Source organism: Molothrus aeneus, chromosome 32, assembly GCF_037042795.1.
Source record: "Molothrus aeneus isolate 106 chromosome 32, BPBGC_Maene_1.0, whole genome shotgun sequence".
NCBI lineage: Eukaryota > Metazoa > Chordata > Aves > Passeriformes > Icteridae > Molothrus > Molothrus aeneus.
This window is the reverse complement of record NC_089677.1, coordinates 68,334-295,021: the sequence shown is the minus strand read 5'-3', so window position 1 is coordinate 295,021 and position 226,688 is coordinate 68,334. Positions and strand designations below refer to the sequence as shown.

At 42.9% G+C, this 226,688-nt stretch overlaps 1 protein-coding gene across 2 annotated transcripts; it reads right to left on the bottom strand.

The window, feature by feature from the left end:
* Positions 1-32,457: 32,457 nt before the first annotated feature.
* LOC136568456 (fatty acyl-CoA reductase 1-like) lies at positions 32,458-168,506 on the bottom strand. 2 transcript variants are annotated; one of them, XM_066568454.1, is made up of 12 exons: positions 168,445-168,506; positions 101,381-101,606; positions 71,337-71,512; positions 58,456-58,635; positions 53,643-53,820; positions 52,519-52,563; positions 47,684-47,802; positions 46,571-46,638; positions 43,085-43,256; positions 39,198-39,327; positions 38,222-38,349; positions 32,458-37,028 (listed from the first exon to the last, which is right to left on the bottom strand). In XM_066568454.1, exons 2-12 carry the CDS (start codon positions 101,567-101,569, stop codon positions 36,866-36,868), a joined length of 1,548 nt encoding a protein of 515 aa, XP_066424551.1. In that variant the 5' UTR covers positions 101,570-101,606; positions 168,445-168,506; the 3' UTR covers positions 32,458-36,865. The 2 variants fall into 2 exon arrangements, with proteins under 2 accessions (XP_066424551.1, XP_066424552.1); XM_066568455.1 differs by lacking the exon at positions 168,445-168,506 and adding an exon at positions 167,983-168,083.
* Between the last annotated feature and the right edge of the window lie 58,182 nt (positions 168,507-226,688).

Genomic DNA, 226,688 nt, shown 5'->3' with positions numbered 1-226,688 from the left:
CTCTTAAAATACTTCTACTCCATTTGGAAATGCTAAAGCAAGAACTTCATCAGAGTCTTCCTCTGTACTATTATATATGGGTGTTGATGGCAATAACTTCAGTTGGGCTGGGGCGGGGGGAGGGGGTGACACTCAAGGGCTTCTGTAGAAATTATTCTGAACAAACCAATCCACTCACTACCACAACATCTAGAACACTTCATTGTGGTTTTCTGTTTCTTTCACATTCAGGTAGGCCACTCACCCTGTGGTCATTTCTTCAGGCTTTTCTGCTCCAGGTATGAATCTAGAAATAAATTACTGTAAAGGAAAGGTGGAATTTGGACAAAGTCACACCACTGCAGGTACTCTTATTCTAGTCCAGACATGCTGAAATAGTTGGGACCTCTACAAAACTGAGCATGGAGAGCAGAAATGAAAGCAGCATGCTGCCTTCAAGGGGCTTGCCAAATATTCCTCTGGTTTCAGCTGAAAGGAAGATGTGGCTGTGTTGGAGCTGCACATGTGCAGGCCTTTCCCCATGCAGGCAGCTGCAGCGCCTGAGTGAGTGCAGCCAGGTGGGAGGATGACACTCAGCAGCTTTGCCCCATGCTCAGAACAGCTGCCTCTGCCCCAACCCCATCCTGCCCATCCCTCTGCACTCAGAAACCACAGTGCCAGGAAGTCACTTCTTCCTAGCTGAGGTCCTCATATAATGTCCATTTAAGTGTTGTTGCTTGTGGTGTAGGTCAGTAGTAATGACTCAGGCCAGCCCTTCACTTTCCTTCCTCTTGTTGGCTAGACACAAAATCCAGCCCACAAATTAATCGGTCCCATTTGCCAATAAAGAGGATCCCTTGTTCATTAAAAAATCGCACACAGAAGTCCTTAGTTTGTATTAAGGTCCTCTTCAGTAACTGTGAAATCAAGCCCTTAAAAGTTCAGAAATCCCAAATTCTCCTTGCATTCCAGATTTGTGTTTGGGATTTTTTGTTCTGGTTGTCTTGGTGGACAGAATTACACATAGTAGTGTAGCTTTTTAACAGGATGAACACAGTAATTCTTCATCATCTTAGTTTTTGCAGAGGAGGATAAACAAAGCTGAAATGTGCTTCCTTCTCTGTTCAGTGTCTTTGTACAAGTCCTGGAGGTGGAGATCTCCAAGCCTGTAGTGTAGTGCCCCCTCATGGGAAGCTGTTCCTGATGCTGATTCCTGGCTGCATCCAGGTGAAAGAACATGAGCCCAAACACCATTCTGTTTGCTGTGCCTGCTCTTCTATGTTGGTTGTTGTCACACCAGCAGGTTTAGAGAGCAACTTCCCTTTTTGTCCCTCAGGTAGTTTTTGTTTTGGTCATTGGATTACTGTTAAGACTTTCTGTCAGAATGTTCAAGAAACGTCCACCATTTTATTGTAGTTTCAACTTTTTTTAAAAAATAAAATCTCTGGGATTTTAGCCAGACATGGTGGCTTTCCTGGAGGTCCTAAACTTACATAACATGAGTCCTGTCATTAGATAACCAATCTCATAATAGAAAAATGAGCACATATTCCTGAATTACCTCCATGATGCTGGCCTGTTGTATACTGAGAGAGGATTCCCTGTGCCCCTCACACCCCTCAGTTCTCGAAAAAGCAACCTTTCCATAGGAGGGGTTATAATGATGGATGTGAGTTTGCACAGAAATACAGTCATGTACAGGGTGGGGAAGCATTGTTTGTTTGGAGTTCTGATGCTGTTGTTGGAAGGGCGGACTGAAGCAGGATTGTTTCCTGTGAGCAAAGGCACATTTTTAATGAATTGAACTTTTGTCCTTAAAACACAAAAAGGGTGTTTTTTGTGATTCACACTGTGTGATATTTTCAGTTTTCTTTGCATTTACTTAAGAACAGCACAAGAATAATCCTACGAATAAAACATAAAAGCAGAATGACCCTATAAAAAGAGTGGGGTTTCTGCCTCAGCAAAAAACTTGCTGCATTACTGTGGAGGTTCAGGGGATAAAGTGGCTGTGGTAGAGGTCACATTCTTGTCCTGTGGTCAACATGCATTGTCACAGACTCCTCTGACATTTTCACACCTCCTGAGACACATGAGTTGAAGTCCCCAAGGAATCAGAGAATGAAGAAACAAAGACCAAAAGATTGTTTAAAAGGTACCTAGTCACAACCATAAGTAGATGGTTAATCTTCCATTCCTAGGACCTCCCCCTCCCTTGTTAGTGATTCTCAGAAAAACCATGAGGCCCATCATCTTAGTAGGGTGCTCACATCCAACCCCTGCTACCCCTGTGTCCTGGAGCATTTTCACATTGTTCTCTGTGATTTGGGGGTTGTGCCTCATACTCCCTGCAGGAGTCCCCACAGTGGCTTGAATATCTGTGCCTTTATCCCACCTCTGGTGCTGGAATGCTTTCCTGGCAGGTCTCACAGTGAGCACATTTCATTCAGGAGCTGGTTTCCTGCTGAAGTGCTGTCACTGATGCTGAGTAAGGATGGGATGAATCCTGGGCCCAGGTCTTCTCACTGGAGCAAACAGGTCAAGCTTTTCTCCGGGGTCAACCAGCTGATTCTGAGTCAGGTCAGAATTCCCATCAAAACCCTTTCCACATATATGCCCTATGGGAATCTGCCTAGATTGTTTCTGCCTAGCTTAGATACCCATTCATCAACTCAAAAAACCCCTAATTCTATGTCCTTTAGGTACTCCTTTACAATGGAGTCCTAGTGGCCTTAATTACTCCTGATGGACTGGGAAGGTCAGAATGCCTCTCTGTCTTGGGAGTATTCTCTGCAGTGGATCCCAAAAGAACCATATAGTCTAGGTTTTCTTCCAGTGCCTGAGGTATCTTATGGCCCTATATCATCAAATGGTGGAGAGATGACTCTGTGATCCTGCTGTGACACTGGCCCAGCCCACAGACATTTCAACAGGAGTAAAAGTGCTCCACAGAATATAAAATGGCTGCTGCTTCTCTACATGGGAGCAGAATATAACAGAGGAGAAAGGCTGATTGCAGGAAGGAGGTGCCATGGGACAGAAATAGCACTAAAAGGTCTTGGCAGCATTTACCTGCTCAACGACTGCAGGTTTCTTTGAGAGGAAAGATCAAAGTTTTCTATCCAAATAATGTTTTGAATTTGAATGCCTGCATTGAAATCAGGATTTGTAAATCTACAGTGGCTTTGTTATCCAAATGCAAAACTTTTTACTCATCACCCATGTGTTTAATGATCCATGTGACATGCATGGGTGGTTTTTAGTTTATTTTTGAAAAGGGTAGATGGATTTTTGCTTTCCAAAGGCCAGCTTGGGGAATAGCTCAGCAGTCCATCCTCTACTGAGAGAGCATGGTGATGTCTGGTTAACTTCTGGTGCAGGGCGTTTCACAACCTCCCATTTAATATTTTCCAGCTCTGGCTTATGCAGAGAAAGTTTTTGCAACATCTGCTCTTGTTCTTTTCTCCTGTCTTCTTTTCTTTCCTGGAAATTAAGTTGGTTAGATCTTACCTCTGTCCTTCCAGCAGTGTAATCACTGTCTCCCTTAACAGCAACCTCTCGTGTACTGCAACTGCACTGTCATGTCTTGCCCTATTTCCAGCCTTCTCCTCTAGACTCAATAAACCCAGTTCCCTGCTTTCTTCCAAGAGGTAGTTTTTGCAAACCTCTTATCGCTGCAGATGTGTTCCCACACCCAGCCTGCACCAGACTGGCTGTTAGCTGTTCCCTGTCCTGTGCCAGTGGTGGCTTCTTGCTTCTCCCTGGCCGTGTTGTGCTCCACCCCCTTCCCTGTTCCCAGTGGCTTCCTGCAGTGGGGTTGGCCAGGATTCCTGAGTGGGTGTAGGGGGCCCTGGTGGGCCAGGTGCTGGGAGCAGGTGCCAGGCCCCCAGGCCCTGTCAAGCACAGGAACCAGTATGTGCAGCTCACTCCTTGTGCATCCCAGTCCTGCCAGGAAACCAGAGTCCCTGTGGGGCTTCAGGGTTTTGTTCTCAATTCCCAGATTTGGGAATGTCATCAGCTCTCTCCTCATGGGCTTCCAGATCACAGCATCAGAGAATGGTTTGGGTTGGAAGGGGCATTAAAGGCTCATCTCATTCCAACCTCCTGTCATGGGCAGGGACACCTTCCACTAGCCCAGGTTGCTCAGAGCCCCATCTAACCTAGCTTTGAACAGTTCCAGAGATGGGGCAGCCACAGCTTCTGTGCCTTCTGCCCTCACCACCCTCACAGTAAAGAATTTCTTTCTCATACTTAATCTAAACCTAGCCTCTGTCAGTGTGAAGCCATTCCCAGTCATCCTGTCACTCCTGGCCCTTGTCAATTGTCTCCATCTTGTCTCCTGTGCATATTGAAAGGCCACATAATGTCTCCCTGGAGCCTTCTCCAGGCTGAACAACCCCAACTATTTAGGTCTGTCCTCATAGGAGAAGTTAATTAATTTCTGACTGATTTTTGGTAATCTGCTTTAGATACTCTCCTAGGGGAAGGAGGTTCCCATCTTCTAAGGAGTGTGAGCATTTCAGGAGCCTCCTGAGGAGGAAGGGCTGCCAAAGAACAGGTGTAAAATACCTCCTTCATTTTAGGAGCACCAGCTTCCAGGATCAGTTGGAGTTATGTAACCTCCTTGTATCAGCTATTTAGTGAAATCATTATCTTATATATATATTATTATATATATATTATATAATCCTTCCAGTCTAAAGAGCACAAACTGCCTGGACAAGATACCACTTAAATTACTTAAGAGCATGGACAAGGCAGGTTCTCCCTGCTGATCCTCCCATGGGGATGCCAGTAAGAATCCTCTGCTGCACCTAGCCACTGATCCCTGGCTATAGGAGCATTGATCCCTGTTTAGAGGAACATTGATTCCTGGATATAGGAACCTCCTCATCTCTGATTCCTTTACATGCTTGTATTTGATTGAAATAAGACAGTTGGTTCCTAATGGGCAGCTGACAGTGGGATAAAAAAAGCTGTATTTCCTTCAAAAACTAGAGGAAAAAACCATCCCCAAGCCTGTCAAAACTACACCATGAAATTCATCCCCAAATCTGAAAATATGTATTAAAATCAAAGAGATCTTCTGAACTATCTTTGATTTTGAAACTTCTTGGGAGAAATGGACACTATTAGGTGGTGATTCATCTGACCTGTTTCAGGTGTCTACCTTAGGAATAGGTGAATCATGCCCTAGAAAGGCTGCTCCAGTATTTAACAAAGGAGCTTTCCTTATTTTGTTTGATGATCTATTCTCAATTTGTTTACTTATAATATTTTACCATTTTTTTAATACTCAGTTAATCTTTGCTCAGGACGAGGATGGGCTGATAATATATCTTTCTCTGAGAACTGTGGTTTCAAAAAATCAGCAGTTTCACTCCTGTGATTTTGCATTTTGTCTTCTGGAAGGGATGTGTGGAATAGAAACAGTGAAGTTGTAAGACCAGAGAAGACAGAAGCCCAGAGTGGAAAAGGTGAGCAAGTCAGAATCTGAAACAACACAGTCAGGAAATGCAGATTGTGTGGTTTGTCTAAAAAGCTTGTTGGTTCAGTTAGAGGAAAACGGAATTTGTATATGTATAGCTGTAGTTTTGCTAACTGTATATGAAAAAGGCAGATTAATTTATTGCACACACTATCCAATGTCATTATATTAGATATTATACAATACCAGGATAAGCAGCTTTACAGAAAAGGGCCTGTGTGTGGAAAGTGGTAGAATAAATAATTTTTTTTCTTACATCCAGTGATCCAGCTTTTTAAAGTTGCTGAGACAACTCTAACCCTTCAATATAGCTAAGAAATACCTGCAGATGGGACGTCACTTAAGGGACGTTCCTCTAATGTAAAGATTAACTCAGTGGGATGTAGACTTGAGCTCTAATTAATGTTGTCTCCCAACCCTAGGCCAGGTTTAAAGATTCTTCATCACAGATAATTTATTCTCTCTGTTGTATTTGCTTTCCCCTTCCTCTGAGCCTTTGTCAAGAGCAACTAATGAGCTCCAGTCAGTGTCCTTTTTCATGTATAGGCTCTTATGAAACTTGTATTTTAAAATAGAAATGTGTTCATAAACTTTATGTATGAGAAGGGTGATAGACTGAGGGATAAAAGTAATTTCATTGGGCAGAAGTTAATTTACAGTAGATGAACATGCTGTTATTCAAAGTAAACAGCATCCAAGCTATTCATGGAATGGCATTTGTCTTCAGTAAATATTTTATGTAATACATGCAAGTTATTCATGGAATAGAATTCATTTTTCATAGAAGTTTTATGTAATGCTGGCCACTTGGGACTCCCAGGAATTAAAGATTTGATAACAACATGTTCTCTCATCTTATTTTCCATGATTTTGATCTCAGAGCTACAAAAGTGGTTGTAATGTGAGGGATTCTGTTTTTTTTAAATTCCAAGCCCCCTGAACATTTCCAGTCAACTGCTGTACATCAAGGTGTATTAATAAACCTTTGCCTTCCTTTGTGACTTCTCACAGATCACTTGGTATTTGTCTTAATGCCCTTCTCCAAAAAGTCAGCAGCTTGTACATTGGGAATTTGCGATGTGTCTGTGATGACTTCAGTTTTGGGAGGTATGGGATGCTATTTTAAAGCATAACATAAATGGGGGGGGCTTTCTCTGTTGCAGGTACTCATGACAAATTCCCCTGCAAGTCCCTCAGACATTAATCCTTGGGAAAATTAGTGTCAGGAGCCTGGTTATGGAGCCATGGGGCCATTTATGGAGGTGGGTGTGGGCTGCTGCAAACTTCAGCCAGGAGGAGCAGGAGATACTTTGCCTACTGAGTCATGACACTAAATGTGCTTTTTACAATTATTAATACTGAAATTCAGTGGAAGAATGAATCAGGTCATTGGTATTTAGTCTGAACCAGAGTTGTGAAACCTCAGGTGACTGTGCAGGAGGGAGGTTGCCATGATGGATGTGCATCATTCATGGAAAACACGTCCTTGTGCTTACACCTTTCCTTGTATTTCTTCTTACTTATGTAAAAAACCTGTAGGTATATTACCGGAAAGATTAAAAGGCTTTTAAAAATTTCCTAAATGAAATTGCTGCTTGTCATCCCTGGATGCAATTCTGAGATAAAAAAGGTGCCAGTATTTGCACAGCTTTGTAGAAATTCCTAGGATAACCCCAAAATAAGCGGTGGTTTTGTCCACATTTTCAGAGTGCTGCTGCAGTCATGATCATCATAAAGAAAGGAAAACACACAAATGAACCATGCAAAGTAAGATGGTTTGTGGTTGGACTTAATGACCTTAAAGGTGCTTTCCAACGTAAAAGATTCTGAGTAGTTTTGTTCGACCTCATTGCAGCCTTCCAGCATCTGAAGGGAGCCTATGGAGAACATGGATGGAGACTATTTAAAAGGGCCTTGAGTGACAGGACAAGGGGGAATGGCTTCACATTGACAGAGAGGAGTTTAGGTTGGATATTAGGAAGAAATTCTTCCCTGTGAGGGTTGTGAGGCCCTGGCACAGGTTGCCCAGAGAAGCTGTGGCTGCCGCATCCCTGGAACTGTTCAAGGCCATGTTAGATGGGGCTCTGAGCAACCTGGCCTAGTGGAAGGTGTCCTGTCCATGGCAGGGAGGTTGGAACCAGATGACTTTTAAAGGTTCCTTCCAACCTAAACCATTCTATTCTGTGAATCTTTTCTGTACTTCTGCCTTTGGATGGAAGAAAGTCTTCATGGAACAACATCCCCACCATTCCCTGCCCACAACAGCAGTTGGTCAGGCACCAAGGAGCATGTCATATGCCTCAGTAAGTGATTTTAATTGACTAAATAAATTTTTTTGCTTCTGAATAAATCGCAAAATTTTTAATTATACTTTCCATCTTTGTGTCAGAATCACTGTCCATTGGTAGTGGCCAGTATTTAGCATGTGTCTCAGGCATGGTTTTTGACCACTATAAACACATTTTGCACACTTCTGGGTAGCTGCTTATGGCTGGTGTCCTGGCAAATTTTGGTCTCTGCAGGACTTGACCTTTAAATGTACAAGCTGGCTAAACTACAACAGGCAAGGAAGCTGTGAGGAACCCTGGCTGCGTTGCCTGCCAGCAGACTTGTTCAGGCTCCCTGCATTCAGCTTGCCTTGATTCATGCAGAAAGGGGCAGCTATATCAGGCAAAGGGCCATTTCCTTTCTGTGGCACAGAGTTGGGAAGTTCCCTAGGCTTTGTTTCTTACATAAGAAGTAAGACAGGGAGCTGTAGAGAAGTTTAAATAACTGCTGCCAGGCATTAGAACAATCATTCATGATTGTGGTTTCCCACTTGGTATCAGTGACGATTAAACTCAGCTAAGCCTCTCCTCTGCTTCCCTCAAACATTTTCCTTCTGTAACACTGACACAGCTGTTTGTGTGTCCATATAGTGAAGTGGATCAGGAACTGATCCAGCTAAAAATAACCAAGGGTAGACTGGGAAACCATTACTTTTCAGCCAATGAAATTTCAATCTGCATCCCTCTGCAGCTGCACCCAGAGCTGCACTGACACCACAAGCAGAGCTCAGGAGGAAGTGACCACAAGTACACACAGAAGAGGAGATAAGGCTTTTGGAAGAAAAGAAGGTGGAACCAGAGCTCCAATGGGATGAGCAGAGTAGTACAAACCTGGCAGCTCCACTCCTCAGAGGTACTTAGTAAGAGATGCGCACAGATCCCAGCTGTGTGACATCCACTTGGAAAAGATGCCTAAATCAAACCTCTTCTGAGGATACTCCTAGTGTGCAAAAAAGGGCACATTTCTGTTTAATGCCTTTGTTCTGCTTTCTCTTAACTCCCTGCTGCTCCCCCCAGGCTCCTGTTTGATGGCATAGATTGTATGGTGGCATTACCAACTTGAAGAATCCTGAGATGTTTGTTACCACCCACCCAAGACTGCAATTTTCCCTTACTTGTGCCAGCCTTGCTGTTTGTGGAGCTGTGCTGAACACTGGATCAGGGAAGCAATCCAAATTAAAAATAACCCAGTGGCGTGGCTGGCGATGGCAAGAGCTTTTGCCATCCAGGATAATCTGCAGTCACAAATCAGCAAGAGCTGCTTGCCATTTCAGATGTCATGAAAGCCCAGCCTCAGAGATACCTATTTAATACAAGGAATATGAACCTTTCAGCCAGTGAAGGAGCCTGGGGAATGAGGAGGCAGGAATCTTTTGCCCATGTTCATAAGGGACACAAGAGCAAACCTCACAGTGCCCAGATGGCAGCACAGAACATCTTCACACAGGCTTTTCTTTAGCAGTCCTTCCTTCACATGATGCTTTTGGAACAAAAGTTAGTGGCAGTGTGTGCCATTCCACTGATGGATGTTCTTTATTCTGTGGGTTAGGGAGAAAGCTATGTGGATTTTTAAGGGTACTGCAAATATGGGCGCTGTGCCATCACCAAGAAAGGGAATAAAAGAGCCTTCTTCACAGACAGCTTCATGGTACAGAGTGAAGTAACAATTTGGGGATGCATTCCAGAAGAGGATGTATTCCTCTTCTCTGCTCTAGAGAAACAATGCCGCTGCTGTGATGCACCAGCACTAATATTCACAATCACACCAGCAGTGACATTACTGTCACCTAATGACAGACTTGGAGGAAGCATCTGTAATTAGTAATTTTCTCTTATATTCCAAGCCATGTCTCGTTTTTTTCTGGCATCTCTCTTCAGTTCATGGTTCATGCCTCCTGGGTTGAGTATTTTTAAGTACCAGTCATTTATTTCCTTTTCCTTTCCCTCCTGCTTCCAGCTTGGCACTTTACCTCTGCTCTCCCCAGGAATGTTCCTGCTGGGAGGTGACTGACTTGAGCACTGATGGCGAAGGTGGTGAATTCAGAGACTCAGAGCCTGAGGAGTTTCAGGATCTTCTCAGGTTACATTTCTAGAGAAAGGAATTCACTTTCTCTCCACACGCATTCATGGCTATGGTCAAAACAAGGTGAAAGATGGAGGAGAAACCTACAATCACATTGGCAGCTGCATCCCAAATTAGCCAAAGGAAAGGCTAATTTTTTTTTTCAAGTGCCTGAAGCTTAGGGCAAGATGTGGCTGCCCTGAGGCAAACCCTGAGTGCTTTCACAGCAACACCTGTCCTCAGGACAGCCCTGACAGGTAACATCAAGGCTGACCATGCCAGGGAACTTGGATTCAAGGGTCCAGACCAAATACCATAATGTTTTAACCATCTTCTTTCACTCTCTAAAAATATGAGGAGCTGTATTCACTGATCTTAATTCTTCCTTCTCTAGACACAGGAAAAATGTTCTGTTTCAACCCCTTGATCCCTGCATTCCATTGCTGCTTCCCTTTTCCCAATAATTGTTAAAATACTTTTTTTTTTTCAATAAAGCATCTTGTGGTTTCTGTTTCACCCTACGTTCACATAAAGGCTTGATCATATGTCCAAAGAATTGAGAAGATGCCTGAAATCCCTCTAATGTGTACTATATGTAAACTCTGTTTTTCCTGTTTTGTTTGGTATTTCTGCCTGAAGGCATCAGGAGAAATCTGTTAAAGAACTCAGGCAAGACAAGAAAGCAATTGACCAGCAAAGAGGCACCTTCTTAAGCAGAACAGCCAGGTGCAAAGCTGTGGGAAGAAACTTCCCAGTCCTTGTACTGGAAAAGATCTGCTAAGGCTGGGAAAAGGGACATGGAAGGATACATACAGGCCTGTCAAAAGCTCTGCCATCTGTAAAAGCAGGGGCACGTTCTGTGTGCTTAGAGGTGCTCTGGGGAAAGCAGGACAAGGCAGCCTTTTTGTGAGGGGAGACACTGACAGAACAGGGACGGACACAGAGAAGTTTCCTTCTGTGGTTCTGTGCTTGAAGATGGGAAAGTAGAAACATGTCAGCCACTCAAAAAACTCAGGCAGGCAGAGTTCAGCAGCATTGTGGGGAAGGTCAGCTGGAGGGAGAGACAGAGCAGAAAATGTCACAAGGCAACACATCAACAGCAGGGCAACTGTAAGAGCTCTGGAAAGCAAAAAGAAGCAAGTCCAGGTATGAGGGATCAATGGGGGATCTGGAAAGTTGTGACCCTTCTTCCATGCAGCTGTTATCACCCCCAAATTACATTTTCCCATCAGCTTCAGGAAGTCCATCCCTCCCCCAGTCTTCCTAGTTGTTCATCTGCTCTCCTTTCCCCTCATGTGATGGCCTGGTTCAGCCATTCACCACTGCAATGGCAAAATGTTTCAGGGCACCTTGACTTTGGGTCTGTTGCCTCTTCTGGCCTCCCTTTGCTAAATCTTCTGAAATTTCCTTTAGTTCCTTTTTTTTTTCCAGAGATGGGGGCTCCTGGTGTGTCTCTGGCTATTCAAACCAGTGTTGCTGAAGGAACTTCAGCACTTCATACCAGAGCCTGAAGAAAAAGTCTCCTGTGCATGCAGGGACACTTTTGTTTGATATATCTCAAAAACTGTTTTAGAGAATAGGCATAAAATACTTCTACATATTTACTGGACACACAAACCCACACCTCTTGTCCAAGATCAAAAGAAATCTGTTTTTCCAGTCACAATGAAGCAAAAAATGTGTAAAAAGCTGTATTTCAGTCATCACTATTACATGTATTTTTTTTCCTAGCAGCGGACTGGAAAACTGGATCCCATAGAACCCAAGTGACACTGAGGTTCTTCTACCAGCAGGATGGTGTGTCGCTGCAGAGAAAAAAAGATAAACCACTTTCCCTTATAAAGGAAAGGTGAGCACTGAGTGCCCTCCTCTGGCTTTTCAGATTTTTTCAGAAATGTGAGAAAATTAAGACCAATTCCAAGAATGTCCCTCAACTCCAGATTCTTGGGCTGAGAAACTGATGGGAAACTCACTCTGGGGAGAAAGAAAAATAAAGCAAGCAAGCAAGCAAGCAAGAAAGAAAAGGGAGGGAAGGGAATGATAAAAAGAAGGGAAGGGAGAGAGAGAGGGAGAGAGTCAGGATAACAACACCAGGGTGACAGATTTTATTTCAGAGACGTCATTCATCCATTTGTCTCTCTCAGGTATTTCTCAAGTGCCACAGTCCCACTGCAAGATCTGAGCACTCTTAGCACAACAGAAATTCGCAGTATTCTACATCCCACAGCTGGCAGGAGCATTTGGGCACCAGCTGGTGACCACAGGTCTGGCATGGAGTGTGCTAGGGATGCTCTGCTGGAATCAGAGTAGCTAATTGGCTTTTTCCAGTAGCCTCCCACTGGTCCAGAGGGAGGACCTGGCTGGTAGTGAGCTGGCTGCCAGTGAGGTGACTGCTGTCAAAGTAAACCTTCTGGTTCTTTCCTTGTTGCACATCCCCAATATGTTCTGAATTTGTCTTGTGAGTTTATGCTGCCCACAAAGGGATTAAGTCCTAGGAAGAATAAGAACATACCCTCTAAGTTCTGCAGCAGCAAGGGTCTCAGATTCTCCTCTCAAGCTACATAGCCACAGAAAGTAAAGTGCAAACAGGCCAGGGGAAATTAATTATTTCAGCCAAGTGACACTGAAGGGGCAAAACTAACAGTGGCTGTGGAAAGGAACTCCAGTTATGTGCTTAGACTGGTGAGCAATCCCATCCTAGCTGCTAGGGAACAGCTGTGAACCCTAAGGCCACTTTCATCTGGCATAGTTCAAAATAAATGAATAAAGATCTTAGAAATAAATCCATGTCAATCCTTTTAATTTATAGAGCATTGCTAAGTATACACAGTGCTTCACAAAGCATGGGAAAGGAAAAGAAATGCCCTGAGGGTTGATGTGAAGGGGCAGACACCTATCACGAGGAAGGGTGAGAAAACACCTGCACCTTGGCCATGTGGCAAATGGCATCTGATTCTGGTACCAGGGAAAGAGGATGGCGGGGCTTTGGGATGCAGAACTACCCCCTGGAACCCCCTGCACAATTCCAGTCCATGCTGGGGGTGTGTTGGGACTGAAAAGCATAGAGTGAGCTAAGGCCATCACCATGTCCAGCTGTCTGGAATCCAGGCGATCTGGTGAGGTCACACCCTTGTACCCCCACCTTGTACCTTAGACCTGGACCAGGAGCTGCACCTTGGCTCACCCCTAGACCACACCCAGGGATGCTGCCAGCACCCTTGCCCCTCTGGTGTGACATAAGGAGAAGTTGTGATAGAAGCCCTTCCTGAAGTGGCAGCATCTGAAAAGTTTCTTCCCCAGTGGGTGAGGGCAGAGCTGTCACTCAAGCAGGTCTCACCTTTGGCTTGCTGCTGCCCTGCAGCATCCCTGTTCCTCTGAATCCTTTCTGGGACCAAGTCTCCTGCAGAAGGGACATATTCCTGTCGCAGCTTGGAGGAGAAGCTACCCTCATGAGAAAGTCCCCACAGAGCTCCCCAGCCCATCTTGCTGGAGACCAGGCTTTCCTTAAACACCTCCAGTTGACTACACCTCCTCCCTGGGCAGCCTGTTCTAGTGCCTCATCACCCTTTCAGTGAAGAAATCCTTCCTGATGTCCAACCTGAACCTCCTCTGGTGCAGCTTGAGGCCATTTCCTCTAGTTTTGTCCTTTGTTACCCAGGAGCAGAGTCCAACCTCCACCCAGCTGCTCCCTCCTGTTAGAGCCTGAGCAGAGCCCTCTGAGCCTCCTTTTCTCCAGGCTGAGGTCCCCCAGCTCCCTCAGCCACTCTTCATCAGATTTGTGCTCCAGACCCTTCCCCATCTCGGTTCCCTTCCCTGGACATGCTCCGGCCCCTCAATGTCCATCTCACAGTGAAGGGCTCAGGACTGGACACAGGATTTGAGGTGTATTTTCACCAGTGCCCAGTACAGGGCTGTCCTGCAGCCCCTCCTCTGCTATGCAGCCTTCAGAAGCTCCTTTGCACTGCCACATTTTTCTGTTGTCTCACCTGACACTCCCTGGCATCTCTTTATATCACAATTGTCTCTGATTGGGCCCTCACAATTCTTTATTCCACCTCCAGAAAAAAGAGAAGGCTCTGGAGAGACCTTACTGGAGTCTTTCAATATAAATAGTTTCCACCTTTCATGTAGGCTCCCTTCAGGTATAGCACAGGGTAAATCTTACCTGACTTTTCAGAATTTGCCAATGTTTTAAGAACCCTCTGTCTTTTCAGGTGGGGCATTTTGGACTTATCCCATGGCTTCGGTGGGTTTTATTCTGCCAGCTAGCCCTGACAAGACTGCAACGGATGTCTGCCTGCATTTGAGTGCAATGCAGTTTCCTTGAGTACCCACTTGGTGGCAGATTTGGAGTATATAAAATCAGACCTTTCAACCTGTTTTGCAATGGAACCAAATTTTTTCTACATGGGCTAAAGATGAAATTGTTACTCTTTCAATCCTCTGACATTTAAATGGCTTCCATTTAAAATGGGTAATCTCTGCTTTCAAGTATAATTAGTCTCTAAACCCAAGTTATCTTCTATCTGCTGTTCTTATTCAATTTCTGCTAAATCAAACTTTATTGACTAGACTTGTTGGGGAAGGGCTATTTTTGACTTTGTTTGAAGTAACTAAGTAAGTGCTATTGATTTAAAGCATCTGTGTGTGGATTTAATTCCTGTGTCTGCTGTATGATGCAAAATATCCACAGTATTTATTAAAGTTTCAATAGAATTTGGAGGGGTACCAGCACATTAAATAACATGGGGCTTTCAGAGGGAGGGTGGGCAGAGAGGATGCCTATGATAGTTTGATTTCTTGCTTTCAAACATGCCAAGGAACTTCTTGGGTTTAGTTCTTTCTTCAAACCCAGCAGCTAAGCTGAGACTACTGTACAAGTTTTCCTGGATGACAAATATAGGGTGAATATTTTGAGTTTCTTTGGGTTTGTGCAGCGTTCCCTGGTTTTTGCTCCTGTGGGCATCCCAGCAGCACCACTGGAGGTTTTGTTGTGCTGATACTCACCATGGCTTTTGAAGTCTTTTCCTGAGTCTGTGCTTCCCATGATAGATTCTCCATTCCTGTAAGTGTAGTCTACCATCACAGAAAATTAAATCCTCTTGCCTCTGAAAAATTCACTTCATTATCCTTCCTTGAAAAACAAGAAAATCCTCAAAACCAGGGAGCCTGCCAAAGTGCAAAATGAATCTACAATGTACTACCCAAATCAAAATGCATGGAGTAAAAATAAACTTGGTAAATTAAGCTTTAATCCCAGTCTTAGACCCCTTTGATGCTTTTCTAATTGTTTGTTCATCCCAATTTTTCAAGTGTTTCCAGGAAGCGTTCATTTCAATAGCCATACTATGTGTAACCATGCTTTGTGTAATTCCTGCATTTCCTTGGGAATATGGTGGGCTCTCTTTTGTCCTGGAGATTTTGGAAAGCTGAAATTTGGGCCATATTCAATGACAAAAAGGCAAAACCATGCAATAAATCATGCTAGAGTTCATTCTCTATGAAAGTGCTTCCCATTTGAGGGAATTGCATTAATGCTGCTCTAGACTGAAAATTGTTTGTGATAGGAAAGACCATTGCACTTTGTATTTGTACAATATTTAAGTGCAGCTGCCTCTGCCCAGTTCAAGGTCCCTAAGAAGCTGCTGTTGTATAAATAAAACACAGTTGTAGATCCCCACCTGCTGGGTTTTTCACATATTGCTGCTAAAATTAGACTGAACTACTGAATTTGAGAGGAAAAAGTTTGGCCATAACTCCTGCTTGTTAAGGAAAGAAAGAACTGTATATAATATTCAAGCTGATGAATTTGTTATCCTCTGGTGACCATGCCATTGAGATCTTGGGCACATTCCCAATAGCTCTGCTGAGATGTAAAAGCAACCACTTTGGCCTGGGTTGGAAGGGACCTCAAAGATCATCTCAATCCTGCCATAGGATCCTCATCAAGGAAGACAAGCTGCAACACAGCGGTGTCTCTGTTCTCTGTTTAAGCTCTGTTTAAGTGAAGGGCAAATGTGCAGCTCCTTCCCTTGCTGGTGTTTCAAGTTTTATGATTCGGCTCAATTTTTCAGAGAGATTAACAAGAGAAGACAATGATGAATTAGAACCAAGGCTGCCTAAAGAAACAGCAATGTATCCAGTCTCTGAGTTGGAATCCCTGCACAACTAACTTGACAAAGTGCTTGTTACACAAAGACCTGTTTATTAAAACTGAATGAGGATTTGAAAGATGAAGCACCTCAAATTACCACAAAAGGTACCCCATATACAGATACTGAATTTTTTAAACTGAAAAGGGAATATAGCTGGGAAGCTGGGAATATGCTGAGTTTATCTGGAACTGAGTGTTGCATTACCATCCGTAGTGCACTATCCTCCACAGAGGAGGCATGAGCTAAGATGAACTAAGTGATCAAGCTGGAGAATTATTTCAGTCTATGCAACCAAGAGCCTGGTTTAATGGATTAGAACCTGGATCATGGGTTACTACCCTGCTAGAGCCTTTAGGGCTTACAGGCCAGAGAAAATGGTTAGCATGAGTTGGAATTGCAATTGTCACTGGAGTTATATTTTTAAATATTGGCATTAGCCTAGATAAGTGCATGATCACATGCTTATTTATCCTTGGCATTTTCTACTTTTCTATTTTCTCCCTTCCTTTTCTCCTTCATGAAGAAAAAATATAGGTGAATAATTGCTTTGGACCCCAACATTTAATCTCATTTGTGTTTGAATCTCACTTTGCATGTGTTGAGAACCTAACTCCTTTCAACAGCTGTGGATTCGGGCAAAACTTTGCTTTTTCCCAGTAGAGTACCAGAAAATCCCAAAACTGATGCAGAGTGGAGGTGTCTTCCCCATCACCACTAATGAATAATCATTTTCAGCCCTAAAAATTCTGCACTGAAGACCTTTGTAACTTTTAGAATCTAACTAATTACTAATTATTGTCTTATATGCAACCACATCACAAAAACCGCAATGTAACTTAGCTGAAATAATTATCCTTGTTTTACAGGATTAAGAAATCAGGATCCAATCCAGATTAACAAGGCTAAAAACCTTTAAGGACTGCTGGGCCACCAGCCACATCAATCTTTAAATTTATGGATCCACGTTAAGACCTCCTAAATGTCATCCAGGATTAATATTTCACACTGGCTGTCTCTTTTTCCAGAGTTATCTTGCCATAATAAATTGTGTGATTAAGGTGTAATATGGGGTTATATGTTAGTTCTTTTTAAATTATTCTAGCTGTTGACCTCCACACAGCTAACAGCTTCAGAAACTTCCACTCACAACAGAAACACCTCAATTACCTGCCTGAATGCATAATTTCTTCAGATGCACTTTAATTGGCAATTTTTTTCAAAATTCTCTCCTGCTATCAGCTTAGTAACAACTTCATGAGTTATTTTATTTTTCTCTGATGAGAAGAAAATGCTTCTGAAGACTAACAGGTTAAAAGCAAAATTGGGCAAATTAGTGCCAGTTTTACAGATCTGGAATTTCAGCTGCTTCTTAAAAAATTACCTTCAATTTCCTGTATTTTCAGATCATTATTTCTTATACTTGTACCACTCCATTATTATTATTATTATTATTATTATTCAAAGAGAAGAAAATGGAACCAGGATATCTCCAGATTTGTGATCAGCAGAGAAAAGGAAAACCCAGACAAAAGCTGCCAGGACCAACAGCTCTGGCTGGCCTTAGATTCCCAGGGGCCACCTCTATATAGTATTTTAGGAAGGACAAAAATTCACCAAAGATTCATTTCTAACAGGCGTGGAACATTTAAATAATGAACACCATAAACCCAACTGAAGTACAAACTTCAACCATAGATTTCATGAGGGAATTCTTCTTTATGCAGAATGACACTAAACATCAAAAAAAGTTATGAACAGTACCCCTGAGTTTCCGGGATACTGAAATACTCAACTGATGGAAATTACAGCTCAAAGATACCAACACAAGATCACTTTGAAGGGATGTCCTTTAAGACCTCTTCATTTGGTTTAAATTAATATCCTGATGAAGTAAGACTAATCCAGAATCCCACACACTAGAAACAAAGGTGTGATTTTCAGTCTGTAGTCACACAGCAGAAGTGACAGACCTGGCCCCACAGTTTTAGCTTTGGGACAGAATGTGACATTCTGCCAAAAAGAAGACGACTTGTTAAGAGAACTAGTGTTTCCCATCCCTAGAATTTAAACCTTTTATTAATTACTAGGAGTGCATCCTTTTAACAAGGTAACATAAAAAATACAACTACAAACCACAAAACCAATCATGCACAAACACAGCATCAGTTCAAGAGATAAGACTTTCTGGCAAAGGTACAAGTCCAAGTTTTTTTATCCCAGTTCAAGGGTAAAGGAGCTTTTTTTTTACACCTTTGAAGCTTAAAGGTTCTGAGACTGCCCCAAGTCTGTCACTGATGGAACAAGGTAGACCAGACAAACATGTCTTAAAACTCTGCACTTTCCAACCCTGACAGACCCAATGTCAGAGTCCTACAGGGGAAAAAAAGAAGAAAAGAAAAAAAACTGTTTCCTCTGCTGTTTTCACAGGATGATGCACCTGAGCCTCTCAGTCTTCATTATTCACCCCACTCCTACACTAATTAATACATAACAGCCAAAACCACATAAAAATCCAAATACGATATGACAAAGTAAGCCCAGGCTCAACTGAGTTTACTTTTGAACTAAAGAACAAGTTAAATCAATAAACCAATTTGGCTTTTCCTCATGAACTCTTGGTAAGAAAGATAGACCTGAAAGGTGGTATTTTGTTCAGGGCTTTTTGGTTTGTGTTTTCAGTTAGAGATTTTTGGGTGATGGTGGGGGGGTTGTTTGTTTTACACAAAAAGCAGAAAGTACTTTTTTCTATCTTGAGCAGTAGTGCTGGCCTGAGAATCGGCTAAGTCAAGGACACCTAATATAAAGACTTCCTAAAGGAAGGAAGCTTTTGCAAACAGATGTTGGGAACAAGGGTGCTGTTAAACTGAACATCTTTACATAAGCATCTTGCTTCCCTCTATATAAATCATACTTAACAGGAGATACTTAAATCATCCCTGAGGACTTTATCATTAGTTTCAACTCATTAGGAGATGTACAATTGCCCAAGTACATTGCTGAAAGACATACCAGGTAAAAAATACACTCAAGTTTGATGAATTATCTTGTATATGAATGTTGCACTTCAGTGCATCCCAGTGATAACAATCTCTTGAGCTGCCACAACAAAGGTCATTCCTGGCCAAAATCCCTGCAGGCTCCAGGGCAGGGATTTGATCAACTGCTGCTTGTTGATGCATCTGAGTGTACAGTCAGCACCTTCACAGGTACAACAACTGCAACACCACAGCCCAGAGGTCACCTGCACCGAGTGACAGAACGGTTGAGAAGAGTCACAGATGTTTACACTGGACATGTTCACAGCACATTGCTGAGCAAGCTGCAGAAGCCACAGGGTTTTGAGCTGGGAGCTGAGGTGAAGGCAGAGCTCCAGAGACAGATGAAAAGGACAAGGCACTGGCACCTTCACAGGAGAGGAGACTGCTGGGATTAAGAAGAGGGCAAGAAATGGATGCTGCAGCAGCTGCCTGCTGTCCTATCAGGAGTCCTACGCTATAAACATTGGAATTCAGGAGAGCATTGCCTGCGAGCAGTATATTCAGTTGCTTCTGAATTTCCTGAAGCACCTGCAGCTGACTTCGCTGATTCAGGAGAATCATATCCATGTTTTCCCTCATTTTCTTTACTGTACAAATAGAAAGGAATGTTAATGCCTGCTATGTAAGAACACAGGCAGTTCAAAAGTGTTTTTCTACTTACACTCTTCAGAAACAAGATTCCAGTGATCCATCTCACTTTCCTCTGCACCACATCTATGCTCTTCTTTCTGATGCAGAGATGTAAATTCAGGTTGATTTGCATCTAAAAGGAAGACACTGTAAGTCAAAAGTTGCAAGGTCTGCATTCCAAACATGGCAGCTCAGCAACAACCCTTCCTCTCATCCACATCTTAAAATTCAAACTTCATTCAAGTCACAGGTGGTCCAAAACCAAAGATTAGGCAGATACAGGGTTGTTTGTTTTGTTTTTTTTTTTTTTTTTGAGGTGGGGGCACAGGGGAAGGAGGAAGCGAAGCTGAAGCAAGGAATCTGCTAAGGAAAGGGGAAATTGAGATTTAGTTAAAAAATGTTTGTATTTGCATGGTTTCTTTAGAAGCAGATAGTGTTAGACTAATCTGATACTACTCAGTGTCCAACTGAAAGGGCAAAAATGAGACTTTTCTTCAAGAATTATAAACACATCTGAAGAAAAACCAAGGTTTAGGAGTGTAAGATTCCATGCTTAGGGTTCTTAGGCCACTCCTCTGTATCTATGGACTGAGAGGCCTCAAACTCTATGTTAAGAATTCAGTTTTGCCATTCTAGTACAAACCTGATTATAACTTGTCCTGGTTCGAAAAGAAAGTGAGTTTTTTTGAGATGTGGTCAAACCAATAGGTGCTCAGATTTGAATATTGGGACCTGGTGTGGCCACTGAGGACATGGATACGCCTCTGAGAACACAGGGGGTTAAAAGCAGAGAACTCCCAGGGGGAAGCTCTCTTGGGTTCTCTTGGTGAAAGAGGTCAGAGATCCCCTGCCCGGCTGCGGGCTGGGTGGGGGAGAGGAGGCCATGCGGCCGGGTGAGGTAGGCCGGGCTTTGGGCAGAGAGGGGAGGCGAAGGCCCCCCGCAGGATGGAAGGGTAGAGGAACATTGGAGAGGCATCAGGCAGCCACCCCCCCCCTCTCCCGCAGGGTGGGGGAGAGAGAGAGAGAGAGAGAGACAGAGACAGAGAGAGAGGGAGAGGGAGAGGGAGATATGGTGCTTGTGCCACTTTGAACTTTGATAGCACAGCCGGCCAAGGAGGAGAAGGGGGGGGGGGGGTGCGGCAAGAAGGTGCCCCACAGGGCCTGAGATTTTTAACTCTTTTCTTGGATGATGGAAACCTTACAAATGAGGATCCTCCTGGAGTTGAATGAGAAGAGAGATAAAGATGAGGTAAGAGGAAATGGGCCACAAGAGAAGTTGAGAAGAATCTTAGGTGGGAGGGATGATGGAATGGCCTTTGGCTGGACTTTTCTTGTATAGCCAAGGACAGAACCTGTGACTGTCCTTATTTTTCCTGTGACACAGAGACTGGATTTAGGGGGAGGCAATGGCTTGGAGCCAAGAGAGTGCAGTGATGTTATGTGAAGGAGTGCGTGAACAGAGACAACAGGTGAGGAGGGCGGTGGCGCCCTCCATCTTCAGGGAAGAAGAAGATCTCTGTTCTTGAGACCCCTCGGCCCTAGGGGGTGAATTTGAGGGGGACTGGTGTCCCAAAAGTGAGAGACTGTGCTTTTTTTTTTTTGGAACTGGGCAAAGCATCCTTAAAAGGGGAACCCTAGAAGCAGCTCTGGTCCATGCGCAGTGGTGAAAGCACTGGGCATGGATAGAAGATGTCACCGTGGCAAATGATCTCTGGGTGGCGCCACATGTGACATGGAAACACAAGAGGTTTCAACTGTGTTTCCAGGGGAAGCCTATGGCACAAGAGGGACTCCTCTCTCCTTGATGAACTGAGAATTGATTATCTAAAGGTTTGTGATGGACTGAGAGTTGATGATCTGAGGGGTGGATGTATTGGAAATTTTGTGGGGGGAGGAGGAATGTTTTTGGAAGGTTTTAATTCCGAGTTCTGTGTGTGTTTCTTTTTATATATAGTTGTAGGTTAATAAAGTTTTTTCTTCTTTATTCCTAAGTTGGAGCCTGCTTTGCTCTATTCCTGGTCACATCTCACAGTAGACACCAGGGAGAATATATTTTCATGGGGGCACTGGCATTGCACCAGCATCAAACCGTGACATAAGTTTATCATTATTCCCATTGTTAAGGTGAAAGGCTCAGGGTTGGTTTTTTTTTTTTTTTTTCAGAAGAAACAAACAAAACCAAGTAAAACAACTCCAAACAAACCAACCACAAAAACCGAAGAAAAACCTCACACACAACACACCTGCTTCTCATGCCGACACCCACGACAATTCTGTGTGTGTCTAGGCAAGACCCAAGATGAAAACCTAAAATATTTTTGACCAAGGATAAAGGGACTTCACAAATAAAGGTACAACAACAGGAAAAAACACCCCACAATGCCAGTTTTTATCCCTGAGTTTCAGGTCATTACTAGAACACAAAATATTGCAAAATCCAGAAAACTCCCTACTTGAAACAATCCACTGTCTGTCAGCCTGTGATGTGCTAAGAATATTCCAGAGGCTTCCCACTGTAGACAACAAGAAACTAGGATTCAATATCCATATATAACAAAATTTGGCTGCTAGAGATGACCAAGGCACTGCTTACAGATGTAAGGAATTTTGCAAGTCAAAATTCCTTACATCTCCCTAAGCTTAGCATTTTGGTGGCTGAGCTTAGATCTTTGAAGATCTAAGGCTAGACATCAGGCAACATTATGAAGCTGGAGTTAGTGAGATCTTTATTATTAGTAGGATCTGAGAGCTTTGGGGAGTCTAAGGTGCCAAGCAATCTTTGTGGTAACACCTAAATTTCAACTTCAGCTTTTTCAAGTAACTTCCTCAGATGGCAGAGATAAATATTAGAGATGGGAAAAAAAAAGTAACAAAACCAAATCAACAAACCCCCAACACTCATATTCAGAACAAAGAGGGAGAACTGTTTAGGAAGAAACAGAGAGCAGAGTATTTTTGTATCCCCTGAAATTTTGTGTAACTTGAAATAAAGACAATTCATTTACCTGCTGTGCGTTCACTGGGTCTCTCTCTCAGATGTTGGTATCTGATTAAGTTTGAGCTCACACTGAAGCTATTTCCATGCTCTGAATGCCTACAGGGCTTCTCATCTGTGTGGACTCTTTGATGCTGCTGCAGAGCTGTGTTCCCACTGAAGTTCTTTCTGCACATAGTGCAGGAAAAGATTTTCTTTTTCAGATGGGTTTTGTGATGAGCAAGGAGACTCGAGGCACGGCTGAAGGTTTTCTCACATTCCTTGCACTTGTAAGGCCTCTCCCCTGTATGGACTCTCTGGTGAATCACCAGGTTGGCCTTCCTGCTGAAGCTCTTCCCACATTCTACACACACAAACACCTTTTCTCTTGTGTGGATTTGCAGGTGGGTCAGGAGCCTGCAGTGCCCCTTGAAGCCCTTCCCACATTCTGGACACTTGAAGGGTTTCTCTTCACAGCGCAGTGTCTTGCCATCAGCATCAAGGATGAGCTTTCTGGAGTCTCTTTGTTCATGAGGAGAAACATCACAGGCTGCCCCCCTCTCTGGGCTCTGGGTTTCACGTACCTGAGGCAGCTCCTCTTGCTTAAGGTCTTCAGGGAAGCTTCTCTCCTCCTCATTGTCTCTCAAAACACAGTCCCCTGATGGAGTAGGAGACCCATCTTAACACTCCTCTTTCCCTGAGGCAGATAGGCTGCTTCTTGGAAAATAACTCAATTTCTCAGGCCTACCTTCAGCTTACACCAGATTCCCTTTTCCCAAAGAGGAACGGAAATTCTAAAGACTGAGACAAGGAGATGGAGAAAAGTGGCAAAGAGAAGAAGAGAAAGGTAAGAAATGTTCCTCTTCTCTTCCTCTCCCCATTTCCTTGTACTTCTCCCCTTCAGAGAATGTCAAAACAAAGACTGCCACGACGAAGGAAGGAAAGGAACACGCTGAAGCAGCTCACCCATCCCAAATATCTACTTTTAGCTATTTGTTCCCGCAGACTTAGCTCAAAAGCTTTCCAGCCTGCTAAATTATCATTAACACACTGTTTCAAAGCTGGACATTTGGGTGGGGATCTTTCAGCACAAAAGAGCCCACGCAACCTTCAATAGGCAAGGCCAACAGGGAGATTTAGGTTCTCACTTGTGCTAGTTCATATTTACCAGAAAACAGTTAAATTATGTCTTTTGTAGGTTGGCACGCCAGGTTTTCTTCACTATCACAGCAACAGTTTTAAGTACTATAAAGATACTGTATATTTATGCATCAGAAGTCAAAGGGCTCTTTATTGATTAAAAAAAAAAAAAACAGCTAATTCTCAATTACTATTGGGAGTTATTCCCAATAACTATTACAATCTCTTTTCATAGCAAGATCTAACACAACATTTACTTTCTTTGCAAGGACAAGCCAAATAAATTGCATTCTGAAGAAACACACCAGAAACATTCAAACATGTCCCTTTCTTTCCTAAAGAATGCAACCTGTTTATTTCACAAGGGTATATGCACCATCATACACCCCACAGTAAGCTCTAGGTATCTTATCCAGATCGGTAGATCTTAGATGTACAGTTGTTCAGCCCTAACACAATTATAAGGATCACCTAATAGACAGTTAGCCAAAGTTGATTTTTGCAAGCAACTTCAGGTGTTTATTATTAATTCAAGCAGAGGCTTTAGCAATTAGCATCTCTGAATATAGCATTAAAACCGTACTCACACATTTAACACAAAAAAAGTTTGTTTAGTCCACTAACAAAACCAAACCAGGCTTACTACATTCAAGATAAAACTCTGCAGGGCAATTTCTATGATACAAAGGAATAAAATTCTTATGTAACGTGTCCTTGAAGAGGCAAAATGCTCTGTTTACATGGACAGGGCCACCAACATGTTAACAGCAGTAATAAAATAAGCAAACTTGCTGAGAGAGGGAGTTCTCTCTCCTATATCAAGGAATTACACCCAAGAAGAGCTTTTTCCCAGAGGGATGAAGAAAGTTCTCTCTGGCAGGAGCACTCATTCCTGATGCTACAACCACAAGGCTGATTGTTCCCCAAGAGCCTTGCAGGTCCCTGACAGTAACGGGGAACCACAGAACCCTCCATTCTCACACACACCCAGAGCTAGGCACTTACACACTTTGGATTCAGCTCCACAACTCCCTTAGATCCACCTCACCTGTGAGAAACTCTGGAAAAGGGTAGTGTGCTGGCTGCCCATCACTCCTAATGAGCTCTATAGTCCTATTTTAGAAGAGATGCTGGAAAACCACAGCCAAAAGAAACCCAGAATGCCACTGCAGCCTTGCCTCGGCCTGGCACGGCATCCCGGGGATGGAATGCTGGCACCATGCTTCCCTGCAGGATTTAACTAGCAAGAGTTTACACCTCACCTGGATATTCTGCAGTATCACTCCTCCCGGGGCTCTGGAAAATTGAAAATATGGACTCCATCGCTGGCTCTATCTAGAAGAGGAGAGGACAAGGAGCATAGAACCTTTCCCAGCAGATTGGAGCAGAAGGGGAGGGGCAGACGCTGGTACAGCGCTGTACACTTTGGCACTGCCCGGCCTAGGAGCTGCAAACGTGCCCAAGCCACCGAGCCCCCCGGGACAGCGAGGGCAACCCTGCACAAAGACGTGAAGCTGGGTGAGCCGTGAGCTTCATCCAGAAACCAGCGTGATAAGGAGCACCTTTCTCCAAGCTCAGTCTCCCTGGAAAGCACCAACCAACCCTCAAGCTACAGGACCTTCTCATCCACCTCACCTCCTGTTTCCTGCCACGCTTTAAATCCCGGCTCGCGGGCGCTTGTCCCCTCCCGCGGCGCCGCTCCGCCCTCTCCCAAGCCCCGGGTCTGCTGCTCCCCGGTGCCGCCGGCTCTTCCCGGCACAGCCCAGCGCTCCTGCCCGGGGCTGAGACCTGGCCGGGGTGTCAGTGCCGCTCCCCTCAGCCCGCGGGAGCACCGGGCGCTCCTCGGGTTCGCCGTTCGGCATCGCAAGCCCCTGGAAATGCGGCGGGAGCTCTTCCTCCGCTGCCCCGCGCGGTTCCAACCTGGCGCTCCGGCCACGTTGGCTTGCTGAGTTCCCCCGCACGGAGCGTCCGCGGGGCTCCGTGGCCCCGCTGGGCACCAGAGGGCTGAGCTGGCAGGGGTGCAGCTTGGCAAGGTGAGTCACGGAATGGTCATCGTCCTACCCCTCTGCTGAAGTGGTGTCATCCCAGAACACACAGGATTGCATCCGGATGGTTCTGGAACACCCCCAGTGTGGGAGACTCTACACCCTCTCTGTACAATCTGATTGTGTAGTGTTAGGAATAAGGTGTAGTGATTGGCTCATGCAAATGAGGAGGGATTATTAAATATGGGGGTGTCTTAGGTTGCAATAGAAGATGTGATCAAGGGTGTGTATTGTGTTGCTCTCCAGGTGGGGCAGTTATCATCTGTTAATGGGCCATCCAGTCTCACTGCATGACTGATAAAATCACATCATCCCACTGTGAGATACTTCACCCAGTGGGAGGAGCCAAGCATTCCTACCTGGATAGAATCTGAGACTTGAAACACCACAGGCAGCATTTTCCCACTGGATTCCCAGAGGAGCAGCTTTCTTTTGCCCTGGATTCCCAGAGGAAGACCAGGCCCATCTCCACTACCACTGGGCCTTCAGAGGAAAACTACACTCTTCTACAGGATCACTGCTGCAACAGAACCCCACCTGTCACTCTAGGAGGACTGCAGTCACCATTTAATCAGACTGCTACTAGCACCCTGACCAAACAGGGTGTCAGGTCATATTCTGACTCTGTCAGTGTTATTTTGCATTTTTTATTTTCCTAATAAAGAACTGTAATTCCTACTCTCATCTCTGCCTGAAAAGCCCCCTAATTTCAAAAATATTGGAGGGAGAGGGTTTACATTTTCCATTTCAAGAGAGGCTCCTGCCTTCCTTAGCTGACACCTGTCTTTTCAAACCAAGACAGGTGGGAAGAAGTTCTGTTGAGGTTTACAGTTCTTTTGACATGTAATTTCATTGTTCCAGTTTGGTTTTGTTTTTCTGTTCTCCCTTCAATCTTCCCCTCCCTTTTGTGTGGTTGCAATCTGTGCCAGGACCTCACTGCCCTTACAGGGAAGAATTTCTTACCAATATCCAACCTAAACCTGCTCTCTGTAAGTGTGAAGCCATTCCCCCTTGTCCTGTCACTCCAGGTCCTTGTCCAAAATCTCTCTACATCTTTCCTGCAGTCTCCCTTTAGGTCCTGGAACGTCACAATGAGATCACTCCATAGGTTCACTCCTCCAGGCTGAACAATCCCAATTCTCTCAATGTTTTCTCATAGGACAGGTGCTCTAAATTTGTTAAGGGAACATTAAATATCTGGGTTATTAACAGATCCTAGGGACTGTTAGAGATAAGAAACTCCTAAGACAAGACCTCTGGGCCAGTGCTGGCGTTCCAGCTGTGTCCTTTTGGCTCACTACAGTTGTTAAGAAAGTTGTTTAAAGGATTGTGGAGGGACTCACAGTCCATATTTCCCAGTTTCAGAAGCCGTCCGTCCTTTGCTGTGCCCTTTTCTGCCCTGTGGGATCATGGCTGCTCCTTTCAGAGCTCTCTGCTCACACACACCAGGGCCATGGAGCAGCTCTTTGACAGTGATATCCTGCAGCAAAGGGCACAGGTTTAAGTCCCATGTGCTTTCAGTAGTAGCCACTCCTTGGTTCTGCTCTAAACGAAGGTGATTCTTTTGTTTGACTTCTGGTTTTCAGACCATTTCCCCTTATTTGTCAGGATTAATTTTGGTTTGGGAAGAGCCGGATTCCATGATCCTCGCGGGTCCCTCCCAACTCGGGATATTCTGTGATTCAACAATGTGACCTTGTTTTAGGGCAGTTTCAGGTGCTGCTCATTGAGCAGGTTGAGCTTTTCCCTTTCTGCAGTTGTGTGCTTTGGAGGATAGAGGTATTCCATCCACAGTACCAGCCAGTATTTTGCAATAAACAGGATTATTTTCCCTGGCCTTCAGAGTCCATGATATAGATGTGAATGAGCTTGTTGCATTAGATGCTGTTGGTTGTGAAAAGACCTTTATGCAGCATCCTAATAAATCACACTCTGGCAAGGTCTGTTCTTCCCTGCAAGGAAAAATGGAAGCCTGGATTCACCGATTTCAACATATTGGAAGGTGGTGAAAGAATATTCCCACTATCTAAATGAATCTGGCCTATAGACACCGAAGTGATGAGTGTCATAGAAAAATGAATTAAGAAATGAATTATTTTCTTGGCTCAGCAGAGCTTGAACTGTGTGGCATGACAGCTTGTAAGACCACCAGGTAATAAAGGTGCAAAAAAGATGGTGAAGAGTTTTCTCACTCGTCCCTCAAGTTCACTAAAGAAAGCAGTGGGTCTTCATGCAAAAATAGTGTGCAAGTAATAAAGAGCTTGTTATAATGCATGAGTAGGTTAGAACACATAGCTATGACATTTTATAATTTTATAATTTAAAATTCTTGAGTTTGGGAAATTAATAATAATCATTCATATAAATTTCTTTCAAGACTGTATCTCAAATTAGACAAGTCCATGTTAGATGTCCATGCAAGTATTTTTAATTTGAAAGACATAATTTTCACTAACTTAAGTAGGAGCCTTGGGTTTCAATTTAATATTCTAACTAGCCCTGTCCCCTGCACTGTTCACAGCCTTCCCACCCTGACATCAAGGTTTTAAAGAGCCTACTCTCTATCCCAGCATTCAGATCCTTAATGAATCTGTTGAATCCTCTCATCTGGGGTTACACATAATATAATTTCCTAGGTTAACACTGAATTGCAAGCAAGTATTGTGATTTTCTGTCAGGTTTTCCATTAATTTTGCAGTGTTCTTGCCTCAACTTATTTGTGACAATGATCATGTGAGATAAAAACCTCTTAAAGCACAGAGTGTATGCCATCTCCAACTCTTCTGCTTTTAACAATACCTCTCACTCTATTGTAAGAGAAAATTTGATGTGACATAATTTGCCTTTGGAATTCCACACTATTATTCTCTTCCTTTTTAACTGCTGTGTGACTGCTGAGTATTGTTCTTTTACTGAAGTCAGGCTCACTAAAAATAATTCCCACATTCTTGTCCTCTTGTATTTCGTCTTCTGCAATTTTGTCCATCTTTCCTGAGCTCTCCAGGATATCTGCCAGCCTACCTCAGCTTGCTCTAGCCTATAGGTGACAGTAAAAAATCTAAATTAAGTACTCTGTAACCTCTTCTCTGTCTGCTCTGAGTTCTTACCCTTTTGATGCTGATCTTATGTTTATTACATAAATTATACTAATCTTTTACTAATCTTTCTAGCAAAGACACAGATTTTTTGGTTGTTTTTTTTTTCTGTTGTCTTCCAGTCAATAATCTTATAGAATGTTTTTGGACCGTTCTGTGTTCCAGTTACTAAGTTGTTTGGCTGTGATTTATTTATTTATTTTAATACATTGTTTTATGTAATCTGACCTACTTGTCACCTCCTGTGCCATTCCTGTTCATAATTTCCAACCAGTAGGGAAATTTGTGGCTTGTCAAATTTACTCTCTTAACCTTTTTTTCCCTTTCTCTAGTTGGAGACAATACATTTCTTTAGCAGTTCCTTAAAGGACATTTAAGTGTCCATCTTCCCACAAGCTGTTCTCCAGGGGATTTTCCTGCATTAGGATCTTACTGCTGGTTCTCTGAGTCTGCAGACACCCGATTTGTGGAAATACAGTCCTTTCTTTTGTGGTGGGTATCGAGTTCTCACCATCCCTTCAGGAGAAGTGAGGAACAAGATTTTTACTTGCTTTTTGTGTCCTGGGGTAGTGGATGTTGCCTGGGATCTTTTCTTTCAGTATTTTGTCTCACTTCTGATAAGGTAAAATCCTTGTATTTCACAGTTATCACAGGATCACTGATGTTGGAAAAGACCTCCCAGGAAATAAGCTAAACTTATCTATGTTTCAAATCCATATTCCTCACAGGACACAGCACTTCCAAATAAAATGCCAAATGCTGTACTAGAGCAAACTGTAAACAAAACCTTCTCAGCAGATAAATTCTTGGTTTACATACCAAAATATATTTACCATTTTGTATTGCTCATTGATTGATTTTTTGCTTTCTAAGGCTAAACAGTATCTTAATTAGAAGAAATACTAATAGACACTAGTTGGAATTTACTGCGTAATAATTCTAGCTAATTCCTTTGCTTGCTTTCACCTTCTATATTGCCAGTAATTATGAAAATGAAGACTAGGAAAACAATTTCATTTTTTTTCTGGAAATATTAATCTCACCCTAATGCCAAAGATTAAAGAATGAATAAAATAATGTAACTGTTGCTTTTATCCCACCACTGGGACTGTCATCTATCGGATGCCTAAACCCACATCCTCTCTCCCAGATTTGACTGCAGAGTACCAAACTTGTGCCTCACTTGCCTTTTCAAGCTAATTTACCTCATTAGTCTGCTCACTGCTGAATTTGCACTTGCTGACTCAATCTTAGTTTATTTTTTTTGGCATATCCTTCCTGGCAGCCTTTTATTTATCAATAAAGCTTTCCCAGAGGTGTTAAGTGGTAGCAAACTTTCCATGGGCAGCTGACATTTCTTTTTCCCCAGACCAACTGTCACATCAGCCTCAGCTGGGGGGGGAGTAACAAAATGTGCTAAAATGATCAATAATCATGCATTGTGAAGAAAGGACAAAATTTTCCCTTAAAGTCAGTGTTGCATAAACACAGTCATTACGTTAATGCTGTTCACACTTTCAAGCAGCCAGTTTTATTTATTACTCTGCAGTTACAGTTGTGTTTTTTACTGTCTGTAGCTTTAAATTTTTCATTAATTCCTCAAGTTCCACAATGCCTCAATTTCTAAAAGCCTGAGGCAAAGAGAAAGGTACATTTAAATTCACCTGCCTCTCTCTGCAAGATTCTGCCATGCTATAAATCTTCTATTACTTTCTGGTCAAAAAACCTAACTGCCAGAGGCACTGGCCAGTGGCCTGAATTTTGGGGGCTCTTCAGTGTCTTGCACAGCAAATACTTGGTGACAAATGTCAGTGGCAGAGGACCTGTATTATCAGTAGCAAAATATAAGTCTTTGTGTGCCTCAGATCTTACCCATTTACTGATCCAAATACACTTACAACCTGTTTCTACAAACATTTTTGCTGGCATTTTCACCAGCCCTGATTTCTCTGGCCAGTTTTTATAGGTTTAATCCAATGAATTATGTTTCATTAAGCCAGTGGTCCTCAAGGGTTTGTATTCTGTGGAGGGGTTGTGAATCCCAGTTGGTTGCAGTGAGAACTGAATCAGAAATACAAACTCAGGGCACAAGATGAGGTGGGAATTCCTGTTTGAAGGCCCTCTGCAAAGCTCTCTCCATACCTTGTTCAGGGAAGACTGGGAAAATATGGATCACATTGGCAGCTCCAGAGCTATTGTCTTGATCCCATCTTGCCTAATCTTCTTTTACAGAAGATGCATTTCTTTTGCTGCGCACTTCTGTTGTGGCTTTTTCATTTGGGGCTGGGTGTTACTTGCTGCTTCCCTGGAAGGAGCAAGTCACCCCTGAGACTGCAGTGCAGGCAGCTGCAGGAATTTGTATCATCAAGGCAACTGTGGCAAGAGAAGTAGATGAGTGTGTGGCCCTCTCCTGGCTCTGGATGGGTTCTGGGTTAATTCAGCTTCCACTGCTGTGGTATCCATTCCATAGGTAGGGTGTGAGTCCAGAAATCCAATTTATCCACAGCACATTTCACAGCCAAATAATACTGGGAGTTAGGAACTGGGACCTGTGGGCTCAGTTCTTAATGAACACCAGTTGTCATTAACTGAGGGAGATGGGGAAAATTGGCTGGGATGCCTTCCCTTGAGACCTGGTACTTATTCTGTGTGACCTGTGGTAATATCAGCTAAGGATTTATCCTACTTTACATAATTTTCTTCCCCCCCCCCCCCCCCCATTTCTGCTTCCCTTAAAATATGAAAATTAATGCAATTTTCCTCATTTATTTATTATTTGCCTTGATAATACTGGGCAATTTAGAATGTCAGAAGAAAGGCTTTAAATACTGAAGAATGCAAGTTGACGTTAAAATCTGTTCCTTGTAAAGAATTCGAACTTTCCTGCTGATGGCTTTCATTCATTGATGCATCTTAATGGATTTTTTTTTCTCCATAAAGATCACATTTACATATAAAAAATGGAAAATTATATTTTAAGGAAAGATTTGCTAACAAAATGAAAGTGGTATCTTTGATATATGCCCTGGATTTCAGGATTGGAAATAATTTTCATTAAGCAAAGGGTCATGATAATGCTGTGTCTTTCCACTCATTGAAGTTTGCTATATTGCAAGGAAGTGTGAGATAATTACTAGATATTATCTACTCTTGCTTGACAGAAAACTAACATTATGAGGTGAGGTCTCTATACTTAAACTAAAAATTTGCAGTAATATACTCAGGTAAAAATGGGATGTTGTTTGGGGAAATTGGCTGGGTTACTCCCAGTTTTTCTTTGCTGTCCCTCCGAGTTTCCATAGGACACTCATCACAGTAGGACCTTTCAGTCTTCTCTATCAGGGTTAAAGTCTCACTACTGCAGCCTTTAAAATGTGTGTTTCCCTCCTGTAGGTGGGGCTGCCGTTCCACCCACAGCTGTGCTGCAGATGTGGGCAGATGTGCTGGAGAGGCAGCCTCTGCTCAACTGCAATGGCCAGCAAGTAACCACCTCCTCTAGCAAACCAAGCAACGCAAAATGACCATAGCTTTAAAATATTTTGTTTTATTAAATGTTTCAAATAACATAAACATTATATTAACAATTTTACGGCTGAGGTTCACACAATTTGTGGTTTGACCATTTTATCTGATTTGAGAGCTCAAAAGGTTACACCTTAACATTAGAAACTCTGTAATTAAGATTTATAACAGGAAGTTGTCCCGTAGCTAACAAGAGGATAGAAATAGCAGATAGAACTGTAGAAACTCTGGACGGTGGGAGAGTACATATTTTACTATAAACTGGGGTCAGCCAAGATCATGTAAGGACAAGAAACCTTTTCTAAGTGGCTTCATACTCATCTGAAAAAACAATTCATAGCTGGCTTTTAAGCAATAGAGAAAAGTGGGATAGTACATCTTTAATTATTCCCCAAATACGCTTAATTTTCTGGATTTTAATTCTCCTTAAGTAACTCTGTACCACCTTCATACCAATATTTAGCATAATGTAATGGGGTGTTCACCACTTACCTTCTGGGGAATGTTATTTGCTCTCTGCTAGAATAAGGGGTCCAATTGTACTAAAGTTTTACTGAATGTTCATCCTTGCTTTCAGCGGTAGTCAATGCTGGAAGAACAACAGCATGCTTTCAACCATGAAGCTGTAGCTTATTTACAAACAAAAGGATGCCCCCCTCCCTCTTTTCACAGTTGTTTATTCATGATAATGACTTGATTAACAGCTACAGGTTAGGTTCCCTTTACACTGGAAACGAGGGTATATTTTAATCGCTTTGTGGTAAACTGAAGTGGAACAGGGCACTCCAAAAAAGCACAGCCTCGCACTTCTGGATGAGCTCCACTGCTTTTACCATGTTGTCTGGTGCTGGAAGATGCAGCTGTACGCACAGGCAGATGTACTCATGTTTCCTTAGAAAATGTAAAAGAATACATTTCTGCAGGAGGTGGGTAATGGGCCAACAACCTGTAATTTACCAGAGGGTCTGTTACCTCTCCCTCCCTACTGTGGAAAAATTGTTTCTTAACATAGAACAGAGGAGGGTGGAGGGGTATGAAATTTAATTTTTTTAGTAAAGGACATTCTGATGATAAACAGCTTTGGTTGTTGTTCAAAAGGCAGTTAAAACACAGATTAAGTGTTGGGATTTGTTGTGGTTTGTTTGTTTTGTTATCACCATTTAATTTAAAAAAAGATACTTGTTAACTGCAAGCTTCTGCCTGTTGCTGATGGTGAAATGATATTCAGTGTTTTCTTTCAGATATCTTCCCCACGGCTTGGGTTTCTTCAGAGCACAAACAAATCCACTGAGGAGCACAAAGTAAACCATTGAACATCAGCCACTGTTTGAGGTGAAAACAAGTTCTTATGCCCAGCTCCCCATGATGACAGTTACAACTGGCACTCAAGGGTCACTGCCGCACATCATCCCCTGCACTGAGGCTTTCTGAAATATGTCTGTGCGTCAGACAATCAGCTGGAAACATCTCAGGCCACAAAAAAATGGATTAAAGATTCAAGTTCCCCTTCATGTTACATGTGTGTTAAAACAAACAAACAGCTTGATCTGCTCCAGGAAAGGCCAGAGCTCTGGAGCCAGCTGCTGGCACTGCTGTGTGGGCTATGAAAGGTCTCCAGAAGAGCAGACACCATCTGCAACAGCTCTGTTTTTCCAATCCAAACAACTCCTGCTGTTTTTCTGGGGCTGAGTAGCTTTTCTGCAGCTGTTTCCTTCAGCAAAATGCTGAAGAGCCTTAAAATGTCACACCACCACTGTTCTGAATGCAGCACCTTTTTGTGTGTTCAGACAACCAGGTCTGGATATTCTCAGGGGAGCAAAAAATAAACCTCAGACTTGTGGGGACAATACAGCCAGTGCACACAACTGTGAATGCCTACAGGCATATTGTGAGGAATTCCTGGCATGAGTAGGGAAGGGGAAGAAAAGGTGGGGCACTTTACTCTCAGGAGAGCTGACGTTGTTGTAGCAGCTCTGCACCTTTGACTTTTCTGAGACCCAAGCTTTTGTCTATCATGTGCACAACCCAAGGTTTATGATCCCCTTCAGTGTTGCTTCTCTTTGTCCATAAGGCAGGCACTTAAAAAGACTTTCAGGATAAATGTTGAAATTATCTCCTGATGTTTGAGTGGAAGTTTGTTTCAAAGTGATCGACAGTTATGGTTTGCTTTTGTTTTAGCCTTTCCTATGAGGACTGCAAGCTGCCTGATGACCAGATGATGTAACTGAGGGAATGCACTCTTCCTGGAGGAATCTCTGCAGCAACCTGTCTCAGCCCCACTAGGGTAGCAAAGTACAGTGCCACAACCTTCCCCAAAACATTGCTGTGGCAGCGCTGGACAGGGAACGTTGGTCCCCAGCCCCCGAAGACACAGCTCCAGGTTTCCCAGGTGGTGACACCTTGCACAGCATGCCCTGAAGCTGGAAAACACACCCCCAACAACCAGTTTCACTACAGGAAGCACATTTCCAAGGCAAGAGCTTCAGAAATTTGCATCTTTGTAAACTGGGTGCTTGACCTATTTAAGCACAGATCAAAAGCAGTGTGTGACAAACACAGAGGTCTGTGGCAGGCAATGCCAGAGCCCTGCCATCCTGGACACCACATTTCTGGTCAAGTTCTGCTGCAGGCACCCTTTGGTAATTGCCTGGAATCAGACCTCTGGGGCACGGGGGCAAGATTAATTCCTTGAACCTCTAGAAAGATTTCTGAACCAGCCTGAAGTGCTCAGATATAAATGCACTGTCATAATTTGCTCCTACCTTCAGTACCAAAACCAAGTATAATTTCTGAGGAATTCCAGCTTTGTAAATTCTCTGCTCATCTCAGCTCACAAAAGAGCAACTGTGTTATTTTGTTGTGTTTTTTGTATAGCATTATTTTCAGACAGCTGGCATGACACAGATTAGAGAAACTGGGTGCTGCAGTGAAGACTGATCATCTTAAAAGTGCTTATTCAGTGTTATCTGAATAAATAATATTTTGGTGTAAGATTTGACTCTGAAAATCTGACAATGCAGTAAATTTGTTGCTGTTGTTGCACCCACTACTTTCAAGAAGGCTCTCTCTGCCCCCACAGGAATTTACAATTCACTATAAGAAACAAGGATCTCCAACAGCCATGAGCATTGGGAAGGTCCTTGGCTTCCTTTCTAAACTGCAATTGAATTCTAAAACTCTGAAAAATCAAATTCTGAAAATTCTAAACTGCAGGACAAAGTGCATTACCTTCACAGTTGCATGACTGTTCTTACAGAGAAGTCAAAGAATCACAGAGCTGCTTAGGTCAGAAAAGACCTTTAAGATCATTAAATCCAACATTTAACTATTCTCAAGAAAAACAAATTTCAGACTTTTTAATGCCTCCTGACAGGAACGGCAGCAGAACAGGCCCAATGGTGTTTCCTTCATGTGTGTCTTTACACTTTCTTTGCCACTGGAAATGATCAACTGCAAAGTGATTTAGCTGTAATGAAAGCCCAGTATCAGGCTGGTTTTGAGCTACAGGGAGAGAGATTTCCTGGAGGGGAAAAAAAGACCCATACTTCAAAAATAATGACAGGTTTCTGTATTCTTCTTCTGATTTTTATGAAGTCTTCTCTTCATTCTCAGGGTTAATACAGCATTTTTCAAGACCTCCAAAATGTCCCAAGCAAATGTGATAAATGCAAGACCAGGAATTTTTTAATAGACTGAAACCTTAACCACAGGGAGAAAAGAAGACCTCTTTGTAAGAAAGCAGCTTGTGAGTGAGCAGAGTTAACACAGGTGCATGAATTTTATGTGTGTCTTCAGGTATGGCTTGAAAGCATCAGTCCTCAGCAGCAATATAAGATCTGAAAACTGTTCTGTGTGTTCACTGGCCTCATGTGACTGATGTTTCCCCCTCCTAAGTCTTGAAAAAGTGAGAAGGTGTAATCTTGTTTTTTTAAGTAAGGTACCATTTCACTGAATGAAAATGAACAAATAGCTGCTTTAGGAAGATCTCTTACAGGTTCATTTCCTCAGCTGGGTCTTCTCTGGTGGCATCCTTGTCTTCCAAGGTCTAAATTTGCCTCTTTTGAGGAAGAAGATGGGATTAAGATAGCCTAAGGAGTAGTACATGGGAGGACAATGACTTTGGTTAATCCTTACTCTTGCATATCAGACTTTAGATGGGGGGGTCCCAGCTTGACCTGTTCCTAAAGCTTCAGTTATGGCTTTAAAAATTGGCCTGGTCCTATGGAAGAAAGACCATATATTAAAGCATTAGTTAAAATTAAAAAGGTAAGCATGTAACAGTGTACAATAAGTGCCAGCTGCTGTTGGAGGGAGTGGATTTTTCTGCTGCTTTCAGACCTCGATGCCCACAGTTGCTGATTAGAGGAGATGGAGGTCCTTCTGGAAGAGGCTGGCTGCTGATGGATGGCTTCAGTGCCTGAGGGTGCTGGATGCCCTGAAGTAGGACAGGAACTTGTAGCAGAGGCTCACCACAAAGTACCAGATGTTTCGAGCCATCTGCGACCTTGCGATGAAGATGCGCCAGATGATCACGAGGAGGGTGGTGTTGAATGCGTATCGGATGTTCCTCAGCCTGGGAAAGAGGCATCTTATCAAGAAACACACAAACAACAAGAAGCTCACCAGCCCCCTGCATTTCCTACAGGTTATGCAGGAATAAATCCTATTTACAAGTGGCCCTTGGGCTTTTTGCTATTCCTGTTTTAGTGGAGACGCTGTGCTGGAGTCCTTGGTCTTGCCAAGGACTGTGCTGAAGCTGGAGCACAGTGAATAGTTCATGGTGTAGGTGGAATAGCTGTACTGGAATTCACTCTTGTTCTTCTCTCATTTCAAACCAGAGCGAAGTCATATGGAGAGGTTTTTCTTTAGGACAGTCTGTGTCCAATACTTTCTACTTTGGTTTCATATATTTGTTATCTCTCACTTTGCAGTAATTGGGGCAGCCTAGAGAAACTCACAGGAGTTGACAAGCAAGGTTCTCTTATTTGGGTGAAACCCCATCTTTAGTGTTGTGAAATTATACAATGATCATAAATGGTCTTCACTGTTGCAATACTGCAGCACTGGGATATTTTATTTTTCGGGGGGAGTGGGTTAGTTTACAGCATCAATTTCAGTGGTATTACTGAATTTTTCAGATTGTAATGATCCTGTCTTCTTTCTGTCAAGCAAAAGTTTCTGCAGTTCTCTAATTCTCATTTTCCCAGTGCTTGACCAAGGGAAAAAAGACACCTAAAGACCTCAAAACTTGGTTCATTTTTCTAAGAGCCCTTTTAAGGTAAACTTTATCACTTTATCACACTGCATCACAGTCCACAGTCTAAGGCAGTCAGTAGTCCATTCCTGAGGTCCTTTTAATTTCCTCAAAATGATCCATGAATAATGAACTTGTTTAGGATTCCCCGCTATGGCCAACTATCCCCTTATTCTATGTTTGTAAATACTGACAAACTGCTGTGATACGAAATAAGTTATTCATCTCAATTTTAAATATAATAATAATAATAATAATAATAATAATAATAATAATAATAATAATAATAATAATAATAATAATAATTTTGCAATGTAGTTAGAATTATTTTCCCCAAAGTTAGCCAGGAGCTCCTCTCTTTGTCCCTGGGTGTGACTTACTTGCGTTAATAATAATAATAATAATAATAATAATAATAATAATAATAATAATTTTGCAATGTAGTCAGACTTATTTTCCCCAAAGTTATCCAGGAGCTCTTCCTCTTCTCTTTGTCCCTGGGTGTGACTTACTTGCGTAGATGTTGCTTTGCTGCTGGAATTCCAGCCATGTCCTCATTTAGCAAGTACTTCTTAGCACCTATGCAGTAGCTCTCAATGTACTCTGACCAGTGCAGCTGGCGAACATCAAAGTTGTATAACTGGGATTTAAAGACAAACAATGAAAGCTGAACACCAGAGTTCAAAACAAGTTCACTTGAAGCATCAATTCTTCATTGATTTCTGTTCCTGACAAGGCCCTCTCTCTGAAATTCTCAAAGCCACTGAGCTCCAAGAACTGACAGACTGTGTTTCACAGCTGCTGATTAATGTCCCACCCAGCTGGGAATCTGAGCAAAGCAAGCAGAAATGGAGTGCTAGCTGGTAAAAAATAAAGTCAGGTAGCAACTTGTACACACACACACACACACACACACACACACACACACACAGAATCATGGAAGAAAAATGGCATTCCACACAGGCAAACAGATTGAATGAAAATGAAATGAAATTAAAACCTCCATGTAGTTTTAACATGTCACTAAAATTATATGTAAATAAATTAACTGGACATTGAGTCAACAGGTGCCTCTGCATTGGTGTTACTCTCAGCTGTGCTGCATTCTCTTTTGGCAGCTAGATCAACAGAAATCCAAGAAATAGATCACTTTGGTGTTTGGCATAAACAAAATCTCATTGCAGCCAACTACCCCAGTTCATTTTGGGTGCTCATATTGGACAAATTGTTAGCAAATTCTCAGGCAGCTGTCTCTTAGAGCAAAGAGAGGCTTTGTAGAGAGGAAGAAGTTTTTATAGAATAGGTTGGGTTGCCAGTGACCTGAAGACATTCTCCTGTAATAAATGGAAAGCTCCTAAAATAAATAATTTCGGATTAAAAACAATTCCAATCATCCAGATATCATTTAAATGCTCCACAATACACCAAAAATAATTGCTGCAGATGAAAGAATTTGAGATTAGCAACCCATATTCAAGACACATTTACCTTTCTATCTTCTGTGTTAAGGTGACTCATTAACATATTCATATTATCTGAAGACCAGTTCCAGGACTGGGTGGAGAAATACTGCAGGAGTGTCATAGACTTGTGCAGCCGATTGATAATCTTCATCATTCTGAAACAAAGGGATCAGAGATGAGCAGGAAGTCTGACCTTATGTAGAAGCTGCTGGTTTGTGTTTCCACCAATCCAGGTGAATAAACATTCCAATTCCTCCTGAGCACTGCCCTGCTACTCACTAGGCTGAGAACTTGCCCAGCAAATCCCAACTGCTCCAGCTGAGCTCGAGCGTAGAGCTACCCAGCTTTTATTGCTGGCTCCAACGTGGGAGCCAGCAGCATTGCCACTGATGTCCACATCATTGCTCTGACCTAAGCAAGGGTTGGAAGCTGTGTCTACCTCATGTTCCACTGCTATGGAGGGAAGAGCCCATCTGAGCTGGTATGAAGTCTGCACCACAAAGGTACAGTGTTGCTGTTTTCAAGGTGGGTACTTTTCTTTCTGCCACAGGAATTTTCTTCTGCTCCCAAGCCTGAGTTGTGTATTGAAGCAAGGCTCTGATTTTTGGCATTAGCGCCAGTATTTGGTGACCGCATCTGCAATATGGACACTGAGCTCAGAAGTCATTTGCTCAACTTCAGTTTTCAGACAGAACCAAAGAATCACAGAGTAGTTTGGGTTGGAAGGGACCTTAAAGATCATCTCAGTTCCAACCCCTGCCATGGGCAGGGACACCTTCCACTATCCCAGGTTGCTCCAAGCCCCATCCAACCTGGCCTGGAACACTTCCAGTGATGGGGCAGCAACAGCTTCTCTGGGTAACCTGTGCCAGGGCCTCACCACCCTCACAGGGAAGAATTTCCTCCTATATAATCTAAATGTACTTTTTTTTCAGTTTGAAACCATTCCTCCCTATCCTATGATTACACTCCATGATAAGAGTCCTTCCTCTTCTTTCCCACCAGTCTGCTTAAAGTACTGAAAAACTGTTACCAGGTCTCCCATGTGCCTTTTCTTCTCCAGCCTCAACAGTCCTGGCTCTCCCAACCTGTCCTCATTGGAGAGGTGCTCCAGCCCTCTGACCATCTTTATGGCCGTCCTCTGGACCCCCTCCAACAGCTCCACGTCTCTGCTGTCTTGCTTCAGAGGCATAACTGCTTAAGGACTTGGGAAATGTAGGTTTAGGTCCTCTGTTGTGTCTTGGCCTTATCTTACTAATTTTTAATACAAAAGTGGATGACAGTAATGCTGTCCTACCCTGCAGGATTATTTTAGTTGTCCCAGTGGTCATGAGTAAAAAAGGCCACTGGCAGTTGTTTTAAAGTGTGATGTACAGGGCTTGGTCAATTCTGAGAGGACACCATGTCCTCTCACACTGGGTAAGGGCAGGAGAAAGCATTAAAAGGCTAATTTTTGTGGAAAAAAGAGCTGTTTTCATGCAAAATATTGAGCTGCCCAGGGGGTAACACAGCTGCTGTGACAAATAAAAGGTGGCAGTCTGTGGGAGAATGGTGCTAGGCTGGCCTCTCCCTTTGCGCATGTGACTGCCACCGTGATAAGCACTCAGCACAGCACAGCAAGACACAATGAGTCCAGTTTAGAGCAGAAGTGTGCAGCTCTCCCAAAGCAACTGGAAAGAGCACTATAAAACCTTAGACAAGCACTCCTTTGTAAAGTGGCTTTCATTTTAGAAGCAAAGCAGACCATCACATTAAAGGAACCTTCATTCTGAATAATTATGTGCACCTTGACTGAATACAGTTTAACTGAGCTGCTTTAAAATTATTTCAGAATAATCCTCTTGTGTAGGGCAAACATCATGGGGCCAAGCTTTGTGAATATTTTAATACATTTTAGGAACTTGGGAGGAAGAAATGCAGCTAGATTGGAAAGATCTAAAGCTGCCCCTCAAGCTGACTCCCCAAAATCTTTAAAGTGCTTAGGACTAATGGAAAATGACAGAAAAAAAAAAAAGGGTAAGAGAACCAACTCTTTAATATGTGGGAGGAAAGCTTCCCTGTGAGAGTGGAGTGGCCCTGGCAAAGGTTGCCCAGAGAAGCTGTGGCCGCCCCATCCCTGGAAGTGTTCAAGACCAGGCTGGATGGGGCTCTGGGCAATCTGGGATAGTGGAAGGTGTCCCTGTACATGGCAGGGGTGGAACTGGGTGATCTTAAAGCTTCCTTCCAACCCAAACCAGTCTGTGATTCTATGATCTGAAGAGGTGTGTGCGAAAACTGCATTTCATGTCAACTGTCTGAGCTCAGTTGATGTGACCACATTCAAAACATTGACTAATAATTTGTATGAAGGAAAGGTCTTCTGCAAAACATCAACTGAGTAGAAATATGGCAAAGGTTTCTTACAGGAAATCTCATTCTCCACTATGGAGGAACTGAGAGGAATAAATTGAGTATTAGCTCTCACTGTAGCCACAGTTCAGACATGCTTTTTGTCTTCTAATAAACTGCTTACAGCGATTATTTCTTTATTTACTCCCATACATAGCCTTGCATGAGGAGATCCTCAGGTGAGACAGGATTGCCCCAAGGGACTACTAAGGGTATAAAACCACATTATGCTCTACGTCATAGACAGATGTGCAGCACTCACAGGAAACCACTTAGGGCAGTTTTGTTTGATATCTGGAAATTTATGTGAAATGAGCTTACACCTAAAAAGGCTTCTTTTTTTTATTTCATGTGGTTTACTGCCCTTAGACCATAAAGGTCTGATATTCAGGTATCTAGGAAAAGAAGAAACTATGAGCTGCTACTGTGCTTCCTACCACATTGCAGCAATACCTGGATGAGCTGAAGTAGTGTATAAAAAGAAAAGGAGAACTATATTAAAAAAAAAGAAGACTTGGAAAACTCCCAACTTCATTGGGGAGCCATCTTTGCTGAGGCTGCAAATCTTAAAGTTCAGAAGATGATGCTGAGTTTTGTCTGACATTTAACTACAGCATTTTTTGCAGGCAGTGTCCACTGGTTAATTATGCCAGTCAGCTTCATGAAAAGAAATGTCAATTGCAATGGCAGTGCCAAGATCTTACTGCTGCCCCTTTCAACAAAGATTGGAGATTCCAGCCTAATTTTCAGTTTACCTCTATTTCTACGGTAATTCTTTCCGCTGGGATAAGTGTAAATCTTTTTACGGACCAATCTGCCTCCAAAGCAGAATGTCAGGGATAAATCAGAGCAGCTGACATCAACACAGCGCTGGCATCCTGTTCTCACACTGCACAACAAATCCTCCTATGTGGTGTCAGGGTAGTAAAGGAGGACAATGTCTGGAGTAGCGTCACTTACAAAGAGGATTCCTTCCACATGGGACATAGATATTGCTGTTTCTTCCAAGCCCTACCACTGCCAGGGCTCAAACACCACCCATAATGGTGAACTGCCCTCCTAAATACAATTAGAATTTAATCATACTCAGAAACAATTGCTTCCTAGATTTCAGACCAGTGCTGGAAACAGCTACTCAGGGATCTGATTTATGGGGGAAAAAAATGTATTAGCTGATATGTTCTAAACCTTGCCAGGCTCAAGTCCATATGCCAGATAGGGGTGATCCCATTGGAAAGCTGAAGTGGTAGAGATGTGGATATAGAGAAGACAAGACTACCAGCCCTTGTCTGCCTTGGGAACCTCTGAAGTCTGTAAAACTGAGTTCAAAAGATGTGCTGTTCTCCAGGTGGTGGGAAGGGTGCAAACCCTAGGCTGTGTTTAACTACAGCCATGCATTTCCTCATTTTCCTCAAGAGAAGGAGACAGGAAGAAACTCAAGGACTCCAGTTCTCATCACTGGTTCAAGCTCTGCTCTCCACTGGAGTGGCAGGTATACAGGAGGCTGAGGGCACCATTCCTTACCTGGGCTTTCTCCCTGTGAGTCTCATGTACAGGTCGTACAGGATGGCGGGTGCCTTGTGGCTGACAGTGATCCAGTACTGGTTAATCAAGTAGCTGGAGGTCATGTGAGCGTTGGGTGTTCGGAAGGCCTGCTCCAGGGGGTTCCTTTTGAATGTGGACATGACGTACTGCCCTGCAAGGGAACAGGCATTTTTCACTGGCAATCACTCACTTCCAGATGGGCTGGAAGCACAGTGCAGCACAGCCCAAGGTGCTGTGCTTTGCACCTCCAGCCCACAGCTCTCTGAATTGTGTCAACAGAGCTTGGACCAGGTTGTCCCTTCTGCCATGAAAATTGACAATTCCATCTATTGCGTATTTGAAACCCAATCCTGCTCCACACTTAACACTGGCAGACAAAAACCTCCTTGTCAAAGCACCTAAGCATAAAGGAGGAAAAGCAGGCAGCTTTAAGAGCTTCAAGAAGCTGCAGTTCTGCTTTCACCTGCAGCAGATGTAAAAGAAATTGTTAAGTGCTAACATTTCATTAGATCACTGAAAGCAAACTTTGATCTGCTACCCAAAAATAAAAATGACATTTCTAATTTTCAGTCAGATTTTCCAATGGGCTGATGTTTGAGTTAGTCTGTCGCTTATACAGGGTGATAGCTTTAAAAATACTTCATTATGTCCATTCAAAACCACATCTGACCCACAACATCAAATGTCTGCCTGTTTTCAAAAGACCTCTGGATGCTCTAAGGCAGCAAACTGTCTTGCATTCTTAACCCAAAAACAAATGATAGGGTGGGAATCTTCCCTTCCCTCTGCATGTTAAGGCACAAAATATGCTGGGTCTGATTCTGAGCTCTGGCAATGGCCCAGTGCCACAAACTGGTATCTGGATGTGCATATCTAGGACATTTGCATATTGCAGAGGCTTAATAGAACTGCAGTAACTGAGTGCAAGACTATCATCCTAGGGACTGATAAACAGATGGTGCTCTTACTCCTGAGCACCAGCAAGCTCCAGAAAGAAGAATATGTGGGCTTTCTTCACTTTCTAAAAAATTTATTTGAGAGTTAACGACATCAGTCTGTGCTCATATTAACAGTTTAGTCTCTTCGCGTATGTTACAAATAGAAAATCAGATGAGAATTTGCAAGTCACAAGAAACATCCAGATCATCCTCAGATAAGCAGATTCCAATTGTAACATTCAGATAGGACTCTCCAGTGTCTGTGCTCGGCTCATTACTGCACTTCAAGTAGTGACTTTTGCTGTACTTCTACTAAGAACCCCAAACTAGAAATCTGTCACCTCTAGGAGCTACTGCAAAGACTTAGTGGGTGGGGGGGTCCTTCCCTCCAACCTCAACAAAAAAACACAGCAGCAAATCCTACAACTCAAAGGCAGGTTCTGCAGGGGGAGAACTGGACACAGGTCTTACCCAGGTAGACTAACAAGAATAAACTGAATTTAATTTTTTGCCACACTGAACATCATCTCCAGACTGTTTTACGGTTTAGTTTTGAGGAGAAACTGCAAAATGTATTTCACCAAGTACAGACTAACCAGATTCACATTACAGCAAAGCAGAATATGCTTCATCAGATAAAAATTTAGTTGTTTGACCACATCTTTGTATAAGTAGGCAAAATACTGAGAAAGTAAGGAAAAAGAAAAACCTCAAGGCATAGCATTATTTGGAAAAGAAATAAATCAGTTAAGGCCCCTTTTAACACTAGGAGTTTTTATTTGTGTCTGAGGAACTTTAGAATGAACTGCCTTGCAATGGGTGTTTCCTCCCTCCCTCGCCCCCTCACTCCCTAGCAGCTCATCACTCAAAGTGTACTCAAAGCATCACCATCTCCGCCACTTCTGTTCCGAACCCTTGGTATCCTAAGCCTAATCCAGCCTCTCCCCTTGAAAAATCCCTACTACCTTGTGTACACCTGTCACTCCTACAGCAGGTCCTGGTGTCACCTGGCCTAACCAGATAGCCCAGACCCATACCTCTGCAAAACCCATGTTTGCTTTGCACTAAAATGCTCAGTCGCAGACCAGGTGACTCCCATTCCCTTCCCTGGTTTCTCAGCAGCTTCCAGACCCTCAGAACCCTCCATCCTGATGACCAGTCACACACCCTGACTCCTTGAACGGAATTATGTGTATTTCCTAAAAAGAAATTGGTAGGAGTCTGAATAAGGATTCAGACTGGATGCCTGCAGTCATAACATTGTGATGCAGTAAATCTTTCCCAAACTCATTTCTTCAGCCATGCAACATCTTTAAAGGCAAAATTTTGCACTTTAATACTCCATCCTAATTCTCTGCAGCATGGTGCTCTCTCACAGGAAAACTGTGGCTACAACATGGGGAAGAAAGAGCTTCATAGTGTCACCCAAGGAGAAAATTTTGCCTTCAGTTCCACCACACAGCTCAGCTGCTCATGGAAGCTGCCACTGCTGCACCCAGATGACTTCATGGCCAATTCCACAGTTACAAGCAGAGGAATAGAATAAAATCAATGACAATGCACTAAATACTTTGCTGTTTTCATCAGCAAATTTACACTGAAAAAGGGTTAACAAAAGCAAACCTCAGAAAGTGGTGCTATGGTGTCTTTTGCTGAAGTAGCAGCCTGTGAAGAGCTTTGCATTCACTCCTGTGAAAAAGCCACAAAAGATCTTGACTAACCACAACATTTCATCTCTCATTGAAAGAGGGAAAAAAAAAAAAAAAAAGCAACCAGGAGCTGGATATGATGTCCTCAGAACTCAGCCAATTACGGAAACCTCTTCCCTGCTAGGCCACGTGATCAAATAATGGTTAAGACATTTATTCTGTAAATGCAATTATGGTCTCATTCTCTGCTGACTTAGTTTGCCATGTAAATAAAGCAAGGGAAAAGCAAAACTAAGTATGAGAGATGGAATAGCCAGCCTCCTGTATTTAAAGCACAAAGATATAAATGCAGGGGTAACAGAAAGTAAACCAGGCCCAGTACATCTGTCCATGAATGTACTACCTGTACACAGTATTTCACAGTACACAGCTGAGACAAATTCTGTTGCTTAGCTTCAGCATGAGTTTTTCTCTTCAAGGGTATCAGGATGTGTCTCCCTTTCTTTCACCCCTGCCTTGGAAGTACATCCACTTGAAGAAAAGTCAGCCATCAAAATAATTTGATTTTTTTTCCCACAAAACTCATGATCAAAATACAAACTGTTCTTGAAGCCCACCAGTCATCTCAATGTTTTCCTCCTGAAGTGCACACCTCTTAATTCTGTTCAGAATTTTCTTATGGACAAGAAAGACCACTTCACTTCCATAGTATCACAGAATCCTAGAATGGTTTGGTCTGGAAGTACCCTTTATATCACAGGACCCTCACCCAAAATACAGTTTGAATGGCAGACTCCAAATGCCACCTAAACTATGGAAACCAATTCTTCAAAGTGTTAGGAACAGTATTGATGCTCTCCATTTAAATAAGACCTTACCCATTTCTCCCCAGAAGAAAGGGTTGATTCCCCCTGTTGTACAGTTGTACACCAACAGGTTTTTTGGTCTGGAAAACAGAAAGAAGTATTATTTTGAGATGTGAAGAAACTCTATTTTTTAGAGATGGGATTACAAAAACAATCAATTTCAAGTAAATTCCCAGTTTAATACCAAACAAAGCTTGCATTTTCTGATGTGGAACTAAACATGGATCACACTTGTTTTATTTCTTCCTTCAACATAAATCAAGAATTAATCAAACAGTTTTCTTGATCTAAGCATGCTTTGCCAAGGGTGTCAAGTGATGAAATAATTTTTCTTACTCTATACTTGAAAACTGCAGAGTTTTAATTTGGTGGCTATCTTAATAATGCTTTGAGGGGAAAGCTGGTGAGCTGCTCTGCAAGGTCCTTTTAGGATCCTTATTTAACTTACTGGATGTAGCTCTACTCTCAGCTCAGAGGGCTTACTCTGTCTTTCAAAGGAAAACACTTCTGCCTTTTATTTGCCTGGGTTTGATTTCTCAGAGTTGCATAAACCTCCAGAATAATTCATGTAGTTTATTCTCTGTAGTCCTACCTAATGATTAAAGGCCAGGCCAAAGGTTTACAGGAAAAGACCTTAAATCCTTAATATCATTTCTACATACTCTTCTCAACAATGCAAAGAAGGGAGATTTTTTTAGATCGTATAACGTATAAGCCTATAACATATTTCCATTGTGCAGTGTTTCCCAAGGAAAACAAATAGAGCTTTTTTTTACCAAGAGAACTCCAGAAGACACTTGAGAAGCAGCTCAATGAAAAGGAGACCCAAAAACCACTGCTGCAAAACTCTTGGCCTTCAGAATAGTGACTTCTAAGAGGCAAAAGAAACAGGCCTTACCCGTAGCTGTAGAGATTTCCTAACTCTAAACCCTACCTTTATTGCATCTCCTATGCTCTCAGTCCTTGCCCACCCACAGGGAGGAAACACCAACCAGAAAATCAATCAACCAGCCTCTTGCACTGATTTTTAATCAGTTCCCAGTTCCCTGTAAAGTGCTGGTGCAGGGAGCAAATGTTTCAGGTGTGTGGCCAAAAGGAATGCTACGAAGAGGGATGCCGTCCCACCTGTGCACGGCTGTGTACCACCCAGCTGCGAGAGTCAGGTTGATGGCAACGTCAACGGGAATCATATCTGCCACTGCTTCATTGTTGGCGATGACGGTCCGCAGGATCCCTTTGCCTGCCTGTGGGACAGGGAGACAGGGAAACAGTCACCCACTTCAGGCTGGGCTGAGATTTAACTGGCAGGACTCCAGCAGCATGCACTGGGCACAGGCCAGCACTGTAGCAAGGTTTTTCTGTTGCAGATTATTTGGTTTCTGTGACCACAAAGATGGATCTCCCATGGATCCTGCTCTCCTAGATTTCCAGAGGACGCCTAGAAACATGATGATGTCTGTGCTGTGTACAAGAAAAGCTGGGACTCTTAATTTAACTCAATATGAAAGAAAATACCCAAGGAGAGAAATCTATCTGAATTTGCGGCGGTAAAGTTGTACAGTGCATGCCTGAAAGTTACATTTTCTTAAATGACACAGGAAGACAGAGTTCTCAATATACCTCAGAGACTACAGTCATTTTGAAAATGACACCTGTAGGATTTTTGAAAAGTTGACTACCTTTCCTTTGGATGTATTCACACTCTCCTCTTTTCCAAAGCTGTCTGTTAAGCACAAAGATACAAAGGATGGCCCCTGCATTGAAGAGCACATGACCCACCAAAACTCAGTAAAGGAATCAGTGCAAATACAAAGCACTGACAACCAAAAAGAGGAAAGAGGCAAGAACAAAAAATTTTCACCTTCCTTCAGTAGGAAGTGCATTTTTCAGGGGATCAGGCTCCCCAAAATATGTACATTTAACCTGAATGCTTATCAGGGGGCTTCCATTATGACCAATGAGGCTTTGGAGGTTCCACAGGAGAGATATGGCAACAGCATGGCAGACTGGATCTCACAGGACAAGGCAAAATACAGAAAGGTGGGGGTGAAATGGGGCGACGGAACTTTACTTGGTGTGTCACAGATGAGGGCTCAACAGAGCACATAAGAGAAGAAACCAAACATGGCAGAGTCATGGTTGCAATCAAGTTCTTTCTTATGTGGGAAACAATGCAGTTAAGCTGAGGAACAAGGGAAAAAGCTGAGAGGATAAAAGTGCTGATGAAGTAAGGAAGGATAAAAGCTCTTGTAATTTAGATCTGTGCAAAAACAGAGAGAAGGACCGAATGAAGGAGCACATGAACATTTGCTACAGATCCATCAATATTTAAAAGGTAGGGCAAAGGAAATGTTACAGCTTTTCTTAAATTATTTTCATACAATCTGAAACTCGAATTTCATTATAAAAGAGATTAAATTTTTCTACAGCAACTAAACAGGAAGTGCCTAGTTGTGGAAAACCCCTTGCCTTAAATCTGAGGAGAAAAAAAAAGTCATTAAATAAGCATTTAAGATTGCTATTAACTTGTAAAGCACATACCACTGTCTAGTGGTCATTGGTGCATTTTAAGGGACACTTTATCCCTCTTTGGAAGGTGTTTAACTTTTGGGGTCTTTTGGAGGCTGTTCTCCTCCACCTTTCCATGTCTGCAATCAGATGAGTTTGTTGCATTTCACAGCTTGCAAGTAAGGGAATAACACTTTTGAATGATTTAATTTTCAGGAACTAGGACTTCTGAGTAGTACCATCTCATCCTTGGTGCATCAGTCAGAGGGATCACAGACTCTGACACAAACAGTGCAAGATTCCCTACATGGCTCACTCCATCCTCCTCAAACTTGTGTCATGCATTGAATTCTGCTGCCCTAAGCTGAAATATGGTTAGGCTCAGACACTAAAGCTTTAATTTGCAACATCACTATGATTTTCTTTGTGTTCTTATTACTGGGTTTTTTCAAGGGGGGAAAAATGGCAGAAGGAAACAAAGGAGGCAACCAAGCACAGCTTTGAATTTTCCACTTCTATGAACATATGCTCACTAGAGACTACTGTGTGATTAACTATCACATTTTCACACTAAAAACCTTTCTGAGGTCCTCCAAATGAGGATGTTTGATGGATCTGCAGCAAAACGTGGTCAGAGCAGCATGTGATGGTCATACACACACGAATGGTTTTGAGATTTCCTATGTTTTGCATGTAACAAAGGCTTGAGATTTAAGTTTTTTAAGTTACTTTTTACATCAAAAATGGTTGAGTGGTACTTCCATCAGGTATGGCTTGGTTTCTATTTATAGATACTGACATTTTTCTCTTCAGTGAAATAAAAGCTACTGCAAAGTGAAGCCTCCAAAATAATTTCCTGGCCAGAGTCTGATGTTTCTGGACAGCCTCTCAGCTGAGGTGCTTTGGACAGTCACCGTCCAGATCACAAATTAAACTGTTGTGCCCTACAGCTTCACTACTTTGCAGGGAGGAAGGTCTCTGCATGTAATAGGGAACAGCAAGACAAAAGGAGTTAATTACTCTCCAGCGGAAATGTACTTAATTTAATTTTGTTCCTCAATCAACAAACACAGCTCCCCACAGCAGCTGGAGCAACTGTAGGAGAAAGAAACATAATTACATTATCAAAAATAACTTGGACTCCCATATTTAATGAATATTTAAAAGAAATGTGTCTATTTAGGGAATTAAATGATCAGACTCAAACACTGCAACCGAGGAAAAAAGTCTTTGCAAGATTTGGAGTCCAGATTCTGCCCAAATGACATCAAAGATCATCTGAACCAAACCTGAATCTAAGGGATGTTCTCCCTGTAGGATGAGCTTGGTTAGAAGTTGAAAGTGAGTATTTTGGTATGGAGGGACATTTCAAATGCACAAAACCAAACCACCAAAACCACTTCCCTTTTGATTTTTTCAACACTTAATTAAGGCAAATAAAGCTACTCATCTAATAATCACAGTTTAAAATACATTTGGCCAGGAGAGCTGGTTGTACTGACACAACTTTCAGGTAATCAAACTGATGCATCACTCAGATGTTTAAGGGTTCATTTTCAAACAACTCCCCACATTCAAGAACATTAACTCATGCACTTAGTGGATGTATTCACACTCTCCTCTTTTCCAAAGCTGCAAAATTATTAATTCCCCCCTTCAGAAGAAAAAAGTCCTTTGGGTCCCTAATAATAAACACATTTACCTTCTGGAAAACATTCCAAACAAGTTTGTCTCTACACCCTGCATCCTTGTCATTGTTTTTTGTCTTTTTGTTGGCCAACTCTCAATGTAATTACAGACCATATTTCATCACCCAAGAGCTCAGTGTAGATGACAAAAATTTCATGGTCTCTTCTACTATACTGAAAAATCTCAGAGCTTCAAACCTGGACCAAAAAATACCACCTCTTTTTCAAATCTCAGTGCAAGTCTAATCTTTTTATATAAAAAAGAAGGCATTTCCCATAGTGACCCTAGAATCTCATAATCTTTACTCTCCATGGAGCTAACTTGGATCTAAAGATACAGGCTACATCTGCATACAAAGCCTGGCCCAAGGTTTCTTGCAAACCAGTTCTGGATAAATGGTGTGACAGACAAAACCAAAACAAAAGAAGTCCAATATGAAATTCATGTCATTACAAAAGATAGAAGTGACACATGAAAACATAAAAAGTGTATCTGCAAAATTAAGGAATTGCAAAGCATTCCTTGATCTTGATAACATCATAACATTCTTTTATGATGTTATCAAGAAACAGTACAAGATCCTGGGACTAGAGCAGAGATGCAGTACAAGCTTCTTGAGTTGTCACCAAGGAATATAAAAATTTATTTTTAAAGAAACTGTGACATGATTAGAAGTCAATAATTTGTGTACAAAAATTGAATGCCTCTGAAATGTATAGATGGGGTTCACATGAAAGCATTATTTGTCCTGTGCACTCCATAACTGTAAGTTTCTATTTATACTCTACTTCAGATATAAATGAACTTTTTTAACGAGATCATATTTGGATTTTATTCTGCTCTCCAATGACTTATCCTTTCAGACCACTTATCCTTTCATACACTGCACTGGCTGATTAGAACCTAGTTTTGACAAAGCAATGAAGTTGGACATACATGAACGTAAATATCTGCCCAGCGCTATATGGCATTATGGATTGACAGAGAGGCCTAAGGCAGTGATTTTAGTTCAGAAAAAAAAATTATAAGGCAAGAGAAAAGGTATGCAACTTTACTCCTTTCATGTACTAATTGTAATGATAATTTTCATCTTACAGCAATATTTTATCAAGTTAGGAAAAAATATAGTGAATTATTCATGTGACTGGCAGAGTCTGAATCAATCATACATATTATTTAGGTGTAGTCTGTAGAGAGAGAAATCCTGTACAAAGCAGTGGCAACTGGGAGCCAGAATCTTTGGTATTGTGGAAGTATGACAAGTTATAGCAGTAGATTTGGAAACAATACAAACAGAGACAAATGGAATGATATATACTGCTGCTTGTATTGACAGTGTGGTAACCTGGCCTGGAAAATAAATTTGTGTTAAAAGATTCAAGCTGTGACACCCGTGAATTACCCTCATTTCAAGGATACATCTTTTGCCTTTTCTTTGAAAATCTGGCCAAATGTGTCCAAACCTTTAGTTTTTTTAGAGCTTTTAGGAACTGCAATTCGCATTTTAGCAAACCAGCATCATGAATACTCTCTCAATGTCCTTTTTTGAGCTCCACACAAAAAGATCATCCTCTGGGTCCTACCAGCTGACAGATGTGTGGCAAGTGGGTAACATCTTTCTCCCAGACTCAGAAAATTCCTGTGGCCCTTTACTGCACACAGTTTCTAAGTGGGGCTGTAGAGTAACATCAGAATTATCAGAATTGCTATTTTAGTAACTCAAACTCTGCTTTAAGGGGAGCTTAAATAGTAACCAGACGTACCGCAATAAATATTCCACTGGTCCCGTTGAAGTTGTCAATCCAACCCTGTGGAAAAGAAGAATGATTAGTGTTCCTTTCAATGATGTATTGCTTACACAGACTTCTAAATGACGACAGTGGTGTGGTGTAGACAAAAAAGGAAGGAGACACCAGTTTAGATGGATGCCAGCCCATCTGGGACCGCTGACAGGATGCCAACCAGTAGCAGGGGATACACTGTATGCAATTTACTCACCATCAACAGAATCTAGGTTTGTTCTTAGAAATCACTTCTTTCCTATTCGCTGGCCTCAGGAATAAACTTGCTGAAAACAGCTGGACTAATATTTACCCTTGACAGAAAACATGCAGCTGTCACCAAGGGTGATTTGGCCTCTCCAGCTAATTTCTAAAGCAGGGAAGAATAAAACCCCAAAACAAAACCGCAACACTCCTTTTGAATCCCATCCTACTTCAGGTCAGGGAAGCTGCCACTTGTGGGAGCTGGAGTTCAGAGCAGTGATGAGCTGTTTGACCTGGAACAGGCTGTAACACCAAACAGAGCTCTTTGTCTTTGCAAGATGGGGAGCTTGGCCCAGAGCCTTGGCTGTATCGCAGCCATCTCTGGCACACTTCAGGCTACATGAAAGCCAAAGGTGACTCTGTGCTGCCTTTCCAATTTGGCTGCAATGTTAGGGCACGTTATTCCTATTGGTATATTTAGCTTAATGAATTATCTCATTCCAAAGTACAGCTGCATTTAATTACTGATTCCCTGACATTTGTACTTCAACCACAATGCACCAGGAGTACAACTGACCATCAGATCCCACATTTTGAGCACAGAAACTCTCCTGGTGTGCCTGAATGGACAATCAATTGCAAGCCCAGCATTCTGCATTATAACTATCCCAGCTCTTGTTATTATTGCTTAAATGTGGTCTTTTCACAGGAGTTCTAAGGTGCTGAAGAAGGCTTGCTGTTCTACTCCAGCACAGGATCTCTACCTCTTCTGCACATCTCCCTATGCACTGTGGACATCTGTTTCTCAAGACACTGCTACAAGGAGGGACAGATTCTTGACAGTACCACAGTTCCAGCTGCATCCAAAGGCTCTCGGTAGGGAATTGTGTATTCATGCTTACTGGGAAAGGCTCATGCCAGCTGGCTCCCACGATGGATGGCCTGATGATAGCAATGTTCAAGTTTCCTTTCTCTTGCTGAATCAGGTACTCTGACAAGGCTTTGGTGTAGGTGTAAGTGTTGGGCCACTCCCCAAGTAGTTTGGGTGTGATGTCTTGAATGATGGATTCATCCAACCACCTACAGGAAACAAGGAGAACATTATCATCCACCGTGCAGGGAGAGAAAAAGATTCAGGCAAAACAGACCAGTGAGACAGGAATCCTCACTTGAAACAGTGGATAAGCCAGTCAAAGATATTTAAGGTTTGGATTTAAAACTGCTCTGTGGGAGAAAGTCACTTTTGTCTTCAAGGTGCAAAATAAACCCTGGTGAGCTTCATGCTACAATGCCCTGCTGCAATTCAGGTACCTCTACAAACTCACTTCAGAGCAATCTCTTGCATGGGTAATGCTTCACTGCAATCTGTAACATAAATATTGCCATGGTCTACAGCCTGATGGAGTTGTCCCAGACAGGAATCCCACTAGGCAGTTCTCATCCTCAGCCAACACAGTCCATGTATACTCCCAAATATGTTTCAGGATATTCCAGGTAACCTTGAATTAGCAAGTAACGTAACAACAAAAAGGTCTCAAAAGCTGGAAAAATGTCCTACAGGGATATTATTCCAACAGTGGATTTCCATCATTTGCAGGGTTATATTGCTAGGGTTCCTCCTAGCAGGCTTACCATGTGTTTGTTCACACAGGAAACAGCTGGTGCTTAAAAAAAACCAACCAAAACCAAATCACCAAAAAAAACCCAAAAGTACTCTGACAAGTTGGTTTTTATTTTTTGAAGGTATTCAAGCACCTAATCCATCAGAAGCAGTTATGCAGATAGATTTTAAAAAGCAGCCCTTACCACGATAAAGCTGCATGATGGGCCTAACATCCAAAGGCTCTTCCCTGGCACAGCACCAGCACCTCACAGGTCCTGCCAGCATCTGGGTGCAAAAGACAAGAACTGGCTGTGCTTTCAGAGCCCTTGCTGCCAGTCCCTGACAGGGTCCCAGTAGCCTGGCGTTACACCAGAGAATCAAAGATTAGCTCCTATAATCCAATTTGTAATTAAGTCAACGGACTTCCAGTTCAGTCTGAAGGCGTGGACTCTTCCCAGGGGCACTGCAAGGATACTGCTTCCTGCAGATCCTCACTTCACCCCTCCTTATCTTGAGTTTCAGAAAAAGGCAGAGGTCAAGGGGAGAGAAATATGATGCCGACTGTCACAACTGAAAAATTGCTTGATCTTGTCAACCTTTCAAAGACATGGTGGCTCAGGTGGCACAGCACTTTTCAGATGACTCTCATTGGGCACAGATGGGAAGTTGTATGAGAAAGCACTGATTCACAGGGGAGGGCTGGATGCACCAAATCTCTCAGTTTTGGATTGCATTAAAAATCTGACAATTTGTAGTATATTGGAATTTTTTCTTTAAATAAAAAAGCCCTATGGAGGCACAAACACCTTCCTTTGCAAGCCTGGTCCCGTGCAGCAGAAACAAGGCAGAAGAAAGCATTTAAACATAAGATATTAACTACACAGAAGTTACAAGCAGCATATAATATTGACATAATTTGTAAAGCCACTTAGGCAGCCACTCAACCTCAGGGTCTCAGTAAACTGCTATTGTTTAAATCTGTGGATTTACCAGTCTACCAAGAAGAGATGCCTATTTCTGTAGAGCCTGGAGGAAGACTAAGTTAATTTAAGACCTCAGGTTAAGCTGTGTGCAAGTCTTTTTCCCCTTCTCTTTTTTTTTTTAAATTTTCATAATAGAGGGTTGCAGGTTTGCATTCTCACAAAGCAAAGACAGGTGTAGAAGTACAAGCAGAAGTATTTCCCCTTGCCTTCATCCTTCCAGAGAGGTCTCTGTATTACTTGAGGACCTGTCCCAAGGGCACCAGCCTGCCAGGTGATTTGATTGACCAACATTCCCATCAGGGAGGCAGAGATGACACTTCAGCAACAACTGCTCTGTGACCTACTTGGAAGATTCTGGAATGCTAACTCACAAAAGCTACTGCTTCTGCTCACTGCTGCATCTGGCCCTTCCAAGCGAACAAAGCAAATCAAACAATTAATAACTTCTCCATTATATGCACCAAATTACTCTGCCACAGGAAAGCAAAACTTTCTGTGTTAATGGCTTTGCATTAGTAAGACTCTTTCTTGTAAGCAATGATGGATCTGTATTTTCTGCAATAACCAACACACACCTTCAGCCATGACTTTGCTGTGTGCTGTGTTCCTTACCTCAGTACACCCTTCAAAGCTGATTTCCTTCAGCTTTAGATTAAGGTAAACCATGCTTGATGCAGCAGATTATATGTTTCTCCTATTGGCCTGGCAGCACTTAGAAGTGTGACTTTTGCTTTACACAGCTTAAGCCTCAAGGTTTATTTGCAGGTTAAATATCAAAATACTGAAACAGCAAGATGTAACAGGAGGATAAGAGCAGAAAAAGAAACAGCTGGGAATCCTCCTTGAGATTTCAAGTGAATAAGTAATCATAAGCATCTATCAAGTGCATGGCCAAAAGCACTGTTAAATGGATCTGTAATTGCATCCAGTTCTTTGATTATGCCTCTTAAAGCACTTGCAAGAGCAGCACCTTAAGACAAGAGTTGGTTATGAAGGGAATCATCCACAGCTGGCTGATGCAAAACATAATCTGTATTTCTCCCCATTTTTGAAGCCAGTATATATTTCTTTGTCTGCTTCCCCTCTCTCCCCTTCAAAGGTAAAATTCTGATACCTGTCACTCCCCTCTCTCTGAAACCTTCTGTACCCTGATATCCACGCGCTATTTCTTTCACTTACATGGCAAATATTAAAGGTGCATCTCAAACATCATCCTCTCTGCTGCATTTTCAAGCTATGATACATAAATTCTTAGTGTTTTATATAAAGCAGCTGAAGTAGCAACCTCTGAGGTAGCCAAGCCCTTCTCCACACTTCTGACTGGCAATCAGACCTTTTTTTAAATCTGAGCCATCAACACTAATTGTTTTCAGAGTTGCAAGTGATGGTAAGCTTTTTGGGACAGTGAAATGGAGTCTTGACAGTGATGAACACCAAAGGACATAAAACTGAGTCAGTGGGCAAAAAGAGGACAGAGCAGCTTCACTTTTAGGGAAAAGCAGTCTACCAGAACTGGTGTTAGAGGTTGTTGAGCTTAGAACTGGTAACTGTAGCTCAGCAAAAGCTCTTGAATCACAGCTCTGAAACCTCCATGTCAGTGAGTAGCAGCAGGCAAAAAAAAAAAAAAAAAAAAAAAAAAAAATCAAAATCAAAATCAATGATACGCTGGCTATCATCAGGTACTGGGAATGAGACCAGTGGTGTAATTTTGAAGCTGGTTAAATAAAACTTTGAGTGACCGCAACTGGAGTACTGCATGAAGTTCTGTCTGACCCCCATACCTCAGGGAGGGAGTAGAGTTAAAGAACAGGTAGAGAGGAAGGACAACTAACATCAGCACCAAGACAGATCCATCAGCACATGAGACAGTAAAAAGGCTGAGTCTTCAGGTTTCTGTGAGGGGAACAGAAAGGAGTATCCAGGCTGGTGTAGTTACCCTCAGTAACATCTCTCAGTGACATTCTTGAGGGCTAGATACTGGACCAGGGAGCCCATTGCTCTAATGCACTAAGACATTTCTCAAGTTTTTTATCATATTCCACTTACTGAATAAAAGATAAATGATTGATGACTACTAGCTGGAAGTAAACATATCCAAGAATATGGGCTACTAGAGAAATTCAAACAGAAAAAGTAGTTTGTACTAACTTTTTTGAAGTAGTGCTTAGACAGTTAAATTATTTCTTAAGACAAACTTATTTTATTAAAAAAAACCAATCAGTGGTTCTCTTAGTGGGCATTAATTAATTTCACCTTCCATTACCCTAAATCAAGAAGAATAAAGATTTTATACCAGCTCTTTGTGTTAATAGATCACAGATCAGTTGTTTATATCACCCACTAGAAAATTAATGAAAACACATTAACAGTTGTGGGAAAATTCTTTTAATGAGAATGTCTTCTAGGACCTTTATCAGCTGATTTTGTTATTCTAATTATTCTTTATTTTGGTAAATTCAGATAACCAAGCTTTTTTTGGTGTTTCATCAAAGCCCTGTATTCCTGTCTGGGTTGAGAGGACATTGCCTTGTGCTGTCCCAGGAGAGGTTCAGGTGGAAATCAGGAAGATTTTCTTCACTGAAAAGGTGGCCAGGCATTTGAAGGGGCTGCCCAAGGATGTGGTGGAGTCACCAATTCTGTAAGTGTTCAAAACCCAACAAAGTGCGGCACTCTGTGCTCTGGTTTATTTGACAAGGTGGTGATCAGTCAAAGCTTGGACTTGGTGATCTTAGAGGTCTTTTCCAAACTAAATGATTCACACTGAACTGTGTAAAAAAGCCTGTTTCTTACTCATCCCCATATAACTCCAGTTAAATACCACAGGATTTCTGAAAGAAGTGGAAACAATGTTGGGAAGCTGGAAAGATAAAAGAAAAAAGGTGTATGGAAAAAAATTAGTTGTTTCAAAGGCAGCAGCAGAGCTGAGTGTTACAGAAAGCAGCAACTCCATTCCTGGCAGAAAATACACTCCTGCAGAAATTAATACTGGACTCTCATGAAATCAGAGTCTTAAAAAACCACAAAGAAACAGCAGTAACAGCACCTCTGAAAGAAATCCCACGCGATTCTGGGAACAGCTCCCAAGTCTGCCGCAGGATAAAGGGAAGGGACAATATGGTTCCTACTTACTCTACTAAATCAAAGAGCTTCTGGGGTTCAGCTGGGGGTGGGTAGATGATCTCCTCGATGCATTTCCGGACACAGTTTGCATAGGCAGTGGAGATGTGGATGAAGGCCTCGAGGTTCCGCATCTGCCGGGCCAGCTCGAGGAGCCGCTGCGTGCCCATCACGTTCAGCTGCAGGGCATGTCTAAGGAATGCAGGGGAAATAAGCAAAAGGCATTTCACTGGGAAAAACCTATAAAGGCTGACCTTTTTCCAAACCTCACCACAGAAAGGAAAGTCAGGGAGAGCAGGGGGCACAGTGGAGCAGAAAGTGTCACTGAAATGTAAGTGTGAAACCAGCTTTGAAAGCAACGCTGTTGGATTTGCTGTTCTGGACACTGAATGTCTCTCAAATATTTTTACTCGATTTGAAGGGTCACAATTAAGACTTCACTAACATCTCTAAATGTGACAGGTTGATCACCCTTCCCTGGAACATGTATTTCTAAGCCCTGAGGCACTGTGGCTCCTATGGTACACATTCAGTGTTCTCTGGAGGGACTGCTGCTAAACCAGAAGAACACATGGTTTCAGAAAGCAGGAAAGGGTCACTGGGCCCAGAAAAACAGATTCATAGCATCATAGAATGGCCTGGCTTGGAAGGGACCTTAAAGATCATCCAGTCCCACTCCCTTGCCATGGGCAGGGCTGCTGTCCACTATCCGAGGTTGTTCAGAGCCCCCTCCCACCTGGCCTGGAACACTTCCAGGGATGGGGCAGCCTCAGCTGCTCTGGAAAATCTTTGCCATAGCCTCAGGACCCTAATAGTACGGCATTTCCTCCTAATATCTAATCTAAACCTACTCTCATTTGGTTTGAAGCTACTCATAATCAAAGAAGACACCACTGGAGATAACAGCTTAAGTTCCCAAGGAATGGAGATGAGAAGTGATAAGCATAAGAATGTCCTGGTTAGCAATGGTGGCCTTTAAGCACTCAGCATTGCTAGAAATTGTCCTAGAGACAATCTGTAACACATCTCAACCAGCAGACTCTGTTGCATGCTTTGTATTGGACACTCTCCTGCACAGGAGGGAGAAGACTTAGGCATATGTAATCTGCTCAGCCCAGGAGTAGAAGCTTTCAAAGAGAAAATATAAATAGTCCAAAGGAATGCAAACATCAGCTGAAGAGTACAATCAATATTTGGATCACTGTATCTAAAGCTAGAAATACTTTTCACACACTGCTATTAAAGTGAAGCATTTTCTGTAAATTTCTATTTTCTCCTGCCCTTCTATCAGGATGAATACTTCTACGTGAGCTACATTTCAGATAAAATTTACTTTTCCATGCACATTTCTGTTTGACTGCATCCCTTCTGAGAAGTGATGAACAGAACTGTGCTCATAATATGGGCCTGGCACGGATTTTTGCTGAGTTGCTCAGAGTTCTTTAGCCTTTGTTATAAATGATCAAGTAGTGAGCCAAAATTATCAAAAATTTAGCAAAGATTTATTAATTTGTCTGCGTGACCGAATTTCGGTCTCTGAGACCACCACAGACGAAGAGACAGCGTCGAGCCCGGGATCGGCGCTGGGTGAACCTGGACCCGACCCCTCGAGTGTCAGAGTCTCCCCCGTTCACGAATTCTGCTTCTTGCAGCGAGGTCTTATACAGTTTATTGTGCCCGAGGCAAAGATGACCAAATTTCCTTTGTGTCTCTTCACATGCATCACTGTTTCTTTCCATGTGCAGAGCTGGACAAAAGCCAGTTCCAGGTGTGTAGTCAGCATCAAGGGGCTCTGGGGAAGCCATGTATTCAGATGTATCGGTTTGGCGCTGCTGACTGTCTTGATAGATGCAATCGGCAGGGCGATAATTGCTCTTGGGTGGCTCCCAACGACTCGGGATACTGGTGATCATCGCCCTGGAAGCTTCTATTCTTACGTTAAGGCGTTGCTCTTTATCTTGTGTTTGGTGAACTCATTGTAATCTGGATAGCAGCTCCCAGCTGGGATAGTCAGAGACATAGTTTTTGGATTTTACAGTATTTTATACCATACATTAATAGCATGAATTATCCCTACCATACATTACAATCCCTCCCCTTTTATATCACTAATTTAATTCATGCTCCCTTTATAACCCAAATTGCTAAATTCTATTTATTTCTACTTCTACCTGCCACCATTAAGGGTCTTTCACAAAGAGAGCAACCTTTATTAAATTATCCTGTGCTCCCCTTGTGGAATACCCTGACACTCAGTATTGTTTATACTCGCTTTCACTCGTTTCTCAAATTTCACCAATACTTCGGCAGCATTGCTGGCATACTTCTTCTCTCCCAGGTTCATGATCTTAAGTGTGTTGCTTCCAGAAGCCAGCTCCGGGTCCATGGGCACTATTGCTATCTGCATCCCCTGTACCACAGAGTGGATCAGTCTAATAAAACAAGGTATTAGACATGGCAGGAATAGGATTCTGGCTACTGAACACAGCACAAAGAACATTATTTTGTTCCACCAGGCCCCATCAAACAATCTGTCCCACCATGAAGATTGCAAAATCAAATTCCATTTTTTAACTGGGACATGGGCCACTTTCTTGATCTTGGCTGCCAATCCTCTTATGGTCTCCCCATAATCGTCAATCTCAATACAACATTCTGATTCATTGAACTTTCCACACACTTCCCCTTCTTCGGCCAGCAAATAGTCTAAAGCTATTCGATTTTGGTACACAAATGCCCGTACCTGGGTGTGCTGCCAACAAAGTAAATCCAGGGCCTCTGAGGTGTGGTTTGATACAATTTCCACCACTACCTGCAGCCAAATCAGCCAGTTCAGTAAATAAACAGGAGTCCTATACCCGTAGCTTCCATTTTGAGCCCATGTGGCTGGTCCATAATAATCAATTATTCTCACAGCCAGCCACTCTTCCTCTCCCCAGGTTTGTTTGCCACTTACTACAGATATCATCTTCTTCAAGCTTCTCCTCTCCCTCCTCAGGGTCCCATACAGAGGAGCCCCTAGTAGGTTACTTTTCATTCAAGGGAGAGTAAAAAGACTGGCCGGATCATGCCCAGAGTGCATGATCCCTTCCACCTTGGGGGTAACTCACTGTATGTCTTTTCCCCACAAATCCAATAAATTCCATTCGGGGCTTTCCATCTAATGTTTGTTCTCTCTGGGTCTCCCCAGTATTCTCTCAGGCCCTCCAAGGATTGGTAAGGGTTGGCTCCAGGATTTTTGACCCAGCAAAGTCCTATTTTTCTGTTCCATTCACAATTGGTCTCATTCTTCCGGCTCCAGTACCCCGCAGGGGGTTCTGGTTGCCAGACCCTGCCCTTACTGTTTGAATTTACCATCAGGCTAGTCACACACAGAGTGTATCCCACTATTTCGGTATATTTATTTCCTTCCCGACTGATGCAAACGGTTCCAATCACCCTCTGGTCCAAAATCCATCCCTCAGGCCTCTGTGCCATTTCGAGACTCTTGGATTGTCCCATTTCAGAAGCTGTTCTGGAGCCAAACCTTCCCCTTTCCATGGCCATTTCTCTGCTGACTTCAGCCCCCCGCAAATCCAGCAATTTGACAATCCCAGTTCCATTGCAATTTCTTGCATCAAATCAATAAATAGATTCCTGTCCGGGGAAGGTAATTCCCCATCAGTGTATTGTTTCTCAAGTAATTCGTACTGTTCTCCCAGAGTTTTCAATCTCTCTTGTTCAATTAGCTTTCTCCTCAGTTCTGACTCTCTTCTCTTCAATTCCTGAGTGATCTCCCTCATTCTTCCCTCAGGATCCTCACCATCTTTATTTTTTGTGAAACAGACAACCCTGTCATATTGCAGGCACACCCTATCATCATTCACCCGTGCCAAATCCAATATGACTGGTTCCCTGCTCAAGGTAAATTTGCTATCAAATTTAACATTTCGTCCCATCCAATAAATTTTCCCATTCATTGTCCATATCCCCAGCCTCGCATTGTCATAACACAATGGATTCACCTGGTGATACGCGACAAAAATCGATTCTGTTTTTCCCCCAACCCAGATGGTTCGATTGCATTGGTTGCAAACAGGGATTGACATTATTTCTGCACTCGGTCTCCGTATCTGATGCTTGTGCTCGTCTGACTGCCTGTTCCTTGACCCTGCCTCGGGATCGATACACTAAATCCCTTTGTCCAATTTACATAATTTGACCCTCATGTCATTTTTCCAACAGTCCCTGCCAGGCTCCTTGATGCATTCCTCTGGGACTTGGTATGCTGAGGGTTTCCCGTCCCCTTGCTCAACTGGGACCACCTGAGTCAACTTCCACACTCATCTGCGGAGCTGTCATTTCTGCCTCTCATTGGGACCTCAATGTGCAGACTCTGTGTCCTGCACATGGCTAGGCTCAGGCCAATCAGGATTCCCACCAGGCGTACTCCTCTGCCTTTGCCTCCGCCCCCTGGGGTGCCACCAGCAGCGAGGAAGACCATCTTCGCGGCAGCAGGAGTATTCTTCAGGGAACACATTCTCTGACTATGCCTCCTTTTGAAGGCGCCCCACCGGGAAATTCTGACGGCATCAGAGCACGGTACCTTGATTTGATTTCTGGCACTCCACATCCAGAACCTCTGCCTTAGATCTAAGTTTTTCACGCACCCTGTTTTGAAAAATCTGAAACCACTCCTGTGAATCTAATTCAATGATTCCTAGACTTGTGGCTAGGGTTAGGATTCAGTCAGTCAGCTCAAGCTCCTCCTCCAGACACCGAGTGCACAACCCTTTTGGCCTCTGTCCCCTTCTACAGTGTACACCAAACACCCCCGACAATATTCACACTTGAAATGTACAAACGGATAGCATACACAGTCAGACAGTATACAATTTATCCGCTCGCTGTTGGTCATTAACAAGGACGTTGGAGTTTGAGTTTCAAGTGGCCTGGGGAAGAAGTAACCCTCCACTCGGGCACTTCCCCCTGATGTTCGACTTTCTTCACCCTAGACACGTGTGTCCAGCCTTTCTCCGCCATCTGAACGGCCGTGTCTGTTGTCAGGAGCACAAGAAAGGGACCTTCCCAGTGAGGACAGAGGGGTACGTCTTTCCACACTTTCACAAGCACTCTGTCACCCGGTTGAATTTTGTGGATAGTGAATTCCAGAGGAGCACTCTGAGATAATATCCCTTGTTTCCTAAGTTCCTGCAAATTTTTGTTGATTGCAACCAGATATGGTTGAATCTGGCAGTCCTCAAGCCTGGGGTGTCCTACCGGCATCCCATGTCTATATGGCATCCCATATAGCATTTCAAATGGTGAGAGCCCTGTCTCTGAATGAGGCATCGTCCTGATATTAAGGAATGCTAAAGGTAGGCATTTCAACCAAGACACCCGAGTTTCTAAAATTAATTTAGGTAACTGCGCTTTCAAGGTCTGATTCATCCTTTCCACCTGTCCTGAGCTCTGGGGATGCCATGGAGTGTGGTAGTCCCACCACCAACCGCCTAGCACATCAGCCATCTGCTTAATAATCTCTGATGTAAAATGTGTCCCTTGGTCCAAATCAATGTAATTCACCACCCCGTATCAGGGTACAATTTCCTCCAGTAATTTTCTGGACACCGTCTGAGCTGTTGCTCGTGGGCTGGGAAAAGCCTCCACCCAATAAGTCAGTTTGTCCATGATCACAAGCACAAACTTGAATCTCCCCACCTTTGGCAACTTCTTGAAATCAACTTGTATTCTTTCAAATGGTTGGTACGCAATGGGGCGACTCCCCAGGATGGCTTGTCTTGCCCTTGTTTTGTTAATTTTCTGACAAATCAGGCATCCTTGTACCTCCTGTTTGGCCAATTCGTAAATTCCCTTGCACCCAAAAAATTTCAAAAATTGTTCTGCCAGGGCCTATGCCCCACAATGTGTTCGCTGATGCAGTTTCCGCAAAATCCTCCTGGTAAAACCCTTAGAAACTAGTTCTCTCCTATCAGGTAATTTCCACTTACTTTCTTCCAATTTCGACCCAGTCTTCTCATAGCATTCGATCTCTTTTTGGGAGGGCTGAGGAGGGTCATCTGGGACCTCGATCCCTTCGATCTCCAGGGTACTTAGTCATCAGTGCCGCGGTCTTGGCTTCCTGGTCTGCCAAATTGTTTCCTCTGGTTCAGAACTGAATCCCTGCCTGGTGTCCCTTCACGTGGACCACCACAATTTCCTCTGGCCCCCTTAGAGCTTCTAGATTTGCTGGATCAATTCCCCATGCATCAGTCCCTTCCCCCGGTGTTGATCAACCCCCTTTCTACACAGATTTTCCAAAGGTGTGAACCACTCCAAAGGCATACCTGGAATCTGTAAAAATTGTTCCCTTTTTCCCTTTCAGTCCCACCAAGGCTCTCAGAACTGCATAGAGTTCGCAAGCCTGTGCTGACCAACTCACGCTCAGGGGCCCTGTTTCAATCACTTTTCCCATTCGTCCATCCACAACTGCATATCCTGATTTCCTTTTTCCATCAATCCCCCTGCTTGACCCATTTACAAACCATTTTTCTCCTTTATCTAGCTCTTCCTCTTCTAAATCCTCTCTGATCTTTGTTTGTAATTCAACCACCTCCACGCAATCGTGAACCAGCTCCCCTGAAGCTTCCCCAAACAAAAACTGTGCAGGGTTCTACACGGTCATTGTCCGCAATTCCAAATCCTGTGAGTGAATCAAAATGGCCTCATACTTCAGTAATCTAGCATCAGTGAGCCATTTATCTGCCTTTTGCTGTAGTATGCCCCGCACATTGTGCGGTGCAAATACTACCAATGGTGTGCTGAAGGTTACCTTCTTAGCTTCCTCCACCAGCAATGCTACAGCAACAATCACCTGCAGGCAGGTGGGCCAGCCTCTGCGGACCGGGTCCAAAAGCCTCGATAAGTAACCTACTGGTTTCCTGACCCCTGCCCAGTCCTGTGTCAGCACCCCGTGTGCTGTGTGATTGCTCATGTCCACGAACAACTGAAAGGTTTCTTCACATGATGGAGGCTCAGACTAGTGCCGCTGTGAGTGCTTCCTTGACTCCCCTGAATTCTTCTTCATCTTTTTTCATCCATTTGATTCAGTCTGTGGAAGTTTCTCATATAGAAACTTCACCTTTTCACTGTACCCTTCAATCCACTGCCGGCAATATCCCAACTACCCCAAAAACTGTCTGACCTCCCTTTTTGTTTGCGGGGGTGGTAAGGCAATAATCCCTGCCACCCTTTCTGGATCCAATTTCTTTTTTCCCTTGGTTAACCAATGTCCCAAGTACCTGACCTCGGGCTCTGTGAATTGCAATTTCGACTTTGACACCTTCAATCCCTTTTCCCCTAGAAAGTTCAAAAGCTCAATGGTGCTCACCTTTACAACCTCCTCCCTTGGACCTGCAACCAACAAATTGTCTACGTATTGTAGCAATTTTGTCCCCTCCATTGGTACAAAATTACTCAAAACCTGCTCAAGTGCTTGCCCAAATAAATTTGGGGAATCCACGAAGCCCTGAGGCAACGACGTCCACCTGAGCTGCTTTCTGTTCGTCTCCGGATCTTCCCACTGAAAGGCAAAATAATCTCTGGCCTTCTGCTAAAGGACAGGTCCAAAAAGCATCCTTCAAGTCAATCACGCTGTACCACATGTCCTCAGGAGAAATGTTATTCAACAAAGTGGAAGGATTCGAGACCGTGGGGAACAAAGTCTTAGTTCTCTGATTCACAGCCCTTAAATCTTGCACCAGCCTAAAGCTACCGTCCATCTTTTTCACAGCCAAAATTGGGGTGTGTGCTGGGACATGCATAGCTCCAACGTTCCTTTCTTTATCAATTCGTCAATCACCGCTTTCAATCCCCTCCTCCCCTCCATGGAGATGGGATATTGTTTGACCCAAATAGGGTCTTCTGGTCTCTCAATTTCGACACGAATCGGCTCTATGTCCAACCTCCCAGCTTATGTTACTTGGACATACCATACCTTCGGGTCTATTTTCTCCTTGTCCTGGACGGTGAGTTTATATATTCTCACCCTGAGCCGGGAATTCTCCACTGCCAAGCCGATTTCTAGGGCTATCATCATGTCCTGCCTCAGTAAATTAAAATCTGCATCCCGTATCAATAATATATTTCCTGTAAGTCTTTTGTTTTCCGTTTCTATTTCTACATCTTTTATGATTGGAACCTCAAAGGGTTCCCCTTTTGCCCCAATTGCCATCATTGAATCGTCGCTCAGAGAGCACCCTTGCAGCAGCTGCTGCACCGCTGTCCGTTCTGCCCCCAAGTCTACCATAAACCACATCTCCTGCCTGTGGGGTCCTACTTTTAATTTTATCAAGGGCTACCTCGGTGTTCTGGACCCCAAACTGAAAAGCCCCTGACAGCCCTCATCTTCTTGAAACATTGCCTGGTCCTTGGCTTTGTTGGGACAATTTCTTCGGATGTGTCCCTTTTGCTTGCAGTAATAGCACTCAAAATCTCTCTTCTGATCGTTTGATCCTTTTCCTTGGGAAGGTTCTGCTTCTTCACTGGCACCTTCTTCGCCATGTCTCTGACCTGCTCCTGTTTTTGTGCTTCCCTTACTGCAGCTACCAATACCTTAGCTTGGATCTTCTCTTTCTCTTTGTCTTGCCTCATGTAGACTTTATGGGCTTACTGAAGCAGCTCCTGCAAGCACTTTTCCTGTCAACCTGTCAATCTATCTTTTCTAGCTTTTTCCAAATGTCCTCCCAGGATTTTGCCACAAACTGAGTTTTCAGCAAAACCGCCCCGACTGGAGAATCAGGATCCGTCCCCGAATACATTCTCAGGCCCTTTCGGAGCCTCTCCAACCACTCTGTGGGCATTTCATCTTTTCCCTGGCACTCCCTGAGTACCTTACTCATGTTCTGTCCCTTGGGTACTGCTTCCCTGATACCCCAAATTATCGTATTTCTTAAATTTATAATTTTCTGCCTCCCCTCCTCCATCTGGGCATTCCAGGACAGTTTCTGGTTTGGCCATCTCTCATCCCTGCTTTCCCCATTGGGGTTTCTCCTTTCCCTATCTTTGATCGCGGCTAGTCTGATCATATCCCTTTCCTCATTGTTGAACAGCAATCTCATGATCGCTTGGAGATCCTCATGGGTGTAGGTGCTGGTCCCTAGAAATTCATCTAGCCTTTCCGCCACCCCCAAAGGATCATCCATCAACATTCCCATCTCCTTCTTGAACACTCTCATGTCACTGGTATCGACTGGCATGTGTACAAAGCCGATAACTCCAGGAGCCATCCGCACCTCCCATAAAGGGAAGAAGCTGGGCTTTTCTTCCTCATCCTCACTGTCTCCCGTGGTTGCCCTCCTCATTCACCATCTTGTTCGATGGGCCAAGGGAGAGCTGACTTTGGGGACGGTTACCTGTTTTTCTTCAGTTTTGGGAAGGGTCGGTGGCAGCGGCTGCTCACATGGGAGCAGCAGCACCGAGACCTGACCCAGCAGGATCGCCGCCCTGAGAGGCAACGCAGGCACCGGTGGTGCCTGAGCTGGTCCAGGCTGGGGCAGAGGAACAAGGTAGGGAGGTGGAAGATTGTCCAAGGGTTCCAATTTCTTTCCCCTGTTCACCACGCAGAGGTGTGCTCGTACCAGGTATAAACTTGTACAAGTGTACCTCCACATTTCGGCATACTCAATTTCCTCAAAATCCTGTGGGTGGCGATCAAATACGTGATCGTACAAAGACTCGCAAGTCCATGCCTCAAATGTGCCAAACACCGGCCAAACCACATATTTTCTGATGTCCTTCCCTCCCCATTTTTCCATACAAAAATGTATCATTTTCTCCTTGGACCTGCCCGCTCTCCTGGGACTGTCGTTTGAATGCTCTAGCATCCACCCCAAAGGACTATCCCTTGGGATTTCTGGCAGAACTTTCTCGGGACCCTGGGGAAATTTTTCCTGGGGTTTTCTCCGGAACCTGCTCTTTCCCAACACCATATTTCCAAAAATCCCACCTGGGAATTTTCTCACCTTGTCTCGTCCGGCTGGGACACTCGTTGCGAGTCCCGAATGCTTGTCCAATGTTGATTTCCTGAGCTTGCGAAATGCCGCCAGTCTTACTCAGTCGAACGGAGAACCATTCTGCTGACTTTTCGACTGATCTCCAGTTTTCTTACCTGTTTTCTCCAGATCAGAAGGCAGACAGGCTCCTGGAATTTTCCAAGACTGTCTTTTTCTCCTTTCTGACCCGACCGTGACCTATTTCCCCCCTTGAACTCCCTACGAGTCCCGGGTCCCACGTGTTAAGAAAAAGCGTCCGCTTCCCCCTTGACCGACCACATCCCTCGCGGGATGGTGGAAATGGGATTCTGGAGTCCACACTCACATTGTGACAGAGTCACGTCTCACACACAGGCTCGGTCACACCCCACTCAACCACGCGATACTCACGGTTCCTTTCCTGCGTGGATTCTTCATGCACATCAATTTCCGAGTGGAAAAAGCACCTCAGGCTCGGAGATCCCCTGGATCTTGCTGAGTTTCTGAGAGCTGGGCCTGTTTTTAGCCCTCTTTGGCTGTGGCCCCGGTTTCGGTTTGGTAATTTTTGATTGGTCTCACGGACTCCAATCCCGTTCAGACAACTGAAATCAGCGGGGCACCTTCTGGGTGCGAAGGGGTCCCGAACCCCAAATTCAAATCACTTTGGGTTGTCACCAGATTGTTATAAATGATCAAATCGTGAGCCAAAATTATCAAAAATTTAGCAATAATTTGTCTGAGTGACTGAATTTTGGTCTCTGAGACCACCACAGCCAAAGAGACAGCATCGAGCCCGGGATCGGCGCTGGGTGAACCTGGACCCGACCCCTCGAGTGTCAGAGTCTCCCCCGTTCACGAATTCTGCTTCTTGCAGCGAGGTCTTATACAGTTTATTGTGCCCGAGGCAAAGATGACCAAATTTCCTTTGTGTCTCTTCACATGCATCACTGTTTCTTTCCATGTGCAGAGCTGGACAAAAGCCAGTTCCAAGTGTGTAGTCAGCGTCAAGGGGCTCTGGGGAAGCCATGTATTCAGATGTATCGGTTTGGCGCTGCTGACTGTCTTGATAGATGCAATCGGCAGGGCGATAATCGCTCTTGGGTGGCTCCCAACGACTCGGGATACCGGTGATCATCGCCCTGGAAGCTTCTATTCTTACATTAAGGCGTTGCTCGTTATCTTAACTTTTGTCTGGGAACTCATTGTAATCTGGACAGACAGCGGCTCCTGGCCGGGATGGTCAGAGACATAGTTTTTGGATTTTACAGTATTTTATGCCATACATTAATAGCATGAATTATCCCTACCATATATTACAGCCTTCAAAGGGAATATCTCTAACACTGGCAGTTTGTTGTTTGCTTTATCATTATTTTTTTTACTTCTATTAAACCAGCATCTATTAATATTTCAATATAACACAATTTCTGATTTCTGCCCTCAAGAGTTCCATCTGGAGAATTTTCTAAATTTACTGCATGTTGATGTCAATAATTCATTTAGTGTCTCCACTGCTGTTTCTCCAGTATCTTCACAGCAATGCTTTTGCCCCCCTATCTATTGGCTTTACATATTCTGTTGTAATCTTTGAGCTTCTGCCATGTTGAAAAAATATTTTTATTTGTGTCATCACCAAGTTTTTGCTTAAAATTCGTAACTAAGCAGCAATATTGTGCTTTCACATTTAACTTCCTAAAACTTTTACCCATCTGATATATTTTATTATTGAGTCAGAAATAATTTGAGTTGAATAACTTCTCATATTTTGCCTTCTAATCATAATTTTCCTTGAGAGATTAGAGAGATTTTGACAGATCACATACAATCAGTCTTTAGTTTTTCCATTGCCTGTAAGCTGATGACCTTTTAAACTTTTAGCTTCTTTCTAGCTATCCTCCATATTTAAAATGTGGTTTCCCTTTGATGTTTCATGCCACTGAAACTTATTTTTAAAGTGTGCTCATTTGTGCATTGATTTAACAACATTTGTGGCTACTTACATATTGGCTCAAGATCACATCAAGAGCTGCTTTCTTTCTGGTGTTTCTCTAATTAGTTGTTCTAAAAAGCAAATAATTATGGTGGACACAGTGGACATCTCTTTAGCCTGTGAGCAAATAAAGACTGATATTACGAATTGTGTTTTCTACTATGACAGCTTTAGTGTTTTTTCAAAAGACTATGAGGATCTGGCAATGCAGATCATCTACCTAGGTTTGCTGAAATGGATAATCTGTGCAGAAGCATTTACACATCTAATCTTGTTTCAGTGGCTTATTTCTGCTGTTTTTTCTTAATGGAAAAGCCTCCCTGGACAGGCACTCCCAAGGGAACTCCCTCAGAAACCGAGCACTCATTGTAAACAGTTAATTACAGTGGGAGCTGGGTATTTAAAAGGTTGTGATGGGCTGTTTTCTCAAACCACAGCTCATTTCCCTCTCCAGCTACTCAGTGACAAAGGAAGGCCATTAACAACACCAGCTTTAGAGACAGACACAACACAGTTTCTGTCTGCAGCTCTGCCAAAACATCTCCCTAACGACCTCAACCACACTCTTCCTCACCCCAGTTTTAGGTTGTACTCAACTTCCTTACAGTCTTACAACCTAATCCTGCATTTCTTCCTTTTGTTCCCCTGGGACTGCACCAAGACAACACTCTTTTGACATGCGTGTGCACACACACACACACACACACACACACACACACACACACACACACACACGGCATTTTCAGAGCACGCTCCTTCCATGCTCAGCACAGAACCACGGGGAGCACAAACATGGACAGGCGAATCAGCACTGCAGCCATGCAAGGGATGCTCTGGGCAGTGCCATAGTGCACTCTGATCCCGCTCAGCAAACACAGAAAAGCAGGACGTACTTGAGGGGTTCGTCAAAGCGAACTGTGGCTGCACAGTGGAAGACAACATTGACCCGGGTCAGAAGCTCCTCCTCGTCTTCAGCACTGATGGCCAGCTTGGGCTGAGTGAGTTCAGCATTAATAGGCTTAATCTTCTCGTGGAAATTAGGGCAATCTTCTCGGACCCTGTCAAAGACCTTGAAGCACAAACAGAGAGAGATCAGGTACCAAATTAGGCTGCTGAGATTGCTTTGATTAACAGCCAGTCTGATCACATCAATCAGTGCAGCTGGCACAAAAGAGAATTCCTGTCTGGGGAATGACACAGGTGAGATGGTAAAACAGTCCATTCACTTGTTCCCTCCTAAGGGAAACAGAACAAAAATATAGGTCGTAAAGCATTGCTCTGAAGAGATTAATGAATCTTCTCTGCCACCACTCATTTCCTCAGAGAGCCACCAAAATTCCTCTGTATCCACATCTCCTACAACCATTTGCTACTTCACCTTGAGGGCTGGCTGTAGGACCAAAACAGGAGCTAAAGAGCAAGAGGGCAGAGTATGGAGTGGGAAAGCCTGTGCAGCTTTACTCAGGCTAGATGGTTCTACAAACGACTTGCAGAGAGGAGGGGAACTGGGTAGTGTTGCTCCTCCTCCTCCTCCTCTTCCTTTGCTGCTCCTTGTCTACTGTCACTCTTTGTTTATGTCAGAGAAGTCCAGTGGGGACCTGCTTTTGGGATGGAAGGATGGGGCATCCCAATAATCCCCAGTGCTGAAGCTGCTGAGTGCCACCAGCAGTTTTGCATAACTGAACATGTGTGGAGCTGGTTGGCCTCTAAAGACATCTTCCAGCCCTTTTCTTCCTACAAGTATGATCCATAGGTCTCTCCAAGATACATTTCTGCAATATTATATTTGAGCCATTTCAACTGAATTAATAGAAACTGTTAACAAGATCCTTTGTAAGAATTCGTGCCTAGTGGGCTGTTCAGGTCCAATACAGCTAGCTATAGACCCTAGCCCTCGCGATCTTACATAGGACAAAACTCACAATCTTACAAAAGGCAAAAGATAAAAGGCGCTCTTCTCCTCTCGGGAACGAAGTCCTATTTTATTAATATAAGACACCAGGTGGTCCAGGTGACTTCCCACGTGGAAAAGAGGGGGTGGCCTTCTCCCGAGGTAGGAGGAAAGGGGGCAGAGGAAGGGAGCTACAGCCAATGGGATACAAGTGCGGAGGGGTGATGGGAGGGGCAAACCAGGAAGAGACCACCAACACTGACACTTAGGGGAGGAAAGGGGAAGACCATGTGATGATAGGATACAAATAATGTAAACAGTGCAAATTACCAAACACCCAGTGCAAATAACTAAATAACTATTCAGTGCAATACAACCATCCTTCCCTTTTTCTTTTCATTTTTCTTTTTTTTTTTTTTTTTTTTTTGGAGGGGTTGTGGAGCAAAGTGACATCATGAAAGGTAGAAATAATTAATAGAAAACAGAATAGAATGGCTGTGGGATCTGAAGAGGTATTATCTAGATTCCAAAGGATAATCACACCTCCAAGGTAACAACTCTACTGTCAGGAACACCTAATATTGAGAGAGTTTACTGAGGGATACAAAGGATGAATCACACCACCTTTGGACACCTTTAAAACCTGTCTAGATAAGCAGTGCCAGGAAAGGCAGGGAACAACTGAACATTGGAGAAGGAGAATGGACCAGCTGACTTTTCAGTAGCTCTGTGTTTTTGGTGTGTTTCCCCTCTTCTGTAGCCTACACACCAGTAACACTGAGTTTGGAAATATCTTTACTACCATGGCCTCTTGTTTTCTTAGAGTTTCTTCTGCCTTTGATGTGCCCAGTGCTTATGTACAAGCAGAAATTGTGCGACACAAATTAAACATAATAAGAGACGGAAGAAAGACTAAATTTATCCTAATAGCAGTACTTTTTCTTTTTGACTAAGGGATTATCATCTTTCTGCTTATCTGACAAGCAAATCTAGATAAACCTTGAGGTTTTGAGGGATAAAGAGGTGATAAAAGAATCATTAGCCTTCTCCATTATGTACCATACTCTACACTCATTTTAAATTGCCACACAGCTGCATATCCTTCATAAACATGAAACTTTAGCCCAAGTTAGGACAAGACAACGCCATTTCACTGTTCTCACTGCACCTGAGTGCACACATCTTTCATCAGTCTGGCTAGGCCAGAAAATAAATCTCTAGAGAGAGTTCTTAACGGGCAAAGGTATTGGTGAGAGCTGGCTGGACTGTAGGAACTGAATTCCCAGGCACTGACAGCCCTAATGTCTGCAAAAAGCTTTTTTTCTAACAAGATGCTACACTGGCTCTCCAAACATGCATTATATCCTGAGAGATGACAGCAAACCCTAATGGGACACAAATGGAACGGTTTCTCAGAGAACACACGTGAGACCAAAGCTAAAGAGAGACGTGGGACCAAAGCTTCTGAGAGTCTTGTGGAACTCTAAGAAATAATCGTTTGCATTTGTTCTGTTCCAGAGAGTGCAAAATGCCACAAAATGAGAGTTATTGTCTACTTGTTTGGCATAAATAATGCAAAGGCAGAGAAGGAATGAATCAGCCCTTTGTCTATTTCCATCATGGCATATAAAGTAAGAATAGTATTTCTGCAGTACCAGCCTTGGACAGCTAAATTCTTCCTACATCTCATCCTGATATTGCCACTGCAGATAATATCCCCTTCAGCCTCTGTGCCTGCTGCTACCACGTGCCACTCAGCTCCTGCAGCTTGTCATCCCCTCCAATGATTCACTGCATTCCTCTGAAAGATGAAGGCAATTTCCAAATGCAAGCACACAAGTCAGCGCACTGCTTTGGAAACCTTCTGCAGCACAGGAACATTTGGTATATTGTCACCATTAAATCAGATAACAGGAGTAGCTTTTTAATCGAAGTTGTCTGCTGCTTCTTTTATGGAAGCTGAAGGGTTCAGACTTGTCAGTGCTTTACAGGGAAATGAGGCAAGATTTAAAGGCAAAATAAATGCAGCTTATTTTATACTGCTTCCTGCACTTCATGGAGTACTTAATATAAAGATGATGCTTAGTCTGAAGGTAAATAGTAATTGCATCTCTAAATCCTGATGAACTCACCAAGAGCATAAATAAGTCCCCAGTAACTGTGTGAGGCCTAAGCATTGCTCTGTCTTTTCTTTTTAGAAGCCAAAACTTTTGAGAATGTAAAAACTAGCCAGGTCAGCAGCACTTCTGAAGGGATACAGGAATTGCTACAAAATCAGAGAAAAAGTAAAGGCCTTTGACTGTCAAGCTGTCCAACATTAATGAAATTCAGGGAAATCAGTAATAACATTACCCTGATTTCAGTGTCTTTTTGAGCATCCTAATGCTGCTATTCCCATTTTAACCTCAAAATAGATGTAAGTTCAGCATGGGCTGTGCTGCCCCTCAACAGAGGGAAAAATTTCTTATTTCTCATTTTATAATCAGGCAATTCCCATTTATAATACTAATCAAATCTCTGTAATTTCACTATACATTGTCAAAAATGTGAAAACAGGACATCTGGAATTTCTCCCAACATTCTTGCTGAGTGTGTCTGATGGACACTTTCCCTATTCCTGCCCTCCTAAGCTCAGATTTCCCTTTCTAAAGGATTTTTGCAGCTCTTGGTGTTCCCTGCTCTTACCTTAAAGGATGTAATAATTCAGAGGGGTTTCTGCCTACAAATCCTTCAATCAGAATTTTTTCCATGCCACAAAGATACAAAAACCTCAAAAAAGGGTGAATTGCACATCTGTGGAACAGCACAGCTGAAAAATAAAGGAACCACTATGCAAAATGCCAAAGGCTTTGAATCTTTCTCAGGAGGCATTTTCAGTGAAGTAAATACAAAGTAATGAAAAGTAGAGTGCCTAAGCCATGGTCCACTTTAAAAAAAGAACTTGCATGAGTTTAGTCTTGTCAAAGCCTTCTCAAAGGCCTGGGTAGTCCTTTCTTTGGACAGTACTCCTGCATCTCCCTCTACCCCACTGCACTGGTGGGCAATGGTGACTGGTGATTGGTAACTGACCCAGAAAGTGTCAAGTTTTTAAGTGTGGCCAAGATAGGAAACCTTTTTTCCTCGGGTGTGTTTAATAGGTGCCAGGAAGTCAGGCTTCTCTAGGAAGATTAGTAATTTACATTACAACATGAACATTTCAAGGCATTACTGTATGACAACCTTTAAAGTGGAGAAAATGCAGAGAACTTCCACAAAATGGAACTCATAAATGGCGAACCAATGAGCACATTAAAGTTGAGAGAGCTAAATTAAAAAAAAGGCAAAAAAAAAAGCACCAAAAGCTTTCACCTCTCATATAAAGAAATGAAAGGGATTGCTTAGCATGATTCAGGAGAATATAGGCAAGAATTGCTCCTTGTGAAGGAAATATATAATTTATCCTAATAGAGACACAGGCCAAGGGATTAAATATCAGGGCAAGAATTTCTTAAAAGAAAAAGGTGTTCACTGGCTGTGTAGAGCAATTTTAAACCCAGGGTGTTTGAAATCCCTCTTCTGAAAAGAGCATTGGTGTACAAATACAGGGGAGCAGCCTATATATAAATACACAAAATAACACCCCCCAAGGATGTGCATCCATACCTCGGTGATTTCAATCAGCAACACAAATATATACAAGTGATCGTCACAAATTTAAACTACTGAAGGCACCAAAGTCATGCAAACAACTCTTAAAAAAACACCTGATGTCTGTAGTTTAGTCCTGCTAAAAGGGTTTATCAGACTTGTGTTTGCCATTGATAAAATCCTCCAATACATTTACAGAAGGAAGGTACACAACTATTTTAGAATTGCCATTGTAGCAAATTTGAGATGTAACTGGGCAGCTTCAAAGTAATTAGCAAGCAATTAATCTTTAGCCTGGTAATTTCCAGCAATAAAAACCAGGATTATTCCGTCAAGTAATGTGTGAAAATGTAGATCAGGGAGCTTTAACTGGGACAGAGCCTTTTCTTCCCCCCTTTTTTGCACTCTGTCTCATTTCCTCCTCAGAAAATTATTTTGAAGTACAGTTCTTCTCATGGCAAATAAAGCATAACTCATCTCATCAGTGGGAAAGCAGGCAGCAGAGCGTTCCTCATTACAGAAAAACTAACGGCTTATGCTTCAATCCAGAGCTATTACTTTCCCCTGAGTAGAGCTAATGTAGTGGAAATACAGAACCCACCACCAACACTTAGTAAACAAAACAGCTGATTACTTAAATGATGAAGACTACAGAAACAAAGAGAGGGACAGAAAGTTTCAGTAAAGGTCAGATAAGACTAATATGTATATCCAGCTATTTGAGATGTGGTTTTGAACAGCCAGCTTCCTTAAAAATTGGCTGCTGACCAAGCCTGCTGTTTTCGAGCAAGAATACTTGAATTACACAGCAGTGAATCTGGAACACTTTCCAAGTCAGGCACTGTGGACACGAGCATGAAGGATTTGAGAGACATGTAAAAGCTTTCTGTGGTCTCTAGCGCCATGTTATATGTGGGTGGACAAATCATGGATAGAACAAGGGGTTTTCTGATGTTTATCACAGATATTCCTGGTGCCCCTGGGTGGTACTTTGAGATCAGCACTGGTGTTTGACAGGGAAGAATGTAAGTGCAGGGAAGGAGAATAGCAACACTTGGAGCTTTTCCTATAGGAACCACTGAAAATGTTTCTTCCCACTCATTTCCTAGGACTTCTTTCCTTCTCACCCTTCTCCATAACTATGCCCCAATGAGGCCATGGGTAAACAGGAGTCAATTGCCAAAGCATGTCTGTAGCAGCCACAGGGCCTGCAAGGCCTCCTCTTATTTTAGGCAGTCAGTTGCCTAAGATAAGAAATGCTTAGTCATGATGACTGGACCAAGAGACCCCTTTTCCACCTTGGACCCTCATTATCTCTCTGTAAGACCATAGGTCATATTTACCTCGACCCTTACTATCGGACTGTTTCCCAAAACCCATATACCCTATATAAACCCCGGCCTCTGCCCAGTTTGGCAGAAGAGCTGTCACTGTCACCCTTCGCAGAGGCTGCCAATAAAGACACGTGTGGAACCTCACACAGTTCTTCTCCTCTCTCATCCCTGCCTCTGCCAAGGCACTTAGCAAGTAAAGAGCTGAAATCACTAATGAGCTGAACTCACCAAAGAGTGATCTCACTTAAAGGGCTGAGCTGCTTGCTAAGTTTGCCTGCGGCTGGGAGCCTGCCTGAGACACCTGGACAGGTTGTGCTTAGCAGTACTTCGCTACTCGGGACACTTACGGCAGCTGGGGTTGGACAGACCACGAGAACCCAGACCATTATACATGTCAGCAGTCCCAACTGGAGTCAGATCCCTGTGCCCTTGCTCAGTTCCTGCTTTGCAGAATTGATTACCTTTGATTGGCTGTGAGAATCACTGTATGGACCTGGAAATATCAGTAAGTATAAAGTTATCCAGACACAGGATCTTTATGTGCTTTTCCATACCCACTTGCCTTTAATCACAGATCTTCAATGTTTCACTGCCAGATTTGCTTGGACACCCAGGAACTTCAGGAGAGTTTGCTGAATTTCTGAGGATAACCAGACAGGACTAAGGGTTGTGCCAAACACAGACTCCTACTTTTTGGAGATGCTGTTAGAAATTACCAAGAAAGACTTGGGAAGATATTTAAAGAAATTACCAATATCTACTTTATAATTTGAGAACATAATGGCTATCACATAGACACAGAGGAGGCAGCACTGTATGAAACACAGTGCTGGGATGCAATTCCAAATTTTGCTTCAAGGACAAAACATCTGGGTCATTCAGTCCTAGACAAATCTTGAGATGCAAACTTCTCAACTTGGGCGCCTCCGAAGAGCTCCTCCAAAGAAATGGCAGCCTAGGGCAGGTGTCCTGCACTTCCTCACCCTGTCCTCCCAGAAAGCACAGAACATGACCATTAAGAGAATCAGGGGTAATGTGGGCACACACCATTAATTAAAAGGGTAAAGGGAGTTAAAAATCCTTTAATACCACACACAGCAGAAGCTGAACAAATCAAGAAAAATGCATCAAATATTTAAAGCTACTCAAATAAAACAGAAATTCTTCAAACATTGCAGTGAGAGGGCACTCAAGTGTAGAGAGCTGAACATCTGGGAAATGAGTACAGCAGAATAATAGTTCACTCTTCTCGAATGAACTGTGCTAGAAGATTACCAGAAAAAAGAACAAGTCACTGGTCACAAGTGAGGAGTTACCCTGGAACCACATTTTTTCCCAACAGATATCGTACCTGTGGCCATTTTTTCCTAACAGATATCCTATCTGTGGCCTACCTTTCTTGGAAGGTAAGAAAGCTTTCTGGCATGAGTGCGAGCCACTTCCTGCCAGCTGGTCCCAGTGACTGAAATTCATGCTAAGGATATTGAATTTATGGATGTGTCAAACAGTACAATCAATTAAAGATGGAAGTTTTGCAGGAGGTTCCTGGAATGCGTTGATGAGAACTTCCTTCTCTAGGTGATAAAGGAGCCAATGAAGAGAGGTGCTGCGTTGGACCTTGTTCTCAGCAACCTCTTGTTCTCATCAACAGGTTCAGATGGGATTTTCTTGGAAATTCCTCCCTGTGAGGGTGGTGAGGCACAGGTTGGACAGAGCTTGGAGCAAGCTGGTATAGTGGAAGGTCCATGAAAGGGAGTGGAACTGGATGATTTTTATGGTCCCTTTCAACCTAAACCATTCAATGATTTTGTGATTTACCTAGGACAATTTCTCATTTCAGCATTTTTCTTTTGTGCTCACATCTGACACAAATATTTTGTCAGATATGTCATCCCACATATATTTTTGTTATCTTCATCATAACAACATAATTTTTTGAAGGGTGCTTTAAAGTAAAGCTTTAAGTTGGGGTATGCCAGCCTGTGAAATACCTGCCTTTTTTCCTTCCTGTCCCTTAAGTAGGACCATATTCCAACAGTAAGGCTACAGGCAGCACACAGAGTGAGAAAACAAATGGGAAAATCCCTGAGAGATTATCAGAATTTAATGCAATTTAGAAAACTGATAGGAAGAGCAGGGACACTACTAGAAGTGAGGGGCCTTGTGAACAAGAAACTAACCCAGTGAAGAAGAAAACAGTTGATATTCTAAGAAAACATCTAAGAAAGGATGTCTTAATCATTGTAAACCGATTTTCTGTAGTGTCACTATTCCAAGCAAGCAAGTTAGTAAGGCTTGTAAGCCTTGTAATCAAGTAATCCTTGATTTCCATCCAAGGAGCCTTCAGCTTAGGGAAATTAAAACTTCTTTAAGAAGATAGAACCATCTGTCCAAATAGAGTCTGCTACTTACAGCACAATCTGGCTCTGCAAGTACCCCTGCTACTGGAGACAAACTGTAACCAATGCCTCCAATTATGGCCAGTTCTCAGAAGAATCCATAGAAACCTTTTGGATATGGTTGCAGAAGCCCCTCTAGAATCACAGCTCAAACCTTTTCTCTGAATCCAACCTCTTTGCATGTTATTCAAAATATGGACTTTTTTTTTAACAATGCTTGGATCAATTAGTTCTGCCCATAATGAACATTCTTAAAATTCACCAATTCCTGGCCATGGGTAAAAACAAAACAAAACAAAGCTATTAAAAAAAACAATTCCACTGAATTTTGTCAAATTATCTGGATGTAAGGAAAAGGCAGAGTTGTCCCAGGAAGTCTGTAGCAGCCTTTTGGCATGCAGACTCCCTTTTCCAGTTGCTTGGGTTTCATCAAGCAGGAGGTGTTGTCTTGTTTCACAACAAAGATACCTGTTGTCAGGAGGGCCATTTCCCCTCAGTCTGTAATAGTAACACGTCTACCAGAAGCAGATGTCACTCACTTCCCCGTACAAAGATCAGAGTGTTGCCACAGATGGCTCAGCTACACTGTCTGAAGTATTTCTCCCTCTCCTGCTATTGCAATTGCACCCCCCTAGAATGTTCTGACAGGCCTGATGGTAAAAGTTAAGTCAGATGATGTTTCACACACCTGGCAAGACTGCTCCTCTTTAAGGCTGGGAAAGATGAGTTTTGTCTGCAGTCAGGTAGGACTTTTATCTGTGTTTTGTTGGGTTTTTTGTGTTGATTTTTTATTTTTGGTTTGTTTTTTGGTTTGGTTTTTTTTTTTTTTTTTTAATCGAGAAATCCAATTATTTTAGTATGGAAAGAAACACACATATGTTTTAAACAGGATCAAGAAAGCCGTATCAAGTGTCCTTCAGCCAGGCTCAGGTTTTAGCTTGCTTTGGCACCTCAGAGAATACTGAAGGGTAATCAACAAGCCTAACTTGTCATCTCTGGCATTCTACTAATTCTTCCAGCTAAAGCCAGAATATTAAAGCTTTCTGAGCACAGGATTTGTGGCTCAAGACATCTTTCACACTTACATGCATTTTTCAATACATCTATCAGGAGAAAAGTTACTTTTCTCTGTAAGTATATTTTCAACTCATACTGCTTCCAACGGAGACCAAAGAGGATAATCCATGTAAGCTGAACTGGAATTCATGCTCTCTGCCTTTAGCTTCCAGCTCTAGGTTGCACCAACTAATTTTATGTTACCCAGCCCATTCAAGGCAGAAAAGTGAATACTTGGGCTAATTATGCTTCAGGTGTAACAAATCACTTGACCATGTGTCACCAGAAAGAGCAAGGTTTCCAATCAGGTTAAACTGTGCAGGGCCAGAAGTTGGATTTGATGATCCTTGTGGGCCCTTTCCAACTCGGGGAATTCTATGATTCTATGAACAACAAAAAGCTTTTTGTACACAAAAGCCTCCCCATCTGAGCAGAGATTACCAATAATGAGCCTGTATCCTTGGCTGTGGTCCCATAAGATTATAAATACTTTTAAAGTTTTAATCTACTATTGAAAAAAATGTGGCAGAAGGAGTAGAGGAGAAACAAACAGAACATACCCCAACCAACCATCCTGAGGTACTGAAAGGCACCTCTCAGCCCACACAAGTAAGAAATACACAATGTTTGCAAATACTACTTGCATGAGGCTATCCTATATATCCTAACTATGTATTTAACTGAGGCAAGTACAGGTCATTTCTCTACCTGTCTTGCTACAGTTGGTAGGGGCAGCCTATTGGTTTTCCAGATTCCTGGGGGAAGAAAACCAACCCAATATTTAAAGATCTGCCCCAAACTACATGGTTGTAAAGTTAGGATCTCTAGGGCATACAGTACAGCTACCACAGTGTGATAAGGTGTATGCAGAAGGTCCTGATGGAGCACCAAGAAATACTTCTCTTGAGAATGAGGAAAAGCCAGTAAAACAGCTCAAGGACAACAAGCTGCAGGAGCACAAAACGAGAGTGTTACTCTGGTGCTGTGTTATGCAGGCTATGCACAAGAGGAGAAATGGCTTGTGTTTAATTAGAACTGAGTAGAAGAGTCAAGAATAAAATAAAATTGTCTTAGTGAGTGAATATGGTCAACAATATGATGCCAGCATGAACTGGATGCTGGCAGGGCTAGTTTTGTGGTGCAAAGTCTTCAAAGTCACCTGTATCCAGGCAACCATGTAAGTAAAACTATACAAATCAAGATGGCCTGAGGAACAGCACTGAAAAAACCCACCAAACTTGAGTATGAACACAGCAGTAATGGGACCAACTAGGAGAAAAAGTAACTGGGGATACACTGAAAGGAGTCTGGATAGAGAAAGTGATGTGCAAGTGTGGTCCAAAAACCAAACATCCAAAAATAGAAAATGTGGAAGATATAAAATCAGGTAGAAGATAAAAGAGGACAGAGCTCTTTTGCTCTTTTTTTTTTTTTCTGGAATGTGGACACTTACAAATGGTGATGAATCCAAGTCCACAGTGATGTCAAAAAGACCCCTATTGGATAACCTGCTGGAGTTGCCATCATGTCTTCATCTGAAAAGAGCTGGTGTGAGACAGTGGAGAAAGACGCGGTAGACTTGAAGTGGTTAGGGAGATAGAGTTATAACTCAGCAGAAGTTGGATGTGATTCATAATAATTGTAATGGTATTTAGTAGCTTTATAGTTGTGTGTGCTTCTAGCTTAGTTATCGTTTAATTGCTGTATTGGTCTCTTCACAGTGTACTGGTTAATTTAACATCATCATAATCTCTTAATTCAGGTTATGTCTTAAGCCTGGACCCTGAAGGGCAGAGCCAGGCTCATAAATTAACCTATGGCTACCTGCTTTGGCTCACTAGCCTGAAAGACCAGCTCTATCCTTCAATCAACAGGAACAGCCTTCAACCCACCTCCAGATGGATGCTCAGCCTCACACCCAGCCAATCTCAGTCTTCATCCTCCCACCAAATCACACCTGTAATTCCAAAGCACTTGTAACAGAATGAAAAAATGCTAATCTCGGTGTTCTCAAAATTTTTGTGCTCAGCTCATGACATTTCTGCTTCTCACACTTGTACAGGAAAATTACAAGCCCACTGGTGTGTTTTGATTGAAGAGAGATTCTGGAATTGTTTTGTGGTGTCATCCCTGGCAGAACCATGACAGCACGAACACACCTTCACTGCTGAAGTTATAATTGTGATGGGGCGACTCTTGTACTCCACTGGCCCTCCACCCTCCTCTGTACTTTTCTTTTGCAGAACCCATTTTTGGTGTTGCCATACCACTGAATCTCCATCTCTCTGGGACCCTTTGTACCACCCACCAAGTCGGTATCTCCTGAGCAGCTGTATGGGGTGCCCAAGCAAGAAAGGAGAAATACTGCTGTGCTGCAGCTGCAGAAAATGACCTCTGAAGTGGCATGCACCCCAGTGTTGAATGTGTGTTTTGTATTCTCCAGCACTATCTGAGTTAACGGCCAAGTATCTCACAAACTGAGTGCTCTAACTGCACAGATAGGCTAGTTCAGACTCATTTTCACAGCAAATTGGTTTTGAGTCACCAGGTCAGCAGAACTATGACAAAAGTACAAGGAAAATCCTATTCCACGCCATTTTCCTTATGTAGAACATTTTATGGCAACTCACCCCTTTCAAATGAAAGGCATTCAGTTTTGGCATCTACTCTTCGGGGATAATAGCCCAGCTATTATCTCCACATCATTTGCCCAAGTCATCACTCAGAGCATTTCAATTTTGTCTAATTCAGAGAGAGTAAAAATGTACTAAACCAAGAATATCTTCTTCCCTTTTACACTGGAAGAGATAACTCTCCAAAACACCGTGTTTCCTTCCCTCCCACATACCTAAAACCATCTCTTGAAAAGGCTCAATTAATATAATAATATCTGATCATCACTCTCTGAACCAAGAAAAATAACAACTAATATACAACACTGACAATGCTGGAGCCATCTGTATCCCATAGGGTATGAAGATCAGTGATGTGCCACCATAAAAACAGCAGCTCAGGAGATCATCTCCAAGACTAAAGCCCAATTCCAGAAGAATGCCAATCTATGTTCAGCATTGCAGCCATGGAAATCTGTATTTCCTTGCATGCTGCTCAAAAGACCTTGCCAGTTTAGGTATGATTTTACCAGGACAGATTCAATTTCTGAAACATTATTGCTGGCTGTTTTGTACTTAACGATAGCCCTTAGCCCTGTAGTTTGATATCAGTTATTGTAGCTAAGAATAGTTTAGAGCATGTACAGTCATTTATTTTAAAAATGGGCATTTTTACTGTAATGCCGAAGGGAAGGAGAATTTAAGTCTCAGACTGCTTAGCACTATTTCTATCAAACCCAAGTGAAACTCTCTCTTGTCTGCTACATTTTTAGTAGCAGCAGCAGAATATTCAGGACTACTGGTTAACAAAAGAGGTTGGGAACTCTCTCCTACACTGGAGTCAGCCCTAAACTGAAAAGTTTGCCATAGATATGGACTTCTAAATAATTTCCTCTGAGCTGCGCTGGGTCTGCAGGCCTAACAGACCTAAAATTGCATTTCAATCAGTGTAGCAACCAAAGAAGTCGTGAAAAAATATTGCCATATAAGAAAGGGCCACTCCATTGCACTACTTTAAGATGTCATGATAAAACTGAGATGCTAACTCCTAGCTGGTGGGATTGTTAAACACCCTGAAAATGAAACATCAGCATATCAAATGGCCGACAAGGAGTTCTTAAGAGATTACTCAAGACTGAGCAGTAGCCCACAGTCCTGGGTACTTCTTTCGAAGAGGAAAACCTGTTTCACGGGGAGAGACTTTAATCCACACACTCAGACATTGTTTGTATTGGTCATGAAAGTCATATTTTTCAAACCATGACCTTTAAGGGATAAGTGTGTATTTATCAACATCAGCAGACTGAAATGAGGTTTAGTGAAGAATCTGTCCAACTGTACATATTGATGGGTCTTCCATCCTCAATAGTTTCCACCTTCAAGCAGGCAGCCACAAATGTGTGGATGCAAAGTTTCTCCTAGTGCAGAATTCTTTTTTTTTTTCATTCTGAGTTTTGAGTGTCTGGTTTTCTGGCCTCCTGTGCTCAATTACAAATACATTAAGATTTGAAAACAAAACAGCTTAGAGAATCCCTTCCATAAGGGAGCTTTTAAAAAGCAATTTCTTTATCAGGGAGAAATACCGCTGTCAAGCATAGAACAGACAGCCCTCCTTCATCATTCATTTTTGTGCTTGTATTATGGTCATTTTTCCTATTTCTGTTCATCAGCAAATCAGCCTGATAGATTAATTCTTTTTTGAGAGTCAGTCTTAGTCACTAGAGTCTGTTCACCAAGAACCATCTGTTCCCCAAGATCTTCCTCCCACACACCATGGCAGAATTACACCTACAACCAGTTTCTTCTATTAGGAAAGAAGCTACTGTAACAAGCTGGGTGACATGAGTCCCGAGAGACACAACACATGAACTCGTAACTTTGTTCATTATTATTATAAAGCAATATCCATTGCTCAAGGATTGACTCTGGAGGACAAGTGAACCTGTGAAACCCACTTCCTCCCACTCTCTTGCTACAATACCAAGAGGTTAAGACCTGTCCAAGAAGTGGGAATGAGGAAAGACTGGATCATGTTGTGGCAACCCTTCTTCCCCTTCCACAGTATGGACCCTGATTTCATGGAGTATGTTTATGTGGGAGGTAGGGGTGATGCTCCTCAAATTCTTTCCTCTGCCTCCAGCCTTTTCACAATCATGCAGATGTCTCCTAGTCTTTCTGACTCCGACTCATCCCATCTACCTTACCTAAGTAGGTGACTGGGAGAGTTTAATCAGATTAAACTGAACCAGCTAACACATCTATTATGAAGGTATCACCTCACATCAAATCCATGACATCCGCCAAATAACAGCAATGAAGTAGGAGCCCCATCCCAAGTGCAGGACACAGACAGGCAGAAGCTGGACTGTAGCCTGTGCCAGGCATTCCAAGACCAGGACCAAGTGCACCTTTGGGTAGCTGTCACCTTTGCTTCTGTCACTTGAATTGCCAAATTGCAGTGGAGGAGAGAGCGAGTAAATGCATGCCTTGCCTTCCACATGAAAGACTCTCTCCTGGGAAGGACTGAGAAAGGGAATTGCTGGTTTCAGGTTAAAGACAGCACTTCTCTTCCCTCTCACCTTATACAACATTTTCCTTCAGTTCCTAAAGTGACCTGCTGAACTGACTTCCTGGAGGTGTGCTGCTGGCCTCAGAGAAAATCTCATCTCTTTTAACAAAACACTGATCTTTTCAGAACAGAAGTGTCATTCCTTGCCACTTTGTCTTTTCACTGCTGCAGCTCAGAAGTCCTGGCACCTTCCTAGTTCATGGGCTTTGCTGTGCCTTTGGAGCTGGAATCCATCTATCCTTGCTGGCAGAATAAAAACTAATGAAAACAAGGGAAAAGGACTGATGAGTTAATTAAATGCAGCTCCTGTCAGTGGATGGGAGCACAAAAGCAGGTGTAGGCAGAGAAATTATCCAGGGGCACAAGAACTATCACACAGGAGCAAAGCAAAGATGAATTTGATTTGAGCCACCATCTGACAAGAGCTACATAAAATGTTTTGAAGAAAGATTAATTCAGCAAATTACATCCACCCAGTCAGGTCTCATCGTCATTTATAGAAGGAAGGGAGTGGCTTAATTGTTTAATTTACAACATTACCTTATATATATATATTAAAATATGTATTTTTAGCCATACAAATGTTGAGTACAGCTTAAAGCCTCATTTCATTGACTAAACATCATAAATAATTAATTTAAAAATCTAGCTATTATTTAGTAAAATACTCTTTCCTTCTTTAGCGCTGAATTACTTTCACTGAAAGTTGCCTTTCCTGGACACTGAGCTTATCTTACTTTGGGTTTATTTATTTTTAGCACAGGTGTCTATCACCACTCTGGTTTCATGTTCTGCTGATTCTGCTGATGCCAGGGATTTGAACATCTATTAGTACCTGAACAATCTGCAGACAAGCACAGAAAGCTGACTGCTTTCCTAGAGAGCACCTGCACTCCAAGGAACTCACTGCTTCCATGGGTGCACACGAAAAGCAAACTCAAAAAGGATGGTCTCAAAGTTGTATCAAGTGACCAGGGAATGACACTGATTATATGTCCCTCAACCTCCAGATTAGATATTAGGCATAAGGGAGAGAAGGGTAACTAAAGGTCTCCAGACATGTATTCTGGATTTCAAACAGGTTTTTTAATCAAATATTCCATTAATACCTATTACATAGTCTCTTTCATCAGTAAGTTCTTTATAAAGAAGAGCCACATAATTTTTCACAGGAAGAAAGAGACACATAGGTTTCAAGTGACTTACCCAAGGCCACACAAGTAGAAGAAGAACATTAGCTATTTCAAAGCCCTTTAGGAGGCAATATGTCTTCTTTAACCAAGTGCTTCTCTCCTGAGAGCTGCCATTTGAGGGTCAAATTAACATCAAAATTTTGGCACTAACTCAAACCCTGATCTATGCTTTAAAAAAAACAACAAAACAAAAGCACATGTTTAGGCTTGGGAATATTATCCCTCTGTAACTGGACAATAACAAATTTTGTGTAAGAAGGGCAAGATTCATTGGGATGAATAGTAGAAAACTTGGGTAACAGGCTTGTGGAAAAATCTTCTCTTGTAGTAGGTTCCATGTGCCCTCCTCTGACATTTTTTATTGCTTTTCAGTCCTGTGAGAGCACAGGCCCCCAGGGAGAAGCACACGGGTGAGGCAGAGGAATGTCAGCCCGAGAGAGTACTCACCAGCGCTACGAAAAGATGAAGTTAACTGGAGAATGGTTCTTGTCTCCAAGCAGGCTGGGAACACCACTCTTTGCAGCTCCAAGCTTACTAAGAAAGGATACAAATAACTGCTTTGCTCTCCATGCCTTTCCTACCCACCATAAACTGCTTTTGACCAGTTCTAATCGGGGCCTAACATTTATCCGGAGTAAACTGCCCAGAGGTAGCAATCCTGATGTATCCATGGAGTTAACATGGATAGGAAACACAGAATTTGCTATTTGGTGACCTGGGGATTTCATCTAAACCAAAGGAAAGCAGTAAAACCTGTCCTCAGAGTGTCACCATGATATTTTCTGAAAAATCCCTTTGGCAGGATTTTTCTCCTGAGAAACTGAGAAGCCTCAGAAAAGAAATGTAAACAATAATTATCTGATTGCCTGGAATGCGATTTAAAGAACTGTTTACCCAGCACGTGTATTGTTTTTAATTAACGACCAATCCGAGTCCAGCTGTGTTGGGACTCTGGTCAGTCACAGGTTTTTATTATTCATTCTTGTTTTAGCTTTCTGCTGTCTTCTCTCTCTTTCTTTAGTATAGTTTTAGTATATAATTTTCTTTTAATATAATATAATATCATAATATAATAAATCATCCTTCTGAGAACTTGGAGTCAATTATCACCTCTCTCCTCATCCTGGGGACCCTCACAACACCACAACATCAGAGGACACATCTGAGAGGGACCAAGGAATGATGTGTGACCAAAGCAGACACTGGTAAATGGAAAAAATTGATGGATAATGACTAAGCAGAAAATCAAAGTAATCTTCTTTGCAATAAACAGATGAGCACAGAGGAAACTGTATCAACTCTTGTTTGATGCAGCACAGACCACAAATCAGTGCTGGAATGGTACATGAAAAACAGAGTCATAGATCTCAAAAGCACCTATTCCAGAGCTTTTCATAGAGTCCATTTTGTGCAGATGGATGGGTATCACACAATTGGATGAAGTTAAATGTATACCACTGTCTCAGTCTCTCTGCGAGCCTCTCAGGAACCCTGGGCCAGCCCCGAGTTGGCAGACACCGGGGAGGGCAGCCCCGACACGGCCGACAGCAGGGAGACACTCTCTGTGCCCCGAGGGTATTGAGGGCACTTAGGCTGGTTACCTTCGCTGCAGCAGAGACAGCAGAGACATCGGTAGAAGAGAAGGGGCCGACTCTTAGCAGGGGTTAATCCAAGGTTTTATTCTAGGAGTCCCGAAGGAGCTCCTGCACCTCAGGGGCCTCCTGCCGAGAGCCCCGCGGGATGTCCGAAGGTCACATTTCAAGGGAGGAGGAAACCAAAAGTAGATAACATTTTACCAACCAATAGGTATCTCTGAGGGATGGGAACTGGGGGATAGACAGATAGGGCAGCGTATGGGACTAGGCCTGGGGGGCTGACCCCTGGCCTCTGGCAAATCACTCGACAACTTGGACCGAAACTTCTGGATGGGGGGGATGGGATGCTGAGTGATTGACAGAGAGCCAGGGTGGGGGTTTGGGGATGATCTCATCCCAGGAGAGGGATAACACAGGTAAAGGGAGGGGAGTACAGTCTGGGATAAACCATTTGGGAAAAATATTGGAATACAAAACAAAACTACTTCAAAATATTACAAAATATAAAAACGCACTACAACATACCACCACTATAAACAGCAGCAAGGAGTGATGCCTCGGGATTGCTGGTGCTTGATTTTCCATGTCCACCTCAGCACAAGGTTAATTTTTATGACAGACATAAGCAAGGCTTCAGTTTAGCCACATCTTTGGGCCTCCAGCACAAAAATGTTTGGTCTTACAATAGTTGTTCAGTCATCCCTTGTTCTTATTCCAAATAAGCAATCATCACATTCTCTAAAATCTGGATCCTCCCAGTAAAATTAACATTAAATTTTATTTTGACAAATTACATACCAGTGCATTTCTTCTGCAACTGATTCTATCCAGCACAACTTCCTTGTAATGAACACAGCCCAGCAGAGGCAGAACAGTAAAAGTCAAGGGATATATAAATACACTGGGAAAACTACCAGCACTCAGGAGTTCAGAGACCCAGATCCTGTTTCCCTTCTCTAGCTTCCTAAGTTAGATATGACTTCTAACAGCACTGCCAGTTACCAGCAGAGCCTGTAGCATAAAGAATGCACTACAACCTGGAGATTTTTCCCCTTTTTTAAGGTACTAAACAGGGTAAATGCCCAGACAAATTCTTAGGGAATTCTGCTTATAAGTGACCTCCAGGCAAAGCATGAACCATTAAACCCTTGCAATCTGAATGTCCAGTCAGGTTTCTTTTCCCCACCTTGACTGTAACATCCTTATCTGCATGCTGGCAATCTGATGGAGACAATGCTGAAAGCTTTGCCATTGCCCAGGTAAATGATGCCCATGGCTTTCCCTTCATCCACAGATTCAGTCATTTTATCCCAGGACCTGACTGGTCCTGCTAAGTGTACCAAGGGTAAGTCATAAAATCATGGAAGTGTTTAGGTTGGAAGTGACTTTAAAGATCAGGGATCCAGGGGCAACCATAGCTTCTCTGAACTTCCTGTGCTGGGGCCTCACTACCCTAAAAGGGAAGAATTTCTTTCCAATATCCAACCTAAATCTATTCTGTTTCAGTTTGAAACCATTCCCCCTTGTCCTGTCACTCCAGGCCCTTATCAACAGAGTCTCTCCATCTTTCTTGCAGGCTCCCTTCAGGTACTGGAAGGCTGCAATTAGGTCACCTCTTTTCCAAATCCATGCTGACCTTCAAGTCACCTCCTTTTCCTTCATGCACCCAGAAAGGTGTGAAGAAAATGCACACCATGATTTCCTCTTTCAGGGACAGGAGTGAAACTGCCTGGTCTGCAGCTGCCTGAATTGACCCTCTTACCCCTTCTGACAAAAGGTGAAGCATTTGCCCTTTTTTTCAGCCATTAGTGTTCTCTAGAATGTAGAAATACTGAAGGCTTCTAAAATAAATGGAATCTTCATGCTCTCTTTAGCCCCCTGGCAAAGAAACTGGCTGCAAAACATACCCACACACAGAGTTCTCGTCAAGTCAGCTTCCTGGAGATCAAAGCAAGGGCAGCAGCTTGGGAACTGCCCACATCCAACTGGGAGTCAACCATCAGGGAGACAGCATGCTTCTAGGCATGGATACAGCACAGTAAGGAGCACATCAGCTTTCTGAACAGGTTACTGCCTTTCTGCAAGCAACCTCCCCAAGAAGAAATCTAGCCATTAAATTGTTTTTCCCTCCTCCACCACTGAGAATTTTGTCACACTTTGTATGGAAATGCCCTTCCCAGTGCTGAAATTACCTGTGGGTGTATACTTCAGGTGCTTAATTCCTTGGGTGTGGGCACATACAATGCTAGAAGCGGCATAGTTGTACTCACTTGGTCTTCTGAAACGTGAGCTTATCAGAATGATAAGCCCTTTTCTTACCCTCCTGCATCTCTATTGTTGCATTCTCACAGCCTGCTTTATACCTGAACATCTTGAATAATGAGTGAGGTACTTCTAAAAAAGGTTTAAAGAGGTCAGACTGAGAGCTGTTACAGAAAGTATCATGAAACTTTTAGTGGAGGTGTAATTACCCATACTTACAGTGTGTGCGTGTGTCTTAGCAGATTTTGATACATCTTCAATAAATAAAATATTAACATAAACTTCAGACAAGTACAGAGCTATCTGGACACCCTAATTTTTCAAGATGTATTCAAAACAAAGAGAATCCAAATAACTTATTCTTGCTTCATCCAAAGGGGAAATTTTCAATGTCGTGGAAAAAACTGGCCACTGACTAGAAATTTTTACTGTAACTTAGTAAAAATTTAGTTATAGTTCTGCAATTCTAAAAATAAAAAACTGAAGTAGTTGAAAAAGTAAATTGTTACTTTGGAAGAGTATTTTGGGATTTCGGGATTTCTTTACCCTCTTTTTAGGGCCCTGGGGTTAGAGCTCTACCAAAGCAGTCAAGGTAATTCAAGAAAAACGTCCATTTTGCTTGTCCTTACCCATGTTTTCTTCGCCAAAAAAACACATGGGAGACATTCTTTCCCCCTCCCAACTAGGAAGGTACTGACTGTTCATTGTAAACATTTAATTATACAGATGAAGTACTCATAGTATTATACACAACTGTACAAATTACATTACTATAATCCCAGTAATGCCCAGCTTGGGAGCCAAATCCAGGCTCCTGTTTTGCTGAGCTCAGCAGTAGATTGAAGGCTTGAAAACACATTTTAGTGTTTGGCAGATACAAAACCAAAATAAGAAACGCTTGTTCCTAAACTAAGCTATGAAATCCCACTTTTAGGATGAGATGGCAACACAAGGAGACAACTTGCAGAATAGACAAGAAAGATGAGAAGAAGACACAAAATAATGGAGATCAAAAGTACACACACAGTTAGTATCAAAGGTTTGTTTGGTTTTTAAACAAGCCACAAGTCAGTGCTTGTTTTTGTTATTCATATTTGCTATTTCTACTGCAGCAGTGCCCAGAAGTCCCATCCAGACATCCCACGCTCAGTCCCTGCTTTTAAATCTTGATGCAATCAGACACTGACTATCCCAAAGCTTCATGTATGAGGAGATCACTCTAAGTTTTCTCTCTCATCTAAATCATATAAATAATAAGTCACAACACTTGGCAAAACTCATTCAATTCAGATTGTAATAACATAAGGCAAGTTTCTGTTAACTCTTCAGTGGCACCCACTTCAACACAATCTCCTTGAATTTAGGATAAGCACAAGAATGATGCACCACTGAAGACACACCAACCTTCTTCAAAGAAATTAAGTGAAAGCTTATAGTAACTGAGCATATATAGGGTCAAAAACCAGTCTAGTGATAATTTTCAACAGAGTGAATAAAGCAAGCCTTGATTTTAAAAACATTTAGCTAGACTAGCAACCCTTTCCCTTCACCAACTCAAAATCAAATATAGCTGAGGCCAGAACAGCAGGCTCTGGACAACCACCTCCACAGTCCACAGTGCAGCAGTGAATCATACCTGATCCCAGAATTAATAGGCTTTACCTCTGCAGAGTCAGACCAGCTCATTCTGGGAGTCTGGCTGCAGTCAGTTTGTGCTGTTGACAGTCACACCATCATTCACGTTTAACTACGAATGGAAGAGCTGTTTTGTTTCAAGAAGCAAAAGTAATTTACAACACTGATAATACTCTCACTCCCAGCTCCCTTAAAAGAAAACAAAAGGCCTAATACATGCCCCCAGAAAATTACCAAAGCCCAATTTTCAGGCTTGGTTTCCTTGGCGTAATTCAGATGTTTTGATTTATGTATGCAATATTATGATGCGAGTCAGAACCTCACCCTTTTTTTAAACAATCTCCCTAATATATTTGGCAGTTCTTATGGCTCTGGTAAATGTAATAAAAACAGCAGGTTGGATTTGTCAGAGTAAACTGCAGTCAAGGGTGACCTCCAGACAACTTTTAGGCTGTGTGATCCTCTTGAAGATAGATTTTAGGATCAATTGTGGGACACCCAGAAGATCAAAAGCTCTGGATTTTGAGTATCAAGATGCACCCCTGTGTCACAAGCAAGAGCTCTCTCAGAGGCCCAAAGGATTAGAGTACTTCCCCTACTTCTCCCCAGTATTTCAACAACTTTTGTTTATCCGTGTACTAGCCAGGGATCAGGTTTTGAAAGGGAAGTAAAAACAGAAGTTTAAAGATTCTGCCCCACTATGTTTAGGATTTCTTCTTAAACTGCTGTGTTTTGTTGACAACAAAATTTATTTCTTTCTTTTCAGGGTGTCTCACTCAACCCACTACACAGGGTCTTCTGACAAAACTGGTCCTTAGGTTTCATTATTCAGTCACGGTTTGCTGCTACAGAAGAAAAAAATACTGGTAAGGAAGGCCAGAATTCAATTTAGGAAAACAGAATAGCTTTCTTTAAGAAAAAAATGGAAGAAACAGCTGAGGATAGAATGGAATAAAATCAGACACAAAGGATAAAATTTAAGTTCATTTGAGTTAATTTTACATTATGTTGAATGACCAAATAGCCAATTCTGCTCTTTGGGTGCTGACTGATGGCTCCATGGCCAACCCACTGCAGAAAGAGATGAGCCTGTGTTCTAAGCTACATTTTCAGGCCCTCAGAGGGTGTCTGAGGTCAGATGTCCTCATTCAGTCCCTATTCTAAGCAGAGAACCCACGCCCACAGATGAGCTGTGGTACATGAGCAGATCCGTTGGTGTCCACAGCGGTTCTGAAGTGCAATAATCCAAAAAGGAATTGTGCCAACTTGCACACATCAAGAGCCAAGTCCCAGGCTCCAGCAAAATGACAAACATTGTTTAAAAACATGTTTGCTGAAGGCCTTGCTGGTGAACGGGTCACTTGGCAAAACTGTGAACACAAGGCATGCTGTGCAGCTGCCTAAAAGCTCAGCTCTCCTGTGTGCCTGAGCAAAACCAGGATCCAGGAGAAATTGGCAGCTTACAAAGGATGCCCAACAGGACCTCTATAATGATGTTGCTCCATGGCCTTGCTGCCAGCAAAAGCTGCTGGGAAATGGCTCTTATTTCTGCTACTGATGTAAAACTCTCAAGCCTGCATAGAAGAGCTTTTCTCTTCAACGCTCTTTGCTCTTTTCCCTTCCTCTTTGAAAATGCCAAGCTGAACTCCTCCATGCCTGTCAGCACACTCCCCCGCTTCCTTGACTTTTTCCTTTAGGATATGTAGACAGGAATGGTGGTGATGCTAGAAGTTTTCTTCTGGCAAGGAGACCTGGAAAGATTAAACTTTCCAGATGGAGAGATCTCTGACTGGCAAAAAAGTAAATTTTGTGCATTAGAGAATCTAAAGCTTCCCTTTAGTCATATGAAAAAAATTCTAACATTAGGATACTATTTCCATCTCCAACTTAACACACAAGGCTGAGTTTAGATGCAGTCACATGGGAAAAGAGGTGGATGAGAGCAGTATCAATAAAGGCGGATGGTCAGCACTACCAATAAAAGAATTACTTCTTGGGTTTAGTAGCTTGCAAATCCAGAAATTGTCTAGCTTGCTTATGTTCCAAGGCTAGAATCAGATGGTATCGGTTTCCCAGATTTAGAAGAGTGATGAACTGAATTTTCATCTCAGTACCAAACACTTTTCCCTATGTTTAAGTTGCTATCATCTGAAGTTGAAATACTGGCAGGGAAACCAAACTCATATATGTAATTATCCAGAACAAAAAGAAAATCACCAGAATGGCACAGAATTAAAAGGATGGCTTGTATCTACTTATGTGGGCCCATTGCCTCTTCGAAATCTACCTTTCAGGAGATATTCAACCAAGGCTAAATGAAGTTACCAAGAGAAATTCCACTGATTCCAGGAACTGGGCCTTGGCTGCAAACCAGAAAGTACTCAGGCAGAAATGCAAATTCAAGCAATGTTATGAAGATCCTTTAAAGCTGTGACTCAACTGCAATCTTAGTTTGCTAACTTCCTTATGAGAGTCCCTCTTTCTTCTGTATGACACCCTTGTACATTGAAGAAAAAATATTGTGAAGTTACAGGCTCTAAGTGTCTCAAAATATCGCTGCTTATGGAGCACCTAAAATGCATTTCATTTTACAGATGGCAGCAAATGCAGCTTAACCGCAACCTCTACGCTGTTACCGGCAGGAGAAAATCTTATTGTCGATTTTCTTTTTAATTGCATCATTCTCAAGATACTGCATGCTCATTTGCTTCAAGGGCTGAACTTTTATTTTGTCATTTATCAGCTGGTGGAATCTTCACTGCAGAATCTTCACTAACACACAAATCCCTTGGGATACCCAACACTAAATAAAACAAAAATAGCTAGCTTGAAAGACAGTGCCCTGATGCATATGTGTGCATTTGTGTATATATAAATGAGTATGTGTTAATTGGGCTGCAGAGCACAATGCTTTTGTGCTGGCTGCAAAAAAGCTTGTCCGTAACATTCCTTGGACAAAATGAGGTCTCTGACCATAAGAGTTGTCACACAGCAGCATACTGTTAACCACAGTATCTTTACAGATTTAGCAGAATAACTGAATATTAATATTTAAACATGTGCATGTCTCTTGTCAGATATCTTATGCGAAACTGAGAAAATTCTCCTTTGTTTTCAGCTTTTTTTAAACTTTATTGCATGAGCAGCACATACGTTAGCATACAGTTGGCTATAGGGATTTTTCTGGAATGCTTCTATTTGAGGCTCTGTATTCTCAGGTGTTGCTGTTTAGATCACCATCTACTTGACATCACAAAGTGATTTTAAGGGGAAAAAACCCAGACAAACAAAAAAACCCTTCTGAAATCTGATTGATTTATCATGATGCCAGCCACAAAAAAGTTGCATGAAACCAAGAAGTAAAGACAAAAGTGAGGGGCAGCTTTTACAGATTGCTCTGCAGGTGGTGGGTATGTGTATAGAATGAAATGAAGACAGAAACCATTAACCCCTTTGCTGGTGCAGCTGAGCAAGTAGGCACAGAGAAAGCTGAGGTGTACAAAAAGATCTTGTTTTACCCTTCATACAAGGCACACATACATTGCAAGGATCAAGACTCTGCTGAGCTGGCAGCTGCTGCCAGGCAGGTGGCCCCTGGTTGCTGTTGGACATCCCTGATTCATGCTGGGTTTCTATTTCCAGGGGAAGATGAGGAAACTGATGTGTCAGGTTTTGACACCAAAACATTTTTCTTCACAGAATGATGATCACACTTGAAATAAACTGAGAAGCATTTTTGCTTTCAATGAATTACTAATTTCAGAGTAATCCACCAAATTTCTAGTTTCATATCGTACTGTGCTCTTGTTTCTCATTTAGAATTGTATGTCATTTAAACATTCGTAATTTCTTGGTGATTTACTGCGTACCTTTGTACAACTGGAGGAAACTGAAAACTGCAGTCTATTTTAAAAGAATTGACTTTACTACTGTGACTACCCGCAAGAACAGAAGGACTGAAGACAGTTTGCAAAGATGGAGCATTACACTGTGACCTCTCCTTGACAGCAATAAAACAGGTTTGAATTCTGTATCATCTGGCAGAGCTTGTGACCTGGAGACAAATGGCATCCCCAAGGCTTCCCTGGGTTTCAGCAGCATTGTTTCTTTAAATAAAAGACAATGTACACCATTAGGTCATAATCCTTCCTAGAGCTTCCAGTACTGCAAGTTCTGCTTTTAAGGGGCCAGATCAGCAGAACCATGCTGATAACACCACAGAACTGCATCTCTAAGTGATCAGAGACTGATGTTTCAGGGAGAGAGTCATGCAGGAGTACAAGGAGAAGTTACGTAATATAAGGGAGACAGCTTCTTGCAGTCAGAGATGCCTTTGGGAAGGGTCTAGAGCACAAGTCTTAGGAGGAGTGGCTTAGAGAACTGGGGTTGTTTAGCCTGGAAAAAAGAAGGGTCAGGGCTTCTCTCATGGCTCTCTACAACTACCTGAAAGGAGGTTTTTCTTTTCTGGTGATCTAAACAAAGTAGTGGCCAGTCTCTTCTCCCAGGTAACAAGTGATAGCATGAAAGGCAATGGTCTCGAGTTGTATCAGGGAAGGGTTAAATTGGATATCAGGAAAAATTTCTTCACCAAAGGGTTATCAAGCACTGAAACAGGCTGGGAGTGGTTGAATCACCATTCCTGGAGGTATTTAAAAGATATGAAGATGTGATGCTTAAGAACATGGTTTAGTGGTGGACTTGGAAGTTCTGGGTTAACAGCTGGACTGATCATAGGAGTTTTTTTGCCAAGATAACTGATTCGATGGCTCTATGATTCTCTAACTCATTTGTTCTTCAAACACTCAAAGATAAAAAAAAATATTATTTTAGTTCTGGCCTTGAACACTTCAAGGGATAGGGCACGTACAGAATCAGAGAATAAGTTAGGTTGGAAAAGATCTCTGAGATCACTGAGTCCAGCATATGACCTAACACCACCATGTTCCATCAACCTAAAAACTTCATTAACCCTGATCCAAGTACAAGCCCCTCTATAGTGGTCACACCAGATTTCAGGGATCTGTTCCAGATGGAGTGACACTGCACTGGTTTGGCATGGAGAGCCTTTACTGCTTATGGTGATAAGTGAGGGGGCAAAGTCATAGGAGGGAAAGATAAACCTCGAATGATTTGCTGAAATTTACAGGGTCTTGCTGGATATTTACTGATAAACACAGCACATTTAATGAGGAAATACTGAAGAGACAAAAGTGTCTGACAGCATTGCCCATCCCAATGTGCAGCTCCAGGCAAAGCTTTGCAGGGAAGAGAAGGTCTGTCTGTAGCATCCAGTTTAACTAGAGGGGTTAACTGTGGTTGGACAACAGAAAAAAGCAGCAGCATTTTACAGTCACACCCAATTCCCCATTTTCAGCAGCCTCATTCACAGCCTCCCCGTTTTCTCTCTGAATTATCAGAGACATTAATAAGAGCCTTTTCCACTCCCCACTTTGTCTGATCTTTCTAATTAGGAATACTGAACATATATATATATATATATATATATATATATATATATATCTGAGAAAGAGCCTGGCAGCAGCAAGCAGACTTAGTTCACTGCATGCAGGGCATGGAAAATGTTCTGCTCTCCCAGGGTCAACAGGAAAGCTACAATCAGTGACTCAGCATTAGCGCAGTAACTGCTCTCCAGGGAATCCAAGACAACCCCTTCAAGCATTCCTGCCTATTTCTGTGCACAGAGGGATCAGACAGCAAAAATGCTCCTTGAAGCAATTCCCTACCTCCGATAAAGACATCTCTTCCATCAACTAACAATTATATAGCCCTGTCAAGTTTTGCCTCATGATCCACATCTCTGGCCACATCCAGGCAGCAGCCCATACTAAAATCTGGGGCTTTTTGTGGAACAGCTGTGCTCTGTGCAAGGCAGACGTGGCATTTCATTAAGGACAGGGTAATAGCTTGATTCCCTTAGGGACTTGCCGCTGGGAAATAGAACATCTCCTTTCATAAACAGGCAAGGTCACCATGCTTGTTTTGGATTTGATGCTGAGATACTGAGTATCTGTTCATTATATATTGAATATTAATGCACTAATGCACCTGCATGTAAAACTAATTTTCTAAGGAAAGCAGCCTTATATTAAATTTCAATGCCTATTTAGCTACAGAATGCAAAGAATTCTGACTGATGCCTAAACTATTTTCTGTATTTTACTTTCCATGTTGGATTCAGAAGTTGAAAAATTCCAAGTAACCAACTGTTGAAAAGCACAAACTAAGTTATTTTGCCTGATCATACTGTATCACCCTTTTGTAACCCACAGCTTCTCTTCTATTTAACAGGAGTCATCTTCCAGCAGATTCACACGTACACACTGTGAAGAAGACAGGACACAAATGTGACACTTCAGTATTCAAACCCCTGTAGATATAATGATAAAAGCCACACAAATTTCACAGAGATATTTGAAAAGGGATCAAAATTCTAGGCAAGTTCTTTCAAAATATTTCTAAATACTACCAAAAATCATGAGTCCCCAGAGGACCTTTCCTGAAGAACCTAAACATTATCCAACTAATTTTAACCAAACTGCTTCACTCTGATCTTACTTCAGCCCAAATACTCATTTTATCTCTTTGCTTAGAATATTTAGAAGTTGACAACTTGCATTTCTCTGTTCCTTTGGTTCCTGGAATACTTACTTTCTGGATGTGCAAACAAGAAAATCCAGAGGCCAACAATAGGTCAAAGCTAGATGTAAAAGAAGGAGTTACTTGCAAAGTGAATGTGTCATGGGACAGTAGAAGATTACACAGGGTAAGATATGAAAGAAGAAATAAAGTATATTCTCCTAAACCCAGATACAAATACTATTCTGCATTAAATCAGTAGTTTGTGGGGAAAAAGAGTAATTATTCACTAGAGTTTAGAAATTATAAAGGTACATAAATAAGAGAAAGGATTTTATTCTGCAGCTTCCTGTGCTTACTCCAATATATCTCATCAGAGATCATGATCAGAAATTTCAAATGCGAATGTTGTCTGAAGATTTGGAACAAAGTTTTGCTGCATTTTGATTTGTTATATACCTCAGGGATTTCCCAAACTGGAGCATGCAAACCAGAACAGTAAATGAAAAGGCAGTCTCTAGATTGTGATCAACTAGAAGAAGTCTGCAAAAATGTTAAGAATAATGCTTCCTGCCATCCTTGTCTGTCATTAAATTAATATCTAGCAGAATTAACAGTTTCATTTTTAGAAAAAAAATCTCCAAGGGTGTCAACATTTGTACATGACAAACACCTTTGAGGAGTAGGTTTTCTGCCTTAGGCAAGGATTTTTGAGTAATTTTAAAATGATCAGCATCAGAAAGACACCTTCTTCCTTAAGAGGACCTGGATGAACTTGTGTAAGTTTTTTTTCTTCCCAAGGCTGCAGCAGCCTAACTTAGAGCTCTGCCTTCTCCTTTTCTTCATTTGAAACACACTGGAGCAGGCTGCCAAAGGTTCAAGCAGAGGTCATCATGTCCTGTTTGCTGTTGGCAAGTCTAAAACTGCTGAAACATCCTAGGAAGAAAAATGGGTACATCTAATACAGCTACAACAATAAAACAGTTACTAGGGAACCCCATCTAGAGCTAATAATACCTCCAAGCTGTGCTGCTCAACTGAAAAGACAAGCCAGCAGCATTTATACATAAAATGCAAACAGATCTTACAGAAGTCTTGATAAATACCTAGGTTTATCATTTCCTCAAGTGTTTTAAAACACAAAAGGGAAAACCACACCACACTTGGGATTGTTTCACATTATCCACTGTGATGAAAGCTGGGGGTGGACTTGGCAGTGTGAGGTTAAAGGTTGGACTTAACGACCTTGAGGATCTTTTCCAACCTAAATCATTCTATGACAGACTTGTAGAAAGCAACTAATGTGACTGTTTCCTTTTATATTACTCACAAATTTTCCTGAATATGAAAACAATCCACCCTCAGTTAAAAACACACCAAAACCAAACTACCTCTGTTCTTGGACATACGTAAGATTTTCCTAGCTTAATGCCTCAAAACACTAAAAGGAAAAAAACATGTTTTCTGCCAGACCTACTTGTCTCAAAGTCAACTATTTTACCTCTAACTTCTGCAGAAGGAGAAGGATTCTTCCAGTCGAGTCTTGCTCAAACTTTTAGACCAATACTCCATAAAGGCATATTGACAATTCTCAGATTAATTCCTAGTAATTCCTTGCCTGCTAGGGCCAGATCCGTCCCTTCCTCTCATTTCACATCAGCTATGTCCAAATTCTCACTAGCATTAGGTATGAGCTTGAACTCTGGCATTTATCATAGCTGGAGGAGTCTGAGCAAGTTCACAACCTCACCACTGGCTTAAGATCCATAGGATCTTGAGAGCCTCAGGCCAAGTCAGTGTCTCCTTACAAATGTTTACATTTAATACAGCAAAGGGCTTTGACACCCTTCTTGTCACTATAGATTTTTTCACTGGGATGGCAAACTAAACAGGATCATGACACACAGGTGGAGGTCATGCAAAACGGGAATTTAAAAGATTACATCATTACAGTGTAAAATGCTGCAGCACCCATCAAAATCAGACATATACAGGTTTGTTCATGTACAATTCTTTTTGCTGTTTGTTTTAGACACAGGAAAAATACACAGCTGTTACAGCAGAAGTCAGCATTTTGCTCCTCATGAACTGAGTAAACAGAAGCCCTCTGCTTCACCCAGCTAAACGGATTTCAGATTAGATTCCAGAATAAACCATATGAACTTACCTTACATTTCAACATGTTGGCCACTCTCTCTTGCATTGACTGTCCAGCCTTCGGCCTGACAAGAATATAAACTGCTTTCACTTCAGGGCTGGAGCGCAAAAGTTTTTCCACCAGTACTTTGCCCATGAAACCTGTAGCTCCTGTGATAAGTACGGTCTTCCCATTGTAATAAGCTGAGACTGAAGACATGGTGCTTTCTTGTTCTGTCCCTTCCCGCAGCAGGTACCTGAGAAAATGCAGAAATAAAGTTTTAAAGGCTTTTGGGATAACCTTTTTAGTCACCTAGGTAAACTCAAATTGGTTCAGTCAATGCCAATTTTAAAAATGATTTTTTTAAAAAAGGCTTTATTGCAAAAATACGCTACAAAAATCTGAGAAGCTTAAAAAAATCAAGCTCAGCCTTATCCTCTATGTGACACCACAGCTGCACACAGAGGTCAAACACAGCTCATGCTGTCCAAGGTTCCCAGAAGGAGATGCTCACTGCAGTGCTGAAGAACGTTTATCTGCTACTGTGGAATGGCAGCCATGAAGATATGCAGCTATTCCTACAAGACAAAGGAGAAAGAAATTTCCTCACAAACCCTGCTGTGTTTTCCACTCAATTCCACTGTGCCTACGGCATTCCTTGTCAGCCATCACTCATCAACATGCTCAGACTTTTCCTGTTGCCTTCACTTGAAATAACACCATGAAGAAAGCTCTTCTTCACATAAGACAGTGCAGTGACACTGCTCTGCACGACTGCAATACCATGCACAGGTTACAACCCTTCACAAGCTGTTATGGCCAGAATTCATCCCAGTTCACTCTAAGGAGTGTAGACACGATAGGCTTCCCTTTGGAGATTCACTGACATGGACCAGGTTCCCACATGATGTGTCCCAGTTAAATATTTTAATTAGATGAAATAGTTTCAGGCCTGAATGTTCCCAGTCACCCTGATTCAAACTCTTAAGTTGATTAAATGCAAACAAAGCTGGACTGAATCCTCTTAGAAAAGCCCTTCTTCCCCTATTAGCCTAACAGAAGCAAAATAACCATCTTTGAAGTGGGGCAGACCACAGCAAGCACAAAATACACACTGCAAGGAAAAGGCTCATGAAAAATACCAGTAAATGTTTTGAAAAAAGCCTACTGAATTTGAAACAAAAAGAAACAAGAATAGTAGAATGCTGCCTTTCACGTATTCAAGAACCAGAACAATGATCTTCAAAGTATCTCAGAAAAACTCCTCCAGCAGAAACTTCAGAGACATAAACTAGGGAGTCAAGCCTAACAAAATACTACTTTTCTTTCCCACTGCTGCCTGGGACCACAGCACTCAGCATCAAACAAATGAAAATCCCCAAATTTCTTTATCCATGACAAAACATCAGGTGTAGAATCCAGTTTAGAAAGTGGGTCAAGCAGAATAACCTCTCAGGGACACTATTTTACAAACTAATAGCTGTGGGTATTCTGGCTCAGTGAATTTGGTTATTAGCCTACTTTTAGATGTCGTCAAGATTGTAACTTAGATGACTACAGAAGGCTCATCTAGGCCTATTAAAAACCTGTTCTTATTAAAGAGCTGGCCACTCAGGAAGTTAAATCAACAGGTTAAAACGACTGGATAATTAACTTATTGATAACAAAATGTCACGTCTCATTCCAATTCAGAAAACTGACTCATACTGGAAGACAGGAACTTGCAGAGCCAGGGAGCATGTGAAAAGTGTGTACGGCCAGAAGAAGGTTGTAGTTCAGCCAGATGAAGGCAAAAGATCTCAGAAACTTGGCATGACACATGCCCTCCTGTTGTGGTTTGTGTTTGGTTTGTTCCGTTCCCCCCTCTCCTAGCTTGGCAAGTTGGTCTGGCTCAAACCCCCAGTTATGTCAATCACGGTTTTCCCCTCCTCATTTTCCCTCATTATCCCTTATTTGTCCTTGTATCCCCTCCCCAGGCCTTCTGCCAGTCACCGACACCCCGCCCCAAGTTCCAGAATCTTCCAGCTAGGGTGTCGAGTGATTGGCTGGTAGGCCTGGGCTCCTCCCCTGACCTATCCCCATTGATCCACACCACCCATCAGTCTTCAATGTATGCAAATTTTCGTTCTATGATTGGTTTCTTGTGTACCCACCCCTTCCCTGTAAAACCCGGTCCCCGGAGGGGCCCGGGGCTCCTCCTCCGCTCGCCACCTTTGGGTGGCCACCCTGCACTTCCCCTACCCTGGATTAAACCAAGTTAATTCACCCAGCAGAGGAGGGCCGTCTCTTTTCTTCACTCCTGCGGCGTGGTTGCTTTAATATCGGTGACTGTTTCCTCTCGCCCCACCCACGGTCGGCACATGCTTCTGGCTTCGTGCCAGGGGAGTGCCGGTGTAACTGAAGGTGGCTGGTCTAAATCCCTTCAGCCGGGCCCCCCTTAAAAACAGCCACAGCTTCAGTTGCTGGCGCCCAACGTGGGGCCCCTCTGCATCGATTGCCTGCTCCTGGTCGGCCGGATTCGGGACCAGTAGAGCCTGGACTTACAATCTTCGCAAGGACCCTACGGATTTTGGACTCCGTCCTTTGGACGCAGCAGCACCCCGAGGTGAGCAGGCCCTCTGAGGCAGCGCTCCCCGGGGACCGGACGGGACCTCGAGCACCCCGAGCTGTCCGGCCGCAGGACCCGCTTTGCCGCGCTTTCCTTTGATCGCCCACCGGACACGTGAGTGTTTCGCCGCTCTCCCTGTCGTCCTCCCCAGTCCCCAGGGTGTTCTGCCGCCCTCCCTTGATTTTACAGGCAGGGGCCGGTGGGTGGTCACCTTTTAGTTTTCGTTTTTCCTTTTGCGTGGCAGATTGGGCTCGAAGTTCGTAGTAGTGGACATTTGACTTCGTGGGAAGTCTCTACTAGCTATGGGTGCTAAGCTGTCCACTGCCCAAAAGAGACTTATTATCCAAGTTGAGGGAATCCTTGTTGGGGGGGGAATTGTTTATGAAAAACCTGTTGTTGAAAAATTAATAAAATGGGTCTCTTCTGAGTTCCCGGAGGTTTCGCCTGACCTGATCAAAGATCCAGTCTTTTGGCGGAGGGTCAAAACTCGACTCTCGGAGTTGATCAGGCCAGGCGACGCTTCCCTCATACAATTGGCCAGGCTTGTTGCCCAAATTAGAAAAATATTAAAAGAAGAAGGGAGCTCAGAACAGGCCACAGTTCGAGTTAAACGTTGCCCCAGTTCGGTTTCGCACCCCAGTTCGGTTTCCTCACCCTCTGTCCCGAATACCCCTTCCCGTACGCCCAAACTTAAAACCGGGATTCTGAAGGGGGCACCCCCCCAGACCAGCCAGGCGCAGGGCGTTCCATCATCCCCTGGCCCTCTCCAGAATACCCGGTCCCCCTGCCCCGAGAGTTCTGACCAAACTCTCGGGGGCTCCTCGACTTGTCCTGCCTCCCCTGCTCCTGTCCCCAAACCCCAGAGTTATGTACCCCAGTTCGTTGAATCCCCAGTTTGCCCCGGGTCGCCTCTGGTTTCACAAGATGGCCGCGGCGCGGCCCAAAATGGAGGCGACCGCATGGTCGAGATGGCGGGAAAACCCCCATCCTCATCCCAGAATCCTTTTCTTCCAAGTTCCAACCCCTTCCTGCCTCTCGGCCACTCCCCTTTCCCTGCCCCTTCCCTCCCGACCTCCCCCCAGCTCCACCCTCTATCTGACCCCTCCCATCTCGTTTCCCCTCCTCCCTTTCCCGTGATAGCTCCTCCCATTGTTCCTCCCACAATCCCGCCCCTTTCCCCGCCCACCGCTTGCCACTGTGCCCCACCTCCTGCTCCCGCCTCCGGGGACGGCCCCTCGTCATCGGGCCACCCAGTCTCCCGCCACGCCCCCTCCTCCCCTTCTTCCGGTTCCCACGCCCCTCCCTCCGGTTCCCACGGTTTGGGGTCCGGGGGGGGGGCCGAGGGCCGGGAACCGGAGCCGGCCATGGTACCATCGGTGGCTCCGGTTGTTTACCAGCCAGAAGCGGGTGGGGGAGTGCGTCGCCAATGGGTCCCATTGAGTCATTCACAAATTAAGGAACTGGTCAAAGCCCAAAAGGAGTACGGCCGGGAGAGTGAATACTTCCGGGGAGTGTTGGAAGCAACACTCTCCGAAGCAGAGATCACCCCCTTCGAGGTCCGGCGGCTTTTCACTTGCCTGCTGAATCCATCCGAGTGGGTAATGTGGGAAGCCGCCTGGAGGAGGGGGGTGACTGAAGCCCTCCCGAGCCTGTGGAGTCAACCCCAATCGGGAGTTGATTTCACAGGTCGCCCTTTGGCCATCGACCAGCTCCTGGGGACCGGGGACTGGGAAGATGGGCACTCCCAGGCGAGTACCCTTCCCCGGGAGGCTCTTAAAGCGTCGGCAGCTGCCGCAGAAAAAGCCTTTTTGTTGCTGCCGGGGGGCGCGCCCCCAACTGCCTTTTCTAGAATCTTTCAGGGTCCAGACGAGACCTTCCTTGACTTCGTGGAGAAGTTGAGGAAGGCCATTGAACATCAGGTGTCGGATGAAGGAGCTAGAAGCACTATCTTGCGGGAGGTGGCGTCCTCAAATGCCAACCAGGCATGCAGGGATGCCATCCTCAGCCTGCCCCTCCACCCGGCACCGCAGATGGCCGATATGTTGGAAGTGTGCGTGCGCAAGGTCCCGCTTTTGACCACCAGGGACAGCGAAAAGAGGAGGACTCAACCTCCCCGGGTCGCCGCGGCAGAAGAGCCCTCCACCGAGCAGGGTGTTGCAGCAGCTGTTTCGTCGAAGTCCTCCGCACCCTGCCATTTGTGTGGGAGGACTGGACATTGGATGCCGGACTGCCCCCTACGGGCAGAATTTTACAAATTCAAAAGGGAGCAGGGACAGTTGGGGGTCAACCCCCCAAAAAACTGAAATCGGAGCGCAGTGCCCCCCTGCGCTCTGACAAAAATCAGGCGGGCCATTTATCATCATCGCGTAGGGGGAAGGGAGATCAGGGACCGCCGCCAACTAAATGTGACCAATACTTACCGGACTTGACTTCTGTTTTACCAATTCAAACAAGACCTGTGCTAACGACCGCTTCTGCTTTTGCACCCTATAGGTTGCGGCTCTCGGAGGCTCTCCACCTGAGGACCTCCGACTTTCAACTCGTTGCTGTCAACCCGGAGTGCCCAGGTAACTGGGGACGGATTCGCTGCAAGTATGTTGTGGTCGGTGATACTAAGCACACACCACCGACGGTGAACATTATCCCGGGCCTCTTACCATCGGACCCGGGGGTGTTCGCCGTCGGCCTGCACTGTGTCCAGCCCCCCATCTTTTTGCCTAAGGGGCAGATTGTAGCTCAGGCAATCCCAGTGCCTGAAATAACCTGGGATTTACATCAAACACCAGGAAACTCCACGCCAACCATCGCTTGGGCCCAGGTTTTGGGGCACGAAAGACCTCGCCTCGACTGTTATATTACAAAAGGGGGGGAAGGCAAACAGCTAAAAGGCCTGTTGGACACTGGGGCGGATGTCACGGTCATTCCTTCTCGGGAGTGGCCGTCGCATTGGGAGTTACAAACCGCGCCTGGACACGTCCGTGGTGTTGGGGGTTTACAATTGGCCAGACAATCTAAGAGCATCGTGCAAATCACGGGGCCGGATGGGCAATTGGCTTCTATACGCCCATTCGTTTTGGATTATACGGAGCCCCTGTGGGGGAGAGACCTCTTAGCCCAGTGGGGAGCCCGAATTGACCTTCCAGCGGCTCCCCAGGTTTTTCGGGTGGCGGTCACTGATGAGCGCCCTACCTGGAAGCTCAATTGGAAATCAGATAAGCCAGTCCAGGTAGTGCAGTGGCCGCTTAATAAACAGAAATTGGCGGCGCTCAAGGAGCTCGTTGAGGAGCAACTACTTAAGGGCAATATCGTGGAGACCACGTCGCCGTGGAATTCTCCCGTGTTTGTCATCAAAAAGCCCAATAAGGACAAGTGGCGGCTTCTCCACGACCTCCGCCAGATCAACAACATTATAGAAGATATGGGGCCTCTCCAACCAGGGATGCCCTCCCCCAACGATGCTCCCACAAAATTGGGAATTGGCTGTGATCGATATAAAGGATTGCTTTTTTCAAATTCCCCTCCACCCAGACGATGCCCCGCGTTTTGCGTTCACGGTTCCTTCCATCAACCGTGAGTCCCCAAGCAAGCGCTACCATTGGCGGGTTCTCCCGCAAGGCATGAAGTGCAGCCCAGTGATCTGCCAATGGTACGTCGCTTCCTTGCTGTCCCCAATACGTGCAGTGGTAAACGATGCCATCATTTACCATTACATGGATGACATCCTGGTGTGTGCCCCGACCGCTGACATACTTGGCCACGCCCTTGACCTGACAGTCGATGCGCTGGTTGCTGCAGGGTTCGAGCTCCAGCAGGAAAAAATTCAAAGGGTGCCACCTTGGAAGTATCTGGGCCTGGAGATTACTAAGAGGACCATTGTTCCTCAGAAATTGGCTATTGTAACTACTATTAAAACCTTGGCGGATGTCCACCAGCTGTGTGGATCTTTGAATTGGGTAAGACCTTGGCTGGGCATACCAACAGAAGACCTGGCCCCCCTTTTCAATTTATTGAAAGGGAGAGAGGAGCTAAGTTCTCCCAGGACCCTTACCCCAGAGGCAAGGGTTGCACTGGAGAAAATCCAGAGACTCATTTCGGCTAGGCAGGCCCACCGTTGTCATCCGGGCCTGCCATTTAAATTCATTATTTGCGGCAAACTACCACACCTCCACGGGGTGATTTTTCAGTGGGACAACACCGTTAAAGGCAGGGACCGAGGCTCGAGTGACCCCCTCTTAATCATAGAGTGGGTGTTCCTCAGCCACCATCGGTCCAAGAGAATGACACAGCCCGCTGAACTGGTGGCAGAGTTGATCCGGAAAGCTAGGCTGAGGATCAGAGAGCTGGCAGGCGTTGATCTTGCGTGCATACACATTCCTCTTAAATTAAATTCGGGCCACCTAAAACAAAAGGTAATTGACAGCCTCCTGCAAACGAATACATCTTTGCAGTTCGCTCTGGACAGCTACCCCGGCCAAATTAGTGTTGATCGGCCGGCCCACAAATTATTCAATCAGGAATTTGTGTTATCTACAAAATCAATCCAGAGTAGAACCCCTCTAAAGGCAATGACCATTTTTACTGACGTGTCCGGAAGATCCCACAAGTCAGTCATGACTTGGAGGAATCCCCAAACTCGGGAGTGGGAGTCCGATGTCACCAAGGTTGAAGGTTCACCTCAAATTGCCGAGTTGGACGCAGTCGTCAGAGCCTTTGAGAGGTTCCCTGGACCTTTCAATTTAGTTACGGATTCAGCCTATGTAGCGGGTGTAGTGTCCAGAGCTGAAAATGCTGTGCTGCAGGAGGTGTCAAACCCAAAATTGTACGACTTGCTCTCCAAATTGGTTCAATTGGTCTCCCACCGAGAGCAACCCTTTTATGTCATGCACGTGAGATCACACACCGATTTGCCGGGGTTCATAGCGGAGGGCAACCGGCGTGCCGATGCCCTTGCCGCCCCTGTTCAAGCGGCCCCGCTCCCTGATCTCTTCAGTCAAGCCAAGATCAGCCACCAGTTGTTCCATCAGAATGCGCCTGGCCTGGTTCGGCAGTTCCATCTGACGCACGAACAGGCCAAGGCCATCGTGGCTACATGTCCTCACTGCCAGTCCCACCAGCTCCCTTCTGTCCCTCTCGGAGCTAACCCCCGTGGTTTGTCCAGCTGCGAGGTGTGGCAGATGGACGTAACCCATTATCCATCATTCGGCCGCTTTAAGTTTGTACATGTCTCTGTGGATACTTTCTCTAGTGCTGTCTTTGCCTCTGCCCACACAGGTGAGAGGGCTGCAGATTGCAGGAAGCATATGCTTCAGGCATTTGCGGTCCTGGGCATCCCTAAGGTAATCAAAACAGATAACGGCCCAGCTTACAAATCCAAGGAACTGCGGAGCTTCCTGCAGCAATGGGGAATAGAACACAAGACCGGCATCCCCTATTCCCCGACAGACCAAGCCGTGGTGGAGAGGACCCACCAGAGCCTTAAAAGGGTTTTGGAGCAACAGCATTCGGCAGTGAAGGTGGAGTCCCCTCACATCCGTCTCGCACGGGCGTTGTATACTATCAACTTTCTAAATTGCTCCTTTGAAAATCTCAACCCGCCCATAGTGCGACACTTCGGGAAGCACGAGGAGCTGCGACCTAGGGCCAGGCCCCCGGTCCTCATTAAGGATCCGGAGACCTGGAAAACGGAAGGGCCATTTGATCTCGTGACCTGGGGTAGGGGATACGCTTGCGTGTCCACTCCCTCAGGTCCGAGATGGATTCCATCAAAGTGGGTCAAGCCCTTCCGCCCTAAGCGGGGTGCAAGACCAGAACCGGTCCCACAGGTAGCAGAGGCGTGTTGGCGGCGGAAACGGAGGAACTGGTGGGCGAGCCACCATTGACCACGGTCCTGACCCCCCCCCTCTCAAGCCAGACCTTCTTAATTTATATTTCTGTTTCTTTTTAGTTGATCTCCCGCCTGCATGGACCCGATGCCATAGTTCGGTCCGTTTTATATTTTGTTTTAGTTATATTCGTAATTGTCATCGCCTGCTCCCTAATGTGGGGATTGGTTAAGAGACTTCTGCTGAATGCCTCAGCGGCCAACATAAACCATCTGGAGCTTTCAGATGTCGAGGAGGACCCTGCCTCGACTTCAGACTCTGAAAGCGTGAGCGGTGGAAGCCTGAACTTTAAAACAGCACAAGAGACAACTGCCGCCTGATTATAAGGGACTGTTTGTTTTCTCCCTTCCTTTTCTTTTTAAAACAAAAAAGGGGGAGATGTTGTGGTTTGTGTTTGGTTTGTTCCGTTCCCCCCTCTCCTAGCTTGGCAAGTTGGTCTGGCTCAAACCCCCAGTTATGTCAATCACGGTTTTCCCCTCCTCATTTTCCCTCATTATCCCTTATTTGTCCTTGTATCCCCTCCCCAGGCCTTCTGCCAGTCACCGACACCCCGCCCCAAGTTCCAGAATCTTCCAGCTAGGGTGTCGAGTGATTGGCTGGTAGGCCTGGGCTCCTCCCCTGACCTATCCCCATTGATCCACACCACCCATCAGTCTTCAATGTATGCAAATTTTCGTTCTATGATTGGTTTCTTGTGTACCCACCCCTTCCCTGTAAAACCCGGTCCCCGGAGGGGCCCGGGGCTCCTCCTCCGCTCGCCACCTTTGGGTGGCCACCCTGCACTTCCCCTACCCTGGATTAAACCAAGTTAATTCACCCAGCAGAGGAGGGCCGTCTCTTTTCTTCACTCCTGCGGCGTGGTTGCTTTAATATCGGTGACTGTTTCCTCTCGCCCCACCCACGGTCGGCACATGCTTCTGGCTTCGTGCCAGGGGAGTGCCGGTGTAACTGAAGGTGGCTGGTCTAAATCCCTTCAGCCGGGCCCCCCTTAAAAACAGCCACAGCTTCACCCTCCAATGTAGAAAAATGAAGGAGAGAAGTCCTTAGTCACTAGAGGCCATACCAATCCCAGTGAACAACAGGAAACAAAAAAATATAAGGACCACTTGCAGCCACTGGATGGATACTTGCTTTGAATTTGTATCCAGAGGATCATATCTGCACAAACAATGGTACAATTATAGAGTACTTAACACCACAAACTTGGAGATTACCAGAGGAGTTACTCTCCTTCCCACACTTCAGAAGTAGAGAGCATTTCCAACCTGCATCACTAAGTACTGCTGCTTTGCCTTAAGAGTTGTAGACTACTGCACAAAATAACTGTGAAAAGCTTCCACGTGTGGACATCAATTTATTATGTTGTTTCATTTGGGTTCCCTGCTTCAGTTATCTAAAAAACGCTTCATTTGTTGTGGCCAGATGTTCAATGCCTGCTAGAATAGTAAAGTAAATAAATCACACTACTTTGTCCCTGTAATTAACTGTGTCCCTGTAATTAACCATGCAGCCATGTTTCACTAAGCATTTCTGACAAGGACTACATGCACATAACTGACAGTTCTTCTCCATCTAGTCTGAGATCATTTTGAGTGTCTGAGTCCAAAAAACCCAAAAATTTCATCTCCCAAGCTATTCTTGTATGATGAAAATGGAAGTACCAAACATAGCCACTGAAAAAACAAACTTTCAAGGTAATCTGCTGTTACTATTGATTACTGGCTTATCCTCCTAGGGTTAAAAGAAAAGGGAAGAAAAATCCCATCCTTTCTATTTTCCATAATAAAGCAGTCCAAGTTAGGCAGCCTAGAGTTAGTAGGGAAAATTTCAGAGCTGGATGCAGTTACTCAGCCTCATCCACAATAAAAAGCCACAAAGAATGAGATGGTGTTTGCCTGTTATGGGAGCAGATTCATGTTTCTTTGCAGTACATTTATTTTTCTATTTCCTAAGTGAGCTTCAGAAGAAATTATAAAAATCTTGTACCCATCTGATGCCATATTAATTATGAGGAAAGAAAGTATGTGGATTTGTCTAATGCACACAAACAAATTCATGTTTTGAGATCATGACACAAAAGCCAGAATGCTGCAATTTGGTATGTTCAGACAGATCCCAGAATCTCCACTGGTCAAGCAAATTTAAAGAGGCTTTTATTACATTCCAGGTTCAAAGGCAGATTCCAGTTTATATTCAGGATTGCTGAGATATTTTCCTTTCAACTTAATCTTGAATTTTTTATTTTGTACAACTATTTTGGATTTTTTAATATTTTTAAGAGTGTGATTGATTGTTTTCTGTTTTTATTGATTTTGCTTGGCCTTTGTAAAGAAAGTACTGAAAAATATATGGAGATTTTAAGGAACCAGAGGATTTCTGAGGTCAAAGGGTGTGACCCAAATAATGCCTGCTAACCTGACCCTTTGGAGGTCTACCTCAAACCAGGGAGAACTACATGCATGCCTTTTTGGCTTTTTACACTCAAATTGTTTCCTGCAGAAGGTTATACTTGGCCTTTCATCTAAGGGAATAAATAGCCAATACTGAGAACTGATGAGTTTCCAGTCAATTAAACTACAAGGCATTAGGTTACTGGTAGAACTACTTGAACTATGGTCAGAAGTTGCAGAGACACGACCCTTAGTAAGGTAAAGAAGGATAAAGACTATTTCATAGGCTGAGGTTCCTGGCTCTTCCAAATCTGACTGGAGGTGAGAAAGCCACTGAACTGTGGAGAAAAGCCCATGCAAGAGCTTCCTGCAACCCAATTCAAGTGAGTATATACAGGCAACTCAGACGCTTTAGGCACTAATTGGAGCAGGAAAGTAATCTCTGATGCCATCCGAATTACTGAGCACAGCATCTTTGCAGCAGCACAAATCTCTCTGATACTGACTCATCTCCAGCCAGAGCAGGAAAAACCCACGAGCCAGGAATCCCACTGAGCACCTCTGCAGACAGAAGTACACAAGCTGTTCTGAGGGTACTGTTGCCTCTCACGGTCTCCTCTGGATCAAACAGAAAGGACGAGCTACAGTGCTGTGTTACAAACAAAGCCACGATCTTGTGCCAAAGGACAAGCAAAAGGAAAGGTGAGAATCCTAATCCTACCAAACTAATAGCTCCCTCCTGCAAAAGACAACCCTCATATCCTCAGCTGAATAGCACAGGAGAATTTCCCCCACCAAGAGCAGGCACAACTGAGCTGATATTTAATAGAACAACTACTCTGTGTCCTCATCTGTCATGTATTTTGGTGATGCAAAATCTACATCCAGATTGCAATGGTGTGATGCAGAGTCAGCTGCTACCAGACCCAGAGGGGTGGGAAGGGAAATGTGGACCTGAAGCTCACTGAATTCTGCCACTGCCACTGCCCACAGCAGCCCCATCGCTGCAGGGGGTCAAGGAGGGACAGCAAAAGGGAGGATGAGCAATGGAGGTGGACTGGAAGAGGTGAATATTTCAGCATGGTTTGGATCACTGTCCTGTTCAAACAGGACAGCAGCCAATTCAGAAGCTTATCTGTTGAGATATTTGTCTTTTCAACTCAACTACATAAAATGAAAAAAAAAATTAGTTTTGTGCAAGAGCAAAGGACCATATGCCTATAAATGTACATCCAGGTTCAAAAATGGTCTCTCTGACATCTCCTTGTACTGAGGCTAGTTTTGATGAGCTTTTTCTTGCACAATTTTATGCAGGGATGTAACTTCCATAAAGAAGAGGATCAGCTTCTTCAGATGAGTCTTTCAGACATCATATTCAATGTAATGAACCGGCTTCAACCAAAATTACACTTAATGACAAGCAATAGGTTTTGGAAAAAAAGCTACAGTCAGCAAGAGTCCTTTAAGACGAAATAAATTTTGGCCACTTTCTGAAAATAAATTTTTCATCTTGGGTGAAAATATCCAATCATACATAAGACAGTTTTCTTTAATCAGGATTCTAGAAGAGTTATGATCAACCTGAAACACACAAAGAAAGAAAAATTCCTGTTGCTTCAGAGAACTTGCATAGCTGAGGTCAGAAAAAGCAATATAAAGTGGTCACAGACTATTTCTGTCTCATCAATTTACTTCCTCAGTCTATTAATTATTTTATGAGTTTTAAATGGACTGAACACTGGGGATTATGAACAATACATCTTCATAAAATTATTTTCTCTTTTACATTTTGTCCCAGGATGTATTACAGAGACTCTCAAAAGTAGGCAAGTAATTGTAATACATAAAAGCAATTATTTCCAATATGTGTTTTTTGCCTGAAAGCATTTATTGCTTGTTTAATCATCATAAAATAAATACACACCATGCATGCTAGAAATAGCTGAAATAGTGACTTGTTTTACATCATACTGACTTAACTCCTGGCTCCTCAGTAACAGCAGGAGAAGGTCACTCTGCTCCTTTGATTTAATTTTCTGGGCCAAACTCACGACCAGAGAAGTTCCAGTGCAATGACCAATGTTTCAACAAGGATTAATGTGAATTAACTTAGATTTGAGCCTTTGGATTTAAAATATTTCCTGCATTTTCAGTAAGAAGCAACAGCAAATCAGAGCAGAAAATGGCTGTAGTTCAACACTGCACACCATTTGAGACAACAGCATTGCTGACACAAGCAAGCGGAAAGTACCAGCAAGGAGGCACTGAAGTTACATAATGCATTTCCAAAGGTCTTTAGGCACAGAAGGATTTGTGTAGCCTATGAAGTCAGGGAGATTTTACTGGTGGCAGAAAATGAAGCAAAGAGGATGATAAAATGGCCTTTCTACAGAAAAATTAAAAGTTCCTTACAGTTTGTTGAATTTCCACAGTTATTTAATGTCACCTAACACCAACAACAAAGAAAAAACTCCCCTCATTTAGCTAGAGAATTAAAAGGAAGGTCATAATCCACCCTTTGTGCAAGCACTATAGAAGCTAATAGTAGCATAAAGAAATAAAACCCTGCAATTCAAAGATGGGCACATTTTCAGCCAGACTGAACTCCTGATGATAATCCTCTTTGCAAAAGAGATTTTGCTTCAAGCAATTTACACCAAATATAAACATTGTTGTTAGAAGCCTGAAGGTTAAATCACTTTTCTCCAGCTAATATATTTTAAATCATTTTTTGTTTGCCAACAGTAGCAATTTAAATCCATAACAGCATCCCCAAGTAGCAACACGCAAGGAGAAACTCATTGCTCCCAGAAACCCTTCATGCCTTGAAAAACCACACCAGTTTCGCAATCCATTTTAATTTATAGCAGTCAAATCGAAAGAGATACAGAAGTGTGACAGCATAATTAAGAGCTGGAGACAACAAGCAGCGTGCACAGCTGGATCCTGCAAACTGCTGAATGCTACATGACAGGCAGACAGACATGGAAACCTCTGGGAATTGTGGCTGCTGGGTAAAAGACCTGCCCCCAGGACAGATGTGGGCAAAAGCTGAAACTTCCAGCCTAAGCATTACCTACACAGCTTCACAGATGTTCTGTTCTGACCCTCCCAAGTAGTGCAAAGTGTTTGACCACCATGAAGAAATAGAGAAAAAAATGAAGAAAACAGAAAGGCCACTGATGGAACACAATGCAGGAGGAGCCTCTTGATTTTTTAGTGAAACCTGTTTAGTCTCACTCAGTCTCACTGTTTTTTCTCCAAAATTAAGGAAAACAGGCCTGCAAACATTTTAGAGCTGAGACAAGGCAATGGTGTTGAGGACATACCTACTTGTGTCATGTAGGATTTAAAAGAACAAATATTTTTCAGTAGCCCCAATATCAATGTATTCTGCCTCAATCCTATTTAATTATCCACCTGGTAAGAACAGCAGCTACCAGAGACTTCAAAGGCGCAGCTTCTGCAGGCTCCTTTCTGCATCACATAGTCCAGCATATGCACCCACTCTCCCTTTTTTTTTAAAGCTAGTTGTTGCAAAGCCATTGAGCAGATTATAGGATCAAAGCATAGATCAGAACTAGAAGGGGGTTTTTGCTTTGCCTCAGCATAATTAAAGGCAGACGTCCTACACCAGAGCTTTTCTGCAGGCAATCCTTTCCCCCTTATCATTTCCCCAATTCACACTTCACAGCCATTTTCTTCTTGCTATTTCTCCTAGGATCTCTACAACCAGCAGTCCTGTCCCAAAACCCTAGATCAAAACCCCTGCCATACCCACTGTACACCAATCACTCTGCACCCCAGTACTGCACAAGGGAGGTCTCAGTGAGGTCAGGAGTTAAGTCTGTGTGATAACAGGCTTGTCTGGCAAATTAATTTTATTTTAGACATCTCCATTGATAACTTCTTATTAGCATCCAGCAGCTAACATATTAACAAAGATTTTCTGTCCTTTTCCACTATTCATCTTTGTCCCCCATCAAAAATAATGGCACCAGCATTTATGACATTTGTGATTTTTTTTTCCCCTGAAATGATTATCAAGCACTGCAATAGGTTTTCCGGGGAAGTGGTAGAGTCACCAAGCCTGGAGGTATTTAAAGATGTGTAGATGTGGCACTTGAGGACAAAGTTAAGTGGTGGACTTGGCAGTGTTAGAAGCACAGAATCACAGAATGGCTTGGGTTGGAAGGGACCTTACAGACTATGTCATTCCAACCCTCTGCCATGGGCAGGGACACCTTCCATTATCACAGGTTGTTCAGAGCTCCATCCAACCTGGCCTTGGACACTTCCAGGGATGCGGCAGCCAGCTTTTCTGGGTAACCTGTGCCAGGACCTCAACCACCCTCATAGGGAACAATTTCTTGCCAATATCCCATCTTAACCTACTCTCTGTCAGCCTAAGGCCATTTCCCCTTGTCACTATCCACCCACATGAAAAGTCCCCCTCCAGGCTTCTTATAGGCTCCCTTCAGGTACTGAAAAGCAGCTTTAAGGTCACTCTAGAGCCTTCTCTTCTCCAGGCTGAACCATCACAATTCTCTCAGCCTTTCCTTACAGCAGAGCTGCTCTATCCTTCTGATCATCTTGGTACCAGTTCTGCACTGGCTACAGCAGCCCCCTGTCCTTCGCTAGGCTCAGGGCCGGAGGCAGCTCTTCAGGGGGGGGGTCTCACCTGAGCAGGGCAAAGGGACAGAATCCCCCTCCCCTGCCCCTGCTGCCCACACTGGGGGCTCAGTCCAGCACACAGGTGGGGTCATTGCCCACTCACACACTGCAGAGACACATTGAGCTCTGCAGCCACCAATACCCTCTAGTCTCTCTCTCTCCAGTGATCTTTAGGGTCTTTTTCAACCTAAATGATTCTGTGGCTGAGCCAGTTTAAAAATACTCACATACAATTTGAGGGTGACCAGTGGCTGAGGTGTTTCGGTGTTTTTTTTGTCAAGCCCCGTTTTTGGAAAAGTCCAACTAGCACAGCTGCTCTGAAAGACAGCAGCTGCAGGATTGCTACCTCCCCAGCAATTTCCACATTCACTCATTTCCACATTCCACTCATGGAAAACTATCCCATAATGGCCCCAAAAAGGACTGGGTGCCTAAAAACGCCTACATTTCTGTAACAAATGGAAATGCAGTGGTGATTGACAGCAGCAGTGCAAATACTTATGTGATTACAACAACCACGTTCTTCACAAAGGCACTGTCATGACATAAAGAACAGTCCACTCAAGATTTAGAGTCAACAGCAATATTGATACAAGTAAACCAATATCACTGATCATTATCTAGTACGTAAATTCAGGCCATGGAATGATGGAGAGACTGCCTTCCTAAGACTTTTTCTACTCACTCCATCCAGCGCTCCTGTCAGGTAAATATCCAAGCACAATGCTCCAAAGTCTTAATGAAATCAATTGAAACGGAATTTCTATGCTTTCATAAGAAAACCTAAAAAAATCCCTGCAGAAACCAACAAAAGAAGAAACTGAGGAGAATGTACAGGAACGTGGTCAAAATGATGACCCTCCTAATGACCATGGATTTAAAAACAATTATCTAAGACATAACCTTTCTATTTTTACAACTTTTTTCCCACAGCTATGTCCAGTGGAAGATGTAAATAGAAAAGGCACATTGCTTTGTACTCCAGTGCAGATCTATCACTATAAATGTATTTTTGTTTGTATTAAGCTTCAAAACAAATGTAAAATAATTAATAATTGGTTGAATAATACAAACTGAAAGAAAGCAAGACAGCTGCAGGTGACTGCACTAAGAAGTCCTGTAACAGTAAGCCAAAAGGACATTTCACACCCCAGATGTCAGACTAACAGAATGGAAAAAATTACCTGCTGTGTTCAGACACAAATTTAAACTTAACTGTAATTATTTTTATTTCCAATAGGAAGCCAAGCTCAGCAGTCTGAGTAGTTTTATACTGGGGTTTCATTAAGAAGTACAGTCTAAAACCCTACTCTTGTCTTAGAGCTAAAAGACAAAAATGATTGAAATATTTCCCACTAAGAAGAGTCTTAAAAGGATGACCAGATGAATGTGAGAACCTATACTATTAATTTCATAGCAGAGCATATATATAGACATATACTTTCAAACCCAAAGATTTAAGATACCTGCATGTTAGGGTTTTTTTAATTTACCTGAAAGAGAACATTATCAATGGAAAGAGCACAGCTTTGCCTTTTCCCTCATCATTGACTCAAACCTTTGGCTAAATACAAACAAAAAGCTTTTTTTTTTTTTTTTTTTTTTGTTTTCCCCACATTTCTCTATCTTTCAGGCTTTGAGCATTTGATGGCACCTGGCAAAGTTGTTCTGTCCAGAGCAGGACCGAACCCTTCAGGAGTGGGGAAGAAGTGTGTCAATAGCCTATTTAATTCCAGGAAGTCCACAGGGAATTTTACACTAGTAATATTGCACACTGCTAGCTGGCTTATTCTACAGCAAGCTGGGAAATCAGCACATGTGACCAGCTCTCCAGTAATTCCCTGTATCCCCTGTTTTGTTGAAGACAATTCTGGCACTACTAGAATCAGAACCACAACACACTGACAGATTTGCTGTTGGAGTCCCTGGCACTGGAATAACAAGGCAGCACAAAGTGCAGAGACTAGGGCAGCTCCAATAGCAGTTCTGAGGCAGGTCCAACTTTGTTATTGCTTTGTAATGACTCTCAGTGTGCACATATGATCGACTGACAAACACCTCGTTCCCCCTTTGGAAAAGCAAAAAATCACAGTGAGGAGAATCTAGGAAGCTGCTTCCTCCTACAAGGATCCAGAGTTGGAGTGTTGGGAAGGGGCAATGGAGACACCGGTATGGGGCTTGTGGGCTTCTGGAGAGAGATTAAGAAAAAGGCAGCAGCAAAAAAATTAGACTTTATATGTATAATGTAGAAGAATTAGAAAGTGTACAACTTCTTAAGATATGAGCCAGTGAGATACAAGGCACTTTTGCATATTTCTGCCTCCCATTACACCTCACCACTCTGGGTAGACTTTTCCCACTGCTTTGTCTGACTGTCCTTGTCTGGATGTGCTCCCAACCTCTTTAATCCTTGATCTAGTACTTCTACCAAGAGAAACCACGGAGTTACGCGCACAGATGATCCCTCCTGCTCCTCCTGAGGATGTGGGATAGCTCAGGGCCAGGGAATGAAAGCTTAAGGGATGACATGTCCAGCGAGACTACTGGTTTCACCTCAGCTCCTTTCAACAGCAAACATTATCCTAAGAGTTTGCAAGTTTTGTTTTTCATTGGGCTCTCAAGGACAGCATGCAGACCTTCTTCTCTGGAAACTCTGACAGGGAATACAGAAGCATCCCAACTAAGCCAGAACCTTCAGTGGCCATATGAAAGCAAGCCAGGTACTAATGGAAAGCTCCAAGGTAGCTGTTAGGATTTCCAGAGTAAAGCACTGTTTGATCAAAGTGGAAAACTGAAGGAAACCCACTGAGCATGGACAGGGTGAACATGTCTTGGATGCTGCAATTGCGAAATGGACCTTTGAAAAAAAGGAGAGGAGAGGAGAGGGAGAGGGAGAGGGAGAGGGAGAGGGAGCGGGAGAGGGGACCAGCAAAGAGGAGAGTTTGTAGGACTCTGTGATTAGTATCTGAGTCAGGGTGTTTGGGAAGAACTTTCCATTCAACTTCTACCAGAAGTCACCTCACAGAGAACTGGGAGTGCCAATCCAAGAGATCTCCTCACCGTGCTACACCCAGAATTACCCACACCGGCTTCAAACTTCAAGTAGTTCTGAGATCTCTAAACACACAAAGCCAAACTACTCCTGGGAGATATCCTGGCAATCTGCAACATGGATGAAATGTAAAAGATTTCTTCCAGAAAATAATTTCCTCAACACCAAAACCAATAGATGAATTAAATGAAAAACCACCTATAAGAGTCTCTTCACATGCTTTGGAAAATTCAACTTTCTCATGGAATTTGCCAACTGGCCTGCTGTGGATAGCTGGCAACACAGTCTGCTAGCACGGGTGCTGATCAAAGCAGGCTTTGGTCAAGCAAGACATGGACCCAGAGCCTCTCATTTCTTGGCATCTGACAGCTGCTGCCACAATATTTTATGACAGATTTTTAAAATGTTTGACAGATTCTAAAGAAGGTATCAACAAAACAGAGAAACCATGGTGTTATTTGCAATTATAAATGTATTAACACTTCTTTTTCAAACCATCAGCTCTTCCCTTATTTGAAACTCAGCTAGGAGTATGCAGAACTCATTCTACTGAGAACATTTTCATAAAATCTTTCACCAGTAACACGGCAATGTTCATCCCTCCCTCCTGCTGCTAAAAATGCTTTTTTAAATGCAGTACTGTATTTGTGCAATCCTTGTTTTATACACCTTAATTAATGATGTCTCAAATACCCCAGAGAAACAATGTAAACATGTATTTTATAAATACCCCAGAGAAACAATGTAAACATCTATTTTATTACTACCATTATCAGAAACACGGCCATTTAAGGGGCTGGTAATGAATTAATTATGCAATGCCAAACAAAGATCTTCCTGGTGTTTTGGAAAGCTGTGTTTAATTCCTTGATTGTTTAGGTCACATTACAACAGGGATCAGAATCAACATCCATTTCACAAGCCAAAGAGCACAACTGCAAGAAAGACCATATATACTGTAAGATACATTGATTTCATCAAAGTTGTTGTTACAGTATTACAATTTCATCATTATTGACCATACGCTAGTTTTAAGAACTATTTTGTGGTTGCTGTTTTGATTTTTGGTGGGTTCTGGTTTGCTGCAAGTTTGTTGTTTTTTTTGGGTTTTTTTGCCATGCAGTTACTCCTCTCACTCAAGAGCAAAAAGACAAAACTGCGGATTCAGGAGGGAAATGATAACCATAGGTGGAAGAAGCCAAACTAGAAGACCAAAATTATATCCTTCCAAATTAGATTTTCTCACGAACTGCAAGGAAAACATACCTCTAAAATCTCCTTGGTTTCTGTGGAAAACAGGCAACACAGCCTGCAGATTTTTCTACTCTAAGTTCTCCAAGAAACACAAACAGTTACTCTTCAAATAAAGGGAAAAGAGCAGGAAGAAGAAACTAAAGAGAATTCCCTGGAGTTAGTGAAAGCTGCATTAAGGAACTTTTCCTCTTCACATCAGCAGCTCTGAATAATGAGGCAGCAGAGAGCTTTGCAGCACTGGGAGCCTTTGAAACACACTTCTCCAGAAAGAAGAGACAATAAAATGTCAATAGAAAATGCCTCTTGCCTGGCATACACTAGCACAGTAAAAACTTTTCCTCCTTTTGCACATAAAGGGACCAATTCTTTTCTTCCCTTCTTCTCCAATATTTAGAATACAAGGTGATGAGAGATGACAAGACACATTTACAGAAGTTCAAAAAAAAAAACCAGCACTGAATAAAACATAAGTGCAGCATCAGAAAAGGATGGTCAGACTGTACCAATGTCAGCTAATACATTCCCTGTGCACTGAAATTCAAGCAGGGAATCGGAAGAAGAAAATCAACAATGATATGGTTCTAAACATCATCTGAATTAAGTTTAAAGTACTTGAATAATCCTGTTGTAATCAGTGCAGGATTCAAGTTAGTGTACAGGTTTGCCTTAATCACAAACTTCCTTCTCACCCTTAAGAAGCTCTGCATTCAAAATTTCCATGTTCTTATTAGGCATAAAATTTTTTAATTACTTTTTAATATATTTAACAATATCTTAGTTATCTGATAAAGAAAAGTATCCACGAAGTTTGCTGCTGGCTTCCCCACCCTTCAATCTCATCCTAGCCTGGTCTATAAAATAAAGAATAAATAAAATAAATAAATCCTTCTTATTTCAAGGGAATCCCACATGGTCCTAGTAAAGTTGACTCAGTTTAAATTTTGAGATAATTTTTAACTTGAAAATGAGGTATGCGTACTGACTTCAGAGGCCTCGGGAAGCCCAATCCCATGGAACAATCCAATGTTAATCCCTGCAGTTTATCTGGTGGTAGTGCCTCTGGAGGGACTAGTATGTGCATGCCCTGAAAACTCACTGGACCACACAAAGTTGGTATATTAGCATAACTTCATGGACCACAGAGAGGTACCAAAATAAATATACCTCCTGATTATTCTCTTTTTTAAGCCCTTTCCATTCTTGCAGGGACAGAAAATTACTATGTGTTGCAGTGAAGGTACTTAGGACCAATCTAAAGGGAACAATTTACCCGTATCATTTGAGAAAAAATAACTCACTACTCAATTTTTTAAAGTAATTTTTTATTTTTCCAAGAAATTATGATCTCTTTAACTTTCGTATGACCTCATGATCTTGGAGACAAAACCCACAGTCTGAAGATAGAAATATCAAGCAAATAATACTAGTTCTGAAGCACTAGCTCCATCACAAGAAGACGTGCAAAGCAGACACATTCTATCTTAAACCTCTCTGTTCTGTGTATATTAAACTTTGATATTCAGAACAAGCCACATCTCCCTCTCTTAATTAATTTGTGCCAAACAAAATACAAAAGATCTGCATCTTAAGCAAGGTCTCAGATCCCTGGGCCTCTGCAATCACAGGATCAGTCTGTCCTCAGCCCAAACTCTGGAAATGCTGTGAAAATAAACATTAGATGACTTGGTATAGCAACTTAAACTTTTATAAATCCCTGCTTCTCTGAACAGCAGCCAAAAGGCTCATGCTGGTGTCACCAACTGAATTATTGTCTGCATTCTCCAAGCCTTGTGACATTTGTTGGCTATCCCTCATCTTGGATTTCTTCCTGCTAATCTTAGGTCCAGATAAGAGTCTTATTAGGAAGGGCTGACATGAGGTACACACAGATTGCCAGGCTGGAAAGTTGCTGCCAAAATACACAGCTCATTTGGGCAAGGACGTAAAAAGTAGCATGTAACCCCACGAGGCTTGCCACAAGAAAGAACAAGTTTTGTTATTAATAGCCAAAACATACACTGACCTTGACAGAGTAGTCTTCAAGGCAGGATTAGTGGTGCAATACAGAGACATTAACTAAAATCTGAACACAGATTAGGGCTCTCACTCAACTACACCTCTTAGGAAAGTAGTAGGTGTTAGTACATGGTAGCAACAATATTTTTTCTACAGGTTAATAGCATAAAACAACTTCTCTGATGTCATGAGAGCAAAGAAAAAACAAAGCAGGAGAGGTGTTTCACTCTGCTCAAAATTTTAGTTCTTGAAATCTCTGCAGCACAAGATGCTATTTTAGGAACAACATATTTCCCCCCCTCCCCCCTTCCCACCAGTACAAAACAGCCTGAAACTCAGCCTATTTGGCTTCCTGAAAATTCTTCCTGGCTGAGTACTCACAGTGTACAGAGATCCTCTGTTAAAACTGTTGCCAATTCTCTTTCTTGACCCCTTTCCAGCAGGATGAGAATAGAAAAAAGGTGGCAGTCAGAGAGACAGTAGAACCCAAGTATACCTGTTTTATCTGAAAGGTGTTTGAAGCCACAGTAAACAGTGCACCAGGGTGGCCTTAATTTGCACTGGAAGCCAGGGAGATTGCACTGGAAGCCAGGGAGATTGCCACCATATCCATCGAAGCTTTTGCCACGACTGAACACACAACAAGAAACCTGGATTTTAACAACTGAATGGCAGAGATGTCCTGCAAGACAGTCCTTAATGACCAGAAGGGAAAGAAATAATGTCTGGGAATGCAGCGTGAGCCTTTTGACAGAAGGAAGTTTAAGCATAGATACAGGAAGGAGATGGTAGGTGATTTGTGCTGGGAAAAAAAATCTTGTTTAGATGATACTTACTCAGGAATTATTGATCTAGCTGCAATCTCCTAGAAACACAGGATAAAATGGCTGCTGTCAAGACATACAAACTGAGGGGCTGAAGAGTAAATGCAATAGAGTGATCTTGTGTACCCCATCTCTTTATATTCAAAGAATATAAGGAGATTGAGTCTAAGGAGTCTGGATGATCCATTTGTTACAAATTGAATCAGGCGTTTTTGTAGATTTTTAAACCCTTCAGTAAACTTCAGCATTCAAATTCAGGTTAGAAAGTCACAGTGTTTAGGACAGAAAGAACTTAAATGTAAGTATTTCACAGAACAAGTAGATAATCTTAGAAACAGTGACAGAAGATGAAAACTATTACCTATGACCGAGAAGTCAAATTATGAACTGAAGGAAGAGTACAAGACAGACGCCTTTGCACTGCCAAGCTTCCCAGCTAGCTGTGGGACATCAGGCTTGCCAGGTGCCAAACACTCCATAAAAGCAGCTCTAATCACCATATCAAGCAGCAATGCCCACAGGTGACAAGGAAATTCTTAGATCATCTTTACACTACAGAAGAAATTTTCTTATAGCAGGCTGATTCTTCCAGATTTAGACTACCTGTAGTTTAACTTCGAGACAGAGCCTGGGCCAATTAATTTATTAAATGTGTACATTCATAAGCCTTAATTTCAATACTTTTTAGGTCTGACAACAAGCCTAAGACAGTCAATGCAGTGTATTCACAGGGGAAACTCATCCCAGTCCTCTGCTGTTCTCTTTTATGAAACCCAAAATGCACTATGCTTAAACACAGAGGTTTGGCAGTAGCTTTAAGGTTTTCTAGAAATTCTTACCTTTAGCAACTCAGGCCATGTTTTTCTCATCCCTTTGCATGTGCAGGAAGAAATCTTGTGGGATCATGTTGTGAATTAAACAAATACACTGGACTGGTTTATGATGTGGCTTGGGAAAGAGCTGTGTCAGCACTGCTGAGGGTGGTGTGAAGCAGCAGTGGGATGAGAGGCAGGGACAGGAAACAGCAAGAATTCGCTGGTCCTGTATCACTGCCAAAACTTTCCCACAGAGAAACACTGGCCTTCCAGCAGTTTCATACATGCATCTTTTTTCATGCATCATTTTTCAGCAAGTACTCCACTGTTACTATTTGACCATTATAACAGTTACAGCAACTTTCCCCAGGATTTGCATGATGCCTCAAACAATTTCAGACTATCTCTTCATCTCCTTGTGGATGTTTTGCCAATACTCTGTTAATTCTCCTTTCAATACTTTCTTTTCTTTCCTCTTATTTCTAGAATCATAACTTTGTTTGGTATGGAAGAGACCATTAAGTCCAACCTGCAGTTTCATCTTCTGAACTGGGAAACTTATGGTAGGAATAGATCCTCTATGGCCACAAAGTAAGAAGCAATAAAAGAAATTCCTGATAGCTACCATCAGCCTAAATCAGCCTAAATGTGAGAGGGTCACAGCTGGTAGTGGAGAAGTGAAGACCAAGGATCACTTAAAAGGGAAAATCCCAGTCCAACATTGAAGAGGAGGTCTACTATCAATTACAGGACAAGGATTTAGGAACATGACTCACCTGAAAAAATCAGGTGTCACCAAACTTTATCTGCAAGCAGTTAATTTAATCCAGAAAGTTAGCCAAACTCTCAGGTAACATGGGAACATTTATTGCATAGCGTGGGGATCAGCTAGACCCTCCTTTCTCTTTGCCGTGAGGGAGGTACTGGGAGGTTTGCAGTAGAGAAGCCATTTGTTATTACGAAATAAAACAGCTCTAAGGACACATGCAATCAGGGCACACCATGTAATCATGATGCACCACAAAACACACAAAAAGAATTGCAACATCTATGGACAAGTTCACACTATAGGCCAGGTGCGCTTTTTCTTTGACAGCTATTTCTAGAAGACATACCCTGTTCTTTCCACAATAGGTTTAGCATTTTTCAATTTCAGCTGAATTGAAAGGTAAGTCACTTTATCACAGAACAACTCCAGCATAGCTCAGGTTTCAGCCTGTGAGAGCAGAACTACTGTGCACACAATATAATCTCTTAAGACAATTTGACACTCCTTTCCTAATGCCTAGGAAAAACAGCCCCTTTACTCCAGAGTTTGTTTTATCTTTGCTTTCACTGAAATAGCCTAATATGATGCTTTCATGTTCTTCTCCACATATCAGAGCAAACAGATCTCAGGCTGTAAATCTTTCCTGTGCCCTATCTTAGAGCAAAATCATTCAGTTCAGCAAGAAAGCATAAGAAATAAGGATAAAAATAAAAATTCCTTTCTCTCCCCACAGAGAATATACTTATCTCAGCTGTATCCAACATATTTTCTTGAAAAGCATTGTAAAGTCCAAGTGAAAAAATGTATGTTTTACTCATGCAACTTGCCCTCCCCCTAACAAAGGACAATATTGACCCAGTCATGATACACAAGAAGAGCTTGCTGCTGTTACTGTAAGGACCTTAAGCCAAAATCCTAAGCAAAAAGACTGAGCAGCTTTTAACTTCTTACTGAAACCAGCCTCCCTTGACTCCCAGGGCATTGTTGTAGGGAGGAAGGTGGAAGAGAAGGGCATGAAACCCCTTGAAAAGAAAGATCTTCTCTACCCTGTGTCTCTTCTCTGCTCGCATCAGTGCAGGGAACCTCCTCATTCCAAGACCCAGCAAAGGGCCCTTGTTTCCAAAGAGGCTTCCAAGATCTGCTGGAATGCTGGACCACCCAAACACAGCTGCGGATTGAGGGACCAGCCCTGAGCTTCCTGCACTTCATTATTCCCTACCCACTGAAAACTTCCATTTCCCTTGCAGAAGTCACTTCAGCCCACAGGCTAAAAACTAATCAAGTAATAGTTTGATTATTTTTGTAGCACGACACTTCAAATGAGCTAATTGGGTTTTTTTCCCCCCCCATTATTGTGACTACTAGGGCAGGTGTTTTAGAGACTGTCAATGAAGAGAGAAATTTGTGTGAGCTCCTATGGAGGCCTTTTCTCCCTGAAAAATTACATAAAGAGCATCCCAATTAAATCCTATTTCACATGAATAAATATCCCTTTCACAGAAGTATTTGTTGCAGAATAACAGCCGATGGCTGTTGCACAGCCAATGGATGAAGCACACCTGCTTATCTGAAGATCTTCATGGCAAAGATGAATTAAACATGAACTTTATAAAGGGTTGCATAAATGTCCTGCCTTTCTCTCTCATTACAGAACCTACTTGTCATCTCAAAAAGCTTCCAGAAAAAATGCATTTTACTTTCCCTTTTCTACAAAGAACAGCACACATGTCATAGTTTTCCTTAGACAGCACACATCACCTTCCTCCTTTTCTTACACACGACATGACAACATTCCGTCTTTGTCACAATCTACAATCCATTATCACAATCAGCTGTGCCTCTTGACAGTCTGTATCTCCCAACAGATACACCCTCATGCAAAATCCTGGCATGTGCTGTTCCTCCACTCTGCCAGTGCTCTCCGGATGCAAAACAGGAGGTGCATCAGTATCACTCATGAGGGCGAAATGCTTGGTCAGTGACCCTAGCTCAACAGCGATCAATGTAGAGATCTCTGAATTGCCATTCCCAGGACTCATTCAAAGTGGTGGGGGAAGACAAAATGTCAAAATTGGTCCTTAAAAAAAACCCCACACCATCCTTTTGAAAAACAAGTTTTGTCATAACCCTCCATTCCAGCACAGAAATTAGAATTTTTTTTTTATCCCTATCCAACATAAAGATAAATGCTGAAGTTAGGGAGAATTCCCTGATGGAAGGAAACACCAAGTTTTAAATCTGCTCTGGTTATTCCTCCTCCTCATTTCTTCTCAATCAGAGTTTGTTATGTCTTCTACTATTAAACTGTTTCTCATTTATCTTTCCCAGTCAAATCTTTTTGTTCAAGCTGTTCTTTAAAAACTCTCACAGATTTGCTGACTTTATCAGAGTGAGATGAGGCACAGAATTACAGTCCTCCCTCACAGGGAAGCATCACAATGCCTTTGCCTAAACACATGAAACTATATTGGGTTCATCTCCATTTCATATTTCAGCAGCTCGGGGGCTTCTCCTGACTCACCACAGAGCAGCATCTGCTTTTTTCTCAGCCCTCCCTGCTCCTCACCATCATGCCACAAAGGTGGACTTTATTTTATTACCTTCTGTGAATCCTTTATTTATTTGGACTGCCTCTGCAGCAAGTAAAAATTGTCTTAGGCTGCTCATAAAACCCATTCTGTCAGAGTGGGACATCACCAGTTACACAGGCAGGAGAATCTTAGGGCAGGACATGCTCCAGGCACTGCACCCTTCTGGCACTGCACAATCACAGAAGGAAAAGTAGTCAGAACCACAAAGAGATTAAGGCAGAAGTCTTTAACTTGGTAGTAAAAAAAACCAAACCAAATCAACCAAACCTTCACAAGCTTTTTAAAACCACTTCTGGTTTCCTGCAACGTGAAGGTCAAATGAGACTCTCCATTTTTCAAGCTGCTTTAGATCAACTCCACATGGAAACCTCTATATTTAAAATACGACATTTTAAATGGTATATTTTTATACAGTATGTAAAAGTATTTGAAATAGGTCTTCTTTTTCTAATTACCACTACTTTGTTTTTTCTCCATTTTGCCTTCTCCTTCCCTTTGTTTATGCACTGTGGCAAATCACATCCTATACTCCAGTATAATTAAACCCTTGAAAAAATCTGATGAAGTAACAGCTGGTTTTGCCCACTTAGAAGGGAATAAGTCATTATTTGCAAAAATGCCAAACACTGACGCATGGGATGTGAGAAAACCAGGGTTCCATCAGTTAGGGTTTTTTTTTTGCTGCTAAATTACCTAAATCCTGATGTCCATTCACAGGTATTTGGATAGAAACTGTAACTTTAGTAATTATCTTGATTTCTGCTAAATCTGTGAAGAAAATATAAATTTGTAAGTCTGCACTCTAGATTTCTCAGGTGTATGTGTCTCATAGAGGAATCTGATAGAGAGAAGTGTTACCCTGTACAGGAAGATTGAATTGGTTGTGAAGCATCCAAGGGACCTGAATGAATTTGCTGATGTCATTGGAAGTAAACAATCTGGTATTTTAGGAATGCCAGAGCATTCCTACTGGAGACTGAGAGAACACCCAAGGACAATAAAAGGCATATGTCAAGACCATCTTCAGGATGGGCAAGGAGAAAGAAACTTCCAGAGGTGAAAGATGAACAATTCTGTATTTCTGTAATTCTGTGTTTTGTATTATCCGATTGTAACCACATTTTATAGCACGTTTTTCTTCAAAAAAAAACAAGGAAGAAGAAAAACACATAAAAGGGGAGAGAGGAGCTGAGGTTTAGTTACTTTTCTGGGCTGGCATTCAGTTTTGCTGAATTCTGACAAGAATTTCCAAATACAGGCCTTAAAAAGAGCCGTTAGCACTAATGAAGATGACAGAAAAATAAAACTCAATACAAACAATCCTGTAGCTTAGGCAAAAACAACTTAGACATTATAGACAGACATAAATACAGATAATTTTTCCACGTAGCTAATTTTTCCAAGCTAAAGAAAGAACTCTATTCAGAAAGAAACAAAAATACTTACAAAACCACTGAGTTTCACAGAATTACGCAACTTATCTATAGTTTTTTGGGGGTTTTTTTATGTGTGTATACTAATCAAACACCTGGATTCTGAGTATAACAATTTGTGGTTTTGAACAATAGATTACCATGGAGCCCAATAATTATTTTGGCCAGAAAGGCTCTCCTGAGATGTCTCAAGTCTCCTGCCTCAACCTGCTCCCCAGGAAACAATTTCTTTTCATTGAGGGAACGCTGTCTGCTTAATGACAACCAAAACCAAATATTTTTATCTTTCCCACATTGGGAAAGCCTCCAAATAGCTACAGAATGACTAAAACCAGGGAGTGTCCAAGCAGGGAGACTGATTCACAAAAAAAGGCTTTGTCTCTGCTTTCTGGAAGCCACAGCCTGTAAGCTGGCTTATTCAACTCCTTTTACCCTGGGAGCAGATTTTTACACCTTTCGGAAATGTTCTTTTACCAGAACGAAAACCCCAAACATAATCTTACTATTATGATTTTTCCAGTGATATTTCCATGAAGGTTTCTGTGGGAAGCTGGGACAAACAGCAGCTCTGTTCTATGCACAGCCAAGTGCTCTTCCTGCTGGCTGCTGCTGTCACTCAAGGTCAGTAATGTGGACAGCCCAAATTAAAAAAAAAAAAAACAAAACAAAAACAAAAAAACCCAAAAAAACAACAACAACAACAAAAAAACAAAACCAAAAAAAAAAAAAAAAACAACAAAAAAACCAGAAAGAGACTCTGACTTTCCTTATTGGACACCCCTCTTTCTGCCCACTGAAAACATGAAGAGCAAGAAGCATTTGGCCCTTAACTTTGAAGTCTTAGATGCAAGAGCAGAGTGACTACATAATATCACTTTATTGTTACTGACACTAGCCCCAAAAAGGGCCAAAAAATGAAAAGACTAAAAAAGTAAGAAATAAATCAGCACCTAGAGAAGAGAAATTATTAGAGATGAAAGAGTGTTTCAGATATCATATAAATAAAAGAAAATGTTTAATTGAAAATGTTCTGGTGTGTGAACAAAACAAAAGGAAAAAGGTATTGGTCAGGACGTTGTTTTTTGAGAGGATGTCTCAAGAAGTTCTTTAAGGAAAAATATTTTCCTGACCACCAAAAGATAAATAAATTTTGTCTTTGTTTTGTGAAATATTTATTACTTGTCTTCATCACTCTCTGTCTTTCCATGATGCTTGTGCTGCTCTTTTTCTCCTTTTCTGCAGATCTCTTTCCTTCTTCCTTGAGTGCTTTTTCCCTTAGCTCTGAAATTAATTTTTTAAAGAAATATAGAGGATCTGCTGCTTCCCTAGAGCATTCCCAGAAGCTGCTGTAAAGGACTTTCAATGTAATGTTGCTTCCTGGGTCATCCACCTGACCTGGCCTTTTCTACTTTTCTTCATTAAGTCAAACCAGAAAAGACGTAACATTTAAAAGCCCTGTAAAGTGGGAAACCTGCATGGCTACAACTTAGAATTCTTGGATTCTCTGTAGAATACTGCAGAGAAATGGTACCATAATATAATTGCCTGAATAGCTATGATAGATTTGAATAATTTACTTTAAAATGTATGAAATGCATGTTTGCTGCTAAGTGAGTTATTTCACATCACCCTGCAGCTTTTGACTTTCACCCTCTGACTTTCCCACATAAAAGTTAATGAATAAGGGAAGGTATGTCCATCTACTTTCAGAACTGTTAAAGGTGCAGGACAGCTGTTAGTATTTATTGCAATATGCACTGTAATAATTAATTTAACTTCATGATAGGGCTTTTGGTTCAAGAATGGCCTCTGGTAGACTAGACCCAACAACAACTGAACTATATTTCTAGTCATTGCATTCCTTCTGGACAACCTTCCACAAAGTCAAATCCAAAAAAGCTTTATGATTTTTACCAACTTCTCTGCCATATTATTCTTTTCTAATCTAAGCCATACATAGCAGTTTCCAGCTCACTGCATCATTGTAAGGTGGAGAAATAGTGCTGTATTTAATTTCGATTTCTTAATCTAACAAAAGAGTAAGGTATTTGATCAAAGGAGACAGAAATCACATAGGGGAAAAAAGGAGCAGAAAAGATCTGCTCTGGTGAATTTCATTCTTCTATAGTGTTCATTCAGTGACTAGTAATTCAGGCTGGGATGTGGATGCACCTGGATTTGGGTGCATTCCCTCTGATGTAACAGGAACACTGTAAAGCAAAAAACTTCTAACAATTTTAGCTGTTGCCCAGTTATGAGAAAAAGCTTGTTCTTAGCTGCTCAAATAAAGAAACTGAAAACAGCTGTTGGAAGTCACTGAAGATGCTGAGAAATTGCTGAGTGAAGTTGTTATGGCAATTGACAAAATCAGACTGCATCCTGCAGTCTGGAGCTGTCTCAGGGAGGTTAGGATAGGATAGGATAGGATAGGATAGGATAGGATAGGATAGGATAGGATAGGATAGGATAGATCTTAGGCTGGATATCAGGAGAAGTTTCTTCCCCTAGAGGGTCGTGGGCACTGAACAGGCTCCTCAGGGAATGGTGACAGCCCCAAGGCTGCCAGAGCTCCAGAAGCGTTTGGACAATGCTCTCAGGCATAGGGTGGGATTGTTGGGGGTGTCTGTGCAGAGCCAGGAGTTGGACTGGATGGTCTTTGTGGGTCCCTTCCAACTCTGGATATTCTACTATTCTAAGGTTCTAAGGAGGGATTCCAGAGAAAACTGAAGGAGGAAAAAATCTGAAGTAAGAAGCAGTTTAACACACCAGCTGTGTCCTCCAGGGAGCTGTGAACAGAGTGTGCTGAAGGTCACGTGGCAAGAGGAGAGGAAAGGAGAGGGTGACTATGAGTTCAGCCAGAGCTTGCTGAGGACTAAAAGCAGCTCGTGGGTTAAGGGAGGACAAGTAAAGGCACTGACCTCTGAAGAGTCTTCAGAAAAGAAAAGGTATTTTCTGTGCACTTGAAATACTGATTTTCTAATTGTACCAGTATAACCAGTTAAAGACCCTGTCCTGCAAAGTTAATAACCTCAAAGGATATCATTAAGCATCCAGCTTCTAAGCATGTTAGATCACTCTGGAGGCAGGAAAACAGAACAGGGTGATAGCATGACTCATGACTTTCCACTATTACTTATGACAATTCTGTAGCTGTAGAGGCTGAGACTCACATAACTTCTTTCTTCCAAATCCAAAACTGGAAGAGCCAAAATTGCCAGTGCAGCTGCATACTGTGTGAACTGGTTTGTCCATTTTTTCCCCAAAACCCCAGTTAGTTTAGACAGGTAACAACAGAAATCACTGTTAAAGTGAAACCTACACTTCATCATCATCTGAAACAGGATTTCCTCACCTATTATGGTTAACATGCTACAGACAGAATCAAGCCATCTTAAAAAAAGCCTTACCTGCAGCTCCTCCTACCCAAAGAGGCTCTTGGTACTCCCAGAGAGCTTGTACAAAAAGAGATTGCATCTAACTTAAGAGTGGCAAATTAAAAATCTGTATATCTTAAAAATAATATTAAAGCATACTGACATCAGAGTGATTTTTCCTTCAAATCCCTCACTCAGCATCAAATCTGTTCTTAGGCTGCCTCTCTCTTTAGTGACGGATGATGGGATGAATCTGGCTGAGTGTTGGAAGGAAAGTTTGCTGTGCAGAATTAAGCACTGATACTGCATTAAGTCCAGAGAGGGAGCAGGAAGCATGGAAGGGTGAGGAACACAGGATACATGCTGGGGAAACACATAACAGACAGGAAACAAGTGGTTAATAGCATTCACCTGGAAACTAGATTAATTAGACTTAAAAAGTCTGACATTTACTGCCAGTGAAGATGCTCTGGAAGCACTAAACTCCTCCAAGAGCTAAGCTACAGGTCTAGGAACACTTCTGATTCAATCAGTCCAACTAATCCAAGCCTAGACTTACAGTTCTTCTAATTCACAAGTCAGAAAGGCATCTAGTTAGAAAGAGAATTTGCTGGATAACCACTGGCAGAACCTGTACAAGCCTCAGACTGTCTTCACTTGCACTGAGAAACCAAGCTTTTTCTCTGTCACCAAGCATATACTAGAAATACTGGTTTTAATCTTTTGGCACTGTTAAGGAAACATTTTTGCTTTAAGGTCCCGCTCGTTTATGGTTTTATATGAGAACAGTTAAGTAGGGAGCTCTTTGAAAATCCTGATACAATGTAAATATTTAATCCTTAAGTAAACCCATTGGACCTTGCTCCTCTGTTCTCAAGCTTCGAATCTACCAAAGGCAACAACAGAAATTACAAAATTCTATTGTAATTCCTAAGAAAACAAAGGAGCTCCTCCACAGGCCAGGCGTTTAGCAAGCACATTCAAAGACAGCAATACACACTGACATGAGCAGAGGTTACACCCACACACAGACACCCCTGGGACTCAGGGGATGAGAGCTGGAGTCAGAATTCACTGCAAAGGTTTGGGTGAAAGCAGCATGTTTAAGTCAGTGAGGTATTGCTTTTACAACTACTTTCAGACATACAAAAAAAAGTCAGCTTTTAAAGAAATACTTCAAATGCTGGAAAGGTTAAAAATTTACTTGTTTCATAACAGTGCAATATTTACCATTTCAATATCATCTGGTCATATAGTCTCAATTTTTCATTGAACTTTTCTACTCCAAACATCACTACAAAGTAAAATACTTATTACTTCATTAAATAATCTTCTTGCTGTGTCTAGAAAAGGATAGAATTAGGATAAAAGCCTATGACTTGCCTATCACTTTTAATTATTTCATAGCTGGGTGCTTTTTGTATTTCTCATTGATTAAATTAGAACAGTAAAAGTAACTTTATGACGCTTTCCATTCTCAAAATATATTGATTTCTCTGATATAAAAGTCAGAACTATTAAAATGGTGATCTGATGTACTCTCCATTCAGAGGAGCTTTCCAAACTTGTTTGTGCAAAGGAACATCTGCTCAGGCAGGGCAGCTTTCCAAATTTGCTCATCTATCTTGCTGCCCTAACAGCTACGTTGCCATCCGTCACCTGCCACCAAAGCTGTAAATGACAAGGAAGTTCATGAAGGAAAGTAGTTCTTATCTTACAGCTACTCATTCTCAACTATAACTGCAAATATTAGCAATGCTTTCTTTCCCAGTCCCAGATGGCAAAAGACACAAAACCCAAAAAATCCTGGCTCCGATGCAGACATTGGTGAAGGATTGCTCCTTCCAACAGAAGAGAGAATTCAGGCCCTAACTCCAAGCAACCTGACCATCCTATCACCATCAGAGACACCGCCTCGTTTTATCACAACAGCCTGGAAAAAAAAAGCGTGGATTTGCCTATTTTCAATTACAACAGTCATCTAATTGGGAGATGACTTGAAGTCTTTGTTGCCCAAGACATCTTATGTGTCACGGAAGGTGTTACCCCCTTCTCTTCATCAAGAGAACAAGGTAACACCCTCATCTCCCCCCTTCGTCCAGGGGCCTTCCCTCCATGCACATCTTTGACTGTTCCTGTCAGAGGAAGCACTTGTTTTGCCAAGCACCAGCTGCACTCTTCAGAAATCTGATGTCACCCAAAGTGACTGAATTACTGCCACTCTCTGCCATGAATCTCTGTGATCCCTCCCAGAGCAGGGTCAGGCACGTCCCAAGTCACCGCATGGGAGTGACCATCGTGTTGACCATTGTGTCACTGGCCACTTTTAAAATCTTTCACACAATACAAATGAATAAAATCTGTCCCGTTGCTGCTGGCAGCCCTGCCTCCTCTGACTGTATACCTGTAACCTTCCTCCTTCTCTCCCAACTATTAGGCCTTTTTTACCTGCTTCAGCTCAAAACATGGTGGGGTATGGAGCAGAAGTAGCAGGAAGCATCCAGAAGTCCTGGGTAACAGCAGAGCTAAGAAGGAAAGCACAAAGCTCTCTGGCAGTGAACAATGAATATTCTAAAATATTTCTAGATTACAGGAAGAAAGGAAAAAAGAGAGATGAAAGCTGACCTTGCTTCTTCAACTGAATCAGCAGATTGCAGCTAGAGAGAAGGGGCATGTTTGTTTTCAAAACAATAAATGCAACAAGCACACATGATTCTGCAGCTACCATTCTTAACAGCACTCTTCACACAATGCTCTTCTGTCACACACTAAAACAAGATCCTTTGTTTTTAACTAATAATAAACCAAAACACCAGTGTAAGAAAACAACAAACCAACCACCAAAAAATCTCTTCTTTCCACCACAAAACAAAAATGCCCGCAGGCAATCCCAATATTGTCAGTACTCTAAAGACATGATACACTCATCAAAGCATAACAGATAGAGATGTGTTTACCAAATCCTTTCATCTGTAGCATCCAAACCACCAGCCAAGGGGAAAGCATCCTGAAATCACCCTGAAGCAGCAGACGACTGTAAGGATAACCTGGTCTAGCTGGGATCAATCTGCTTCCAACACCAGGAGTGCTAAAATCCCCTCCAGACAGCACTGCTCCTCAATTAATTAACTTTACTCCTTTAACTCACGTGCCAGCTGACACTCTGGATGTCCCTTTGAAGCTCTCAGCTCACACCATGCTGCTGTGCTGCCACACTAAGGTGCCTCACAGACGTGCCCTTACCTGACCCCTTAGCTCACTTTTTTTTAACATCTCTATCTAACAGCAATCTCCTTGCATAAGGGAAAGACAGCACCAGCAAAAGCAACAGGCTTGGAGCAAACTCATCCTGCTGCTTTCCTCAAGCCAAGCAGAGCAGTGGATTTGAATGCTGGCATTTTGGATCTGCATGAAGAAGAACCCCAGGTGGCAAGCAAACAGATGTGATTTGAAAGAGAGAACACAAATACAAGTATGTGCAACATTGAGGGCTGCAGAAGACTTAGAGCTGTGGGCAATATCTTCCTATTTTGACCATTTTACATTCAGGGAAATGGGACTTTGCAACACGAAGACAATTCCTCTTCCTCACCAGGAAGACTCTTTAATTTTTAATTAGTCAATCATATTTTGACTAGATGAAGCTGTTACAGTATGAAGGGTCCAAATCAGAATTCATGCCTTGGCCATTTCCTGTGCCTACCTGTTGATTGTCAGCTTGCCCTATTCACCAGCAACACCAAAGAGCAGAGTTTTATAAAGACAACTTAAAAAAAACATTAATACACACAAAAAAACCCACCCCAAAACTTGTCAGATTCTGCCAGGAATTTGTCAAGACAATAAGCGGGGGAGGGGGATGGTTCCTCCTCTTTCCATTGTCAGAACATATTTTGTCAGCAATTCAGAGAAAGTTTAAGTAACAAAACTTCTTTTTGCTTTGTCTCAACAAGTTTGAATCAATGTTCTGATGAGGAAGAGTGTGTGACTAGAAGAGTAAATACTGCCTACTAGAAGTCCTTCCAATGGGTACTATGGCAATGAGACAGCAACCTAAGATTCTCCCAAGGAGAACAAATGCAGCTTGGTTAGGGGAAATGCAACCAGAAGAAAAGATCAAATCCATAGCATTATTAGAAATTGCCAAACAACTGAGTTTTACTCAATGCTGATACATAAAGGGTTTTGAAAAACATGTAATTGCCTTTCTCAAAGACATGATATTTTTAGATAAATATATTAGAATTTTGGTGGTTTTCTCATAACAAAATGCAAGGTAGAAGGCTTGTTTCATTTCTGGAATATACATTTAGGAGGAGTTTTCCTATGCTAAAGGCTGAATTCCAGTTGGCAGCAGTGTGAGAAGTTAGTGTGTTAAGCCTAAGATAATGTCTACTGTCTTATCAATAGCATGGTGGCAAGAGGCAGTAAAGCTTGTCATTACTGGTCAGCCCTCATCCTGAGCTGTCCCCAGCTTGATCCACCTGGAATCAGATACCTCAGCTATTGTGTCTAATCTAGATGGATATAATCTGATTTTGGCTACAGAGACTGAAGTGCTTTGTACCCACTGCAAACTGATACTTCACCAAAACTGACCTAGGACCTTCTTCCTAGTTTGATTCCTTTAACAGGAACCAGTGCTCTCCTGACAAGAGAGCAGGAGGAATCCCAAGTAAATGTGAGAGGGACATGAAGTTTTGCAAGAAAAAAGGGTGTAGGACAGGAAGGCATCTGTGATGCACTCTGTAATGAAACATCACTGAGGTGCAGGAAGTGAGACATATGCTCCAATTCCCAGCTGGCTGACAAACGTGTTTCCAGCCCTGAGGCTTACGACTGTTGCAAAAGCAGCTGGGCTGGCAATACAGGAAGTTCTCCTAAAGCAAGGAGAATTTTTCCAGGACTGACCAAAGACTAGGAGATGATGCTCCTTATTACCTGCTGGGAAGAGTCAGGTCTACAGTCTTGATTTAATGCAAAACCTGGGTGATGTATTTACTAGAGCACCCACAGCAGTGGAAGGAAGACAGCCCAAGATGTAATGCTCCTACAAGACTTGATATCTGCTCCTCGAGCAGAAATTGAGAGGCATACCAGAGAAAATCTTAGTCACAATTCCACTTGCAAATCCAGGACAGACAAGCAAGTGAATTGCCACTGCTGCTTCTGTAAAATGAAGAGATATGTCATAGGTTTAGTACTTCCGGGTGATGAGCAGACTTTCAAAAAGATAGAGAACCATAACTTTTTATTTCAAAATTTAGAAAATGAAACAGCTTTGCTTTAAGTATTATCACTTTGGTTTATCACTTGGGGAGAGGTGGGCTGACAACCTGGACAGTTTAACCAGAACAGTTTTCCTCCTCAAATTCACAGGCCTGTAATTTTTCCTCTCTGATTTTTCAGATAGCACTGAATTCTAATGGCAAATAAACTTTATCCAACAACTCAACTGCACCCTCCCCTGTGTAATCTGCCCAGAGATGGTCTGTTTCATGTTTCAAAATACTGCAGAAAAGCAACTAGTCCCTGCTTAGGCAAGAAAAAGAGAACTTTTAGAAGGAGCTTCTTTTTGTTCTGCCCAGCCCCCACCTGCACCGCAGACAAAATTCAGGAGCAGAACTGGGGAAGCTGGCCCAGAATAAGGGATAGAAATGTTTCCAGCCATCCACATCTGAGTTGCAATGTGCTCCCCTCCTCCTCACCAGATGGGTGTGAAAAAACAAAATGTGAACTAACTGCTCAGGTTCTAGCTTCTCTCTCCCAATCCACAAAGGAATGCAGCCTCTTTGTTTATCTCTAGGCTTTTCTTACCTGACAGTGCATGTGTTGTGGTGTAGCAAGGTGGAGGACACTTAATAAATGCACTATTATCTGCAATATTTACAAAATGCTATCAAGAGCAGGCCTCTCCCTTTCTGTATGTCCTGTATTAATGAAACATTTTGTTAAACAATGGAACATTTAGAAACTATACAACTGCTTGTGCTATTTTAGCTTACATCACATATGTGCCTTCAACGTTAGTATAAGACTGCAGAGACTCCAAAGATGCAACCATTTTAATAATAATTTTTAAAATGCTCTTGATTCCAAGAATATTATTCTTAAGTATCATTAACACAGCCTCAGTGACACTTCCTGTTGGACATAAACAACCAGAGAAAAGAAGGACAAGACTCCCCTCCACTTGAACAAGATGAAGTGTTACAGGTACCTATCTACAGACACTGATTTTGCCTTTTACACTGCAGCCCATGACTGCACACGCCACAGAAGAAACTCATTTTTCATGTATCTTTTACTGACAGAACTGTTGAAAGATGAACTATCTGTTCCCAATTGTTACATTCTTCAAATTCTCTTAGCCTCCTACAAGAAAAGGCTAGGAGAATTGGGATTGTTCAGCCTGGAGAAGAGAAGGCTTTGAGGTGACCTCAGTGGAGCCTCCTGGTATCTGAAGGAGATGGCAGGAAAGATGGAGAGAGACTACTGCAAGGGCCTGCAGTGACAGGACAAGGGGGAATGGCTTCAAAATGACAGAAAATAGGTTTAGATTAGACAGCAAGAAAATATTCTTCCCTGTGAGGGTGATGAGGCCCTGGAAGAGAAGCTGAGGCTGCCCCATCCCTGGAAACGTTCAAGGCCAGGTTGGTGGGGCCTGGAGAACCTGGCCTAGTGGAAGGTGTCCCTGCCCATGGCAGGAGACTGGAACAAGATGATCTTTAAGGTCTTTTCCAACCAAAACCATTCTATGATTCTTTGATTCCATATCCAGTATCTGGGAAGCATCTGCTGAGCAAAGCAGATGGCTGGCTAGTGAGACCCTCAGAATAATACAACAGTTCTCCCAACAGTGTTCTCCTCACTTGGCATTACAGGATTCCGCAACCTATATTTGGTAACAAGAGCAGCATTTCCCCAGGAGGCCACAGGAAGAAGGGGCTGCTGGAAGCAGGTTCCCTGGCTGCATTGCTTCTCCATGGCATCACACCTTTGACACAGACCTGGCTGAACCCTTCACATTACATGAGCAAGGGAATGATTGTGACACTGCCCTCAAAAGCCCCAGAGAGGCACAGAGAATACTCCAGAGCTCACCTGCAGTTCATGTAACTTGTCTGGTCTGCACATATCTCGCAGTCTTTGTTACATCCTCCAGTGTTTCACAGGCGCACCAAATTATGTTAGGAACTTCGCCTTATCATGGGTGCGTGCTGCTGCACCCACAGGATGTGGATAGACAGAAAGGCAATTTTTTTTTCCAAGCAATCCCAAGGTGGGCTGAGTCCACGCATTATCATCTTTTTAATGTAGTTTATAGTGCACTGCCCAGTGAAGACATCCTTGCCTTGCTGGTGGGCAAGGATGAGCAGTTTCTTTCTGACAGCTATATCTAGATCACTTTCTCTCTTCATGGAAAAGCAGGATAACAAACCCCTGCATCACACAAGGATTGTAGTTTCCATTCAGGAGCTGCCTTGAGGCTCTTGCCTCAAGGAACAGCTGTTACCCTCACCTACTCTAGCACGCCTCTGTACTGCAGAATTCACTTGGCAAAAGGAAGGCACTGTGGAATGAAAAATGTAAGCAACCAGTACATCAAAGCTGCAGATTACCATTTTGAGGCCAATACAATGGCTGTGATGACAGCAGCTGATAAAGCAAGAGCATTAAAACCATGTGTAGCAACCAGTGATTCTTATGGAATGGCGGAGGATGATGAGAGGAAGTGTTTATCACTTTGTTATTGCTGTTGCCTGACCTCAAGAGGGAAAAAAGGGTGGAAGAATATATTACAGGCATCTGATACAAGACGCATAGCCCTTCCCACCTTACAGCTCCAACAAACTTAATTTTTAATTACAGTCTTACTACTAGATTGATCAGATTGGAGAGGAAGAAGAAAAAAAGTCAGCAGGCAGAGGTTTTTATACTAACACATATCTACTGCTATTTTAAGAAAAAAGGACAAAGAAAACAACAGGAAAAATGTCAACTAAGTGCACAGTGTTCATTAAACATAAATGTGCTTTTTCTAAATGAGGACCTTTAATTTGTAAAAGTTAATAATTACCATTTTTCTGCATCTCATCCTACAGTAGGGACAGGTCAGAAAAAAAATGGTCTTTCTTGGAAGAAACAGAACGTACAGCTCCAACCTTGTTGCTACTATATTTTTCAGTGATTTAAGAAGTCCCCTTGGTATTTCTGCAGTTTGGTGTTCTGCAGGCATTTGGGCTTCAGTGCCTAATAAATTGAGATAACTGTGAACCAGGTAATTTCCTTTGTGTGATTTAAGACTGCAGTTTCTTTATAGGTACATTTATAGGAGTGAAACTATCCCTTCCAGGGTGAAAAGGTGCAGGTCTCAGGCTAAGAACCCATAAAAATCTAAAAAACAAGGAGGTCACATCATGGCTGGCAGAAAACAACAACCTGGTTTTTATCAGCAAAACAGTGGTTTTCATTCTAATCTATTAATCTATTTCAGAAAGTTTACCTGCTTGGTTGAGAAAGCTACAGAAACCCTGTTTTCCAATTCACATCACTAAATTGCAGCCATAAGCCCAGAACTCATTATTTAAGTCTACATCAACATAAAGCAATGAAACAGTTCTTGACCAAAAAAAGCCCAACTGTTTAAAGCAGTACCTGAAAGAAGTTTTGACAGTGAAAGTATGCATATATGCATATCTGGAAGAAAATATATTCCAATTAGTTCTACTTAAAACATTACAGCAGGAACAATAATTTATGTATAGCAGTTTTGTAATTAATGATGTCTACCTATCTGACACACCCCGTGTGACACAGTATCACATGAACTTCTATAATAAGCTACGTGGGGAAAAAAAAAACATACCTCTAAATATCATGCATGCATTTGTAATCTTTTGCTGATAGGAAAACATACATGGAAATGAAAAATCTGTTTCAATATTTGCTATTAAAAAATTCAAAAAGAGGCATAAGCTAGCAATCTATAATATACCATCTTCTGCTTATTTTAGGATATTGGAGTTGAGGTGGAAGCAAAGGAAAAATTTTCTGTAGATCTCATTTATGGAAAATGAGGCATTACATAAAAAGCCAATCACAGCAGAATTCCTTCTATTTATCAGATACCTTGAAATGCTTCCAGGAAGCCACATTAAGAGTTATTTTTAAGAAAGATTTATGACTTGTTAAAAACTTCTAATTAAGCTTCCTACTCTTCCACCGTATTTCTGTGAAACAACTTTAAACAGCATTGAGCAAATGCCTCCAGCTATCCCTGTCTGCCTGCTTTTCCGCTTCCATCCTTCCAGCTCCTGTTGAAAAGGAACTTAGTTTATCTCCGAAGTTTAAAAAGCCCTCACTCCTTTTCTCTTCCCGCAGGTGGACAGGTGATGGAAACAGTTAAATTCTTACCATCTCCATCCAGCTCATGGATTTGTTAGGTGTACATACTGCACACGAATGACAATAAAACTCCAGTTAGTAGCATCTGACCTGCAAATCAGTGGCTTTGAAGCAAGAAGAGCCAGGAAAGGAGCAGCTGCTCAGTTTTCTCTGCTGGAAATCACTCTTTGCATGGTTTACAAAAAGTAAAGTTGTTCTCAGCCTGACACTATCAAATTAGCAGGCAACAAACACTATTCTTTCTGGACATCTCTCTTCTGGTTTCCTGCCACTGATCCAAGTCCCTGATTGTGACTTGAGAGACTCCTGTGGGGATCTATAAATCACTGCCAAAATCTGCAGGTTGAAGAGACAGAGAGAGATATATTGTAATACAGGTAATATATTGGAATGTCCACAAAGATATTTTAATTTCCACCAATCAAGAAAGGTTCAGAAACACTGCTTATGCCAATTCTACCAATTTACTGCTTGGGAAAGGAAGGGGTTCATACTGTGCACCATATCGTATGAGACTGGAAGGCAGGGAGAGTAACATCAGGTCCCAGGCTGAAGATTTTACACAGGCTGGTACCTTCTGCTGTTTTTCATGCCATCCTAGTTGGGGCAGCATGAAACACATAAAATAGTCAGTAAATTGAGTAGATGACAAGTCTTGGTACTTATCTGAATTTTCCATGTCTTTGCCCTTAGGTTTGATGCTGTAATTCAAGACTGCTCTCATGTTACCACTCCTACATACTTTATCTAAACCTAGCCTCACCACTTGAGGCTTTCATGTCAGCATTTATCAATAAATAAAAAAAGAAAATACTCTCTCCTATATTGGTAGATACACAGCTTAAGGAAAAATATAAAATCAAACAGAGTTCAAGACAAAAGAAAAACTCCCAGAAAGCCAAAGAAATAGCTACCATAAAATATAAACACAGTCATTTTTTTAGGCTCTCTGAGAGAGAGGTCACAACAACCCTGATGTATTAGTACCACTGAGACCCAAGATGAAGTTTCCTGTGGTGTTCCTGTTGTCAGAATGGGTGTACTTCTCTTTGAGCCTGTCATGTTGGGATGCTGCATACACATCAAGAACGATTGTTCTCCACCAGAAAAGTAAAATACTATGTCTGCTAGAAGTAAAGGCAGTTATTACCGCATAATGCTTGGTTAAAAAAAAAGAAGAAAAAAAAAATATTCCTTCTCTTCTTTCCTTTTCCTTTCTGCGGTGAAAATTCTTCAAAAGATGGTAAAAGATGGTAAAATTCTTGTTCATCTTTCCTTATGCTTATCAGTACAAACAAGATAATTCCTTAGTAAGTAAATAAAATGTTTCAGGAAACACATGACATACAAAAAATACAGAACAAACCCAAATGAAAAAAGGTGTTTACACCTTTTCTAGTTTATTCACCTTTGACTTTGCAGCAAGTACATTTCCATCCCTGAGATCTGCTAGAGGGCAGAACATGTGGGAGGATAATGGGACAATTAAAGTTTTATCATGATTTTAAAAAAGAGAGACAAAGCAATATGCATCAAAGAAGACAAAAGTAGTAAGTCAGCCTGAACAGAGAGTCATGATTGTACTGTGGTTAAGAGGTACATTTATCACTAATTCCAAAGATCCTTAATTTTAACAACTGTTAAACTGAGCCAAATATCTTTGGAGTTAAAAACCGGTTAGTGCCCTGGCAGGGATGTTAAAAAATCTCACCTTCCATCCTGTTACAGATGTTAGACGAATCAGGAAAGAGGTGCTTATCTTATATGGAGGGCACATACGTATGGTCATAAACTCACAGAATGGTTTGGGTTGGAAGAGACCATAAAGCCCATCTCATTCAGTCCCCTGCCATGGGCAGGGGCAGCTTCCACTAGCCCAGGTTGCTCAGAGCCCCATCCAGCCTGGCCTTGGACACTGCCAGGGATGGGGCAGCCACAGCTTCTCAGGGCAACCTGAGACAGGGCCTCAGCACTCTGACAGGGAAGAAGTTCTTCCTGATATCCAAGCTAAGCCTGCTCTCCGCCAGCATGAAGCCATTCCCCCTTGTCCTGTCACTCCAGGCCCTTGTCAAGAGTCTCTCTCCATCTCTCCTATAGGCTTCCTTCAGGCACTGGAAGGCCCCAATGAGGGCACCTCAAAGCCTTCCCTTCTCCAGGCTGAACAATCCCAATTCCCTCAGCCTTTCCTCACAGCAGAGCTGCCCCATCTCTCCAGTCACTGTGGTCCCTCCTATGGACTAGCACCAACAGGTCCATATCCTCCCTGTGTTGGGGACCCCATATTCTCTATTCAAGTTTGCAGCACTACTGTGCTCCTGTTGGTGGATAGTCAGTAATTCCTAAAGACTTCCTTAATTATTTGGAATTACTATTTTTATCAGTATTGGTATTCAAAGATGCTACTGCATATTCACAGCAAGATGCAAGAAACACCCAGCAGCTCTTGGCTGCACTGTCCTTCCAGAAGACTAACACAGCTCCAGAAGCAAAACAACCTGCACAATCGTTTTAAATATTTGAAAAAGGACAACAAAAAAAAAATCTTAAATTATGCCAAAAGCTGTAATTTCAGGTTTTGACACCATGCCCTTCCCATGAAAAAACCACAAATATCTTTAATGCACAGGCCAAATACCATCAGGAATGACCCTCACAGCTCTGTGCTCCAGAGAGCCTTGAGGGCTGAGGTCACAGCCTCCCATGAGCTGAGGCTCGCAGAGTTTTATCCCTTTCCCTCTCCATGTCAAACACCTTATTGTCCTGGGCCAGGTGCTGCCCATAGAGCAGCAGTGTTTGGGCACTGCAGATCCTTCGGAAGCAGGCAGAAATGTGACAGAGCACAACATTTGCAAAAGTTGTTTTATTGGAATTTTTCCAACTACATCTGATTATAATATCCCCTTCTGCCATATACGTAAATTGATTGGCTGAAGCTGTAAAACACAAGCTTGAGTGTCTGGCCAAGTGCCAAAAGAGTTTCAAAGGCACAATTTTGAATAACAGTGACAATGTGGTTGTTTTTTTTCTCCCTGGCACTTAGGGGGAGCAGGTCTTGGTCAAATTAAATGCATGACAAAAAAATTGCCCAATGTTCATAAATTCAGAAACAGTTCAGAGCAGAAAGTCAGAAATACAGCATGACAAACCAAGTTAACAAACTCTCCAGCCAGTTTGAAAACTGGCTTTCCTAAGACATTTTTCCTTCTACACAGTTCCACTCAGAATTAGCAAACTAAGAATTCCTAACTTTTCCATCTCTACCCTGAGCCTGACTTGTGAAATGAATTTTGAACAGCAGCTTTAAAAAACTTTTGAGTTGTCTGAAAGAAAGCCTGTTAGAGAGATGACTATTTTCCATAATGGTATTAGGTTTTAGCTGTTATCATGAATCAAAGAAATTATACCGGAAGTGCTCGGCTCCAAAGACAGTTCGAAATTATGGAGATGGTGCTGCCCTTTCAATTTTCAAATGCATATCTATCAGGTCTTGTGGGCCTTTTACAGTCTAGTGAAGCTATAATTCTAAAAGATACAGACATACAGCTTAGTGGAAGTGGCATCTTCAGTCTCTGTTTCCTTCTCAAAAACAGCTTTCAGAGTTAAGCACATGGATTTTGCAGAGTGCTGCACTCTCATCCCCCATTTTTATCAGCTGTTCAGCTTAGAATAGCAGTTCGGTATTCGCCATATCAGCAGTACTGCCCTCCAGGAGCTGCATCCCCAGCCAAACCTCAAAAGAATCACTTTTTAGCATAGGCAGCTCCTCACAAGCTGCTCTGCTTCCTGCCAACCACTCTGGGTGGAGGCTTAGCTTCTAGCACCCAGCCACGGAAGATATTACCCAACAGGAGCACAACTGATGCTCTTGACCCACCCAGTTCCTCTCATCTCAGAGCAGTATCCAGAAATAGTGCAAAGATCTGCAGTGGCTTAGGAGAAGAGCCACTTGTGCTCTGGCAGGATTTTTAGGGCACAACTGGAAGCCATCTTCTCACAGCGTGAACTTTTGCCTCGGAGGGAAATGCTCAGTGTAAGCTGGCTTCTTTTAACACCATTCTAGGATGTAGTCTGTAGCACCTGAAGTTTAGCAGCTCCAAAAGCATGAAGCAGAAATTCCTCTTGGCTGTCAAGTATTTGTTTGACTCAGATCACACGGAAGTATATTTAGCATGACTGGAATAAAAGAGGCTTTAGTTTAATGTACTGCTTAGCAAGGCGAAAAAAACCCTATAAACAATCAAGAAGCCAACCACATCCAAAACTAGATTTAATTGTAAATTAGCAAGGACAATTGAGCAGCGCTTAATGCAGGGACAAATCAAGAGAGGAGATTCAATGCTTCACCAGAGACTTCCCAAGAGACATAATTTTGTAATTAATGACACTGTTTTCTGTACTTTAGGGTACAATGTGTATCACCCCTCCTGGTGAGAAACACCAGTTTTGTTTTGTGGTTTTATTTAAGCACACTGTTGACCACAATTAGAGGAAAAGAAATAATGCATTTATACACCATCTAAATGAATGTTTTTTTGAGAAGTCTTTCAAATCTCCCAACTACCAAATCAAGTCTGGTAAAGTAATTCAAGTATGCTGTAGGCCATACCTACATAACAACACGCCATTTCTTAGAGTAAAACCAAACCATACCAGAAAAACCTCATCATCAGGTTAAATAACTCTGTTCCCACTAGAAAATCCCCCTCAGAAGCAAAAGGGTAAGCAGGAGCATGCTTCTCTCAGGAAAGCTGGTGAAGGCTTTGGGGCATGAAGTGCAAGGAATCTTCCAAGTACATCATGAAGTTGTAAGCTCAGCACTAATAAAAGCTCACACAAGTAGAAGATGAAGAAATAAGGCAATTCATATGGGGATAAAGCTGTCAGTGGTCTATGTTTTGAGTAGTACTGAATTCCCACAGCTGCTGCACCAAAACTGCAGCATCCCTTAGACAGCTTGGCCATACCTTCTTTCTCCTAGGAGTGCATGTCCTTTAGTTATTTCTGGGCAGACTGCAATAATCTGTAAGACAGGTGATGTTATACACAGCTGCTGTAAATGCTCCTTAACTGTCAGGATGGCTTTTCACTTCAAGTACAATTTTCTGAACTCATTTATTTTAAAAGAAACAGTAAATCCAAATTTCTTACATCTAGAATTCGTGCTAGAAATTCATGAAAAAAAATCGTATTTTTTAAGCTTTCTATGAGCATAAACAGGTTATTTAAAAAACATTACAGAAATTAGTCTGTTGTTAGGAAACCTCTTGAAAACATTTACAGAGAAATTTTATAACACTAATTTTTGGAATATACTCTGCTTGCTTTACTACATTTCATAAATTAGAAATGGGTTTTATTGGCCTCATCTGAAAAATCACTGTTAAGAGTTTTATAATGAATGAGCTCATAAGAGAATTACAAGGACATAATGCATGCTAACATAGTAAAGAATAAGACAGGCTGACTTCATTAAAGTAATGAATTTGTAAAGTTTTCCTGTTCAGGATAGCATCTGAAGCACTTTTTTCAACTCAACACAAATGATAATAATCTAAAATGTTACCACTTCAAAGAGATGTAGGACTTTAGGACTATCTGTACCTGTTTAGATAAAAGGACTTTAGCTGAATATGAATCACAGAAGACACAAAATATTCAAAAGCCCAAGATGCTTAAATGCAAAATATTAAGAAATAAAATATAACAATATAACAGTCTTTAACTCTTATGGTAACTCACACCTTAAGTGAACTTCAGATCTTTGCACTTCACTATCAGATGCAGACTGTAAGTATCTGCACAAGTCTGCATGAGAAGGACACTCATTGGATTGTTGTTGTTGTTATGCATGCCACATTTCCTTTCCCTTCCTGCTGATGAACACCCATCTGCTTTCACTTAGAGGAAACTTGTTAGACAGCAAAATTAAGATGTTCCAAAATATTTAATTTCACTTGGCCTGTGGCAAATAGTCAAAAGAAAGATCACAGCACTACATGCCCATCCAAATTTGCAACTAAAAACCATTACATTCTATACTTTTAATGAAAATTAAAATGCAAGTGAATTGCTTTGTAAATCAAAATGCTACATATTAAATGTGGAAGTCCTTGCAACAGAGACAATAAACATTCCCTACTCAAGAGAACAAAAATCAACAAAACAAACCTCTTAGGAGATGCTTATGTCTAGGACTGCTAGATCCTAATTTAAGTTCACCATGACTGCATTGAGACATAATTCCAGAAGATCTAACATTAACTAAGATTAAATCACCAGCAGCTAAATGGTGTAATAAAACTGCACAATGCAGTTGTGGGGAAAAACTTGTTTTATTTCCCTTTCCATCTTCAGCAATATCAAAAGACAAGCTCAAAATTAAAACAGAGGAAAACAAGGGGTTGTAAGATGACTGATAAATTAAAATTCTTGTTCATGCATGAACCAGTTGGTTCTCTTGTCACCCCTTTTTACTTCTAAAATACAAGCACCCAAAGGCTAGGGAGCAAAAGAGCACTTGACTGCATATCACCAAAATTTGATATTCTGGTAAAAGCTTTGAGCAGAAAACCGTGGACACAAAGCACACTGTGCCCAAACAAAACAAGGTGCTTAAATGTTCCTCAACCAAACAAACCAGAAAGATCAAACTGAAATCTACAGAGTTCAGTCAGACCTTGTCATGATTTTTTTGGGTGAGCTGTGATTGTATTTTGCATCAAGAAGAACAGAGAAGATTAAAACTGTTACATTTTCTGGCAAGTTTTGTACCTATAGCACAACAAATTTTGCAATAAGTAAACCCCTATGTGATTTTAGTGGCTTCTTCCTTCAACTAAGTAAAAGAAACACTGCCCTGCTCATAAGCAAATTGAACTGACAGCTTATATATGGAGAAAGATGAATCTAGAAAACCAGCAGGCATCATCCAACACATCATATATTGGTTTTAGCTGTAGCTAAAATCTTTTACAGACTATGCCCCTATTACAGTACTACCATTCTTAACAATACCAGAACAATACTTGCAGTAAATATTTTTGAACAGCCAGCTCCTGGACTCCCTGATAACATGTGAATTTTGCTCTTCTAGACTCAATTACTGCAGTGAGAAGACTAAAGCTCAGGAATGCAAATTTGCTCATTTGTCCAATTATTTTCTTATTCAGTGTTTTCTCATGGTTTTTGAGGACATGATTTATGTTTCCTGAATAGCCAAGCTTAGTAAAACTAGTGCCATTTGAGGATAACAGAATCTAAGGAGAATCATCCCTGAAGCTAAATCAAAGTGTCTATGAGTCAGGCACAGAGGAAGGGTCCCAAGGTTACCCACTCCCAACTCATCTGCTCAGTTTATAGGCTTCATTGAACAAAACTAAGTTTACAGCATGCAAATTTAAAAAGAAAAGTGACATTTCACTGCACAGTTGTATTTACACTGCATTTTATAAGACTTTTTAGCAAGAAAATGAAGCATTTTTAACAACTTAAAAAAAACTCTAAACGAATACAGTTGATAAGCCTCATACCTGAATGAAAACCACTTACTTGAGTTATTTAATAAACTTACATTTAGCATGATAATGCATTTCCCTTTCAGTCTGCAGCAGACAGGAACTAATACCCTCTGGCATTTGGAGGACACACAAGGCAGTTTTGAGGCATTAGATCTACCCAAGTAACTACCATGTAGGACAGTACACTCCCTTTACTGAGCCTTTGAATTATTCTGGCTCATAAAATCATGCTGAATGCCTTCACAATTAGGAGATTTACTAAGTATAACACAGAAAACCAAAGAAAGTTTTGCCTTCAAACTTGGTCAAACTATGTTTCTGCAGTTTGTAGCACTTGCAGCAGGCAGACTGACTCCATCCCACGGCAGGAGGCCACAGAAAAGCAGACTGCTGCTCTGGTAATGCCTTGTGGTTTGGGTTTTTGCAGTTGCTTAGCAGTTACGAAAACAAACCACTTGACAGAAGGTCAGAATTCATGACAAAGAAGTGTGGCAAACAGAGCAAAACTTACATATAGAGCCCTACCTTTTGAAGTACCAGCTAAGGCCTTAAAAAGAAAGTTGCTGTAGTCATGATACTAAGGTTACAAATAATGTATTGCCTAGTACAAAATCAGAACAAACCTTGACACTTTTTTGTTCCCCTAAGTTATCCCACACTGAAGCACAAAAAAAGATTTCTGCTGGTTACCAAGTTCTCTGCAATTCTAGTTTAGTTAAACACCTTTTTTTAACCATGAAAAAAGTAAATCAAAAGTCTTTGGTGACCATAACCAATGCAAATCACTCATTCTGCTGGAATTCCATTGCAAATCAAATCAATAATAATCATCATCATCATCTAAAAACAACACCAAAATATTAAATTACACCATCCAAGTTATTCCAACACGAACACAAAAGACAGACTCTGCACTAGCACAGTGGAAAAAAGTGATAGATCAAGGTTTTGAGGGCACATGTTAAGCTTTCAGGTCATGAAGAAAGTGAGCATTCCATACCCAATATGTTACAGGTAGGTTTGGCTGGGATGCAAAACCTGGCTTGCAGCACAGTCCCACATAACACTGCCTCTCCAACTCTACCAATTCACCATCAGCAGTAGCCTGGAGCCAGAGAGAAATCATCCACAAAGACAGAATTTTAGAGAAGAGAGGCCAATTAACTGAGTCTTACACGTGAAGCATGAGACTCAACAAGCCTGTGTCAGAAGTGGCTCACAACCTTTGGGACCCACATTCACACATAAAAAGTTTTACCTACAAATGCCATGTTATACTTTGTAGTCTCATGCTAGTTAGTGTTCATTTAAAATTTCCATTAGGAACAGCATTCCAAAATCAGAACAGACTGTATGTTGTCATATGTATAAAGTTCATGCTGACTCTTGGGTTAAGTAGCTTGTAACCAGCTTAACTACAAGATTTAGAGGCACTGGTGTGTTTCCAGTAACTCTCAGGTGGCCACACGGTGATGACACTAGCCACACATCAACAGCTTTGTTTTAAACATGTTTGGGTTCAAAATATCATCTGTGTAATGTGATGCTCCCTGACAATAAAGCTTTAGCCATATGCTTCACTCCTCCTTTCCAGTGACACAAGTGATTTTACCTCTACCCTACATATTTTTATGGCGTAACAACAACGTCTTCATTCCTTTTGGTTTAGGGCACCAAGCACCCAAAGAGAGGTATTAGCAGGGCTCTTCTGCAGGTGCAGTTTCAGGAGAGAGGCAACTAAGTTACAACCTGAGGTAGAGATGAGCCTGCTCTCAGAACTCCCTGAAAAATAAAGAGAAATGGTGGGATCATGTTAACACCATGACTTTGGTACAAGGGACCCAAAACCACTTCTCACCTATTCTATGGAAACAAAGGCCCTTCAATAAACTGTATTTATATCACACCTGAAGAGCCTTGAATCTCTCAAATAAAATCCAAAGTCTAAGCACAAAGTGGAATTTAAAATTAACAAGCCACTTACTACATGACAAACAGAACCAAGAAATCCAGGTAACACTACAATTTATTTCAAAGCTATGTGACTGCAAACTCAGCTCAGAATTCCCAGCTGGGCTGCTCAGAGAAGAAAGAGCAGATCATATCCAAGAAACTAAAACTGATTTATGCTTTTGTTTTCATAACAATGACCCCTCAGCTTCTTGAGCAAAATGTGATTACACATGATTGATTGCACTCTTACCTTAGTTACTGTCACTCTGTAGTTCTTAAGTTCATTTCATAAATGCTCTTGCATAACCTATGGGGTTTAACCAGAATCAGGTTTGTATATTCTAATTCCTATGTGCTTGTGGGTTTATGCAAGTAGTTCAACAATGAGATTTGCTGGCTGCAGTCACACAGTTCACTTTCAGGAAGGATACCCAAGAAGACAGGTACTGACCTTCCCATCCTGTCTTCTCAGATACCCTTTGAGCATACCCTTACTTCTGACTGCTGCTCCTGCTTCTGGACTGAAAACAAAAATGAACATGCACATATTCCTAAGACATGAATAATGTAACTTACGCAATAAATGTTTGCCAGAACATTTTCTCTTTGAAATGTATTTTCAAGATATTCCACATGTAAATTTCCCTTTTTTTGCATACCTCCTCTGAAATCTATACTAGGTCATAATTAACCCCCCAATACATCCAGCAGAGGCAGAGACATTCCTAACAAGAACCTTTCCAGTAAAAGAGCCACAGTGAACACTGATGCTTAAATTAAGCTACAGTAATTAAACATATTAAAATAAACACAAAAAATAAGCACAATAAACATATTAAATCTAGAAACAGAAAAACTGTGTTCACATCCAAAAACAACTTACTGAAAATCTAAATCTTAAAAATAAAATTATTTTGTTGAAATGAAAATTGAGGCTTGGTAGGGGATGAATAGGAAAAGCAATTATTTATTTCATTTGACATTAGTAGTTCATTGCTAAATACAGATATAATTTACTACATATAAGATCAATGGCAACTTTTGTAATTACAGTCATGGCTTGGAAGGATAGAGGGAAATGTTGCTATAGCAATACCAACCATAAGAAGAAAATCCATATCTACTCAGAGCATCATTTCTACATTGCATTGTTTTTATAGCAAAGCCCTTCAGCACAGAAGAGTGCAGTAAATCGAGAGTAATACCAATTTTCATCACATAGACATAGTCCGGGCAAGCATTTCACAGAAATATACTGAATAAGGAAATGATGACCAGACATCAACTAAGACTGTGTTCAGTTTAGTACTTTCATTCAGTATATGTCAATTAAAGTCAGGATTTTAAATCCAGGCTTTCCTGAGCCAACTTCTCATAAGTTGATTCAGAAAACAAAATATTTAGGGGTTGGCTGGGTGCTTTCCCCCTGTTCTCTTCATAATCCCAAGCAGCCTAAATGAGATCCAGTCCTCCTTAAACTGGCTTGACCTAGGTATGCAGGGTTTCTTGGCTCAGGCAGCAAGAGAAAGAAATAAAACTGGTTTGGAACTGGAATCGGCCCTGAAGTGAATACAGGCACATTTGCATGTTCCTACCCCGATGCAGCTGGAATCAGTATCTGAGAGTCAGATAAAACACGAAGGATGACCAACATACCCTTGCAACATCTTTTCCTGGCCAGCCTCAAGGGAGGGAATTCCCACCCACGGGTTTCTGGCAATACGACTTGGCCTGTGGGTTTGGGGAATCAGGACTTTGGGTGTTTCTTTCTAGCTTGTCAAAGGTTGACCCCATTCTGTCTGTCTTCTGCTCCTACCCTGGATTACTGATAAAATCATGCTTCCAATTATCTTGGCTTTTAGCTGACTACTTTTTCACCTTTCCATGAGCTGGCCTCTTCAATTAAATCTTGCAGCATTCGCAATCAATCACAGTCAGATTTAAAACAAGGATCAACTCAATTGAAAACAATCATCAACACTGATCTGTGAAAACAGATCTATTATGATTCTGACAGCTGATTTTCTCATGTCTCTTTCTCTCTTACTTTTGACAAATTAAGTTTCAAAAACAGATTTCTATACATTTCTACAATTTCTAAAACACCTACAAAGAGAGAAGCAATAACTACAGTACACGTAATGTTCAATAAGTAATTCAAATTAAATAATTCTGATGAAATACAAATTACCTGGCTTCCAATGGTCATGTGAACATTGTGGTGTATATTCCCAAGGTGTGTCAAAAGAGCAGAAAATTTGAAAATGGCTAGGCAATATAAACACACATCTCATACAGAGTTAAGGACTCCTAGTACATGGATATATTTCAAGCTGACAGTAAGGAGGAAATCTTACAGAAGGACTTCCACTGTCCACCATTTCAGATTCACCCTGGACACAGGAATGTCACAGCTGTACAAAATTCTTCCTCTGTATTGCTCATCCCTGATGTCCTGGGCAGAATCATAGAAAAACACAAAAAACCCCAGTGCAATTCTTTGCAGATCAGCAGTTCGATTCTCCACTTGGAGAAGGACTCTCATCAGTACTAGATGAGGTCTGCCACAGCCTGGTCCAGCTGAGTCTCAAAAACACCCAAGGAAAGACTCCACCACCTCTCTGGGTGGCATGTTAAAACTCTTGTGCTACTCAGTGGTGAAAAACATTTTCCTAATGACCAGTCTGAAGTCTGCACTTCTCCTAATGGTCAGCCTGAGCTGCAATTTGTGACAGCTGTTCCTTGTTTTAACGATCTGCCTCAAACAAGAGTTCATTTCCATAGTAATTAGAACTTGTCTTTAAGAAGCTACAGGCTTCTATAAGATGGCCTCTTCTTTTGGGCAAAGTGAAACAGCCCAAGGACCCTAATCTCTCCTCATTACCTATGGTTCCCATGGCTCAGAATCACCTTGGTAATCCTCTCTCCATTTTCTAAACATCGTGCTTTCCATTTGAGGAACCTCAGAACTGACTGAAGAACCAGAGTACTCAGCAATGCTGAGAAGAACAATTACTTCCCCAGATCTGCTGGTCATGGAGACGACCATGCTGTCTGTCTTATTTGCAATGAAAATGCACCACTAGCTCATTTCCGACCTGGCAGCAATCATTACATCCCATAGCATTCCTACAAATGTTCTCTTCAGCCAGCTGCCTCCCAGGCTACATTGCTACAAGGAGTTGATCTGCACTTCAAGAGCTTTCTGTTAGCCAAATCTTAGGCTTCCTAAGACCCAGCTGAATTGCTTTTCTACCACTTCATGCACTAAACTCTCTCTCATGCCAATTTAATGTGATCTATAACTTTTCTCTGGGTGTATTCCATCCCACCATCAAAGTAATTAACAGAGAGGTGACATAACTGGCCCAATCCCTCAGAGGCCACTTGTTATTTGTCTTCAGTGAGACACTGAGCCATGGAAGACTACACTTTGAACTCCAATATCCACACAATTTTCAATTAATCTAACAATCCATATACTTCCTCAGTGAGAGATGATAACAAAAACTGGAGTCAGAGAGTCACAGGATGGTTTGGGTTGGAAGGCCCTTAAAGACCAGCCAGTTCCCACTCCCCTGCCATGTGTAGAGACACCTTCCACTAGATCAGGTTGCTAAAAGTTCCATCCCTGGATTGGGCATTCACAACTTCTCTGGGCAACCTGTGCCAGTGACTCACCATCCTCACAGCAAAGAATTTACCCACCAATATGCCCACATCTACATATTTGGTCATTTATTCACAAAAGGCATTCAGGTTCATCAAATACTTCTTGCCCCTGGTACTTTTGGTTCAACTATTCTTGATTATCTTCTCACTCTTCTCATATTTGAAAACAAATTCCCTGGAGACATGATATATAACATTTCTAGGGATTGCAGAAGGCTAACTAGCCCTAAATTATCCTTCTTTCTCTCCTTAAAAAGATGGATATAATAAATAATGCCTTTCCCTAGTTTTCAGGAACCTTTCTGATATATTTTCATGGAGAACTGCAACTGCAGAATTGCAATTGCATCACCTATGTCTTTCAGCATCCTAGCATAAATCCCATCCAGCCTGATAGATCTGAACGTAGTCAGTTTTTAAAAATAGTTCTGAGTAGTAAAATATTCTGTTTCCTGTGCTGCACTGCTTATTTAAGTTCTAGGCAAGCTTTGCTTTTGTACAAAACCGTGTTTGGAACAAGAACCTATCATGACTCTTGGCTGGTGGGACAAATTGCAAGACAGGCCACCTCTTGCCCATGCACTCAATCCCACACTGCTTGGGCTCTGAGGACACAGCATTTATCCCCACCCCACCCTTATAAAACTGGAGAGGGCTCTGCCCTCAAGCTCCATGAGCAGCTATCTACCAAAAAGTGCTTCTCACAACTAGCCAGTGACATTTAAGAGAAGAGAACCCAAATATTCAGAGCACTAGCCTCAAAATACTGATAGAGGGAGAAGAACAGAGAGCCAAGAAATATGCACAGCACAAAGAAAACTTTCAATCCAGTTACTTCCCTTCAAAGTAACTGAAGGAATGAAGAAAAAGAGTAACTCGCCTTTCTTGACACATGACATTAAACTTACTTAACAGGACTAAAATTACTAGATTCCACATGGATTCTGCTAGGATGTGGTTACTACAGGGGTGAGACCCAGTGAGACTCTCCTTCACTGACATTAAAGAATCTCACTGCTGCTTTGACAGACCTGCCAGGCTGACTTCCTGAATGCTCAGTGCAAGAGTGCTACCTACCCTATCCCCTGCCTTTACCAGGGACCTGCAATCTGCTGCAGACTTGTCACTACTTGTTTCTGAGTTGAGAAACAGGAGGACCCAAATGTTGTCTAATGGCAGCATTTCCAGAGGTCTTCAGAAAAGCCCTCTGTGCAGATGCCAATTCTCAGTACTCAGAAGGGAAGCTGTTTCCATCACATGCAGTTTTTGAACACTACTCCCTACTCCACTTAGACAACACATACACTCTGCTACAGAATAGCAGGATGGCTCAGGCTGGAAGGGAACACAGTGGGGCAGCTGGTCTTGCTTCCCTGCTCCAGCAGGGCCATCCCAGAGCACAGGGGACAGGATTGTGTCCAGAGGGGTCTGGAATATCCCCAGTGAGGAGACTCCACACCCTCTCTGGATAATCTGTTCAGTACTCGGTCAGGGAAGAAGTTCTGCCTCCTGCCCAGGTGGAACCTCCTGGGCTCAGTCCCTGCCCGTTCCTCTGGTGCCATTGCTGGGCCCCTGGAGCAGAGCCTGGGCCCTGCTCAGAGCCCTCCCTGCAGACAGGGACACCCAGGGCTGAGGGCCCCTCTCAGCTGGGGCTCCTCTCCAGGCTGGACAGGCCCAGCTCCCTCAGCCTTTCCCTGCCAGAGATGCTCCAGGCCCTAAGTCATCTCCACAGCCTCCACTGGCCCCGCTTCAGGAGCTCCATGTCTCTGCTGTCCTGAGGAGCCCAGAGCTGGACACAGCACTGCAGATGTGTCACACAGGGCAAAGCAGAGTTAATCTCATGTTCTTTCTAACAGTGAAGTGGGAAACAAGTGCAAAAGACTGCTTTGCTCCTCTTCATTCAGCCTATGTCATGCTAGCAGACCTCTGTATCTGATTTCAAATCTACCATGTTTACCTAATTTTCACATACCTTGTACCACTTATTATCACTTGTGTGCTTTGCTATGTTCCCTTTGCTTTCTGGTACTAATGCCACACTCTTACAAAGAAAATGCACACCTCCAATGAGTGTGCGAGTAAACACTAAGTGCAAATTTAATAGGATCACTAAAATCAATGTTTTCTGGCAGAAAACATTCTCAAGAGGATAGAGACCACACTACCTGTGGCCCAGCATATCTTGTTCTTGTAGTATACAGTCCTGGTGGAGAAATATTAGTAGAACTTTCATGTTTATGCTAAAACATCAGAAGGTATGTTTCCCTGCTAACAATACACCAGGTATTTATTTGCATTAAAGAAGTTATTTAATCAATGAAGAAACACTCAAAAAATCCCAAAACTAAAAAACCTCACCAACAACAAAAAAACCACAAACAAAAAAAAACACCCACAAACCAAAAAAGAGTTCTACAGTTGTAGGCTTACAACTTATGAATAGGAGGACAGCAAAAAGAGAAAATTGATATATTTTACCCTAAGAGTACACTCAGATCAGAATTTGCACTTTAAAGGAATGAAGGTAAATTTCCATAAAGTATGAAAAACGTGGCATTTTAAAAAGCTAAGGCAACGAAATATGACCTTTTCATCATGGAATTAATAATCCTTACTGTATTTTCCCAGCCTTAATCTTCCTGAACTTTCAAATCAATTATCAAATAGATGCAATACCTCTATTAGTGCAAGTGGAACTTTCTTGTTTGCTAAGATTTTTGCACAGCACTGTACAGAGTAAAAACCCATCTACTTACGGGACACTCCAGTGAAAATCTGTAAATGATTTAAAAAAAGCTGCTACTAGCAATTACGAGCACTTTAGATAAAAAGCATCTTTGACAGAATATTTTGGGCACTACACTTTGCATGGAAAGGACATAAGGTTGCACACAGCAGGTAGGATTTTTGAAGTCTAAAAAACAGAAATAAAAAAGAAAAAATAAGAGCAAGGAAGTGCCTATTTTATTTTATAAATGAGTCAGTAGTACTGGGTGATATTTTTACAGAGCTGCATGGAGCAAAGCACCAAATGCTGCCAATGCTACTCTAGAGTGATAATATAGTCAAAACACTGAAAATTATATGTTTAAGAGTAAAAATCCATATGAGGACTTGCATACATTTCACAAAACCAAATCCTACTGCCTTAATTAATTCCAACAATCAGATGTAATAAATTTAGCTTACTCTTCTTACCCAGGAGACAAAGTACAAGTTTCCTGCTCTGTATCTAGGAATGCTATGAGACCTACTTCTAGAATTCCATTTGTTATTTAAGGGCTCACAGTCACAATCACACTAGTCACACTCAGTGTAGGTGTATGCAGAAACTAAGAGAACTACTCTCTTTGAAAGCACCCTGTCATTTAATGAAAGACTGTGACTGTTTTAACATTTTGAACACATGATCAGAAACATCAGATCAGAAACAAGTTCCTATGAAGGGCTCCAGATCACCTTACCTCATCTCCCAGAACAAGACTTACCTAAGCTGCCAGGGAAATTAAATGTTAGTGACAAGCAGAGAAATTGGGTTTTGATAAATACAGATTATGTCACTTCAGAAGGCAAGAACTTCCCCATCTTCAAGGATGCAATCTATGGTCAGCAATGGAATCTCTGGCATTGTGTATGATTTTTTCTTTTTTTAACGTGCTTATCTAATTTTTAACATTATATACCAACAGCTAGATATGCCAACCTATAACCTTTAAGACTGGAAGTTTAAAATCATATTGAATGTCAAGAGCAAAGCAACCTGTCCTCCTGTGTACATCAGCATCCTGGGCTGGGGGAATTCTGGCCTTCCAGAAATGTGACAAATGTCTTCAGTATTAATGCAACTTCAGCCTGCTGATGATTCACCAGCAGAGGGATGACTATTAAAACACAAATATTCATTACTTGAAAACCCATGCTGCTGTAAATGTAGCACTGACAGGCAAAAGTTTCCAAGAGGAACCTGAGAATTAATACACACATCCCCTGTCCAAGTGGAATAGTATGAGGAACTAATGCCTCTGTAGGCTGTGATTGACTTGCTGTCAGATCACAGTTAAGTTTTGCATATGTGGTTGGTTCAACAGCATTACTGTGTTGGCAGAGTCCAGAGATCTCATCTTTAAAATATGGGTGGGGTGTCATCACATCATCTTGGAAGCACAAAGCTCCACCTTCTCCCTGATCTGCTTGCTGGGAATTCTTTGTGGACAAGTTTATCAGCTGTAAGCAATGCCTTGAAAAGTCAGTTCTTGAAAAACCCTCACCCAGCCAAAGCAATAGGCTTTCCCCTTGGTGGAAAATTCAGCACTCCCAATGGCAGAAACACAATCCCAGCTGTATATGAGCCAATACAAACATCCAGCAGAAAAAAATGCTGGGCTGAAACACCTGAGGCCACACTTATGAAACATTCCAGTGCCAGAACTGATACTTCTCCACAAATCAGCTGATTTGGACTGTGTAGCAAACAGCACAATTCCCAGATTTGAGACAGGTGCCTGTAAGGCACTGATTTTAGAGTGAATACAGACAGCTTTAGAACATGGTGGAGATGAGTGCCATTCTACTCTTAGTCAAAGAGATTAATACACAGCTAGCAGTCTGCCTGACACTACATTGGAATGAGGGGTCAGGAATAGGCCAAAACAAAGGTGAAGGGATACACCTCCGGCAGGAAATGAGGCTTTGTGGTCACAGCCTGAGCTCTCTCAGCTTAGTGAAGTGGCAGCAGAACTAGGCGAAGGAATAAACCAAAATGCCTGGGAAAGGACACAGATATTAGGAAATGGGAAATGAAAAAACATTAACTGAGAAATGAATCAAGGATCCAACATTTCCTATCAAATCACTGTGTTGTTTAGGGTACCCTGAAACCTTAAATTCAAGTACAGCAGAAACCCACTGGCTGCTCTGAGGATGCACAGGCCAAGGCAGTAGCCACTGAACATAAATGTAAGAATAATGTAAGAATATAGAAAAATTAAAACCATAGCTAGACACTGCTATGGCAAATGTTACTGGTTATCTGCAGAACCACAAAGCTTTTCCACTGAACTGGCAGGTCTGAGTACTGCCCCTAGGTGCAAGATTCAATGGTTATTTTGCTACACACAACAGAGCATGGCATAAACACCCTGGTACCCCCTGAGCTCCTTGCCCTCTCATCTCTGCAAGTGCCATCAACTTTATTTCAGATGCAAAGAAAGGCACAAAGAAATGCAGAGGGGATCACTGACATTTTGTTACATACTAGAAATGTACTGCTCTGGAGTGTCTAATGAAGATAGCAGCAATGAGGACCCCAAAGAAGTCACTGGTAGAAACCAGTGTCATTCAATGTCTGTAATATTTTGACCTGGGATTTCACTTCTTCCTGCAACAGGGCTCTACAGGGAAATAGAAGCAGAATCACATCAAAGCAATAATGTACATTACTGGAGAAAGGATCACAGGGGATGTAAAGAGCTAGGTTGAGAAGTTCCAGCTGCTCTCACAGGAATAAAGGAAGAATCTACTGCCCACACTGCATGGCTACCAGAGCTCCGAGGCTGCATAAACAGATCTTTTATCACAAAAGCAACCAGGTTGTTTCTTTGCAGTCTGCAGGGTGGTAAGTAGAGCAGCAAGGATGCAGTTATACGAGCTGAAGGTTAACTAAGGGTGTAATTCTGTCACATTCAATTTAGAAATGTGAATACATTTCCTATGAGTTTGGGTGTCTTACTAATGGCCTGGGGAGCAATAGCCTTAGGCTCTTCAAAAATTTTTTGTCCAACAAAGGAGTTGAGTCCTTTACAGCAATGACATTTATTTCAACAGCCAAAGGCAATCTAAAAGCAGTCCTGGACTGTGATGTTCTCCTTGACTTAAAGCTAGAAGCAATGAATAAGCTGATGTCAGTATATGCAATAGTTTTGCTAAGGGCTCCTTCTGTAACAAAATTTCACCCTCAAAATTGTCCTTAAAATTAGGTTTAAACAGTCATGCCATGCATTTCAGACCAACAGATACCAAAAATAAAAGAGCTCTGTGAGCATGTACTACATCAGAAAGTGCTTTAAGTCAGGGAGGCAACTCCTTTTATCTCTCTCCCCTCCACACTCTCCCTCACAACAGAGCACTTCTGAAACTCTTCCATTACATACTCACAGCTCAAGCATGGGACTGGAGAAGAAACCTATTCATTTCTGTCCTTACAGAGAAAGATTTTTAAAACTAATGCCCAATAAGACCACATGTTAGTCAATAAGCAGAGACAGATGGTAAAAGCAGATGGTTTTGAAAGGATTTGCAGCAGTCCCTGGCTCCACCATCTCAGAAGCTCCACAGGGTACTGGCAGAAGAAGTGGTTCCTTTCCTTTTCTTTCCTTTTCTTACTCCAGAAAACCAGCAGCTGATCTTGCTGGTTGCCACAAAGGCAGGAAAGGACAGGCAAAATTCACTCATGCGCTTCATCCTACCTCCAAACTGCTTTTGCCCCTCTGCAGAAGCTCAGCTAAACACAAGCTGCTGCTCTAGGCCGAGCAGCCAGGTGCCCACCGGACAAGAGACACAAATTCACCCCCGTGTTTACTGGTCTCAACCAGGACCAGAGTAGGCAGAGCTCCTGGGTTTGGCAGTCACTCACCACAGACCATGACCATTTTGCTTCTGACCACACCAGAGGATGGTACCTAAGAGAGCACGCTCCAGTGCTGAACCCCAGCATACACACCCACCCACAGACCAGAGCCCTGCTTAAAGCACCAGCACCTGTTTCTGAAGGCCCTAGTGACGAAGGCATCTTAGATGCTGCAACCCCACACAGCCAGACAAATGGTGAATGACTTCACGTCACAGAGAGATATGGCAATGGGAGCAAACCTCACAGAAGCACAGCTATTCACATTACACCTCAAAATAGAAAAAGTGGGGAAAAAAACATTATTTCATGTGTAAATAATAGCAGTGACAGAAAAATAGATTTCCAATGAGTGTCATGTGTTTGGCCAAAGCAATATTGCTAATATTGCTACAGGTGCAACCTTCTCCAAGTTACTGCTATTTATGCTCAGGGAACAAGAACCCACTAAAGACAAAGAGACAGCACGAATGTCATGGTGTCATTTTGGGCACACTGCCTCAGCTGGAGCACAGCACCAGCTCCAGTCAACAGTAACTCTCCTCTGAGCTATCAACGCTAAACATCTTATCACACCTAAAATGATGACTCAGACCATTTCTTATTCTGCCAATGAATCATTACATGGTGCCACCTCTGGCTACTATCAAAACCACCTGTAACCGTTTCAGCCATTAACTCCAGAGTACACTCATTCCAAAGAACCTTTTAGAACACAACTCTGCTCTATTAATGCCCACATATTTTGTGGGTAAATAAAGAATCTCTCTTTTAGCATTTACTAAAGTGTAGGGTAGGAACTGCACTCCTGAAAGGCCTAGTACTTTTCCTACACAGCATATCCATTTTTCAGATTTTCCACAGAAAGAGGAGTTATTGGCTCAATATCAACATAAGACTTATTCTTGCTTTACATTTCTTAAAACAATGCAACTGCATAGCTTTGTAAGAACTTTTTTCTTGTTGTTTATCTATCCCACTGTTAACAAAATTGCAGTCAATTAACATTTCCATTCTGAAGGAATATTCTAGAGAGGGCTGTAACACAATAGTGCAATTATATTCAGCAGCCCCAAAATAAGAAAAGGCCTTTTTGAACCATCTACAGCAAAATAAATCTCCCTTCTTTACATTAAATCAGGGAACAATTCTTTCCTTCAAACAATTAAGTTTATGGCTTCTTTCAGGAATGTAAAACAGAAAACAAACAAACAAACCAAAAAAAGAAGCTGTCTGTCCAGCCAGTCCCAATTTTATACAGCACTGCAGAACAGTACTGAAAACTGAGTCTGCTACAAAGGTAAACATAAGCCATTCAAAACTGGAATCAAAACTTTGTATTTGTTTACAGAGAGCACCCCATGGTAAAATTGCTTCTTACCTTTGGACACAATAAAACATGGATCTGGGCTTGGACAAAGGCATGGCCAAAAGATGGCTTTAGAAATTATATTGTAAGCATCCAGGTTTGTGACCAGTCTTGCCATTCTTGAATGCATCAATCAGTCATCAAGTTTTATATTTTTTCTGTTAACCCCACAATCTGCTACTCAAAGCAGATATGGAAGATGGATATTGGTATAGAGGGTTAAAAATTAATTGAGGTATGAGGAAAACCTATTATAATCATAAATTTATGGGCACAGTTGCACCACAATCACATTGTGGAAGGAGAAAAATTAATTGGGAAGGAGAAAACTTTGGAGTCAAACACAACAGCATATTTTTGAGGCACAAGATACCTTTTCCTGTGAGCATGAGTGGAAGAACAGAACCCCATGCGATTTCCAGCCACTTGAAACTCCCTAAGCAGGGGTACACACAAAGAGAAACAGATTCAAGCAACTCCTGCAAAACACAGCTAAATTAGCTTAGAACAGAACACGATTAAAACTGAATTACAGGTATTTTTGCCAAACCTTCAATATGCCTCATGCTTTAACAATATAGTAACAGATTTGAGGGTGAAAGGGTTTCCAGTTTTTAGTAATTATCAACAGAACATTAATTACATACCTACTATTATTATTTCACTATGTAAAGACCTAGTTTGCTGTAATTTTAACACTACGTCACTCAAAGACAGCTAAAGAAAGCCTTAAAGCACTATGAAAATAAGAATTAAAAAAATACAAAAAACACCACAGACAAAACGTCTGCCTCAGCTGGCATTAAAAATGGGAAACATAGGCTTACCATTCAAAAACAGAATGGAAAAGAACTGTAATAAAAGAAAAAGCATCTGCTGTAGTCTTATCTTGAAGGATATCGTTTCCTCTTTGACTCTGTTCATCAGACCCTTGAAGGGTATGTCTACACAAGTGACTGGAGACAGGCAGGCACCTCTCCTCCCTCTCCAGACTGGCCAGATAGGAGTCAAATTAAATCCAGAGGCCATGCAGAAGCATCAGTACAGCACCAAGCAGCTCGTGATGCCAAACGTCCCCTGCTGCAAGGAGCAGCGCACTCTTCCCCCAAGCGCACAATCTCCACCGATTCCTCGATCTCCACCGATTCCTCGCAGTGTTTTAGCCAGGCATTGAGTCACACCCAGGAATTCATCAACTCAAAACCAGGCCAAGAGCAACAACAAGAGCAGATTTGCATTTGGCCAGAAGTAATAGTCCCATCCCAAGCAGGAGGTCGGGAATGAGTAGCCAGAGGTGAGGCAGGCAGGCAGACCCCCTGGTCAGGTAGGAGCTCACATTTAGGGAGCAAGGTTTTGGGGAGCTGCCAGCGCAGCTCCACACAGGCCAGGTGAAGAGCTCCCAAACTACGACTGCCTTTGTGAAATAGCTGTCTGAGCCAGGGAAGTCAACGTCTTTCGGACTATCCTTATTTCCAGACACATCTGGTGATGTCTGACTCTTTCCATGACCCACTGCTAATAATTTAGATAATTTTAATCTCGCTGGATAATATTCAAACTTCCATTTCTTAAGCCTCCTTTGTGGACTCAACCCTTAGGGAAGCAATGCTATAATTTTTCATAGTGATAATGCAAAATAATTGAAGGACTATGAAAAATTATTATAGGACAATGCTAATATTATCCCCTGCAGCCGTTATTCCCAATATTTTCTTCCAAACATAGCAAAACCAAAAAATATACTAAAATAAGCAACGGTCCTCAGATGAGTTGGTACTCATCAACACAGTTTTCTCCACCCCACTGAGTTGCTCACATGATCTTCTATAGGTCAAAGTAATTTGCTTTGGGGAAAAAAATGGCAAAATCTAGGAGCTTTCTATGTGAAATGTATGGGGGGGGAAGCTTTTTTCCAATGACAGTCTAATTCTGCAGGCTGCTCCTCTGGAGCAAGGATCTACACTCTGTCACAGGACTCAAAATCATCAGTATCCAGAAGATTTCTGAAGACAGTGGCCACTTGTTTGTGTTCTCCACTGCACCATGTAGCCAAATGACAGTTTCTGTGCCTTTGGTCAAACTGCTAACAGTCCCTGACACAATCCTTCTGCCCTGTCATCATCCATGTTTCTCTCCCTGTCAGCCCTCCCACACCCTCCCAAGTCACCCACCCCCCCAAGATTCAGGTTTGTCAGATCTGATCTGAACTGACTTTGGGGAAGGTACAAGAAGCTTATCAGTCAAAGCTGCTTCCTGTAACAGAGACACAAACTTTGTGCCTCTGTTAACAGGCCATTTCCTATTACTTTCATAGTAGCTGATCTCTAGATATTTTTCCCCAGCTGACATGCTTTGGGTTCTATTTACTCAGCCTTTTCTCACATGGTCTTCAAGATGTTTTAAAACTACATTTCCCCACCACTAATTTAAACAAGCCTTGACAGGGATTAAACTTGAATCCTGAATTGGAAGAACTGAAGATTTGCAGCTTTGTTACAATATCAGATCCATCCTCAAACATACTCCAAATATAGTAGAAGGCTGGCCTAAATCTGCTATTCCTTCATGTTTAATTCAGATACCTTTGAGTGAATGCATCCCTACTCCCCTCAATTTTCTCATCCCCAGTTCTCATCACCTATGTACTGAAATTGATGGTGACTTTAACTTAGAAAAACACCCCAAAACACAAACAAAATGTTTTAAAACACTATAGTTATGCAGAAACTAGTTGTCAGAACAACACAATAGATCTAGAGGTTAAAGCACTACATTGCAACAGGCATTTTACAACTTAACTAAAGCAACTATCAATTTTTAAACTATGTGGTTCCTTCAAAGAGAAGACGAGTCCCTAACTCAGTAATAAACAGAACTTGGATTTTTCTAGTCAAGAACATTACAGCTAAGCAGGAAACTATGATGCTTTTGATACAGCAGTGCAAATCAAAATAAACTCCAATAGCAGATCTCTGCGCCACCAGCTTCTTAACAAGTGGGGATGAAGGTTCCCAGAATGTCAGCATGCACAGAAAGTTACACTCTAAACTGACAAGCTAAAACAATGTGAGCTTTGGTATTAAAAGCTTCTGAAAGGCCTTGCATTTTGTTATGTTTCTGGGATCATCTAATAGTTCAATCGTACACTTGTTTTAATACAAATTCAAATGAACCAGGATTAGAGCTGATATGGATTTTGGAACACATTTTTCTAGCCTAAAAATGACCTTCAGAGATAGCAAACTTTCAGTCTAAATAAAGATGCAAAACAAGCCTTTTGACTGAATTTATAATGCAATATTTCTGGATGAACTCCAATTTAGTTTTACTAGTTCCCCCCCAATAAGATAATGATCTGTCATTAGTTATTTGTTTCTCTAGCTATGCCCTTAAAAGGCTCCAAGGCAAACACGAAAAAACAAATTGTTCTGAGTAACATTACTGTAAAGGACTGTATAAGACAAGACAAGGTCACATGTCTTTAGTTCCCAGAGAACCGAAGATATCCTCACAGGATCCTGTAACAAAATTTATGTTTGTGGTGCCCTGCGGGAAGGGGGGTAGCAGGGATATCCAGTCATTTCCCAATCAAGAGACAGAAAACATCACTAAGGCTCTGAGTAAGGCTCTTTCCTCATATGAAAAAAACTCTATCGCTATCTAACACCACACTTCCATTGAAAAAAAAAAGCCAGAAACAACGTATGGGCCTAAGAGCAGGAAAACAAAAAGGCAACCCTGCCCCAAAAATTAGATTAGATCTTTATTTTGAACCGTATCGCACTGACGATTTCCCCTCACCCGCAGCCAACCCTGCGGCGAGGCAGGGCGGGAGCCGTTCGCCACATCCTCTCCTCATTCACAGAGTCTCACCCCGGCATCAACTCACCCAAGGAAGAGCCGAAGCACCAGCGGGGCTGGGGCCGCCGTCGCCCCCGGGGTACCGCCCGATGCCCGGGGCTCGACCCCGCCGCTCCCGGCTCCCCGGACGCGGAACCTGCCCCGCACGACCCCGCCGGAGCCTCCCGGCCCCGAGGCAGCCGCTGCAGCCGGCCCGGCCCCGCCGCCTCCCGGGCATCCTCCCTCTCGAGCGTCGCCTCCTCCTCGCCCTCGCCCCCACACCACCTTCTGCCTTCTTGGGTGTTTTGGCGTTTTTTTCTTTTCTTCCCTCCGCCGTGCCCCAGCGGGTTGTTACCTTCAAGTGCCGCTTTTCCGACCAATTCCTGTTTCCAAATCGCTGCCCCCCCACCTTCCCCAGCACGCAGGCAACTCCCGGCAAAGAAGAGGCGGAGGAAAAGAGAAAAAGCAAGCAAGCAAAAAAACCCCCAAAAAACAATGAAAAAAAAAAAGGCAAAAACCCAAGGGGAAAAAACCATATAAAACCCACCCAAATAAAATTAACAAACCTCTCGTGGCGCTCCGGGTGTGACAGTGTGTATCCGGCCGAGGGAGGGAGGCGGGCAGGAGCAGCGCCTGCCCCGCTGCTCGGAGCCGGACCGGGGGAGGATGCGCGCCCGCCCGGGTGCGGACTGGGGCCGCCTGGCTCAGCGCCGTGGGCTCTGCAGCAGAAGCCGCCAGGCACCGCCAGGGCGGGAGAGCGGGCCCCGCCCCCCCCCCTCCGGCAGCGCTCAGCTCCGCGTGTGCCCGTGAACCCCCGCCTCAGGCCGCCCCTTCCTCCGGAGCCGCTGCCGGCGTCGCCCCTCAGCTGTGGGGCACAGGCGTGTTCGGCGGCCCGGCCGCTCCCGGCCGCGGCCGTGCCGCAGGGGGTGCGGACACGCCGCGCCATCCCTACAGGAACCAGCAAGGCAGGCGAGAAAAGGCTCCCTCTCTCCCTTCCCTTCTTCCTCCCGGAGGGCTCCCCTCCTTACCGTGCTGCTGAGGCTCCTCCGCCGCCTCCGGGCTCGCTGGGGCCGGAGCGAGTGGCGGCGGTGGCGGCTCCTCCTCGCCGCCTCCCAGAACCCCTTCCCCACCCTCGTCCTTCCCCGCTCCGCCTGCGCCGGCGTGAGCCGGCGGCCGGGAGTGCGGGAAGCGTGGTCGGGCTGCGCTGGAGCCCCGCAGGGATCCAGGGGAGGGTGGGGGAGCCGCAAAAGCTCCTAAATCCATGGTGAAGGGGCAGGGTGAGTGGTCCCTCGGGTGCCCTCCAAGGTTATTACATCTCCTTACCCTCTTCAGCTTACAGCAGAATTACGTCTGCGATTAAAATGGTCAGGAAGAATGCACAGAAACAGAGTTATAAAATAGGCATATTATGTTAATTACGCAAATTGTCTTATAAGCGTTAGGGAAAAAACGAGATTTGCAGCATGCCTAGTCAGCCTAGAATACCTGCTTTTAACACCGATATTCATTTTCTCTCTTTGGCAATAGAAGGTACACCCTCTGATCTTTTCAACTCAGCATCAGAATCATCAAGATGAGACATTTTTATAGTCTCTTATTACACTTGCAGCATGTATGAGCATTAATTAATTTTACAAGGTTGTGTTTGTTTCATTATTTCCTTCTATTTATTAGTACTGGGAAAAAGCCAGCCCGGGAGAGATTGGGTAAACTGCTCACTGATGAGTGAATCGGTATGAGGGCTATCAGCAGAACACCCCCCACAAAGGGATTAAGAACTGCAGCTCCCCCACTTCTAGCTCCTTGCTTGGAGAGTTTATAGTCTACAGGTGCCTGCCTCTTCCACATGAGACCTACCAGTGCCTGTTGGCACATCTGGGCACAATCTAAGGCTAGGTGGAATCTCCAAAGCCTCATTTCACCTCATTCTGCCGGGTGTCCTTACAGTACATGTGCCAGTCACCTTCATGTGACACAGGACATAGGGCTCTAAGACCTGGGCAGACCACAAATATCCAACCAGGACACAAGGTCTGTGTCACCTGCTCTCTACATTACACCTATGGATTGGAGTAGGGTCATACAGAGCTGAGCAAGTGATTCATCCCACAGAAATGTGTGGGATGTAGAGAACTTTGCCTTCATCATTCATACAGATGGAAGAAAAGCTTCTGCCTTCTCCAATACCCAGGTGCTGTCCCAAAGGTCTGGAGCACTCAACAGGAGAGTGGAAGCTCTGTTTCAATTTAATTTTTTGCATTTACAGGGAAAAACAACCTACAGCTTCTTTTACAGTTGGACTTGGTGATCTTAAAGATCTTTTCCAATCTCAGTGATTCTGTGATTCCAGCAAAGGAGTTTCAGATTTCATTCACTGGAAGTGTAGCAGGAGGAAACTTGCAAGGAAAGAAACCACAGGAAGTGGTTCTACCAGAGGAGGCCCCAGCTGTCTGCAGAAAGTGACTGATGGTTGCTGGGATGTTTCCAAGTAAAGAGAGTTTTGGTTGCCTGCATCACAGGCATATTCTTTAACATAAACATCTGCCTTGACAGGCTGGCCAGGCCTCTGTCAAGACTAAAAAGGCCATACCTGAACTGATGGTGACTGACACCAAAATGAGAAACAAGTAGACAAAGACATGACTTAAAAGAATAGTCAGTGAGGGATGGCTTTGTTCAAGGATCATGATCTTGCACTTTGAAAACTAACCAGAAGAAAAGTTTTTGGGAAGCCCAAATGAGACAGAACGACTGTAATTATTATCTTTCAGGACACCAAATAGAGAGCTTGATAAGCAACAGTTCCTTCAGAAACTCTTCCAAGAGACATTGTATAGGAGATATACAAATCTGCAAACTTAGTGAAATTTCTTTGGGAAATTTCCACAAAGCAGGCAGTCTAGAAGAACAGTTCCCAACTAAGAACCAATTAGGACAATAAACTGCTCGCGTGTCAGAATCGGTTCATGACAGCTTCTCAGAAATCTCTAGGTGAAAAAAAATGCTGAGAGCATAATTCGATTGAGGAAATGAAGAAACAACGAGGAATTGCGCCAACCTGAGGAGGCTTCCCTTTGAACCCAGGAAATGAAGGTAGCAATGAAGCTCTCAAATGTGTCAAGGGCTACAGAGAATGTGGAGGCTTCAGCTCGAGAAGCAATAATAATCTGTCTGAAGTCTTGTGGGAGTCTGTAGGAAAAAACTGTTACATGGTTTTTTGGAATGAGATGGACAAGGATGAACTGCATGAGAAGAGCACTGAGTCAAAACATCTGCAGTTTCCTCTAAAGAGGACTGCAAGTGGTTTCATACACTGGGAAATATGCTACAGGTCCTCAAAACTCACTCTGGAGCATCTATTTTTTGTTGTTGTTTTTTATTTCATTTAATTGAAAGATAAGCTTTCCTTAGCTCCTTCCCAGATGTCAGTTTCTCTTTGAATTCTTGCCAATGCAAGCAATTCAATCTTGGTGAGGCACTCTGAGCAAAGCAATCATTTATCCATTAAGCATCCAGAGGGGAAAAGAAATATAACAGAAAACATGCAAAAGTAATTAACCTTGGCTTTTCCCCCAGAAATTTATACCTGTATCTTTACAAAGTAGCGGCTTGACCTATGAGATTTCTGTTTCTTTGAGGCTGATAAAAAAAAAGTCAAATGCAATAACTATTAAGTTTATTCTATGCAGAAAATCATGTCTCTATTAAAATTATTTTTACCTACCACTCACTCCTACTCATGGCTGCCCAGCTTCAACAATCTGAGCAGTTGAACTGAAATCTTTTCTACATGATGCTTGTTTAGCAAAAAAATGTTAAAGAGACACCTGTTATCTCTGTGGCTTCCAATACCCACTTCTTATATTTCTGATTTAGCAAGTCAGCTTGCCCTTTAACCTTTTCTCCAATGTGGTTGGAGAGGGTATATCTTCTGCAGTTTTTAGATGCCCCAGACTAAATTATTCCATTATTTTATAATACGGACCAAGTGAAGGAAACCGAAACATAATGGAAGATGTTCATGATTTTTGAACCATCTATTAGACAAATACTAAAATTCTGATTGAGTAACATATATTGAAGAGTCATAAAAGGGTCAAACTCCAAACAGAATATTAATTGCCACATATTACAAACATGTTTTAAAAATCATTTTGCTACTGATAAATATTTATTTGTTTTTCCTTGTGAGAGGGAAGGAATTAATTAAATAGTGTTGCATTTATTTTCTTAATACAAGGAATTCGCATTTACCTGTTTCACTTTTTTCCCAATGATGTGTTAGCCTTCAGCCAAGGTACGGGTGAAGATTAGGGACTCTGAGAAGAAAATTTAAAAGTTAAGCCTAGAATTAATGCAATTAATATTTAAAAGTAAGAAGATGTAATTAACAGATCTTGTCATCTGTCAGCCTGATCAAGTTGTATCAAACCTGGTGTTTATGATGAAGGAAAATCATAGCTATGCATGGAAAGCTGCCAAAGAGTCTTTGGGCAGGTTGATTTCTTAAATAACAGTAATTTAACCCACTTACAGCTTCCTCATGTGAACCTAATACCTGAGGAGAAAGAGAAGGTGGCAAGTTGTTGAGTCCAAATAAAAATAAAAAAGACAAATGTTGATTTTTTAAAAAAAGGATCCCACAAGTGCAAGTGTGCACAGAAGGGGTCGTTGGGCTCTGCTCCCAGGGAACAAGAGACAGGCCAGAGGAAACAGCCTCAAGTTGCACCAGGGGAGGTTTAGATTGGATAATAGGGAAAATTTCCTCACTGAAATGGGTATTGAGCATTGGCACAGGCTGCCCAGGGCTGTGGTGGAGTCACCATCACTGAAGTGTTAAAAAAAATGTAGATGTGGCACTTGAGGACATGCATTAGTGGTGGACTTCGCAGTGCTGGGCTAAGGATTGGACTTGATGATCCTTACAGATCATCAAGTTTCCAACCAAAACAATTCCAAAATTCTGTGATTTGAAATTCGTTGCCTCTTTTCACCAATTAAGTCGTAACACTGTGTACTGAGTAACCAGAAGTGGAATGTCATAGTGCTGCAAATAATTAGTTAAATATCTTATGTTTTCAGGTCAAATTATGCCTAAACAAATAATAGTCTGTGCATGTCTGAAGTGCCTCACATCTCAGAATGCCAAGCCACTCTGCATTAAGTGATTGATGCCAGACACAAATAGGCTTCTTGTCACACAAGCCTTAATGTTGCTTTTTTTAACAATAGACCTTACAATGCTTGTACTGTAATCTTTCAACTTTTTAATGGGAATCGAAAGGTAGATTGGTTATTTCCTGATTGGCTGATCTCTAAACCTGTAAATCTACACCTGTGAGCAGTTTTCTGCTATGGCAAGTTTTTTATTCTTTTGATCCAAACTGTTCAATCTGGAAATCAGGACAGAAATGTGAGCTGACAACATCCCAGTATTTCCTGTGTTTAAGAAATGAAACTGAGCTTCCAAAACCTTACAGAAATCAGGGCAAAACCCAGTTCTGGGTATGCATTTAGAAGACTTTTTCATTTGTATTGGATTTTCCCATCCTGGAATACAATTAGAGAAATAGTAACATGAGAGAATACCAAGTAGTATTTTGCAGAAAGTCAGAAATGCACACTACATTTTATGAAGGCACTCAACTTTTTAATATGAGACCGTGCTATCCATTATTCCCTACTGACGTCTGGTCTATGATATTCCAGATATTCTTCAAGAATACTGGAGAAAATGCAGACACCTTGGCAACTCCTCTAAAAAAAGCACAAAATCAGTTTATTAATAAAATTACTACAGAATATTGTATCATCATAATAATCATCTAAAATATTCAGGTTGTTATTTCTACATGTCATTTGGTAGTATTAACTTTATACAAGTGCAGATATTTTGTCTTTTTTGCAGTTGGATAGCACAGGCCCTTCCTTTAGGTATTTTCAATTCCTTACTGACATTTCTTTCTGATACAATCCTTGCTATAAACTGTCTTTGCATGAGTAGGGAGTTTCAGCATTTCAGCAAGAGATTAACGGTGTGGCAGAGTCTTAGTAGACTATTAGAGGCAGACTTAAACACCAAATGGCTGGTAAATATTATCAATTAATTATTAAATTTTGGGCTTCAAAACACTTAAAAAGTTCCAGAACAAATGACTGTGCCATGATCTACTGTACAGGAGTTCACCTATCCCTAGCCACTGCCCACCTTCTAGGCTTTGTGATTGCAGCAAGCTTTGAAAGAAGATTTTTTTTCTCAGTTTTTTTTACATCTTGTGCAATGTAAGAAAAGACTGAAGTGAAATTGAGGCAGCAACAATGAGAGAAAAAGAGAATCAAGAGAAAAAACAACCTGGAAAATAACCTTAAGCTATAATATTGTAAAGTCAGAAGTCAACTCAGCAAGAATTAGGATGATCCTGTTTAAATAGTACAGGGCAATAGTTTCCCAATGGAATGTCAGCTGCGCAGCAAACAGGCCCAATATCTGTGTGCATAGGGTTGGTAGGCTTTTAGGAAAGGCAGGACCTGGGGGGTAGCCTTCTCAAGAAGATTTATAGAATTCCTTTGCCTCTGAAGACCTCTGTTCCCAGCATTTGCTCAATCTTAATTCATCAGGAAGAAAGACAGGAACATGTTTGAGCAGATCACCATCCTTCTGTTAAAAATTAATCTAAATGAGTGAAAAAATGTGTGTATTTTATGAAAGCTGCACTTCCCAACATCCTCAGGCTGTGTGGAGAACTTAACAAAATAGAACCCTGTAATAGCAAATGATTCGACCTAAGGAATCAAATTTTCAGGCAGCCTAAATTGCCCTGATGAGCTTCCTTCAAGCATTGTTTCCACTGAAGGAAGATATTCAGATCACAGTAAACACAGATGAACTAAGCTAGCCACAGTTTAATAAAAAGGAACCTTAAATTACTAATTATGCAGGAGAGCAGAAATGAGTTGTCAGAAAAAATCAAGATCAAAGGTTTTTCAGTTTTCATTTTTTCAGAATTCAAAAGAACCCTCAGCTATTTTAGCTATTCCTCTTTCAAAGGGCTGTGATTGTGAACTGGCAAAAATAAAAATGAGAACCACAACAAAAAGAAGACACCAAATGCAACTGAGACAAAGATCAGAGAGCTCAAGTACCTGTGGTAATCTGGGCAGTTGGACTAAGATGTTGAAAGATGACTGGATGGTTTTGTTTTGTTCTTTCAACTACCATGTAACAGCAAGAGTGTTTAAAAAAGAATATATGTATAAAAACATTTAAACACAGACACAACCTTCTGAATACAAAGAGATAATAGCTAGATATTTATTTCTCATATGTGACCCAGGATCTATTTTCTTTCAGTCTGGTAGGAATGTTTTTATCATATCAACAGATCAATATTTTGCCTTCAGAAAATCTCACTGATAACTTACAGTGATAGTCCACTTCAAACAGGCTGCTTAATTCTCTTCTATGCTGCTGTACTTAGTTACTACAGCATGGCATGAGCTGGGGTAGCCAATACTGCATTTATAAACAACAACAATTTATTGAAGTATGAGATTATATCATTCATTTCCATCTCAGGCCAGGTGCACACATAAAGTAACAGAGCACTGAGCCCAAAATACCTCAGAAGGCCGTGTGTGTGTGTGTATTTTCAGCAATTCCATTGTCTACTAAATCCTTCCACCTCTTCAGCTTCCAGTGATGTGATCAGATCAGTGATGAGCTTTGTTGCTTAAGCCCTCGTTTTGACTGCCCTGTGTTGAAATATTATGCCAACAGAAGCTGATAGGATGGCACATCCAGTCCAACCTTGTGGGCAGTACAGCAAAGTACTTCCATAAAGCCATTTTCATAAGGCAAAAAGAGAGAAATGCATCAGCCTCCTCTATGCATAAATAGTGTCTTAGCAAGTGCTTTTTGGGCAGTCAGGATGTTTCACTCTTCCAGTGGAAACACCTTCACTGATAATTGTGGTGATGGTCAGGCTCTACAATTTTTACTCTGCAAGCATGGCTCTCAGAAGGTTTCTGAGTAGGTAAGTCTGGATTAAGTTTTAGCTCTTAAAAATGTAAAAGAAAAAGAATTCAAAGAAAAATAAAACAAAAAGGAACTCCAAGGTGCTTGTGTGATTTTGTGATTGGTCACTTTGTGTGTGATTTTGAGAATGCTCATTTTTCTCACATGAGAAATATTTGTTCGTGTGAAAAAGAAAGAAAGCTAGAGAGAATGGTAAATTTGCTTTTCTAACATTATAAAGAAGGGCAGAGAGAGGAAATCAACTTTCAGAAATTACAAATAACAAGTATAGAAAGCAATAAAACCAACAAAGCCATAATCTACTGACTTCACAACTCATGTGGTTAAAAATTATAAAGAAAAAATATATTTGAAATTAAACTTTGAGAAGATTTGTTGTTTCTTGCTCTTTTTGAGTTTAGAAGTCCTTATATAATGTACTCTAGACAGCAGAGGCAATTTCAGCAATCTGGGCTTTTTGGAGGATTACTTTTCCTGCTTCTGAATTAACTCGAGTAAAAAGATCAGATTTCATAATAAAGATGAATATATGTCCAAATTTTGGGAGGGGAGACAGTGCTGGAGCTGAATTATTCCATCATGTCCAAGACGATGCTTGGAGGAAAAAAAAATCATAAAAAACCTCCAGGAAACACTGTTTGTGTGTGGAGTAGGAAAGGTGAAGGCTTAGTTTAATTAAAAGATTTAATGGGGGGAGAGGTTGAAGAGATCCACAGAAGATGTTAGGCAGCACCAGGGATGCCTGGTAGATTTCTGGATTATCTGACATGGACAGAGCATCCCATGTCTATCCACTTGTTTTTCAAACAACATCTAAGCTAAACTTAGCAATACATGGTTTAGAAACTGCCCCCCTTGAAACCTGCAATGCAGGAAGCTAAGTGCTCTCCTTGCTGAAATTATGAGGTCTGATGTAAAAGGGAGATTTATTTATCATCCAGCTTTGAAAGAAGCTGGAGAAAACAATCCCTTCCCCCTTTCCCTTCAGATGGAAAATGCATTGCATGATTCAGCCTCCCTGTTTAGAGCAGTTTGGATCTGAAGGCAGCAAGGCTGAAGAAAAGAAAAATGGGTGTTGAGCAACCTCACAGGTGTCACTAAAACCCTTCTTGTAGCAGCAGGCTCTGAGTCTTCAGGACAAGTGCAAATGTCTGTCATTTATTGGACTGCAAAATTGTTTAAAAAGCATTGTTTGAATGTTCATCGACTTTAGGCAGAAGAGAAGGGAAGGGAAGGAAAATCCTTATGGAGGCAGGATGACAGGTTTCCAGCTTGAGGGGGGGAGATTTACTTGGCATCAGGAGCCTCTCTTTTCCTGAACTCCTTGTAATCCTCATCCATACCAGTCATCTGGCTTTGAAAGCTCCAGTCATCATTATTCACTCTATTTCTAGCATGACATTTTCTTCAGCAGAATTTCATATGGCTTCTCTGGCATGTTATTGTTTCTTTTATGAATGTTAATAAGATTTTCCTGAAGGGAACGGGGAAAAATTAAAAAAAAAATTTAAAAAATGGACCAATTGAACTCCTGAGAAAAACAGAAATGAATAAAACAAACAAAAATCAATCAATCAAAACAGCTCTAGATTTAAAAAAAAAATTCTTCATCTACTTTACTAAAAGATTATCCTAGCATTTTGAAATGTTAATATGGAAGAGTAGAGAATTAGTATCATGCTGACAATTGAAGACATGGGTAACTGAGAGAGAGGTTGTTAAGATGCTTAGTATGAAATTTGTCTTCATTGATACTATTTTCAAGATTGAATTTACATGCAAAAAACAATCCCACTGCTAAACACTTACTATTACCATTGTGTTCTAGTTTGAATGCAAAAGCAGTAAGAGACTCCAAGTCAGAAATACAATTTATTAGAAAAAGGGAAAAGAAAACCAAAATACATGCAATAATACAAAAGAAAAACCACTGACAAAGTCAGAATGCCACCTGACACCCTGTTGGTCAAGGTGCTGGTAGCAGTCCAGTTGAATTGGTGACTGCAGTCCTCCTGGAGTCGCAGATGTGGTTCTGTTGGAGCAGTGATCCTGTAGAAAAGGGTGCATTGTTTCTCTGAAGATCCAGTAGAAAAGACAGCTGTCCCTCTGGGAATCCAGTGAAAAGACTTCTTGTTCTGTCCTTAATCCCAGATTATATCTAGGTGGGAATGCTTAGCTCCTCCCCCCTAGGCGGAGCATCTCACAATGGGTTGATATCATTCTATGAAACATGTGGTGGGTCCATTAAACAGAAATGGCTCCTCGAGGGAGTTATCTCTGAGTCATGGAAAGGCATTGATGGGCAGGAGATAAGGAAAAAATTATGCCCCTCCTGGTTTCAACAGCTCTTGAGGATAGGAATAGAATACATCTTTACATTGTAACCTAGGACACATTGCTTCTGTAAAACTGTGAAAGTTCAGGGGACATATGTGAAATATTGCAATCCAGGGAGGAAAGGAAGAAAAAAATAACATAAAGCTCCTGGGGTTTCTGAGGAAAAAGAAAGAGCACTCTTGCCACAACTTTAAACTGCAGTGAAAATATATGCTGTCTATTAATCACTGCAAAGTTCCAAGACATTTGAAAAAAAGATCTAAAACCTTCTGCATAAATCAGCATTATTCATTGTTGTACAGAAAAGCAAAAATGCTTTTTTTTGTCAGTACACAACTCTGACTTGTAATTGTGCATCAGGTGGTGCAGCATTAACTCTGTTTAGTAAGGATTCTGCCAGAATTGGTTTCCTGGGGAAGATGTACCTCTCAAGCCTTCTGCTCTTTCCAATGCAGCACTTCTGATAGGGGATGGAGCATTTCTTTCTCAGGTGATGTGCTTCCAGTGTTTGGTACTGCAAAGTGACACTGACTTCATGCTGTGATGAAAATATACTCTTGGGGGTTTGTGTGCTGACATAATGAACTGATCCTAATATATATGGTCTTACTAATACTCAAAGCTTTGATCATTCTTGAGCACAGAAGAACCTTTTACATAGTGAATGACGAGGCAAAGTACCCAGTTGTTTATTTTTGACTGTTGTACATTAACTATGATCTCTTCACTTTGTTTTATTCAAGCCTCAGCTTCTCCCAATAGAAAATGAATATATTAAAATTTGTCAGCCTCATAAATATGGCAGGAGGACAAATCAATCTGCTTTTACAGGAATCCTGAGAGACTAGGAATTTCTGTAGCTGTTTATTTCCAGAAATTTTTTCTTCTTCATCTGCCTACCATTTTTCAAATATGTTGCTCTAGCTTTCCAGAAACATTTTTTTTAAGCTACAGATCATTTAAAGCAGAGGAAAGTCCTAAAAATACTCTCAATGTGTGAATATAGTCACTGAAAGTTTGTATTCTGAGTTGTATTCACTAAAGCCACAGAACTTCAGGAATGATGTAAAAATAAACATGAAGACTTGCAGACATTTTTCTGACATGCACTTTTTCTGACATATAAAAACTGTTAACCCTTACCGCTGTATTAGCTAAAACTGTACACCTGGGTACAGTTTAAAATATGAGGATGTAAAGGTCTGTTGGATCAAGGTCCACATTCTTTTTGAAAACAGATGTTGCTATAAATAAGTAAGACTCCTTCGATCTTGTAAGAAGCAAGTCTGTGCATATATCCAAGCAAGCAGATTTTCAGCTTTTTGCAAAAGTGTGAAATATCTTGTTTATATCATTCTTTCTGAATTACAAGGAATTTGCCCAGGAGACAGTATATCTTTGTGGACATGCACACCCCAGCAGGGCCCTAAGGAAAGATAGGTAAAAATTGTCTTATGACTTCAGTGGAAATATTAACAAAAGCTAAATCTTGAACATGACTTTTAGAACTAGGACTTTGAAATCTCTGCCTAGTGGTAGATTTGGCAGCTTGAAAAAGGAGACAGCTTATAAAAACTGCTTCAAACTCATTATTAAATGTATTGAGGAAAAATACATCAATCAATTAAAAAAATTTTTGAAAAGAGGCATGAAAAACCATCATTGAGCACAAGATGCCCCAAATAAAGAACGGGCCCCAAATAAAGAAGCTTTTGAAATCTCGCTGTGAGTTCAAGGGAAGCAGAGCAAATTAAACATACCACTTGAGGGATGATGTTTGGCCATACATTTTGGCAACTTCCAGCAACCACAAACTGCATCACATTCTCAGAGCCTAATTTAATACTTTGGACTGGGGTATCTTCTTCCCTTGGAGCCCCATTATTCTGGATTCTCTAAGAAGGACACTTTCCTTCTCTAGATTAATATTTTAATGGCTTTTTCCCTAATTATTCTGTTTGTTGCTGTGAGTTAGATTGCCTGGAAGCAAAATTTGTGTGACTCAATCATTTGTATATTCTAAACAGAGATGAAGAGAGGGGAAGGAAGTAGCATGAATAAAATATAAAAATAAAGTGCATTGCTTTGTCTGACCTGCTTTAAATGCCAGATTAATGTCTGCTTGATTTAGTTTTGGGGTTTTTTTCCCTTGTTCATCTAACAAATGGTTTCATAGCACTGTGTTGAACACAGTTTAATTTTACCACTACAGCCCTGGATCCAAATAGGGGTTATTAGTACTACAACATGAGCTCTAAAAGCTCAATAACTTAAACACAAATCTTTTTAAAGAGAAAAGATTTCATGTGCATCGCTCCTGAATTAATTTAACTCTAAAGCACCTTCTCTAAATTGGAATATGGTTCCTATTCATTTCTTGAGCTATTGTGTTTAAATAAAAGCCTCCTCATGGTCCCTTTAGTTTTACTACCTGTACTTTAACCACTGGACCAAGGAACACAAAGACTTGGAAGTCATGATGCCTGCTCTCTGTACCCAGCTCTGTTATTCTCTTAGCACTCCCAGCTGTTTCAATTTCCTCAGTAGAGAGGGAGGAGGTGATAAAATTTTCAGATATTTAAAGCAATTTATACCAACTCTGTAGCTGTTATTAAATTCTAAAAGGTTGGCTTGTAGTTTATCTCTTATCATAATAAATTCCAGTGCAGGAACATTTTCCAAATGATAAAGTTATTGGAGCCCTTCTTTTAGAAAAAAGCCAGAAGGGATCCCATCTTTTCAGCTTCTTTTGCCCAGAGAAGCTGTGGCTGCCCCATCCCTGAAAGTGTCCAATGCCAGGTTGAATGGGGTTTGGAGCAACCTGGGATAGTGGAAGGTGTCCCTGCCCATGGCAGGGGGTGAAACAAGATGAGCTTTAAGGTCTCTTTCAATAGAATATGGTTTTATTATATAATTTAGCTATAAAATAAAATAGAGCCTGCTGCAGAAATTCATTAGTAGAACTGGTTGAAATTTGCATTTCTATTTTTTGGTCAAGTTTTGAAATTTGTTTGTTGTGTTTTTTTAAATGACAAATGAAAATCAGTTTGTGGAATCAGTTTTCCTTTGGTTTTGTTTAGCAGAGCTCAGAAAATGTCATTGAAGAAAATTGCTTTGGGGAATTTACCATTTTTAAATTGCACTTTGAAACATGAAGTGTAAACCAGAACATGGCATTAGAAACAAAAAGTATTATTTAGTGATTTTTCACTACTAACAATAACAACATTAGAGTAATAGTGCTGCCAGTAGTCTACTTTATTATGAAATAAAACATTTGAAGGTTTTTAAAGTATTATGGACACTTGTCTCTTAATGAGAACTGAGATTTCTTAAGTAAATTTGACTGGGTGTTACTTGTATTACTACAGCATAAATGTTCAAGTGTTTGAGGGGAGGATATTTCACCTGGTACAAATTAGCTACTGTATCTATTAATCTTGTGAAGAAAAGTTATTTTTAGTATTGTAAGAAGACACTGAAATCATGCAATACATCATGAAGTTACAAATTGTGCAAAAATTAAAACCCCACGCATAATCACCAAAGCTATTAGTAGACAACTTTTGAATAAACACTTTTTCTCTTTATCTGATTTTCTCAATCCTCTTGAACCACTCTGATCATTCATCCCTTTCACTCCTTGTTTAGAGAATTTCTTCAGCTGGGGTGCGTGGCATTGTCACCAGGATTCACACATGAGATTGTCAGATGTGCCTAAAGAGAAAAGCAGTAAAACAAGTTGGAGTCCTGGCCTTCATCTACAGCCACCTGATCTCGTCTCCAAATTTCCCTTCAGCCACTCCTGATGCCTCTTAACACACACTGACTTTGTAAGAAAATACATTTGTCATTTACAGAACACTGAGGAAACAGCAAGGTCACCTTAATTACACATATTTCAGAGAGAGTTCAGAGGTGCTTAAAATGTGTTGTAAAAAAATGACAAGTCAAGGGAACAGCTCATGCAAGTGTTTGTGGTGTTCCGTGTCTGATCTGAATAAGGCCAGATGAAAGAGAACAAACAAATGAGAAAAACAGAGTAGGATAACCCTCATCTCTGGCAGTATTAATTAGATGAATAAGAATTTGCACTGAGATAATTTTTGAGCATGTTGTTCATTCTCAGGAACAGAGAAGGATGGGGGGGTCATATGGGGGTTGTGTGTGTGTATTAAATTTCTGTGAAGTGCACATTGTGATTAGAGTGAATGATTAGGACAGTAATTAATACAGCTAAGCTTCCTCCTCCTCCTCCTCCAATGGGCAGTTTCAGCCAGAGCAAACCTGACTTCACAGAGCCCTTCTGCAGTCCCTGAAAAGAGGGAGGTTCATCCAGGGTCTGACACAGCATATCCCTTCAGTCCTAAAAGGCACACTGGGACAACTTTTCCATTTTTCCTCAACCATAAAGCAATAATCTTTTCCTGTATTACATGGGTACCTCTAAGTGTGCTGCAAGGTGTACCTCAGAGCAGCAAACCTTTTCACAGTGTATTTGAATTCAGCTTACAGGATTTTTCACCTGCAGTAAGAGATTGTTAAGGACTGCAACAAAAAAAAATTGAAAATCACTGCTCTGGATTCAGCCTAATAAGATTGTCCTTGAGGATCTAAAGTTAGATGCTGTGAAAAAGCCTTATATGCTGTTTTCCATTTTCAAAGCTGTGCAAATGTGAGATTTAATCCACTGAATGAGCTCTGTGAAAACTTAGATCTTCCTGCAGCATTGCACTGCGTGGTCTGACACACTTACATAGCAGTTCTAAGATGCACCCAATTACCTATGCCTTGCTCTGTACTCTGGTTTCAGTTTATTGCCTACATTGCTTTGGCACATTTTCTCGCTCCTTTTATTTTTCCTCTCAAAAGGATTCTTTGCTGCCCTCTACTTGTCACAGTCAATTACAGCAGCACAAAATGCTACCGAAGCAGAATAGTAACATCCAACCCTCACTTTAATAAGGTGCAAAGCAACTATACGAGTATTCCCCTGTGTTCTTTTTCTTTTCTTGAACACCTTTTAATGATAGTCAAATTCTTTCAGCAGAACACTGAGGTGATGATACTGCTGCTGCATAGTTCATCCAAAGTGGTTTTGGGAAGTGCTGGAGCAGAGCTCCTTTGAAATCTATGAAAATTTATAGTGGCATTGTGCAGTTGGGTTTGGGGAGATTCATTTTCCATTTTGCTTTGTTGTGTAGACAAGGGATTCACCGGTGAACTGCTTTCTTCATCCCGAGGCCCTGAAGGTGCATCCAGGAAATGCTAAGGAGAGATGAACAGGGTGTAACAACTCCCTTACTCTGGTTAACGCAGTCCCAGCCCAGACAGATCATCAGTAACCTGGCTCTGCTACTTTTTGCAGTGAGCTCTGATAAGCCTGGATGTAGCAAGATACCTCAGTTGAGGAAACAAAGACACCTTTCCCCTTGCTGGGTCTGTGTTTGCAAAACACCAAGCACATCAGAACAGCCCTGCGGGGTGGCTGCGGCTTGTTCTGTGAAAGCAAGAGGATGAATGGAAGGCAGTGTTTCAGGGTATGTCTGCTTTGGAAAACATCCAAGAACCCAAAAAAGAGCCCCAAACAGAAACAGGAGGTTTTCACATTACATGGCTTAGTAGCTAGGTCACATTAAATAACAGTGATCAGGCAAACCCCTGTATTATCAGAGGTTAAAAGCTTGAGCTATCACAATTAATTTGATATCGTTGATGGGTGGTGAGAGAAGTTGTTCCTCATATCTAAAATTATATTCAGGAGATTGTACATTTTTTTCAACAATAACTCTCAGCCTAAAGAACAGGAATAGCAAGAGAGCAGTGTCACATGAACTGGGTGTATTGCCTGTTGTATGATTACCAGGAATGGATTTGATGCATGACATCACTAAGCAGCACCAAGCAATGACAAGTAACTGGTTTTGGAATGTTTAGGCCAACAATGAAGATTTGAAGAGTTAAAAAATTATTTTAGCAGGGGATGTAAAGGGTGCTGTCTCTTTTTTTTTTTTTTTTTTTTTTTTAGTATTTAAATCAGTAATTTCAGTTTATCTGGTCTGTTCCTTTCTTAGCAGGGACATTCTATGCAAAGATGGTGCTTGTCATCATCTATATCTGTTGTATCACCCAGGTGACATCCCACAATAAACTCCAGAGGGTGTTCCAGAAAGAAAGCTCTCAGACATCTCAGTAGGCTGCTGAACTTTTTTACTTTCCTGATTTGAGCTTTGCACCTGAAGCATGGAAGAAGACAGACACGACCAGCTTCTTTACAGGATTTGTGTGTGAGGAGGGTAAGAAGAAAGAGGGAATGACAAAATGCCCACAAAATGATAATAACAGAAAAGCCCCACAAAGCACGTAGAAAAGCCCTCAGAGAAACAGGAAAGGTGAAGATGGTTAAGAAGCATGAATTGCTCAGGGACTGGCAGGAGGAGACTCTTGGACAGCATACAGGCTCCATGCAACCTGCGAAAATCTGACATACAAGTAAAGGTGTTCTATAAGGCATATGTTGTTCTCTCTCTTCTCCTGCACCAGATTACATCACAGGTGGCTGACTAACGCACTAGTGCTGGTGTCAGATCTCATTAGACTTTTATCCCTCACTGTAGGACCTCTTCTTTGCTTCTGGAGTTCCCCAGAGTCACAGGGGCTCTACAGCCTTTCTCCAGAGGTGCCTTTTGAGTCCAGGGCTGAGGAAAGACATGGCATGTGCCAGGTGTAGGACTTTCTGGCAGCTCAAAAGATGCTCAGAAGATGGATCAGAATCAAATCTTGACTTCAATGTTGAGCACAGAGCCAGATGCTGGCTAGATCCCTGAGGTGTCTCCAGATGTTCCTCAGTGCTCTTGTCCTGGAGGAAAGCGGCTTCCTGATGTCTCTGTAGGCCTATAAGGTGTTGACCTAAGACCACTGAAAAGCTGAGAGAACATTTTCATGTGACCACAGTCTCTGAGCTGTAGAGGGGCTGGAAAAATACACAAAGAGGATCCTGATGCAGTTTTGGGGCAGGAGCAATAGAGTATGCTGCTGACCCAAAAATTCTCACCCAGTGAGGCACTGCCAGAAGGATGAGCACCATGGCATTTCTCCTAGTTCGGGAACAACCTAAAGTTGGAAAGAAGCCCTGGAAGAGGAACCGCATAGAAGGTGGGGGCAGGAGAAAAAACAGGATTTCTGCTGAATGAACCTTGACATTCAGGACTTGCCTGACCTTCAAACTAGGTGAAATACCACTGAGGAGTAAGTCTCAAAAAAACCATCTTGTACTCCAGAGTAACTCACACTTCCTCTGCACAGCCTCAGTGCAGTGATTGAAATAAAACCATGCTTGCAGCAGTCTGATAATGTTTTCAGCTGCAAGGCTGGAGAATGCCAGTTCTGCTCATTTGGCACAAGTGTCTAGTACATGACTTCCAGATTTGTGGAGATACATACGGGACCTTGCTTTTACAAGGAGACTCCTAAAATTGCCTTGGGAGCAACAATAAAATAAAGATATATTTTCTTTTTTTTTAATGGGAATTAGTAGCATCATGTACTGTACTATCTTCTCCTGCTTAGTTTATAGCTATACAGAAGACAAAATAAAATTTTATGCCACCAAATAGTATGGAAAGAAACATACTGGAGCATAAAAGTGAGTTTTGAGCTTTTTAGTCTAATAATTAGAAGACTATTCTTTATACTTCTGTGAATATTAGAAAAATAATCTTCATACTTCTGGGAATATTAGAAAAATAATCTAAGCCAATACAGCAGAAATAAACATTAGGCTTGTGCTTATGTAAAGTAAAATATGTACATTAAACAAAGACAAACATTACTTTTAGCATTTGTTAAAAAAGACCAAGCTTCAGTATTAACTGAAAGAAACTGGACAAGTAATGAAATTTCAGTGACAGATCTATCTCTACTTTTAATAACAGTGTCCCACACCCACCCCTACCCCACCACATAACAAGTGATGAAGATGAGTGATAATCACTTGTAAAAGCTCTGGAAGTGAAACCAACACATCAGTGGTGATTTGCTGGTGGTGATTTGCCTGGTGATTTGCCTGGTGGATGCTAACAGGCAAGGCCTGACACAGCCCAAAGTTTAAAAGTGCCAGTTGCTCCCAGAATAGCTTCAGCATGAGTTTCCTTGGAAAGGTACCCAGGAAAAACCTTCTCCTTGCAAGGGATAAGTAGCTCTGAAATGCAAATGCCAGGGCAAGCCCAACAGAGTCATGCTGAAGATTGGATGAACTCCCTTGTCAGCAAAAAGGGGGGAGGGGGGGAAAGAACAAGGAGATGTGAGAAACAAAAAGCTGCTAAATGATCAAGATGTGAGATAAAATTTTTCTGCTTCAAGTATCCTTGTTTCTGCAAAACCATCTCAGTCTCCCTGCCACTGGTAATCAATTTATTCAAATACTAATCTTAAAAATGGAAAATTAAAACCACGATGATTGTAAATAGCTAGGGTGCTGCCTGCTGAAACATATGAAACACTAACATACTCTCATTTTCTGAAAAAAAATCATAGAAATTCTAATTTGAGCACAAATTTAGTTCTTTTTAGAATTGCTTACAATGTAACCAATGGGTGAGATAGTATTCCTTAAACTCATTTTTAAGTGAAAGAACAGTCCTGACCCTGATGCCTCAAGGAGCTATAAAAAAAAGCTAAATAATAGTCAGAATCTGCAAAACCAAGTACATCTGTCATTAATTCATAGCCCAGCAAAGGTACTTGAAAAAAAAAAAAAAAGAGAAAAGGAGTTAAGACATGAAATGAGAAGCCACATTAACCTGATGAAATCCATATGTTCAGCCAGAGATCTTTACAGTCTCTTCATGTCACTCAGCTGTCATTGTGTCAGATAAGCCTACACAACAGCAGCGCTGTCAGATACCAAAAACAACATAGGTCTCAGCATCTGTATTTATTTTGATTGATTAAGTGTCTCTCTTTCTCAGAGACCTTGTTCTTCTGCAGCTGTCTTTTATTTCCAGCTATCAGGGGTGCATCAGGGGTGCAGAAGTGTGCATCCAGCTCAAGGGAGACACACTCTTTAGACAGCATGAGCAGACACTCAGCTCACTGATAGCACTCACCCAGGGCACCCAATTTGCCAAAGAAAACTGGTGCTTTTATGATGGATTGCACTGGGTTTGCATGGCCAGGTTTTGGTAGCAGTGAGACTGCAGCAGTGGCTTCTGTGGGAGCTGATGAAACTTCTCCCATATCCAGCACAGTCAATTTCAGACAGCTTCAGGATGGACTCATCACTGGCTAAGGCTGAGCCTATCAGGGATGGCGGGATGATGCATTTAGAAGGGGAAAAATGTTGCTGTGCAACATCAATTGCAGCTGGAGGGAGGGCTGAGAACATGTGAGAGGAAAAGTCCTGCAGACATCCAGGTCAGGGCAGAAGGTGGGGCAGGAAGTGCTCCCACAGCTGAGGCTCCCCTGCAGCCCATGGAGGGCACGGCTGTTGCAGTGCCTCTCCAAGTGTGTGCTCAGAGTCACCCCAGCTTGCTCTGGCACAGCAATCAGCAAGGGACACTCTCCTGTTCCTCAGGAGGTCAGGAGAGTGGCTAAGGCTTTCACCTTTCGGACAAGACAGCAGCACGACGTAGGTAGAAGGAGAGTGGATTCCAGTTGGGGGCAAAGTCCAGGTTTATTCCAGAGCTCAAATGAGCTCCCTAACCCAAGAGTTCGAGCCAACTGAGGAGGCCCAAAATGGGGTCTGCAGGGTCTTATAAAGGGGGGAGTAAACCAGGGAGGGGTTTGTCCATCAATTGGGATACAGGAGGGCGTGGGGGATCAGGGAAACAGGCAGGTAGGGGGACCAATAAGAGCCACCTGAGGGAGGGGCCCCAATGCCTGAACCTATCACTCAATGCCCTTGGTAGAAGTTTCTAGAAGGAGAGGATGAGCCGTCAAGTGAAGGACAGGACACCAGGAAGGGGTTAAGGGAAGGATTCAGCCGCTTTTGGGGAACGGGAGAGGAGGTAGGAGATTGACATTAACAAGAAGGGAGGAGGCAGCAGGGGCAGAACCATTATAACAGGGGGGAAACTGGGATAAACCAAAGTACAACTTAATGCAACTAAAACATGTAAGAACACAATACAACACACCAGAGTGCAAAGATCCACCTGCAACTCATGAGGAGCCCACACTGGAGCAGGGGCATGCCCACAGGATGCTTGACCTGTGGGAAGCCCACATTGGGGCAGGTTTGTTCAAGACTGTGAGCTTGTGAGGGACCCACTCTGGAGCAGCCTGTTCCTGAAGGTCTGACCCTGTGGAAGGGACCCACTCTTGAACAGTTTGTGTAGAACTGCAGCCATTGGGAAGGACTCACACTGGAGAAGTTTCTGGAGGACTGTCTCCCTTGTCAGGGACCCTGCACTGGAGCAGGGGAAGAGTGTGAGGTATCCTTCCCCTGAGGAGAGAGGAGTGGCAGAGACAATGTGTGAGGGACTGACAACAACCCTCTATCATCATCTCCCTATACTGCTGCAGCCAAAGAGCTGGAGAAGATCATGAAGCTGAGCCAGGGAAGAAGGGAGGGGTGGGAGTAAGATGTTTATAAAATTTGTTTTTATCATTGTTATAAATGATCAATCAAAAGCCAAATTATCAAAATTGCGAAAAGATTTATTTATCTTTTTCCACAACCAAAATACAGTCCTCAAAACCACCACAGCCAAAGAGACAGCATTGAGCCTGGGATCAGCACTGGGTGAACCCGGATCCAACCTCTATTGCATCGAATTCCCCCTCGTTCATGAGAGCTGCTTCTAGCGGGGATGTTTTATACAGTTTATTTGCCCGAGGCAGAGGAGTCCCAGTTTCTTTTGTAACTCTGCATAGTTGGTTCTTTCACTGTGCAGAGCTGGACAATCGCCGTTTCCTGGTTCATAGTCAGTGTTGGTCGAATCCTGAAGTCGTATATTCACATGTATCTTTCTGTCGACTTCAGCTATCTTGATTGATGTTATCCACAGGGCGATGATCGCTCTTAGGTGTCTTCTGATGACTCGCTCTTAGGTGTCTTCTGATGACTCGGGATAATGGTGATCATCACACTGGGCATGTCTATTCATAAGCTAAATGCCGATCGTTATCTGGCCACCTTCAGGAATTTCGGAGTTTGAATAGACACCCGCCTCTCAGGCTGCTTGTGGTCAGAGACTCGTTTGGATTTCACAATCTTTATAAAATACATTCTTTTATAGCATGAATTATTTCTAACATGTATTACAATCCCTCCCCTTTAATATCAACACATTAATTCATGCTCCCTCTACATCCCAAATTACTATTATCTATTTACTTCCTACATCTACCCTCCACCTTTAAGGGTCTCCTACAAAGAGAAGGCTTTATTAAATTCTCATGCCATGCTCTCCTTGTGGGATTCCCTGATAACCATTATAATTATTCCCATTTGTTTTGACCTGTTTCCCAAATTTTGCCAAGACCTCAGCAGCATTGCTTGCACACTTCCCTTCTCCCAGGCTCATGATCTTGGACATGTTTCCAGAAGCCAACTCCGGGTCCACGGGCACTACAGCTATCTGCATACCCTGTCCCACAGAATGTATCAGTCTAATAAAACAAGGTATTAGACACAGGAGGAATAGGACTCCTGCTATTGAACACAGCACAAAAACAATTATTTTGTTCCACCAGGCCCCATCAAATAATCTGTCCCACCAAGATGACTGCAAGATCAAATTCCATTTCTGAACTGGGACATGGGCCACTTTCTTAATTTTGGCTGCCAATCCTCTTATGGTTTCCCCATAATCATCAATTTCAATACAACATTCCGATTAATTGAATTTTCCACACACTCCCCCTTCTTCGGCCATCAAATAGTCCAAAGCTATTCAATTCTGGTACACAAAAGCTCGTACCTGAGTGTGCTGCTGACTCAACAAATCCAGGGCCTCTGAGGTGTGATTCGACACAATTTCCACCACTGCCTGCAGCCTGATCAAGCGGTTCAGTAGATAGATTGGTGTCCTATATCCATAGCTTCCATCCTGAGCTCATGTGGCCGGCCCATAATAATCAATTATCCTTGCTGCCAGCCACTCCTCCTCCCCCCAAGTTTGCCTTCCACTTACGACAGGTATCATTTTCTTCAAGCTTCTTTGCTCCCTCCTCAGGGTCTCATACAGAGGAGCCCCTAGTAGGTTACTTTTTGTTTGGGGGAGAGTGAAGAAAACTGGCTGGATCATGCACTTTGGGCATGATCCTTTCCATCTTGGAGGTAACTCACTGTATGCTTTCTTTCCACAAATCCAATAAATTCCATCTGGGGCTAGTTTTCCAATGGGTCTCCCCAATATTCTCTCAGTCCTGCCAAGGATTGGTAAGGATTAGCTCCGGGACTCTTGACCCAGCAAAGTCCTATTTGACCATTCCAATCACAATTTGTTTTGTCCTTCTGACTCCAGTACCCCGTAGGAGGTTCTGGTTGCCAGACTTTGCTCTTGCTGTTTGAATTTACCATCACAGTGGTTATACACGGCATGTATCCCACCTTTTCAGTATATTCTTTCCCTTCTCAACTGATGCAGATCGTCCCAATCACTCATTGATCCAACAGCTATGCCTCAGGTCTCTGTGCCAATTTTGAGACCCTTGGGTTGTCCCATTTCAAAAGCTGTTCCGGAGCCAAACCTTCACCCTTCCAAGACCACTTCTCTGCTGATTTCAGCTCCCTGCAAATCCAACAGTTTGACAATCCGAATTCCATGGCAATTTCCTGCATTAAATCAATGCAGGAATGAGTAAGTTTCGGTCTGGGGAAGGTAGTTCCCCATCAGCGTATTGTTTCTCAAGTTGTTCATACTGCTCACCCAAAGTTTTCAATCTTTCCTGTTCCACCCTTTTCTTTCTCAGTTCTGACTCCCTCCTTTTCAGCTCCTGAGTAATCTCTCTCATTTTTCCATCAGGATCTATTCCATCTTTGTTCCTTGCAAAACAGACAGCCCTATCATATTGTAGGCAGACTCTATCATCATTTGCCTGTGCTAAGTCCTGTATGATCAGCTCTCTGTTCAGGGTAAACTTGCTATCAGATTTTATATTTCTTCCCACCCAGTACATTTTTCCGTTCATCATGCACATTCCCAGTTTTGAATTGTCATCATTGCTTCCTGAACTGTATTTTTTTCCTTAGGATGCAACTGTCTCCGGACTGAAAGATATTTAACAAAATGATAGGTAAATTTGTTTTGTCTCATGTAAGGTATGGAATGCCAGAGCGATGCGAAGAACTAGTAGAAGCAAGACATGATGTTGGACAACCAGACAAAGAAAATGTGACTCTTCTTCACTGGGCAGCAATAAACAACAGATTGGAGCTGGTGAATTGAGCTGGCAGTCCCTGTGACAGTAACATCGTACCCTGCCACTGTTACCTATAATGACTATGTTGCTTTTGTACTTGAAGACACAGGAATGCTTGAGAAGAAAAGGGTAGAATTCAAATTTTAATGCATTACCTTTGTGAAGATGTCACTGAAATGTAAAGATAGCCTGGTTTTTTATATATGAAATCATGTAGAACATGAAAGAATGAAATTTTCTCAGGTTTCATTTTTTTAACAAACTGTCTTGTTTTAAAAGGAAAGATGTCTGCTAAGGAAGGTGGAAATCTTCCTAGAATGGAAAAGGACCCCTCCCTACAAATCATTATAACTTCAAAAATTATGGATGTCCCAAGCAAAAATGCAGAAATAGGAGTAACAGTTGTTAAGTATAAAATATGTACAGAAGAGAACAGAACAAGCAACAAAACAAAGACAGGAGTTTCCCCCCGCTGAGCGCTGTTTGCCCTTTGGTACAATGATGACCAGCCCTGGCAGGGGGTGCTGGTGGCTGCAGGTACAGGGGCCGGGGCCAGGGCCACTCGTGGTCTGAAGGGGCGGGACCAGGATCACTCGCAGCCGGCAGGGGACGGGGCCTGGGTCACAGGGGCCGACAGCTGGCACTGCCGTGCTTGCTCAGACCTTCACACTCAGCGGTGGTGGCTCGGACAAAAGGGAGTAAAAGCTGGCAATTCCCCCGGGCACTCAGGTGACGGCGGAGACTGCCCAGGCTCCAGGTGGCACACCATGCGCCGGCTCTGCATTCCCAAGCACCAGGGAGGCCAGGAAAGCAAGCAGATTCGATTGCATTGCCCAATGGCAGCATAGCAAAGTCCTGAAGCCGAATGCACAAAAGTTCCGACAGCAACTACGCAACCAACTGCCCCGATGTGCTGGCAGAAGGGAAGCAGGCAGTGTTACACCCCAGTCACTGAATTCCAGGATTTAGCCAAGATTATTTTGCTCTGGGTAGACGCAAAGGAGAAAATCTCAAGCAGATATTCTCAAGAGGTAAAAAGCACACAAAAGTTTACTGGCAAATTACAGAAAATTAAGGAGCATTGTCAAAAGAGTAAACACAACCTAACACCACTTATCACAGCATAGACTTAGCCCATTCAACATAGAAAACCTTTAAACTCATTCGGTATTACAATCCGTGAGAGAGAAGAAGAGAAAACCAGAAAGACAAGAAAGATAAGAAAAACAGACATATATTTACTGAATCCTTGTAGTGAGGAACCCAAACCTGACCCCAAGATTCAAGGCAGGGCCTCAGCAGTGCCCAGAACAGAGGGGCAGTTACTGCCCTGGCTGTGTGGCCACACTATTACTGACACAGGCCAGGATGCCATTGTCCTTCTTGGCCACCTGGGCACACCTGGGCTTGTGTTCGGCAGCTCTTGGCCAGCACCCCTAGGTCGGTCTTTTTCTGTGGGGCCACTGGAAATTGCACAGAATGGTCAGAGGAATGTGCAGAGTTTAGTAACAACCCCAGGGGGCCCAGTCTGACTGAGGCACTCTTTGGCCGCTTTGGTAACAAGTCAGCCCAGTCGCCCTAAAGAGCTCTTTGGCTGCCTAAAGTACCAGCCCAAAGCACTGCAGGGGGATGTTGTGACCCAAGTGCAGGATTAAACTATTTCCTTGCACACTGGTGCCCACTCTTCCAGAACGTTTGGGTTTATTTAGTGATCCCCCGTGCCGGGCAGCCGAAGTGCCTTCTGCCCCTGCGTTCCTGGTGGAGCTCTCAACGCAGCCATGGAGTAAGGGCGACTGCCCCAGTTCCGGCCGAACCCTGAGCACGAGTACTGGGACAAGGGGCAGAGCCTGTGCCCCACGCCCTGCTTGGTCACCAATGGGGAGCTGTGGAACAGGTGAGGCAGGTGGGGATTGGCTGGGGCCTTTGAGCGGGGCAGGGCGCAGAGGGGCCGTTGGTGCAGCAGAGTCGGAGCAGCAGTGGCCAGAGCGGCCCCGGGGAGCGGGCTCCGGTGAGGGAGGGACCAACCCCCGGCAAGGGATGGACCCCCAGCGAGAGAGGGACCAATCCCTGGCAACGGATTGACTGACTCTGTGTGAGGGACTGAACCCCGGTGAGTGGCCCCTAATGAGTGCCCTTCGCTTTGTGGTCTCGGTGCCATGGATGGGTGCGTTCCTTTCCTTATCCTGTGTGGGACCGCGCCTGGAAGGGAGCTAGCCATGTTGGCAGAGGGGAGCAACGAGCCACCTTCTCATCACATCGCTTCTGAAAAGAAGCATACAGGGCTACTGGAAGAGGTGCCTTCAGATGAGAGAATGGACATTCGGATTGCATATGATAAATTTGGTTTTCACTGTTGGGGTGGTCAGGTGTTGGAACAGGTTGCCCAGGGAGGTCGTGGATGCAGAGGGTATGGCCAGGCTCAGTCAATGTCCAGGTAATGGATCAGGTTTGCAGTGATGAGGCACATCGAGCAGGGGAGTCACTCCACAGTTCCAATTATAGGATGATGATCTTTACCATAAGAAGTGTTTGATTAGACCAAAAGAAAGCTACAGAGCATGTTCCACAGAGAGAATTAGGTGTTGCTGAGTAAGTAATTCTCCATTCCCACTGATTTTTGACTTAGGTAGGATTATAGATTGTTTTCTATGGTGTAAATGACATATATGGAGCAAGGACATCTGGGCAAAAAATTGACAGGTCAACTACAAGTAATGTTACAGCAATAGTGGTTTCTCAAATTCAGAAAGGCAGTTAAGTTACAGAAATTTATTTTCAGAGGTTTATGATAATGTGGTGAGACTTGTTTATTTTTCATTTTGTCTGTCAGTGTAAGTATTAAGCCATATATTATCTATGCATCTTAATACAAATTTCCAATAGCAAGAACTTCAATGGATTCCTTTGATATGAGTGTTTTGATTATGTTTTGCTGAATGTAAGTTTATAAGGAATTGGTAAAGGTTTTTTGCTTCCTGCACCCCCAAATTTCATGTGGTCTGAAGGCCGTATAATAGATTTTAATAACTTTTATTTGTGATTGTCTTGCAGAGGCATAAGAATTACTGAGAAACAGCTGGAGTAATAGGACTCATGTTTTCTGTCCTACAGCACATCATGGCAGCCCATCAAGAGAAAAAATTTGCTGAAGAAAGAAAACGCCAAAACTTGCAAAATGATACTGTAGCATCTCAAGGGCAATGGGAAGAGCATGGTGGGAGAAGCCTAAGTCCCGAACTAGTCCTCGTTTAGTGATCCCCCATGCCCGGCGGCCAAAGCGCCTTCTGCCCCTGCGTTCCTGGCGGAGCTCTCAGCACAAGCATGGAGTAACAGCCGCTGCGCGCAGGACCGCGTAGCCGCCGCTGCCCCGGTTCCAGCCGAACCCTGAGCACGAGTACCAGGACAAGGGGCAGAGCCTGTGCCCCACACACTGCTTGGTCACCAATGGGGAGACGTGGAACGGGGGGGGGCGGGTGGGGATTGGCTGGGGCCGTTGAGCGGGCAGGGCTCGGAGGGGCCAGTACGGGCTGAGGGGCCGTTGGTGCGGCCGTTGGTGCGGCAGAGTCGGAGCAGTAGCGGCTGGAGTGGCCCCGGGGAGCGGGCTCCAGCGAGGGAGGGACCCCTAGCGACAGAAGGAACAACCCGCGACAAGGGAGCGGCCGGCATCCGACGAGGGAATAGCCGACCCCCGGCAAGGGAGGGACTGACCCCCAGTGAGGAAGGGACTGACCCCGTGCGAGAGACTGAGGCCCAGTGAGTGGCCCCTAATGAGTGCCCCTTGCAGCGTGGTCTCGTGTCCTGTGCCCAGTACCAGTGCTCTCTGACTGATCCCCATGTGTACTTGCTGACGCGGAATAAGCAAGTACACATGAGGAACATCTGGAACAGGACTCCCATGCTGACCTATGGAGCTGCTGACATTTATTCCCTTTCGGTCACTTTCCAGGTACATTATTGATTTATGATCTGGATGCAGTGTCTGGTTTCTCACACAGCTGTTGTATGAATCCTTTTGCACAAAGAATGGTGGAATGTTGCACTGGCAATTACTCTTTGGTGTTCCTCACTTTCCAAGGCATTTTGGTATCCAAATGAAGCTTATGTACATTGGAAATAAGTATGTAGGGAATATAATAAAGCCTCTGATCGGCCTTATCATAAAGCAGAGCAATAGGGCTCAGGAGTTCAGTCCCTGAGTAGGCACCGGGTGCCCAAAGCTCGCTCGCTCATGCCAACGCTGCGGGGCTACCATCTAGCAAGCATGGTGATTATCAGCTCTACAGTGATTAGCAAGCTCTCAGGATTTCAGCGTTGCTTGCTAGGTAGTGGTGCCCCGGGCTTGAGGCTGCAGCAGACAGAGAGAGAGGAGAAGGAGAAGGCGCAGGCTGTTCCATGGAGATGGCTTTGTTTGGGAAGGTCTGTGAAGGGTCTCTGCTCTTCTTCTTCCTCACTAATGGGGTACAGTATGCTTCTTTTATAGGGTTGGAAAGCATCCAAGCTTGACCAATGGTAAGGGGTTAACATGACATTGCCTTATAGGGTTACAGAGATAGGTTAAGGGCGGAGGACAGGGAAACAGGAATTTTCTTTTGCTGTTTCAGCATTCCTATTGTTCATATTCTCCATGGTGCTTTTCCCAAACTTATGGGGTTTACAAGGAATATACACAAATATTCCTTGTGTGACATAGTGCTTAATGAGGTTTTTTAAAAAAAAGCAACTATATAACAATGATACCGATTTGTTTTAAATTAACACACAAGAAATAGATCAAAATAAAAGGACAAGGAGCTGAATCTAGTTACCAACTGTCCTTTCTCCCACCGAAATAGGATGACACCCCTGCTGGGAAGGTCTTCCTTGGAATACAATGCACACTGAGCAATCTTCTGAAATTATAATATGTCTGTTCTTAGAGTCTTCAATAGCCATTGTGTAGCCAGAGGAACATGGACATGTATGCTCTCACCTTCCTCACTGGTTCAGTTGAAACAAAATAGAAAGTGATGAAACAAAATAGAAATAGAATAGAAAGTTTTGAAACAAAAATAGAAAGTTCTCGGGTCAGCTGTCTGTCTCTGTCCCGAGACGTGTGGGATGGTTCTGAGGCAGCCTGTGCTCCGAAGAATGAGTCTGGACTCTTCACTTTTCGGTCTTCAGGTTGTTTATTATTTCTTATCTACAAAATTTTCTTTCTGCCCAGCCAAGGTCTTCACAGCAAGGCAGCCACAAGCACTCTGACCCACCCCCGAGGCAGTGTCGTCTTTATATACTACAAACTACGTATATCATATTTACTTTTAAGTCCCCATACCTATCGCCTGTGTTAGACAGTGCACTTCTACTCTAAACCAATCCCCAAGTGCCAACATCACAGCAGAAAATGGAGAACAAGAATAAGAAAGAAGAAGGACGAGACACACCCTGATTCCTCCATCTTGTCTCCATAGCCCCTATACCAAAAACCCCAAAATCTATATTTCCACCCTGTAAATACATCATTCTTGCACCATTCAAACCCGTGTGGCTCTCATGTCCTCATACACAGGTGGCAATTCGCTGGAAGGATCAAAGTCAAGCCACCAGGTGTTCCGGGCAACATGCCAGGGTCTCCGAGCCCCCCGAGAGGGTTTTCGGCAACTCTGGACATCCAGAGGGATGTGCTGAGTTCCCACATTTCCCCCTTCTGTTTGCACCAAAAACACCTCTTTTGCAACTCAACTCATGAGTTGCCGCACACACAAAAAGATGCATGGCACGATGAGCATGAGGACTAAGAGCACTATTAAAACATAAAACCCTATTCTTAAAAGTTCTTTCCACAAAGGAGAAAGATCAAAAAATCCAACCAAACCATCGATCCAAGACCCAGTGATTTCACCAAGTTTCTTTATACTGTCTTTTATCTTTTGAATATTTTTGTGAATTGACCTCGAGTGATCTGAGAGATTCATGCAGCACATTCCTTCGTATTCTTCACACCCACGTCCATGTGCAAGCAGCAGATAATCAACTGCCACTCTGTTTTGAAGAGTTGCTCGTCTTACACTGTCTATGTCTTTCAACATGTCGCTCAGCACAAGAGAGATGGATTGAGCATGTTTGCTCAACCAGCAACCCATGTGGTCCAGTTGAGTCAAGGCCACCCCTGACGCTGTCTGAGGTGAGAAAATTGCTGTTGCAATTCTCCGTGCCTTGTCCCAAGTGTACACTCCATCATCACAATCCGCACTATAATGTTTCAATGATCTCTTTATGTTTTTGTTCTCTCAATAATTTCGAATCTGGTGACAACATTGATGTCCTCCCAGTGCTGCATGGACCGCCTTTGACATTTGCAGGGATGCCATGCCAAATTCTGTTCCCACAAATGAAAAAGAATCCTCGTGGCAATTACACTGGAACTTGGAGCGATCCTCTGGTTGTCGCCTTGGTGTATTTGCACCAAGCCAATGCATTTCTATAAAAAGCATGATTCGGAGTGACATCAATGGTCTTATTTGTTTTTGTCACATCCGGGATTTCAAATTTCATGCATAGTTCCATTGTCGTGGACCCGAAAATTTCCAATTCCTGAGGTTCAGTAGAAGCCACAGGAAGGAGATGTGTCCAAGAACACCACTCATTCACAGGATCTTTAACGACCTGCAAAATCTCGACTGGAGAGTGTCCTGGAATTGGCCATTCGTCCACTGGCAATCCAACCATGCATGTCGAGAATGGTCTCGCTGGTCTTGAGTGTGTCAGGCAAATAATATCTAAATTTTCTGCCTGGGCTAAAGCCTCCCAAACATTTTGTTTTGGTTGATCAATGGGTAAATTTGCCTCATTGCTTAAAGCAACAGATGAAGAGATGAGGCACATGAGCATTATGAAGCTCATGACTTCACTCTTGTTGAAAAGCATTGCCATCTTTTGTCACTCAAACCCCAAAGGAAAACCCTCAAAGTCCTTGTTCTTTTATTTTTCTTCCGAGTCGTTGTCTGCAGCTTGAGCCTCTTCTTCCCTCTGCATGCCTGTTTCTCTGCTTCCGGGATCAGTGCTGTCTTTCTCTCGTGTCCGATATGGCGTCACGTGTTGCGCTGACACCCACTTCAGACCTTGTTCTGTGGAAACACAAGCGAAACCCTTGCCCCACGTGATTAGTTTGAAGGGACCCTCTATTTGTCCTGTTTCTGGGTTTCTGATCAAAACCAAAGGATTCTCCCTCAGTTTTGCCTGAGAGCTGTTTGAAAAATGTCTCAAGATTGGCAGATTGGGCTCTGAAAATGAACTGTTAAGAAAATTCAACACATACAACGCTTTGTTCAATTTCATGTGAGGTGTCGCCTCTGGCTCCCCCCTTTTCTGTCTGTCCAAAAGGGATTTCAGGATATGATGTGTTCTTTCAATGATTGTTTGACCTGTGGGAGAGTATGGAATACCAAATGTGTGTCTGACACCCCACTTTTTCAGAAATTTGTCAAGCACCCTGCCTGTATATGTTGGGCCATTGTCTGTTTTTATTTCTTGAGGTACACCTAATGATGCAAATGCTTGCAGAAAATGTCGACAGTGTTTCCCCTGTATGTGCTGAAGCAAAGACTGCTCCCAAAAATGTGTCAACTGAAACATGAACATTTTTGAGCTTCCCAAATGATGGATATTTTGTGACATCAGCTTGCCACAGTTGAAGACTTTGCAGTCCCCACGGATTGACTGCTCCTGTGGAAGCAGGTGGCTGCACAAGCTGACAGTCTGGACAAGCACTAATGATTTCCCTCACCTGACTCTTTGTGAGATGAAAGGATTCCATCAGCGTCTGTGCATTCTGATGAAAAAATGCGTGGCTTAATCTTGCCTGCTCGAAAATGTCCGTAAGGGTTTGTGAAATGGGCATTGTCAACCTGTCTGCCTGAGCATTCCCTTCTGCTAGAATCCTGGAAGTGATGTGTGTGCTCTGATGTGAGTGATAAAATATTCGTGTTCCCTGCTTTCTAGCAATGTTTTCATGCTTGCCAGGTATGAATATAAAACTTCATTGCTGGCCTCTTTCAAAAGAGAACCTTCCAATCATTTGACCACACCCGCAACATATGCGGAATCTGTGACCAGACTGAGAGGTTGTTTGAACAACTGAAATGCTCTGACAACTGCTGCCAATTCCACAATTTGTGAAGAGCCTTGAACTGTCTTCACATTTGAGTCCCATTCCCCTGTTGTTGAGTTCATCGAAGTGATCACTGACTTGTGTGTTTTCCCTGAACCATCAGTGAACAATGTGATCCCATCCAGTGGTTCTTCACTTATTCTTGGCTTTGCTCTGTAGCATATTTGTGATTGCAACACTTTGTGCTGTGGGAAACGAATTGTGCAAATTCCCGGAAAGCCTAACAATGCAATTAGCAAGTCTTTCGATTTTTGCATTGCCCAATCGAAATAATCTTTTTTCAGTGGTAAATGGATGGTTAAGAATTCCCTTCCTGCCATTGTCAGCAACCTTGTCCTCGCTTTTATGATGATCTGTGCTGCCATCTCCAGATCTGTGAGAATTGTCTTTGGAGGCCTGTATGGTAGAAAAATCCACTCTATGATTAATAGAGAGTCTCTTTGAGACGAATCCCTTTGAAAGATGAAACCATGGAATTGTGTTTTCTCTCCCAGCACTGCTAACTTGAAGGGCAACGATTCAACAAATCGGTGTGCTTGCCTTTTCTGAATGGCATCTGTAACTTTTTCCAGTTCTTTCCTTGCTTCTCGCGTGAGTGTCCTGGGAGATTTGATGTCTGTGTCCCCTCTCAGAAGATCGAGCAACGCTGGAATGTCACTGTTCGTGATTCCCAAAATCGGTCTCATCCAGTTGATTTCTCCTAGGAGTTGTTGTAAATCATGCAAATTGCTGACTTTCGTGCTGACCTCCATCTTCTGAGGTTTTATTGTTTTCTCTGAGATCTTCTACCCTAGATATATCCAAGGTGTGACCTCCTGAATCTTTGAAACACTGATTTCCAAACCTGCCTTCTGCACTTCTGCAATCACACAGTCACAAGCTTCTTGCAGCTCCTGTTGTGTTGATGCCACAATGAGCAAATAATCCATGTAATGAATAATTTTCACCTTTGGAAATTTCTTTTGCACTGGCGATAAAGCTTGCGCCACATACCATTGGCAGATTGTTGGCAAGTTCTTGAGTCCCTGAGGAAGAACCACCCAATGGTACCGCTGCAGAGGCATTTCCTTGTTGATACTTGGAACAGAGAAGGCAAGTCTTGAAGCATCATCTGGATGGAGTGGAATACTGAAAAAACAATCCTTGAGGTCAATGACCACAAGCGGCCAATCTCTGGGAATCATTAAGACTGAAGGAAGTCCCAATGGAAGTGGTCCCATGTCTTCGAGGACTTCATTGATCTTCCTGAGGTCATGCAACAGCCTCCATGTGCCTGATACTTTCTTTTTGAGGACGAACACTGGAGAGTTCCAAGGGCTGTCTGTTGGCTTGATGTGTCCCTTCTGCAATTGTTCTTGGACCAGGTTTTTCAATGCACTCAACTATTTTGCTCAAGGGGCCACTGATCCACCCAAACTGGATCATCTGTTTTCCAAGTCAACTTCAGTGTGGTGAGTGCCGCAGTGACCCCCACTAAAAATTCACCTCGATCTTCATACCCCATTGTGCCAAAAGATCTCTCCCCCATACTGTGATTGGCTTCTGCACAACAAAGGGACGAATGATCGCCGTCTTGTTTCCTGGTCCTGTGAGAACGATGGAATTCTCACTCTGCAGACACAGAGAAACTCCCCCTATGCCTGAGAGAGATTCCAAGGACGCAATCAAGCTCCAATCACGGGGCCAAAAGATGTAAGATATTGACTGTGATGTCTGCCCCTGTGTTGAGCATTCCTCTGACAATTATTGTTCTGTCTCCACAAGTCAACTGACAAGTGAGAGTGGGTCGATCTCGGCCTATATGTTTCACCCATGTGGTATGTTTTTCAACATGTTCCTTCAAAGGAAACCCTTCTTCATCAAACACTGGCATGACCTGTTCCATGGCATGTGGTGGCAAGGCGAAAGCTCTTGCTACCGGAATATTTTCTGCCACAATCAATGGTGGACGAAGAGCTCTGGCCAAGACTGTCAACTCTTCATTCTTGTCTGCTGAAACATCTGAAGGATAGATGATAAGTCCAAGGATACTACTTCTGTCTTGACCTATCATTAGGAAATCTTGTCTCTTGGGTGAAGCCCCATTGACACCTGTTGGTATCACTGTGTGATTTCCGTCCAAGAAGCATATTAATTTGGAAGCTGCCAATGCGCACTGCGCTCCTGATGGAAGGAATTCTGGATCACTGGGGAGTCCACTGAGGACTTTGCTGAGGGCATCTGCTTGACGTTCTCCGATTACTGTCCTGTCTGCTCTTGTGTCATCGCCATCACTTGTGTCAACGTGCGCTGATGATTCTGTGCACTCTTTTTGCATTTCCCAGACATAGCAAGGGATTTCCTTCCACATCCATCTTTCACAGAATGTCTTCCTCTCCTGCATTGTGGACAGAGTGGCCTTTCCGTCTTTGGTGCATGCACTTGTGCATTCGCTTGTGCACATGCTTGTGGGCAGTTCTTCTTCACGTGTCCAAACGCCCCACACTTGTAGCATTGTCCTCCCGATGAGTTGTTCTTCTTCTGAATGGTTGTGAGAACTTTGTCCATCTTTTCATTCTGCTGTTGAAGCATTTTCTCCAGCACTTTGTCTTCAAAGTTTTTCCGAGTGTCCTCTCATCTGTTCTTCCCATTCTCCTCGCAGCTCCTCCCTCACGATCGATGCAACGATGCTGAGGTGTTCCCACTTTGCTGCATGCCTCCATTAACTCTGCCAAGGACGGCCAACCAAGGATTGCACTGATGACCCACTGACAATCCGGGTTGGCATTGCCGAAGGCTAGACTTTCCATGAGAGGTCTCTTCATCACCTCATCAGTCACTTGTCGATCCACAGCTTGTGTGAGTCGATCTATGAATGATGAATATGGTTCTGTGGGACCTTGTCTGATGCTTGAGAATGGAACGTCTGGAACTCCTGCTGCAGCAATCTGTAGAATTGCTCTTCGCGCTGCTTCCTTGATGTCATTCAACACTCGTCTGGGGAGTCGCACTGCTTGCTCTGCTGGATTGTCATCTGGAGGATCCCCTGCTAACTGTGCCACTGTGAGATTCACATTTGGCCCACCTTGGTAACCATTCCTCAAATCTGTGAGATACCTTCTCCATCTTCTGTCCCAGATGAGATTTTGCATGTTGGTGAGAATCATTGACACAAGGCATCGGATGTCATATGGTGTAAAATCATACATATTGAAAGTCCCCTTCAAGAGCTGCTTAAAATATGGTGAATTCAGCCTATTGTCTTTGATGGCCTTTGCTAAATCTTTGATCACATCGTGACCCATCCTGTCCCACCTTGGATTCTGACCCTGTGCATCATATGTCACTGGCTTTGTGAGATCTCTTGAACCTTGCAATAAATCCTTTTCTTTTGACAACGCTTTTTAAATGTTTTTCCAATCCATTGTTTTCACTGGCTCTCCTTCTTCCTCCTCTGGAAAGAAACTCCATTGGTATTTGCATGCACAGTGGAGTTGTGGAGGTCATTGGTGTCTCCGAGGTCCACATTCTTTGCCTTGAGGTCTTTGGCCTCACTCCTAAATCTGAAAAAGGAACTTGAAATTCTCGTGGTTGTGCCCTCTTGGCTCAAAAGAATGTATCAAAAGAATGCAGAAAACTCTTTGCTGCTTCCGCTGCCGAAAACATCCATGCTGGAATTCCCTCCAATGCAATGATTCTTATAATGTCTTCTTGTGGTTGTGCTTCATCTGAAGTGTCTTGAGCTTCACGAAATTCCGAAGTTGAAGGATAATCCATTTGTTGTGGTGTTGTTGTTCTTCTCGACGTGGCTTACTTCTTATATGTTGTGGGAAAAAATCACTGCATTGTTACAGTCCTGCCACCAGATGGCGTTGTGGCTTGGCTGAACAGGTCTGTCATGTCCTGCACTGTGGTCATCCCACCATAAGGTGGCGCTGTCATTTGCCTGGGCGACCATGATGGTGTCACAAACTCGATTGGCTCCTGCTCGGCTGACTGCAGCACTTGCGATTTTGAGTGAGACTGAGACTGTGCGATTTTTGACTGAGCTAGCAATGGAGATTGGATACGTGAACGTCTCCCCGGGATAGGAGAGTTTTGGATCATAGGGACTGGGATTGAAGGGACCGAAATTGGAGAGGGGGTGGAGCCCCGGGATGTCGAACCCCGAGCATGCCCCTTCCTCGCCCTAGTCGTCACAGGGGATCGGACCCGCCTCCGACCACGCTCCGCCCGCACCTTCCGTGACATGCGCACCCTCGGGAACGCCTCCTGTCTCCGCTAGACTGACGTCACTGTCTCCGTTCCGTTCCACCTCTGATGTCTCCTCCCTAGTTTGATCCGTCTCTGATTCCCTCTCCTCCTCCTCCGATGCTGTATCCACATCCTCCACTGACGCGTGCAATTCCTTCCCGGCTTGTGCCTGTGCCCATGCCACAATTCGAGCAGACATTCGCGTCCCGACTTCCGGGTACGGCGTCATCACCGCGCGCCTCCTGCGTCTCCCTTTGGGTGCTGGCTGGGGCTCTGCAGCTGCCCCGCCAGGCTTATCCCCCGCGTCTGACGCTGTGGCCTCGGTCTGAAAGCCCTCCCTGGATGTCTCGCGAGTCTTGCCCCCCGCACGCATTTCTGGCATCGTGCCGCTCGAAATCGTCGCTGCCACCGGTGCCACGTCCGCAGAAACCGCGCCAGATCCCATGTCTCCCACCGCCTCCGTCGTGCCCCCCCCCGCTAGCTAGCACTGCCGCCGCATGACCGCGCCTACCGCGAGAGAGCGCTTCCCCCTCCCCCTCTGGTCCCGCTTCGACCCCGCTTCCCGACTCTGCCGTTTCCCCTCTCCCACATCCCTTTGGCTCCTGCAAATCGGGAGGACGCACGACAGTGGCGCGGTCCGACCCCTCGATCTCGCTCAGGGAAGTCTCGACCCTGAGCTCTTCTGGGATTGAGATGGTGTCTGAGTCGGAGCCCGAAGCCCCTGCATTCTCTGGGGTTTCTGGGCGTTTTAGGGGTCCCTTGGACTTCGGGGGTGGTGGAATTGGAGGTGAAGAAATTTCCTCCTGCTCCCCTTCCTCAGGAGCTGTCTCCCCCGGGACAACCGGGACTAGAGCCAACCTCTGTTTCGGCCTTTGCTCCCCTCCCTCCACCCCTGTGGGATTTCTAACAAGCTGTTGTCTGGCAAGCCTCCTAGATTTCGCTGAGGTTGCCTCCAACATCACCCGTGCAGGTGATAAGAGTTTCAAGGCCGTTTCATCCTTTCTAGTAGCTAAGAGATAAAGATGCCTATTAATTTCCTGCCAAAAACCCACCTCAAACAACAGACGCATCTCTGAGTATGGATAATTACAGCATATCCATAACAAGAAATCTTTAAGCTCTTTCTTTGAAATTGCCATGGGATGTGCCTCTGCCACGCCCTGTAAGGCGGACAAAATCCCTAACTGTTCTTGGGAATATGTGCCCCCCATGTTCTTAATTTTGACCTTCTCACTAAATTTTGAGTCGTCAGGGCAGTCTGAAGGCTCCTGGTCACCGGCCAGCAGGTCACAGGAGAGTGGATCCAGGCGTGCTTTCTGGCTCTGCTCCAGACTGGTCTGCTACAAATCTCTTCGGCAGAAGTGGAGTGCGATGGTCTTGAGAGTGGCTGCTGCTTCTTCAGGCTGTTCTGGCTGCTTCTCAAGGAGGCTTATCAGAGCAAGTCCAGCTCGGGAGCTGCCCGCTCGGTGCCTGGGAGGTGCCCACCCAGGGACGCCAGGTCTCAGGTCAGCTGTCTGTCTCTGTCCTGAGACGCGTGGGATGGTTCTGAGGCAACCCGCGCTTCGAAGAATGAGTCTGGACTCTTCACTTTTCGGTCTTCAGGTTGTTTATTATTTCTTATCTACAAAATTTTCTTTCTGCCCAGCCAAGGTCTTCACAGCAAGGCACTCTGACCCACCCCCGAGGCGGTGTCATCTTTATATACTACAAACTACGTATATCATATTTACTTTTAAGTCCCCATACCTATCGCCTGTGTTAGACAGTGCACTTCTACTCTAAACCAATCCCCAAGTGCCAACATCACAGCAGAAAATGGAGAACAAGAATAAGAAAGAAGAAGGACGAGACACACCCTGATTCCTCCATCTTGTCTCCATAGCCCCTATACCAAAAACCCCAAAATCTATATTTCCACCCTGTAAATACATCATTCTTGCACCATTCAAACCCGTGTGGCTCTCATGTCCTCATACACAGGTGGCAATTCGCTGGAAGGATCAAAGTCAAGCCACCAGGTGTTCCGGGCAACATGCCAGGGTCTCCGAGCCCCCCGAGAGGGTTTTCGGCAACTCTGGACATCCAGAGGGATGTGCTGAGTTCCCACAGAAAGTGATCTATATAATCTTCTAGAATAAGTTACTATTTCTATCTCTTATAATTAGTAAAACTGTTGATCTTGTAGACACCACACTATCAATGGAAAAGTACTGGTTGATAGTTTTGGCACTTAAAATTGTCAGCGGATTATTGCTGGTATTTGACAAGATAGTTTTATCTGCTCAAGCTCCATTAACCCAAGGGACTTGAACAAAATATATGATGTGAACCATTAGAAAGGGTACCATAGTTGTTACTAACATTTTACTGTTGTTACTAGGGTTTGTGAGAAAAAGACTAAATTCAGTTTTCTGAGGAGAAAAACTCAACCTAATAAAGCCTGATGGGTACAGCAGAGTCTAGTGGAACATTTGGAAAAGTGCCTCAGGGTATTTAACTGGGAGGATGAGGAGAGAGAATTCATTTCATGAGCACTTGATGGAGCTTCTGTGTATTCTGTGCATACCCATATTAATTAAAAGCTGTATTAATGAAGGGTCAGTAGCACTCCATTTTTTCTTCATATTTTAAGTGTTGTGAATAAATACGAAATCAATGGACTTAAGGCCTGGATCATTACCCATGTGCTTTGGTTTGCAAATGCTTCTTGCTTCCATTTCTTCTCACCTGCCCTCATTTTTGACAACTAGATTTCTCTCCTGTGGTGTGCCAATATCTTGGGATATGCAGTGGCTATGTTTGCATTGATTAAAGGCTACTTTTTCCCTGCTGGTGCCAAAGACTGGTATGTGAATTTTAGTAGTGAGAGAATACTAGGTATCAGAGATTAAAATTGTTAAATAAAATTAGAACATATAAATTGAATGACAGAATATATTTGCCTAGCTCCTGGCACATGGAGCTAGGCCAGTGTATGGCAGTAATTGCTTCAGTAGCACCATCTGCTGTGTATAATGCTGCTCATGGCACTGGCAGCCTGTCATAGATAGACCTGCAAAGGAAGTTTGATTGTTGGTTGCTTGTCAAGAGATTGGGTGGAAATGCTGAACTCCAGAACCCTAAACAAAAGTTTGTAAAAACTGCTACAAATTAGTGCCATTTTCAACACCTGACAATATGGACAATGACTGTAGCCAACTGAGTTTTAGTTTGATATGGAAACCAGCCTTTGTGAGGCTACTGAGCTGAGCTGGTTGGCCTGGGGTAGAGTTATTTTTTTTATAGTAGCTGCTATGAGCATCCTTTTTGATTGGAGCTGAGACAGTGTTGCTATTACAGGGATGTTTTCACTATTGCTGAGATGTGTTTACACAGCATCAAGGCCTTTTCTGCATCTCACCACACCCACCAGGGAGAGTGCTGGAGGAGCACAAGGAGTTAGGTGGGGACACTGCTTACCCACATGACCCAAGGAATATCTCAGACTCTGTGGCATCATGTTCAGCACATAAAGCTGGAGGAAGAAGGAAGTGGGGGATGTCAGGAGCGATGGTATTTGTCTTTCCAAGTCACCATTACATGTGATGGAGCCCTGCTTTCCTGGAGATCGCTGAACATCTGCCTGCAGGTGGCAGGTGGGGAATAGATTCATTATTTTGCTGTGTGCATCCATTGTTTTTCCTTTACCTATTAAACCGCATTTACTCAAGCCATGAGTTTTATCCTTTTCCTGATTCCCTCCCCCATCCCACTGTGGGGGAGTGAGCAAGCAGCTCTGTGGGGCTGAGTTGCCAGCTGGGGTTAAACCATGACAGTCCTTTTCGGTGCCTGTCATGGAGCTTGAAGGGTTTGAGGTAAGAGCAGCTTTGGCTGGAATGCACACGATTGGATTTCTAGCTGTTGGTGCTGTTGAGTCGTCAGGCTCCTGTGCTTGCCATGGGGCTCGTTAGGGATTTCATTTTGATTTTGCTGCTCGCTGTAGTGCTTCTCCTCTTGCTGTGCTGTGCCTCGGCACATGAATGACAGCCGTGGTGACACATCTGGGCTGACAGGTCGCCAGGAGCTGGAACTCCAGTGTGAGCTCAAGTCGAGGGAACTGTGACCTGTGGATGAGCCCACATGGAAACAGGCCACCTTCAGGCATCAGTGGCTGGGAATGAGCCCATGGCAGAACAGGAATCTCTCAGAGCATCTGTGGCTATGCTTATGTCCATGCCCAAGAAGGGATTGTGGCCCAAGGATAAACCTGAAGCCTCTGTGGCTGTGGATAAGGCTATGCTCAGCAGATACGCCTTGAAACATCAATGCCTGGGATGGGGTTGTGCTGGAGCACCTCAGAGCCATGGCCATGGATAAACCCCTGGCAGAGCAGTTACATCCTTGGGGGTACTGCAGCCATGGGTATGGCCGCATCCACTTCTTTAGTGTGGATGGAAAACTTAATTCCCTATCACTTGTGTAAAATCATGTTTGTAAAAAGTGAAGGTTATAAATTCTTAGTTTTGGGACAAATAAAATATTGCTAATTTTGCTTCATCTATTTCTTTTATTGTTACATGGTTATCTTTCAGAGTGATTAAAGGATACAAAAGGAACTCTTGTAAAAGGTTAATTTCAAGAGCTCCTTGGAATTCTGTTTTCTAAGGTGAAACAAATAAAAAGAAAGAGGGATCATAATATTAACTATGCAGCTTGTAACAAGCTTGGTAGTTATGTTCAAGCTAAGAGACTTTTTTTTTTTAATTATGGCACATAAATGTATGGTTAGTTTTTAGAGTAGGTAAATTGAAAAGTGTTTTGGAGAAGCAGCTGAATGCACTGATCTTCATGGCAGGTTTGGAGGAGTTGTGTTGGTGAGTGTGTGTTTTGGTCTTGTTGCAGTCATCCTGGAGAGGATGGTCTTGGCAGGAGAAAAAGGCTCTCTGCAAACCTAGAAAACAAATGTATCTTGTAGCTGGACTTTGTTTCGGAGCTGGATCTACACACATCCTTTTCTTACATAGCCTTGGTAATTGCACTGCCCTTTTGCTGTTAATTCCAAGGTTATTTCAATATTGCAAGATAATCTGGACTCTTAAATCATGGTAGCCTTGCACAGAACAGTGTGGTCCCTTCTGTTCCCTGAGAAGTCTTCTATATTTTGTGGAAGAAATTGCCCCGTCAAGACCAATAAAAACCCATTTTAGTCTGTTCTGTAGGCTTCATACTAACATAAGCAGTGTGCAAGCAGTGCTCCAAGCAGTGTCCCACTAATGTCACCCTTGAAAATGGCAATCTGAAGGACCACCAGCTTGCTTCGTGCCTGGGTCACTTTGTTGTATGCGTGGCAGAGGATTTTTTGGGCTGTATATTGGATTACCTTTATCCTGGTATTTCCTATTGACACTCTGGTCAATATCTGTGGTTATTGATACTCTCTGGTCAATATCACCTATGAAGTTTGAAGATCACGTATCCAAGCTCTGTAGTATGGTGGGAATTTCAAATATCAAAGTGTCAGTATTTGCAAAGCAGCACTTATTTAGCTCAGCTTAAATAAAACATAATGGGAAAAATACATCAAAATCTTCTGGTCATTGCTTGGAGCAGTTAGCAAAGTAGTTTGGTTGGATTATTGTAGGAAGAAAAGTTACAAATGCTCACTTGAAGAGGGCGTAAGAGGCTGAGCTACTTCCAGATTGCTTTAGATCTACCTAAGGAACAAAATACATCTCAGTGTTGTAGTGTATAACGTTTCTGGATTGTCAGTGTTCAATTTACAGATGGAATGGAGTGGGGACAGGGGAACTTCCAATACCTCTGGGAAGGGAGGATGCCTTCCTTCACATGTGGAAAACCTCTGCCACCTCTGGCATTTCTGAGATTAGGGCTCCATCTTTGCAGCATAAGGGTGGTTGTAATGGAAGGGGATTGCTCAGTTCCAGTTTTATTCTGACAGTGGGAATAATAATAGAAGAATGTGCTGTTGCCTTGTGGTGGCATCCAAAGTATTTTCTGCTTTTAATTACCATTCTGAGGTTCTGATTGTGTGTTAACTTAGAGCTGCACTGCCTCACTTGGTTCTCTTCAACAATGCAGAGTCTTTACACAAGGTTAAAAGTGATGGCCAGTTATAGATAAAACTGTAATAACATATTTTTTCTACTTTCCTTCATACAGAATAAAGAAGTCCAAATGTGTGTGCCAAATCAAAAGCTTGCTTTTTTTTTTAGTGGCGGATAGGCGTCTACTTTATGGCTATTGGAAAGATAATGAAAAAGTAATTTTTCACTTCTGCTATCCAGAAGAAATTTCATATGCTTTCCATTAAAAATGTACAAAAATTTTGCGGTTAACAGAACTGTAAAATACATGTTGCATACTCCTAGCAAAAATAAATTTAAAAAAACCAAAAAGTACCTAATAAGTACATGTTGCAAATGCTACCTTTCTAGAAAGTTCCAAGACAAAACCTCCATATATGCTCTGATGGTGCCATAGGTAAAACCACAAAGCATGGTGGTACACAAGACTGTCTAGCACCAAAGGCAGGTGTTCCCATGTCCAGGAAATTCACTGACGATGGCAGTGCAGGAGTAGGAACTGGAAGATCTCCACTCTTGGGATCCTTGTGGCAAGAGATTCCATCTGTGCCAGAGCATCCGTGAGAGCTGAGGGACTGGAGAGGGAGGAAGCCTTTGGACAGGACTGCCTGCACCCTCAGATCCATGAGCATCTGTAAGGTAGGAATGATTCCCAGTCCCCAGGCTTAATAGAACTGGAAGTCTTTCTTGAGAGTGGATCCAGCTGTTGTAATAATTTTGCCCTCTGGTTAGAATAGCTTGAGCCTGGAGAGCCAGTAGTATAAACGTTCAGCTTTCTACTAACATAATATACATGATCAATTCCCTCCTAGCCACATCAGCTTTTTTCCTAAGACAAGTGCGTGCCGAACAATTTCTTCTCCAAAGGCCCTTACTTCTCCTACCTATTACATATTAGAAACTTGGCTACATCTCTCCAGCCTAGACTGAATGGCCTTCTTTGTTCTCTTATTCCAAGTTCTCTTGGTTTTCCTTCCCCCCAGGTATCAGCAGAAGCTGCTCATCCCTGAGCATGCTGCTTGGCCAGAAATACCCAGGAAGCAAAAATTGGGGCCAAGCATGTTGCAGAAGGTGCTTCTATCAGCCAGACACACAGCAGCAATTTCCAGGAGCTGTCACCTCCTAGTCCACAGCTTGAAGGATGCTGAGATGCTGCCACTGGAGGAGACCACTGGTGTTTTACTGGACAAGATCCTCCAGAAAGAAAAGGTGGTGCTCCCATGTGCAGGGAACTCCCTTGCATCAGCAGAAGAGGAGCAGGATGAGGAAGATCTCAAGCCTTGGGAAATGTCTTCAAGAGCCTTCAGCCCTGCCAGAGCCTCGGTGAGGGCTGTAAGACTGCAGAGGGAGGAAGCCCTTTGGACAGGCATCCCAGCTCCCTCAGAGCCAGAGGCCTGAGACAAACACCCTCATCCCGGAGATTGCAGATGGGCAAGTGTCTTGGTTTGAGAGGAAGTGATTTTTTTGGGATGCTGTAGTCCAACTTGTAAGTGCTCAGATTTGAATATTGGCACTTGGCGTGGCCACTGAGGACATGGATACGCTTCTGAGAACACTGGGGGTTAAAAGCAGAGAACTCTCCAGAAAACTTTCTCTTAGGTTCTGGTGGTGAAAGAGGTCAGACTTCTCTCACCCAGCTGCGGGCTGGGCGGGGGATGGGAAGCCATGCGGCTGGGTGAGGTAGGCTGGGTCCTTGGGCAGAGAAAAGAGGTGAAAGCCTCTGCAAGATGGAAGAATGGAGGAACTTTGGGAGACATTGGGCATTTACTCTCTCTTCTCCTTAAGAGAGAGAGAGAGATGGTGGCTGTGCCTGTACTACTTTGAAATTTAATAGCACGGCCGGCTGAGGCGGAGAAAGGGGGTTGCGGTGAGGAGGTGCCTGGCAGGGCAGTGTGGGAGTTCTGGACAGGCAGAGCTTGAGATTTTTAACCCTTTTCTTAGACGATAGAAACTTTCAAATGCTGATCTTCCTGGAGTTGAATGAGAAGAGAGATAGAGATGAGATAAGAGGAAATGGGCCACGAGAGAAGTTGAGAAAAATCTTGGGTGGGCGGAGGTGATGAAGTGGCTTTTGGCTGGACTTTTCTTGTATAGCCCTGGACAGAACTATTTTTTTACCTGTGACACAGAGACTGCATTTAAGGGGAGGCAATGGCTTGCAGCCAAGAGAGTGCAGTGATGTTATTTGAAGGAGTGCGTGAACAAAGACGACGGGTGAGGAGGGTGATGGTAGTGCTCTCCGTCTTCGGGGAAGGAGAAGATCTCTGTTCTCAAGACCCTTCGGCCCTAGGGGGTGAATTTGGGGGAGACAGGTGTCCCAAAAGTGAGAGACTGTGCTTTTTTTTTTTTTTGGAACTGGGCAAAGCATCCTTAAAAGGGGAACCCTAGAAGCAGCTCTGGTCCATGCGCAGTGGTGAGAGCACTGGGCATGGATAGAAGATGTCACCGTGGCAAATGATCTCTGGGTGGCGCCACATGTGACATGGAAACACAAGAGGTTTCAACTGTGTTTCCAGGGGAAGCCTATGGCACAAGAGGGACTCCTCTCTCCTTGATGAACTGAGAATTGATTATCTAAAGGGTGGTGATGGACTGAGAGTTGATGATTTGAGAGGTAGGTGTAAATTTGGAAATTTTGTGGGGGGAGGAGGAATGTTTTTAGAAGGTTTTCATTCTGAGTTCTGTGTGTGTTTCTTTCTATATATAGTTGTAGGTTAATAAAGTTTTTCTTCTTCATTCCTAATTTGGAGCCTGCTTTGCTCTATTCCTGGTCACATCTCACAGCAAACACTAGAGAGCATATATTTTCATAGAGGCACTGGTATTGCACCAGCGTCAAACCGTGACAGCAGGCAAAGCCTGAAAGCAAAGCTATGACTCCAGCCCATAGTAGAAAGGCAAATGCAGAAGAATGTGTGTCAGGAGCAAATATCCTGGAGCTAGGAATTCCTGTGGCTCTGAGGAAAATGCAGTTGTGCCATCAGGGAAGAGCCTTGGTGTGGTGCTGGACAAGATCCTCAAACTGCAAAGGCAGCAGCGTTCCCATGTCCAGCTCAGTTTCTGCATTAGGCAGTGCAGGAGCAGGAAGAGGAAGATCTCCACTCTTGGGATCCTTGTGGTAAGAGTGTCCATCATTGCCAGAGCCTCGGTGAGAGCTTTGGGACTGGAGAGGGAGGAAGCCTTTGGACAGGACTGCCTGCACCCTCAGATTTGTGGGCATCTGTAAGGTAGGAATGATTCCCAGTCCATAATCGTAATAGAACTGGAAGTCTTTCTTGCGATTGTATCCCAAGGGAGAGTTGGCATCTGAGCTACTGGGAAAAGGCCTTTGTTTGCTTATGGATGGTCTCTCTCCCCTCCTCTTGGTGGAGGAATGCCCCAGAGAAAGGAACCAAGGAACTGGCTGGGAATTTGGAGAAATGGTAGTTTTAAAAATTGTAACCTTTCATTTTTTTTGGAGCTGTAAAATATCTCCATGACCTTCAGAGTTGGGTAAACAGCAGGATATGATTTCCATCCATCACCCTAAAAAAATAAACAAAAAACCAAAACAACAACAACAACAAAAAAGCACAGAACACCTGACTTCCTCAGTACAGGGGGAAAACTAATTTTTTTTTCATTTTTCAAGTGCTAGGCTGGAACACAGAGAAATGTGGGCATTTCATTTCCCACTCCCAAAATAATGTGACTCAAGCCCAGATCCCTTAGTATTTGGGAAAGGTGGAAGCAAATTATTAGCGCACACTGGTTACAGAAACAACTCTGGCACAGGTGTTGCCCAGAGAAGCTGTGGCTGCCCCATCCCCGCAAGTGTTCAAGACCAGGCTGAACGGGGCTCTGAGCAACATGGTCTAGTGGAAGGTGTTCCTGTCCATGGCAGGGGATTGGAACAAGATGATTTTTATGGTCCCTTCCAACCTAAACCATTCCATGATTCAATGATTCAATGAATACCGGGTTTGAATTTTTTAGGGTCTTTCATGAGATGGCCAATTGCATGAAAGAGGGCAAGGCAGCTAGCTGTGGACACTACAAAAGATAAAGGCAAAAGAGAAATGAAGAATCCAGGTTGAAGCACCTTTGCTGACACTTTCCCCTTCACAGCTTTTCTAGGGCAGTGCTCAGGTCCTGAGAGAGATGGGAAGATGCTGGTGCACATCAAGCCTGAGGTGGATGAGGACCATGGCTGTCTTCTGTATGACACTTTACCAGAGATCTTGGGTGACATGGAGCTTTCAGCTCTTCTCTGAAGGGAAAAAAAAGGGTAAATAAAGAAAACACTATAGTTTTAAATGCACTGCAAATCAAGAATTGCTTCAGCAGCACAACCCAAATATGCCCCTCAATAGATTATTCCAGTTACATCCCTTTTAGGCAACTTGTCTACATACCAGCACTAGGAAGGAAAAAACCTTCAAAAGCTTTTTTTTTCTATTTTTATCCTTTGAGTGTCCAACTCCTTTGCTAAATGTCTACAGTTTGGAGCTCAAATTACTATTTCTGACCAGTGCAGAGACAAATGATGAAACATTCAAGAGTTATTCTTACTCTTCATCTTATGGAAGCATGAGCCAGCACTCGTGCATGATCTAACCAAAGTAGACATTTCACAGAAAAGCACTTTCTATAGCGATATTGAAAAACTTCTATCTACTGAGGTAAAACCATTGAGTTTCTGCCCTTGCTAGTGCAAAGTCACATGCTGTTTGAAGAGCATCCCACTGAATTTTCTAAAGATGTAAAATGTGTCATCTGGACCACAGGAGATAAAGCAGGGTTAAAACACTGAGCAAAACTGAAGTTAAGAAGCACAAGGTTCATAAACCTTGCAATAGAAGCTTGCAGAAACCTTTCAGGGCTCATCCAATAAAGCACTATGGCACTTTGTTCTCCCCCCCTCCTCGCAAATCTCCATCTGTCTGAGCCAGCATCAGCAGGAAATTTAGCATGGAAGCTTGCCAGATAAAATAGCTACTTCATCTGCCTTTCAACTGCCATTAGTTTTAGAAAGTTCTTCAAAAATATGTTTAAAATCTCTATTATTTTTAGCTATGTCCTAAGTTAGAGATGGAACAAGTCTTGTGTCTTTGTATCTGCCTCACAAAAAGGTGATTCATGTGTGCTTTAATATAATATCTGCAAATATTTCCAATCCGCCTCATCCTGTACTGAAAGCTGAAAATACTCCTTCTTGTTGGAAATGCCAAAAAGTTCTTTAATTTATTTAAATCTACCTCACTGCTGTCTGAATTGTCCCAAAACCTCCAGATACAGCCGTCTCACAAGGCTAAGTGGACTTGACATTTAATCCTTGACTGGAGTTAGACTTCAATATCCCTGTTCAGTGGCTGACACAAACAGGAGTTTGTCACCAAAAGCTGGGGTGACAATTGACTCCCCGGTATTTACAAATAACCTCTTTGCTATCCCTTCTCACAGCATGGCACAGATCATGTAATGTGCCCATAAATGCTTTAAAAAAATCCCTTTAATTTGACACCTGGTAGATTTATTTTCATGAGGATGGAGACCTCCTCAAACAAGGGCTATGTGCGTCAAGGTGCATTTTTTTATTGCTGAGTTTTTTAGGAGATGTGTGCATGTTCCTCTAGAGTGTCTTTGCAGCTTTGATTAAATTACAAGGATTGTGCTCTGTTACTGGAGTAGACCCCACCCAGAAGACTTCCAAAGTGAAAGAAACTTAATGTTCCTGTGGTGAAACGTCCCATTCTATTATTAGTTACCATCTGCTTCTCTTGGAAGGCTACCTGGGACATTCTCATAGAATCATGGAAAAGTTTGGGTTGGAAGGGACCTTAAAGATAATCTAGTTCCAACACCCTGCCATGGGCAGGGACTCCTTCCACTAGACCAGGTTGCTCAGAGCTCCATTCAGCCTGGCCTTGAACAATTCCAGAAGTGGGACATGCACAGCATCTCTAGGCAACCTATGTTAGTGCTTTTTATCAAGACAAGGACACACAGAGTTGCTGGAAATTTGCAGAAAAATGCAGAAGAATAAGAGTCATATTTGACATTTCCCAAACCTGACAGCATCTCCTTAAATTTGTAGAGTGAATATTTTCAAAGTAATGACTTTTATTTGGTCTTCTTTATTAATACAGCAGTGACTTTCTGTATTTTTAATAGTCAGGAAATGTCATTTTTGATCTACACTTGAATAATGAGTGGAATATAATTTCCAATGGAAGTTAACAAACCAAGAAGAATCTAAACGTAGCACTGAAATTTTGGATGTTCCACCCCTGGAATTGTTCGAGGTCAGGCTGGGTGAAGTTCTGGGTGGCCTGGTGTAGGGGAATTTGTCCTTGTCCGTGGGGGTTGAAACTGGATGATTTTTTTAGGTCACTCCAAACCAAATTCAACCCATTCTCTGATTCTGTGATGCTGCTTGCCCAGCTTGCCAGCTGCACCTCTGTGAAACACAGGCCTCCCACCTGCATGAACAAGGGGTGTCCAGGCACCTCTGCCCAGACCAAAATGTCCCGAGGGAGCCAAGAGGAGTTGCATGCTGCTGATGCTTTGGTGGAAAGGTTGCCTCTGACCCCCCCCAGCACGAGGCAGCGCAGGAGGTCTGGAAAAGGCTGGAAATCACACATCAGTAGACTGGAAAAACAGAAGAGGGATTATCGCGAGAAGTTGCACAAGCTCCCAGATAAACCACTGATGCTCCCTGCGGAGGGAGCTTTTGCAGCTCTCCTGGGATAGACTGAGAGGAGGGATGTGGGCTAGCATAAACCTCATCATCTGCTAATGGAGAAATTGGAGAAATCACTCAAACAAGGAAGGGATTCAACTGGGACTGAGTTCTGGTGAGACAGCTCAAGGAAATTTAGGTTACAATGATGGAGAAGAGAAGAAGATTAAAACTCAGGGCTGAGTGAGTAATGCACAACAAATGCATTCAAATGAATCTCTTCCATTGAGGCCCTTCCAGGACTGCCATCACCTCTCAATCTTTAATACACTTACTCTGTTGGAAGGAAGGCGGTGCTTCTATTTCTGTCTTTCACTTGGGGAATGGAAACACAGGGAGATTAAATACCTTCCTCAAGGTGACCCAAAATACCTGTTCCAGAACCGGAGAATTTCAGATCTCGGCATAGGTAGAGGAGCATTGCTGCCACCTGCCTGTGAAGAGCAGGTACCGCTGGGGGGGGGGGGGAGGGGGGGGAGGGGGGGGGGGGAAGGGGGAGGGGGAGGGGGACGACACATTTGCTCCTCAGGTGTTTCCTTCAGCTGGTAGTTGTGGTCTGCAGATCCCTGGTCTGGGACTCAACACCGAAGAGCCTGTCAGTACCTTGCCCGGGCTCCTCTTCTCTCCTCATTCATAGAATTCTGCTGAAGGAACCAGGAATTTTTTGGAGGGCAGCAGGAGGCACAGGGTGAGGGTGACATATCCATGCTGGCATGTTTAGCACTTTAATCACTTCAGCAGGAGGTGGGAAGTGTAGAGCTGCCTGCATTAATGACAGTGTGGACACTGTGCTGTGGGAGGGAAGGAAATACTGGGGGACTTGCCTGACAATTTGATTTGCAATGAACTTGACTCCATTTAAATTCTATGCAGATGCATGGATCTTGTCACTGCAGAGCTGTATCCTCTTCTCTTGGGATCTGTGGTTGAAGGAAGTTTCTGGGAAGTCTCTTCTTTGTGTCTTCTGAGCTTCAGTTGACAAAAATTTGTGAACAAGCTCCTGTGATTATTTAATTTTAATAGAACTGAATTCGTCCAAAGCTACTGGAAGTTGCTCTGCTACTCCTTCCACTGCTACCAGATGGTCTATTAGTACCCAAGAGTTTGTCATAGAAAAATCCTTCACTGATGGGGGGGAAAAATTCATTTAGACGCATAGCTGTAGTGCAACTTGTCTCCAGTGCTCACACCATGTCCTAGCAGAAACCATCAGCTTTCCTAGCCTGTGAGCAAGGTGTGAAACAACAAATGAAGTGTCCAGGCAGCACAGACTGAAGCCAGACAGGGGAATGGTCCAACAACTTCATCACAGGCCTCCTCCTCCTCCTTCCTGGGGCTACTCCTGTTTGTGGCTGCCCGTTGGCCCAGCTCCAAGAAGGAGGATGAGTTACTACCAGAGCCAAAGTGAGAGTGGAGCCGTGGAAAATGTTAAAAATAGTCTTTGAAAATATTAGGCTTTGTGTTTTCTCAGATCACTGCACCTGTGTAAGCAGTATGATAAAAGATATAATTGTTAGATGTGATGATTGTTTAGTAATTAAATATAATTATTATATAACCACAAGAAGAATCGTGAGAAACTGTGTTGGAAATTTAAAGGGGGCTATGTTTAGCTGAAATCTGTGTATACAATAGAACAATATAAGTTTAATAATTAACATGAAAGTTATATAACGATAGAGTATAAAACACGTTCACCTCGAATGTATGGTCGGAATCAGATTTGGGTGGAAACTACCCCGATTCCCAGAGCTCTTAAATAAAAAGCACCACATATAATCGCTTATGTGATTATGTGTTTTTGAACGCTAACATTTTGGCGACCCAGATGGGACCCTGCGGGTGATGCTGAAGCGAGTTTCACGACTCAACCACGCTCCAGCCAGCACCGAGGGATTCTCGGGGAGCTCGATCGACCGCGACCGCTTCTGCCGCTCGCAACGTCCCCGGGAGAAAGATAAGGTGCTTTTTACTTTGGTTTGGGTGCCTGCCAATAAGACGCAGCGAAAGCTGCGCTTGGTTGGGCTAAAGGAATTCCTGCTGGTACAAGCCTAGGCGCCATTCCATAAGACAATCGTGAAAGCGTTGCGGGTTCGGCAATTTGTGGTATATTTGGAATGGAGAAACTTAAAGGGATTTTGGGCGGCAACACATCTATCCCTCAAAGTTCTCCTTTGGGGTGCTTATTAGCACATTGGAAACAGGGTAATTTTGGGGAAGAATTACATAAAGCTAAGTTGATTGATTATTGTAATACATGGTGGCCAGAATATGCCTTGGAGAATGGTGAAAAATGGCCAAAATACGGTACTTTGCAATATAACACTATTTCGCAGGTAATGTCATTTTGTAAACAAGAAGGAAAATGGGATGAGGTTCCGTATGTTGATTTGTTTTTCTGTTTATGGGGAAAGCCAGAATGGCAGGATGAATGTAGATTAATGATGGTTAAAACATCTGCAAGCAATAAGTGTGGGGTTTGTGAGGAACATTGTTTAGAACACTTGGCGTTGAAAGAAAGCCTGAGTAGGGAAAATTATACAGATATTGATTTACAGGTAGCTCCAATAGGAACAAGAGAACCTAACCCTATCCCACCTGTTCCATCTGTCCCTATCCCACTGCCTGCTCCTACCCCACCTAGTCCTGAACCTGTCTCGTCTAGTACACCTTTCCCTCTTTATCCTCCTCTCCCATCATCACCTGATCCCTCTTCCTCGGAAGATGAGCAAAACCTAACTGTGGTAGAAAGGAGAGAGAGAGAAAATCAATGACCCCGGTAGCCCACAGAACCAGGAGTCAGTCTAACCTTGCCCCAGTTATGGATAGAAAAGACATAGGCAGACAAAAACGGACTGTAATTGCCCCCTTGTGACAAAGTGTAGGAGTGGAAGGGCCAGTATTTATAAAAGTGCCTTTCTCTCCTGCAGATTTAGTTATTTGGAAACAATCAGATGGAACTTATAGAGAAAATCCTGATAAAATGGCATGAGTAGTAAAAATGGTTATAAAAACTCAAAATCCTGACTGGGATGACATACAAGTAATATTAGATACTTTGATGGATTCTACTGAGAAAGAGATGGTACCTAAGGCAGCCAAAGAAAGGGTAAGAGAGGACATCAGAAACGGATTCGTAACAGGGAATTTAGATGAGAATTTCCCAATTGAGGATCCAAATTGGGACCCTAATTTATTTTGCGATATGGGGAGACTACGGAAATATCAAGAGTGGATCCAAATAGGAGTTCAGAATGCTGTGCCCAAAACTATAAATTGGTCTAAACTATATGAAGTTTGGCAGGAAAAGAAGGAATCTCCCACTGCGTTTTTGGAGAGGCTTAAGGAGGTAGCAAGAATATATACAGATCTCCAAATGGACACAGAACAAGCAAAGGTTCAGCTCGCTCTCATATTCTTGGACCAATCACAGGACGACATTCGTAGAAAATTGCAAAAATTAGAAGGGGAAGAACTAAGGAATTTGGATAAGCTACTTGAAGTTGCTTGGAAGGTATATAACAATCACAAAAGAGAAGCTAGTAAACGGCAGCAGCAGAATCTGTTGGCAGTAATACAAGGAAAAAGGAACCCAAATTTCAGGGGTCATAGCAGGAATAGTCAAAATAGGAGACCAGTCACGCAAAGGTTAAGCCTAAATCAATGTGCATATTGCAAGCGGGAGGGGCATTGGAAGCGAGATTTTCCAAGCTTGAATAACCAGTTTCACCAGGACAATCAGTTCCAGCAGGTAATCAAGGAGATGGTCCTGGGGGAGTATACCAGCTGACTAGACATAGAACCGGTAGAACAAGTTAAGGAACCCGTGATAAATATGCAATTAGGACATAAAGAGGTCAAATTTCTAATAGATACAGGAGCTACTTACTCGGTATTGAATGATTTGCAAGGACAAACTGGGGACAAGGAAGCAACAGTAGTCAGCGCTACAGGGAAAGAGGAAAAACGGCCATTCTTGCAACCCCTAGATTTGTGTTTTGGGAACAAAGTTATAACACATGAATTCCTATACATACCTGAGTGTCCAATTCTGCTTTTAGGGAGAGATTTGCTAGCGAAACTTGATGCGGTAATAACCTTTGAAAATGGAGAGCTTATATTGAAAATACCTGAATCAAAGACGGGACAGATATTAATGATCAAAGAAAAACCTGTTCCCTCTATCCCTAGGGAGGTGGAAGATGCAGTGATTCCTTCTGTATGGGAGACAGATATACCAGGGAAATATAAATTGGCACAACCAGTGCATGTAGAATCAAAGGAAGGGGCGAGGGCTGTACAGGTCAAACAGTATCCCATAAAACCAGAAGCACGGCAAGGAATAGCAAAGATTATTGAGAAATTCTTGAAATACCGAATTTTAGAAGAATGTGAATCAGAATTTAATACACCAGTATTTCCAGTAAAGAAGCCAAATGGTGAATATAGATTAGTGCAGGATTTGAGAGCAATAAATAAGATAACGAAGGACATTTATTCAGTGGTAACAAATCCTTACACATTGCTAACATCCGTAAAAGAGAAATATAAGTGGTTTAATGTAATTGATTTAAAAGATGCCTTTTTCTGCATCCCCCTTGACAAAGAAAGTAGGAAACTCTTTGCCTGTGAGTGGGAAAACCCAGGGAATGGGAGAAAGACCCAGCTCACCTAGACACGATAGAAGAACTCGCCGACCCTATTCGGAAACCAACTGGCAAAGGAGCTGGAGATTTGGACCGAAAATGGGCAAGTACCGAGAGACCAATACCTGTTGTTGCAATATGTTGATGATATACTAATAGCTACAGAAGAAAAGGCAACTTGTATAAAGGTAACCATTGAGATTTTAAATTCACTGGGAATGGGAGGTTATAAAGTATCCAGAGGAAAGGCACAAATTGCCCAACAGACTGTGATCTACCTGGGATGTGAAATTTCACAAGGGCAACGAAAACTAGGTACTAACTGTATCCAAGCTATTTGTGCTATTCCAGAGCCCCAGAATTTACATGAGCTGCGAGTCTTCCTCGGGATGGCAGGATGGTGTCGCCTGTGGATCATGGACTATGGACTGATTGCGAAACCCCTGTATGAAGCTCAGAAGATGCAGCCATTCACCTGGGGCAAGCCACAGAAAGAAGCCTTCCTAAATTAAAGGAAGCACTGTCAACTACTCCAGCATTAGGATTACCTGATCTGTCTAAAGATTTTCAGCTGTTTGTACATGAAAGGCTGCGCCTAGCACTCGGAGTCCTGACCCAACGTCTGGGAAGCTGGAAAAGGCCGGTGGGCTACTTTTCCAAACAACTTGACAACATAAGTGCTGGGTGGCCTTCATGTCTACGGGCAGTCGCAGCTACTGTGATGCTGATACAAGAAGCCAGGAAGCTTACTATGGGAAGACACATAGATGTCTATGTACCACACATGGTAACCACTGTCTTAGAACAGAAGGGGGGCCATTGGCTATCCCCAAGCAGGATGATGAAATTCCAGGTAGTCCTGACTGAGCAGGATGATGTCACATTAAAAACAACTAACCTTTTGAATCCAGCTTTGTTCCTAGGTACCACAACTGAAGAAGGCCCATTAGAGCATGACTTTGTAGAGGTAATAGAGTACACCTATTCAGCAAGAGAAGACCTGAAAGACATCCCACTAGAGCAGCCAGAGTGGGAGCTGTTTACAGAAAGGAGCAGCTTCGTGGAAAATGGAACCAGATATGCCAGATATGCGGTAACAACAGTCAATAATGATAATGATAAAAGGTATAATTGTTAGATGTGATGATTGTTTAGCAATTAAATATAATTATTATATAACCACAAGACGAATAGTGAGAAACTATGTTGGAAATTTAAAGGGGGCTATGTTTAGCTGAAATCTGTGTATACAATAGAACAATATAAGTTTAATAATTAACATGAAAGTTATATAACGATAGAGTATAAAACACGTTCACCTCGAATGTATGGTCGGAATCAGATTTGGGTGGAAACTACCCCAGTTCCCAGAGCTCTTAAATAAAAAGGACCGCATATAATCGCTTATGTGATTATGTGTTTTTGAACGCTAACAAAAGGAGGTGCTTTCCACGCAGAAGAGGGCACAGCATTGGCTGTAGAAGACAGCCTGGATCCAAGTCCTGGTGAGCAGGCAATTCCTGGGCTTGGTGCAGCAAAGGTGAGCTTAGTGCATTCAGAACAGTGAGCTCTGCTCTCAGAAGATGCTTGCAGGCTCTTGCTTTCAAACAGGTGGGAGTGATCAAATGTGCTCTTTAACCTCATGGCCCCAGATCTTGCAAGAGGTGAGGACAATTTTTATTTTCTATTTAATTTAAAAATAAAAATATCTGGAATAGCTCAGCATTTGTCATTTTGTAGCCTGCTGTCTGTGGCTTCCCACCCAACCTTTGCTGTCCAGAAGCACCTTCATCTGGCTGTGGAACCCAGAGCTTGCTCTTCCTTCTGATGCCACCCCTGTGCCCTCCCTGGGATCCATCCAGGTGTTCATCCTGTTCTCCTTAATGAAAAGGAGTTGGATGCCTTTGGATGCTTTTCAAGCTCTTGCTGTGTCTGTGCAGGCTTTCTGGGAATGTGAGGGAGATGGAGAGCCGGGGCAGCTCACAGGACCTCCCCTGGGCCCTCCTGCATATGCCAGGGATGTCCAGCTGCCAACACACATTTTTTGTTACCTCATTTGCAAAAGGTTTTTCATTCCTCTTTCTCTCTTCATCACACCAGGCCACTTATCCTGAGTTCTGCCCCCAGACAGGCGAAGCCCTGCTTGTTTTCTCCACTGTGCAGTCAGCTTGCTTCCATGCCTGCTGTGAAATGTTCAACATTCCCACAAAGTCTCATCAAAGACTCTCAAGTCCCCCCATATCTGCTGGGCATCTCAGGGGGCTGCAGGGCTGAACCTGGACTGCGAGGAGAAAGTGGGGCAGCTCCTGTCCCTTCTCCTGGGAATGTGTTTTAATCAAGAGCTACATCCTTTTACTGGATTTACTCTGGGCCAAATCCCAAACCATTCTATTCCAGAGAAGTGTTTCCATTTGCTTCAGTAAGTGATGGATCCCTCTGTAAATGGAACCATGAGTTGATGGGTAATCTTTGTCCCCATCCCTGGCTTGAGCTGCTTCAGCATCTGCCACCCTGCATCCCACCCTCAGCTCCCAACCACCATGTCAGAGTCATCCCACCACCCTATTCATGTCGCCTCCCACATAGTTCCTCACAGCAGACACCTTGCACCGGCACGGGGCTCCCGTAAATCCCCGGGCACAGGGATCCTGCAAATACCCCTGCCCACCACAAGCCAGTGCCAGCGACCAAGGGAACGTGTTAGTAACTAACTGATGTGGGCATTAATTACGTGCTTAATTACCTCTGCTTTTATTTTGCTGTATTCACAAGGCAGAATATTTTCCCACAAAGTTCTATGCCTAGAGCCTGTTTGATTATTTACATAAAGGGAAGCATTCAGCAGCACAAAGCTGAACCACCAGAAAGTCAATACGTATTAAAGGATTTGAAATGCTGTCTTCCCGCACCCCCCAACTAAACACATTTTACAAACAGCTGGAAATTCTGAATTCAGTGCTAGTTCTTAATTTTTCCCCTTGCTGCACTGTCTAAAGGTCTTTGGGGTTGTTTTTTTTTCACTGGAGAACAAATTAGTGATGCAGAGCCTGGAATTTTTCATAGTCCAACTTACTTCCTCTATGTCAAACTTTGTAAAAGGGCCAAAGTGGAGATATGAAATCCCTTTGGCAAGAATTCTGCCCACACACCAGTAGTCCCAGAGAATTATTCGGCTCAGAGAAATTAAGGTAGAAACAGCTGCTGCTGTTTGCAGCAGCTCCCTAAAAATAGGAATAATAAAAATTGGATCCTGAATTGCAGAAAGCTTGTGTGGCATTTTGGGAAGAAACCTGGAGCAGCCGTGTGTGCGAGCATTATCCGTTGGCTGCATTACTGCTTACAGGGTGCAAGCTGCAGTCCATGGCATAACACAATGGACAGTCCCAGATTTAGAGAGCATTTTCTGGACAAACAGCAAGGCAGATGGCAGCAGGAATCATCAAATAATCCAGCAATTTGCACAAAATCACCCATCCTCCAGAAGGGGAACTTTGTATCTCTACCTGGGCCTGCCATTCTGGTACCCTCTAGAGCAGCCTGACAAATGTTACAGTTAAGGATGCTCCATCATCCCCTTTTCCTAAACAAATAACATCTTTTGGCCTCAGCAGCTAAGAAACTTAATTCAACCAAGGTTTTGGGAGCATTCAGGGTATTTGGCCACTACTCTTGTACAATCATTTTAAGAACAAAGGGCTAAAAATCTGCAGCAATTTACAATCTGACTTTCCAATTAAGGATTTGATGTGGGTTTATGCCTTAAAAAAAAAAAAAAATTGTCAGGCCATTTGTTCAGCTGCATTGTCTGCATGTACAGTTACACAAGAATTGTTTTAATTAAGGTTAATTGGTGCATAATCAGAGCCGCTGCCAACACAAAAGAATGGCTGCGGACCAGGGGGAGAGCCTATTTCTATCCAGCTCCAAAGGACAAATGCTGTAAAGGGGACACTGCAGCTGAGTGGTAAAAACCTAAACTGCTTCAAATTGTAGCTCCAATTTTTGTAAAACCACATGCCTGACTGCGTGGCAGTGCTCTCCCCAGGGCACAGAGCCCTGTCCCACTCAACGGCGCATTTTTAATGGTAGAAGGTGTTTCCGCTAATGAACCTTTGTAGCTGGATACTCTCATTTCCCAGCACAGGAGAACCATGCAGGATGCACCTCTGGGAAGCAAAACTGCACAAAAAGGGTGGGAGGTGAGATGCTTTGAAGAAGCTGTGATTTATCGTGCTATAAACTCAGCTGAGATTGCTGGTCTGGCACAAACTCAGTGGGAGCAGCACCTCAGCCTTTCTATGATGCTCCCTGATTATGCCACCAGCAGCTGAAGGAAAACTGTGAGGAAGTTTTGGCATTGGTGCCTTGTTCTGCAGCAGTCCAGTGGGATGATCAGCACTTAAGCACTTGTTATGTTGTGTTTAACTCTCCTTCCCAAGGTTACCCGATGTTTTAGTACTGAAAGCAAAGCCAAAAGATTAGTGCCCAGCTCACCTGCTGCCTCCATCCTGGCCCCACTTTCAGCTCTCCAAGCCAAGGGCTCCCAGCTACCCCTGTACAGGGCTGCTGGGAGCAACGTCCCCCTCTACTCTGAGATGAAGGTCGCTGGGACGGGGGGTCTTGGGCCACCAGGCAGCCTCTTACTCCAGATGCTCCCATGGACACACAGTCCTAGCAGCCTTTCCAGATGGCAAACCTTGCTCCAGTAGTGTGTGAAGATTTCAAAATGATGAAGGAACATGAGATGTGGGGAGTGGAAGCATGTAAGACAGGAATGAATATACTGGAAACAAGGAGAAGACCCCACCAGACAGTAATTAAGGTCTGACCATTGTGATCCTGTGCTGGACGCAGTAAATTAGGGAGGGAGGGGTTGTCCTCCATCCCACAGGGGCAGCTGCTTTCTCTGAGTTCTTATTTCAGCACTGACAGAATCCTGCACTTGCTGAGGGACCCATGATCCTACCTTTGCCAAGCAAGGAATTGCAGGGATCTACCAAAAAGGCAATTGCCTCCTCTGCTCCCCTTGACCACAGAGTTTTTGCAAGAAAACTCTCCACTGCCCCTAGGAAAATACTACAAACCTTACCATCCCCAGTGCATACAAATTTCTCCTCCTTACCATGGTGAAAGGAGCAGCAGTGACTCTCCCAGGCAGATCAGCATCAACTTCCCCTCTGCCCTCATGCTCAAGCTCCTCAGAAGACAGCAAAATGGTCAGCAAGACAAAATCAGAGGTAAGAAAACCTTGTTGTTGGCAGAATTCCCTAATCTGTCACCCTGTACACAGCAGCTCCTGAGAGACAGGGAAGTGATGTGGGGAGCACTACATGGAGCTGCATCAGAGCTACTGGAGGCAACTTATGATTTTATTGCTGTTTGAAAAAAGCCAAAAGATCCCAAGAGATGTCACAGTGTATACGTGTAGCACAGATACTGAAAAGCAGCAAAGATGAATATCCGCACTCAGCTTCAGTTCTGTGCAGATCACAGAAGGCGAAGAGTGAAGCAGCAGAGCACCGGGCTTTTGTGCACAGTGAAGGGAATTGCAAAAAAATCCACCAGCTGCTCATTCACAAGCACAGTCAGCTGCCTATGCTCTTGCTTCTTGAAAATATAATGTGCAGCTGTGGGAGCTCATCTCTAAATGTGGACATTAGCACTTTCTTTAAGGTTCATTGTGGCAGGTTTCTGGGGAAT

What these genes read in the sequence shown, in the direction of transcription:
- LOC136568456 (XM_066568454.1), bottom strand. Translation starts at nt 101,569, where the DNA reads ATGTCTTCAGTCTCAGCTTATTACAATGGGAAGACCGTACTTATCACA. An exon ending in AAGCTCTTTGATTTAGTAGA is followed by an intron (nt 53,821 to 58,455) that starts GTAAGTAGGAAC and finishes TGTTTCCTGTAG; the next exon opens with GTGGTTGGATGAATCCATCA. An exon ending in TTAACACAGAAGATAGAAAG is followed by an intron (nt 38,350 to 39,197) that starts GTAAATGTGTCT and finishes TTTAAATCCCAG; the next exon opens with TTATACAACTTTGATGTTCG.